Raw genomic sequence first — 246,781 nt, 5'->3', positions numbered from 1 at the left:
AGTTCGTACAGCCCAGTACATCACTGGGGCCGAGCTCCCCGCCATCCAGGAACTCTATGCCAGGCAGTGTCAGAGGAAGACTTCAGCCACCCAAGTCATAGACTGTTCTCTCTGCTACCGTACGGCAAGCGGTACTGATACACCAAGCCATGTAGTTAGTTAAATAGAATAGTTACCCGGACTATTTGCATTGACCCTTTTGTCACTAACTTTTTTTTGTCTCATCACATACGCTCCTACTGTTTATTATCTGTCACTTTATTCCTAGTTATATGTACATATCTACCTCGATTACCTCATACCCCTGCACATTGATTCGGTACTGGTACCCATGTGAACACTATATATGCAAAAGTATGTGGACACCCCTTCAAATGTGTGGATTCGTGCACAAAGCGAGGTCCATACAGAAATGGTTTGTCGAGATCGGTGTGGAAGAACTTGACTAGCCTGCACAAAGTCCTGACCTCAACCCCATCGAACACCGTTGGGATGAATTGGAACGCCGACTGCGACAGGCCGAATCGCCCAACATCAGTGCCCGACCTCACTAATGCTCTTGTGGCTGAATGGAAGCAAATCCCCACAGCAATGTTCCAACATCTAGTGGAAAGCCTTCCCAGAAGAGCAGAGGCTGTTATAGCAGCAAACGGGGGCAGCCCATGATTTTGGAATGAGATGTTCGATGAGCAGATGTCCACATACTTTTGTCATGTAGTGTATATAGCCGAGTTATTGTTACTCATAATGTATTTATTATTACTTTTATTATTCTATTATTTCTGTATTTTCATTCTCTGCATTGTTGGGAAGGGCCCCTAAGTAAGCATTTCACTGTTAGTCTAGACCTGTTGATACAAAGCATGTGCGAACACAATTTGATTTTGATTTGAGACTGTAAAAGACAGTGCCTCAAAGTGCACTAAAAACATCACTCCACAGCACTAAAGCAATTACCTATAGTGAGAAACGGATCTCTGATATTTTACATGATTTCATTGTGTAATGCAGTATTAACGGAAGTTACATGTCTACTGTTCACCTGTAACCTGTTGCCTGTCTACTGTTCACCTGTAACCTGTTACCTGTCTGCTGTTCACCTGTTACCTGTCTACTGTTCACCTGTTACCTGTCTACTGTTCACCTGTAACCTGTCTACTGTTCACCTGTTACCTGTCTGCTGTTCACCTGTTACCTGTCTACTGTTCACCTGTAACCTGTTACCTGTCTGCTGTTCACCTGTTACCTGTCTACTGTTCACCTGTTACCTGTCTACTGTTCACCTGTAACCTGTTACATGTCTTCTGTTCACCTGTAACCTGTTACATGTCTACTGTTCACCTATAACCTGTCTAATGTTCACCTGTAACCTGTTACCTGTCTACTGTTCACCTGTAACCTGTTACATGTCTAATGTTCACCTGTAGCCTGTTACCTGTCTACTGTTCACCTGTAACATGTCTACTGTTCACCTGTAACCTGTCTAATGTTCACCTGCAACCTGTTACATGTCTACTGTTCACCTGTAACCTGTCTAATGTTCACCTGTAACCTGTTACCTGTCTACCTGTTCACCTGCAACCTGTTACCTGTCTAATGGCCACCTGTAACCTGTCTAATGTTCACCTGTAGCCTGTTACCTGTCTACTGTTCGCCCGTTACCTGTCTACTGTTCACCTGTTACCTGTCTACTGTTCACCTGTAACCTGTTACCTATCTACTGTTCACCTGTAACCTGTTACCTGTCTACTGTTCACCTGTAACCTGTTACCTGTCTACTGTTCACCTGTCTACCGTTCACCTGTTACCTGTCTACCGTTAACCTGTTACCTGTCACCTGTCTACCGTTCACCTGTAACCTGTTACCTGTCTACTGTTCACCTGTAACCTGCTACCTGTCTACTGTTCACCTGTAACCTGTTACCTGTCTACTGTTCACCTGTAACCTGTCTACCGTTCACCTGTTACCTGTCTACTGTTCACCTGTAACCTCTAGCCTGTTACCTGTCTAATGTTCACCTCTAGCCTGTGAAAGTGGAGGGTCTGTTGCTGGGTCTGAAGAGGCGTATTGTGTGCTGGAGTATGCGGATGATGGGGATCTGTACGGGACTATGTCTCTGCAGGTCATAAAGAATGAACTGCCTCAGATCCAGCAGCTCATTGCATCAACCAGAAATAAAGTTAAATAAACAAAGGCAATAAACAATGAATGGATGTTGTCAAACATGTTTAAAAAACCCAACATATTTCTCTATGCTGGGTCACAAACTATAGTAAAACATACTAACCCTAACAATGAGCAGCAACAGTACATTAAATATGAACATGTATGACTACTATGTTTTAAAGGTGTTGTAGAGAAGCATGTGGATCCTCATTGTGACTGTGTATTGAGGAATGATTAGGCACTCTCACCAGCTGCAGGAGGTCATAGCGGAGATGGGGGACCTGGAGAAGTTTGCCAACATGCAGGTGGTCAGTGGACAGGAGGCTAACAAATGTCTGAAAGACTTGGACCAGTGCTAGAATGGCCACCATCTTACTGCCCCGCCCCTTGAACATCCCTATGGTTTTATTCCACAGCACCTGTATTGACATCTATAACTTTCTCATCAGCATTTAAAGAGCTGATTGCTGCTGTGGTGTCACTGTCCTGTTGTTCATTATGTGTCTCGTGTAGGAAACGGTCCTATAGGCAGCCTTCAGAGCATGACTAGTCCCGACACATATTCAGCTACTATATACTACAGTTGAAGTCGGAAGTTGACATACACTTAGGTTGGAGTCATTAAAACTTGTTTTTCAACCACTCCACAAATTTCTTGTTAACAAACTATAGTTTTGCCAAGTCGGTTAGGACATCTACTTTGCGCATGACACAAGTAATTTTTCCAACAATTGTTTACAGACAGATTATTTCACTTATAATTCACTGTATCACAATTCCAATGAGTCAGAAGTTTACATACACTAAGTTGACTGTGCCTTTAAAAAGCTTGGAAAATTCCAGAAAATGATGTCATGGCTTATAAGCTTCTGATAGGCTAATTGACACCATTTGAGTCAATTGAAGGTGTGCCTGTAGATATATTTCAAGGCCTACCTTCATACTCAGTGCCTCTTTGCTTGACATCATGGGAAAATCAAAAGAAATCAGCCAAGACCTCAGAAAACAAATTGCTGACCTCCACAAATGTGGTTCATCCTTGGGAGCAATTTCCAAACTCCTGAAGGTACCACGTTCATCTGTACAAACAATAGCACCCAAGTATAAACACCATGGGACCATGCAGCTGTCATACCACTCAAGAAGGAGACGCGTTCTGTCTCCTAGAGATGAACGTACTAGGGTGCAAAAAGTGCAAATCGATCCCAGAACAACAGCAAAGGACCTTGTGAAGATGCTGGAGGAAACGTGTACAAAAGTATCTGTATCCACAGTAAAATGAGTTCTGTATCGACATAACCTGAAAGGCTGTTCAGCAAGGAAGATGCCACTGTTCCAAAACCGCCATAAAAAAGCCAGACTACGGTTTGCAACTGCACATGGGGACAAAGATTGTACTTTTTGGAGAAATATCCTCTGGTCTGATGAAACAAAAATAGAACTTACCATCGTTATGTTTGGAGGAAAAAGGGGGTGTGGCAGCATCATGTTGTGGGGGTGCTTTGCTGCAGGAGGGATTGGTACACTTCACAAAATAGATGGCATCATGAGGTAAGAAAATTATGTGGATATATTGAAGCAACATCTCAAGACATCAGTCGAAGTTCAAGCTTGACCCCAAGCATACTTCCAAAGTTGTGGCAAAATGGCTTAAGGAAAATGTCAAGGTATTGGAGTGGCCATCACAAAGCCCTGACCTCAATCCTATAGAACATTTGTGGGCAGAACTAAAAAAGCCTGTGCGAGCAAGGAGGCCTACAAACCTGACTCAGTTACACCAGCTCTGTCAGGAGGAATGGGCCAAAACTCACCCAACTTATTGTGGGAAGCTTGTGGAAGGCTACCCGAAACAGTTGACCCAAGTTAAACAATTGAAAGGCAATGCTACCAAATACTAATTGAGTGTATGTAAACTTCTGACCCACTGGGAATGTGATGAAAGAAATAAAAGCTGAAATAAATCATTCTCTCTACTAATATTCTGACATTTCACATTCTTAAAATAAAATGGTGATCCTAACCGACCTAAGACACAGAGTTTTTACTAGGAATACATGTCAGGAATTGTGAAAAACTGAGTTTATATTTATTTGGCTAAGGTGTATGTAAACTTCCGACTTCAACTGTATATTCAGCTTTGGCTCTTGGGGTCATGACCCCAAACCTGCTCAACTTTGTGAGACTGTATAGCAGCCTGAGCTCTCTGGTTGTGGGGGTCAGTATTCCAGGCAGTGTGGTGATTCACATCTCCAACACCATCCAGGGGAACGAACGACGTCACATACGGGGTCGCCCTTTACGAATAACTGCTACAACAAAGACGCTGTCTGCCACTTCAACATCACCGCCAAAAGGTCACCCCCACAGCAAGGTTACTTTTGGGTGAACTACTGTATATATACAACAATAATGTTTGAGTCGCATCTAAATAAGTGTTTATTGCTCACTTGACAGTGTGTATTTTGTTGTGTACATATCCAGCAACGGTGGAAGTGAAAAAATGTGTGAATCATGACTTTTTCAATAAAACCAGTGTTGCAAAGAAATGCACTTATTAAACATATGACTCCATGCTGACATAAAGTCTTTATTTCTTTGTCTTTACATGTTCAATGCTTGGACAGAGAAAGATACGGTATATATACTGTATGTATATTTAAACTTTACATTACACATTTTATGACTAAGCAGGTAAGAGTCAATCCTACTTTCTCTGTGAACAGAAACAATGTTGGGGAGACTCTCATGAAACCATACAGTCAAAAAACAACTTATTGCTCAATATAAATCAATCAATAATACTGTAATAATAATAATAATACACGAGAACCAATACACCACAGAAAACTGAATTATATTGTTACGTAAAAAGGGGAACTCTAGGAAAGAGGAACCAAATGCTGTTTGTCACAATACAATAGTGTTGAGTGTTGGAGTGTTCTTTCAGTTAACCTGCTCTATCTACAGAGCAAGGAGGACCTGGAAGGACTTGGGTTCTTGGACAAGTTAGGGTACAATGTAGGGTAGGAATTAGGGTACAATGTAGGGTAGGAGTTAGGGTACAATGTAGGGTAGGAGTTAGGGTACAATGTAGGGTAGGTGTTAGGGTACAATGTAGGGTAGGAGTTAGGGTACAATGTAGGGTAGGGTAGGAGTTAGGGTACAATGTAGGGTAGGGTAGGAGTTAGGGTACAATGTAGGGGAGTAGTTAGGGTACAGTGTAGGGTAGGAGTTAGGATACAATGTAGGGTAGGTGTTAGGGTAAGGGGGAAATCAGCTACAAGCACTAGTGGGTAATGGTGGTGGGTGGGTGGAAGGGGGCACTTGGACGATACTGTACAGCACTTTAATATGACCAATTACATTCAGGGGTCACCAGACAGTATGCATGAGACTGAGGGAGGGGTCAAAATCAGGCCTGCTCAAGAGTTGACAGCAACAGTAGTCTTATGGAGAGAAAATGCATGACCACAGCCTTGAATATCACACATTAAGGTGCATGCAAACAGATTAGAGGAGTATTAGGGAGTGTTTGTTGACCTGACCCAATATCCTCTCCCAGAAGCCCCACTCATACCCTCTTTACATGTATTATCCCCCCCCTGTATTGTCCCCCTATCAAGACATTTTGTAGATCCAGCTCTCTCACACTCTTTCCATCTTTACAAATGAAAATTCCTCTTATTCATCCAGACATAATCTCTCCCTTTCCCTCACTCTTTGTCAGAAGTCATTCATGAATTCATCTCTCTGTCCTAAAATCTTTGCTGTGTACCCCTTGGGGACCGTTGTACGTTGGTGCACTGTTGCCAGGCAACACTATGAACTGAAAAGTGACCTCAGCTGATAGCCCTTTTGGGGCGACTGGATGTATCTGTAAGGGGCAGGGCATCTTGTGGTTGGGGGTGGGATTTCCCTACATTCCTAGCTTTGAGCAATGGGCCCCAAAAAAGTCCCGTCCCTTACAGACAGTCCCAGGAAGCACCCTGCAGTAGTAGTTATCCCACCTCACCCTTGTCGGGGATGCAGAGATTGACACTCAAATAGAGAATAGGGAGATGTTTTTACTGAGAATAAGGAATGCAAATAGAATGTAGAAAGACATTACTGTGCAAATTGTCAGGGACAACAACTCCTCCTCATAGGACTTGACTCAATGGGTCATCCATCACAGCAGCTAGCAGCACACTCCTCTCCCATTAACAACGACCAGTATTTCAGCTCAATATCATGGAGGGAAAAAGAGGTCTGTGGGATGTTAGTTCTCTATGTGAGCTATGCATATGGGTATGTAAATACATGAACTGTGACACATTGACAGTGTTTGCATGTGTGCGTAAGTTTGTGCATGTTTTGTGCTTCTGTGCCGATATCATTTCAATCGGTCCCCTTACAGAGCCCAGCAGTCGTAGGTTAGTGTGTGTGTGTGTGTGTGTGTAGATTTGGTATATATGACCTGAGAGAAGAACATCTCAGATCTAACAGGTTCTGCCTCGACTCCTAGGTCTGGTTTGGTTTGGGTCAAGGTGTGATTGTCATTTGGGAGACCACTAAGAACCGATCCTCGGCAGAACTACTTCCATTTTAGGGAGCTGGAAATGACCGTGGTCACACTGCCTATAGGGTGGATGCTCCTACCAATGCAGGTGAGTGGAGTCACGTGGCCTACATGGGTATAGAATCACTCTACACGTATTTATGCTTCTTTATGACAATCAATGGGAAAACACCATGCATGGAATGTGGAGTGGGAATACTGATCTAGTAGCTGTCACACAGACACATCCTCCACAATGTGATATAAACCCCCTCTGAAATATAAGGCTGTGTGCTGCTTTCTGTCAAATCTTCAACTTCCCAGACAAAGAGCAAGAATAGAGCAACCTAATACATAATGTCAGGTATGTCTTTTCCCCAGTGACCCAACCATCCTCACTGACCACAAACCACTTAACTACCATCATTGACCACCTCACAGAAACTCTCGGCAGGCAAGCGGATGAGTGTGGGAGGGGGCAGATGAGGCTATGGGTCTGAGTGGAGGAGGGCGGGCGCAGGTGGAGGGCTGGGGGAGCAGGGGAAAATTAAGGGGGAGGAGACACTGAGCAAAACAGACGACAATTCAAGAAAACCAAAACTTTCTTAAGTTTAAGGGGGGAGAGTAATACATTGGTGTCATTTTACAGTGGGGGGCAAAAGTTGTCAAATACTGAGGGACTTTGGGAAAGATATTACTAGGACATAGACAAATAGAGATAGATAGAGAGAACATCCTGCACTAACAATTTCAAAGTAGAAACTCATCTCTCTCCAACCAACGTCATTCTGTCTGTCTGTTTATCTACGTGTGTTTGTTTGAGGGTTCAGCAGGACACCTCCATGGTGTGGCTGACCTGGCCCTCGTTGCTGTCAGTGTGTGTAAAACCCCGGATACGGGAGCTCTCAATGGAGCTGCCACTGGTCAGTGAGGCCGTTCGGGAGCGTGCCAGACGGGTCATACTGGCAGAGGGCACTAAGAGAGAGACAGACAGAGAAAAAGAGAGAGGGAGACAGAGAGAGAAAGAGAGTGAAATAAATAAGACAGAATGAAATAAGGGAAGGTACAATTTTGGGAGGTCAGTCTGAAGGTAAAGGTAAAAGCGGACAGTCCCCTCCCCCCATTTTAGAGGAGCAAATGTATTGGGACGAATTCACTTACATGTGTATTAATGTAGCAGAAAGTTAAGTATTTGGTCCCATATATACAGTGCCTTCGGAAAGTATTCAGAACCTTTGACTTTTTCCACATTTTGTTACGTTACAGCCTTATTCTAAAATTTTAAAAAATCCTCAGCAATCTAGACACAATACCCCATAATGACAGCCTGAAAACAAGTTTTAGAAATGTTTGCAAATTTATTACAAATAAAAAACAGAAATACCTTATTTACACAAGTATTCAGACCCTTTGCTATGAGACTCGAAATTGAGCTTGGGTGCATCCTGTTTCCAATGATCATCTTTGAGCTGTTTCTACAACTTGATTGTCCACCTGTGGTAACTTCAAATGATTGGACATGATTTGGAAAGGCAAACACCTGTCTATAAAAGGTCCCAGAGTTGACAGTGCATGTCCAGGAGTGGCAGCTAGCCTAGTGGTTAGAGCTGACAAGGTAAAAATATGTTGTTCTGCCCCTGATCAAGGCAGTTAACCCACTGTTCCCCGGGCGCCCCAAAGACGTGGATGTTGATTAAGGCAGCCCCCCGCACCTCTCTGATTCAGAGGGGTTGGGTTAAATGCGGAAGACACATTTCAGTTGAATACATTCAGTTGAACAACTGACTAGGTATCCCCCTTTCCCACAGTTGACAGTGCATGTCAGAGCAAAAACCAAGCCGTGAGGTCGAAGGAATTGTCCTTATAGCTCAGAGACAGGATTGTGTCAAGGCGCAGATCTGGGGAAGGGTACCAAAACATTTCTGCAGCATTGAAGGTCCCCAAGAACACAGTGGCCTCCATCATTCTTAAATGGAGGAAGTTTGGAACCAGCAAAACTCTTCCTAGAGCTGGCCGCCTGGCCAAACTGAGCAATCGGGGGGGAAGGGCCTTGGTCAGGGAGGTGATGGTCACTCTGTCAGAGCTCTAGAGTTCCTCTGTGGAGATGGAAGAACCTTCCAGAAGGACAACTCTCTGCAGCACTCCACCAATCAGGCATTTATAGTAGAATGGCCAGATGGAAGTCACTCCTCAGTAAAAGGCACATGACAGCCCACTTGGAGTTTTCCAAAAGGCACCTAAAGACTCTCAGACCATGAGAAACAAGATTCTCTGGTCTGATGAAACCAAGATTGAACTCTTTGGCCTGAATGCCAAGCATCACGTCTGGAGGAAACCAGACACCATCCCTACGGTGAAGCATGGTGGTGGCAGCATCATGCTGTGGGGATGTTTTTCAGCTGCACGGACTGGGAGACTAGTCAGGATCGGGGCAAAGATGAACGGAGCAAAGTACATAGATCCTTGATGAACACCTGCTCCAGAATGCTCAGGACCGCAGACTGGAGCAAAGGTTCACCTTCCAACAGGACAACGACCCTGAGCACACAGCCAAGACAACACAGGAGTGGAACAAGTCAAGGGGTCTGAATATTTTCCGAAGGCAGTGTATAGCACGCAATGACTATGAGTTTGTGACTCTACAATTCTGTTGGATGCATCTGCTGTTTGTTTTGGTTGTGTTTCAGATTTTTGTTCCCAATAGAAATGAATGGTAAATAATGTATTGTGTCATTTTGGAGTCACTTTTATTGTAAATTTGAATAGAATATGTTTCTAAACACTCCTACATTAATGTGGATGCTACCATGATTACGGATCATCTTGAATGAATCGTAAATAACGACAAGTGAGAAAGTTACAGATGCACAAATATCAAATGGGGAACTATGTACAAAAAGTTCTGTAATTTCTAAACGGTTCACCCAATATGGATGAAAATACCTTCAAATCAAAGCTGCACTTTAACCTCATAGTCATTGTTTGTTTTCAAATGCAAACTTTTAGAGTAAAGAGCCCAAATAATAAAAAATGCTTCACTGTCCCAATCATTATGGAGGGCACTGTATTTGCATAACAGGCCTATTAGCTATAATATTCCATTTACAATCTGGCAAGATCTTTTCCTATTTGTTTTCATGCAAACATTCCTCAAAAAGTTGCTTCACTTGGACACTCCAATGTGCCAATGAGAGTTCAATTCTGGATCATAATTAACTGTATCCCATGCAAAGAGCAAGATAGAGAGTGCAATGGCAGGGATGGGGAAAAAAGTAACAATGGCATATTTTCCCTTAGGCTGAGGAAAAATGCATCATTTTTTATTAAAAAAACTATATATTGTCAAGATTGCCAATGACCAGAAATCAAGCGCCAAAACAAATAAAATGCAATAATAAGTCACAAGGCAGATATATGATCAGAGTAGTATCACTCCACATCTCATGTAGGGGAAGAAGAGAGGAGGAGGTCAGAGGTGAACAGCAAACAGGAAGTACCTGGCCCTCCACTCAACCTCCGATCCTTCACATACGCAACTGAGCGAAGGCAGGAAAACATAGAGGGCAAGATTAACACAACACAGGTCCCTGCAATAGACATCACATCGCACCATACCAAACAACATTTTCACAACACAGTCCGGACTGGACTCCATCACACATTCAGAGCAACCCAACGTACAGACAGTGTTTAAGCAGAGGATTAAGACAAACAAGGGAGAAGACTGTACAACATTGTATTTCTAAGGTATGGAGAGATAAACTCAGTCAAGGTAGTGATGCCTAGTTTCTGAGAGACCTCAAACACATGCACAGTCTCACACACTCACTCATATAATGTATGATAAATTACTGTGATCGGGTTCTAGATACTTACTGTAGCCCATCCCCTGAAGGAAGTACTTGAATGCTTCGGACAGTTTTCCAGGCTATAAAACAACAAGAAGAGCACGGTTGGACATTTGACCTCCTGAGACTCTGTGTAACCCTGACCCCAGATGATGTCAATGACCTCTGTGGAGTTCTGTGGAGAGTGCTATAGAGCCAACCCTCTCATGGTGGCAGAATGGCTTATAAAAAGAGGAAGTGGAGATTCATAAGAGGGTTGTATGGAGGCCTTGTATAGAGAGGTATTTTAAAGAGGAAGTTAAGGGTCATATGAGAGTTGCGTCAGAAGAGAAACTGGAGGAAGTAAGTGGGATATGGAGGTGGTGCAGAGGAAGGCATGGCTAAATAATAGTAGGAGTATTTGAATATGGAATGAGAGGATGCAGAGGGCCATCTGAAGGCAGTGTTCTGACCTGTGTGAGCTGAGGAAGTCCACCAGAGTCAGCCATCTAAAGCACAACAGGGGAGAACAGGAACATTAGTCATTACATCAAATGTTTCAACAAGTACAACTTGTAAGGCACAATTGTTTTCCATTTGGTTAATTAATTAGATGAAAAATATAATAAAGACCAACATTCCACAATTAATGCTTTGCATTCATACCTTTAAGAAGGTGGTGTTGGTCGGGTCAAGTTTGGAATTACATTCAACCTTGAGGAACAACGAAATATTACATAAAGGCTCAAGGTGCTGGATATTTCATTCTTAGATGTACACCACCGTTCAAAAGTTTGGGGTCCCTTTTAAAAATGGCCTTGTTTTTGAAAGAATTTTTTTTTTTTCGTCCATTAAAATGTATGATCAAAATTGATCAGAAATACAGTGTAGACATTGTTAATGTTGTAAATGACTATTGTAGCAGGAAACGGCAGATTTTTAATGGAATATCTACATAGGCGTACAGAGGCCCATTATCAGCAACAATCACTCCTGTGTTCCAATGGCACATTGTGTTAGCCTATCTAAGTTTATCATTTTAAAATGATATTCTATTTGATCAATAGAAAACCCTTTTGCAATTATGTTAGCACAGTTGAAAACTAACTGTGGTTAAAGAAGCAATAAAACTGGCCTTTAGACTAGTTGAGCATCTGGAGCATCTGTGGGTTCAATTACAGGCTCAAAATGGCCAGAAGCAAAGAACTTTCTTCTGGAACTCGTCAGTCTATTCTTGTTCTGAGAAATGAAGGCTATTTTGTGCGAGGAATTGCCAAGAAACTGAAGATCTTGTACAACGCTGTGTGCTACTCCCTTCACAGAACAGCGTAAACTGGCTCTAACCAGAACAGAAAGAGGAGTGGGAGGCCCCGGTGCACAACTGAGCAAGAGGACAAGTACATTAGTGTCTAGTTTGAGAAACAGACGCCTCACAAGTCCTCAACTGGCAGCTTCATTAAATAGTACCCGACTCCAGGATGCTGGCCTTCTAGGCAGAGTTCCTCTGTCCAGTGTCTGTGTTCTTTTGCCCATCTTAATCTTTTATTTTTATTGGCCAGTCTGAGATATGGCTTTTTCTTTGCAACTCTGCCTAGAAGGCCAGCATCCCGGAGTCATCTCTTTATATATACATACATATATACATATATATAAAAAATTTAAATCAATAGGATTGTAGAGACATAGATGTTGTGAATGAAAGACAGAAGAGAGGCTTGGAGTGAGGTGGGGGAGAGGGTGGACTCAGCTACTGAAGTCTGCTGCAGTGATGAGTCATTCCAGCACACGGGGTGTGTATAGATGTGTGCTGGCAGACACATCACATAGCAATAAATATTAATCTCTCTCTCTCTCTCTCTCTCTCTCTCTCTCTCTCTCTCTCTCTCTCTCTCTCTCTCTCTCTCTCTCTCTCTCTCTCTCTCTCTCTCTCTCTCTCTCTCTCTCTCTCTCTCTCTCTCTCTCTCTCTCTCTCTCTCTCTCTCTCTCAAAAGGTTGTATAACCTGTCATTTTACTCCTCCCCTGTCCATCCCCTCCGATCATCCCTACATTTACAGAGGAGGGATGTGATTAAGCCTTGACCTCCTGAAAGTCTAGCAGATGAACAGTACAGAAAGACACACAGATAGAAATATCTGGCCCATAAGAGCATGTGAAAACCCAGAGACTGGAGCAGAGAGAGAGAGAGAGAGAGATACATATGGGCCTTGGCGAGGCAGTGAGACACACACAGTTGACTCAGCCGTCCCCGGAAAGGGGTGCCTAGAGAGAGACAGAGAACTGAGCTTCTGCTGACTAACCTGCTTTTGTTTCTCTCAATGAGGGCAAACATACCTTTCAGCATGCCAAGTACTGCACAGAGTCATAACAGAAGGATGGAGGGAAGTAGGGAGGTGAGGCAGGGAGGAAGGGAGGTGAGGCAGGGAGGTAAGGAGGTGAGGCAGGGAGGAAGGGAGGTGAGGAAGGAAGGGAGGTGAGGCAGGGAGGAAAGGAGATGAAGCAGGGAGGTTAGGAGGTGAGGCAGGGAGGAATGTGGGGTGTGGCAGGGAGGAAGGGAGGGAGGGGAGGCAGGAAGGTAAGGCAGGGAGGTAAGGCAGGGAGGTGAGGCAGGGAGGAAGTGATGTGAGGCAGGGAGGTGAGGCAAGGGGGAAGGGAGGTAAAGCAGGGAGGCAGGGAGGTGAGGCAGGGAGGAAGGAAGGAAGGAAGGAAGGAAGGAAGGAAGGAAGGAAGGAAGGAAGGAAGGAAGGAAGGAAGGAAGGAAGGAAGGAAGGAAGGAAGGAAGGGGAGGCAGGGAGGTGAGGCAGGGAGGAAGGGTATTGAGGCAGGGAGGTGAGGCAGGGAGAAAGGGAGATGAGGCAGGGAGGAAGGGAGGTGAGGCAGGGAGGAAGGGAGGTGAGGCAGGGATAAAGGGAGGGATGGCAGGGAGAAAGGGAGACGAGGCAGGGATGAGGAAGGGGAGGCAGGGAGGTGAGGCAGGGAGAAAGGGAGGTGAGGCAGGGAGGAAGAAGGGGAGGCAGGGAGGGAGGGAGGTGAGGCAGGGAGGTGTGGCAGGGAGGAAGGGAGGTCAGGCAGGGAGGAAGGGAGTTGGGGCAGGGAGGAAGGGAGGTTAGACAGGGAGGAAGGGAGGTGTGGCAGGGAGAAAGAGAGGTGAGACAGGGAGGCAGGGAGGTAGAGGAGTAAGAGATTGAAATGGAGTGAGTGTGTAGATGAGAGAAAAGGACTCACCACTCCCTCCTCAGCTGGAGCATTGTCACCAACAACAAGCATGACAGGGCACCTAGAAACACAGAGCACAGATCAGCAACAACACACACACATACACAAATATGGCTAATTTCAGTAACCTGTTATGAATGTTAAAGGTGCCTATATACTACTATAAACCAGGTGGACCGAGCCCTGAATGCTGATATATCACGGGTATGACACAAAATTTGTTCCTTCTAATTACGTTGGTAACCAGTGTATAATAGCAATAAGGCACGTCGGGGGTTTGTGGTATATGGGCAGGACACCTACACCATCCGATGTCACAGGAAGGCCAAAATATCACCAAGGACATCAACCACCTGAACCACTGCCTGTTCAGCGCGCTACCATCCAAAAGGCGAGGTCAGTACAGGTGCATCAAAGCTAGGACTGAGAGACTGAAAAACAGCTGCTCTCTCAAGGCCATCAGACTGTTAAATAGCCATCCCTAGTCGGCTACCACCCGGTTACTCAACCCTGCACTTTAGAGGCTGCTGCCCTATATACATAGACATGGAATCACTGGCCACTTTAATAATGGAACACTAGTCACTTTTATAATGTTTACATACTGCTTTACTCATCTCATATATATATTCTATTGTACTGTATTTTAGTTAATGCCACTCTGACATTGCTTGTCCTAATATTTGATATAGCATGGCTAAGGGCTGTATCCAGGCACTCCGTATTGCGGTGTGCTTAAGAACAGCCCTAAGCCATGGTATATTGGCCATATATCACACCCCCTTGTGCCTTATTGCTTAATTAGACAATGCCATGAAGGACCAAAGGACAATAGTCTAGTAGTGTAGAGAGAGACTCACTTCAGGGTCTTGGCATTGATGATGGTCCCAGAGCGGTTCATCTCCAGATCCCTACGGCTGAGAGGGAGAGGAGAACTGTGAGACACACTGCTTACATTCTCTCAAATAATATGTGCTCTCACCATCTGCCACATACACACACACACACAAACACACACACACACACACACACACACACACACACACACACACACACACACACACACACACACACACACACATTTGTGTGTACACACTAGGTATGTGTGTGTGTGTGTGTGTGTGTGTGTGTGTGTGTGTGTGTGTGTGTGTGCGTGCGTGCGTGCGTGCGTGCGTGCGTGCGTGCGTACACACTAGGTGTGTGTGTGTTACTGTCGCAAAGCTAACTAAAAAGCAGCATTCCCCAAGTGAGGATGGCTTTCACTTCAGCAGTAATAAATTAAATAACTTCTTTGAGGAAAAGATCATGATTATTAGAAAGCAAATTACAGACTCCTCTTTAAATCTGCATATTCCTTCAAAGCTGCATACTGGACCCTATTCCAACTAAACTACTGAAAGAGCTGCTTCCTGTGCTTGGCCCTCCTATGTTGAACATAATAAATGGTTCCCTATCCACCGGATGTGTACCAAACTCACTAAAAGTGGCAGTAATAAAGCCTCTCTTGAAGAAACCAAACCTTGACCCAGAAAATATAAAAAACTATCGGCTTATATCGAATCTTCCATTCCTCTCAAAAGATTTTGAAAAAGCTGTTGCGCAGCAACTCACTGCCTTCCTGAAGACAAACAATGTATACGACATGCTTCAGTCTGGTTTTAGACCCCATCATAGCACTGAGACTTCACTTGTGAAGGTGGTAAATGACCTTTTAATGGCATCAGACCGAGGCTCTGCATCTGTCTTCGTGCTCCTAGACCTTAGTGCTGCTTTTGACACCATCGATCACCACATTCTTTTGGAGAGATTGGAAACCCAAATTGGTCTACACGGACAAGTTCTGGCCTGGTTTAGATCTTATCTGTCGGAAAAATATCAGTTTGTCTCTGTGAATGGTTTGTCCTCTGACAAATCAACTGTAAATTCCGGTGTTCCTCAAGGTTCCGTTTTAGGACCACTATTGTTTTCACTATATATTTTACCTCTTGGGGATGTCATTCAAAAACATAATGTTAACTTTCACTGCTATGTGGATGACACACAGCTATACATTTCAATGAAACATGGTGAAGCCCCAAAATTGCCCTCGCTAGAAGCATGTGTTTCAGACATAAGGAAGTGGATGGCTGCAAACTTTCTACTTTTAAACTCGGACAAAACAGAGATGCTTGTTCTAGGTCCCAAGAAATAAAGAGATCTTCTGTTGAATCTGACAATTAATCTTAATGGTTGTACAGTCATCTCAAATAAAAATGTGAAGGACATCGGCATTACTCTGGACCCTGATCTCTCTTTTGGCGAACATATCAAGACAGTTTCAAGGACAACTTTTTTCCATCTACATAACATTGCAAAAATCAGAAACTTTCTGTCCAAAAATGATGCAGAAAAATTCATCCGTGCTTTTGTTACTTCTAAGTTAGACTACTGCAATGCTCTACTTTCCGGCTACCCGGATAAAGCACTAAATAAACTGCAGTTCGTGCTAAATACGGCTGCTAGAATCCTGACTAGAACCCAAAAATGTGATCATATTACTCCAGTGCTAGCCTCCCAAACACTGGCTTCCTGTTAAGGCAAGGGCTGATTTCAAGGTTTTACTGCTAACCTACAAAGCATTACATGGGCTTGCTCCTACCTATCTCTCTGATTTGGTCCTGCCGTACATACCTACACGTACACTACAGTCACAAGACGCAAGCCTCCTAATTGTCCCTAGAATTTCTAAGCAAACAGCTGGAGGCAGGGCTTTCTCCTATAGAGCTCAATTTTTATGGAATGGTCTGCCTACCCATGTGAGAGACGCAGACTCGGTCTCAACCTTTAAGTCTTTACTGAAGACTCATCTCTTCAGTGGGTCATATGATTGAATGTAGTCTGGCCCAGGAGTGTGAAGGTGAATGGAAAGGCTCTGGAGCAACAAACCGCCCTTGCTGTTCCCCTCTTTCCACTGGGATTCTCTGCCTTTAACCCTATTACAGGGGCTGAGTCACTGGCTTACTGGTGCTTTTTCATGCCGTCCCTAGGAGGGGTGCGTCACTTGAGTGGGTTGAGTCACTGATGTGAACTTCCTGTCTGGGTTGGCGCCCCCCCTTGGGTTGTGCCGTGGCGGAGATCTTTGTGGGCTATATTCGGCCTTGTCTCAGGATGGTAAGTTGGTGGTTGAAGAGATCCCTCTAGTGGTGTGGGGGCTGTGCTTTGGCAAAGTGGGTGGGGTTATATCCTTCCTGTTTGGCCCTGTCCGGGGGTATCATCGGATGGGGCCACAATGTCTCCTGACCCCTCCTGTCTCAGCCTCCAGTATTTATGCTGCAGTAGTTTATGAGTCGGGGGGCTAGGGTCAGTTTGTTATATCTGGAGTACTTCTCCTGTCTTATCTGGTGTCCTGTGTGAATTTAAGTATGCTCTCTCTAATTCTCTCTTTCTCTCTTTCTTTCTCTCTCTCGGAGGACCTGAGCCCTAGGACCATGCCTCAGGACTACCTGGCATGATGACTCCTTGTTGTCCCCAGTCCACCTGGCCGTGCTGCTGCTCCAGTTTCAACTGTTCTGCCTGCGACTATGGAATCCTGACCTGTTCACCGGACGTGCTACCTGTCCCAGACCTGCTGTTTTCAACTCTCTAGAGACAGCAGGAGTGGTAGAGATAATCTTAATGATCGGCTATGAAAAGCCAACTGACATTTACTCCTGAGGCGCTGACTTGCTGCACCCTCGACAACTACTGTGATTATTATTATTTGACCATGTTGGTCATTTATGAACATTTGAACATCTTGGCCATGTTCTGTTATAATCTCCACCCGGCACAGCCAGGACTGGCCACCCCTCATAGCCTGGTTCCTTTCTAGGTTTCTTCCTAGGTTTTGGCCTTTCTAGGGAGTTTTTCCTAGCCACCGTGCTTCTACACCTGCAATGCTTGCTGTTTGGGGTTTTAGGCTGGGTTTCTGTACAGCACTTTGAGATTTCAGCTGATGTATGAAGGGCTATATAAATACCTTTGATTTGATTTGATTTGTGTGTGTGTGTGTGTGTGTGTGTGTGTGTGTGTGTGTGTGTGTGTGTGTGTGTGTGTGTGTGTGTGTGTGTGTGTGTGTGTGTGTGTGTGTGTGCGTGCGTGCGTGTATACACACTAGGTGTGTGTGTTACCTGTTGTACATGTTCCAGAAGAGCTGCAGGTTGACCTGGTTGACGGTGTTGTTGATCTGTTGACGGTAACTCTGGACCAGCTCTGTGTTGTTCATCAGCTCCTCCTGTACAACCATCCACAATAACACAGGTAGACTGAGAGACTGGTGTCTCTGAAGGTTATTAACATTACACAGCCTGCAGTCTAATGTTGTTGTTATTATGGTGTGTAATCCAAAGCCTCCAGTCTAGTGTTGTTGTTATTGTGGTGTGTAGTCCTATGTATTGCCACAAACTATTGTAGGTACGTGGATAATGGTTTGATTACCACACATATTTGGAGTGAGGACTCACCTGGCTAAAGAGGTGGGGCAGGACTGTGTCTGGAAGAGCACTGGTGAGCCCAGAGAGCTGGAGAGGAAGGAGGAGGAGAGAGAGAAAGAGAGAGATGAGGAAAGAGAGATATATATTATTACCTTGCACCAATTGCAAGTACAGCAGCCATTTTGATAGTTTTGAAAGGTAACTCTGTTTATGTGTTTGCCACAGAGGTCTGCTACCTTGCCAGTGGCCCAGTCGATCCAGCCCTTCCCGTTGGGGTCGATGTTGAGCAGCACCAGGCCCTCCACCAGGTCAGGGAAGATCAGCTGAGGGCAGAGCAGAGCAGAGCAACGCTGTCTTATGTTAGATAGATACCACAGGAGGCTGCTGAGGGAAGGATGGATCATAATAATGTCGGGAACGGAGCGAATGGAATGGCATCAAACACATAGAAACCATGTCTTGATACCATTCCACTAATTCCACTTGAGCCATTACCATGAGCTCGTCCTCCCCAATTAAGGTGCCACCAACCTCCTGTGGTAGATACACCTGGGATCATTATTAGGCCCCAAAATATGAAAGATGTGGAAAAGCAAAGAACAATAACCGGGTATGACTTACAGCAAATTTGGCCAGGACGTAAGCGCCAGCCCCAACTCCAATGCCCACAATGCTCTTGAATCTGTCAAATGGGAATGGTTTGAATTACTTTACAGGTTCATTCATGCATTCACAGTTGAACAATATGGATAATATATGTACTGTTTACTAGGAGAGAGAGGAAGGGGAGGACCACTCACCCAAAGTGCTGCACTACACTGGGCAGCATGCCTGCCAGCTGGTCCATGGTGGGGTACTGGTACCTGTTGAGAGGTGAGGTGGAGATCTTTAGTTAAACAGTCACGTGACCAAGAGACAGCACTGAAGGAATCCCTGTCTATCTGTCTGTCTGCACACTCCAGCCAATACAAGACACCAGAGGTGCATGGATATGTATAAGTGTGTACAGGCATGTACGTGTGTTTAGGTGTTATATACCCCTGTGGCATCTGAGAGGCTCCAATCTGCTGTCCAGGAGCATCCACATGACACACCACAAAGTGCTTGGTGATCTCCTGCATGTCCTCGTTGTGGAAGAAGCTGTTGAAGCACAACTTGTCTGTGCAGGGCAGAGAGAGAGAGACAGAGGGAAGACAATGTCAAACATGCACTATGCAGAGAGCACCTCGTCAGCAGGGGAAATGAGAATGGGAAATGACCTGAGGTTTTACTGGAAGTCATTCCATTATCATCTGGGTGCTTGAGTGATCGTACATTAAGTCAGAGTAAAGAAAAGACGATCTAGTTTGATATACTGCATTTTAACCGAGGTTATAGGTTAACTGAAGTGCCATCCCTCTCTGTTTAACAGACCAGCAATGACACCCTATATACCTCACCTCTGAAAACAACTCTGCCCCCCCCCCCCACTGCCGCTGTTGTCCTAGTTCTCTTTGGTTTGTGGTGACAGACAACAACATGGAGTTGCTAAGGTGATAGAAAATAGGAGGCAGGCATGCAGAGGGAGGCAGGCATGCAGACGGAGGCAGGCATGCAGACGGAGGCAGGCAGGCAGAGGGAGGCAGGCAGGCAGAGGGAGGCAGGCAGGCATGCAGACGGAGGCAGGCAGGCAGAGGGAGGCAGGCAGGCAGAGGGAGGCAGGCAGGCAGGCAGAGGGAGGCAGGCAGGCAGGCAGAGGGAGGCAGGCAGGCAGACGGAGGCAGGCATGCAGAGGGAGGCAGGCATGCAGAGGGAGGCAGGCATGCAGAGGGAGGCAGGCATGCAGAGGGAGGCAGGCATGCAGAGGGAGGCAGGCATGATGGAGGCAGGCATGCAGAGGCAGGGCATGCAGATGGAGAGGCATGCAGACGGAGGTGCAGACGGAGGCAGGCATGCAGACGGGAGGCAGGCATGCAGAGGGAGGCAGGCATGCAGAGGAGGCAGGCATGCAGAGGCAGGCATGCAGAGGGAGGCAGGCAGGCATGCAGAGGGAGGCAGGCATGCAGAAGGAGGCAGGCATGCAGAGGGAGGCAGGCATGCAGAGGGAGGCAGGCATGCAGAGGGAGGCAGGCATGCAGAGGGAGGCAGGCATGCAGAGGGAGGCAGGCATGCAGAGGGAGGCAGGCATGCAGAGGGAGGCAGGCAGGCATGCAGAGGGAGGCAGGCATGCAGAGGGAGGCAGGCATGCAGAGGGAGGCAGGCATGCAGATGGAGACAGGCATGCAGACGGAGGTGGGCATGCAGAGGCAGGCAGGCATGCAGACGGAGAAGGCAGGCAGAGGGAGGCAGGCATGCAGAGGGAGGCAGGCATGCAGAGGGAGGCAGGCATGCAGAGGCAGGCATGCAGAGGGAGGCAGGCATGCAGAGGGAGGCAGGCATGCAGGCGGAGGCAGGCATGCAGACGGAGGTGGGCATGCAGAGGGAGGCAGGCATGCAGATGGAGGCAGGCATGCAGAGGGAGGCAGGCATGCAGAGGGAGGCAGGCATGCAGAGGGAGGCAGGCATGCAGAGGCAGGCAGGCAGAGGGAGGCATGCAGAGGGAGGCAGAGGAACAGCTGATCTACAGTGCAGCAGTGCTGACCCCTCCCCCAACACCACCCCGCTTGTATGATTGGGATGTTTTTCTGACCTACATTTCTCACTCTCCCTCTTTTTTTTCTCTCCAGCCGTCATTATTTCATTACCCAGTCCTTTGTTGACTGACCACTGACAGACAGTGCTATCTTGTGGAATGCAGTTTGTATCTGGTACTTCAATGGGCTGGATCCTATTTCAGACAGCTACAGGCAATGCAGTTGTAATGTAGATGATTAAACATTGTGTTTTGTATCCTGGAGTCATTTCCTGCTACAAGTGTAACAATACTCCCTGCAAACTGCAGCAACATTGAAAAGCAGTCCCCATCCACCAATTAGAGGAGCTAACGAGCAGGCTCAGCTGGGAAGTAGTAACGGACATGCTGGGTAAACGTGAGAGAGTCACACTGTCTGTCTGCGCTCTGCAGTGGGCTGACTGGACCGCTGTCAGGGAATGCTACTGGTACTCTGATATAGCTCCCAGAATGGAGTCCAATTATCACCTCAGATGGGCACAACACCTCCCGGGGCTGACAGCTCGACGGATACAGCTGCCAGATCCCACCATGAACAGCACCCTTAGGAAGTGTGGCAAGATGAACCCTGGAACCAGCTGCAGGTCATTGTTACATGACAGATGGTGGTGCAACAAAGACATGAACTCACACATGGAGCACACACTGAAAGCGCGTGTGCACGCACACACACAAGCATAGCGGCAGGGTATCCTAGTGGTTAGTGTTGGACTAGTAACCGAAAGGTTGCAAGTTCAAATCCCCAAGCTAACAAGGTACAAATCTGTCGTTCTGCCCCTGAACAGGCAGTTAATCCACTGTTCCTAGGCCGTCATTGAAAATAAGAATTTGTTCTTAACTGACTTGCCTAGTTAAATAAAGGTCAAATAAAGGTAGAAGGACAGTGTTTGTACTCACGGTTAAGCCCCACATCATGGTAGGTGAGGATGGCAGGCTTGTTTCCTTTGGGGGCCCCACGAATAACCACGTGTAGCATCCCATACGGAGTCTCAATGTCATGTTCCTGAAACAGACAAATACTCATATTTAAATGCATTTACTTCCACAAGGACGCATTCTGTACCTCTGCACATACAATGGAGTTCACTGGAGTGCACAAACAGTTGACCCACTATCACTGAGATGTAATAGACACCAACCTTCCACTTCTGATCAACATTCTGAGAGGCCTTACATATACTGTAAAGCACAGGTGTCAAACTCGTTCCACGGAGGACCGAGTGGCTGCGGGTTTTTCGCCTCTCCCTTGTACTTGATTGATCAATTAAGGTAACTAATTAGTAAGTAACTTCACCCCCACATCTGGTTTTCTAGGTCTTAAATGAAAGGAAAAAACAAAAACCTGCAAACATTCTATGCAATAGCATATTAATTACAAAATGTTGTTGTGTGGTGTTGACATAGTTACAGGGTCTCATTGGTATTTCAATCTCACATGACTCACATCCTCATCAACACAGCCAGACAGGCAGACACACTCAAAATGGAGGCAGCAGATATTATTTCCATAAACGTTGGTTCAGCGCTCCAGGATTATGTCCTATCACAGCCAGACAGAGAAATGCCACTGATAGGCTGCATCCCAAATGGCACCGTATGAGCCCTGGTCAGAAGTAGTGCACTAACTAGGGAATAAGGTGCCATTGAGGATGTACTGTAGCCATAGTCTGTGACGCTAAGTGCTCCCTAACCACGCATCGGTCTGGCACCCAATACATGTATGTCTGACAGTATGCTGCATACCCTCTGTGAAGCAATTACATCGGCAGCTACTGCAATACACTCACCTGTAAAATCTGTTGTCTTTTTTGTCTTTGTGTGACATGAAATGCTTGTGTGAACGATTGACAGATACAATGTAAAGGTCATTTGGGTTGTCTAAACGTGTAGTATGATAGGGGTTGATGGAATGGGTAAAACTATTTTGGTATTTTCTGGATGGCAGCACAATAGACTGCAGGTAAAAACAGCACCTGTATCACTGCAAATACTCCCTCCCTCTCTTAGTCTCTTCTGTGATTTCTTTGTCTCTCACTCATCTTCCTCTCTAATTCCCTTCCTCCCTCACTCCCAAGGTCACACAGACATCCAAGTGCGGAATAATTTGCATCTCCCCCAGACTTGCGGGCATCTCTGTGTAGGCTTGCATGTGTTGCAGAATGCATTAGTGTGTCACAGCATTAGTGTGTCAGTGTGTCTCCACGGAGACATTTACACGACTGATCATTAGAGCAACACAATAACAGTACAACAACCATGCCACTATGCAACATTAACTCATATGTTAAGTTATATAATAAAACCAAATCTAGACTACTAATATTTCAACATGCAGATTTCACTCATGATCCCAGAGCATTAAAACAGATGGGTAGACAGCTAGTCGTTCTGCTACGATATAAACATGGTATAAGAACATGCATGAAGAAGGTAAGACGTGGTTGTGTGTGTGCACAAGAAATAAACGTGTGCACAATGTGCTCGTCATGCACATCCACGAACAGAGGAGTTCATTAAGACACAGTGAATTTACTTGATCAAAATACCCTCACGCTATCAGTCACTCAGTCACCCGCAGACACACTTTACACCGCCACTCACCCCATCCCAGCATTCAGGCATGGTGCCTGAGTAAGTGTGCTCGGTGGAGGAGGAGAAAGAGGAGGTAGAGCGGCAGGAGGAGTAGGAGCTGCGGGTGGAGACGAGACATTCAGAGCCCGTCCTCTCTGGTAGTGGGACTGCTGCTGCTGGTGGTCTCTGTCTCGTCTAGCCTTGTCCTGTTCTAGGGCTGAGCTCTGCAGTCTTGCTGCTGCCCTCTCTCTTCCCCAGACACCTTATAAACCCACCGTGAGGGCGTGCTGAGCTCAAGCCCTTTGGCTGGCTCTCTGCATCTGATTGGTTGGCTGCCCAATCAGTCACAGCATCTTCTCTGTTGTGCTCTTGTTTTGCTCTCTCATCACCACCACCACTCTATATCAGGGGAGATTTTCTCTCTCTCTCTCTCTCTCTCTCTCTCTCTCTCTCTCTCTCTCTCTCTCTCTCTCTCTCTCTCTCTCTCTCTCTCTCTCTCTCTCTCTCTCTCTCTCTCTCTCTCTCTCTCTCTCTCTCTCTCTCTCTCTCTCTCTCTCTCTCTCTCTCTCTCTCTCTCTCTCTCTCTCTCTCTCTCTCTCTCCAATTAAAAGGGCTTTATTGGCATGGGAACCCAATAGATATGGGAGTTTATCAAAATTGGATTTGTGTTGCTGTCCTGGGGCTCTGTGGGGTCTGTTTGTGTTTGTGAACAGAGCCCCTGGACTACCTTGCTTAGGAGACTCTTCTCCAGGTTCATCTCTCTGTATGTGATGGCTTTATTATGGAAGGTTGAGAATTGCTTCCTTTTAAGTGGTTGTAGAATTGCTATTTTCTGGATTTTGATAATTAGCAGGTATCGACCTACTTCTGCTCTGCATGTATTATTTGGTGTTTTACGTTGTACACAGAGAATATTTTTGCAGAATTCTGCATGCAGAGTCTCAATTTGGTGTTTGTCCCATTTTGTGAATTCTTGGTTGGTGAGCGGACCCCAGACCTCACAACCATAAAGAGCAATGGGTTTGATAACTGATTCAAGTATCTTTATCCAGATCCTAATTGGTATGTTGAATTTTATGTTCCTTTTGATGGCGTAGAATGCCCTTCTTGCCTTGTCTCTCAGATCGTTCACAGCTTTGTGGAAGTTATCTGTGGCGCTGATGTTTAGGTCAAAGTATGTATACTTTTTATGTGCTCTAGGGCAACGGTGTCTAGGTGGAATTTGTATTTGGGGTCCTGGTAACTGGACCTTTTTTGGAACACCATTATTTTTGTCTTACTGAGATTTACTGTCAGGGCCCAGGTCAGACAGAATCTGTGCAGAAGATCTAGGGGCTGCTGTTGGCCCTCCTTGGTTGGTGACAGAAGCACCAGATCATCAGCAAACAGTAGACATTTGACTTCAGATTCTAGTAGGGTGAGACCAGGTGGTGCAAACTGTTCTAGCGCCCTAACCAATTTGTTGATATATATAGTGTATTTGGGAAAAATTCAGACACCTTCACTTTTTACAAATGTTGTTACGTTACAGCCTTATCCAAGAATGGATTAAATTGTTTCCCCCCCTCATCAATCTACACACAATACCTCATAATGACAAAGCAAAAACAGGCTTAGAGTTTAAAAGTATTCAGACCCTTTACTTTGTTGAAGCACCTTTGGCAGCAATTACAGCATGGAGTCTTCTTGGGTATGACGCTACAAGCTTGGCACCCCTGTATTTGGGGATTGTCTCCTATTTTCTCTGCAGATCCTCTCAAGCTCTATCATGTTGGATGGGGATCGTCGCTGCACAGCTATTTTCAGATCTCTCCAGAAATGTACGATCGGGTTCAAGTCCAGGCTCTAGCTGGGCCACTCAAAGAAATTCAGAAACTTGTCCCGAAGCCACTCCTGCGTTATCTTGGCTGTGTGCTTAGGGTCGTTGTTCTGTTGGAAGGTGAACCTTCGCCCCAGTCTGAAATCCTGAGCACTCTGGAGCAGGTTTTCATCAAGGATTTTCCCTCGATCCTGACTAAACTCCCAGTCCATGCCACTGAAAAACATCCCCACAGCATGATGCTGCCACCACCATGCTTCACCATAGGGATGGTATTGGCCAGGTGATAAGCAATGCCTGGACAAAGAGTTCAATCTTGGTTTCATCAGACCAGAGAATCTTGTTTTTCATCGTCTGAGAATCCTTTAGGTGACTTTTGGCAAACTCCAAGAGGGCTGTCATGTGCCTTTTACTCAGAAGTGGCTTCTGTCTAGCCAATCTACCATAGAGGCCTGATTGGTGAAGTCCTGCAGATATGGTTGTGTTTCTGGAAGGTTCTCCCATCTCCACAGAGGAACTCAGTGACCATCGGTTTCTTAGTCACCTCCCTGACCAAGGCCCTTCTCCCCCGCTTGCTCAGTTTGGCCAGGCGGCCAGCTCTAGGAAGATAATTGGTGGTTACAAACTTATTCTATTTAAGAATGATGGAGGCCACTGTGTTCTTGGGGACCTTCAATGCTTCAGACATTTTTTGGTACCCTTCCCCAGACCTCGACACAATCCTGTCTCAGAGCTCTATGGACAATTCCTTCGACTTCATAGCTTGGTTTTTGCTCTGACATGCACTGTAAAATGTGGGACCTTATATAAACAGGTGTGTGCCTTTCCAAATCATGTCCAATCAATTGAAATTAGCACAGGTGGACTCCAATCAAGTTGTAGAAACATCTCAAGGATGATCAATGGAAACAGGATGCATCTGAGCTCAATTCTGAGTCTCATTGCAAAGGGTCTGAATACCAGTCAAAGGTTTGGACACACCTACTCATTCAAGGGTTTTTCTTTATTTTTACTATTTTCTACATTGTAGACTAATAGTGAAGACGTCAAAACTATGAAATAACACATATGGAAATCATGTAGTAACCCAAAAAGCGTTAAACAAATCAAAAAATATTTGAGATTTGAGATTCTTCAAATAGTCACCCTTTGCCTTGATGACAGCTTTGCACACTCTTGACATTCTCTCAACCAGCTTCATGAGGTAGTCACCTGGAATGCATTTCAATTAACAGGTGTGCCTTGTTAAAAGTTCATTTTAATGTATTTGAGCCAATCAGTTGTGTTGTCACAAGGTAGGGTTGGTATACAGAAGATAGCCCTAATTGGCAAAAGATCAAGTCCATATTATTGCAAGAACAGCTCAAATAAGCAAAGAGAAAGAACAGTCCATCATTACTTTAAGACATGAAGGTCAGTCAATCCGGAAAATTTCAAGAACTTTGAAAGATTCTTCAAGTGCAGTCGCAAAAACCAACCAAGGGCTATTATGAAACTGGCTCTCATGAGGACTGCCACAGGAAAGGAAGACCCAGAGTTACAATGTAGAAAATAGTAAAAGTAAAGAAAAACCCTGGAATGAGTAGGTGTATCCAAACTATTGACTGGTACTGTATATGTTTTTGCTGTTTGTTCTTTGTTATAGAGCAAACAAGATTGGAGAAGTGGTTTATCCATACATCTCTGTTTTGGATAGATAATTATTTGTGTTGTTGTTTGTTTAGTGTTTCCCAATTTTCTCAGAAACTGAAATGTTGTTTCTTCAATTACATTGTATCAAGGCACAAGGCGAGCCCCAGATGCAGACACAGGAGGCAGATGGTTGGAGTCTTACAATGTTTAATAATCCAAAAGGGGTCGGCAAGAGAATGGTCGTGGACAGGCAAGAGAATGGTCGTGGACAGGCAAGAGAATGGTCGTGGACAGGCAAGAGAATGGTCGTGGACAGGCAAGAGAATGGTCGTGGACAGGCAAGAGAATGGTCGTGGACAGGCAAGAGAATGGTCGTGGACAGGCAAGGGAATGGTCGTGGACAGGCAAGAGAATGGTTATGGACAGGCAAAAGGTCAAAACCAGATCAGAGTTCAGGAGGCATAGAGTAGCAGACAGGCTCGTGGTCAAGGCAGGCGGGTACAAAGTCCAGAAACAGGCAAGGGTCAAAACCGGGAGGACTAGAAAAAGGAGAATAGCAAAAGGAGCACAGGAAAAACACGCTGTTTGACTTGACTAAACATACAAGACGAACTGGCACAGAGAGACAGGAAACACAGGGATAAATACACTGAGGAAAATAAGCAACACCTGGAGGGGGTGGAGACAATCACAGGAACAAGTGAACATGACACATTGAGCTAATTTCTGATCTGCTGTTCCATCTTTTTCCATAGTGTATTTCTGTATTCTTTTAGTGATTCACCACAGTGAAGGCGTAGGGTCAGGTTTTCTGGGTCTCTATGTTTTTGGTTGAATACGTTTCTCAATTTCTTTCTTAAGTTTTTGCATTCTTCATCAAACCATTTGTCATTGTTGTTAATTTTCTTAGGTTGTCTGCTTGAAAACAAATACTTGATAGAGAAGCTGAGAGGTCAAATATACTGTTTAGGTTTTCTACTGCCAAGTTTACACCTTCACTATTACAGTCAGTGGTATAAAGTACTTAAGTAAAAATACTTTGAAGTACTACTTAAGTAGTTTTTTGGGGTATCTGTGCTTTACTTTACTATTCATATTTTTGACTACTTTTACTTCACTATATTCCTAAAGAAAATAATGTACTTGATAGGGGTGTCAGTGGGCTGACTGTCAACCCTCTGAGAGACTCTGGGTTGAGGTCAGTGATAAAGTAGTCTACAGTACTTCTGCCAAGAGATGAGCTATAAGCGTACCTACCGTAGGAGCTCTCTCTCTCTCTCTCCCTCTCGTGCAATGATCACATAGACGCTCCTCTTTGAGCACCCCGAATCACACATCCCGCGCCCTTGCGCAAAAAACTATTTTATTGTTCAGTTTAATACTACATGTGTAGTTCAGAGTAAATCAATTTTATGATTGTTTTAATGAGCACTTTGTATGATCTGGTAGGCTGTGTGGATGAACTCGTGAGAGCTGGTCAAACTTTTTGCTTTTTGCCATTCTCAGTGCAGGTGGTACATAAAGCCCTGAAATCCTTCGATCAGAGAAAGCCTGCAGGTCCTGATCTTTTGGATCCCTGCTTTTTAAATCTGGCAGCTGATTTCATAGTTGAACCACTTACATCTCTGTTCAATCTAACCCTGGAATGTAATGAAATTCCAAATATCTGGAAATCAGCATTTGTCCTACCACTTTTAAAAGGGGGAGATCCAACTCTTTTAAATAATTATAGGCCAATCACAAAGCTGTCACCCCTGGTGAAAATACTTGAAACCCTTGTAAGTGAACAGCTAAAACAGTTTTTATTTACTAACTCTATTTTATCAATGTACCAATCGGGCTTCAGGAAGAAGCAGAGCACAATTACAGCAGCCATGAAGGTTTTAAATGATATCACTGAAGCCATTGACAAAAAACAGCACTGTGTCTCACTTTTTATTGATCTCTCTAAGTTTTTGATACAGTTGATCATGTTATACTAAGGCAGAGATTGTCGAGTGTAGGTCTTTCGGAGCATGCAGTTGCATGGTTTGCTAACTATCCGTCTGATAGAACTCAGTGCACTCAATTTGATGGGCTTATGTCTGTTAAATTGTCTGTCTTGAATGGGGTGCCCCAAGGCTCTGTACTTGGTCCTCTCTTATTCACTATTTATATAAATGATATAGACAAAAATGTCCAAAATGCACAACTTCATTTTTATGCTGATATTTACTGTTGTGCCTCGTCTCTTACAAAAGCTTTCCAGAACATGCAAACTGCTTTTTATACTGTTCAACATACCTTGTGTAAATTGAAGCTTATCCTCAATACTGACAAAACTAAACTGATGGTGTTTTCTAATGCAAGAAATAGACCTCTGAACCTTTCACCTATTACTACCTGTCAGGGCAAGGAGATTGAGGTTGTAACCTCATAAATATTTTGGAATTTTAATTGATGACGGCCTCTCTTTTAAATTGCATATTCAACAACTTACAAAAAAATGGAAGCTGAAATTGAGATTTTATTTTAGGAATAAGGCCTGTTTTTCTTTTGAAGCCAGAAGGAGGCTAGTATCAGCTACATTTATGCCTTTACTAGACTAGGGGGATATTTTATATGTGAATGCTTCTGCTCAGTGTTTGAGATCAATTGACACTCTTTACCATGGAACTTAGATTTATTTTAAACTGCAAAACCCTTATGCACCACTGCACTTTGTATACCAGGGATGGCTGATCTTCTCTAGTCACTCGTAGGCTCAGTCACTGGTATACTTTTATTTACATAGCCATTTTGGGTTTACTACCTTTTTATTTGTGCATTTTTATTGTTCAGAAATGTGCTGGGTACTCTCTTCGTTCGCTTGACTTTATCCTGCTAACTGTTCCAAATGTCCGAACTGAATTTGGTAAAAGGGTTTTTATGTACTCTACACCATCGTCTTGGAACACCTTACAAAATACTTTTAAACTGGAAGAACTTTTCCCGATTGTTGTTTTTAAATCACTGATGAAGTATTTTGAGGCTGATTCCCTGACCTGTCAATGTTTTTCATTCGCTCTTTTGGTTTTTACTAGATTACTTGTAGTTTTTCATGTTGTCTGTCTGTCATTTTTTTGTAATGACTTGGTGCTGCCTACCTTAGCCAGGGCGCTCTTGAAAAATAGATTTTAATCTCAATGAGCCCTTCCTGGTTAAATAAAGGTTAAATAAAAAATAAATAAAATGATCTCGTATACTTTACCCCCAATGCCACTTTGGAAAGTGTTGTTATATCATAAGCATTATAAATATCAACAAAACATACAAATACTTTTACTCTGCTGTTCTGATGAACATGCTGGTTTATTAGTGTGTGTAATGTGTGTACATGGTCTGTTCTGATGAACATGCTGGTTTATTAGTGTGTGTAATGTGTGTACATGGTCTGTTCTGATGAACATGCTGGTTTATTAGTGTGTGTAATGTGTGTACATGGTCTGTTCTGATGAACATGCTGGTTTATTAGTGTGTGTAATGTGTGTACATGGTCTGTTCTGATGAACATGCTGGTTTATTAGTGTGTGTAATGTGTGTACATGGTCTGTTCTGATGAACATGCTGGTTTATTAGTGTGTGTAATGTGTGTACATGGTCTGTTCTGATGAACATGCTGGTTTATTAGTGTGTGTAATGTGTGTATATGGTCTGTTCTGATGAACATGCTGGTTTATTAGTGTGTGTAATGTGTGTACATGGTCTGTTCTGATGAACATGCTGGTTTATTAGTGTGTGTAATGTGTGTGCATGGTCTGTTCTGATGAACATGCTGGTTTATTAGTGTGTGCAATGTGTCTATATGGTCTGTTCTGATGAACATGCTGGTTTATTAGTGTGTGTAATGTGTGTATATGGTCTGTTCTGATGAACATGCTGGTTTATTAGTGTGTGTAATGTGTGTACATGGTCTGTTCTGATGAACATGCTGGTTTATTAGTGTGTGTAATGTGTGTATATGGTCTGTTCTGATGAACATGCTGGTTTATTAGTGTGTGTAATGTGTGTACATGGTCTGTTCTGATGAACATGCTGGTTTATTAGTGTGTGTAATGTGTGTATATGGTCTGTTCTGATGAACATGCTGGTTTATTAGTGTGTGTAATGTGTCTATATGGTCTGTTCTGATGAACATGCTGGTTTATTAGCGTGTGTAATGTGTCTATATGGTCTGTTCTGATGAACATGCTGGTTTATTAGTGTGTGTAATGTGTCTATATGGTCTGTTCTGATGAACATGCTGGTTTATTAGTGTGTGTAATGTGTCTATATGGTCTGTTCTGATGAACATGCTGGTTTATTAGCGTGTGTAATGTGTGTGTGTATATGGTCTGTTCTGATGAACATGCTGGTTTATTAGTGAGTGTAATGTGTGTATATGGTCAGGTCTGTGTTTGGGTAGAAAGGCAATGAGTTTTTTGCTGAGAGCATTATGTTGCCTGAGGAAGATCTGTAATTCAGTCATTGAGAATATAGCAGAACAATTCCCTCCCTTCCTCCCATTGTCCCTGTCCTACCTGTCCCCTTTCCTCTCCCACCCCTCTTATCGCTCCTCAAAAGTCATGGAAGGTGATGCATAAACACATGCTTAGTATGCAGTGAGATTTCTTTTGCTAATTAAAATTCAACACACACACATGCATGGACACGCACACAGGCGCACACATACATGCTCTCAACACTCAAACTTCAAGAGGCCCGTTCATTTGATTTGTGCAAAGCAAATCACAGTTGTTATTTTCATAGCACCAATCGTAAGGGTACACAGTCCTCTCCCGTTTAACTCAAGATAATAAGCAACTGTGTTTGTTAGCCTTTCCATTATAAAGGACTGTCAGGAGGCAGTAGGAGAGGGGAGTGAGAGAGAGAGAGAGAGAGAGAGAGAGAGAGAGAGAGAGAGAGAGAGAGAGAGAGAGAGAGAGAGAGAGAGAGAGAGAGAGAGAGAGAGAGAGAGAGAGAGAGAGAGAGAGAGAGAGAGAGGAGGTGAGACTGGAGAGAGTGAGAGAAGAGGGGGGTGACACTGGAGGCGTCAGACAGAGGTGAGAAACAAGGTGTCTGGATTATTCTGATCTCATCGTCACGTGGAATCATGTTAAAATTGACAACATCACGGGTACAGAAATCAACTTCTGAGGACTTTGAAATAACTGTGTTATTACTAATCCATAACGGATAGTAGGTTACTATGGTTATAGTGATAGTTGTAGTATTGAGATTGATTATTATTATGTGAGTGATAATCATTGAACAGTCTCTCTCACACACAAACACATATAAGTCCTTTACACGTTATCATTCAGACACAAATCTGTACCACACTGTGTGAGAGGTGCTGTGTGATAGCGAATGATTCCATCAACCATTTGGCCAACCAATCCCTCCTCCTTCTCCTCCCAGTGCGACACCATGGTTACGCGGGCGAGTGGACAGTCATAACGATTATTGGGGATACAGTATATTGAGAATAGAAGAGAATAGACTTTAAGTACCTTCCAGTCTCCAATTGGCATCAGGGTCTCACAGTTCTCCTGCAGACAGATAACAAAAACACAATGTCAACTGACGCCCAGTATGTTAGTCCCTCTGCTTCCACTTCTGAGATGCCACAGGGCTGAGCAGGCCGTTAAAGCTGAGGGGATGGATCCACAGAGAGCAACAGAGATAGAGGCTGTGTGGGTCCAAACAGACAGACAGCAGTTAGTGGACAGGGAAGAGAAGGCTCAGGAGAGACAGAATACGTTTTCCCTGCCCTAAAAGAGCCAAACCAGAACCCAAGCATTCCCCTAAACTTCAGTGCAACATGAAGGACATGCTCTATAGAGGTTATAGTTGAATCAGAAGCATTATTAGTGGGTTAAGAATAATTGTCCCCAAACTCCTTGTGGTGCTAAAGGTGCGATCCTCGATAGTGTATTCATATACAGTGGTTTCAGGAAAGACAAGGATTACAGATGAACAAACGGACGAGGTGAAAGAGGAAAGTTGACAAATGGTTGCATTGTCATCAGCAGTCCATTGATAGAGGGTGATGCCATTCAAGACAGTGTTACAGTGTTACAGTGACACACCTAGAAAGAATGGTTATTTCATGCAGTTGTTTTTAGTGGAGACGTAGTAGGTTAGTGGTTTCATTCGGACGGTCGGACCAGCAGGTGTCACTCTTGTCCTTTGGAGCCCACGTGTGACTGCAGTAGCACAGCATGGTGGTGGTGGTGGTGGTGATGGTGGGGGGCTGGGACATTGTGCTGGAGGTGTTGGCTGGCTGCATGTTGGTCTCCAGGAATGTTCAAAATCTCTCTATCATTAGATTATCCTTAGCCTGTCTGTGAATTTATGTCAGTATGAAACACTGCTATTGCTACTACTACAGCCTGTGTGTAAAGGAACTTTAATAAATATAGATAATCTCTGTTGTTTGTGGCCCTCCATATTTCTCTGACTCAGGATGTGTTGCAGGTGAGGATTTAAAGGTGCATCCGATAACAGTCAAAGGTAACGGAGATTTGGTACCCCTGCAGGGCATGGGGAATAGTCTCCCTGCAGGTGAGTTCTGGGTATGTAATTACCGGGATGCACCCACTGGTCCGATTGCGGGTCTGGTGGAGCCAGTGCCGCGCGATCACATGCCACCGTTGTGGGGGGCGGCTTGAGGAAGAGGGGGCGGTGAGTGGCGCAGGGCTTGCGCATGGGAGTGCGTTCACACACCGCCCTTGGTCTCTCTGCATCATAAACACAAACACAGGTGTGTTACAGTGGCTGGTTAGTCCACCTCAGGGGTCCAGGCAGGGAGAGGCCTGGAGGGGAGGAAGACTAACAGACATGGGAGGACATGATCCACGTAGAGGAGGACAACAGAGGATAGGCTAAGTTAACAGCTGTCTGGATAAACTGCTGAAATGATATCCTCCTGTTAAATCCTCAACAACATAGACTTCTGAAGGATAGAATGTCATCTGGGTCACACATCCACTCCCGATAACGTTTTACTTTAATATGGATTTCCCTTGGGACTAATTACTAGCTAGCAGGTAATAATCATCAATAACTTTGAATTTATTATTTGGCCTCCAAGTTTTATCCGCCAATGCCTTGGCATCGTCTTAGTCATTAGTTTCTCCCCTCTCAATCATTGTCAAGAGAGTCAGGGAAGTGTATAAATTACAGTGACATATTCTCTTAGACATTTGGCATTTCAATCAATGTGATTGTCTTTCCTCTACTGATGCCACCTCTCTTGTCCTCCTCACATACAGTCCCAGCAATCAAGAGTTACTTACAGCTCCTGCTAAGACAGGCATACTGCTGCAATCAGTGGATTTGGTTAGACCTTGCAGCCTCTCAATTACATAGTCTTGTCCCCCCCACCCCTTCTTTCACACTCCTGAATTGAAATGCAGTGTATGATTCATCCCTCCTACACATGTAAACACATTCTGTTTCCAAAGAAAGACACACAAAAATACACTATTATATCACACACTCTGCACAAAAACAAATACACATTTGAACACACACACACACACACACACACACACACACACACACACACACACACACACACACACACACACACACACACACACACACACACACACACACACACACACACACACACACACACACACATTCACAGTTATATAAAGTAAATGCTCACCATCTCAGTATCTTGTCCTCTCTGCTCCGGTAGTAGGGGTTTCTCCTCCGTAAATTGCTGCTCCTTCATCCCAGCCATCCTGGAGAGCAACCTGCAATCACCATAGCAACGCACACTTTGTTACTTTAAAATCTGAAATTCATCCATCAATTCAAACCACTGCAGTAGCAAAACCGCATTATCATGTTTTTCTCCCCCCAGTAAATGTCTACAGTATATCAAGCTTTTGGCTGGGTGGCAAGGTCTTCAGGAGGTTTGGTTGCTGTGGCGGGGCAAGTCAATTTTCCCTATATAATTGCTACACCAGCCCCCATAGTCCCTTTTTGTTGGGCATGTAAAGAAGTCCAGGGATGCACAGTATCTGAATAGAGAATACATGTCCAGGGTTTTTTCTGGATCAAAAAGTGGCTTGCAGGGGGCACTGTCGGTGTGTCTGAATTTTAGAGAACATTTAAGAGGCCCCAATCTTGGCGCTATAGAGACATTTTCCTGCAATTCTACAAATTTGTCCATGGAGCTGAGATACATTGATGCAGTTTTAAAGCAAATTTCCTGCGATTTTGCTCAAACGTGATAATATAATGTGTACTGATTTAAACATTGCTTGGACTTAGGAGACCAGAAGAAATGCTAAGGCAGACACCCGAAGATTTCAATGGTCGTGGAAAGTTTGTGGAAAGTTGTGGTATTGGCCTATTGGAAAACATATTAAACAGTAGTAGCCTGTTCTCTTTGGGCCTCCAGTGGTCTTCAGCTCATGAATTGGGTCACAGACTGAATAAAGCAGGTCTGAGGACCCAGCCAGACAGACAGTGAGCTTCCCCATTAGGATATAATGAAACTCCTGCAGTGTAGCCAGATCAGTGGACACAGAGGGGCTATATCAATTTAGATTGATATGTCTATACAAGGGCACTGATAAGCCCACAGAGCAGAGCTGACCCAGGCTGGCGCCACTCGACTAACACATTGGATCACTGAGGATATCAAACACTCACGCGTACATGCATGCACACACACACACACACACACACACACACACACACACACACACACACACACACACACACACACACACACACACACACACACACACACACACACACACACACACACACACACACACACACACACACACACACACACACACACACAAACACACACAAACACAAACACACACACAGACACACACACAGACACTTACACACACAGACACACACACACAGACACAGACACACACAGACACAGCCTATTTACAGTGCCTAGAGAATGTCTACATCACATTACATTATTACAAAGTGGGATTAAAATAGATTTCATTGTCATTTTTTGGTCGACAGGAAGATTAATGAAAAACAAAACACTAATATACCATGATTAGATAAGTCTTACAAATATAAGTATTAGATACGTATCGGGCGGCTGATGGCCTAGTGGTTGGGAGCGTTGGTCGCTGGTTTGACTCCACAAGCCGTCAAGTTGGGAAAATCTGCCGTTCTGCCCTTGACCAAGGCAGTTAACCCCCAACAACAGTTCCCCTGGCGCCAATGACGTCGAATAAGGCAGCCCCCCTCACCTCTTTAATGCAGAAGATACGTTTCATTGAATGCATTCAGTTGTGCAACTGACTAGGTTTTCTCTATTCACCCCCCTTAGTTAATACATGTTAAGTCTCATAAGTTCTTTGCACACCTACATTGTGCAATATTTGACCATTATTCTCTTCAAAATTCTCCAAACTCTGTCAAGGTGATGGGGATCATGGCTAGACAGCCATTTTCATGTCTTGTCACAGATTTTCAAGCAGATTTAAGTCAAAATTGTAACTAGGCCACTCGGGAACATTCACTATCTTCTTGATAAGCAACTCCAGTGTAGATCTGGCATTGTGTTATAGGTTATTGTTCTACTGAAAGGTGAATTCCTCTCCCAGTGTCTGGTGTACAGCAGACTGAGGGATAGTCATAAACAAATCATGTCAACCCCTATTATTTCACACAGAGCGAGTCCATGTAACTTCTTATGTGATTGGTTAAGCCACATTTGACTTCTGAACTAAGTTTGGCTTGCCTTAACAAAGGGGCTGAATACTTATGCAAAGACCATATTTTAGTTATTTAATTTGTATTCATTTGTAAAAAGAAGAAAACGTTGACATTATGGAGTATTTTGTGTTAAATATATTTCAATCCCACTTTGTAAAGCAATAGAATGTGACAAAAATTCAAGGTGGTACAGACGTTCGATAGGCATGCACAACACAGGCACATTAACTCACTCATTGTCAAGAAAAACAAATGAAACAAAATAAAAGAAGGCCTATTGAATTTTAAAAAATGTAAAAATGATCCAAACGTAATGGTAAAGAAGCTGCAATGGGAGGCTGTCAGCCCAACAAGCATGTACGGTGAAATATGGAAACCTATGACATTTACAACTATTCCCTGCTGGATCAACTATTTTACTGACAGACTTAGTTAGCATCAAAACATTGTTTGCTGTTTGAGTCTTCCTACCAAATTGAGTCATGCACAGTGATAAAGTGGCCTCATAATGATTTAGAAACCCTTGACTCAACACAGGGACAGGTTGTTTAATGGCTGGGATGCAGTAAGAGCAACAGCTAGTCAACACACGCTCTCTCTCTTGTCAACGGAAGTTTCCAGACCCTTAGACAAAACCCAGATGCAGACACTCCGAAACAAAAGTCCCTCTAAGTAATTTGCGACACTGGAAATCAAAACCCTCTCCTCCTATTTGTGACAACACTGGAAATGAAAACCCTCTCCTCCTATTTGTGACAACACTGGAAATGAAAACCCTCTCCTCCTATTTGTGACAACACTGGAAATAAAAACCCTCTCCTCCTATTTGTGACAACACTGGACATGAAAACCCTCTCCTCCTATTTGTGACAACACTGGAAATCAAAACCCTCTCCTCCTATTTGTGACAACACTGGAAATGAAAACCCTCTCCTCCTATTTGTGACAACACTGTTGTTGTTCTCTGTCTGAAAGGGACTTCTGCATGATATTATAATGGGCCCATGACCAACTTTAATTAGGAACTAACCAGGACAACCAGCCTCATTACTCTGCCTGCTTAATCTCTCTCTCTCGCTCCTTATATAAGATGGCTTGCTGTGAAATCAATTTCCATTACAGTCTATATTCGTCCCTGCTGAAGCCGTTTCAAACCCACTGATTCAGGTTTAAATGACTCAATACTTTGTTCGCTAGCTGCTTTATTCAATATTCCCTAAATCCACAAATACAGTTTTATATTTTCTCTGAGGAATTATTCCTCATACTAATTAAATTAAATGAGGGGGACTTGATCATTTACCCTAAAATGAGGCTGATCGGGAACATCAACTTAACTTCTGGGTGGTGCTGGTGGTGTGTGTTTTTACATGTGCCCATTGTGCATCCATGGTCTATGGAGTCAAGTAGTCAAGTGCTACTTCAAAGTCTCCATTCATCCAGTGTCTTTTCATCATCAGCTCTCTGTTAGTGAAAAGAAGATGTGAGGTTTCTCTTACCAAGTTCAGGTTTGTTTTTCCCCATGAGAGTCAAGAGAAGACCGTCATTTTATTTGGTCAAGGATGGTCAAATAAATCTGTCCTCCTTTTCATCTCTCTCCCTCCATCTCTCCCTCTCCTCTCCTCTGTTCTTTTACAGTTCTACACAGATTTTGTAGCCATGACAACCTCCAGCAGTGCTGTCGACTCGCCTGGGTTCTAACAGGATCTGGCTTACCTTCTCTGTTCCTTTTAACATCTTCTCATTACCACCAGCTGCTCCCCTCACATCTCTTTACCCACACTAACTACCTCTGTCTGGCTGGCCGGCCTCCATCCTCCATATCCAACATATCGCTCTCCTTTCCTCTCATGTAGCTCATAGGGTCATGAGCTGGAAGGGTTGACTTTGTACTGTGGAGAGACTAGTTCTCTCTCACAGTCCCCAATTACAGTTGCAGGGGCCTTATGTGTGACTCATATCGGTGACTCATATCGGTGATAGAGAGTGGGCCTGAGGAAAAGCATTCTGCTGGACAAGAAATCGATGGGATGTGCATGTAGGGGGAAGCATCTGACCAGATGCATGATTCAGAATCAATTCCCGGAAACTGGGCCAGGTTCGGCTCTCTGTCATGTGTGTGCACAGTGTGTGTGCATTTCATTGTGTAATGGTTGCGTTTGGGTAGTGTCAGGATTTTAACTCTTACTGACGAGTTTTTGAACAGTTTGTTTTACCCATAAATTCAATAAAGCTGACCCACCAGTGACCCCTGGAAAAACAACGTCCAGAAAGGCCCTGTTACTTGATTCATGTTTTTTTCAAGCCTCCTCTCTGTCAGTAACATAATTAACTCCGGTACGGCGTATTAATTAGCCATATGGACGTTAACATTAGAGAGGATTAAAGGCCAACTCGTCCAAAACAGAACATGGCCTTTTGCTCTCCTCAGCAGACTGGAACCTAACAACTCAAGAAATGAAATAAATTATACACACTAACGATGATTAAGTGCAAACAAGAACACTGGTCCAAAGTGACGTACTATATAATAAACAGGGTACCATTTTAGATGCAACCAGTGTGTCACCTCTCTCACAGTAATCCTGCTGTCATCACAGACTTCATCTCTCTTCTCTCAATGATCTGCTTTCAAAGAAAACAACTCAAAACCCTTCTTGGGGGATCTTCTAGTCTACTCAGACCAGACCTGTGTCTGTTACTACCAATCCCTCCTCTGTATCCATCATCCTCTCTGCTCCTGCTTGGTTTCTCTGTGCTACTTCAAGTGTTGTTTATGAGCTAAGTGGACATATCCCTACAGGACTCGCCTCCCACACAAGCCCAGAGAATGATGCTAGCAGAGACTGACAACGTGACCAGAGATTCACTTCAACAGGTCAATATTGAAGTGGCATCATCTCACTGGAACATAGAGACACACACACCCCCACACACACCCCCACACACCACCCACACACACACACACACACACACACACACACACACACACACACACACACACACACACACACACACACACACACACACACACACACACACACACACACACACACACACACACACACACACACACAGAGGAATCAAAACAATGTTAGAGATTCAACTTTTTTTCACTATTTGAAGTGACACATTCCATTTTTAATATAGTGGTGTATGTCTGAAGGCCTTAGATGAACATGCGCTGGGGGAGCATTATATCAAATATGGATTAAAAATTGATAGCCAGATATCAACTTGAGGCTGCTATGGCTGGTGCCCCTGGCATTTAGCCTTTTATACCTATACTTACAGAACTGCCTTGCAGGCCAGTCATGTGCCTATCCCAAATTGCACCCTATTCCCTATGTAGTGCACTATTCCCTAAGTAGTGTACTGCTCCCTATGTAGTGCACTATTCCCTCTGTAGTGCATTATTCCCTCTGTAGTGCACTGTTCCCTATGTAGTGCACTATTCCCTCTGTAGTGCACTGTTCCTTCCCTATGTAGTGCATTATTCCCTCTGTAGTGCATTATTCCCTCTGTAGTGCACTGTTCCCTATGTAGTGCACTATTCCCTCTGTAGTGCACTGTTCCTTCCCTATGTAGTGCATTATTCCCTCTGTAGTGCACTGTTCCCTATGTAGTGCACTATTCCCTATGTAGTGCATTATTCCCTATGTAGTGCATTATTCCCTATGTAGTGCATTATTCCCTATGTAGTGCACTATTCCCTATGTAGTGCATTATTCCCTATGTAGTGCACTATTCCCTATGTAGTGCATTATTCCCTATGTAGTGCATTATTCCCTCTGTAGTGCACTGTTCCCTATGTAGTGCACTATTCCCTATGTAGTGCACTCCATAGGGAACAGGGTGCCATTTGGAACGCATCCTACCCCTATCTTTGTCTCTATGTTGCCCTCAGCTCTGGCGTCAGAGATGGCCTGATAGGGCCGTGTCCCCTGAGGAATCCACAGGGCTGTGTTTCCAGCCTGCCTAACCCTGCCTCCTGTCACTATAGGTACCCAGGGCTTTGGGACAGAGCCAGTCGGCCAGAAGGACATGGCATGTGGCTCTCAATGGGACCTTTACACAACAGAGAGGGGAGAGGCGGGGGGGGGGGGTCTTAAAACCTTCCTGAACAAACACCACTGTCTCATAGGACTACATTTTCGATTGCAGTGTTCATTCCTGTATATCAAAAGATGGATCTCTTAATTATTTTATTATGAAATGTAACACTGTAAAGGATTTGCCCAACAGGGAGTTGGAAGCCCTTTTCATTGAACATCCAAACCCTCTCCTTCCACCTGACTCAGTTTTGTTAAAGCTTACAGATTGGTGGGTACTTCAGCTGGTAAGAAAATGCTGTTTTCAAATCAAATCAAATGTTATTTGTCACATGCGCCGAATACAACAAGTGTAGACCTTACAGTGAAATGCTTACTTACAAGCCCTTAACCAACAACGCAGTTTAAAGAAAATACCCCCTAAAAAAGTAATAGATAAAAACAACAAATAATTAAAGAGCAGCAGTAAATAATAACAGCGGGGCTACATACAGGGGGTACCGGTACAGAGTCAATGTAGAGACTACATACAGGGGGTACCGGTACAGAGTCAATGTAGAGACTACATACAGGGGGTACCGGTACAGAGTCAATGTGGAGGCTATATACAGGGGATACCGGTACAGAGTCAATGTGGAGGCTATATACAGGGGGTACCGGTACAGAGTCAATGTGGAGGCTACATACAGGGGGTACCGGTACAGAGTCAATGTAGAGGCTACATACAGGGGGTACCGGTACAGAGTCAATGTGGAGGCTATATACAGGGGGTACCGGTACAGAGTCAATGTGGAGGCTACATACAGGGGGTACCGGTACAGAGTCAATGTAGAGGCTACATACAGGGGGTACCGGTACAGAGTCAATGTGGAGGCTATATACAGGGGGTACCGGTACAGAGTCAATGTAGAGGCTACATACAGGGGGTACCGGTACAGAGTCAATGTAGAGACTACATACAGGGGGTACCGGTACAGAGTCAATGTAGAGACTACATACAGGGGGTACCGGTACAGAGTCAATGTAGAGACTACATACAGGGGGTACCGGTACAGAGTGAATGTAGAGACTACATACAGGGGGTACCGGTACAGAGTCAATGTGGAGGCTATATACAGGGGGCACCGGTACAGAGTCAATGTGGAGGCTACATACAGGGGGTACCGGTACAGAGTCAATGTAGAGACTACATACAGGGGGTACCGGTACAGAGTCAATGTAGAGGCTACATACAGGGGGTACCGGTACAGAGTCAATGTAGAGGCTATATACAGGGGGTACCGGTACAGAGTCAATGTGGAGGCTACATACAGGGGGTACCGGTACAGAGTCAATGTGGAGGCTATATACAGGGGGTACCGGTACAGAGTCAATGTAGAGGCTACATACAGGGGGTACCGGTACAGAGTCAATGTGGAGGCTACATACAGGGGGTACCGGTACAGAGTCAATGTGGAGGCTATATACAGGGGTACTGGTACAGAGTCAATGTGGAGGCTACATACAGGGGGTACCGGTACAGAGTCAATGTAGAGGCTATATACAGGGGGTACCGGTACAGAGTCAATGTGGAGGCTACATACAGGGGGTACCGGTACAGAGTCAATGTGGAGGCTACATACAGGGGGTACCGGTACAGAGTCAATGTGGAGGCTATATACAGGGGGTACTGGTACAGAGTCAATGTGGAGGCTATATACAGGGGGTACTGGTACAGAGTCAATGGGGAGGCTATATACAGGGGGTACTGGTACAGAGTCAATGTGCGGGGGCACCGGTGTCGAGTTATTGAGGTAATATGTACATGTAGGTAGAGTTATTAAAGTGACTATGCATAGATAATAACACAGTAGCAGCAGCGTAAAAGTCTGGGGAGCCATTTGATTAGCTGTTCAGCAGTCTTATGGCAGAAGCTGTTTAGAAGCATCTTGGACCTAGACTTGGCACTCCGGTACCGCTTGCCATGCGGTAGCAGAGAGAACAGTCTGTGACTGGGATGGCTGGAGTCTTTGACATGATATGCTGCCTGACATGCTCCTCATCGGCCATTTCTGACGTCAGCCAACATCCTTGTCCAGTGAAGCCACACTCAATATCCAATATGTCAACGGGCTACATGATCCGCTTCACTGAATCATCCACTGTCTATCTACTCTAACCCAAGCATCCACAACATCTAGGCCTATAGCATCCAGTCCCCCCCCCCCCGTATGCTGGTTACTCACTGGGCAAAAACTGGTTGAATTAATGTTGTTTGTCATTTTAAATAAAACGTTGAATCAATGTGGGAAAACTGATTGGATTTAATCAAAGTCATCAACGTAAGGGCATTTCTTATTTCTTTAACCCAACTTTAAAAACTAAAAACAAAGACATGGTCACATGTTTGGTTGATTTCACGTTAGTTGACAACTCAACCAAATGAATATCAAAACTAGACGTTGAAATGAAGTCTGTGCCCAATGGGTAGTCAGGAAACAAAACCCAAAAGTCGAAACAAAAAAATACGCAACAGGTTTCAAACACTTGAAAACTAGCTATACCTTACTTCAAAAGACTATCAAGCATATGCTAATACTAAGTTTGAGACTATACCTACACACCCCAAAACAAGGACATGATTCGCATGCAATATGTGTGGAACATGCAGTTCTGTCCAAACTGAACACAACAACAGCCATGGCTGGGGTTCAACGCTGATGGATGGTAATATAACACACACATAGAGAATGTGTGCTGTGATGCTCTGGCTAAAGCTCGTTCTGAGCATCATTACCATGGACTTAATGGGGTGAAGGTGAGATACGAGTCATCAAATGATCTCCCAAATTGGATCAGTCCTGGTCCAGTGCTCTGCTGCGATTGGTCCATGTCTCATGAGTCTCTTTCAACTTTGCCAAAAAAGTGCTTGATGACTCACAAGTAATAGTCCAATACTGAGTCACGATTGGCCACAGAGTCATGAGTTGCCGTCCAATGCTCTGCAGGGATTGGCCATTAGCTTGTAGTCCAGGACACTAAGTTACGTTCCACTGGTCCACAAGCTAGGCCTCGGTGTGAAACACTGCAGTCATCAGCTCATGACTTTAGGAAGGACGGACAGTGTGAATGGAAAGAGTGATGAATGTGATGCCAAAAACATAAGTTAAGGAAGCTATATACAGTATATGAAGTCCATTCCAGAAGGCACTACGTACATGGTCTGCAGCAGGCTCTGCGGCACCGTGCAGTTAGCCTTTGAAGGGAAGTTCCAAAACAATCCGGGCCCCATCTATTAGTACAAAATAAAATCATCCGTTGGAGATTGAAAGAGTGAGGGAAAAAAGTGAACATCAAAGTTCAAGCCATATCGTTATGACTCATAGGTCGATTTTTTACAGTGGTAGGAACAGAGCAATTTTATCTGCCTGCTTAGCTGATAAAGGAACAAACTCACAGGGTATTTTTAAGCAATAAGGCCCGGGGGGAGGGGTGGTATATGGCCAATATAACACGGCTAAGGAATGTTCCTAGGCACGACGCAAAGCGGAGTGGACACAGCCCGTAGCTGTATTATATTGGCCATATACCACAAACCCCTGAGGTGCCTTATTGCTATTATAAACTGGTTACCAACGTAATTAGAGCAGTACAAATAAATGTTTTATCATACCCATGGTATAGGGTCTGATATACCATGGCTTTCAGCCAATCAGCATTCAGGGCTGGAACCACCCAGTTTATAATGCTCTTTGTAGTTCTATTAATATCCAAGAGCAGCAAAGAAACAGACCTGGTCCCATAGGATACAGTGGGCTTTGTTGAGCTTGCATATGCTGAAGGAGAAAATGCTAACCTGATAACGTCCTTTTTTACACTGTATAGGGTGATAATAAATCATAATAGACAGTGTGGATTAAATAACAGGGACATTGTGTCTACTGTCCATTTGTCAAAGCTTTTGATCCTAGAACAAACCTATGTATTAGAATTCTGCACCAGGCTTATTTATATAAGACAATGAATTGGGGCTGCACCCATATTATTTCATATTATCTTGTCGACAGAAAGTGTACAAATGAACAGGACATATTTCTCACAAGGTGAAAGTGATACATATCAGCATTTACTTCCACCACAGCCCAGGAGCCTGTCATCGTTTTGCTGACAGGTGATGAAGTTCACTCACACCATGTCAGGCCTGACATTCAGCCTCAGATCTCAAAGGGTTTGCCTACAGGTCCAAGTGTGCAACCACTATTCAATGAGGCAGGAGGCTGTGCACACAGCATGTAAACGGACATCCACATACACAAAGAGCTCAAAAGAAATGTAGGCCTAACAGATATCCAATTCCAGTTCCTTCAGAAAGTATGCATACCCCTTGACTTATTCCACATTTAGTTGTTACAGCCTGAATTCAAAATGGATTCAATTGTTTTTTCTCTCACCCATCTACACACAATACCCAATAATGGTTTAGAAATGCTTTCAAATGTATTGAAAATTTGTACAGAAATAACTAATTTACATTAGTATTCACACCCCTGAGTCAATACTTTGTAGAAGCACATTTGGCGGTGATTACAGCTGTGAGTCTTTCTGGGTAAGTCTCTAAAAGCTCTCCACATCTGGATTGTGCAACATTTGCCCATTATATATTTTTTAATTTATTCTCCAAGCTCTGTCAAATTGGTTGTTGATCATTGCTAGACAACCATTTTAGATCTTTCCATAGATTTTCAAGTAGATTTAAGTCCAAACTGTAACTCTGCCACTTGGGAACATTCACTGTCTTCTTGGTAAGCAACTCCAGTGTATATTTGGCCCATGTTTTAGGTTATTGTCCTGCTGAAAGGTGGATTCATCCCCCAGTGTCTGTTGGAAAGCAGACTGAACCAGGTTTTCCTCTAGGATGTTGTCTGTGCTTAGCTCTATTATGTTTCTTTTTTATCCTGGAAAACTCCCCAGTCCTTAACAATTACAAGCATACCCATAACATGATGCTGCCTCCACTATGCTTGACAATATGGAAAGTGGTACTCAGTAAATGTGTTGTATTGGATTTGCCCCAAACATAACACTTTGTGTTCAGGAAAAAAAAGTTAATTGCTTTCCCACATTTTCTGCAGTATTACTTGTTGCAAACAGTATGCATGTTTTGGAATATTTTTATTCTGTACAGACTTTCTTCTTATCACTCTGTCAATTAGGTTAGTATTGTGGGGTAACTGTGGATCCATCCTCAGTTTTCTCCTGTCACAACCATTAAACTCTAACTGTTTTAAAGTCACCATTGGCCTCATGGTGAAATCCATAAGTGGTTTCCTTCCTCTCCAGCAACTGAGTTAGGAAGGATGCCTGTATCTTTGTATGGACTGGGTGTATTGATACACTATCCAAAGTGTAATTAATAACTTCATCATGCTCAAAGGGATATTCAATGTCTACCAATAGGTGCCCTTTCTTTGCGAGGCATTGGAAAACCTCCTTGTGGTTCAATCTGTGTTTGAAATTCTCTGCTCGACTGAGGGACCTTACAGATAATTCTATGTGTGGGGTACAGAGATGAGGCAGTTATTCCAAACTCATGTTAAATACTGTTATTGCATAGGACTTAGTCCATACAACTTCTTATGTGACTTGTTAAGCACATTTCTACTCCTGAACATATTTAGGCCTGCCATAACTAAGGGGTTGAATACTTATTGGCTCAAGACATTTCAGCAATTCATTTTTTATTAATTCGTACAGTATTCAAACATAATTCCATTTTGACATTATGAGGTATTGTATGAGGTATTGTATGTAGGTATTGTATGAGGTATTGTATGTAGGCCGGTGACAAAAACATCTAAATGTAAACCATTTTAATTTCAGATTGTAACAGCACAAAATGTGGGAAAAGTCAAGAGGTGTGTGAACACTTTCTGAAGGCTCTGGAAATGTCCACTGATGAACTCTTCATTGAGACTGTAACAATTGGAACACAGAGTCTACTTGGACCAGAATAGAAGCTTTCCTGTCTCTATCCATCTATAACTCTACCCCTTCCACATGCAATGGCCTCAGATATGAAGTGCAGTGTGTTAGTGATTAGTGTGGCTGCTGGTTGTTGGAGAAGAGGGTATGCAAACCTTGTTCTATGGCTGACACACAACTAAACACAACAAAGCAAAGCAGTTCGCTTTTCTCTTTAACTGGAAAGCAGAAGGCCTGCTCCTGGTAAGGAGGTTAGACTGTGTATTCTCTATATTACTTAGTAATACGCAGGTTGTCCAGAGTTGTCTAAGTCAGTATTGATCTGTATGACGCACTCCTGTTTCTAGGGTTAATAAATTCAACCTGACGACCTCGTACTCACGCCAATGCAGAGGCTGGCACTGGGGCACAGTCAGAACCTCACTTATACAGCTAGGAGACAGTAGAGGATCTGGGGTTGCTAAATGTCCCTATAAAGTATGTGCTATCAATTCCCTCTTCCATGATCGATGTACCTTAACTCGTTGATAGTGCATAAGAAGGTTAAGTCAAGCTTTGCAAAAATGAGTTCTGTCATTCTATCTCATGTAGGTATCATCATCAGATCCAAACTGAACATACAGACACATAAGGACTTACCTCTTGTGGTGGTTTGAGCTTCAACGGCTGCTATTGTTGCGTATTTTGTAGTGCGTCTGTTTTTCTCTCTCTCTTTGCCTTAGTCTGTTCCAGTCTGTGTGTATGAGCGTGCTACAGAAAGAGGCAGTGTATTCTATGGGGTCTCTGCTCTCCAGATCTCTCTCCCTCTCATCCTCCCGCCCTCTTTCTCTCCCGCTCCCTCCCTCCCTCTCCATCTCGCGCTCCCTTCTCGCCTTGGCAATAAACAGAGAGCATGTGTCATCCCCAATGATGCAGCATGAGAGCGCCGCCACACTAGAAGATGAAGGGGAGAGGGGATGAAATGAAAGACAGAACATGATGGGAGGTAAATTATACGGAGGGTATGGATAGAATGATATGTTCATAAAAGTGAGATTTAGAGTTTGGTAAAGGAGAGAAACTGATCTTTTTGGGTTAATAACTTCCTGTTGAAAGCAGAAGAGTGAAGGAAGGTTCTGCACCAATGAGTTCACAATCATGAGCTTCAAAAGTCTATTTTCTGCAACACCCACACAGTGGCACATTCCACCAAAACCAGTACTTATGGATTTATTATTTCATTTAGCACATTTTAACTGTAGACAGCCTCTCTCAGGCGCCCCCCTCCCACGCACACACACACACAGGAATAAACCAATACATTGGGTTTGTTAAAAGGGATCTGCTGGTTTACTTTTATTTTGAATATCTTTTTTTCATCATGCAGGCAATATTGGATCTGTGTTTGTTTGCTGGATCTGCAACAAGTGACCTACTTTAGAACAGCACTGATTCACTGACGAGACACAGTAATATCAGACCAGATGGACCGATTGCCAAAATGGAGAGCCTCTTCTTCGCTGAACAAAAATAAAAACGCTAAAGTGTTGGTCCCATGTTTCATGAGCTGAAATAAAAGACCCAGAAATGTTCCATATGAACAAAAAGCTTATTTTTCTCACATTTTGTGCACATTTTTTAATATCCCTGTTAGTGAGCATTTCTCCTTTGCCAGGATAATCCGTCCACCTGACAGGTGTGGCATATCAAGAAGCTGATTAAACAGCATGATCATTACAAAGGTGCACCTTGTGCTGGAGACAATAAAAGGCCACTCTAAGTTTGGTCACACAACACAATGCCACACATGTATCAAGCATGCAATTAGCATGCTGCCTGCAAGAATGTCCAACGGAGCTGTTGCTAGATAATTGAATGCTCATGTCTCTACCATAAGCCTCCTCCAATGTAACCGCAGACCATGTGTAATTCTGGAAGCTGAAAATGTCTTATTTCTTCCATGACCTGCATACTCACCAAACATGTCACCCATTGAGCACGTTTGGGATGCTCTGGATTGACGCGTACGACAGCCTCTTCCAGTTCCAGCCAATATCTAGCATGAGCATATGATCATGACCGTCAGTGATTAGTGTGGCTGCTGGTTGTTGGAGGAGAGGGTATGCAAACCTTTTTCTACGGCTGATACACAACTAAACACAACAAAGCAAAGCAGTTCGCTTTTCTCTTTAACTGGAAAGCAGAAGGCCTGCTCCTGGTAAGGAGGTTAGACTGTGTATTCTCTATATTACTTAGTAATACGCAGGTTGCCCAGGGTTGTCTAAGTCAGTACTGATCTGTATGACACACTCCTGTTTCTAGGGTTAATAAATTCAACCTGAAAATGTCTTAGTTCTTCCATGACCTGCATACTCACCAGACATGTCACCCATTGAGCACGTTTGGGATGCTCTGGGTCGACGCGTACAACAGCCTCTTCCAGTTCCAGCCAATATCCAGCATGAGCATATGATCATGACCGTTATACGCCCACACCATTCTGTTGTTGGGTTATGCCATACCTAATTACATTTTTTGCAGAAGGAAAACTATTTCACTCATATTGTAATTAATTATAAGTAATATTTCATAGAAATCTAGAAACACTGGACAGTTACTTTAATACCAATATGTCTACGGATGATCATACGATACCAAATCATCTCTATCAAGACCAGTCATTGTCACGTGAACAATGGGAAATGTAGTTAGATATTTAGGTGACTTACAATAAAATACACTGAACAAAACAATAAACACAAAGTCCCATGTTTCATCAGTTGAAATAACAGATCCCAGAAATTTTCACAAAAACATATTTCTCTCAAATGTTCTGCACAAATTTGTTTAGATCCCTGTTAGTGAGCATTTCTCCTTTGCCAAGATAATCCATCCACCTGACAGTTGTGACATATCAAGAAGCTGATTAAACAGCATGATCATTACACAGGTGCACCTTGTCCTGGGGACAATAAAAGCCCACTCTAAAATGTGCAGTTTTGTCACAAGACACAATGCCACAGATGTCAAGTTTTGAGGGAGCGTGCAATTGGCATGCTGACTGCAGGAATGTTCCTCAGAGTTAATTTCTCTACTATAAGCTGCCTCCAATGTCGTTTTAGAGAATTTGGCAGTACGTACACCCGGCCTCACAGCTTAGACCACGTATAACCACTCCAGTCCAGGACCTCCACATCCGGCTTCTTCACCTGTGGGATTGCTGAGCCCAGCCATCTACGTACTTGTCGTCCTCACCAGGGTCTTGACCTGACTGCAGACAGTGTCGTAACTGACTTCAGTGGGGAAATGTTCACCTTCGATGGCCACTGACACACTGGGGAAGTTTGGGATGCTCTGGATCGACGTGTATGACAGAGTGTTTCAGTTTTATAGATTGGCGCCTGATGAATTTATTTACATTGAATGATTTCCTTACATGAACTGTAACTCAAATAGTTACTTGTTGCATTTATATTTTTGTTCAGTGAGGCAGGGTGAGTCACAGTTCTAAACGCTGTCATGTTTGGTCTGGACAAAATGCTCAGTGTTCATCAGACACAGATTAGTGTACGCAGTGTTCACAAACAGAGAGCTATTGGCCCTAATTTGTCTGTGCAGTGATACTGCTGATGGTCCAGCACAGTAAGCAGGTCAGAGACCTTATTAGGATGTAGATAGGATAGTATGCTGGAGTGGAGAACTGAACAGCCGTTAGCCAATAGGGTGTGACTAGCATAGAGACTGAAGGGAAACCTGGCACACAGAGGGACTGTGTCTGAAATGGCACCCTATCCTCTATGCAGTGCTCAGTGCTCTGGTCAAAATAAGTGCACTACATAGGGAATAGGATCAGGGGTGACATTTGAGAAGCATCTTGGAGTGGAGAATAGCCGTTGACCAACAGGGCCTGGCTGAGAGGCTGAAGGGACACCAGAGACCTGGCACAGTGAGGGACTCTACCCTCAGAGGAGAAATGTTAAAGAGCACTTGGTCCAGTATGTGGGATGGTGTTTGTGCCAGCTTGCTTAACTACTCAACCCACATACTGTACAGCAGGGATCATCAACTAGATTCAGCCGCGGGCCGATCTTTTCTTGAGCAGATGGTCAGGGGGCCGGAACATAATTACAAATCATTTGTAGACTGCAAATTGACCGCAAGAAGCCCAAACAGGTATAATATTTGACTTAAACAATCATTTCAAACCTTGCTTACATTTTTACATGATCACATTTGTACACGAGCACCGGCCTGTACCCTAAATGCCATAAGCTCTCTCCTGGCCCCTTACACAAAGTCTGAATTTGTCCTGCTAGGTGACATAAACTGGGACATGCTTAAACCATCTGACCAAGTCCTAAAGTAATGGGACTCCCTAAATCTTTCTCAGATTATTACCAATCCCACAAGGTATGACTCCAAACACCCAGAAAAGGCTACTCTCCTTGATGTTATCCTCACAAACAATCATGATAGGTATCAGTCTGATGTTTTCTGTAATGACCTTAGTGATCACTGTTTTACAGCCTGTGTTTGTAATGGCTGTTCAGGGAAATGACCTGTCCTGATGTCAGACGCTTGCTAAAAAACTTGAATGAGAAGGCCTTCCTTGATGAACTGGCCTCTGTAAAATGGTATAGGATCATTTTGATCCACTCTGTCAAATACGCTTGAACCTTCGTTTTTATATTTTCAGAGGTATTGTTAACATGCGCCCATAAAGAAAATGAAAAACAGATTCAGCCCCTGGTTCGACAGTGATTTTGTCACGCCTTGGTCATAGTGTTTTGTGTTTTCGTTATATATTTGGTCAGGCCAGGGTGTGACATGGGTTTATATGTTGTGTTTCGTATTGGGGTTTTGTAGGCATTGGGATTGCGGCTGAGTAGGGGTGTAGCTTAGGTTGGCTGCCTGAGGCGGTTCTCAATCAGAGTCAGGTGATTCTCGTTGTCTCTGATTGGGAACCATATTTAGGTAGCCGGGGTTTCACTGTGTATTTCGTGGGTGATTGTTCCTGTCTCTGTGTATTTCACCAGATAGGCTGTAATTAGGTTTTTCATGTTCCGTTTGTTGTTTTGTATTTATTTATTTATTTCATGTATCGTCATTTGATTCATTAAAGACATGAGTAACCACCACGCTGCATTTCAGTCCAAATCTCTTTCGACAAACGAAGAACGCCGTTACAGATTTGGCAGAGTTACTCCACCTCAAGAATTCCGTTTGTCAAATCGCTTGGCACACGCATACTCAGGCGGACTGGCTCTCGTGTGGCAAATGAGAAATAAGTGCTCTCAGGTTATCCGGAAGGCCAAAGCTAGTTACTTTAAGGAGCAGTTCTCTCTCTTTGGGTCTAACCCCAAGAAGTTCTGGAAAACAGTTAAAGACCTGGAGAATAAACCCTCCTCACAGCTGCCCATGTCCCTTAATGTTGATGATGTGGTTGTTACTGACAAGGAGCACATGGCTGAGCTCTTTAAATCACCACTTCATTAAGTCAGGATTCCTATTTGACTCAGCCATTCCTCCTTGCCCGTCAAACATTCCCCACCCCTTCTAATGCGAGCATCCCTGATGCTCCTCCCTCTTTTACCCCTGCCCCGCTACAAAGTTTCTCCCTGCAGGCGGTTACTGAGTCCGAGGTGATAAAGGATCTCCTTAAACTTGACCCCCAAAAACATTTGGGTCAGATGGTTTAGAACCTTTTCTTCTTTAAGGTTACAGCCCCTATCATCACCAAGCCGATCTCTGACTTTAAAAAAAACTCTCTCTCCTCTTTGGGGAGGTTCCCATTGCTTGGAAGGGAGCCACAGTGCGTCCTTTACTTAAAGGGGGAGATCAAGCTGATCCTAACTGTTGTAGGCCAATTTAGATTTTTCCCTGTTTATCAAACGTTTTGGAAAAACTTGTCAATAGTCAACTGACTGGCTTTTTGAAATTTTTCTCTTGGGTAAGCAATCTGGTTTCCGCTCAGGTTATGGATGTGCTTAGCGACCTTAAAGGTCCTAAATGAAGTCACTATTACCCTTGATTTTTATTGAGTTAGCCAAAGCTTTTGATATGGTAGACCATTCCATTCTTGTGGGCCGAATTTTGTGTTAAACGCTCTACAACAAAGTTTTCTTTATGTCCAACAAACTCTCTGCCCTTAACCTTATTCTGAACACCTCCAAAACAAAGGTCATGTGATTTGGTATGAAGAATGCTCCTGAAAGGCCGCTCAGCAAGGAAGAAGCCACTGCTCCAAAACCACCATAAAAAAGCCAGACTACAGTTGGCAACTGCACATGGGGACTAGGATCGTACTTTTTGGAGAAATGTCCTCTGGTCTGATGAAACAAAAATAGAACTGTTTGGCCATAATGACCATCGTTGTGTTTGGAGGAAAAAGGGGATCCTTGCAAGCCGAAGAACACCATACCAACAGTGAAGCACGGGGTGGCAGCATCATGTTGTGTGGGTGCTTTGCTGCAAGAGGGAGTGGTGCACTTCACAAAATAGATGGCATCATGAGGCAGGAAAAGAATGTGGATATATTGAAGCAACATCTCAAGACATCAGTCAGGATGTTAATGCTTGATCGCATATGGGTCTTCCAAATGGACAATGACCCCAAGCATACTTCCAAAGTTGTGGCAAAATGGCTTAAGGACAACAAAGCTACTGGAGTGGCCATCACAAAGCCCTGTCCTTAATCCCAACGAAAATGTGTGGGCAGAACTGAAAAAGCCTGTGCGAGCAAGGAGGCCTACAAACCTGACTCAGTTACACCAGCTCTGTCAGGAGGAAGGGGCCAAAATTCACCCAACTTATTGTGGGAAGTTTGTGGAAGGCTACCCGAATTGTCTGACCCAAGTTAAACAATTGAAATCCAATGCTACCAAATACTAATTGAGTGTATGTAAACTTCTGACCCACTGGGAATGTGATGAAATAAATAAAAGCTGAAATAAATAATTATCTCCACTGTTATTCTGACATTTCACATTCTTCCCAATATTATCTAATGCGACAAACATTGGTATTGTGTAGACTGATAAGTAGTGATAATGGAAAAACTGCGACACAGAACCATTGGTTACCCATGTGATGACGCACAGCATGGCTAAACAACCTATGAACGCTCTATAAAGTATACCATAATGTACATGTAAAGTGTTACCACTAATCCATCTCTCTTTGTCTTGATTGATTCTCTGCATTCTCCCTGGTTCCCTCCTTCTCTACCTCTCTGTCGGTGGATTGTATGTAGTGCTGGGTGTTCTGTCCATGGACAAGGGAGCTTCTCAAGAGAAGTGGTCTCCATAAATACATCAGAGCAGAGCCACTCTCGCTGCCTGAGAGCTGCCCATTCTCAGCATAACACACAGATGAGTCAGAGTTGTACTGCAGGAGGAATACTGTACTCCAGGGTTCCCCAACTGGCGGTCCAATGGACAAATTTGACCCGTGGTTGATTTAATTTGGCCCCCCAAGTATTCTGAGAAAAAAGTATTATATTATTATTTATTATTATTGCTGGGCATAAGACTAAAAACACCAGCAAATCAGCTCCAAGTTATTTTAATTTAGAAAATGAATCAAAGTATTCCCACGCATAATAGAGATATACAATCACCAGCCAGTTTATTAAGTACACTCATCTAGTACTGTATCGTACCCCCCTTTGCCTGCAAAACAGACTGAATTCTTTGGGGTAATCTACAAAGTGTCAAACGTTCCACATGGATGTTGGTTCATGCTGACTCGATGGCATCATGCTGCAGATTTGACGGCGGTGCGTTCATGATGCGAACAACCTGTTCCATCTCATCCCAAAGATGCTCTACTGCACCAGCCTTTTCTGAGTCAAGATCACTTTTTGAGTCAAAATGCAACCTGAGATTTACTGCTCATATATATATGAGCCCGTCCTCCTATGTATATACACACACACACAGGTGACGTCAGAAGTTTACATACAACTTAGCCAAATACATTTAAACTAGGTTTTTCACAATTCCTGACATTTTAATCCTAGTAAATAATTCCCTGTTTTAGGTCAGTTAGAATCACCACTTCATTTGAAGAATATATTCCTCTCTCTCTACCCTCCCACCCCCAGCCCATGTGTCCGTGCCAGAGTGCGCAGCGGGGGGAGATTATACCAATTTGAAGAGCGGTGTGGGGGCGTTCACTCAGATACGGCTAATCCTGACACACCTCATCGCTGCGATGTGGATGCAATGTGCGCCTCAGCACCTCTCACTCGCTACGCCTCTGTTCTCTTACAGAAACCCCTGGAACGTGCACAGCTCTCACGCAGACACGGGAGTCTGAGGAGGAGAAAGCAGACAGATGCAGGGATAGTTCTATTGATGTAGCGAGGCTACGTGCTCCCTGTAGTGAGGATGAGAGGAAGGCGTCATCTCGCAGGAAAAGTAAAGCTCGTCAAAAGTTTACTTTTAGTCGCTCGTGTTAACGTTTCACCTCACTGAGGTCCTGATTAATCCAGACGCTTTATGTCGCTGGGTGGTGTCGTTCAAGACATAAATAAAGAAATCTATCAGATGTTGGACATTTCATTATTTCATTTATAATTGATGCAGGAAGCTCACTTTGCGGTGAGCATCGATTTTAAAAATGCGCCCTGGCCAAGAAAGCAGCCTAATAAATAAATTAGCAGCACAAACACATACTGTGCAATTTGAGACAAAACATATACACCTCCTTATAATACCTTATTTTCCAGTACCTTTTCAACTATCTTTGCAATGAAACAGCTTCCATACATTAGCATATATTCAGCAGTGGAGGCTGGTGGGAGGAGCTATAGGAGGATGAGCTCATTGTAACGCGTGGAATGGAATAAATAGAACAGAGTCAAACATGTGGTTTCCATATGTTTGATGTGTTCGATATCATTCCATTTATTCCATTCCAGATATTACAATGAGCCCGTCCTCCTATAGCTCCTCCACCAGCCTCCTCTGATATTCAGTGTTGTTCTTTGATCTGTGAAGCCATGCAGGTAAAAAAGGGCAGACACCCTACAGAAGACAATCAGAAAATAGAAAGGTGAGAAGAAGCAACCTTCAATGAGATGTAGTGTTACAGAACAAAAAGCCAGCAGCATCCCACCACCATTATTCAAATAAGGACAAGGACTTTAAAGAGAAGTGCTGTAGTAGACCAAAGTAGTCTAAATAATGTGGGCTGGATATACCCAAAACACAAGCCCTATTATGGGAACTGTGCAGTCGTACACTTCAAAGAAAAGATAATTAAATTGTTAATTGCATGGAAACAGAATATTGGCAGCCACATTCATAGTAAAAGCCCAACTCTGCCTGCATAATACCCAGAAAGTGAGGCGCAAGCGTTAACAAATAGGTTTGTTTTAAATCCGTCAGAGACCCTTAAACTAAACAGAAAGCAGAGGCTGCTGTGTTGGTTTGTGTGTCAGTTCCTGGACTCTGTCCCTAACTCTACCCTTTGATGTTGATAATCTTTTGGCTGAACATAGTCTCTCTAGTTGGCTCCAGGGAGAGCTCCGACAGTTGTCACAGCACCAGACAAGATCAGACCAGAACATTCTAGAAGCCTGCAAATCAGCCATACTACATAGCACACACACTAGAATCACGTGGTGCTCAGGCATTGCGTCACAATCTTCAGATATCTAGTCCGCTGGGGCATTGATTGGAAGCTACTTTAGCCAAGGCATATAGCCAAGGCATATTCTCTCTCTCGCCTCAAGACCATGGAGAAATGGGCCCTGTGCTAAAGAGCTAAGAATGTAACCTCAGTTCTGCAGTACTAATGACTAGAGCCAGGAGTTTCCCTGGTCAGGAAACACTGACAACAGATTTCTACCATTACCAGAACTGCAGAGTCCCTCCAAATGGTCTGGAGTGGTAAGATTCCTGATGGTCCAGCATAAAAAGTTACAGTACACTATGACGTAGGTCTATGACGAGGGAAAAGTTGATAATATTCTTCAAACCCTCCCCACAGAGGTCAGTCCCCAGGATCAATAGCTACACCCCAGAGGGGAACGTCAATAGCTTCTATCGAATCACCAACTCCCTAACAGCGCAGGCATCAGCTGACCCGCATTTAACACAGGAGAGAACATATAGGACTGTCACTGCACTGTAGAAACATGTGTACTACCATACATAATGTATGTACATTTCCCCTCAACAGGGATAGACAGTTTAATCGTTTGTAAACAGTACTTGTTCTCTTTAGAAAGTTTCCTACAGGTCTTTCATTTGTGTGTGAAGTGCGGAGGTTTGCACACCGAGACTTGCCCGTGTGCATTTTGACGCAGATAGAGCTTTTGATCATCTCTCACACACAATAAATGAACGTGACGTGTGTGAATGTCACCTCTGGGGAACAGGCAGTGCTGCGACAAAGACAAGTCTAATGAGTGACAGCAGCAGCACAAGGCCAACGCACTCACGTTTATGTATCACACATTAACACTAAAACACTTTTGCAAAAATAAACCATTCAAAACTTGACGTTGTAACCCTGCGCCGTCAGCTGGCCATAACACATCTCCTGAGAGCTCCCCGTCACTGCAGTCATTATTATGCAGACACTGCACCACATGAATATGTACTGTAAACAGAGTATTACATTATGCAAACCACATTTCAGGTTAAACAAATTGAGATGACATTTTTTAGCCAATTCACATTTTGAGTCAAGAATCATTCCCTGTGGATTAAAATGTTCACAGGCTGAAACTTTGATGCTGACAAGAGTACAAATTAGATGTACTTTTAACTGGGTCATGCCTTACGGCAGTTTCATTGTAAAGATGAAGTGCCCTAACAACCACTGCGTAGCTAACAGCAACTCTCTGTGCTGTTATGACTACGGGCTCTATGGCAGATCAATAGATATGAGTCTAGTGACCTGTGGCATGTTTGAGCATGATCACATAATTCCATCCAGGTAATTTTTTGTACCTTTATTTAACCAGGCAAGTCAGTTAAGAACATATTCTTATTTTCAATGACGGCCTGGGAACAGTGGGTTAACTGCCTGTTCAGGGGCAGAACGACAGATTTGTACCTTGTCAGCTCAGGGGTTTGAACTCGCAACCTTCCGGTTACTAGTCCAACGCTCTAACCACTGGGCTCCGCTGCCGCCCCATCAAGAGGGATCAGCCAATGAACACATTCCAGATGGCAGTATGCGCCTTTTCAGCCCGTTTACCAACTCATAGAAGTAGTAGAGGAACATGGACTACTTCAAAATGGAGATGGCCTCAATGGCTCTGCCCGTGTGCTCAGATGACATAATGGGACAGATAAGAATCCTTCATCATTCTCTATGTGCAGAGATCCAAGCTGCTCCTCTGTAGACTAACGTCGTTACTAGTTGTGAAGTCATAAATACCAGTTGGATATATTCATGTGCTTTGAACTCGTTGAGAAACGCTGATCAGCTAATGGCCAACAAACAGCGTCCACCATAAACTAAAAGTACAGCTATCATGCTTGGAAACAAATTCAAGTGTTTAAAAACCAAATGAATAGATTGCTTCTTATTAAAAAATGTTTCTGCATTTAACTAACAAAAACGCTGTTAGATGTCATTTACTTAGCGTGTGGAAGACGCTTGAGCTCAGGGATGATCGTTTCCCACTAGTAATTATTTTCCTGTCGTGATGGGTGTTTTGTCCTATATTTTTAAACCCAGCACCCATAGGAGGCCTTTTGGTAGGCCATCATTGTAAATAAGAATTGTTCTTAAAAGACTTGCCTAGTTAAACAATTACCCGTTGGTGGGGCGTTCCAGTGGATTTTCCCCAGTCGTGTGATAAATACCACCTTCCCACTTGGTTATGAACACAGCATATGATCATGTACTGTAGATGGTTTTCAAACAGACTAAATAGATGTGCGGTAAATCAGTTCTGGCATATATTCATTAAGTTGTTGTTGTAATAATGACATTTATGAAGAAAGGGTAGGTTACATTCATTATGCATGCAGAGCTAGATAATATGGTAATACATTCCTGTTAATCCTTACACAACCATTTAAAAGTTGTTTTGCCTTATCTTCTCTGATGAAATGCATGGCCACATGCGTTGGCAAAATAAGGCAACTCTACTTTTTTTTAACATTCCTGTTAAACTGCAACATTTCTTACTTTAAGGATGACATCCAATTTAAAGACTACGGTAGCTTTAATTTTATAAACATTCAAACTTACATTACGTAAAGCAGATATTTTTTTAATTATTTACAAAGTCTTTGAAAAACATTTGTGTACAGAATGTGTATAAAGATCTCAAAATAAAACACAAGATTACACCATAACATAAAAGCAAACCTCAGCTAAGTTTCATGTGGGAATCAGTTTTCTATCTTTTATGACACACACACCTCCACTACTCTCCTTCCAACTCAGTCATTTCTCTTCTGGCCTGTTGCTTTGGGTTCCAAATGGCACCATATTCCCTTTATACTGCACTACTTTTGACCAGGGCCCAAGTAGTGCACTGTATAGGGAATATGGTGCCATTTGGGATGCATCTTTGGAGATGTCCCTCAGGGCTGCAGATCAGTGATCTTCCTCTTGCGGTAGTTGAGCACCAGGCTAGAGGCAGTGATGGTTGATGCGCGGCCCCTCTCCCAGTTCTGGAAGCTGTTGAGGCCGCTCTGCCCTGCCCGAAACAGTGCCCTCTCCAGGTAATCCAAGCGCTCCACCAGGGCTGACGTGTCTTCGTTGTAGGCATTCTGTGAGGAATCCATGGTCCGGCGGAAACGACCAATGAATGTCTGGAGGTGAAGAGGTTAAGCCAATGATTTATACTGAACAAAAATAAAAGGCAACAGACAAAATGTCAAAGATTTTACTGAGTTATAGTTCATAGAAAAAAAATAATTCAATTGAAATAAATGAATTTAGGCCCTAATCTATAGGATTTCACATGACTGGGCAGTGGCGCAGCCACTTGGGAGCCAGGCGCAGCCAATAAATGTGTTTTTCCCCACAAAAAGGCATTATTAGACAAAAATACTCCTCAGCACCCCCACTCCCCTCCCCTCAGACGATCCCACAGGTGAAGAAGCCGGATGTGGAGGTCCTGGGCTTGAGTGGTTACAAGTGGTCTGCAGTTGTAAAGCCAGTTGGACGTACCACCAAATTCTCTAAAAAGACGGTGGCTTATGGTAGAGAAATCAACATTGAATTCTCTGGCAACACCTCTGGTGGACATTCCTGACAATTGTACACCACCTCAAAAGTTGAGACATCTGTGGCATTTTAAATTGGCCTGTTACTGTCCCCAAGCACAGGGTGCACCTGTGTAATGATCATGCTGTTTAATCAGCTTCTTGATATGCCACACCTGTCAGGTGGATGGATTATGTTGACAAATGCTAAAATGCTATCTAACTGGGACGTAAACAAATTTGTGCACAAAAGTTGAGCGAAATAAGCTTTTTGTGCATATAGACATTTCTGAGATCTGTTATTTCAGCTCATGAAACACTTTACATATCGCATTTCTATATTTTTGTTCAGTGTACACTACCGTTCAAAAGTTTGGGGTCACTGAGAAATGTCCTTGTTTTTGAAATGTTTTTTTTTTTTGGGTCCGTTAAAATAGCATAACATTTACCAGAAATACAGTGTAGACATTGTTAATGTTGTAAATTACTATTGTAGCTGGAAACGACTGATTTTTTAATGGAATATCTACAAAGGCCCATTATCAGCAACCATCACTGTGTTGCAAAGGCACGTTGTGTTAGCTCATCCAAGTTTACAATTTTAAAAGGCTAATTGATCATTAGAAAACCCTTTTGCAATTATGTTAGCACAGCTGAAAACTGTTGTTCTGGTTAAAGAAGCAATAAAACTGGCCTTCTTTAGACTAGTTGGATATCTGGAGAATCAGCATTTGTGGGTTCAATTACAGGCTCAAAATGGCCAGAATCAAAGACCTTTCTTCTGATACTCGTCAGTCTATTCCATGCGAGGAATTGCCAAGAAACTGAAGATCTCGTACAACGCTGTGTACTACTCTCTTCACATAACAGCGCAAACTGGTTCTAACTAGAATAGAAAGAGTGTGAGTCCCCGGTGCACAACTGAGCAAGAGGACAAGTACATTAGTGTCTAGTTTGATAAACAGACACCTCACAAGTCCTCAACTGGCTCCAGATACTCAATTAGTCTAAAGAAGGCCAGTTTTATTGCTTCTTTAAATCAGAAGTTTTCAGCTGTGCTAACACAATTGCAAAAGGGTTTTCTACTGATCAATTACCCTTTTAAAATTATAAACTTGGATTAGCTAACATAACGTGCCATTGGAACACAGGAGTGATGGTTGTTCACAATGGGCCTATGTAGATATTCCATAATAGTCATTAACAAAAGTAACAATGTGTACACTGTATTTCTGATCAATTTAATGCTATTTTAAATGGACACATTTTTTCTTCTTTTCATTAAAAAATAAATACATTTCTATGTGACTCCAAACTTTTGAATGGAGGTAGTAACACACACACACACACACACACACACACACGAGCTGTGTTGAAGCAGTGACTCCATCTTGGCACTCACCCTCTATTGTAAAAAATAAATAAAATACAGCTACAGAAATGCATTTATCAATGTCTATATTAATTGTTGCCACATGTATTCTATTACAGACATCTTAAAGCTTCAATATGTAACTTTTTGGACACCTGGACAATATTCACATAGAAATTTAAGTTATAGATCTGTCATTGAAAGCAAGTCTAAGATGCATTAAATCTGTTCTATTTTTGCCATTTCTATGCTTCCCGTTCTTATGTTGCATCTTTTACTTTCGGTTTTGTACACCAGCTTCAAACTGAAAATACAATAGTTTTGGTTAATGAAAAGACATTTAACAGTGGTTTAGATGGTACAATGGTTCTCTATGCTTGTTTTGTCAAACTAAAATTGGGCAAACTGTTAGAATTTTAGCAACCAGGAAATGGCGACGTGATTTTTTTCAAATTGTACCTTTATTTGTTGTACTTTTTACCCCTTTTTCGTGATATCCAAGTGGTAGTTACGGTCTTGCCCAATCACTGCAAGTCCCGTACAGACTTGGGAGAGGCAAAGGTCGCGAGCCATGCTTCCTCCAAAATACGACCCTGCCAAGCCGCACTGCTTCTTGACACATTGCTCACTTAACTCGGAAGGCAGCCGCACCAGTGTGTCGGAAGAAACACCGTACAACTGGCGACCGAAGTCAGCGTGCATGCGCCCGGCCCGCCACAAGCAGTCGTTAGAGCACGATGGGACAAGGACATCCGGGCCGGCCAAACCGTCTGTAGTGACGTCTCTAGCACTGCAGTGCCTTTGACCGCTGCGCCAATCGGGAGACTATTGCACATTTAAATGCATACTTTAAAAATTACATTACGAGCTAAAAAATAATACACACACATCCATTTTATATATATATATATATATATATATATATATATATAAAAATGGATGACTAATGTTACTCTCCCCACTGCAAAAAATGTGAATACATGTCATTCTGTCCTTGAAACAATTAATTGAAATACTGTAGAATTCCATTGATTCCTATGGGAGGACAGCTCCTTCTGGAGTGTGCCAATATGGCTGACTGGTGGCTTCAAAGCCTCTCAATGGCCAATTACATAGAATCAGCAATACAGAGTTTACAAGCATCATTGGGATAAGCCATGAGAATATAATGTTTCACATCAACCCAAGCAACGAGAAATACACACAAGCATACCGAGAGCTCAAGAAAATACAAGAGGTGAATAAAAACATTTGATGAAACTCAGTCATCCTTTGTGGATGCAGAGAGACAAATAATAATCCTGTTGGATTCACTTGAAGTAATTGTTTTTCAAAGATGACTGATGTGATTTGTCAGTCTGCCCAGCAACAAAACAACACTACGCAGCCTTTTAGTCAATGACAATTCGATCACATAGCACCACCTAGTGGCTGATTATGGGACATAACACTGAATGGGTTTGTCAGCGTGTTCAACCATTTGACCTGGGTGGTGACTCAATCATAAACTTTCTAGTGATATTATACAACTAAAAGGGTACAAATTAGAGGTCGTCCGATTAATCGGAATGACCGATTAATTGGGGCCGATTTCAAGTTTTCATAACAATCGCAAATCTGTATTTTTGGGCACCGATTTGGACATTTTTTTTTTTTTACACCTTTATTTAATCTTTATTTAACTAGGCAAGTCAGTTAAGAACACATTCTTATTTTCAATGATGGCCTAGGAACGGTGGGTTAACTGCCTCGTTTAGGGGCAGAATGACAGATTTTTACCTTGTCAGCTCAGGGGATTCAATCTTGCAACCTTACAGTTAACTAGTCCAACGCTTTAACCACCTGATTACATTGCACTCCACGAGGAGACTGCCTGTTACGCGAACGCAGTAAGCCAAGGTAAGTTGCTAGCTAGCATTAAACTTATCTTATAAAAAAATCAATCAATCATAATCACTAGTTAACTACACATGGTTGATGATATTACTAGTTTATCTAGCGTGTCCTGCTTTGCATATAATTGATGTGGTGCGTATCGTTGCTCCAATGTGTACCTAACCATAAACATCAATGCCTTTCTTAAAATCAATACATAGAAGTATATACACTGCTCAAAAAAATAAAGGGAACACTAAAATAACACATCCTAGATCTGAATGAATGAAATATTCTTATTAAATACTTTTTTCTTTATATAGTTGAATGTGCTGACAACAAAAGCACACAAAAATTATCAATGGAAATCAAATTTATCAACCCATGGAGGTCTGGATTTGGAGTCACACTCAAAAGTAAAGTGGAAAACCACACTACAGGCTGATCCAACTTTGATGTAATGTCCTTAAAACAAGTCAAAATGAGGCTCAGTAGTGTGTGTGTGGCCTCCACGTGCCTGTATGACCTCCCTACAGCGCCTGGGCATGCTCCTGATGAGGTGGCGGATGGTCTCCGGAGGGATCTATTCCCAGACCTGGACTAAAGCATCCGCCAACTCCTGGACAGTCTGTGGTGCAACGTGGTGTTGGTGGATGGAGCGAGACATGATGTCCCAGATGTGCTCAATTGGATTCAGGTCTGGGGAACGGGCGGGCCAGTCCATAGCATCAATGCCTTCCTCTTGCAGGAACTCCAGCCACATGAGGTCTAGCATTGTCTTGCATTAGGAGGAACCTAGGGCCCAACCGCACCAGCATATGGTCTCACAAGGGGTCTGAGGATCTCATCTCGGTACCTAATGACAGTCAGGCTACCTCTGGCGAGCACATGGAGGGCTGTGCTGCCCCCCAAAGAAATGCCACCCCACACCATGACTGACCCACCGCCAAACCGGTCATGCTGGAGGATGTTGCAGGCAGCAGAATGTTCTCCACGGCGTCTCCAGAGTGTCACGTCTGTCACATGTGCTCAGTGTGAACCTGCTTTCATCTGTGAAGAGAACAGGGCACCAGTGGTGAATTTACCAATCTTGGTGTTCTCTGGCAAATACCAAACAGTGTCCTGCACAGTGTTGGGCTGTAAGCACAACCCCCACCTGTGGACGTCGGGCCTTCATACCACCCTCATGGAGTCTGTTTCTGACCATTTGAGCAGACACATGCACATTCGTGGCCTGCTGGAGGTAATTTTGCAGGGCTCTGGCAGTGCTCCTCCTGCGGTAGCGGTCCTGCTGCTGGGTTGTTGCCCTCCTACGGCCTCCTCCACGTCTCCTGATGTACTGGCCTGTCTCCTGGTAGCGCCTCCATGCTCTGGACACTACGCTGACAGACACAGCAAGCCTTCTTGCCACAGCTCGCATTGATGTGCCATCCTGGATGAGCTGCACTACCTGAGCCACTTGTGTGGGTTGTAGACTCCGTCTCATGCTACCACTAGAGTGAAAGCACCGCCAGCATTCAAAAGTGACCAAAAACATCAGCCAGGAAGCATAGGAACTGAGAAATGGTCTGTGGTTACGGTTACCACCTGCTGAACCACTCCTTTATTGGGGGTGTCTTGCTAATTGCCTATAATTTCCACCTGTTGTATATTCCATTTGCACAACAGCATGTGACATTGTCAATCAGTGTTGCTTCCTAAGTGGACAGTTTGATTTCACAGAAGTGTGATTGACTTGGAGTTACATTGTGTTGTTTAAGTGTTCCCTGTATTTTTAAACCTGCATATTTGGCTAAAATAAATTAAATGTTAGCAGGCAATATTAACCAGGTGAAATTGTGTCACTTCTCTTGTGTTCATTGCACGCAGAGTCAGTGTATATGCAACAGTTTGGGCCGACTAATTTGCCAGAATTTTACGTAATTATGACATAATATTGAAGGTTGTGCAATGTAACAGGAATATTTAGACTTATGGATGCCACCCGGTAGATAAAATACGGAACGGTTCCGTAATTCACTGAAAGAATAAACGTCTTGTTTTCGAGATGATAGTTTCGGGATTTTACCATATTAATGACCTAAGGCTCGTATTTCTGTGTGTTATCATGTTATAACTAAGTCTATGATTTGATAGAGCAGTCTGACTGAGCGATGGTAGGCAGCAGCAGGCTCATAAGAATTCATTCAAACAGCACTTTCGTGTGTTTGCCAGCAGCTGTTTATGACTTCAAGCGTATCAACTCCCGAGATTAGGCTGGTGTAAACGATGTGAAATGGCTAGCTTGTTAGCAGGGTGCGTGCTAATAGCGTTTCAAAAGTCACTCGCACTGAGACTTGGAGTGGTTGTTCCCCTTGCTCTGCATGGGTAACGCTGCTTCGAGGGTGGCTGTTGTCGATGTGTTCCTGGTTCAAGCCCAGGTAGGAGAAAGGAGAGGGACAGAAGCTATCTTGTCACACCGGCAATTCTAAAGAACATCCAATAGTCAAAGGTATATGAAATACAAATCGTATAGGAGAGAAATATAATTCCTACAACCTAAAAACGTCTTACCTGGGAATATTGAAGACTCATGTTAAAATGGAACCACCAGCTTTCATATGTTCTGAGCAAGGAACTTAAACGTTAGCTTTCTTACATGGCACTTTTACTTTCTTCTCCAACACTGTTTTTGCATTATTTCAACCAAATTGAACACGTTTCATTATTTATTTGAGGCTAAATTGATTTTATTGATGTATTATATTAAGTTAAAATAAGTGTTCATTCAGTATTGTTGTAATTTTCATTATTACAAAAAAAAAAGTATTTACTATTATTTATTTATTTTTAAAACCGGCCGATTAATCGGTATAGGCTTTTTTTTGGGTCCTCCAATAATTGGCATCGGCGTTGAAAAATCATAATCGGTCGGCCTCTAGTACAAATAGATAAAGATCAGTGAGAAATAATTTTGCTATGGTAGTAGCACCAATGAGGCAGGAGTTGGGTTTCTGCACAGGGCCAGTATGTTTAAAATTGTAGTCTTCAAAAACCTTTTCCCCAGAATCGGTTTGCACAATTCTCTATACACTTCTCCCTTATATGAAATCAATGATGATGTTAAAAGAGTGATAGTACGATATCACCCCATGATTGATATGGAAGGAAAACTCGATTCATGCAAAACGCATCATACTGTGACACTTTCTATATTTTGAAAGTTCTATATCTTGAAAACTTGATTGCTGACATGCCAAACATTTTTGGGACTGTATCAACAGCAGACTAATAAAACAAGGAACGTTAGTTGGGATATGCACAGTTTCTGGGGAGAGAGTCAAAGGAAAGTTTCAGCTAGCAGCCAAGGGGGGGGGTAGTGGAGTGAGCAGTGAGATATTTATACCCTCTGATATCACTGTTTGTGTGCTGTACTCACCTGAAGTACTGCCTGGGCAATCTCCGGATTCTCAGGGCTGTCAAAGTGCAGCAACTGGGAGCCAAGGCCATAGTAATAGGGTCCCATCTTGTGAAGGTCTACTACAGTGGGGTCTGCGTTGAACACAGTCCTCCAGCCCTCTTTGTAGACCTTAGGCAGCTCCACTGAGACAACACGCCTCTTCCTCTCATACAAGCCCTTTGCCAGGAACAGGGGCATCTCCATCTTCGTACCCTGGAAGACCGGAGAAAAATATTATTTTGGTGATGGATCAAAAATAACATCGCTAGCTAGATATATACCCTTATTAGGCACACCCATCAAGTACCGGGCCGGACCCACTTTGCCTCCAGAGCAGACTGAATTCTTTGGGGCATGGGCACATTGCTCAATTGGTATCAATAGACCTAACATGTGCCAGGAAAACAATCCCCACAGCATTACACCACCAGCCTGTACCGTTGACACCAGGCATGATGTGGCCATGGAGTCATGCTGCTTACGCTCAAAGTCACTCAGGTCATTGGTACTCTAACTTCTTCTCGGGCACCCTCAGATGTTTCACAATTTTGTAGTAAACCTCAACTAGCTCACCTGATTCACATAGTCAAGGGATTGATCAAGAGATTGATCATTAGTTGACAAGTTGAAAAAGGTGTGCTAGCTCTGGAATAGATTAAATGGCTGGGGGTCCCCAAGGAGAGGATTGAGAACCACTGGATTAGGTCACTTGTTTTGCCCATTCTAACATTCAATCGAACAGTAACTGAATTGCATCGGCGCCTGTCTGCCTGATTTATATAGCAAGCCACAGCCACATGACACACTGTCTGTAGGAGCGAACCATATGGTATACCTAATAAACTGTATACAGTCACAACAAACATCTCCCCAAAATGCATTTCAGTTTAGCCACGCACAAGGCTCATTACTTTATAACATTATATGAGTCTATAGCTACACAATTTGTGGGTGCTTATATTTGTCTCCTATTAATAATGAGAAATACAGCTGCAAGCAGCAATGCCGGGGTTCAAGCTGTGGGCCCACTGAGACCATCAGGACAAAATGGACACGTCGCCCTAGAATTAGCTAATTCTGTAGTCTTTACCACGCTTGCCAAATACCAGAACATTATTATTTTTTGCTCTTGATACATTTTTGGATAATTTCTAATGTTAAAACATCTTCTCCAGAACCACTCGCACCAAATTTGCAATATCGCGTCTATGGATGCACGTCTTCAAAATGCAATATTTTCCAAAACTCTTGCTCAAACAACAAGGCCACTACAAGCCAATGAGATTGCATGAAATGTTTCTGTAAAACAGCTCCACCATACTTTACAACTTCGCTAGACTCATATCCCTGACAGGGTTTCCATTGGCAGGCAATGGCCGGCTTTTGTCAGAAAAAATACAAATCCGATAAAGTTTAAAAATAAAAAAAATAAAAAAATCCTGTTACTGGCCAAAATGACTGGGATAAAAAAAAATCCCATTGTAAAGTAATGCTTTTTATTTATTGATGGAAATACATTTGACCATCATGCTTATCGGCCTATAGGTTAATTTGCATAATTTAGTGGAATTAAATTGGATGGATAAGATACATGATGACTATCACACACGCAGAACATACAGAGCCTATTTTGAGCTGGATTTCTCCTGCAACTCCTCAGGTTGCTCCTGGAGTAGTTATGAGGCATGGCTTACCTTGTTTCAAAGTAGTCTATAGGCAATATCCGATTACAATTTATCCGGCCATTTCTACTATTCTGCGTGCCAGTTATGATTTTCATATGTATATTTTGTGGAATGGTTTTCTTTTCAATAATAAAGCTGTAGTATAAGTAATCATTGTCAAGTGGTTAATCATAAAAATAGGAATTAAAATGGGCCGAGTTCCATGTACTCATTTCTTTAGCCACCAATGGATCATGGTGTATCAATGTGTCCATATGGCAGGGGCTGGTGATACAGCATTAGTTGACTTAAACATCTAAAAGTGATAATTTTATTTCCGATTTTTATGAATAACCCACCTGACAATGATTTTGAGAAACTAAGACGTTATTATCAACTAGGCCTATTGCCACACTCAGTTGCCCAAATTGTGGGGCTTCCCAAATAGGCATAGGCCCACGATCTTGTGATTCGAAACAATCCACAGCATAAACATTTTTTAAAAAGGTGTATAAATCTAACCTTTAATTTTTTTAAAAATAAATATTTCTCACCGATATGAAAGGTCCTTATGCTTCCAAAACCGCACCACAAGCGATGCATGCTAATGTTTAGACTGAGAATCGCGGCAAAGATGTTTATAACTATCTGTGCTCTTAACAAAACTCCCCCCTTCATAACACCACGGCCACCCCACTGATTAGGCAGATCGATCAGGGCTGCATTTTCTGCACTAAACTGACCAATACTCACCTCCAACAACAACACAAAACCTCCCAGAATTCTGGGATGACAATGACAATTTCTCTCAACCAGTGGCATATGGACTTCCGAGTGGGGCAGCGGTCTAAGGCACTGCATCTCAGTACTAGAGGCATCACTACAGACCCTAGTTCGAGTCCATGCTGTATTACAACCGGCCGTGATTGGGAGTCCCAATGTCGTCCGGGTTAGGAGTTGGCTGGGATAGGCAGTCATTGTAAATAATAATTTGTTTTTAACTGACTTTCCTATTTAAATAAAAGGTTAAATAAAAATGTAATTAATACAATTTTTAGGTGAGGGATGATGCCACCCTGTGATAAGCAGTTCACATTTTGTCTAAGGTAGGGGCGCAAAATATTTTGCTTGTCCATTCCCAGCGCACTTCTTCGGGGTGCTGTTCGAGAGACGCATTAGTGCAGCGCTCCACCACATAAAAATAAAGATCATACAGCAGATGTAGGACATGGTACAGTGGTTGCTCTAAAAGTTACGTCACACTGCGGCACACCCTGCGTGCTGCTGCAGCATTCTGTGGCAGGTCATTGAATTCTCAGCCATTTCTTCAGTTACTGCAAGTTAGTTGCTAGTTTGACCACCAGAGGGCATCTTTGAGAAGCGTTTGATAGTATTCCGTACTGGCATGCCAGAGAATTTAAAACCTTTTTTGTAATAACATAGTATATAGGATTGATTTGAAGAAATGTGGCATAATTTGATTAATATCATGGTGTTTCCATTCAGAGAAAAATTGTTTGTAAATTCAGACCATTTCACTCAGAGCACACACTGGACCTTCGGGCCGAGGAGTAGGGTTGATTTGAGCGTTCCGGCCTTATAAAAACAGCAGTCAAGCACCCAAGCTAACGTTGGCTAGCTACTTCCAGACACAAATGAGACTACTCTGACCATTTTACTCACCCTAACAGAGCTGGTAAGGCATTTTTCGTGTTTACCAGAGCGTTGGTGACTGGAAATGTGCTGCTGGAAACAATATCGCAATGTGTATATTTCCATTTTTTTCAAGTCGGGTTTACCGGTGTGAAATGGCTAGGTAGTTAGCGAGGTGTGCGCAAATAGCATTTCAAATCGGGGACGTCACTCACTGAGACCTTGAAGTAGTTGTTCCTCTTGCTCTGCATGGGCCGTGGCTTTTGTGGAGCTATGGGTCACGATGCTTCGAGGGTGGCTGTTGTCTGTGTGTGCAGAGGGTCCCTGGTTTGAGCCCAGGTAGGGGCGAGGAGAGGGACGGAAGCAAAACTGTTTCACGGGCACCATCTTAAAATCAGGAGAATCTCCTCTTTGTAATTATGCAAGCCTGGGCAGCGAGCTCATTAGTCATCGATCGCTAGGCCAGAAGTTTTTATTTTTTCCATTACGCTACGCAGACATAAAACACAGTTGACAGCATCGAGGTTTACATTCTACACAAGTCGTTTATTCCCCCGCGTTAGAACAACTTACATCTGGTTCCACAATAATGTTTTGTCAGCCATCTTTGTTGAAGGATGCCATGAGGCAAGGGTGGCTTGCGTCAAAATTCGTCATTGGAACCACTCGATATGATTGGTCATATAAAAACCTTGGAACCAAATACACAATGAGTGCTCTAACTCCCCCTTGTGGTGGTCTGGAACAATGAAGCCGTGAAGCTGGGTACCTCTAAGTCCCACAGTGCAAGCTCACAACTTTTAAAGGAGGAACCACTGTAGAAAGGGTATGTGGCCTTTCTGTAGCCTACAGGCTGGAGATATTACATTGTCATACATTTTGAGAAGGACACTTTTTACATCATGCAGGTTTCTCAGATCAAATAGCCTAACCTAAATGGCGCTCAACCAAAATAAAAATGCACTAGCATGTGAACAAACAAATCCTAAAAACAGGACAGGTCAAAGTAAAAGGGACCATTTGGAATGGACAATCACAACTGTTGTCCAGGAGTTTTACCCCATTGTCATTAGTGGTTTCAAGTTTGTATCTGTCCATTTTTGACTAAATAAAATACTTCTGTATTTCCCGCTGTTGTAAACACATTACAAATAGGCTCGCGATAACACCTGATAAAGTTGGGTAGCTGAACCAATCATTTACGCAGTGGCGGGCCATCCTTTTTGCATGCTATTTTGGCATTTATACATGTCACATCAGTTTGCAAACAATGCAAAAAAATATATGTAATGGAGTTAAAAAAAGCCACATAAACATGGTCTCTTGTTTTCTTGAGGAAGGCAGCTCAAAAATCCAGGCGTTTCAGCCTAGATCAGTGCTTTCTGTGGTGGTGGTGGGGCAAGCCAGGAGAAAATACAGTGTTGCTAGAAAATTCTAGCCCCTTGGTTTCTGCCATAGAGTTCCATTAGAAGTGCCCAACCAAGAAGGCTCAATGTCATAAGCCACAGATCAAATGAAGTCAAATCACATTACGCGTACAGTAGCTTTGATTTGACTGATCATGTCAACATCATACTTTCAAAATCTTAGCTAGCAGTCATCATCATGAATCAAGTCGACAATCTACTGATAAATCCTTTGTAATCCTTGTTGTATGAAGGAAAATAAAATAAAACAAATAAAATAAATTATAGATAAAACGTATAGGTGCTCATCGGCCATTGAACATAAACATTACACATGGAAATCTCAAATTCAACAATGAGTGGTTTGGAAGGATTCAGTGTGGCTAACTGCAAGTATTGCAAAGCAATGCTATTCTGTGGAGTGGCTGTGTGGTCCAAAGTCTATTATTTTAAACTAGGAAAAGAGACCCTGAATCTTAAATATTCAACATTGGCCATGCTGTCAATGAAGCATGATTTGTTCAGCGCTCAAAACAACTAACTCCGAACTGAAAAATCTGGCTTTAGTGAGTCTAAGACAACTGGGAAAAATGAGCTACGACTGGGAAAATACGTTTTGAACTTTTATCCAACTCGGAATTGTACATTCGAAACTCGGGCCTCTTTCTAGAGCTACGACCTGAAGATCACTGACGTCATCATGATTCAACCTCCCCCCAGAGTTCCTGTTGTCTTGAAAGCACTATAAATCCAGAGAATTACAGACTTTGATGACAAAATTTGCCAACGAAGGACCGCCGCACCACCTTCCTGTTCAAGTGAGCACAGCACAACAAGGTGAGTCCAACAATGCATTGTATGCTGCTGCATAAATGCTGTAATATGCCAGGGAGATATCTATACTGTAGCTATGAAAGTAATACTAGGAGTATGTTGTGTAGTAAGCTGTTAGTATCCCATGTGCCGTACACTAATAATTTTGTCTATTTACCCCTCTTAATTTCAACCTACTGTTCTGATTTGGTGGTGCACATGTAGCCTATAATGTGTTTTAGAGAAATGTAATCAACACATTTTGGAAGAGCTTTCATTGTCTGCTTATATGCCCCCTGTATTTATCCTACGGTTCTGACTTGCTGTACAGGGAGAATACACTAAGAACGGCCCATGTTCTGAATTCTGTCGCTGTACATTTCAAAATGGACTACTTCAGTCTTAGCTCGCTCAATAATGTCTTAATCGAAATTGCCTTTTATCTGCTCGTCGCCCCCTTATGCCATAGTTTGTACATCTAAATTGTCTGTAGAAACCACATTCGTTTAAGCAAGTCAGCTGTTTTGTTTTAAAGGTAGTAAATGAGGCTGAATTAACTGTTTCGCGGCAGACAAGGCTCTGCTGATAGCCAGGTGTAGCAGTGGTAAGAAGTTAGGACTGCAGCTTTATGTAGACACCGTTTGTCACCGTTATAGTGCAATTAATGTATTGTGTAGTGGCTTTGCTGGCATGCATCTCCCACTTTTCTTTTTTTCCCCCCCACCAAGCTAATGCTAAAATCACCAGTGCACGTCTGTTTGGTTCAGATTTTGTCCGGTATGGACGAGCCTTATTTGGCCCAAACAAAGGTCTATAAATTACTAATTGTCAACTTTCTTTCAGAACCTAAAATAAACCTTATTTCAACTTCCGGAAGTAAAAAAAATGTCAACGTCCGGAAAAGACGCCTTTTCAACATCGTGTAAAATATGCATTTTAAACATGAAATACCTTTCTTGCTTTCAATCAGAAACAAAATTGAAGTGAACTTAAACGTCTAGAAAATACGTATTTTAAATGTTGCTTTCATCAAGTGACTTGTGTAATGTAATGGAACTGGGTCATGATCTAGGGCTAGTGAACGAGGTGACTGAATGACCAGCAGGAATACCAAGTGGATAACTAAAACGATAACTAGTTAGCTGGCTAACAGCCACAGGTGGTGAGATTAATGGCTACACAGTAACATTATCAGATGTGGTTTTTCGTTCTACGTTGTTTCACATGTTCGACTGACCTCTTGAATGTCTCGCGAGTCACTCGATTTCTCCAGGAATCCCAGTCCGGGAAATGTGCATTCTGTCCGACTGGGTAGCCTCTCGTGAGAAAGCAAAATGTCATCAAGAGATAAGAAATTCTCTTCCATCCCCACTCCGGGAGGCACGGGAAGGTACGAATGTGTTTCCATTAAAAACTCACAGTAGTTCAAAAGTAGATATCTGCCAAGTTATTAGTGAGGTCGCTAACTTCTGCTGTGTGGGACTGTTTACACTTTGCTTCCCTGGTTTGGCGCGAAACTTCGAAATGAACCGACATGCGCAACAGTCCGCTTTTGAGTCAGGCGAGAGCAATCGATTTTCGACAGTCAAAACAATCGGATAAAACAGAGAGCTTTCTTAACATTTAGCCTATAATTACTGGTTCTTATGAGAAGAGTACATGAAAGACGTGCACATGAAAGACATATGCTTAATGCTTATTTTTCTTTGTTCTTAAAAAAAAAACCTCAAATCTCCGTGCATTATTAGCAGACTAGCAATATTTTTCACTGATCATATAGGCTAAAATACTCTAACCTGTATCGCTGAAAACACGTTATTCAGGCTGATAACCATGCTGTTCAGTCTGAGGTGGCATGTATTTCTTTGCAACAACAATGCACGTTTAAGTGATGGTGAGTGATTAGTAACTTGCAATTACTAATTTAGCCAGTGGAGGTCCCAAGGTCGCCTTTGTATGAAGCAGTTAAAATAGTTATCTTGTAGGTCGGTGTTTGTGTGGGGGTGGGGGGTAAGGTAGGCTATGTTTAATGACCACATCAACAAGGATGCCCTAATTGGGTTATTTTGACCTGAGATATAACATTCGGATATACTGTTAGTTAGACTGCCTTGTTGCATGAGTGAATGGGAGTGACAGGTGTCTGTCGCCCCTGACTGTGCTGTCACTCAAACCCACACATTCAGACACATAGGCCAACCTGTATCACGTGTAGCCTAAATCAAAGAGATTGTTAACACACATTTGATGTGTGTTTCCTGGCACAGTGGCACACCCACTCACATTAATAAAAGAAGGCAAAGTAAATACCTCGGACTCGTTCCGTAGGCCTATAGGCTATCCTTTGTCTTTCAACTGCGATACCATGGAATGATACACCGTTTTCTCAGTCAGATTGCTTTTTAAAAAACACACAGTGGTAGTTTATTTTACATTCTGGCACCTTACAAATTGTTTACTGGGTTTATAAATGGTGAATAGTCTTCATTGCTTGTTCATTTATAGTTTATTTAACAGTAGACTAATAAACAGTTCGGCAATAATTTATGCCAATAACAATTAGGACTATTTGGGGGGAAATACATGAAGGCTACTAATCAACAGGATGAGATTTAGTAGGCCTAATCCCATAATTACTCATGAGTCAATAATCTCAACAATGCCGTATATGGTGAGAAATATGAATGCTGTGCCATCTGCATGTTAACTTGGTTATGACATCAGGTCATACATATCTCGTCCTCTGCTCACACTGCATTCTGATTTGGCAGCCGGGGACGAGCCAGACAAGAGCCATCGTTGGATTTCTAGAAGAGATAGACAACGAAGACAATCTGTTAATCAATTAATCGTGATTAAGAATATAGAGTACTGTGTATTCCCTCTTCACACTGTCTTTACATTGATAATCCGAGTATGCGCACTGAACGCCATTGTCTGCCAGCAGCAAGAGTGAGAGCGAGCGCGCAGATATGATAGTGCAGGGGAGCGGCATACATTGACCCGAATCTCCGGGAACCGGAGAACAAGTGGACTCACATCGTTGGAAAGACATACTGGCAGACAGACAGCAACAGTTGTCATTGCTATGATCAGCTGAGCCAGTCAAGGCAAAATAATACATGTAAATGTGGTAGCCAATTGCGGAGAAGCGCTACTGTCGGATACGTTTGTTGCGCTTTGTTTGTCAACCTTGTTGTGATTTGGGGCAAGCTACCTGTCATTAGCTGTGAGGGAAAACGTGTTGCTTATCTTTACCGTTTTGTTTTTCAGTCATTCGTTTGACATCATCCTATAGATTCTATTTTTTTCTCGGTTGGTGTGAATCAAAGCACCCAGTCGCTCATGCTGCGGTCAGGGAAATGGGCTGTTGCGTCTGTTAGTCAGACTTGACAACCCAGATTTTTTTTTAGGTGCCGTTTTGTCTTTGGCAAAGGGCGAGAAGTCCACTGCAGACAGGCGTGTCGGGGGCGATTCCAGTGACGGCTCGACTCTCTGCGGAGCCCCCATTTCAACAACCCCCACCCATTTTGCTCGGGTACTTTGGATGGGGGGCAAGCAAAGTACGGCAGGGCGGCCACGGGGTGCTTTTCCCGGTGTCTCGACGGATGACAGCGCAGTGCCGCCCTCGGCTCACTTTGGCCACTACCGACCGAGTGGCACTATGGGGCTACGCAGCCGCTCAGTGAGTTCAGTGGCTGGGATGGGCATAGAACATAGTCCTGCGGTGCCCTTTGGGTTTTATACCCCCAGAGGAACTGACTCGGACAGGGCCGGAGGGGGGTCTGGCACTAACGCTGCCCATGGTAACGGCTACCAGGAAACAGGCGGCGGGCATCACACGGACGGTATGCTCTATCTGGGATCCCGAGGGTCGTTGGCAGACACCTTGCCCCTGCACATTGCACCCCGGTGGTTTAGCGCCCACAGTGGTAAGTGTCAACACATCCACCTCTGGCTGGCAGCATACATCGAAGTTATCAGGGTTTACAGAGGGATGCATTGACATTAGGCTAGATGTCATCAGCAAACTTCCCTACCATCCGTGGAACTTCATTCATTCATTTGTGAAGTGTGTGCGGCTGTGCAGATCATGTATGTGTGTACAGCAGGCCTCTAAGTCAGGATTTGAGTGTCTGACCTCTTGTCTGGCAGGATGTCTCCAATACCTTGTTGTGAAAAATGACACTAATAAGCCATGTTCCCAAATCTAGCTCAGTCAATTGGCCTATGATTAGAGAGGAGGAGGGAGGGCCCAGCATTATCATCCGCTTACCTCAAACCACAATATGTGTCACTGACTGGGCTTGTCAGGGCCTGAGCTGCAGAAAACTGAGGACACTGGCTCAGGTCCCCAGGCCCTCATTACTAAAGCCCAAAACAGCAGCCCATGGGAGGGAAACAGAGAGTTAGGCATCATCCAGATTGTTTGCCTCCCTTTTATCGCTAGGCGACCCCTGATATTCATGTTTATGTGACTGAGAAGCTTTCTGTGAGCAAGGCACTGGTCCTGCTTCGGGTACAGATTTTAGCCCTGTTTTCAAAACCGCTTTCTTCTGTCCACTCTGGTTGGGGGGTGGCTAAAGAAGGCCTAAGGATGGAAAAGATAGTCAATGTATTCAGGTTTCAGTTTCACAGGATATTTATTAATGGGGATTGAAAAGTGAAGGCCATGCTAAGTAGACCAATGCCTTGTCTATTCTAGACCAACAGTATTACAGATTTCCAGTAACTCCATTCTGAGCTCCATGTCTATGTCTCTGATAGAGCATGTTTTGAGACAGAGACACAATCTTAAATTGTATCAATTTCAAACCCTACAGTCTGTTATGGTCACACTCCTATCGTAGTATGTAGTATTTTTTTTCTGGATATTTCTTATCTCAGTGGAGCATTTGTCAGACATCTTGTTGCCTTCAATTGATTTGTCAAACTAGAAACAGTACTGGCAGTCTGCAAATCATTTTAACACACGAAGGCTTGAGTTGCCACCATGGTAGACCGTAGACAGTTCTGCTGCAAAATTAACAATGTAATGACACAAAGTCACAGAGCACTCCTATGACAATGGGATATACTGTACTTCTCCAAGGGTTTGATCATTACAAATGGGCAATTCTATGGGAGCAGAATTACCCTGGTCCAAGACAGCCCTTCTTATCTCATTATCAATTAAGGAACCTACTCTGATTGTTTTCAATTAAAATGGTCAAAAAGATGAAAAAAAATGATTCTTAGGAAATAGCCATTTCTCAAGGAAGAATTTTGCTAGGACTGTCTGGGAGTGGTCTGAGTGGGGAGGCAGGCCATCAGGTATGCCAGAACGCCAACCCACCAAAACACAAAAAAGTAATTATTATAATTTTCACAATTTCACAGTATTATTCCAACCTCATAGTGTGGAAAAATAAGAAAAATCACTTTATTCACAAGGACTACTTTTAAACATTTCCCTGAACATTTTTCAAAAACGGATTCACAGGATGAACTGTGCAGATATGTTTAGTAACAGAATAAAGCTGTGTTACCAATTAATTATGTTATCAAACTTTGCACAGTTTTTCCATTGAATTATTATTTTTTACTGTGTAAATTGTTCAAAATAGTCATTTTGCATAAGAGTTGAAATCAATGTTTTTTGTTTGGCATACATTTTAAATGGACATATCTGAGTCTCAGCATAATTCCGTTACAGTGGAAATGCCCAAATATCACAGAGGCCTCTGATCTTTACCAACTGGACTGTTTTGCCCTGTCCTTTTCCTCAGCCTCCGTGATACTGCATTGACACTCTATCAATAGTGTATGACAGTGCTGTGGGTGGGCCAGCTGAAATTTGGGTGGACCAAAAACACACAGCTTATTTGCATGACAAATAATGTCCTGTTTGGAACACTGACAAGTAAATATTTTTGTTGTTGCTCAATCTGATTGGTTGGGCCTGGCTTCCTCCGTGCCTACACGGCTGGTGTATGACTGCCTGATAAACTTGATCCTGACAGGAAACCTCCTTCTGATTAGTCAACTGTTTGATCTAGATGCAAGCAGTGAACAACACTGAGACAATTCTCCCTCCACTAATGCTGTTCCTAAACAGAGTCCTTTCTGCATTGTCACTTAGTGAGTTGTTCACCTACTGTTGTTGTTAATCACTTTCAGATGAAAGACCCTTTAAAAATGGTCTGTGTAATATCTCTCCTGTGTTTGACCCACCGTGTTCAGTCACCTGTCACAGAGATAAGTAATCACTCACCGATGTGAGCTGAGCAGAGCACTGACTGAACTCTCTTTTAGCGGAAGCCAATGTAATTGTTCTCAGATTAGAGCCATAAGCAATCATTCACTTGTGTACACCTCCATTTGAATTGAAACGTAAATAATGACAACGATAACACACGCACTACTGTAGACACACACTGTTGTGGCTGGGTTTTGGGTGGCAAGTCTTTTTGAATTATGGGATTGTGGAACATATGTGCTAAACTGTCTGGCAGCACGATTCAACAATATAGGTCACTCATTTTATTTCTGTTTTCCCATCTCCTCAAACACTGTCTCTCTCCCTTCTCCCATTAGCTCAGCACAGTGTATACAGAGGAAGAGGGACACACACACACAGTCTACACTGGATTGCTGAGAGGATTTCTGTTGCTGTGACAACCATGTTGCTTGTCACTGCTGTTTTCAAGATGCACATTTGCTTGCTCCTTGCTATCCCCACAATATCCTCACACACTTGTTTCCTCAAGAGACAGAGGGCCAGGGAGGGAGGGAGGGATAGAGGGAGAAAGGAAGAGACCTGAGGTAAGGTGAGAGAGGGATAGAGCGAGAAAGGAAGAGACTGAGGTAAGGTGAGAGAGGGAGAAAGGAAGAGACTGAGGTAAGGTGAGAGAGGGAGAAAGGAAGAGACGGGTAAGGGAAGAGCGGGAGAGAGGGAGAAAGGAAGAGACTGAGGTAAGGTGAGAGAGGGATAGAGGGAGAAAGGAAGAGACTGAGGTAAGGTGAGAGAGGGATAGAGGGAGAAAGGAAGAGACTGAGGTAAGGTGAGAGAGGGAGAAAGGAAGAGACTGAGGTAAGGTGAGAGAGGGATAGAGGGAGAAAGGAAGAGACTGAGGTAAGGTGAGAGAGGGAGAAAGGAAGAGAGGTAAGGGAAGAGCGGGAGAGAGGGAGAAAGGAAGAGACTGAGGTAAGGTGAGAGAGGGATAGAGGGAGAAAGGAAGAGACTGAGGTAAGGTGAGAGAGGGAGAAAGGAAGAGACTGAGGTAAGGTGAGAGAGGGATAGAGGGAGAAAGGAAGAGACTGAGGTAAGGTGAGAGAGGGATAGAGGGAGAAAGGAAGAGACTGAGGTAAGGTGAGAGAGGGAGAAAGGAAGAGACTGAGGTAAGGTGAGAGAGGGATAGAGGGAGAAAGGAAGAGACTGAGGTAAGGTGAGAGAGGGATAGAAGCTTGACAAGTTCCTCTAACAGACTTTCTGTCACCAGTGTTTCACAGCCAGTCTGTCGTTGAGTGACAGCCGACAGACCTTTCTAATAAAAGGACACCACAAATGGACGGAGCTAAGGCAGTGGCGACCGTTGCCGTGGTGTAGTGACTAAATCCTGTCCTCATACAGCAGAGACTTTCTAAAGATAAACCTTTGACATCAGTAGCAGGGGGCAATGGCCCCTGTCAATCAACTACACTGATAATGCCAATGGCTAGTAAGCATTACTGATCACTGGATGCTTTCTAAATCATTAAGCATCACAAACCTAAATCACATTGTTTCTCACCACAGCATAACAGCCCATTCTGTCTTATTCGCTGTGTAATGATACCCCTTTCTCCCCGACACAATACACACCAGTGCCATGACACACCTCCCTCCTACCCATACTCTACCCCCGTCTCACCTGTATCTAAGGCCACATTACTTCCTGCAATCAAAGAGTTTAGCTAAAACAACAATAGGTCAGTATGTCAGCTCTCTCGGCCCCCTCCTCCCCCTTTCCCTCTCCAAGTCTTTGACTCTCTCATTCAGCTGTTTCCATGGAAACTGCTGTTCTTTCCGGTAAGGTAAAGAGTTGTCTGAGTTGGGTTTGAGTTGGATGTGATGTAATCAAATGGCTACTATCCATGTATGGGCATGATGTCCTGTATTCTGAACATAATGTCCTGTATTCTGAACATAATGTCCTGTATTCTGGACTAAACCGGTCTCTAGACACGCTCATACACTCTTCATTTAGTACCATCATTAGAGGGACAACCAGCCCAGACACGTGGAAAGAAGTTATACACAAACAAACAAGGTCACTCATTTAATAAGATAATCTATGTTGTCTTGTCTACTCTAATGACCCGTGTAGACAGTAAACAAGCTATGTCCTTGACTTGACAGAGAGAGGGCTTGAAATAGCAAGGTGTTTGCTCTCCTCAGAGAGATAGAGGCTTTCTGGACAGCAGGTCGGGCAGGGTATTACAAGGAGCTAGTTGTCACCTTGCCTGCTAGAGGGAGACAGACTTCCCATCTGTACCCTTTAATGGTGTCTTATCCCCTCTCTGTCTTGCATCCCAACCAGCACCCTATTCCCTATATAGTGCACTACTTTTGTAGGATCTTAATTTGATCACCCTGTTGCAGGATAACTTTTCTGCAATGTAGGAAATGTAAAACCTGTAGTGTATTTGAAGTTTGAAATATCAGACTTGATTTTCCCTTTAAAAAATGTAGCAACTCCTACAAAATTGTCCATGAATTATAATCCACATAATTCACATTTCCTGTTACAGCAGGGGGATTTTCCTGCTGTAGCAAACTGGCTCAAATTTAAGATCCTACATCTGTATAAGGAATAGGGTGCCATTTGGGATGTGCACTCTGTTCGTCTGCTACTGTACCTCTCGGCTCTGTTCATAATGCTACTCCTGAGTACTGTGTTTGTCTGGCTGGCTACCACAACTCCCCTGCTCCTCTCTTCCCTCCATCTCTCCCTCTACATTATTCTGTGAGCAAAGACAGATTCGGTCGAATGTCATTTTGAAAACATCATGAATTTAGGGAGAGATCTAGTCAGGAGAGTTTTTTTTTTTTTTTTGTGTGTGTGTTCGTTGCATTTTACCAATGAGCCAAGGGAATGCTATTAAAATATGAATCTAAATATTGATATTGTGACTTTGAAATCCAATGATCTGCTGGTGGTCTTCTTGTTGTGAATACTCCCTTTAGATAGTGTTTATGTTTATGGAATGCTTAAGGGAACAGGTGGGTAGGCATCCTTGCATTTTAACCCACTGAAACTTACTTCTTACTTTGTTCTAATCATACATGTTGTTTAATGATATTCTGACCTATTTAAACCATCATGTATTATATACAGTGCATTAGGAATGTATTCAGACCCCTTGACTTTTTCCACCTTTTGTTACGTTATTCTAAAATACGTTATGTTACGTTATTCTAAAATGAATGAAATTGTTTTCCGCCCCTCAGCAATCTGTACAGAATACCCCATAATGACAAAGCAAAAACACGTTTTTAGAAATGTTTGCAAATGTATAATAAAAAAAACAACGTAAATCTCACATTTACATAAGTATTCAGACTCTTTATTCAGTACTTTGTTGAAGCAAATTTTGGCAGCGACTACAGCCACAAGTCTTCTTGGGTATTGGCGCGACAAGCTTGGCACACCTGTATTTGGGGAGTTTCTCCCATTCTTCTCTGCAGATCCTCTCAAGCTCTGTCAGGTTGGATGGGTAGTGTCAATGCACAGCTATTTTCAGGTCTCTCCAGAGATGTTCGATCGGGTTCAAGTCTTGGCTCTGGCTGGGTGTTACGAGAATTATGTTCTCAATGTTCATAACCCAATTCAATTAAACTACTCAGTCTGCAACCCAGGATTTGCAAGATACTGGTTGAATAAAACAGACGGAGGCCCAGCTATGATAGCCAAAAAGTTTATTCACGAGAGCGCTAGTTCGTTGTACAAAACCATTCATTTTATATTGGCTCCTTACGCACATACTTTCACACACAAACAGAAGGTATCCTGTCTCCCTAACCCAGCCGACATAGAGTATGGAGACCGTGATGCCGTGAGAAGTACTCCCTGCCCTCGCCCAAATCTCTGTGGCCAAGGTCGGCACCGAATTTTGCTCAGACAGTCTGTGTTTAAGATATTATAGAGACGTATTGTACAATTCTTTTGTTTTACCCTAATTCTGACTAAAACTACACACATTTATTATAATTTTACTGACTAAAACTACACAAATCGTTAATAATAATTTTATGATCCTAATCAATTTCATACAATTATATGGTTTCAGGGTGGAATATTCTAATCATTCATTTAAACATATAAATTCCATTAACACTGGGCCACTCAAGGACATTCAGAGACTTGTCCCAATGCCACTCCTGCGTTGTCTTGGCTGTGTGCTTAGGGTCGTTGTCCTGTTTTGAAGGTGTACCTTTGCTCCAGTCTAAGGTCCTGAGCGCTCTGGAGCAGGTTTTCATCAAGGATCTCTCTGTACTTTGCTCCGTTCATCTTTCCCGTAATCCTGACTAGTCTCCCAGTCCCTGCTGCTGAAAACATCCCCACAGCATGATGCTGCCACCACCATGCTTCACCGTAGGGATGGTGCCAGGTTTCCTCCAGACGTGACGCTTGGCATTCATTTTGGTTTCATCAGACCAGAGAATTACGTTTTTCATTGTCTGAGTCCTGTAGGTGCCTTTTGGCAAACACCAAGTGGGCTGTCATGTGCCTTTTACTGAGGAGTGGCTTCCGTCTGGCCATTCTATCATAAAGGCCTGATTGGTGGAGTGCTGCAGAGATGGTAACCTTCCTTCTGGAAGGTTATACCATCTCCGCAGAGGAATTATGGAGCTCTGTCAGCGTGACCATTGGGATCTTGGTCACCTCCCTTCTCCCCCGATTGCTCTGTTTGGCCGGGCAGCCAGCTCTAGGAAGAGTCTTGGTTGTTCCAAACTTCTTCCATTTAAGAATGATGGAGGCCGCTGTGTTTTATGGGGACCTTCAATGCTGCAGAATTGTTTTGGTACCCTTCCCCAGATCTGTGCCTCGACACAATCCTGTTTTGGAGCTCTATAGACAATTCCTTTGACCTCATGGCTTGGGTTTTGCTCTGACATGCACTGTCAACTGTGGGACCTTATATAGACAGGTGTGTGCCTTTCCAAATCATGTCCAATCAATTGAATTTACCTCAGATGGACTCCAATCAAGTTATAAAAACATCTCAAGGATGATCAATGGAAACAGGATGCACCTGAGCTTAATTTCGAGTCTCATAGCAAAGGGTCTGAATGCTTATGGAAGTAAGGTATTTTTTTATATTTTTTAATACATTTGCTTTAATTTCTAAAAACCTGTCTTCGCTTTGTCATTCTAAAAATCTGTCTTCGCTTTGTCATTAAAAAATGTTATCTATTTTAGAATAAGGCTGTAACGTAACAATGTGGAAAAAGGCAAGGGGTCTGAATACTTAACGAATGCATTGTATAATTTATGCAGAATGCTTGAGGCGATGACAGGATTGCTTTAAGTAGAGATTAATGATTCATGAAGGGTTAAGATTCATGATTGCCTTAAAATCAATACAAGTTCAAGGTAGAAGCCAAACATTTGTCTATATGAATTGCTACAATTAATTAAAATAGTTTGTTGACTTTGGGTGAGTGTGTCATGATGGTCTTCAGAACATTTGGAAACTGAAAATGTATACTTTATTCATTCAAAACCAGATCTTTCCAAGTTAGTGTTCATCTGGCTCACAGTTTTGGCTTGTGGAGGCAGGGCCGGTTCCAGGCATAAGTGGTCGCTAGGAGGCCCCCAAGTGAAAAAATAAAAATAATATACAGTACACGGAACAAAAATATACACGCAACATGTAAAGTGTCCAATTTGTAAGTCGCTCTGGATAAGAGCGTCTGCTAAATGACTTAAATGTAATGATGTAAATGTGTTGGTTCCATGTTTCATGAGCTGAAATAAAAGATCCCTGAAATTTTCCATACACCCAAAAGCATATTTCTCTCAACATTTTTTATTTGCGAAGATAGTCAAATCAAATCAAATTTTATTTATATAGCCCTTCGTACATCAGCTGATATCTCAAAGTGCTGTACAGAAACCCAGCCTAAAACCCCAAACAGCAAGCAATGCAGGTGTAGAAGCACGGTGGCTAGGGAAAACTCCCTAGAAAGGCCAAAACCTAGGAAGAAACCTAGAGAGGAAACAGGCTATGTGGGGTGGCCAGTCCTCTTCTGGCTGTGCCGGGTGGAGATTATAACAGAACATGGCCAAGATGTTCAAATGTTCATAAATGACCAGCATGGTCGAATAATAACAAGGCAGAACAGTTGAAACTGGAGCAGCAGCACAGTCAGGTGGACTGGGGACAGCAAGGAGTCATCATGTCAGGTAGTCCTGGGGCATGGTCCTAGGGCTCAGGTCAGTTGAAACTGGAGCAGCAGCATGGCCAGGTGGACTGGGGACAGCAAGGAGTCATCATGTCAGGTAGTCCTGGGGCATGGTCCTAGGGCTCAGGTCCTCAGAGAGAGAGAGAGAGAAAGAAAGAAGGAGAGAATTAGAGAACGCACACTTAGATTCACACAGGACACCGAATAGGACAGGAGAAGTACTCCAGATATAACAAACTGACCCTAGCCCCCCGACACAAACTACTGCAGCATAAATACTGGAGGCTGAGACAGGAGGGGTCAGGGGACACTGTGGCCCCATCCGAGGACACATAGTCCATCCACCTGACAAGTGTGGCATATCAAGAAGCTGATTAAACAGCATGATCATTACACAAGTGCTCCTTGTGCTGGGGACAGTAAAAGGCCACTCTAAAATGTGCACTTATGTCACACAACACAATGTCACAAGTTTTGAGGGAGCGTGTAATTGACATGCTGACTGCAGGAATGTTCACCAGAGCTGTTGCCAGATCATTTAAGGTTAATTTCTCTACCTTAAGCTGCTTCCAACATTTTAAAGAATTTGGCAGTATGTCCAACCGGCCTTACGACCGCAGACCACGTATAACCACTTCAGCCCAGGACCTCAACATCTGGCTTCTTCACCTCCAGGATCGTCTGAGACCAGCCATCTGGACAGCTGATGAAACTGGGGTTTGCACACAAAAATAATTTCTGCACAAACTGTCGACCTAACCAGGGTCTTGACCTGACTGCAGTTTGGCGTCGTAACCCACTTCAGTGGGCAAATGTTCACCTTCGATGGCCACTGGCATGCTGAAGAAGTGTGTTCTTCACGGATGAATCCCTGTTTCAACTGTACTGGGCAGATTGCAGAGCGTGCACGGCGTCGTGTGGGCGAGCGGTTTGCTCATGTCAATGTTGTGAACAGGGGTTATGGTATTGGCAGGCATAAGCAACGGACAACAAACACAATTGCATTTATCAATGGCAATTTGAATGCACAGAGATACAGTGATGAGATCCTGAGGCCCAGTGTCATGCCATTCATCCGCCGCCATCACCTTATATTTCAGCATGATAATGCACAGCCCCATGTCGCAAGGAACTGTACACAATTCATGGAAGCTGAAAATGTCCCAGTTCTTCCATGGCCTGCATACTTACCAGACATGTCACCCATTTGAGCCTGTTTGGGATGCTCTGGATCAATGTGTACGACATCCTGTTCCAGTTCCTGCCATTATTCAGCAACATCTCAGCCATTGAAGAGGAGTGCATACAAAATGCTCGTTGACTTGACAAACAAGGCGAACTGGCAACAGACAAACCGAGCACACAGGTATAAGTACCCAGGGGATAATGGGGAAGATTGGTGACACCTGGAGGGAAGTGGAGACAAGCCTGTGGCCTGTGGAATGACAATATTCCACAGGCCACAATTGACAGCCTGATCAACTCTATGCAAAGGAGATGTGTCACGCTGCAAGAGGCAAATGTTGGTCACACCAGATATGGACTGGTGTTCTGATCCACACCCTACTTTTTATTTAAGGTATCTGTGACCAGCAGATGCATATCTGATCTATTTCACCTGTCCTTGTACTTGTCTCCACCCCCATCCAGGTGTCGCCCATCTTCCCCATTATCCCCTGGGTACTTATACCCGTGTTCTCTGTTTGTCTTTTGCCAGTTTGTCTTGTTTGTCAAGTCAACTAGCGTTTTGTCTCAGCTCCTGCTTTTCCCCAGCTTTAAAATGGCAAAAATCTCTCTCAATCCCATGGAGAAATAGGTAGATTTGCAGGAAATTAGCTGTAAAAGTGCACATTTTGTCTCTGCCCTAGAATTGCATGACATTTTTTATAAAACTGCAACATGTTCTCTACGCCCCATGACAAAATTTGTAGAATTGCAGGAAATTAACTTTAAAACTTCACAGTTTTCTCTCCACCATCAAGAGGGGGGGCCACTAAAGTGTTACTGTGACGTGAGGGGCCCCCCAACCAAATCTCACTTATGGCCCCCAAAAGACCCGTGTGGAGGAAATTATTCTGAGGTATTTTAACTGTGCTTATGCAGTGATGTTTGTGCCACATGAGTGAAATATTGTGTCAGATGCATGGCCTTGCCTTACCATCAGCAGTTCTCTGTTATTTGCAAATAGTAGCATTTATCCAAAACCTTTTTGTGTTTTTCGGTCTTCCGTTTCAACCTGGCCTAGAGCCTAGATATTTATGTGACGGTTGAATACACTTGTCACAACAATGTATTGATTCAGTCGGAGTGTGGTTTACAAAACAATTAACCTAACCGTTAATTTGATCTAAAGTCATTTAGGGTGCTGATCCTATCTATCTACTTCTTTTTTTTGTTTGGTGGTTTAAGTGATCCATTTCTTATGCCTAATGTTTACAATTTTGCCTTAAATCGCAGTAATTCACATTTGAAGTGCTTCTGAAGAAGGGTAAATGCAGTTTGACATCATCTAAAAAAAGGAGATGGTTTTTCTTCTCTCACATACAGGGAGAGGAGGGGTTAGGTATCGAGAGGGTAATGATCCTGAGGAAGGAAGCTATCATAATGCTGGTGGCCAGTCATGGGCATTTTATGAGCTTCCGAGACATAGGTATTTTTGTAAGGTTTTGAATTCGTTGTCATTGACGATGGCGAATGGGGCTGGACTGCAGCGGTATCATGAAAAATGCATGAAGCAGAGATTGAGTCAGCCGGCTCGGCTTGAGAAAAGTGTCGGCTTTGTCGAGAGGCGCCTTGGGACACTTTAACAGAAGTGCAGTGTGACGGCTCTATTTCACCTACAGGAACATGGGGGCAGCACGCTGGTCAGCTTGGGCTTAGCATGCCCACTCCATAGTTACTTTAACAATGGCTTGATATCTATACAGTTGTGTGACATCTGTACTCTACATTGTTCAGGGTAGGTATACAGTGGCTGTATTATTACCTAGTAAGACTATCAAACCAAATACCATTTTATTTGTCACATGCTTCGTAAACAACAGGTAGAGTAACTGAAGTGCTTACGGGTCCCAACAATGCAGAGAGAAGAAAAACAGAAATAATAGAAAGATAATGACACAAGGAATAAATACACAAGGAATAACGATAACTTGGCTGTATACACGGGGTACCAGTACAAAGTTGATGTGCAGCGCTACGAGGTAATTAAGGTAGATATGTACATATACCACAGGAGATTGGTGTCACCTTAATTGGGGTGGACGGACTCATGGTAATGGTTGGAGTGGAATGGTTTCAAATACAGCGACGCTATTCCATTCGCTCCGTTCCGGCCATTATTATAAGCCGCCCTTCCCTCAGCAGCCTCCTGTGGCATATAATGTAGGCAGCGATAAAGTGACTTGGCAACAGGATAGATAATAAACAGTAACAGCAGCGTATGTGATAAGTCAAAATAGTTAGTGCCAAAAGGGTCTAGCAGTGTTATGGCTTGGGGTAGAAGTTGCTCAGGGTCCTGTCGGTTCCAGGTGCACCGACCCGCAGCAGTAGCAGAGAGAACAGTCTATGACTTGGATGGCTGGAGTCTTTGACAATGTTTAGGGCCTTCCACTGACACCGCCTGAGATAGAGGTCCTGGATTGCAGAGAGCTTGGCCCCAGTGATTTACTGGGCCGTGCGCACTACCCTCTGTAGCGCCTTGCCAAGCATTGGCCATACCAAGCGGTGATGCAGCCAGTCAAGATGCTCTCAATGGTGCAGCTGTAGAACCTTTTGAAGATCTGAGGGCCCGTGCCGAATCTTTTCAGCCTCCTGAAGGGGAAGAGGCATTGTCGTGCCCTCTTCACGACTGTGTTGGTGTGTCTGGACCATGAGAATTCATTAGTGATGTGGACACAGAGGAACTTCAAGCTCTTGACATGCTTCACTACAGACCCGTGGATGGGGGCATACTCAGCCATCCGTTTCCTGTAGTCCACGATCAGCTCCTTTTGTCTTGCGGGCATTGAGGGAGAGGTTGTTGTCCTGGCACCACAATGCCAGGTCTCTGACCTCCCTGTAGGCTGTCTCATTGTCGTTGGTGATCAGGCCTACCACTGTGGTGTTAATGATGGTGTTGGAGTCATGCGCGGCCACGCAGTCGTGGGTGAACAGGGAGTATAGGAGGGGACTTAGCACGCACCCCTGAGGGGCCCCAGTGTTGAGGATAAGTGTGGCGGATGTGTTGTTCCCTACCCTTACCAACTCCCATCAGGAAGTCCATGATCCAGTTGCAGAGGGAAGTGTTTAATCCCAGGGTCCTTAATTTAGTGATGGGCTCCCGAGTGGCGAAGCGGTCTAAGGCACTGAATCTCAGTGCTAGAGGCGTCACTACACACCCTGGTTTGAATCCAGGCTGTATCACAACCGGCGGGGATTGTGAGTCCCATAGGGTGGCGCACAATTGGTCCAGCGTTGTCCGGGTTTGGCCGGTGTAGGCCGTCATTGTAAATAAGAATTTGTTCTTAACTGACTTGCCTAGTAAAATAAAATTTAAAAAATAGCTTGGAGGGTGCTATGGTGTTGAATGCTGAGATGTAGTCAATGAACAGCATTCTCATGTAGGTCTTCCTTTTGTCCAGGTGGGAAAGGGCAGTGTGGAGTGCAATAGAGATTGTCATCTGTGAATGTATTGGGGCGGTATGCGAATTGGAGTTGATCCAGGGTTTCTGGAATGATGGTGTTGATGTGAGCTATGACCAACCTTTCAAAGCATTTCATGGCTACAGATATGAGTGCTATGGGGCGATAGTCATTTAGACAGGTTACATTGGTGTTCTTGGGCTCAGGGACTATGGTGGTCTGCTTGTAACGTGTAGGTATACAGACTGAGTCAGGAAGATGTTGGAAATGTCAGTGAAGACACTTGTCAGCTGGTCAGTGCATGCTCTGAGTACGCATCCTGATAATCCATCTGGCCTTGTGAATTTAACCTGTTTAAAGGTCCCACTTACTTTGGCCACGGAGAGCGTGATCACACATGATAAATCTGTTATGGTGTGGTGGTTAGTCTTAGTTTCATGCAGGTACATTTGTTTGTGTTGATTATTTGTGCTCTCTATGCCAGTATAAAGTATGTCTTGTACGTGTGGTTTGATGAAGGGCCCGCTCTGTGTTCATGACACACACTGTGTTCACTGTAGGGAATATCTTTGTTTGCTTATGTTTTGATGCAGTCTTGTGATTTTCTTTTGCCCCTATTTGACCTCACACTAGAGTGCTATTTCTTAGTTACAGTATGTTCTCAGAGGCTGATGTCGCCTCAGTGGATGGACACACACACACACACTTATATTCAGTGAGAGAAAATGGACGAAAGTCTGAACAAGAAAGGGAAGGGTAAATTAGCATTGTTTCCATTCCATGATGAGGATAAAAGGTCCACAGTGTTGTCAAGGGAACTCTGTTTGAAGACTTCTTTGATCATTGGAATGGTCATAGAGATGCTGCCATATAATGTCTGCTTTGCCATTTACAGACAGGGCCTCTCTGGCCTCTTGCCTTCTGGCAGGGGATTCATGGTCTTTCTCTGTCCATCAGGTCCATCCAACCTCTGCAGAGCATCTCTCTTATGAAGTCCTCCCGCACCTCGCTTTTTTCCTCTCAAATGTCTTCCATCCCCCTCTCCGTCTGTCCCTAAGGAGGGGCTGAAAATAGCAGCCAGGGGAAAAGTGGGTCAGCTGCCGTGGGGGGCTGCTGGGTGGGGAGGGGGCCCTGGTTTACTGACTACATTTACTTCCCTTCTTAGTTCCCCCCCTGTCTATCAATCCCACCTTCATCCCTTTGTCAAACGTATCTTCCAAGCTACTCTCTTACCTCGACCTCTACAGCTTTTCTTCATATCTCCAACTCTTCTCCTGACTGTGGTGGTCCGTCTGCTTAATGCTTTATGCTCTTTAGGTAAATCCCAGACAGACTCATAGAAACCAGACAAGCCTCCATAGAAAGAGTTTAGACCCTGACTGAACACTAAACACACATTCCGGTGCGGTAGCGTGGCATAGCGGTAGTTCTGCAGTCTCCCAAGCACATATTGTCCATGGGCAATACGGTTACGAATCCCACCACTGACACATTTATGCTGTCCTTCCCTCTACTGAGTAAAGAGAAAATACGGAAGGACACATTCTGCCCACTGCTGTCCCATGTACCATTTCTAAAACATTACATGAATAACTAACTAGGATTGAAGAATAACTCGGTCATATGCTACCAGTATTAAATTAATAGCAACATCTTCATGAGTGCATAGTTATAATTCTACCAAAAGCACACTGATTTTGGCATGGCTGAGCTCATTTCTGGCCATGCACACACAGCACAGCGTGGTCGCTGTACTGAGTGGTTTCATGGCCAACGTGATAATGGCCTGCTATTGTGCATTAAAACACTGGCAAGTCCAGCCCAGCGCTGTGGGATCTGGCTTGGTAACTGTGTAAATAAACGTAAAGGGTTTGGTGGTGCAGCAGCCAGCTAAACACTACTGGGTTGCGTCCCAAACGAGACCCTATATTCCAAAGTAGTGCACGATATAGGGGAAGGGTGCCATTTGGGACACTGCCCTGGTGTCTGTTTTATGGTTGCTGTGTACATTTTAAAGTGTTGGATGCAGCCAGCTGAACACTACTAGTGTCTGTGTTTAAGCAGTATTGAGAGCTCATGATGCAAAACTCAACCCGTGGCTGGATAGAGAGCGACGCCAGGAATTGATGTAATCTCCTGCTATTTGCTTTGCTAATGCTGTTGTATGCACAAAGCTGAAACCAAACATCGTAAGGGAGATAGCTAAAATAGGGCTTTGCAGTAAGTCATGTCTGCTATTTGGGATGGGATATACAGTATGTGATTAATGACTCACTCTATGTGCCAGATTTGTATCAACACAGTTTGAAAAAGAGTTTAGTTTATTCGTCAGGGACAACATACTGTATATCTCACCAGATTTTGCAACACAGCTCATTTCCATCTGCAGTCCCTTTCCATATGCAGGTAAACATTCAACATTTTTACAGATGATAAGTGTTGTATTACATGATTAATAGGGGACAGGTCTGTATCACATTGTCATGCAAAGGGGGCTGACTAGAAAAGACAGACCGAGTGATTCAGTGTGACTACATGGTTGATGCCAATGTTTGTGGTGCCCCTATTTTATTTTGGAACATTGGTTTGTAATAATCTAAGATAATTTGTTTCACTTATTCACTGTTGTAAATTGGATGGTTGCTTTGAGCGCCAGTGTAACATGTGTGTATATACTAAGGTCTAACCTCGTTCTCCACAGGGTTCAAGTGTCCTGTCTGCTCCAAGTCTGTGGCGTCCAATGAGATGGAGGTGCACTTCATCATGTGTCTAAGCAAGCCCCGCCTGTCCTATAATGGTGAGACACACTTCCTCTACCTCTCCCCAGACCCTATATCCTGCTCTTGATCTCTTCTCTTCCCTCTTGTTTGTCACTTTTCCTCCTCTGAATCTTTGCATTCTTCTCATTAGCCTTCTCTCTCTTGCTCACATAGCCTCTCATCCCCATCTCCTATGATGCTCTCTCCCCCCTATCTCTTACTATGTCGATGTTGGCTGTGACTGTGGGAATGTAGACGTGAACTTTATATGAGCCGTCTCTCTAGCACCAGAGCTGGGGGGTCACGGCGAGTGTTATTCCCTCCATCGATTCTCTCCATATTACTACTGTTTGTCTGTGAACATGCCTCGATATGAGAGTTCAGGATTGTCCATTGCAGACTGTAGCCATAGAAATATAATTAGAATCCTGTATTTCTATATCAATGGCTTGAGCTGCTTGTACTTAAGTAATCACAGTATCTAAACAAGAAAAACCTGATCTACATGCACCATACAGTAGCCGTACACAGAGATAGTGTATGTATGCCATGAGCTCTGTAATTGGTTTTGGTTCATGTGTAATCAGTATGCTCCGATTGTGGGAGAGACAGTTAAATGTTCAGTGTGTCAGCTAGGCACATATAAGTATGTTCAGGCAGTCAAGCCAGGTATACATTCCGAGTCGATTCAGGTATACAATCAGCTTTCCAGGGCATTATGGGTCCTTGTCTGCTGTTCTTTTCCCGTGACCATGTGTGCTGGCCTGGCTCCAGGTTGTTTGAGTGACAGCGTGACTAGCTGAGATGGCTGCCTGCAGCCTTGGTCACCCCTGTGATTGACTGACTGCTACCTGTTTGAGTGAGCACTTTCCGTTCCGGTCTGGGGCTGAAGGTGACCCTGTGGGCTGCGTGTCACGTATGACCAGTCTGCTTTCTGGGGCTCATTTAAAGCCAGGTCTGTCAGGACGGGGAAGGAGCTAGATGAGGGGCTGAAAAGGAATGGGGGTAGAAAAAGATTGAGATCCTCATTAGCTAACGCCGTAACACTGGCTAATCCTCTTGGGGTCCAACACCAATTAACAAGACATTACAAACAACCACAATCAAGACTTCTCAAACATTCAACAAGTAGACAATACAGATCATTAAAATACCTGACAGGAAACACATTTAACATTCAGTTGATGCTATCTATTTGCCGTCCAGTCATATGATCTATCGCATTAGATGTTTTTTTTCTTCTTCTTGAAGGTGGATTTACATTTTGCCTGAGAAATATGGATTGGTAAATTGTTCCATTCAGCTATGTCTCTATATAAAACTGTATTTTTAAGGCGATTTCTCCTTGGCTTGGGTTGTTTTAGCTGCCCTGAATTTGCCTGTCTGGTTTGGTGGTTATGTGTGTTGCTAGTATGTACTGACTGGACTGAAAAATACTGTTGTTTAAAAAAAAATGTAAATATAACATTCCTAAAGACAATCAGAAGACTAGATTCTAATGTTTTTTTAACGTGAAGCCATGATAGATTCTGATGCATTTGGATAATATTCATATGGTTTGATCAATGAAGAGATAATCTACCAGCCCTGTTTTGAGTGATTTGGAGATGTTTTATATCTTTCTTTGCTGCAGATGACCATAGAACTGGACAGTACTCGAAGTGTGACAATTTGTTCATATCAACCCACTCAGACACCATTCTTGGTTCACTGCTCAGTACATCTGTTAGCTCATTACATTCTGATGCTGCGCTATACATTGTGGAGTTATCAGCATACATGACCATTCTTGCTTTGTTCATTACTGAAGAAGTTGGCCTGGGCTACTTCCTTGACGAACACCACAGTGTATATATTTATTGTTTGAAAAGCTACCATTAAATAACCATTTTTGCCTTCTCCTGGATAGATAGCTTTCCGTCCAGGATAGAGCTGCAGACTTAAAACCATAACATTTGAGTTTACCTAGTAACAGTTCATGATCAATTACATCAAAAGCAGCACTGAAATCTAGCAACACAACACCAACTAACTTCCTGTCATCCATACTCTTTAACCAATCATCTGTCATTTGTGCTAAGGGCGTACTCGTAGAATGCCCTTCTTTGTACACATGCTGGAAACCCGTTATCAGATCACTATATTAGAAATAATCCTTGGTTTGTACAGATACAATTTACTTAACTCAGGCAGCAAACTTATAGGATGACTATTAGGACCAGTGAATGCAGATTTTTTTAATCCTTAGGTAGTGGAATAACCTTTGACTCTTTCCAGACTTCTGGTCACACCCACTACATCAAGCACTTATTCAAAATATAAGAGATTGGGGTAGATATTTGGCTAGCTGTAGCTCTAAGAAATCTGGCGTCAAGATTATCTGTACCAGGTGACTTGTCATCTGAAAGAGACAGCAGCATCCTTTCTACCTTTTCACTTTCTACTTGATGAAATTCGAACATGCATTGCCTTTCCTTCATGATACAATCTTTTATAAGGGTATATGCCACTGAGCCATCAGTTGGAATCATAGCATTCCTCAACTTGTCCACTTTGCCTGTAAAATATAAAAAATATAAAAAATATAATTAAAGTAGTTTGCGATGTCATGTGGTTTTGTAATAAATGTACCCTCTGATTCAACAAAAAAGGCGAACATGTTCGAATTCCTACCCATAAGTGTTGAACGTTCCCCACAGCTTTTCCCCATCATCCTTCATCAATTTTGTGCTGATCGAATCCCTTCTTCTTTCCTTTGTTTAGCTTGGTCACAAGATTTCTTAATTTACAATAACTTTGTTTATCAAACAGAGTGCCACATTTATCTGCTACTTTTTTGGCATCATAACATTGAATCATTACATTTCTCATCATCAATCCATGGGGCACCGTTTGACCTCACAGTGCATTTTCTTAAAGGGGCGTGCTTATCAACTATAACCATAAATTATTTCATAAACTTAAGTGACATTTTCAGGATCATCCTTACTACACACTTCTAACCGTTGCACATTTTTAATCTCATCCACAAATGAGTCCTGATTGAACCCTCTGTAGGACCTGAGGTAGATTATCTTAGGGCCAGATTTTGGTATTTTAGTTTTCCTAGTGAGTGCAATCAAGTTATGATCACTGCAACCTAGTGCCACTGATACAGCATTAGAACAATGTTCAGCCATGTTAGTAAAAATGTGATCGATACAAGTTGATGATGTGATACCAGACCTATTAGTGAACTTCTGGCTGGTAATGTCATAACTTGGGTCAGGTTACATACAGTTGAAGTCGGAAGTTTACATACACTTAGGTTGGAGTCATTAAAACTCATTTTTCAACCACTCCACAAATTTCTTGTTAACAAACTAGTTTTGGCAAGTCGGTTAAGACATCTACTTTGTGCATGACACAAGTAATTTTCCCACAATTGTTTACAGACAGATTATTTCACTTATAATTCTATGTATCACAATTCCAGTGGGTCAGATGTTTACATACACTAAGTTGAGTGTGCCTTTAAACAGCTTGGAATATTCCAGAAAATGATGTCATGGTTTTAGAAGCTTCTGATAGGCTAATTGACATCATTTGAGTCAAATGGAGGTGTACCTGTGGATGTATTTCAAGGCCTACCTTCAAACTCAGTGCCTCTTTGCTTGACATTATGTGGAAATCTGCCAAGAACTCAGAAAAAAAATTGTAGACCTCCATAAGTCTGGTTCATCCTTGGGAGCAATTTCCAAACACCTGAAGGTACCACGTTCATCTGTACAAATAATATTACGCAAGTATAAACATCATGGGACCACGCAGCCATCATACCGCTCAGGAAGGAGACGTGTTCTGTCTCCTAGAGATGAAGGTACTTTGGTGTGAAAAGTGCAAATCAATCCCAGAACAACAGCAAAGGATCTTGTGAAGATGCTGGAGGAAACGGGTCCAAAAGTATCTAAATCCACAGTAAAACGAGTCCTATATTGACATAACCTGAAAGGGCGCTCAGCAAGGAAGAAGCCACTGCTCCAAAACCACCATAAAAAAGCCAGACTACGGTTTGCAACTGCACGTGTGGACAAAGATCATGCTTTTTGGAGAAATGTCCTCTGGTCTGATGAAACAAAAATAGAACTGTTTGGCCATACATTTACATTTACATTTAAGTCATTTAGCTTGGCCATAACAACCATTATGTTTGGAGGAAAAATGGGGAGGCTTGCAAGTCGAAGAACACTATCCCAACCGTGAAGCACGGGGGTGGCAGCATCATGTTGTGTGGGTGCTTTGTTGCAGGAGGGACTGGTGCACTTCACAAAACAAATGGCATCATGAGAAAGGAAGATTGTGGATATATTGAAGCAATATCTCAAGACATCAGTCAGGAAGTTAAAGCTTGGTCGCAAATGGGTCTTCCAAATGGACAACAACCTCAAGCATACTTCCAAAGTTGTGGCAAACGGCTTAAGGACAACAAAGTCAAGGTATTGGAGTGGCTATCACAAAGCCCTGACCTCAATCCCATAGAAGATTTGTGGGCCGAACTGAAAAAGCGTGTGCGAGCAAGGAGGCCTACAAACCTGACTCAGTTACACCAGCTCTGTCAGGAGGAATGGGCCAAAATTCACCCAACTTTATTGTGGGAAGCTTGTGGAAGACTACCCGAAATGTCTGACCCAAGTTAAACAATTGAAAGGCAATGCTACCAAATACTAATTGAGTGTATGTAAACTTCTGACCCACTGGGAATGTGATGAAAATAAAAGCTGAATAAATCATTCTCTCTACTATTATTCTGACATTTCACACTCTTAATATTAAGTGGTGATCCTAACTGACATAAGAGAGGGAATTTTTACTAGGATTAAATGTCAGGGATTGTGAAAAACTGTGTTTAAATGTATTTGGCTAAGGTGTATGTAAACTTCTGACTTCAACTGTACATTGGCAACAGAAATAAGTTTCTTTCTCATTGGACAGTTGGTGTTTAAAAAAAGCAATATTCATATCTACCCCCCAAAATATATTTCCATGTTTTCATCAGATACCTTATCCAACATTTCGCAAATTACATCAATATATTTCACATCAGCACCAGGTGGCCTATAGTAGCAACCAACTAGTTTAGGTTCAAATGTGGTAAATCCACCTGTACCCGTAGCACCTCTAATCCATTCAACATGAAGTCTTTACGTTGTTTTGCTGGAATATGACTCTGGATGTAAACTGCAACTGCGCCCCCATATCTATTTCAGTCCCTCCTGAACAAATTATATCCAGGTATAGAGATCTCAGCATCCTCAAGAGAAGAGTCCATGTGAGTCTCTGTTATTGCCAATACATGAATATTGTTTGACTGCACTAGACAGCATATTTCATGAATTTTGTTCCTTGAACTGCATATATTCAAGTGCGCAATTAACAGACCTTTCTTTGGTAGATGCACAGTCTTTATATGTCCAAACGTGAATCAGCAGTTGGAATCTGAGATGTGTGTGTGGAGCTGGAATGACTTGTCTGTTGCTCCTCCTAACTCCTTGGGAGTTAACTGAGGTGAACAATCAGTTTGTCATACCTCAGATATGCTATGTCACCTCGTTCTCTTGCAGCCTTCATGGCTGGTATTAGTTCCTTTCTTCTTTGACGGACTGCATCTGAGAAACCCTCATTGATGAAGACGAAGGACCCTTTAAGACGTTTGGCTTTTTCAAGGACTGCATGTTTATCCTTAAACCTGAGGAATTTCACTACAATTGTCCTGGGTCTGGTTCCATTTGCACCACCAGTGCCCCCTGGTTTCCCAGACCGGTGAGCACGTTCCAGCTCTACCTGTTGATCCAGTTGTAGCTCCTCAGAAAACAGCTTTCAAACATTGTCCTCTGATTCAGCCCATGTCTCACTTTGGCTCTCCTGGATACCATCTATTACAAGATTATTTCTCCTCGAATGTCCATCCAGGCAATCAGCCTTCCCAGACATGTTCTGGAGGCCCTCCCTGACTGTGGTGATTTCATTCCGCATCGAGGAACAGTTTCTGGAAAGTGTATCTTCAAGTGTGTCTTCATCCACATCCTTCTGTTGTGAACTGAAGGCTTGTTTTAATGTCTTGTACATCTTTAGTCAGGTCGTCCAGCTGTTTGTTGGTCGACTCCATGATCATTTGTATGAAGCTTTTACAGTTCTTTTCCTGCTGAAGTATCATTTCCGTATAGAAAACTTTCAGCTTTTCCAAGAGTTCACGTTCCTGTCCAGCAGAGATGTGGTCCTTGCCTTTTTTCGGAGGCATGATAGTAATGATAGTAGGACGAGCACGCTATTCACTCCGTGAAATGAGAGACGCCAGCAGTAGAAACCTCTGGAAATCGGTGGTCCTAAAACAAGGGCTAACTGCTTAGCGTGCTTGGTATCCGGCAATAGTAGCCCAGGTTGCCTGGCTTGATAGTGAGCAGCAAAAGTAGAGCGAAACTGACTGGGATGGATGGAATAGTACAGGGAGTGACTGAGAAGGATGGAAGAGTCTAGAGAGTGATACAGAGATGGCTGATAAAGAGTAAGAGGAGAAATCTCTCATTTTTTGGGGGTTGTTTTTCAACTGTCCTTTGAAATTTGATTTCTGACACATTTGCTTTCTCTCTCCCTCTCCATCTCTTCCTCTCTGTCCTCCCCCCTTCTCGCTCTGCAATCCTCAGAGTTAGTGACACATAGGGACAGGGCTGCGGCTTATCTTATTTCCCAGAATGCTCTGTGGCCCATTGTCAATCAGCTGGGCCCGCTTCCTGTCACACATCAGCAGATCTCTCTGCATGGCCAATGTACCTCACACACACACACACACACACACACCCTGTCCGCAGTGGCAGTGATAAATGTGTGTGTCTGTCTGTATTCTTACTGTTTCTGTTTGTGGAGCAGCTAGAGAGTTGTGTGTGTGTCTATTATAATGACATAGAGGATCCATACAGTGTGTGGGTATCTGGTCAGCCAGATTGACATTGTGATATTGGTTACTGGTTAGAAATGCCACACATTATTTGTGTGGTTTACCCAGTGGTCTTTAATGGTGCTTATACCTGTGAACTCCTGCCCACCCCAGCCAGTATTGATCCTTATAGGAGATTAACATAGGGGTGGTGACACCCAGCTAATACAGACATATATATATATATATATAAGTGCATTAATATTGGTCAAAAACAGCACCGTCCGCCATCAACTGTAAGAGACAGTGTAATATCTTGACGTTATTGAATTATTCATTTTTATTTCACAGATAAACTCCTTTCCCACTCAGTGTCATTTTCATACAGTATATTGCCAACAGAGATTTGGCATTCTTCCCAAACACATCAAATAGGATTAAAGTACTTTTTCTTTTATGGCTTTCTCAAGCATGGCTTGCTTCCCTGTCTGTCTCTGTGTGTCCTCCAGACTAGCAGGCAGCCATCACCTGTGCTGTAAAAGCCAAACTCTTTCTCTCTCCTCTCTCTCACCAACTCTCCTCTCTCTCTGCAAGGGCTATATTTAACCACAGGTATTAAAATATCATCATGCAATGTCGTAGCCCAAAAAAGACAGTGGTCAGCTGACGTGGACTGGCTTCATCTATCCTTTAATCTCCAACTTACATTTCTACTAAAACAGTGTCACATTCAGTCACTCACTCAAACACCCCTAGATTCCTAGAAAACACACACACATACATAAGCATAAAACATAAGACCTAACAAACTTCACACAAATAATAATGCATACCCACAGACACAAATATATAGACACATACTGCACTGTACTTTGCAGTGTGAAGACCTAGACCTAAATCCCCCCCATGTACACAACATTGCATGCACAAAAACACTCCCTCCCTCTGGCTGGCTGGCTGGCTGGCATAATGCGAAGCGAGCCGCTGATGCCATAGCTCCTAAGAGGATAACAAGCTAAGGAGCAGGAGGTGAGGACGGGGGGAGGAGGAGGGGGTGCTTATTGTTCTATCTGCAAGGGTGTGGAAAAGGAACAGCTGTGTATAAATTTACTGAGGACCAGTTTTGGAGATTGAGGATGTTGGAGGAGAGGGGGTGGGAGGTGGGGAGAGAGGGGGAGGCAGAGGGTTGACGGGACTAGGCAGCTAGCTAAGCTGATTTACATTCAGAGCATATGTCTTCTGTCTGTCTCTCACTCCATCTCACGCTGTCTTCTCCTCCCTTCACCTTAGCTTCCCCACATTCCCTCCCTCGTCTCTCATCCCTCCTCCCTCCGCTTTCCTTTGTTCTAATACTGTTTTCACCCAGTGCTCAAACCTAACCAAACATTTAATTTAGGGTCATTTAAAAATATAACCTTCACTTCCTTAAATGCTTTGAATGGACTACCAGAGGTTCAGTGCATCACGTCCCCCTCACCATCCCGTTTTATAAACTGGGTAGTTTGGGTCTGTGATGCTGATTGGCTAAAACAGAATGTGTATATCAGATAATATACCACGGGTATGACACAAACATACTTGTTTTCTGTTCTTTCACTGGCATAGACCAACCAGGTGAAAGCGATGATCCTTTATTGATGTCACTTGTTAATTACACTTCAATCAGTGTAAATGAAGGGGGAGACAGGTTAAAGAAGGATTTTTAAGTCTTGAAACAATTGAGACATGGATTGTGTATGTGTGACATTCAGAGGGTGAATAGGCAAGACAAAGAAAAGTGGCTTTGAATAGGGTATGGTAGTAGGTGCCAGGTGCACAGGTTTGTGTCAAGAACAGCAATGCTGCTGAGTTTTTAAAAATAAACAGTTTCCCGTGTGTATCAAGAATGGTCCACCACCCAAAGGACATTCAGCCAACTTGACACAACTGTGGGAAGCATTGGAGTCAACATGGACCAGCATCCCGGTGGAAAGCCTTTGATACTCAATATTAGGAAGGTGTTCCTAATGTTTGGTATACTCAGTGTATGTTGGTAACCAGTTTATAAAAGCAATAAGGCACTCTGCTTCACGTTGTGCCTAATAACAGCCCTTAGCCATGATATATTGGCCATATACCACACCCCCTTGGGCCTTATTGTTTAAGTCTACCCTTTGTTCTAAAACCCCACTCTCACTCAAACAAAACAGTCATGACAAGAAAGATGCGTGCTTGCGCACGCACGCACGCGCACACACACACACACTGGTGTTTCCAGGGAAAGTATTGAGTTGCTGTAACAGGATGTGGTCTGGTGTCCTACTCTGTTCTGGCACTGCAGCATTTCCTGTCAAATTTAAACTAGGTTTTACTGGAATCCACAATGTCTTATTCTAAGAACAATGGCTGTTGCGAAATGTGTTTCAGTGACTCACTGTTGGGGTATGAGCTACCGTGTTCTATCCTGCAGATCATTACCTTGCTGAACAAATGGCTGGATGTTTCCAGTAACAGACACACACACACACACACAGTCTTCTGGTTCGTATACCGTCTGACTGTGCACAGAGACAGTAACTGTGAGCCATGTTGGGTCTAGAAGCCAAACGATGTGTTGGCCCAGTGTAAGCCAGTAAAACCCTGCATCAGTGAGTTGTGTTAGATACTGTGTCTCTGCCCTAAAAATAGGAGTCGTTGTCCCAAAAGGCGGGTAGGCAGGCGGTCTGCTTATCGGTCTGCTTATCACTGTATTCCCGCGTGGACAGATTTTGACAGCAGTGGACCCTCTTGCTTCACCTCTTCTTCTCTGGTTGTGTTGGTCCAGACTGTGCTCAATGCTGCCCCCTGATGTTTGTTTTACACAGCAGCAACCAGACAAGGCCTAGTCCTCCCTCTCCTCTGACGCACTGACTGGATGCTCTTCCACCTGAATAGCAGAGTGCACAGCTGTGTTTCTTTTGCTCTGTTCTATTCTAGTGTATCTGTTCTATTGTTGCTTTACTGGAATAGTCTCCAGTTTGTTACTGAATTTGGTTTTGTTCTTGTGGCAGTGACACACTGTCTGTTTTTCATATTTGGTACGATGTGATGTGTCATTGCCACTCACCGTTGTCTTGCTTTCTTTTGTGTGTGTGTGTGTGTGTGTGCGCCTGCATGTGTTTGTGTGTGTCACAGATGACGTGCTAGCAAGGGATGCCGGGGAATGTGTGATCTGTCTGGAGGAGCTGCAGCAAGGAGACACCATCGCCAGACTGCCTTGTCTCTGCATCTATCACAAAAGGTGAGGTACAACTCCGCTCTCAGGCTTGCGTCTCAAATGACCTCCTATCCCCTAGATAGTGCACTACTTTTGACTAGGGCACATATGGCTCAGGTCAAAAGACATGCACCATAGGGAATAGGGTGCCATTTGATGAACCCTCTGACTTAACTCCTGGTCCGGACTGTACAGCGCATTCTGAAAATATTCAGTCAGACTCCTTGACTTTTTCCACATTTTGTTACGTTACAGCCTTATTCTAAAATGTTGTAAATTGATGAGGGGGAGAAAAAAACAATTTACACACAATAGCCCTTAATGACAAAGCAAAAACATTTTTTTCCGACCCTTTACTCAGTACTTTGTTGAAGCACCTTTGGCAGCTATAACAGTATTGAGTCTTCTTTGGTATGACGCTACAAGCTTGGCACCCCTGTATTTTGGGAGTTTCTTCCATTCTTCTCTGCAGATCCTCTCAAGCTCTGTCAGGTTGGATGGGGAGCATCATTTCACAGCTATTATCAGGTCTTTCCAGAGATGTTCGATCTGGTTCAAGTCCGTGCTCAGGCTGGGCCACTCAAGGACATTCAGACTTGTCCCGAAGCCACTCCTGCGTTGTCTTGGCTGTGTGCTTAGGGTCGTTGTCCTGTTCAAAGGTGAACCTTCGCCCTAGTCTGAGGGCCTGAGCGCTCTGGAGCAGGTTTTCATCAAGGATCTCTCTGTACTTTGCTCTGTTCATCTTTCTCTCGATCCTGACTAGTCTCCCAGTCCCTGCCCCTGAAAAACATCCCCACAGCATGATGCTGCCACCACCATGCTTAACCGTAGGGATGGTGCCAGGGTTACTTGAGATGTGATGCTTGGCAGTCAGGCCAAAGTGTTCAATCTTGGTTTCATCAGACCAAAGAATCTTGTTTCTCATGGTCTGAGTGTCCTTTTGGTGCCTTTTGGCAAACACCAAGTGGGATGCCATGTGCCTTTCAATGAGGAGTGGCTTCCGTCTGGCCATTCTACCATAAAGGCCTGATTGGTGGAGTTTTGCATAGATGGTTGTCGTTCTGGAAGGTTCTCCCATCTCCACAGAGGAACTCAATCTCTGTCAGTGACCATTGGGTTCTTGGTCACCTCCCTTCTCCACCGATTGCTCAGTTTGACCAGGGGCACATCTCTAGGAAAAGTATTGGTGGTTCCAAACTTCTTCCATTTAAGAATGATGGAGGCCACCGTGTTCTTGGGGACCTTCAATGCTGCAGAATGTTTTTGGTACTCTTCCCCAGATCTGTGCCTCAACACAATCCTGTCTCGGAGCTCAAGGGACAATTCATTTGACCTCATGGCTTGGTTTTTGCTCTGACATGCACTGTCCAATCAATTGAATTTACCACATGTGGAATCCAATCAAGTTGTAGAAACATCTCAGTGAGGATCAATAGAAACAGGATGCACCTGAGCTTAATTTGTCATAGCAAAGGGTCCGAATACTTATGTAAATCAGGTATTTTTTTTATATTTTTTTAAGACAATTACAAAACATTTTTAAAAACTTTTTTCACTTGGTAATGATGGGGTATTGTGTGTAGATTGAGAGAATAAAAAATATATATTTTAGAAAAAGGCTGCAACGTAACAAAATGTGGAAAAAGTTGAGGGCTCTGAATATGTTCCCAATGTACAGTAAGCACGCAGGCTCACAAGATTACCCAGCCTGAAATGACTCCACTAGATTAATTATACGCAGTGAGGCAATACATTTAGGCCTCTGATATACCGTAACCGAGGCCAACGAGATAAGTGCATTCATGTAATGGTTGTGTTTCCCTCTCTCTTCCTCTCCCAGCTGTATAGACTCCTGGTTTGAGATTAATCGGTCCTGCCCTGAGCATCCTTCAGACTGACTGACCTCTGTGCTGCTACTACTACTCCTTCAAGGTGAGAGCATCCCTTCTCTTCCACACAGGAGACTGGGGACAGGAGATTCTTACAAGAATACTATGGTACAAATAGGAAACTCACTCAGTGTAACTAGGTAGTAGTAATATGATGAGAACATACTCTTGAAATAGCTCACTCACTAACGTCTACACTGAGTGTACAAAACATTAAGAACACCTCTTTCCATGACTTAGGCTGACCAGGTGAATGCCCTTATTGATGTCACTTGTTAAATCTATTTCAAACCAGTGTAGATGAAGGGGAGGAGACGTGTTAAAGAGGGTGAATGGGCAAGGCAAATCGATTTAAGTGCCTTTGAACGGGGTAGTAGGTGACAGGCGCACCGGTTTGAGTGTGTCAAGAACTGCAACGGTGCTGTGTTTTTCACGCTCAGCAGTTTCCCGTGTGTATCAAGAATGGTCCACCACCCAAAGGACATCCAGACAACTTAACACAACTGTGGGAAACATTTGGAGTCAACATGGGCCAGCATCCCTGTGGAACACTTGACACCTTGTAGAGTTCACGCCCCGACTAATTGAGCAACTCAATACTAGGAAGGTGTTGCTATAATGTTTGGTATACTCAGTGTAAATGCACTGTATAATGCATACATACGCACACATGCATGTACAGTATAACCACCCTGAATAAAACTTTCTTAGTCGGTATGAAATTATAGCATTCTGTAAGTGTGAATTATACATTTTAAAATAACACCCTTAACTGTCTTTGTGTATCCACTTTGATTATATGGCTATAACCTCTCAGGGCACTTTATGGTCCAACCATGGATAACTGGATACTGAAGTAACCAAAAAAATGAAACAATCAAAACAACCAATCAATCAATATCAAGAAAATTCCTAGCAAACTGAACCAAAAGAAGAAACATCAAGCCAATACTGTCACTTCCACATGCATTACAGAGTGCCCCTCCTCCCTGCCCCTTCAGCCCGAGAGACTGCCAGTCGGGCCCAACCAGGCTGACCATCCCTCCAGACAAACTGCCTCATCAGGCCGCTTGTCCCCCCACCCCAGCCAGCCAGTTGCCCCACCACATGCCCTGGCCCCCTGCTCTGCCCTCCATTCTGCCTCCAGAGTATAGCGCTCCCTGTCACTCATCTGGATCCAGTCCTCACATGGCCTTCACCGGAAGAGACAGGGGAGGAAGAATCGGGCTGGATGCACCCTGTGTGCCAGGGAAAGGTCGACTCCCAGGACGTTGTCTGATCATCAGACAGAAGCCCCCCCAATCACTATAGTTACAGCACCCACCCACTCACTCATTAGCTGGAGTCACATGTGCTTCTCTTAGTCTTCGCTTTGAGGTGGATTAGCTGTATGTGAGATGACGAATTGGTGGGGCAGGCAGGGTCTGTCTGTGTAGGTTTCTGTGTGTGTGGGTGGGTGGTGTCAGGTGTGTAGTTTATGCTTCTCTATGCGTTTGGGCAGTGAAGATGCCAGTCAAACTACACTTGTTCTGTGTGTGGAGGGGGTACATTGTTTATGCTTGGTGGTGTGTGAATGTGTGCTTGTGTGTTGTAGGGGGCAGTTGGGGTTCGTTGGTTTACGTTCTTCTATGTGCTGGGCGGTGAGGATGATGTCAGTCACCATACCTGTGGTGTGGTTGGGGTGATGATGATCTCTGTAGTGTGAGAGCCTGATTTGCTAAAGGGTCAAATAGAAGTCTGAGACAATACTGTGTGTTGGTCTGTGTTTGAAACGTTTACAATTTAGATGTCCATTTTCCCTGTGTGAATGTGTAATTTCTCCCTTTATTTCGCTAATGTTTACAGTTACAGAAAATCAACATGACATATTCTATGTAGTTATTTTTGTCCACCAGGTTTTTGCTGTGATGGGGACACTAATCAGAATGAGTCATTTCTTTGTAGGGGCCTTGAGTGTGTTCATGTGAGAGTGTGTGTGTGTGATGCATCTTGGCCTAAGAGACTGTCTGTGCCACATATGCTTTCTGCTGAAATAGGTAATGTCCTCTCTGGTTGTGTTGACTTACTGTAATGGACCCATCAACCCAAACATTTTAGTGCTATTCCGGGGTTACAACTGAGCTACTCCGGGGTTACAACTGAGCTACTCCGGGGTTACAACTGAGCTATTCCGGGGTTACAATTTATTTATTCACATTTAAGATTTGTTTTTCCAAATCGGTGAGAAAACTCACAGTACTCTTCAGAATGCCTCTAATGTATAAAGAATAACAGAATGGTGTTTCTGTGAGGAAAAAAAAGACTGAAATTTTTCTTCCATTTGTGCTAGATTAAAATAAATGTAGAGAATAGTATTTTTGCAGGGTTATCTGCTTCATACCCGTGAGGGCACTACAAAAACCATTTATTAAGCAAGCAGACAACCACCAAGCTTCTCAGACACAGGGGAGACAGACTACTAGTCAGTTATGATATAAAGTATATAAGTTAACGTCTCCTGCTAACTGTAGCCCTGCTCAACGCTCTAAAGGGCCATACCATCATTTCTTGCTTTATTTAGTTTTAATGTCTTTTGATTACTTTTTTTTCCAAGGATGTGAATGGATGCCTGTTTTGGAGGTATCAACTAATTGTCTCATGATTTTGATGTGCAATCTGTGGGATGAGTAATGATAAATATAATAATAAAAGTCTAAATAAACATGTCTTTCCATGTAATTTCCTTAACTAGATTCAGGCCTAAATGTTCAGTTTGACAAATCTACTCATGAAATGATGGTGTGTAAATGCTTATCATTTAGTTATTACTTTGTTCACCAAATTTGAAGGCATCAGCTAATATTGACAAATCGGATTGTAAGAAAATCTTTAGACATAAGAGCAACTACAACCTTGGCAATATGAGGGATTTTTATTAAAAAATACTTAATTGTCAATCAGAAGTGGCCAATTACAGTTTGAATACAGTATGTACACATCAACAGGGCACACAATTTAACAGAAACAAAACACAGAACGTTGCATTAGGTTTGTTGCAAATAAATAATTTCAAGCCACCGTTCCATTGTAATAACATCTAAATTAGCAGCAGTTCATTCTGAGGAACTGGACAGGCAAAAATAACACAATTTGCCCGTGGTACTCAGTCAGTTACTCTATAAAATACCAAACTCCTGACACCCTGTGGCAGACAAAGGTATTGTTTTATATTCATTGATTCAGTGCTCTGATAAGGTCATAGCTACAGTACCTTCAGCTACAGAACCTTCCCAGGATTCATGAGGTTCTTGGGATCAAGGGTGGCTTTGAGGCCCTGCATGACCTCGATGGCCAGGGGTCCCATCTCCTCTCGGAGCAACGCTCGTTTCCCCAGGCCCACCCCGTGCTCCCCCGTACATGTCCCGTCCAGGGCCAGTGCTCTCCTACAGCATGAGAGAAAAAGAGAACTATAAATACAGGGATAAGAGAGAAGGAGTTCAATGGTCAGGAACAAGGGGCCGATTTAATGGCGATAAAAGGAGAAAGGAAAGAGAGACATACAGTACCTGGCCAGTCGCTCAGTGAACTCATGAACTCTAATGACCTCATCCTGGTCATTGGGGTCCATGACCATTATACAATGGAAGTTTCCATCTCCAACATGACCCGCGATCGGACCTCAGGAGAGAAAGAATCCTCAATACACTACTGGTCACACACAAACATGTACACTAACATAAACAAACACTGTATCCTCTGAGTGATGCCCCACCAGGGAGTCTGTGTTGATTGTTAGCTAGCCGTTACCTGTGAGTCCGTTTAGCATCAGGTCCTCCTTGGTTTCCACAATGATCTGAGGGAGACGAGAGAGAGGGACGCACACATCTGTGGAGTAGGCCTGCAGGACCAAAATGGAGTCAACACATTTCTGTTACAACATTACAAACAATAATGCCGAAGTGATTACATTATTTATCAATAATTATTAGAGTCAGAGCCTTACTTACCTTGCAGCCCGGTCTGAGTGCCAGGGCAGCGTACCAGGCATCGTGTCGTGCCTTCCACAGGCGCCCGCGGGTCTCTGCATCCCGTGCCCAGCTAAAGTCTGACCCACCGTTAGCCTGCGTGATCTCCTCTGGACAGTTTCCAATCAACAAATAAAGAAGAAATCTCACTCAAGTCAAATTTACAGCAAACTATCACAAGTAACGTTAACTTAATGTACAATTACATCACACATTCAGTATAACACCGTACAGCAACAAAACACCTGTGACGGTAACCTGCTCCTCCAGACTCTTCTCAGTGCCGTGGAACTCCAGGAAGAGAGTGGGGGCCACGGGGTAGGACAGCGAGTTGAAGCTGTTACAGGCGTCAATCATCACATCATCAAGGAACTCTGGAAAGGACAGACATGGTTGGATTAGAACAAGGCTCCAGCTCCACTGAGAAGATTGTGGTAAAAAACACTTGGTCAGTGTTTTAAATAGCATCAGGTCCTCCAATTAGTGTCTAAAGCCCTTGGTTACTCTGAGTAAGAATGCATAGCAGTCTCTTGCTCAGTGTCAGTTTAAGATGGACAGGCACCTTACAGTAAGAAAACAATGAACGCAGAGGTAAGTTCTGTGTTAAAAACTAGTAAATGGCCACCTTGTCTACTCACCGATGCGTGCGATGGGCACTCCAGTCTGGAGGACCTGCACAGTGCTGTCCACTGCTGCCTGGACAGAGGGAAAGGTGCACACAGCAGACACCATGGCTTCTGGCACCCCGTAGAGACGCAGGGTGGTCTTCGTGATCACTCCCAGAGTGCCCTCTGAACCCACAAACAGGTTGGTCAGGTTGTACCCCGCTGACGTCTTCCTAACGGAGACGAGAGAAGGTCAAAGGTCATACATGTCCTCATTACTGGTGAAATTACAGAAAGAGAACACCACATAGGTTGTTAATAGCTAAACACTAAAACCTGTTTTAACTGTCACTTTCTGTTTCAGGCCTGGCAGTGTAACCAATGACGTATATAACCATGAATATATCCATGTCTGGGAGTGTTACCGGGGACGGCGCCCCCTGCCTGCTGTGTGGATGATGGATCCATCTGCCAGCACCACCTCTAGGTTGAGTACGTTCTCCCGCATGGTGCCGTAGCGCACCGCATTGGTGCCTGATGCACTGGTGGCAGCCATGCCACACAGAGACGCGTCTGCACCAGGGTCTGTGTGTGCCGACAGACAGTAGAACACCTCAGTGATTTCATAACCAACATTTCACAAATATTCTTCCCAACTTCGGGCACAAAATGTCAGCTAGAATGACGATCATGCAATACCATTGTACATGAAAGTAGTTGGTGTGATTACTTATATCAGGGGTTCCCAACATTTTCCACACATGGACCCCTATTTCACGATAGAAAAATGTTCCCCTTCATTTCACAATGATTAACTAAACTCAGGCGTGTGTATAGTGACAGGCCTATTGGGCTACCCGTTGGAGCAGTGACATCATTGCAGGTCACGTGACTCACCGACAGGAAACCACAGGCCCGTGTCTCTCAGGTAGGAGTTGAGGCCTTTGCGTGTCACACCTGGCTCCACGCTCACATCAAAGTCCTCCTGATGGAGGTCCAACACCCTGTCCATGTTCCTCAGACTAAAACACACCCCGCCCTTACACACACACACACACACACACACTTGGAATACTTCCTATAGACCCTCAATGAAACATTGTGAATACAAGGACCCATGTTATCAGAGGTCAGGGATGCACTGTACAGACGTTGCCTGTGCTATTTGGTACTGACAACACATTGACCCCTTTTTCAAGACCTCTTACACAGCACCCTTCATTTAGACACCTTTAGGAGATGATGACACTGCATCCTGTCTTACTCTGTCACACACATTCCGACTAACATTGTGCGAGAGAAACAGAAAACGTCAACATGAATTATTATGGCTTTTACACAAAACAACTTTCTCTCTCACTCTAGTAATCATTCTCTCTAGGGTCATTCCATGTCATTTCAACAAGCCATGACACCCAGCATCTCAGGTTGTTATTGAGAAATAAAGCTGATTGATTGTACCCAAATTGGATTTACATAATATTCAACAAATTATAGTACTCAACATCCGATTTGGTCTAAACTTTTCCTACCATTGAGTGAGACACAAGGAACATCCATCCAGGCTAATCCCACCCATCAATCAGTACACTCACAGCCTGGTTCCTCTCTAGGTTTCTTCCTAGGTTCTGTCCTATCTAGGGAGTTTTCCTAACCACCGTGCTTCTACACCTGTATTGCTTGCTGTTTGGGGTTTTAGGCTGGGTTTCTGTACAGCACTTTGTGACATCAGCTGGTGTAAGAAGGGCTTTATAAATAAATGTGATTGATTGAGTTCTCTATGTTTGACAAGTAGTATGGAGCTGTGGCTTAGAGTATTGCTTTGCTTATTCACCATTTGTAAAGTATATCTCTGAATCTGGTGAGGGTTGTTTACCCCTGTTCAGAGAAATTAGCCATTGAAGTCTGTTAGAAGAATGGTTGAAATTACTAATTATGTATACATTCCAATCAGAACTGACTAGTCCAAATGCTATAATGTACTGCACATATGAATTTTCTCTCTTGCTCCCATTCCCAATTGTATATAATGTAGTCAGGAGTTTAGTAACAATGAAGGTCTGTTCCTTAGTTCATTCATTGTACAATCTCCAGGTGGCAGGAACGGCCGATCTCCAGACTGTCTAGAATGCTGATTTATACTGACTGACCTTGACTTCGTGCTCATAACGCGAAGGCTCGAGAGCTAGAGGGCCCCTCTACTTGTGAAATAGATAGAACGTTTAGAAAACGCTGACGTCATTTTCAGTTTATAACCTGTGGAAATATGTGTATGTGGGAGTACTCTCTGGAATTAAACGCTGTTACCTGGCTTTTAAGACTGGTCTCGATCTACTTCATGCATAATTAATTAACTTACACCTCATTAATGAACTAGAGAGAGTGCGAAATTGATTTTGGCTATAAAACATATAGGAATTTAGAATTCCTCTAACAAAGTCGCTTGCCACATTTACCATAAATGTGTGAAAGTACCATGTTTTGTCCACTAGATACCGCTGTTCCTGCTACTGCCACCACACCGTTTTATCCATGTTGCTGGTCTCTTGTGTTTATTAAATTAATCACAACATTTTCTTTGGAAATTGGGTAGAAAACCAATAGCTTTTGCTGATAAATGTATTGTGTGGTCAAGCCAGTCCTCCATGAAAGGAATTCAGTTTGTCCTTCTCTTAGCAACCGAAAGCTTCAACCAAGCTCTCCTTGAATAGTCCAACAAATGGCAGCTCTCTGAGAACTATCCGTACGGTGCAATTCTCATATGAAGACTTTTCCTTCAAGCCCAAAACTTTGATGGAGAAATGGGCTAGTGACTAAAATGTTATGACAACCGTTAGAAAATAATTCAAATATAATTGATTGCATGGCAGTCATATGTTTTTCAATCAAATTCTTAGAAAACATCTATTATGTAGTGTGATTAGTGACATTTACCATTAAACCCAACCCAATACAATTACCATTGCAAAACACTATATATATATATATATATATATATATACACAGTGTGTATTTGGGACTTTTACCATTGAAGTGCTGTAACCTAATGGTTTGTTTGTTCACCAGGAATGGTCTAACTAATACAGACCTTTTTGAATGAATAAACCACACAGAGGACAGAAATTAAGCCTAAGAGAATGAAAAACAGAATTGCTTTCATGGAGGACAGGCTCGAATTGTGAAGATGACCATAAAATCTATTTTCATAATGAGCAAAAGCCATTGGTTTTCTACCCAAAGTTGTAAAAAGAATGTTGTGATCCATTTAATAAACACAAGAGACCAGCAACATGGATAAAAGGGTGTGGTGGCAGTAGCAGGAACAACTGCATCTATTGGACAAAATGTGGTACTTATTTATGGTAAATAATGCAAGTGACTTCAATGACTAATTTCTCTGAACAGAGGGAAAAAAACATCACCAGATTCACAGGGAATACATTACAAAGGATGCAGAAGAAGCACTACTCCATACTACTTATCAAACACTGATAAACGATACTGTATACTGGTTGTTGGGGTTGGATTGGCATGGGGTGTGTAGGCTCCATGGGTGGCTTTTTATAATTTATTGGATTCCTTATGTCTTACTCATTGTTAGGAAGAATTAAGTTCCAAATTGGATGTCTGGTACTATATTTATTGAAGATTATCTGAATCCTATCAATTAAAATGGCTAATTTGTCTACAATCAATTATCTTAATCAAATTATATATAAATTCACAGAGAGATTAATCACACTTTCCAGGCTGGTATTTATCTTTCTCCTTGACACAGACTGATTCGCTCTCACCTTAAGTGCACCCACTCCTCCCTCGAGGCCTGTGCCTGTGCCAAATGGGATGATGGGAAGGTGGTGGTGGTGGCAGATCTTGGCGAGGGCACTGACCTCCTCCACACTCCGCGGCCACACCACTACGTCTGGGGGGCGACATCTGGGAGAGAACAATCACTTAGACTTATTGGATACTCCTAGAACCACCAAGGCACACCCCGAATCCCTGTAGCTATCCATCACCAGAAACACATCAGGGTTGGGTCAATTCAAATTGAAGGCAGTCAATTCAGGAATTTATGCAAATTTAATAATCAGATTTTTTTTTAATTACATTTTTAATAGCTTCTACTTTTCAGTTTATTGAGAAGACATTGAAAAGAAATGCCCTTTTTTCAATTATTGAATTGAAATTTAAGTTCACTTCCTGAATTGACTGGCTTCAATTGAAATTGACCCCAACCCTGAAACACATACACAAATCGAGTGTGTGCGTATGTGTACCTGCATGTTGGAGACAGGACACACCTGCTCTGTGCCAGACGGCTGAGCTCACCTGTGTACAGACTCGTCTCTGCCATGTTGCTCCCTGACTGCTGCACCCAGGGACACTCCATCTTCACCACACACCGAGCGGAATGCAGGGATCACCCGCTCCCACCCACCATTCTAACACAGGGACACACACAATAAGAACAGTTTAGCCATACCTGAACAAGGGGACTATACTAGAACCACATAGGCTTGTTGGACTTGTGACTGAATTAATCAACTGTATACTTCTATAGACAAGAAAGGCAGGAAGGTGAATATTTTTTTTTTAAATGCACAGAAATAAATATCATTAAAAGCCTTAAAAAGACATGTATACATGCTTGTAACAAGTGATAAAGCATTACTGTTCACAAGTTCAGAAATTTACAACTACAAAAAAAAAAAACGACAAAAGATAAGGATTGACAAGGAGAGACCCTTGTTTTCAGCACCCACTAAGCATTTGACGTCATGCAATGTCTTTTTTTGGTCAATCATAGACATCTACGTTTCACAAGTTTGGACGGCACAGTACAGTAAAGAAAATTAGAGTATAGTACAGAACAATATGGTAGAGCACTGCTGACTTGCTTCTGAAGCTAAGCAGGGTCGGTCCTGGTCTGTCCATGGATGGGAGACTAGATGCTGCCAGAAGTGGTGTTGGAGGGCCAGTAGGAGGCACTCTTTCCTCTGGTCCCAAACTAATGAACCCAATGATTGGGATCATTGCCCTTTGTAGGGTGCAGTCTTTCGGATGGGACGTTAAACAGGTGTACTGACTCTTGTCGTGTCTTTGGCTATGCCGGATTAAGTGATATGACATGCTATTCTATAAAATAATTTCTCTGTAATTAATATTACCTGATTGAGCTAATCATTTAAATGTAATTAACTAGAGAGTCGGGCACCACAAAATAATATTTATAGAACTGTTATCTTCCGAATAAACTCTTAAAGACCTAGTAATATTTTACATCAATAGCAGTCAATATTAATCGTCATCTTAATTCAGTCACATCTGAAAGTTGTAAATTCTTGGTTATCTGCACGAACCCTGGCTAACAAGTTGAATCAGCAATACAAAATTGGGTTTAATTATTTATTTACTAAATACCTAACTAATCCCACAGAATTACACAAACACATATTTAAATCATAACTTGATTACAAATGACGTCATAAGGAAAATGTCCCTAGCGGGCGGAACAGATATGACAACTGGTTACACAAAAGAAAAGGGGCTGGGTTTGAGTGAAAGAGTGGAAAGACTGAGGAACAAAGGGCGAAGCTGTGCTATCGTAAAGCTGTGCTATCGTAAATCTTATGCATTCTAAATGACCTCCCATTTGGAAAAGGAAAATGCAATACATATTTACTCTGAGCTGCGCTTCGGTAGGTTGGTGGTAGATGGAAGGCCGTGTTGCCCAACCGTGTCCTTTGAAGAATCTTTCTGCTGGTAAATTGAATACGTTGTAGTAACGTCATTGTGTGGTAGACGGGATACTCTGTCTGTTCCTTCCTAACCCTCGTTTGCAGCAGCTAACTCAACGGCTAGGAGGTATCAGGAGGTATCACTTCTGTAGTGAATAAGAGTTCATCCCATTCGCAACCAAAGCTCAAGCTGATGTTGGCTTTGTTCTGTAGTTATTATCTGAACCATTCTGACATCGGACCGTCGGAACAGGAGGTTATATTGTTGTCAAGGGCTTAGGGAGAGGAGGGTGTGGTTTTTTTCACCTTTATTTTACTAGGCAAGTCAGTTAAGAACAAATTCTTATTTTCAATGACGGCCTAGGAACAGTGGGTTAACTGCCTGATCAGGGGCAGTACTGTACCTTGTCAGCTCGGGGGTTTGAACTTGCAACCTTCCGGTTACTAGTACAACGTTCTAACCACTAGGCTACCCTGCCGCCCCAGAGTAGCCTAGTTTGAAAAGTTTTATAGCCCATGTCCCTTCACAGGGGCGGGCCACTGATTGAGCAGAGCCCTATCTTATGAAAACCCAAATCTCACATTTTAGAAGCTAAAATCACATTTCATCACGAATAATTTCATATTCAAACATTTAAATTGAACAAGAATTCCATGTCAATCCGATAACTCTGAGGTGTAGACTTTCCACTGTAGAGTTTGTCATCTTATCATTGATGAGAATGTCTCAGATGAACTGGCATCATATTCATTAAGTACCACCGCATATGTTCAATTGGTCGGATTTCCCCCCACCTTCTGATGTTCCCAGAATCTCTATGTTAACCAAGGGTTTTGCAAATGTAACATCAGTAGGGTAGAGAGAGGAAAAGGGGGGGAAGAGGTATTTATGACTGTCATAAACCTAACCCCAGGCCAACGTCATGACACAATCTATGGTTATTATAGATAGCATGGCACTTATTGTAAGGGTGTTAACCCTGGTGTCCTGGCCCTCATGGCCACCTAATCAACCCTAGCTTCCAATTGGCTCATTAATCCCCCTACACTCTCCTGTAACTATTCACCAGGTCATTGCTGTAAATGAGAATGTGTCCTCAGTGATCTTTAAAAAAAAAAGTAAAGCAAAGTATACTTTTGTGCAGGGTTTCCCAAACTCGGTCCTGCCCTCCCCCCTCTAATCCCAGAGTTGACAAAGTAAAAGTCTGTCGTTTTCAACGAGGCAGTACTGTTCCCCGGTAGGCCGTCATTGTAAATAAGAATTTGTTCTTAGCTGACTTGCCAGGTTAAATAAATACACAGCTGATTCAAATCACCAACTCATCCTCAAGCTATGATTGTTTAAATCAGCTGTGTAGTGCTAGGGTAAAAACCATAACATGCACCCAAATGGGGCCCCAGGACAGAGTTCCGGAAACCTATTGTACCCTACTAAACTGTCCTCTACTAAATGTCTCTCTACTGTGTCGTATTCTGCCGAATAAAACTCTGTCCTGTGCAGCTTAAGGCTAAGTTCATCGATAGATATCTGAGCTGTTTCCCAAAAGCATTGTTATTAACGATGCACTTATAAACACTTATATTCTAACGCCTGCCTCAGACCACTCTTAGAACAGTTAAGTGCGTTAGATGCCTTTTTTCCCTCCCATGTCACTTCACACACAGAAGAGGTTTATCTGTCTCTGTGACTGTGGGTAACGTCACAACGAAGTTGACTACAAATACAATGTCTTTGAAATTGTTGCAAACAAGCAAAGGATGAAAAGATGCTTCAAATGAAAACTGAGATGACTGCATTAGATAAATAGCCTACCTTCTGTACAGTATAGGCTACATAGGCCTATATGCGGTATTAAATGATATTGAAATAGATTTCATGTTCATTCAATTTAGTTTTATTTGGCTCCTCTAACATATTTCATGATGTGTAGCCTAACATGAGCTCAATGTTCCAAATCTGTGATTTAGTGCATTTTTATTGGAAAATAATTAGAATAAACCACCTCAATATATGAGTGTTTATCTCTCTAGGAGCTGATTCGTCATCAGTATTGTCAAATAATTCAAATGTTAAGGTAAGATTTTAATGGAAAAGGGTGATCCGAGAGAAGCTCCACATTTCTTTCGACTCCATCACATGCTTCAACAAAACACTTACCGACCGTTATGTGTGGTGTTTTGGGAAACGCATGTTACATCTTCGTTAGTTGTAGGACAGATGCTTTGTTAAAACACTGCCATGGGGAAACCGGGGCCTGTACTGTATGTACTCTGTGTTCTACTATACTAAACTGTGCCGTACTGTATGATTCGTTCAGATTTAGATCTGGCTCGCACCGACCAAACGTGTACTTGTTTGGGGGCGCAACTAATTAGACTAATACCCATCATGCTTTGCAATATATATATTTGTTTTACACTTAGGTCAGTCAGCAGACACTCTTATTCAGAGTGACTGAGTCAGTGCATTCAACTAAGATAGATAAACAACAACGTATCAGTCACAGCAAAAAATAAAAAATATGTAACCGTTACTCTATAATGCTATTGTAGTTGAAGTGGTCTGCAGTCTGCTCCTTTTTCCTATGATGATATATCGCAAATATTATTGCGATATAATGCTTACTTACTTAAAAATGTATTGCAGTTATAGCTATTTTTTTTTTAGATTTCATTCAACACCTATAATGCACTGATTTCTATGTCCGGAGAAGACGTCTTTAAACATCCGGAAAAAAACAAGACGTCTTTTCATTTTCGTAAAATATGTATTTTTGACGTCCAGCACCCGAAATGCATGTGATGTCCACGTCTGAAAAATACATATTTTCAACGTAATTTTGCTTACTTGGTAGCCTAGATGGCTAGGCTATACTAGCTCTGGAAAACTAGGTCGAATTATGCCTTCTCCCTACAGTTCTCCGCCCACAAATGCCACACGTGAACTACAATCCCGACGCTGTATTGTAACGTTTATAAATGTATATAATCATCACTTGCTATATTGCTTTCGAAAAATATCGTATCTTTCATCGGTGAGAAATAATATTTCAAATAAAACATATACACATAATGTAGCAGTTTGCGCAGAGCCACTCAGCTATGGGTGCCTCCATCTGACTAAACTACGCTTCAGCTTCATATGCCACGTTCAAAACAACAGGGAGCTCGGAAGTCGGATGAAATCAAAACAACTGGGAGCCCGGAAGTCGGATGATATCAAAACAACTGGGAACACGGAAAAAACTATATCCGACTGGGAAAAATCGATTTGAAGGGTTATCCAACTCGGAATTCCAACTCAGGAACCCGGGCCTCTCTAGAGTTCCAACCTGACGATCACCGACTTCATGATTTGCACCGAGTTCCCAGTTGTTGTGAACGCGGCATTATACACAGGTGTTCGGAACATGCTAGATAGCCTCTTGTCTTCAGTAAACAAGTGCTGTAATATAGAGAAATGGCCACACTAACCTTAACAATGTGTGTATCATTTTAACCTTTAACAAAAATACAAACAAAACATTTCTCGCTGATATGAAAGATAAGGTTCTTGTGTTTCCAAAACAGTAGCGCAAGAGATGCATGTTAATGTTCAGACCGAGCGTCGAGATCTTAACAAAATTCCCCCTACAGAAGACGCCTTCGTCCAATGACTCATGTGTAATGCAATTGAACGGAGTCATGATCAAGTGCTAAGGCTCTACTACTACTAGTCTACAGAATAAATGCAGTCGTGCATTTCGGTTATCTATCCACCAGAACAAGAATATATCATGCAGCTCATTAAGCTTTTAAACATTAACTACTGGTATGATCAAAATATCAGAACAAACCGACACATTACCAAGTTAACTGAATGCTCACTTTTAAAGTGTGTTCTTTCTTGATAGTGCGACACTGCACGAAATTAGACGTTGACAGGTGAGCGTACAAGCGTCGCGTTGGTCTCAAGGCGAAGGTCATATTCACAGATCAGAATGTCGGCCCGTGAAATATTTTTTATAATAAACTACTGTATACTAAATCCACTTAGCTGTCGCCTGCGATTTCATAATGGACAAAGTATTCTTCCGGATCAGAAGTTTACAGTAGTGACGTCGAGACTTCTTCTTCGTTTGGTTTTCCGGTAGACCAGATGCTGTGTTGTATTGCTGCCATTCGCAGGTCAGAGTACGGATTGCACATTTTGTGACCAAAAAAAAAGGGAAATGGGGAATGGGAAAAACTTGAATTGCACCACCATCTAACCCTGCACCTAAACACTATCCCACCACCCCATCCCACAACGTTGGCCCTAAACGAGCCTACAACAGGCTGTCGGCCTGGGAGGATGGAACCCCTTCTCTCAAAACATCCTGTAGATCTTCTAAACTAAAAATATTTCACACCCAAATATTTATCTGCTGCAACTACCACATCTATTTTCTGTGATTTCTGCTCCATCAGTGCAGTGCAGTTGATCACCATGGCTGTAAATGCAAGAAATCCAACCTTACTAAAACTCATCCTCGCTGGCTCTCTCTCTTCAGGCCTACTCATGGGGGCATCCCAGTCGACTCACTCATCCTTGGGCTATCTTCCACTCTCTTCACTGCCTCATAGGAAACTTTCTTCCCCACTTGAACTCTGGAAATCTCAACCTGTCTCTCTCTCACAGGGCACTTCGGATCCCCAGCTACATGGGCACCCCCACAGTTGACTACAGTGCTTTCTCTATCCCAACAGCACACTCCCTCTGACTATACCTTCCTGCACATTTCTCACATCATGGGATCTCCCTTCTACACACTGCTGCAACATGTCTGAATCCTTGGCACCTAAAGCACCGAAGCAGGTTCAGAACATAGGCCCTCACAGAATAGCAAAGCTAAACATGACAGACAGGGTATTCTCAGTCTTGCCATTGCCACCAAGTCTACGTCTTGCCAAACGGCAGGTGTCACAAACACTAGGAATATACCTTTTAATTTGATCCACCTCTACACAACGCTATCCCACTGATCACCCTTTTAGTGACTCCAGAGAGCAAAGCCCACCACAGGTTGAGTCCCGAGCCCACTTCCACTAGAAGGCAGATACACAAATCTAAACAATTCCACTTCTCGAAACTTCCACAAATGTAACCAGTTTGTCCTTCACCCAGCTTGACTCAATGTATGGGTCAGCCAAAAAGCAGGAATCCACTCTTTCCAAAATTTGCACTCCTACCTGTCCAAAATCATCTCTGGTACGATTCTCAGGGCAAATGCCGGAAGACTACCACACCTGTCACCACAGGTAGGCCCAATACATCCTGGACTGGTTCAACTTCAGAGCGCTCACCACTGCTCACTGACTCCATTTTGCAGATCATCAAGGTTCTCAAGAGAGCTTGATGACCTATAAGTAAGATTACTTGGTTTGTAATTAGGAGACATAGGTATGTAGACCTTGAACGAAGGTGCATGCTCAGGAGACGAGTCTCTGATCTTAACAGCGAAGTCTTACGCTTTCGCGTCATCACACTTCTGACGTCGACCTCACGCCAGGTACCTGCCTACACATTAGTCTCAACTAGCCAGACCTTGGGCAACGGCTTGTAGGCCCAGTGCAGTCAAAAACATGATTTCCCTGTGTTATATATATATATTTCCACACTGAGGATGGAATAATATTATACAAAATTATGATAATGCAATTTTGTTGTAAGAGCTGTTTGAAAAGACCTCCTGAAATTTCTGCCTGTTTTGGTGGGGTAGATTTTGGCCAGGTGCAAAAGTAGTTAGATCAATTTGAGAGTTCCAAAGCTAGTTTTCAGTTGTCCCCTCCCACTCAGACCATTCCCAGACAGTCCTAGCAAAATTCTTGCTTGAGAAATTGCTCTTTGCTAAGAAGCAGGTTTGTTTCTTTTTGACCATTTTAATTGAAAGCAATTACAGTAAGATACTCAGAAATGATTTTATATTGGACCTTTAACTGTAGCATTTAAAGATTGAGGATGTAATCCGTCTGGCTCGATATGCCACCTACATATTGAGCAGCAATATCAAGCAAAACCAATCAGGTTACTAGTGTTTCAAATTTTAACATTAAACAGGGTTTTTTGTCATGAATAACATATTTGGAATCATTTGTATAATCTACAATCCATTCGACTGTAAACAAGTTTTGTAAGACATAGCTATCAATTTGTTACTGTGAGCCTTTTAATTAAGCCAGCCTTTTTTTTAAAATCAATTTGGCCAAAGTCAAAAAATGACACACTGAATGGTGACGCATTTATAAAATGCAAATGTCATAGGAAAGAAGCCTCTAGTGATAGCATCATTCCACTAGATGGGAGTATGGTACCACAAGTCTCCTCAAGGCTATTCCTCATCCAGTAGGCTATAATCAGACGCAAGGTACAGTACTGTTATTTTTTTCATTTGTTTATGTAGCTAGCCATTCTATTTAGAAAGCTCTGTTTTTTTTGCTCTAGTGACATGTCCGCAGGTCATATGAGACAGCAGAAAATTGGAATGAGATATCTCCTTTTTTCCCAAGATGAAATCAATCAAAATATCTGGCTGCTCAGCTGTGCTGCTGGTAGGTTTTGTATTATAGCCCCAGTACAAAGTTTTGTCAATACACTTGATGATGGATTTTCACATTTCAGTGTGGGTCAGTGGCCTACAGTGAGATGGGCTCGGTTGGGGGCCCTTCAACCAGGATCAATAGAGAGAGAGAGGGTTATTTGAGGCCGTATCTGATACCCTTCTTATTCCACTGGTTCCAGAATAGCTTTTAGCGGACAAACTGTCAGTCTGTGTGGCACAGGTCCCAACACCCCAGACCAGAACTCTCTGCTGCCTGGGCCAAATATGTTCAGAGACCTGATCAATGCCTCTGTGATGATTAAAATGCTCTCTCTTTCCACTTAGAACTCCAGGACTCTCCGCACTGTTTGCTTCTGCTCAACTGCTTTAGTTTGTTTACAGGACTTTCTGTCCTCCTCCTTGTGTATTTACAACAGCTTATGTTGTGTAATATGTACTTATTACAGATATTAACAAGTTGATTGCATCTGTTACAGGTGTCTGAGGATAATCTTTTGTCATTTATAATAGGCTAAGGTAGCCATACTGACGAAAGAACGTGTTTTCATTATTTCTCTGCAAAGGCATTCTAAAGAATTACAATTTGTAAAAAGCCTTTGTAGTTATGAATCATTGCTAAAGGCTACAGTTGACCTAATGTGATGTGGTTGAAAGGCCTCCACTAATAGGCCACTATGCCTCAACCCATAGAAATATGTGAGTAATGGTATTATCTCCATTGTTTCTTGCTTTCCTCCACCTACCTAATTATAGACAGTGACACGCTGGCTGTTGCATTGCATAATAGTCTTCCTCTCTCTTGACTTCAGAACAGACATTTTTTCCTGTATAGGCCCTCAGCCCTTCCTCTCGCGCACTGGGAGAGAACATCGTCCGCAGAGGACGCGAGTGAGCTGGAATGCTTTGACGTCAGTAGCAGGCCAGCGCTCAGAGCCGATCAGACAGTGAATGAATGCGCGAATACTGCAGAGAGGCGCACTCGCAGCATCGACCATCCATCCCTGTTGCCTCGTCCTTTCGGAGACATCGGGGCATACACACGCCACTGGCACAGTGAACACAACAGGACGTCGGGAAAATATTGGAAACCAATAGCTTTACGATTCTAACTCATCAAGTAGTATTGGAATAGCAAGAAGTGCCAAGCTGTTTACAGAGGCAGGTCGCTCCACGAGCCTCAAGGATAACGCATTTTCCTCTCAATGGTAAGTTATTTTTGTAACCTTTTAAGGTAGCAATATTCTCACTCTTTTAGCAATTTTAGCATCATCATCTTTGGTTAGAATGTTATTGTCAGACCGCGGATGTTTACGACATGTCTATTTTTGTGCATTTCATCAGATGCGTAGTAGATGCGTATTTTGCGAACTCAGGACTGCAGTTGCGGAGTGGAAGTTTACCAGTCGAAAGCAAGTGTTTACGCCGGGCTGTTGTACTGCTTATATTAATCTCCAAGGGGACAAAGGGACAATTGTTATTTGCATTTTGATATCTATCCATATGTGCTCGCAGCTTTCACAGAAAATTACACTGACTCACGGATGATAGATCCATCATCGCTAATATCCAGATTCCTATTCAAGTTTAGCGGAAACTTTGAATGCTTTAATGTAAGTAAAGAACTGTTGATGTTCATGATCCCATAATGAAAGATGATGATGATTGTAGTACAGGGGATGATGAGTAAAATTATTCCTCATGTGTTCTGTGTGTGTTGTCCTTTGTTAAGGGGGTGGCAAGTCCGGTGGCATCTCACAGTGCATTGTGTGAACACTGATAATGCTGTAGCCTATTGGTCGTTACTGTAACAAGAGAGCTGGATCCTGGCCTGCACTTCTTCTTTTTATTATCTTGGCTTCTTCAGGGAAACAATGGAGCATGGGTCAACTCTGAGTCATCACAGGACCACCAACCAGAGAGGGAGAGAGAAGAAGAGGGTGGACAGGAATACAGATGGGGTGATTGAATAGCAGAGGAAAGTTAAAGTGATCCTACAGAGTTGATAATTGAGGGAACAAGCATGTGATTGTGTGTATACAGTCAGAGTGCATGTGTGCGTGTGGGCTTGTTGGCATGTGTACAAGTTACTGCTTATGACCATCTTGTCCTCAGTTAATTTTTTTAAACATTTGCGGGAGGAGACAGATCCTCTGCCTGCGCTGTGACCCCTGGGTCATGGGGTGGGCCTAGGGGAGAGAGAGGGGACAGGAAAGAAGGGAGAGCAGCCAGGTCACACAGGCCCTGCAGCAATCATTCTCAGCACACAGCCTCTGTTGAGTGCTTCGATCTGCTGCATAAGGGAACAGAGCGTGTGCTGCTCAACACATCAACTAACTATGTGTCTCGGTAGGCCTTGAGAGCCATGATGTCCTCAACTCCGCTCTCTCATTACCACTGATAGGTGAAAGAACTGGATAGGTATCCACCATATTGATTTGACTGTCCGTGACCAAACTTTGGGCCCTAGTCATGAGGGAAGGAAGACAAGGATAGACCGATATAAGGGTATTTAAGACACAACCCACTCAACACTGTACTTCCCCTCCTAATTGTATTTCTATTAATATTAAAATGCTGTTCCATACAAAGGGAGAGACAGAGGTAATGGAGGAGTTAAATATGTGATGAGTTTAAATGCTGGGAATGAGTGTAGAATTGAATCTACTTTGTTGTAATGAGTGAATTGAGAATTCAGAAGAGAGAGTGCTCTCTCAAGTCTCTGCTCCCCTATTCCCACGTGGACCTCACCATGTTGAATATTGCATGATGGGAACAAGTGAGATGAGATCATACCTAAGGAAACCCCACTCTGTTCCTCCATCACCCCTCCCTCCATTTTCCCCTTCACTATCCTGACTCCATTTCCTCCTCCCTCCCTTTTCCCCTCTCCATCCCTATCTTCTCACTCTCTACTCTTCCCTCTGATACGAAACCGAATGAGTCATCCCCTTGCCCCTCTTTCGTTATGCTTCTCTCACACCATAATCCTGCCCAGCTGTACCGTGTGTGTGTGTGTGTGTGTGTGTGTGTGTGTGTGTGTGTGTGTGTGTGTGTGTGTGTGTGTGTGTGTGTGTGTGTGTGTGTGTGTGTGTGTGTGTGTGTGTGTGTGTGTGTGTGTGTGTGGCAGTGCATGGGTCCATATTCACCCTTGTCCTTGTGTTAAAGATGCACTCTCAAACTTTTGTATAATTTCAGCCAGTAGTTTTGAAAGTGGTGCTCTTGAGCCAAAATGGGTCCCCTTTTTTTGTGTACTGTGTCTTCAAATTGTGTACTACGTCATCCGTTTTATTTTGCAATTCCTGTGATATGTTACGAACTCAATTTGTGCAATATGTTACACATTTCTTGCGCTTAAGATCCCTGCGTGCATCTTTAAGTGTGGCCCTTCTATTGTTGTTTGTCTGAAATGTTCACTTAGGTAGAATGTGCTCTCTGCCTTTTCTGCTCAGCTAGCACCAGTAAAAATATATATTTTCAATAATTGGCTCAAGATGTGAGATCCTTTATGTTTGCAAAGAAATATGCTGAGTGTACTAAAATCATGATGCCTTGGCATTGTTTATTTGTGTATGTGTGTACGTGCACCTGCAGGCATGTGGGTGTGTGCGTGCGAGTGTATGTATGTGCTAGTTTGTCGGTATGTGTGTCTGTGTGTTTTTATAACTGTAAAAGGAATCTCCCCAGCGGAAGCCTTTTCCCTGTGTGAACACTATCAGAAGGAAACAGTGTTGTTCCCTCCCTGCTCCCTATAGGAAGCAGAGGTCTGTTTAAGACCTGTTCTGCTTTGGTAACTGACAAGAGAGGCAGTGAAAGCCACAGTGAATAGGAGGATGGCCTTATCCTTAAACTCTCTCATTCTCTGTTCTCTCTCTCACTCCCCCTCTCTTTTACAGTCTACCACAGCACAGCTTGTCCACTGAGTGTTGTTTAACATAACTGCTGCATCTCTCAGATGTAACATAAAAGCTCTATCCCAAGGACAGATCCTGAGGCAAGTCACACACATTGTGTTTGTGTGGCTGTGTTCATTTGAATGCACAAGTGAGTTTGCCTTTCTGTGTACAGTGATTTATTTGAATACCCATACTAACTTACTTAATGAGTATATACTACATACTATATGCTATTAGTTCATTTTAGTATACTGTAAACAAACGGTATCCTTTTAGTTGATAATACTAGCCCTTTGCCTGTCTACCAGAAGTTGATGCTGTTGCTGTGCAACCTCTTGCTATCTTGTTAGCATAACAAATTACTAGCTAGACATCATACCACTTCGGGTGTGTTTGTAAAAATCAATCTGGAGTGCCAGAGTGCACTCTGAGTGTTCGTAAATTCAGAGCCTTGTCAGATTGTCAGTTTGTAAATTCAGAGCGTTTTGCTCTCGGATCGTTTAGAGCCCACACCTGACACTCTGGCCGAGAAGTAGGGTTGATCCGAGCATTCTGACGTCACAACGGCAGTCAAGTACCCAAGCTAACTGGCTAACGTTGTCTAGCTTGCTAGCTACTTCCAGCCACAACTGAGAGAACACCTCACTCTGACCATTTTACTCACCCTAGCAGAGCTGGTTAGGCTGTTTTCATGTTATCCAGAGAGTTGGTGACTAACTATGCTGCTGGCAACAATTTAATTACGCATTTTATGCCAACTTTTACTGCCACCGGTTGTATTCAATGGGTGTTGCGTTCGTAAATTCAACATACTACTCACCAATGTCCAGTCTCTTGACAACAAGGTAGACGAAATCCGAGCAAGGGTTGCCTTCCAGAGAGACATCAGAGATTGTAACGTTCTTTGTTTCACGGAAACATGGCTCACTTGGGATAGGTCATCAGAGTCTGTAAAGCCACCTGGTTTCTTCACGCATCGCGCCGACAGAAACAAACATCTCTCTGGTAAGAAGAATGGCGGGGGTGTATGCCTTATGATTAACGAGACGTGGTGTGATCATAACAACATACAGGAACTCAAGTCCTTTTACTCACCTGACCTAGAATCCCTTACAATCAAATGCCGACCGCATTATCTACCAAGAGAATTCTCTTCAATCATAATCACAGTCGTGTATATCCCCCCCAAGCAGACACATCGACGGCCCTGAAAGAACTTCATTTGACTCTATGTAAACTGGAAACCACATATCCTGACATTGCATTTATTGTACCTGGGTTTTTTAACAAGGTTAATCTGAAAACAAGGCTCTCTAAATTTTATCAGCATATCGAATGCACGACCCAGCCTGGCAAAACCCTGGATCATTGTTATTCTAACTTTCGCGATGCATACAAAGCCCTCCCCCAACCCTCCTTTCGTAAAATCTGACCACAACTCCATTTTGTAGCTCTCAGCCTATAGACAGAAACTAAAACAGGAAGCGCCCGTGCTCAGGTCTGTTCAACGCTGGTCAGACCAATCGGATACCACGCTTCAAGATTGCTTTGATCACGTGGACTGGGATATGTTCCACATAGTGTCGGAAAATAACATTGATGAATATGCTGATGCGGTGAGCGAGTTTATTAGCAAGTGCATCGGTGATGTACCAACAGCGTCTATTAAAACATTCCCCAACCAGAAACCATGGATTGATGGCAGCATTGGCACAAAACTGAAAGCGCGAAACCACTGCTTTTAATCAAGGCAAGGTGACCGGAAACATGACCGAATACAAATAGTGTAGCTATTCCCTCCGCAAGGCACTCAAACAAGCTAATCGTCAGTATAGAGACAAAGTAGAGTCGCAATTCAACGGCTCAGACATGAGAGGTATGTGGCAGGGTCTACAGTCAATCACGGACTACAAAAGGAAAACCAGCCCCATCGCGGACCACGATGTCTTGCTCCCAGACAAACTAAACAACTTCTTTGCTCGCTGTCATGGCCGTTGCTGGAAGAAGACCAAGGTGCAGTGTGGTGAGCGTACATTTTCCTTTTTATTTCAAAATGTCGCCAACAAAACAACAAACGAAAAACCAACCGTGAAGCTTACAGGGCATTAGTGCCACAAACAAAGTTAACTACCCACAAATCCATATCCCAGTCTGCTGTTCCCACATGCTTCAAGAGGGTCATCATTGTTCCTGTTCCCCAAGAAAGCGAAGGTAACTGAACAAAATGACTATCGTCCCGTAGCACTCACTTCCGTCATCATGAAGTGCTTTGAGAGACTAGTCAAGGACAATATCACCTCCACTCTACCTGACACCCTAGACCCACTCCAATTTGCTTACCACCCCAATAGGTCCACAGACGACACAACCGCAATCACACTGCACACTGCACAAACCCATCTGGACAAGAGGAATACCCATGTAAGAATATTGTTCATCGACGACAGCTCAGCATTTAACACCATAGTACCCTCCAAACTCGTCATTAAGCTCGAGACCCTGTGTCTCGACCCTGCTCTGTGCAACTGGGTCCTGGACTTCCTGACGGGCCACCCCCCAGGTGGTGAGGGTAGGAAACATCTCCTCCCTGCTGATCCTTAACACTGGGGCCACACAAGGGTGCGTTCTCAGCCCTCTCCTGTACTCCCTGTTCACCCATGACTGCGTGGCCATGCACGACTCCAACTCAATCATCAAGTTTGCAGACGATACTACAGTGGTAGGCTTGATTACCAACAATGACGAGACGGCCTACAGGGAGGAGGTGAGGGCCCTTGGAGTGTGGTGTCAGGAAAATAACCTCACACCCAATGTCAACAAAACAAAGGAGATGGTCGTGGACTTCAGGAAACAGCAGAGGGAGCAGCCCCCTATCCACATCGACAGGACAGTAGTGGAGAAGGTGGAAAGTTTTAAGTTCCTTGGCGTACACATCACGGACAAACTGAAATGGTCCACCCACACAGACAGCGTGGTGAAGAAGGCGCAGCAGCGCCTCTTCAACCTCAGAAGGCTGAAGAAATTTGGCTTGTCACCAAAAACACTCAAACTTTTACAGATGCACAACCGAGAGCATCCTGTCGGGCTGTATCACCGCCTGGTACGGCAACTGCTCCGCCCACAACCATAAGACTCTCCAGAGGGTAGTGAGGTCGGCACAACGCATCACCGGAGACAAACTACCTGCCCTCAAGGACACCAACACCACCCGATGTCACAGGAAGGCCAAAAAGATCATCAAGGACAACAACCACCCGAGCCATTGCCTGTTCACCCCACTATCATCCAGAAGGCGAGGTCAGTACAGGTGCATCAAAGCGGGGACCGAGAGACTGAAAAACAGCTTCTCAGCTTCTATCTCAAGGCCATCAGACTGTTAAACAGCCATCACTAACATTGAGTGGCTGCTGCTAACATACTGACTCATCTCTAGCCACTTTAATAATGGAAAACTTGATGTAATAAACGTATCACTAGCCACTTTATATAACGTTTACATACCCTACATTACTCATCTCATATGTACAGTTGGGCAAAAAAAGTATTTAGTCAGCCACCAATTGTGCAAGTTCTCCCACTTAAAAAGATGAGAGAGGCCTGTAATTTTCATCATAGGTAGTACACTTCAACTATAACAGACAAAATGAGAAGGAAAAAAAATCAGAAAATAGGATTTTTAATGAAAATTATGGTGGAAAATAAGTATTTGGTCAATAACACGTGTATCTCAATACTTTGTTACTGTATTCTATATATACTGTATTCTATACCATCTACTCTATCTTGCCTATGCCGTTCGGCCGTCGCTCATTCATATATTTTTATGTACATATTCTTATTCATTCCTTTACACTTGTGTGTATAAGGTAGTTGTTGTGGAATTGTTAGATTGCTTGTTAGATCGCTACACTCGCATTAACATCTGCTAACCATGTGTATGTGACAAATAAAATTAGATTTGATTTGAATTATTCTGCGTGATGGCACACTCACACGAGAGTGCTCTGAAATTAGAGTAGATAGCCAGATAGCCAGAAGGAATTAACCATGTCCATTGAGAACACACAACTACTATGCCACTTAGCTAAGCGTGACATGAATAATCAAGTCAATCAACGTTGGGTAGTTAGTTAGCATATAGTTAATATACTGGAAGGTCTGATGTATTAGTAGCCAACTAACATTACTTTAGGTAGCTAGCTAACACCGGTACATACTGCTGTAATGATATGCTATGCGGTTCATAAGGATAGCGTAGCTAACAAATTGTCAGCCAACATAACGTGTAACTTATTTGAAAAGGCATTACGTCGCTCAAAATGGTCTTAACACATCATAATTTGTTAAAGCAATGAATTTTTATAAGCTCTCGTCGGACTTTGGCTGCATATTTTCCTTCATTTTCTTAAAATCTGAAAACGTTGTGAAGCTACGCTCATTTTCTGAATAATTGCATTATGGGGCCTAAAAGCATGGAAATAGTGTCCACTGCTTGTATATTTCGCATTTTAGCGAATTTAGTACGACATCCGGGAACTTAGTTAGTATGAGTTAGTTTTCAAACACAGCTCTAGTGTATGTATACACTAGGCTTGGCTGATACCTCAGTATATGCTATAAACGGTATATTTTGAATTACCAATGGTATGATTTTCAATACCACAAAAAAAAAACATTTTAAATTAAACAATTTGGGGGCACCCGGGGTGCATGCTACGCCACTCCTATCTATGTTAAGTATATAACTATAAGAAATCTAAGATGTGTCAAATAAATGATATTCAGCTCAAGCCTCTAGCTATGCATTTGGTTTGCTAACTTGCTAAATGGCTAGATGTCAAGATCAAGCTTCTTGGCTACAGCAGACATTAAATCCCCTCCTGGATCAAGATCCCTGTTGCTTAAATTGTTTTGTGCATTAAATACAAAAGCTTTATTTGTATTCTTTTTTGGGTCGGGGACACGGCTCTTTTATAATTTCTGGTGACACAGCACGCACTCCCACAGCTCCCGCTAGGGGGCGTGCTGTGCCACTGCTTATAAGTTAAGTATAACTATGAGAGAACTAATAATTTTGGGGTTTTAAAAATAGCGCCCTTTGTGTTCACTTCTTGTAATAATACCACCTAACCTTAATGGATTCCCACAATGTTTCAGGTAGGTTAGCTATAAGTTCAGTTGTCCAGCTTTGCAGTGGCAACAAAAACACAGTGTAAACATGAAGATCCACTGTCACGTTTCTTTAGCATTACACACAAGTTATGTTATGAGACTGTTTCTTGTTGGCTGAAGGTCTGGGTGTCTCCTATGCTGCAGAGGGAGAGAGAGTCCAGAGACTTGGCCATCAGACGCCCATCAGACTGTGGGTAGGTCAATAATTAGCAGCATTGATTTCTGCATACTGATCTCTGTGTCTGTCTGCACATGCTCCTCCAAGGACTCTGCACTCAGACACATGTGAGAAGGCCTGCTCTCTCTCCAACCCTTCTGCTTCTCATTAAAGGGCGTCTGCACTTCCTGATTTGGCCTGATTTTTACATATGGTTCATTAAGAAATGCGTGTCTTGGTCTCGGGGTCTGATTTGATGAGTGTGTTTGCAAGTGGGAAGAGTTTGCCAAATGATTTAGCTAATTAGCTTCAGCCAGCAGGTGTGCGACCGTGGCAAAGTTTGTTTGACTTTAGATAACTAGCCCTGGGGAAATGCTAAGGACCGTCAATAAAATTACACAATGTAAAATGACACAATTTTCATGTTGTTCACCTTTTAGTTCTCAGTAAATGCGTTCAATATTTTCATATGCATTTCTACAATTTATAGTTGGTTTGATGTTTTTAAGTCATCGAAATTTAACGCTATTGGAATTTTAACATATTGTCCCTTTGTACAGTGCCTTGCGAAAGTATTCGGGCCCCCTTGAACTTTGCGACCTTTTGCCACATTTCAGGCTTCAAACATAAAGATATAAAACTGTTTTTTTTTTAAAGAATCAACACCAAGTGGGACACAATCATGAAGTGGAACGACATTTATTGGATATTTCAAACATTTGTAACAAATCAAAAACTGAAAAATTGGGCGTGCAAAATTATTCAGCCCCCTTAAGTTAATACTTTGTAGCGCCACCTTTTGCTGCGATTACAGCTGTAAGTCGCTTGGGGTATGTCTCTATCAGTTTTGCACATCGAGAGACTGAAATTTTTTCCCATTCCTGCAAAACAGCTCGAGCTCAGTGAGGTTGGATGGAGAGCATATATATATCTTTATGTTTGAAGCCTGAAATGTGTCAAAAGGTCGCAAAGTTCAAGGGGGCCGAATAACTAGCCCCATAGGGATATCCATAGGGATATCCAAAGTCAACCCAAATTTAAATTTACCACGGGCATCTGCCCTCCGAATTGATGATCACTTGAGTGCTGCCAGCTGTGGGTGTGGGTGGGATCGAACCAAACCCAACCTTAATTTACATTGTGAGGCAGTCACGATCACAAGTCTCACAAACTCTGTTTTGGATGAGACAGACTTTGACCAAAATTATCCTATTTACACTTTTGTAGTCTAATTAATGCCACAGACTGTTTTATAAATGAGAAGTTTAGGGGCAGTTGCTCTTTAACCATTCAGTTACACAGACACACACACACACACTTGCACGAACGCGCACACACACACACACACACACATGCACGCACAAACGCATGCACACACACACACCCCCACTGCGATACACCCACACAAACAAATTATGATATCTCATTACAGATATTGATCCATACCATTTTTGCAGGATTGCTGTTATCTGACTCCCTGCCACTAATTCCCTAAACACACTCAACATCCATAGCCTTTATCCCTTCCAACCCTGTCTGTATCTGCCACCCTCCTCCATCGAGCCCTTCCTCAACTGTTTATTCTAGCTTTTCCTCTCTCCTGTCCTGGCTATTATCCTCACAGTTATGTGTATCTATGCCTAGAGCACTACAATAGTGACGCCTGTTCTGTTGTTCTTTCTGCCTTCTTTCCTGCTTCCTTCGAAAGTACTCTGGGATTCTTGGAGGCATAGAAGGTTGCTTGGGTGTTTATGATGCCATTAAGGGATTTGAGACTGTTTTAATGTCATAAGGTGTCACAGAAAAAATATGTTTAGTTGTCGTAACATGGCCTCCTCAACTGTCTGTGTTTGTCAATGAGGCTACTTCCTGCTTGATGCTTCCACTCCCTTATGTTGATAGGAACGCTTCCCTAACCTGTCTGTCAGGCCTACTGTACACACACACGCGCACGTATAGGTTCAGTGGCAGGACAGTCTGTGTGAGAAACTGGAAATGAGAATGAAGTGCAGCCAGGATATTTTGGCAACCGTTCTGAAGTTTAAATTCTCTTGCATAGATGTTGACAATGGCCACTATGACTGATAAAATTAGTTTCAAGATTGTAAAAGTAGATTCTGTTCGTATTGTAATATAGTTTGCACAAATGTATAGACCTCTACAATGAATAGCTTGTTGAAAGCAGTTGCATAATGTGTGTTACCGTAGCAGTACTGTAATGGCAGTCCACACAATGAGCACTCAGTCTGTACCACTGATCAGAGCACTCGCACTCGAATAAGGACCCTAGCTGCAACAGACTGCAGAAATTACAATACATTGAGATATAAGGCCCAAAGTATATTGGTTTTAGTTTATTTCAAACACCCCATTTCACATACCAATCTGCACTAAAACCCTCCTCTGTCTTGTTTGATATCAAGCACAACTCTGTGTCACATCTCTCTGTTTGTCCAGGTAATGCATCAGTAGAGAGAGCCTCCATAGAGCTTCAAGACCCCTCCAAGGCCCCTCATCCAGACTGAGACTGTCTCCAGCACCAACACACCACTCCCCTCACCCTGTCTCTGCCCTGCCCCACCCAGACATGGCTGCCTCCAAGAGCGGCTACGAGGGAAAGATCGCCGGCCTCTATGACCTGGATCGCACGCTGGGTAAAGGCCACTTCGCTGTTGTCAAGCTGGCACGCCACGTCTTCACAGGCCAGCTGGTGGCGGTCAAGGTGATCGACAAGACCAAGCTGGACGCCATGGCGACGGGCCACCTGCTGCAGGAGGTGCGCTGTATGAAGCTGGTGCAGCATCCCAATGTGGTGCGGCTCTACGAGGTCATCGACACTGCCAACAAGCTCTACCTCATCTTGGAGCTGGGCGATGGAGGAGACATGTATGACTACATCTTGCGCCACGAGGGTGGCGTGGCTGAGGACACGGCTAAAGTTCACTTCGCCCAGATCGTCCGAGCAATCTCCTACTGCCACCGGCTCCACGTGGTGCACCGAGACCTCAAGCCAGAGAACGTGGTGTTCTTCAGGCAGCAGGGGACCGTCAAGCTGACCGACTTCGGCTTCAGCAACCTCTTCAAGCCCGGGACCATGCTGATGACCAGCTGTGGCTCGCTGGCTTACTCTGCCCCAGAGATCCTGCTGGGAGATGAGTATGATGCTCCGGCTGTAGGTAAGACAAATGGGGGACCGGGACGGGGGTGTCTGGTTCGGCAGGGGGTCTGTCTGTCCATCTGGTTATCTGGCTGGCTGTTTTCTTCATAGGAAGGGTCAAGTGATGCAATGAGATGAGAGAAATGTGAAGATAAAATAAATAGAACATTGTTTGCATGTGACTCATTTTGCAGACAAGTACGTGATTCACTGAGTTTTTTTAATTATATTCTGCCCGTAAGACCACATATATAGATTCAGGTCCCTCTAAGGCTAAGCCATTGAGCTACACAGAATTACCATAAATCCCCTGAGACCAAGATAAAGCTGGAGAGATGAACATGGGCGTGTCTGCGGTACTGCCTGTGGATCTGTCAGTCAGGCAGGCATTCCTCTAGCTCACCCAACATACACACACAAACGTGAACAGATGGACTACTCTCTGGGCTGCATAGAATCTGGAATGGAAATGTAATTTGCGTGTGGATGGGCGGTGTGGTTGAAGCAATCCACACAGGGCTTTAATCCAGGGCAGGGACAGTGAAGCTGTGTACATGCAGTGCTTAAAGCTGGAATCCTTAATGGGGAAACAGCCATGTCTGTTTGCGATATTACAACACCAAAAGTTACTGTAAACAATGAACACAGCCCCCCTCCGCCCCCTCGGACATCATTGCACGTGCGATAGAAGAGCAGAATATGTATCACACTGTATATTTTTTACCTCAGCTCGGCAATAATAACAACGGTGGTGGGGTGGCCAGTGGCGCTGTTTCCCCCTACTGCGAATTCCATCTTTAAAGCCTAGAGCCAGGCGGATAGTTGTCTCTGTGTCAGGGTAGGAGGACTGTGGGTTTCCACTTACAGTTCAGCCTGTCTGCCCACTGATGTTGTTTTTAGGTCTGGTTTGTTTTCCGCAGACAGACAGGGTTGTATCTGGATTTTTCTTCAATGAAATTAAAATCAGTGGAGAGTAGTGCAGCGAGAGTAAATGTACAATGTCTCCAGCCCTGTAGTATTCCAGACCTAAACATGCCCCAAATACACACTCCTGGCCTGCCCCAGATATGAACACCTGGCTGCACCTCATTCAACTGCTACAGGGAAATGGACTGTTATTGTGAAAATGCACCATGACATCTTAACATGTGGAAAGTGTTATGGTGCAGTGTCATTAACACCCTAGCAGAATACTGAGCAATAGTAGAAGAGCGAGTGCAGAGTTATTCCCTGGGTTTTTAGAGGTGAGTAATCCAGTAACCCTATGAGACCTGTTAGGTAATGGCCACTGGCCAGGGAACACCTGACAGGATCACAGTTTAGAGGGACTCAAATCAGATTCATACCTCATCTTGGAACAACACTCTTCTAGTACGCAGATGCATGGTCATGTACATTCCTTAATCATAACTGCTGATGGGCCATGTGAAAGAATGAAGATCAGCGCAAAGTAAAGAATATCCCCTATGGCTACATACTATAGAACATATAGTTGAGGCTGTTCTCAAGCAGCCATGTAACCCATGCAGGGCTGGTAACACAGACGAAAGTCATACTGACTGGGCAGTATGCAGTGTGGTGCTGGGAGTGTGCCAGCCCCTAACTGGGTCAGACTCCTCTGAGATACAGCTCCAGCTAAGCCTGCCAGGTGCCAAAAGCTAAGTGGGCTTCCCACTGCAGAGGGACCGCAGGGGTTTAGGCATGTGCACTGAAACTAAAGACACAACCACAACACAACCACCAAATTCACCAGTACCTGGCTTTAACTTCCACACCTCAAATAGAGACTATTGTAGCCGGGATACTGGTGACAATCACTGGAGCTACAGTATATTCTCTGATCAGTGGAGCTTCAGTATATTCTCTGATCAGTGGAGCTACAATATATTCTCTGATCAGTGGAGCTACAATATATTCTCTGATCAGTGGAGCTACAATATATTCTCTGATCAGTGGAGCTACAGTATATTCTCTGATCACTGGAGCTACAGTATATTCTCTGATCGCTGGAGCTACAGTATATTCTCTGATCACTGGAGCTACAGTATATTCTCTGATCACTGGAGCTACACTATATTCTCTGATCACTGGAGCTACAGTATATTCTCTGATCACTGGAGCTACAGTATATTCTCTGATCACTGGAGCAACAGTATATTCTCTGATCACTGGAGCCACAGTATATTCTCTGATCAGTCCTAAGTGTGTCACTGTGGGCATGTGCAATAATGCTTGGACAGTGCTCACCTACATTTGTAGTGGAAGTTCAAGTAAATCAGAGCAGATTATTTTGGTTGTATCCCTCTGGTTACTACGGGTTGATTAACCTCAAACACATCTGGCACACATTTTGATAATTAGATCAAAACAAGATTATTGGCTTGCAAGGCAGTGGAACTACTGTAAAATCCCAAATATTTTGACCTATTGCACGTGGGTGGCCATGGTGTTGTGTGTGCGACCGACCAGTGGCAGTCTGCCCACTGGGTTGAGGCTCACAGTGGTATAATCAGATTGTGTGGCATGCTGTGCACTGCAGTGCCTGGCACAGAGAAAGGTCCCATTCCACACCCAACATACGGCACAGGACAGGTTTGGGGCATTAACCTGGTTTGAGCCCAGTCAATGAGCCTGGGAAACAACACACACCTACCCATGTGGCTGAAGAGACCTTGTTTCTAGTATCAACTTGTCCCTGATGTTATCTGGCTGTTGAAGTCAAGCCGGGACAAGGCCTGCTGTGTGTGTGTGTGTGTGTGTGTGTGTGTGTGTGTGTGTGTGTGTGTGTGTGTGTGTGTGTGTGTGTGTGTGTGTGTGTGTGTGTGTGTGTGTGTGTGTGTGTGTGTGTGTGTGTGTGTGTGTGTGTGTGTGTGTGTGTGTGTGTGTGTGTGTGATTATATTTAGTGCCTTCAGAAAATATTCAGACCCCTTGAATTTTTCCACATTTTGTTACAGCTTTATTATAAAATGGATTAAATACACTCTACACACAATGCCCCATAATGAAAAAGCATAAATAGGGTTTTCGAAATTTTAGCAAATGTAATAACAAAAAACATACCTTATTTACATAAGTATTCAGACACTTTGCTTTGAGAGTCTAAATTGAGCTCAGGTGCGTCCTGTTTACATTGATTATACTTGAGATGTTTCTACTGTACAACTTGATTGGAGTCCACCTGTGGTAAATTCAATTGATTGAAGAACCCAATGGTCACTCTAACAGAGCTCTAGAGTTCCTCTATGGAGATGGGAGAACCTTCCAGAAGGACAACCATGTCTGCAGCACTCCACCTATCAGGCTTTTATGGTAGAGTGGCCAGACAGAAGTCACTCCAAAGTAAAAGGCACATGACAGCCTGCTTGGAGTTTGCCAACAGGCACCAAATGGCTCTCAGACCATGAGAAACAAGATTCTCTGGTCTGATAAATCCAAGATTTAACTATTTGTCCTGAATGCCAAGCATCGTGTCTGGAGGAAACCTGACACCATCCCTACGGTGAAGCATGGTGGTGGCAGCATCATGCTGTGGGGATGTTTTTCAATGGCAGGGACTAAGAGACTAGTCAGGATCGAGGCAAAGATGAACGGAGCAAAGTACATAGAGATCCTTGATGAACACCTGCTTCAGAATTCTCAGAACCGCAGACTGGAACGAAGGTTCACCTTCCAACAGGACAACGACCCTAAGCACACAGTCAAGACATTGCAGGAGTGGCTTCAGGACAAGTCTCGGAATGTCCTGGAGTGGCCCAGTCAGAGGCCGGACTTGAATCCGATCAAAAATGTCTGAAGAGACGTGAAAATGGCTGTGCAGCAACGCTCCCCATCCAACCTGACAGAGCTTGAGAGGATCTGCAGAAAAGAATGGGAGAAACTCCCCAAATACACGTGTGCCAAGCTTGTCACGTCATACCCAAGAAGACACAAGACTGTAATCACTGCCAAAGGTGCTTCAACTAAGCACTGAGTAAAGGGTTTGAATACTTATGTGTGATATATATTTTTTATTCTTTTTTACATTTTTTATAAATTAGCAAACATTTCTAAAAACCTGTTTTTGCTTTTACCATTATGGGGTATTGTGTGTAGATTGAGGGGGGCTATGTAATACATTTTAAAATAAGGCTGTAATCTAATAAAATGTGGAAAAAGTCAAGGGGTCTCAATACTTTCTGAAGGCATTGTGTCTCTAGACCACAGATATCGTATTACTACTGGATTCTATGGTCTAGTCTCTGTGAATTAGTCGTCTTCTGATGACGCCTGTAAATGCTATGGATGGAGCCCGAGTCAGTGTGATGTAGTATTTCCACAGGTTACCTGGGTGGTTGTGTACAGTTACTGTATCACTTAATGAATATTCATTAGTTCAGCATGCTCTTATCCTGGTCCACTAAGCAGGTGCTGGTGTAATCTACTTATTAGGTCTTAGTGACAGAGTGCCAGCTGAGTGAGGCAGCTTGCTCACTGAGGCCCACTGCCATTATACTGCCATGCAGCCCTGTTATGATAACACAGCACAACACAACACAGCAGGGTTGGGGTCAACTCCATTTACATTCAGGCAATTCAGAAAGTCAATTGAATTTCAAATGTAAGAATTTCAAACTGCTCTTAGAAGATAAATGACACCTGGAAGATTGGAGTGATTGGACAGAATGCAAATGAGGTTCACCCCAGCCTTGCAGCTCTGCGGAACACTGCAAGGCGTGACATGTGCGTGTGAAAGAAGAGCTTAGAGATATGATACTCCATTATATCCCTCTTTCTGCACAGATGCAGGTTTGTGGATAATGCTGAGTAGCTCTGAGAAAGAGATGTCCCTTCTGTACTGAGAAAAGAGATTACCTTAGTCCATGGGAACGTGAGTCATAAACTCCTTTTTATAGCACACTGTATCACTCATACACCTATGTTGCAATATACAAACAAATGTACAACCACGTATTAAATATTTGTACAGGGTGTACTGGTATTTTATAGGTGGGTACTGTATGAAGCTATGAATGGATCCCAAGGGCCATTAAACTGAGTGCAGCATGACTGTGGTCATATGATGCGGCAGAGAAAATCAGAGGCCTGTGTGTGCAGAGCCACGCAGCAGTACCAGACCCAGGGCGATGGGACAGTGGCCTGTTCTGTGTCTAACACATGGCTGCTATACTGCATAACCCAAACAAAGCAGTGTGGAGAAGAACAGTCAGATACCATCTCAGGTCTTGTCTTGTGTCCAGGGCTATTTAAGTAGAACTTGTCTGTCTCCACCTGGGTTGTGCCTAAACGGACAGTCATGGCATACTCAATAGCAGAGGAAATCTACATGTAGAGTTGGGGAGAGTTAGTAGCAGGCCAGTTGGTGCTCATTAATATACAACTTTGAGGTAGAGTTAAGGAGCGTTGTAAGCAGGCCAGTTGGCGCTCATTAATATACAGCTTTGAGGTAGAGTTAAGGAGAGTTGTAGCAGGTAATGCTTGTGATTATGTGCTTTCAGATAAACTATTTTCATTCATCAGTCTAAAGTGGGTGTAGTTTCCTTTCTATGATTCACCCTTACCCCATTCTATGAGGCGTCACTACATGGTGATTCAGTGGTTTAGTATGATCCTCTCATTCAGTCCGAGTGTGACAGATTTAGGGAGAGAGGAACAGATTGGGTGAGGTAGAGGGCTCTCATTATTTACTCTAGGACAGAGCATTTCCTCTGAGAGAGGGACTGAACACCATCTGGTAGGATATTTGACAGAACAGAGAGAGAGACCAGGAGAACTAGCTATCCACACACACACACACACGCCGTTTTGCAAACTCCAGGCATTTAAATTGTTTTGTTGAGGACATGAAAATACAGCTCTTTGGCCACGCACACCAGTGGTGGGTTTGGTGTCAAAATGAGAACACATGAGCAGAAAAAAAGCCATATCTACTTTAAAATATGGTGGATCTTTGATGTTATGGGGCTATTTTGCTTCCACTGGTCCTGGGGCCCTTAAGGTTAACAGCATCATGAACTTTACCCAGTACCAGGACGTTTTTGCCAAAAACCTGGTTGCCTCTGTCAGGAGTTGATCTTCCAGCAAGACCATAACCCCAAGCACACATCAAAATCCACAAAGAAATGGTTTATTGGCCACACAATTATTTTGCAATGGCCAGCTTAGTCACTAGACATTGAAAAACTGTGGTTTTAATTGAAGAGGGAAGTCCATAAGGTCCCGAGTGGCGCAGTGGTCTAAGGCACTGCATCACAGTGCAAGAAACTACATTTTCTTGGCATTTCATTACTTTATTACTTTCATTACGTTTCCTAAAATGTCCAACATGGTTACATTTAATGAAAATGTTGGTAATGTTCTAGTAATGTTCTCCAACTGGTTTGACATTGGGAATGTTCTCGAATATTTCAGAGAACGTTAAGAAACGACATTCTTCTGTGGGAATTTCAGTACTTCATCATATTGTTTCCTCATGGTTCTATTTACAGTAATGTCCTCAAATTGTTCCAAGAACATTAAGCAAGTTTTCCATAAAAACCACAAGAATGTTATTTAAAAACATACATTCCGTTATCAGCATCAACAAAACTAAAAACTAAAAAATGATTGGTCACATACACATATTTAGCAGATATTATTGCGGGTGTAGCAAAATGCTTGTTTTCCTCGCTCCAACAGTGCAGTTGTATATAACAATACACAAATCTAAAAGTAAAAGAATGGAATTAAGAAATATGTAAATATTAGGACGAGCAATGTCGGAGTGGCATTGACTAAAATACAGAATAAACACATGAGTAAAGCAGTATGGAAACATTATTGAAGTGACTGGTGTTCCATTATTAAAATGGCCAGTGATTCCATGTCTATGTATATAGGGCACCAACCTCTAAAGTGCAGGGTTGAGTAACTGGGTGGTAGCCGACTAGTGATGACTATTTAACAGTCTAATGGCCTTGAGATAGAAGCTGTTTTTTAGTCTCTCGTCCCAGCTTTGATGAACCTGTACTGACCTCGCCTTCTGGATGATAACAGGGTGAACAGGCCATGGCTCGGGTGGTTGATGTTCTTGATGATCTTTTTGGCCTTCCTGTAACATCAGGTGCTGTAGGTGTCCTGGAGGGCAGGCAATGTGACCCGGGTCATACGTTGGGCAGACTGCACCACCCTCTGGAGAGCCATGTGGTTGCAGGTGGTGCAGTTGCCGTACCAAGAGGTGATACAGCCCGACAGGATACTCTCAGTTGTGCATCTTCAAAGGTTTGTGATGGTCTTAGGGGCCAAGCCAAGTTTCTTAAGCCTCCTGAGATTGAAGAGGCTCTGTTGCACCCTCTTGACCACACCGTCTGTGTGGTGGACCATTTCAGATTGTCAGTGATGTGTACGCCGAGGAACTTTCCACCTTCTCCACTGCGGTCCCGTTGATGTGGATAGGAGCGTATTCCCTGTGCTGTTTCCTGAAGTCCAGGATCAGTTCCTTCATTTCATTGAGGGAGAGGTTATTTTCCTGGCACCACTCCGCCAGGGCCCTCGCCTCCTCCCTGTAGGCTCTCGTCATTGTTGGTAATCAGGCCTACTACTTTTGTGTCGAACTTGATGATTGAGTTGTAGGCATGCGTGGCCACGCAGTCATGGGTGAACAGGAAGTACAGGAGAGGGCTGAGTACACACCCTTGTGGGGCCCCTGTGTTGAGGATCAGTGACGTGGAGGTGTTGTTTCCTACCTTCACCACCTGGGGGTGGTCTGTCAAGAAGTCCAGGACCAGGTTTCAGACCCAGGGCCCTGAGCTTAATGATGAGCTTAGAGGATACCATGGTTTTGAATGCTGAGCTATAGTCAATGAGCAGCATTCTGTTGTAGGTATTCCTTTTGTCCAGCTGGGATAAGGCAGTGATGTTGTGCGATGGCATCGTCTGTGGCTCTACAGTATTGGGGTTAGTAAGCAAATTGAATTAGGTCTTGGGTGTCAGCTAAGGTAGAGGTGACATGATCCTTAACTAGCCTCTCAAAACACTTCATGATGACAGAAGTGAGTGCTACGGGGCAATAGTCATTTAGTTCAGTTACCTTTGCTTTCTTGGGTACAGGAACAGTGGTGGACATCTTGAAGGAAGTTGGGACAGCAGACTGGGATAGGGAGAGATTGAATATGTCCGTAAACACTCCAGCCAGCTGGTCTGTGTATGCTCTGAGGATGCGGCTAGGGATGCCGCATGGGCCGGCAGCCTTGTGAGGGTTAATACGCTTAAATGTCTTGCTCAAATCGGCCACGGACAACGAGAGCCCACAGTCCTTGGGAGCGGGCCGCGTCGGTGGCAATGTGTTATCCTCAAAGAGGCCGAAGTAGGTGTTTAGCTTGTCTGGGAGCAAGATGTCGGTGTCTGACGTGGCTGGTTTTCCCTTTGTAATCCGTGATTGTCTGTAGACTCTGCCACATACGTCTTGTGTCTAAGCCGTTGAATTGCGATTCAACTTTGTCTCTGTACTGACGTTTTTCCTGTTTGATTGGCTTACTGAGGCAATAACTACAATGTTTGTATTCAACCATATTCCAAGTCACCTTGCAATGGTTAAATGCAGTGGTTCACGCTTATAGTTTTGAGCGAATGCTGTCATCTATTCACTGTTTCAGGTTTGGGTAGGTTTTAATAGTCACCGTGGGAACAACATTCCCTATGCACTTCCTGATGAACTCAGTCACCTTGTCCGTGTATACGTCAATGTTATTCTCAGAGGCTATCCGGAACATATCCCAGTCCGTGTGATCAAAACCATCTTGAAGCGGAAGTGGATTCCGATTGAACAGACCAGCGTTGAATAGTCCTTAGCACGGGTACTTCCTGTTTTGAGTTTCTGCCATATAGGAAGGGAGGACCAAATGGAGTTGTGATCTAATTTGCCGAAGGGAGGGCAGGGGAGGGCCTTGTAGGCATCTCGAAAAAGTGAGATGCCTACGTCTTGTTAAACTTCTTGATGCACCCATCCCGTTAGCGGGATCATTTTCGTCAACATCCGCTGAATTGCAGAGCGCCAAATTCAAATTAAATTACGAAAAATATTAAGTTTTCATGAAATCACAAGTGCAATATAGCAAAACACAGCTTAGCATGTTGTAAATCCACCTGGCGTGTCAGATTTCAATAAAGCTTTTTTGGCGAAAGCATACCAAGCGTTTATTTAAGGAGATTGCTCTCAGTAGACAAAATATTACAAACAGCTAGCAGCCAAGTAGATTGGTCACGAAAGTCAGAAAAGCATTCCAAATAGTATCCGTAATGTTCTTAGAAACATGTCAAACGTTTTTATAATCAATCCTCAGGTTGTTTTTACAATATATAAAATCGATAATATTTCAACCGGGACTGTACCTTCTTCAATAGGAGAGAGAGAGAAGTGTCTGCTCCAAGCTGGTGCGCATGCAAAACGCTGCTGGCACCCAGCCATACAATGACGCAATGTGATCTTTCTCGCTCATTTTTCAAAATAAAAGCCTGAAACTATGTCTAAAGACTGTTCACACCATGGGCAAGCCATAAGAAAAGGAATCTGGTTGATATCCCTTTAAATGGAGCATAGGCAGGCTATGGAACAGAGAGCTTTCAGGAAAAACAACACTTCCGGGTTGGATTTTCCTCAGGTTTTTGCCTGCAATATCAGTTCTGTTATACTCACAGATAATATTTTGACAGTTTTGGAAACTTTAGAGTGTTTTCTATCCTAATCCGACAATTATATGCATATTCTAGATTCTGGGCCTGAGAAATAGGCAGTTTCATTTGGGTACGTTTTTCATCCAAACATCAAAGTACTGCCCCCTACACTCAAGAGGTTAAATCAAATCAAACTTTGTCACATGCGCCGAATATAAGAAGTGTAGACCTTCCTGTGAAATGCTTACTTACAAGCCCTTAACCAACAGTGCAGTTCAAAAAGAGTTAAGAAAATATTTACCAAATAAACTAAAAGTAAAAAAATAATAAAAAGTAACACAATAACATAACAAGGTTATATACATGGGGTACCGGTACCGAGTCAATGTGTGGGGGTACAGGCTAAAGTAGTTTGTACATGTAGGTAGGGGTGAAGTGAATATGCATAGATAACAAATAGCGAGTAGCAGCAGTGTACAAAATAAATGTTTGGGGGGGTGGGTCATGTAATAGTCTGGTGGCCATTTGATTAATTGTTCAGCAGTTTTATGGCTTGGGGGTAGAAGGTGTTGAGGAGCCTTTTAATCCTATACTTGGCGCTCTGGTACCTCTTGCCGTGCGGTAGCAGAGAAAACAGTCTATGACTTGGGTGACTGAAGTCTCTGACAAGTTTTGGGCTTTCCTCTGACACGCCTAGTATTTTGGTCCTGGATGGCAGGAAGCTTGGCCTCAGGGATGTACTGGGCCGTATGCATTACCCTCTGTAGCGCCTTACGGTCAGATGCCAAGCAGTTCCAATACCAGGCGGTAATACAACCGGTCTGGATGTGCTCAATGGTGTAGCTGTAGAACTTTGAGGATCTGGGGACCCATGCAAATTCTTTTCAGTCTCCTGAGTGGGAAAAAGTTTTGTTGTGCCCTCTTCACGACTGTCTTGGTGTGTTTGGACCATGATAGTTTGTTGGTCCAAACACAGCCCCGTCGATGTTAATGGGGGCTGTTCGGCCCGCCTTTCCTGTAGTCCACGATCAGCTCCTTTGTCTTGCTCACATTGAGGGAGAGATTGTTGTCCTAACACCACCCTGCCAGTTTTCAGACCTCCTCCCTATAAAGCTGTCTCATCGTTGTCAGTGATCAGGCCTACCACTGTTGTCGTCAGCAAACATAATGATGGTGTTGGAGTTGTGTTTGGCCACGCAGTCGTGGGTGAACAGGGAGTACAGGAGGGGACTAAGTACACACCCCTGATGGGCCCCAGTGTTGAGGACCAGCTTGGCAGATGTATTGCTGCCTACCCTTACCACCTGGGGGTGGTCCATCAGGAAGTCCAGGATCCAGTTGCAGAGGGAGGTGTTTAGCCCCAGGGTCCTTAGCTTAGTGATGAACTTCATGGGCACTATGGTGTTAAATGCTGAGCTTTAGTCAATGAACATCATTCTCACATAGGTGTTCCTTTTGTCTAAGTGGGAAAGGGCAGTGTGGAGTGCGATTGAGATTGCGTCATCTGTGGATCTGTTGGGGCAGTATGCGAATTGGAGTGGGTCTAGGGTATCCGGGAGGATGCTGTTGAGGTTAGCCATGACCCGCCTTTCAAAGCACTTCATCGTTACTGATGTGAGTGCTACGGGGCGGTAAGCAGTTAGGCACGTTACCTTCGCTTCCTTGGGCACAGGGACTATGGTGGTCTGCTTGAAACATGTAGCTATTACAGAGAGGTTGAAAATGTCAGTGAAGATACTTGTCAGTTGGTCCGCGCATGCTTTGGGTACACGTCCTGGTAATCCATCTGGCCTGCCGGCTTTGTGAATGTTGACCTGTTTAAAAGGTCTTGCTCACTACCGAGAGCATTATCACAGCCATCCAGAACAGCTGGTGCTCTCTTCCATGTTTCAGTTTTGCTTGCCTAGAAGCAATCATAAAAGGCATTTAGCTCATCTGGTAGGGTTGCGTCACTGGGCAGCTCGCGTCTGGGTTTCCCTCTTTAGTCAGTAATAGTTTTTATGCCCTGCCACATCCGACGAGCGTCAGAGCCAGTGTAGTAGGATACAATCTTGATCCTGTATTGACACTTTGCTTGTTTGATGGTTCGTCTGAGGGCATAGCAGAATTTCTTATTGGCATCCGGATTAGTGTCCCACTTCTTGAAAGCGGCAGCTCTAGCCTTTAGCTCAATGTGACTGTTGCCTGTTATCCATGGCTTAAAGTAGGGATATGTACGTATGGTCACTTTGGGGTCGATGCCGTCAATGCACTTATTGATGAAGCCGATGATTGAGGTGGTATAATCCTCAATGCCGGAACATATTCCAGTCTGTGCTAGCAAACAGTCCTGTAGCTTAGCATCCGCGTCATCAGTATTGAGCGAGTCACTGGTAATTCCTGCTTTAGTTTTTGTTTGTAAGCAGGAATCAGGAGGATAGAATTATGGTCAGATTAGCCAAATAGAGGGCAGGGAAGAGCTTTGTATGCATCTTTGTGTGTGGAGTACAGGTGGTTTAGAGTTTTTTTCCCCCTCTGGTTGCACATGTGACATGGTGGTAAAACTGATTTCATTTTGCCTGCATTAAAGTTCTCGGCCTCTAGGAGCGCCACTTCTTAGTGAGATTTTTCTTGTTTGCTTATGGGCTTATAGAGTTGGTTGGGTGCGGTCTTAGTGCCAGAATCGGTCTGTGGTGCTAAATAGATGGCTACGAATAATATAGATAATATAGGTAACTCTCTTGGTAGGTAATGTGGTCTACAGCTTATCATAAGGTACTCAACCTCAGGCGAGAAATACCTGTAGACTTCTTTAATATTAGACATTGCGCACCAGCTGTTATTGACAAAAATACACACCCCCACCCCTCATCTTACCAGACGTAGCTTCTCTGTTCTGCCGGTGCATTGAAAATCCCTCCAGCACTATATTATCTGTGTTGTCGTTCAGCCACGACTCGGTGAAACATAAGATATTACAGTTCTTAATGTCCTGTTGGTAGGATTATCGTAGGTCATCAATTTTATTTTCAATGATTGCATGTGAGCAAGTAGAATTGATGGCAGTGGGAGTTTACTCGCTGGCCTACAGATTCTCAAAAGGCAGCCCATTCTGCGTCCTCTTCTCCTCCGTCTTTTCTTCACGCAAATGATGGGGATCTGGGCCTGTTCCCGGGAAAACAGTATATCTTTCTCATCGGACTCGTTAACAGAAAAGCTTCTTCTAGTTCCTGCTGAGTAAATCCCAGTTCTGTCCAGAAGTCCAGAAGTTATTTCCGGTCATAAAGACGGTAGCAGCAACATTACATACAAAATAAGTTACAAACGACTCAAAAAAAAAAAGAAAAAATTGAAAATTGAAAAAATTGGTTACGGGCATGTAACACGTCAGCCATCCTCTTCGGTGCCATCTTACTTAAGTGTGTTCAGGTGTTTTTGGCCGCCCCCACTAATTGGCCACACCTAATTGGCCACACCTGATATTAATGAGTGCTTGTTTTGTTTGAAATAGGGTCTGTTTGAATAGACTAAAATGAACAGCTTTGTATGCGGAAAAACAAACAAACAAGGCATTTAAGCTCCATCTTGGTGGCACAGTGGACTAATTCCATGGATAAAGAACAGAAGATTATAGTTTTTAATCTCATTGATGCTGTGTAATAATAAGAAAAGTGTTTGCATGGTTCATGCCTGAGGAAATACATTTTCATGTGTTCTATCTGTGCTTGGAATCCCAAAAAAGTTAACCCAAAATAAGCTAGCAGTGTCATCAAAAGTCTGTATAGGTAAACATAAATAAAAAATTATCACTGAAAGTTGTAAGGAAGTTATTCAAAAACCTCCAAATAAATTATAATTTCCTTCTCAGAGCATTTATTAATAAAACCTACCAGGAAAATGTTCAAGCAACCAGAGAAAAAAAACATTCTCAAATCCACCCTGTAACCTAAAAATAAACGTTTCCAGAATAGGCAACATTTTCACTTCTGTTCTCAGAATGTTTGAAAAAGGTTATGTTTTACCGGTCAGGAAACGTATGGCTTCTTTATTTTTTTTTGTGAAACCAACTTCCATGGAACCAAATGTTAGCAGTATTTGAATGATTTATTTTATACAGTCATTTTTGCTCATCTTTATCAACAGTGTCAATAATTTCTGACCCCACTGTTTATAGATCGAGATTGCAGGAAGAGAACAGATCAGGAGAATAATCACAGGAATTCCACATGGGTAACCTTTGCCCTCATACAGCAATCAGTGCCATGGGGCATTCTGGCTGTCAGATGTCATTAGCTGAACCTTAACTTAAAAAGGCCAGCTATTCATGTTCTACCCTTTGAACACACATTATTATGTGCATGTATCTCAGTGTTCAGGAGTCATCAGCAGAGAAAAGGCTAACTACAGTTAATATGTTACGTAGTGGGAACACATAGATACGATTTATTGGACTGAGCTTGATTAAATATGGCAGCTCAGCCAAGGAAAGGTTATTTGCTTTACGATCGAATGCTCGGTGCTCATGGTTGATTTTCACTTTTCAACTTCTGTTTACTTTCCCTGGGCTCAGAGACGAGTGATGACGATAATTGTGCTTTTGACAGGGTAAAGGTTGAAGACAGTGTTTGTGCTTGTTTAGCAGTGAGTGATGTGTCTTTTGAGTGCAGCACTGCAGATCTGTCAGATCTAATGTGTGGTAAGAATATGTGGAAATCCCCAGTGGATTGAGAGAGGGAGCGTCGCATTTTGAATTTGCTGCCGTTGTATAACTGAGGTGGAGAGGGTTGTGTGTGTGTGTCTGTGTGTGTGTGTGTGCGCGTTCATGAGAGTATTTCTGTGTGAATGTTTATATGTGGGATAGATATGGTAACGAGGCAGAAAGAGAGTGAGGGTTATTGTTTTCATTGTCAAGAGCCCTCTGGGACAATGGTAAAATGCACTCAGCAGGCATCATAATCTCCTCTGTCCCAGCATGCAGCTGTGATGACGCCCACTGTCCTGTCCCATGAGGCTGTTCTGTTCAGGCTGAGTCGTCTGACTGTCAGTCAGGGGAATGTCTCAGCTTAGACCAGCACGCACTCCTCTTCTCTGGAACAATGTACAATGAACTACATTGTTTTCTACATGTGCCCGACCGGCTCGATTCGGTCTTATGTAGCAAAATTTGAAATTGTGTTTTTTTACATTGGATGAAAGCAAAGACTCAGAGCTAGAAAATTGTATATAGTACACTGCAGTTGAGGAACAATGGGAAAGTAATTCAGCTTTGAAAGTTGATAAACTTGTAACCCCACTTTTGAGAGAATGCCCTTGAATGTTTTGGTATACCTACTCTTCTTTGTCTACACCCATTCAGCATCATTCATACCCTCTTAAGCCTCAGCCCCACCCATCTTTTTAAGGATTCACGTGAGGCCATGTGCTAAACAGATAGTGTAGTATACAACCTAAGATAGTGTAGTATACAACCTATGTTAAAGTGTTGAAAGTGGTATAAAAAATACACTATCTAGTCCTTGGCCTATATCCTTAACTGACATTGTTGCAGGTCATGTTCTTCACATTACCGTCTCTGGTAAACACTGAATCAATTAAAATTAAAATGTATTTTTCATAGCTAACATTAGGCTAAAACTAGCAATGCAAATGGCTTTCGGAGATATGAATAATAGTACTACACAGATCACGTAATGTTAGCTAGCGAGTCAGCCAGCTAGCGTAAGCTAGCTAGCTAACGGTACACTTTAACTTGCAATGAAAACAACTTTCTGACAAAATTATTTTCTATAAAAGAAACACACACAATTTGAGTTTGATATTCACAAGAAGCAGTGCCTGATGTGAACCATACCTCAAACAAAAGAGATCCAAGAAGACCGAAGATTAAGAATTGTTGACTTGCATAAAGCTGGAAAGGGTTGCAAAAGTATCTCTAAAAGCCTTGATGTTGATCAGTCCACAGGAAGACAAATTGTCTATAAATGGAGAAAGTTCAGCACTGTTGCTACTCTCCCTAGGAGTGGCCATCCTGCAAAGAAGACTGCAAGAGCACAGCGCAGAATGCTCAATGTTAAGAATAATCCTAGTGTCAGCTAAAGACTTACAGAAATCTCTGGAACATGCTAACATCATCACTGTTGACGAGTCTACAATATGCTAAACATTAAACAAGAATGGTGTTCATGGGAGGACACCACAGACGATGCTACTGCTGTCCAAAAAAAAACTATGCTGCACGTCTGAAATTTGCAAAAGAGCACCTGGATGTTCCACAGCGCTTCTGGCAAAATATTCTGTAGACAGATGAAACTACAGTTGAGTTGTTTGGAAGGAACACACAACACTATGTGAGGAGAGAAAAACCACAGCACACTAACATCAAAACCTCACCCCAACTGTAAAGTATGGTGGATGGAGCATCATGGTTTGGGGCTGCTTGGCTGCCTCAGGGCCTGGACAGTGTGCTATCATTGACGGAAAAATGAATTCCCAAGTTTATCAAGACATTTTGCAGGAGAACGTAAGGCTATCTGTCCGCCAATTGAAGCTCAACAGAAGTTGGGTGATGCAACAGGACAACCACCCAAAACACAGAACTAAATCAACAACAGAATGGCTTCAACAGAACAAAATACACCTTCTGGAGTGGCCCAGTCAGAGTCTTGACCTCAAACAGATTTTGAGAGCGGTTCACACCAGACATCCCAAAAATATTGCTGAACTGAAAAAGTTTTGTAAAGAGGAATGGTCTATAATTCCAGATATGGGGAAGGGTACAAAACATTTCTGCAGCATTGAAGGTCCCAAGAGTACAGTGGCCTCCATCATTCTTGAATGCCAAGCGTCACATCTGGAGGAAACCTGGCACCATCCCTACGGTGAAGGATGGTGGTGGCAGCATCATGCTATGGGGATTTTTCTTCAGTGGTAGGGACTGAGGGAAAGTCTAGTCAGGATTGAGGGAAAGATAAGCGGAGCAAAGTACAGAGAGCTCCTTGATGATAACCTGCTCCAGAGCGCTCCAGACCCCAGACTGGTGCGAAGGTTTACCTTCCAACAGGGCAACAACCCCAAGCAGACAGCCAAGACAACGCAGGAGTGGCTTCGGGACAAGTCTCTGAATGTCTTTGAGTGGCCCAGCCAGAGCCCGGACTTGAACCTGATTGAACATTTCTGGAGAGACCTGAAAATAGCTCCCCATCCAACCTGACAGAGCTTGAGAGGATCTGCAGAGAAGAACGGCAGAAACTCCCCAGATACATACCCAAGAAGACTTGAGGCAGTAATCGCTGCCAAAGGTGCTTCAACAAAGTACTGAGTGAAAGGTATGAATACTTATGTAAATGTGATTTTTCCATCTTAAAAAATATATATATACATTTGCTAAATGTTCTAAAAAACTGTTTTTGCTTTGTCAGTAAGGGGTATTGTGTGTAGATGGAAGAGAGGGGGAACTATTTAGGGATAGGGGGCAGCATTTTCACTTTTGGATAAATAGCGTGCCCAATTTCAACTTCCTGATACTCATCCCCAGAATATAAGATATGCTATTATTAGTAGATTTGGATAGAAAACACTCTGAAGTTTATAAAACTGTTTGAATCATGTCTGGGAGTATAACAGAACTTAAGTAGCAGGCAAAACCCAGAGGACAAAACATTCATATGTTTTTTTTTAAGTCACTGTCTATTCAATGAGTTTTCATTGGGAAACTAGATTTCTAAGCGACTTGTTTGCAGTTCCTACCACTTCCACTGGATTTCAACAGTCTTTAGAAATTGGTTGAGGTTATTCCTTTGTGTAATGAAGAAGTACGGCCATCTTGAATCAGTGTCATTTGAAGTGTACTTTTTGAGAGAGGAGCATGACTTGAAAAGTAGCGTGAGTTTGTTGTCTTCCTGTATTGAACACAGATTGTCCCGTATTCAATTAGATCGATTATTAACGTTTAAAAATACCTAAAGTTGTATTACAAAAGTAGTTTGAAATGTTTTGGCAAAGTTTACAGGTAACTTTTGAGATATTTTGTAGTGACGTTGCGCAAGTTGGAAGCTGTGTTTTTCTGGATTAAACGCGCCAAATAAATGGACATTTTGGATATATATCGACGGAATTAATCGAACAAAAGGACCTATTTTGATATTTATGGGACATATTGGAGTGCAAACAAAAGACGCTCGTCAAAGGCAAGGCATGATTTATATTTTATTTCTGTGTTTTGTGTTGCGCCTGCAGCGTTGAAATATGCTACTCTCTTTGTTTACTGTTGTGCTATCATCAGATAATAGCATCTTACGCTTTCGCCGAAAATCCTTTTTGAAATCTGACAGGTTGGCTGGATGCACAATGAGTGTAACTGTAATTTGGTATATTACATGTGTGATTTAAAGAAAGTTAGATTTTTATAGTATTTTATTTGAATTTGGCGCTCTACATTTTCCCTGGCTATTGGCCAAGTGGGACGCAAGCGTCCCGCCTATCCCAGAGAGATGGATACTCTAATTGTAACTCACTCTGGGTAAGAGGCCGTCAATTTAAATAAGATTTTTGCCCAGACTTGCCCAGTTTTTTTTTGTTTTGTTTTTTTTGTTGAATTTTATACCCCTTTTTCTCCCCAATTTCGTGGGATCCAATTGTTTTAGTAGCTACTATCTTGTCTCATTGCTACAACTCCCGTACGGGCTCGGGAGAGACGAAGGTTGAAAGTCATGCGTCCTCCGATACACAACCCAACCAAGCTGCACTGCTTCTTAACACAGCGCCATCCAACCCGGAAGCCAGCTGCACCAATGTGTCGGAGGAAACACCGTGCACCTGGCAACCTTGGTTAGCGCGCACTGCGCCCGGCCCGCCACAGGAGTCGCTGGTGCGCGATGAGACAATGATTTCCTTACCGGCCAAACCCTCTCTAACCCGGACGACGCTAGGCCAATTGTGTGTTGACCCACAGACCTCCCGGTCGCGGCCGGTTACGACAGAGCCTGAGCGCAAACCCAGAGTCTCTGGTGGCACAGCTGGCACTGCAGTACAGCGCCCTTAACCACTGCGCCACCCGGGAGGCCCCTGACTTGACCGGTTAAATAAAGGTTAATAAACAACATGCAAATAAAGATTGTCTGTATGTATGGTATTTGAATCAGCCCCTTTTCAGGGAATTGGGTTACATATTCGATTCGCCATCTCTCTCAGGTACTCTCTCCAGTGCTCCTTTCTCTATGCACATGACTGAGAAGGAGGGAGGTTTATTTTCCTGGAGAGATATCTTGGAATGGAACCATCCCGAAAAAGATTAGTTCTCTGTGGCCAGCCCCCATGTTCCACAGCTGCTCTCTACTTGTGACAGGTCACACACTGTTCTGAGTTGTTCTGGGTGCAGGATGTTCTGAAAGCGCTTCCAGAGACCTTGCGTTACTCCGGCCCTGAGGAAGGGGAGAGGGGAGGAGACAGGAAGGGCGTGCACCGTGCACGCTGAAGAATGTCACTCAATAAGAGCAGAGACAAATAGAAGGCTCTGAGCAGGGCCTGTGTCAGTGTGGGTGAGAGGTTGCCTGTCTGTCTTTTAGGGCAAGCAATCATAGGGCAACTTACAGTGTGGGTGAGAGGTTGACAATGAGTGTCTCAAGGCCTGTCTGCTCGCTCCAGGTTTCAGACTCCAGACCCAGTCTGCCTGGAGGAGGGAGAGTTATGTACTCACACAGCTGTCTGGGACAAATGCCTGGCTCTGTAAACAACATCATATACTTCAGCTACTGAAACCAGCCTATTGAGGAACAAGTTATACTGTAGATGGTTGTTTATTGGTTTGTTTGAGTGCTTGTTTTCTGTTAGGAAAATTATGTTTTCATGATCTTGTGACCTGACCATACAAATCTCTAGGCCCTAGTGATCATATAGTATGTGTGTGCGTACTCACTTTACTCAAGTGTGACAGGGTGTTTCTGTATTGTATCATATGATGACTGTGTGCATGGTGTTTGTGTTACAGATATCTGGTCGTTGGGGGTGATCCTGTACATGCTGGTGTGTGGACAGCCCCCTTTCCAGGAGACCAATGACAGTGAGACGCTCACCATGATCATGGACTGTCATTACACCGTCCCAGCCCACGTCTCCTCAGACTGCAAAGAGTGAGTACCACCCATCACTTACAGAGATAGGCCCCCAGCTCTCTCTCTCACACATCCACGCATTGACCTTAACACAGTAAGAATATGTCATATGGTTTTATTATTCGGTCAGATACTGTGGTTATATGACAAAAATACACACAATAATCATGATGCCAGTCAGTTGTCAGCTCTCCGTGTTTATGAATACAATGCGCCAAATTCTCCTACCCCAACCTGTCCTACCCCAGCCTACACTGCCCCAGCCTACACTGCCATAGCCTGCCCGGCCCCAGTCTACACTGCCCTAGCCTACACTGCCCCAGCCTACACTGCCCTAGCCTGCCCGGCCCCAGCCTAAACTGCCCCAGCCTACACTGCCCCAGCCTACACTGCCCTAGCCTGCCCGGCCCCAGCCTACACTGCCCCAGCCTACACTGCCCCAGCCTACACTGCCCCAGCCTACACTGCCCCAGCCTACACTGCCCTAGCCTGCCCGGCTCCAGCCTACACTGCCCCAGCCTACACTGCCCCAGCCTACACTGCCCTAGCCTGCCCGGCCCCAGCCTACACTGCCCCAGCCTACACTGCCCCAGCCTACACTGCCCTAGCCTGCCCGGCCCCAGCCTACACTGCCCCAGCCTACACTGCCCCAGCCTACACTGCCCCAGCCTGCCTGGCCCCAGCCTACACTGCCCCAGCCTACACTGCTCCAGCCTACAATGCCCCAGCCTACACTGCCTTAGCCTGCCCTGCCCCAGCCTACATTGCCTTAGCCTGCCCGGCCCCAGTCTACACTGCCCTAGCCTACACTGCCCCAGCCTACACTGCCTTAGCCTGCCCGGCCCCAGCCTACACTGCCCCAGCCTACACTGCCCCAGCCTATACTGCCCTAGCCTGCCCGGCCCCAGTCTACACTGCCCCAGCCTACACTGCCTTAGCCTACACTGCCCCAGCCTACACTGCCCTAGATCATGCCCAGAAATGATAAACCAGTGTCTCCTATCGACCAAACTCTAAACCTCACACCTATCTGACAACCTTGTACAAACAGACTTCTAGACACAGTGTACCCTGTGATCATTGGCTGTTTTTGTCAATGGGGGCAAGCCAATCACTGAATAGGGAATACAATACTGAGTGTTGATTTGAGGGGGCAAGCCAACCAGTGGGTAGAATAAAGAGCTGACTAAAGGGAAAGTTCATGTCAGGCGTTATAGGAAATTGAGTGAGTTGACTGCAACCCATGCTGTATTGGATTGGCCTGGGTGCGATCAATCCCTGCATACCTAGTCCATTCCATATCGGACCTCAGATCTCACCCCAGCTCTGGTATATATTAAAGATCAATCTTGACAAAGCTGTATTTGTTTTAAAAGTTGTGTTAGCTGAGCCCCTTGGTACCAGTGCCATTTGTGGTTGAGACTGAAGAACACCCCTGCAGCCCATGAACCTCAGACCAGAGACCTGGCAGATGTTGTGGTTCCGAATCAGATGACTCTGCCTCAGACTTCTGGATGACTGGCTCAAGAACAGTTCCAAACATAGAACATGGGCCACATGACCAGGGCCCTGATGAAAGCTCCTTTAATGGAAAGATGATTTCTTGCTAAACAGTTTAGTCCTGCGGGCAACAATCAACTGAACGAAAGCAGAAACCTCCTCTCCCCACCCTTCATCTCTTTCATTTTCTCTCTCTCGTTGCCCATTTATTTCTCTCCCCTCTGTTGCTCTCTCTCTCTCGCTCTCTCTTTCTCTCTCTCTCTCTCTCTCTCTCAAGCAACTCTTAATTTGTATTTAGTGCTTTACTCTACAGTAGTGTTGTGAGATATGCATGGGTCAGTTAGGATGGTATGTAAATAATTAATTTCTATAAATATTTAAGTAGTTGTATGAATAGGATATACCAAACACCAACAGCATTATTGGAGGTTCAGAGAAGCATGGGTACTTGAACAGTATAGATGGATTTAAGGGCAAATAGAACATTTCTGATAAGTGCATAAGCTGATTTGGTGATCCTGGTCTTACATGGTTAAACCACGTAAAGACACACACGCACACACAGACAGACAAAACATTAGGAACACCGTGCGTCTACACCTGCATTGCTTGCTGTTTGGGGTTTTAGGCTGGGTTTCTGTACAGCACTTTGAGATATCAGCTGATGTACGAAAGGCTATATAAATTGATTTGATTTGATTTAATATTGAGTTGCACCCCCTTTGCCTTCAGAACAGCCTAAATATCGTCAGGGCATGGACTACAAGGTGTTGAAAGCGTTTCACAGGGATGCTGGCCCATGTTGACTCCAATGCTTCCCACAGTTATGTCAAGTTGGCTGGATGTCCTTTGGGTGGTGGACTATTCTTGATACAGACAGGAAACTGTTGAGTGTGAAAAACCCAGCAGCATTGCAGTTCTTTACACACTCAAACCGGTGTGCCTGGCACATACTACCATGGCACTCATACACAATCCATGCCCCATTTGTGTCGCAGCTTTAAAATCCTTATTTAACCTGTCCCCTCCCCTTCATCTGCACTGATTGAAATGGAATTAACAAGTGACATCAATAAGGGATCATAGCTTTCACCTGGATTCACCTGGCCAGTCATGTCATGGAAAGAGCTTAGTGTATACACATACACTAAGCTCCCGACTTGGGCTCCCGAGTTGGCGCTGTGGTCTAAGGCATTGCATCTCAGTGCCAGAGGCGTCACTACAGACCCTGGTTCAATTCCAGGCTATACCACAACCGGCCGTGATTGGGAGTCCCATAGGGTGGCGCACAATTGGCCCAGTGTCGTTAAGGTGTGGCCAGGGTAGGCCGTCATTGTAAATAAGAAGTTTAACTTAACTTGCCAAATTAAATAAATAAATACATGAGACACAGAGGGTGCAGTGGCACCCCCTGCTGGTAATTCAAATGAGCTTGTAGAGGCCGCTCAGCCTTTCACTGCAGTGCAATAAAACAGTCGCATGAACAAATAGATGTCTGATGCAGACTTTGCATACCTCTATGCACACACACATATAAGAGAGAAATACAAAGTCCCCATCCTGTCTCAGAGCCTGCATGATGATGCCAAGAGTCAGACTATGCCATGCTTCTCAGCAAAGTATCTGCCTGGCCCTGCATGGGTGCACCTAAAGACTGTCTGAGGTCTGCAGGCACTCATAAATATTGATTAACTATGAGATAGACAGTTTGATCTCATTCCCTCTCCTATCACAGATATATGGGGTTATGTGCTTTGCCTGTCAATTACTGAATCAGTGTACATGAGAACTTCACTCACTTGTACCGGTGTTCCAAAAGGAGATATTTATATATAGTATCTGGTCCATAGAAGATGAATTCTCTCTCTCTCTCTCAGTCTGATCTCCCATATGCTGCAGAGGGATCCATCTAGCCGTGCCTCCCTGCAGGAGATCGAGAACCACCCCTGGCTGCTAGGGGTCGACCCCTCGCCCGCGGGACACAGTGCCGCCCCCCTCACCTCCCACCGTAGCCTGTCCCCAGAGGAACACGAGGTCATCCTCCAGGCCATGACCAGTGGCAACATTGCAGACCGCGACGCCATCCAAGAGTGAGGACATCTCTACATCTCCCTCTCCTTCCCATATTCTCTCTCTCTCAATCTCTATCCTCTTCCTTTGTTCCCTGCCACAGATCTGTAAGTTTTTCAAGCAAGGGAGCATGGTGATATGCGTTATGGATGTAGTTGATTTTGATAGTTAATTATTTTATTTTAAGTGTATACCAATCATTGTGTTGCACCCAGGGCTCTAGAGGCAGACCGATACAACCACATCACAGCCACGTATTACCTGCTGGGGGAGCGCATCCTGAGAGACAAGCAGGAGCAGCCCAGCGAGATGCCCAAAGTCGACAGCGCATGGGCTGAGCCACCACAACTCCAGTAAGACCTATTCACATCCCTGACAGTCACATTACATACTAGGCCACTAACGGATCATGAACACTACTAATGTCCCTGTCTCTTCTACAGGAGGCCACTGTCTGAGCCTCTGGATCTGGAGCAGAGGGGGCTCCATGGACTGCTGCCTGGCTGTCCCCGCCGAGGGGTGTCAGAGTCTGGGGACTTCCTAGCCCACAGGCCCCTTTTGCTCCAGCCACAGCCAAGTCGCACAGAAAGCCCCTTCCCTGAGTACAGCACAGGGCCCTGCCCGGGGCTCACCCTGCACCCCCCACCCCCTGATGAACCCCTGCAGGTCAAAAGCCTGGGAGCCCTGCAGCTGATCTGTGAAGAGGATGAGGAAGAAGAAGAGGAGGAGGAAGAGGCAATCAAACCACATGTTGGACTTCATAATATTCAAGCACTGCCTCACATAGTAGGCTTGGTATCAACCACGGGGTCTACAGAACAGTCAAGTCCCATGCTCTCAGCTCCAGAGGCTCCACAGAGGCACCCAGTCAGAGTAGTGCCAGGTCAGGGAGAGGAAACAGGCCTGTTGGGCACCTCAGTGAAGGAAGCACTGGACACAAAGAGGGGGGAGGGGGACAGGGAACAGCAGGACAAGGTTTCCAGCCACAACAAAGATATGGAGTCTGACCAGGTGGCAGCCAGACAGGAACAGGGTACAGTGGAGTCAGAGGAGAAGCCCATGGAGGAAGAGGATATGTCATGTGACCCACTGAGGCTAGGTAGTCATGCGACTGCAGACCAGCCAATCAATGGTTTAGAAAACCTGATTCAGACAGTGGTAGATAGTCAACTCACTCCGAAAGCTCATCCTCCATGCCTGTCTCGCCTAGGGCGAGTGCAGTGTTGTCGGGGGCAACGAGAGCCTCCTACCCCATACATCATGGAAGGGGAGGAAGACACTATGCTTGAAAACAACAACAACACCACAGAGTCCAAGCCTAAGCTCCTGGTGCAGGGTGGGGGTTCCACTCCAAGCGCTTCACCCCGCTCTCTGCCACGTAACCACTGTGTGGACCTGGGTCCTGACGGAGTGGAGACGACACGCAAGGTGGGTGGGCCTGGAGGAGAGTTTGAGGGGGAAATGCCGGAGGAGCTCCAGTTGGAGAGATCCCATATTGCACCACAGGGCCCTCTTGGGCTCAGAGAGGCGGGGACCGACCCTGCAGTCAGATTGGATCCTGGGAAGGGGAAGAACGTGAACTTGCGAGACCGCCTACTGCAGTTCCCCCTCTGTGAGAAGGCCTTGTCCTTCAACATCCAGCCCACCTCCAAGGAGAAACTCCTGCCCTTCGCCCAGTACAACTGCTGCCACGTGTTGTAGGCGGGGCCACCTGTAGCTTTACCTCCCTATACCTCCCACATCACTCACTCACTTTATAGCCTGGCCACGGGGCACAAACTAGGGGTCCTCAGGCCCCTCAAGACAGCCTCACACCAGGCCAGAGCCTGTCACCGATCCATCTAGTTCAACACAAAACACCAGAGCAGTCTGGGTCCTGCCTGAACTAGAAGTCTGCATCCTACCTGAACTAGAAGTCTGCAGCCGACCTGAACTGAACTATCTTACTGTGACCTCAGACATTTTGTAGACAATTCTTGTTAGATCTGTGTAGCCCTTACCTCGTTATACTTAGCATCTACTGCTGCTTCCTTTGTGAGAAAATAACTCAACTTCTTGTGCTGCCATGTACTGAAGTTTATTAACTGCTTTTTGTGTAGTCTTCTTAGACTATCACTATATAGTATATAGCTTTGTATTGAGCTTTGTATTGATTGCTATTATAAAATCCCTTATATCGTAGCTCTTCATTTTGCACTAGCTTATCTCGAACTGAGCCCATTTCAGCGTATGGTATGTTGTCACTCTGAGGCCTGCTAGTACAGTGCTATAATTGTAATGTATAGCATGAAGATGATGCATGCTGTAGAGGGGACAGCTATACTCCCTGCCTCAGCCGCCCGTCTACATTAGCTCAGCTAGCGGACTGATGAAAGGGTTGATGCCATTGACAATGTAGCTGGAAGCATGGTATCATTTAATGCTGGGGGTTGGATACGTCAGTGGCAATCTGAGAGGTGTAAGGTTTGGGACCTAAACTGACTAATGCAGGAAGAGCAACATCTGTGAACAATTGTTGGACAGGGTTTAATACAAGAGACTTTTGAAAATGGATATGATATCGACTACGGAAATGCAGGTCTTCCAGATTGTTTGTGTGTATAATGTACTTTATTTAAAAATCTTTCATCGTTATTCTTACAAATGCTATTAGACCCTTTTATTTTGTCGGACAACAGTTTCTTTGTCGTAGGGCATATCCACAGGTGCGTGATAATAACTATTCTTTTGTGGTATCTAAGTGTGACAGAATGAATCAGTCTCGAGAGTGATGACAGATACTGTACATTAAATCCCTGTATTTAAATCTGTATTATTTACCACATATGCCTCAGTGTACTCTGGGCCGTTAAACAAACAAACCGTGTCCCTGCATATTGTTGTTGGACTTGCCTGGGGATTTGTGTATATATGTATTCTGTCTGTCTATGGTTCTGAGAGTACACCTATACATACTATTAAGAGATACCACTTGATCAAATCAGAAATCCTAATCTAGATGCGAACTAGCTATTATGCAAAGAAGAAATGTTATAGAACGAGAGTCCTCCAAAAGCTGTGTTCTTTCTCATCATTGGAATCCCCAGAGGACTGTATGAGAGCAGAATTAATGGCATACTTTTATCCCCCTCGTTGTGGAAGAGAAGAGTGTAGTGTTGGACACAGAGCACTAACCTCAGCTGTCACACATTCATATGATATGGACACTTCAATCTCCCCTGTCTCCTTTCCTCTTCTGTCATTGGATGGGGGGGGGTCTCCATTCCACTCCGCCAACCAGCTGTCTCCTCCACACCTAGCCTGGAGTCACCTTACCTGGGAAGTGTCTGTCTTGTCTGTCGGCCCATTGAACCTGATTTAAACTATGACTATAGGGCTGGATTCAATTTGTAGCGCAGAAGATCAGTGTTATAGCACGGTTTGAATTTGTAAGTCATTTTCGATTGAGCCGACATATGAAGTGTTTACCGCGGAAGCATTGCATTTAAAACGGCAATTTGTGATTGCTAGGTCAATTTTTTTACTTATAAATTGGTGGTATACCCACTCATTCTTGAAGGATATAACTTAGAAATGCTTAGTTCAAGTGTTGTACCCCATCACAATACATATTTTAACCTTTTACACCTCTTCGTTTGTAAACAAACATTGTATAGCCTCCAAACATGGTTAAAACTATAATTTTAATCTCAGAGCTGGTCAGTCCTTGCACCCATAGTTCAGTCTATGAATTTGAGAGCGCTTACATTTCTCCAGCCCCATCTCTCCTCTGTTTACCAAATCAGTGGTGGGGTGGCCTTTGTTGTTTGAATGGCAGATTTCACCTTTAAATTTCAATCACACTATAACACTGATTTTAGGCGCTACGGATTGAATCCAATTCTAGGTCTCAATGAGATTTATTTATTTTTGTATTTATTTATTAAAATGGATTTAACCAGTGATATGGTGTGTGATGTGATTTAATGGGGTATATGTACTATAGTAAGGATAAACCAATGTATAATTACTCCTCTGAAACGGCCATGGAACATTGTCTTTTTTTTAGCAGGTCAGATGAAAGTCCAAGTGGATTTCAGTACATTTTGACAAGAGCATACTGTACAAATCATTTTGATGGCAAACTATACTAAATCAAGTACAAACATCAGCCTTGCTATCTACATTCATCCAACACTGCATCAGTTCTGAAATCTTTATTTTTAAAAGATACTGATAATACATATGTAATAGATAGGCCTACAAATATTCCAACAACAAGCTCATCAATCCAAATGTTTAAAATATAGTCAACTTCAAGTAGAAGTGCACAGATATACTGTATTATGTGATATCAAGTACTCTTGTTGTGTTTGTGATGTGCCTATTATAAGTTAAGCATACAATGTAACACTGATAATGGGAAATTACATGGAGCACACTGGGAACATTTTACAAAATGATATGCAACATGGGGGAAAAAAGGATGCTAATGCTATATTAACACAATGAACATAGCTCTTCTTCTTTGCGTTTCCCTTTAGTCCCTGGCCTTCTCTCTAGTATCTCCCATGACATGAGAGACCACTTATGACTGAAGCAGTCCTCCAGAGGGAGATACTGACAGAGTTTCTTGGGGCGGAGAGCAGGCTCTCATGGCTCAGCTCCCAGACTTGTCTGTGGATCATCACCATCTTCGTCGTGGCAGCTGGTTCTAATGAGCCCCCAGGTCCAGAGTCTCCAGACCAACACTGGATGGGAAACACAAACACCCTCAGGGGTTCCACAGCCTTCAAATCTTCTGCAGGAGTCAAAGGGAGATGTACCTCCTATAGGTCAATGGTGAAAATGCACTTACCTGTATTGATGTTTTGGGTCATGGCTTCCACTGTGTTGGGTCTATATAGCCCCAGGGGGCACTACATGCTTACACGGGGCTTTGCTGAAATGGCACTATATCAGGTTTTGTACAGTGTGAAAAAAATTATACAAGTGTGTCAATTTTCACGCTTTTGTTCCAAATCGATCAATATGGCATTGTCCTGATATACAAGCGTTCCAATTTTCCCTCTTCTATACCAAACTGAACAATTTTTTTAACTATCTACTGGATTTATGCTGACAAACACACACACTTATGTCAGTTGGGCAGACGATAAACAGTAACAACATACTGTACCTCCACCAGGATGGCTCCCCAAACCTAACTCCCCTCCCTCATACTGTACCTCGACCAGGATGGCTCCCCAAACCTAACTCCCCTCCCTCATACTGTACCTCGACCAGGATGGCTCCCCAAACCTAACTCCCCTCCCTCATACTGTACCTCGACCAGGATGGCTCCACAAACCTAACTCCCCTCCCTCATACTGTACCTCCACCAGGAAGGCTCCCCAAACCTAACTCCCCTCCCTCATACTGTACCTCCACCAGGATGGCTCCCCAAACCTAACTCCCCTCCCTCATACTGTACCTCCACCAGGAAGGCTCCCCAAACCTAACTCCCCTCCCTCATACTGTACCTCGACCAGGATGGCTCCACAAACCTAACTCCCTTCCCTCATACTGTACCTCGACCAGGAAGATGAAGAGTATGATGTTCTTGCCGCTGATCCCTCCCTCCAGACAGAACTGCCTAACCCGAGGAGACAGCAGTAGCAGCCAGCAGTTAGACATGACTGAGACAAAGCCCAGAACCTCAAACGCTGTCTGAAACATACACACAGGCATACAGTAATATGGTTACAGGTACATACAAGGACAGGAGCAAATACAGACATGTGCATAGTGACATAGATGGGCACTGATTAGAAAATAACATTGACCACTGCACGTTGCTCACATCTACTTATTTACCAGATTTATCTACATAGATCATTTGCAGTAGAATTCCCTCTCTGTTCACATCTTGGCTTAATACCACCTGGCCTGCCACACTCCCATGTTGTACACGGGCTGAGAAGGGTTTCTGGAAGAGTTTACAAATGTTGTACGCATCTGCTCTGATCTCTGTGATGTTGTTAAGGACATCACAAAATGACATCACAAAATAAAAACCAATATGACATTAGTTTTATATAGATCATCTCTGACCATTCCCCACATTCTTATGTTAGAAATATTGTTCCAGTATTCGCTTTTGAACGTGTTAGAGTTTCGGCGGGAAAACTGTCTGTGAAACAAAGGTACATTCCTATGCGCATTTAAAGAGGGAGGGAGTGAGTCTTCTTCTACCTTAATTTACGACAGGGCGTGAGGTGTCAAAACCCACCCACACCAGTTCCCTCCTCCACTCTGCGGGTGAGAGGGGGTCTGGTGGAAGTTTATTAATTACAAACCTGATCTGCCCATTTGGATCACACAAGGACAGTCGTGACAACAGCGTGTATTTAATGATGGTGTTAAATCAGGTTTTCTGGACATAACAAAGGATCGATTTTTGGTCTGGTTCTTTACACTGTTTACATTAACAATATTGGTTTATTTGTAAAAAAAAAACTTTCACCTGTATGGAGATGACACTGTTGTGTTTGCTATTGCCCCCACAGCAGACCAGCCTCTGTCAGAGCTTCAATCTGCCTTTATTGCCCTGCAGAAAGCCTTTGTTGAACTGAAATACTGTGGTAAGAAAAAGCAAATTGGTCATCAAATTTGATCGGATTTTTATCAGTCACAACAATAGACAAACATAGTGTACTTAAACTGATAACACATAAATGATTGTATTTTTATTGTCTATATTGAATACATAATTTAAACATTCACAGTGCAGGTTGGAAAAAGTATGTGAACCCCTAGGCTAATGACTTCTCTTAAAGCTAATTGGAGTCAGGAATCAGCTAACCTGGAGTCCAATCAATGAGAAAAGATTGGAGATGTTGGTTAGAGCTGCCCTGTCCTATAAAAACACTCACAAAATTTGAGTTTGCTATTCACAAGAAGCATTGCCTGATGTGAACCCTGCCTCGAACAAAAGAGACCTCAGAAGACCTAAGATTAAGAATTGTTGACTTGCATAAAGCTGGAAAGGGTTACAGAAGTATCTCTTAAAACCTTGACCTTCATCGGTCCACAGTGCAAGAGCACAGAGCAGAATGCTCAATGAGGTTAAGAAGAATCCTAGAGTGTCAGCTAAAGACTTACAGAAATCTCTGAAACATGCTAACATCTCTGTTGAAGAATCTACGATACGTAAAACACTAAACAAGAATGGTGTTCATGGGAGGACACCACAGACAATGGCACTGCAGTCCATATAAAACTATGCTGCATGTCTGAAATTCGCAATAGTGCACCTTGATTGTTCCACAGTGCTACTGGCAAAATATTCTGTAGACAAATGAAACTACAGTTGAGTTGTTTGGTAGAAACACACAACACTATGTGTGGAGAAAAAAAGGCACAGCACACTAACATCAAAACCTCACCCCAACTGAAAAGTATGGTGGAGGGAGCATCATGGTTTGGGGCTGCTTGGCTGCCTCAGGGCCTGGACGGCTTGCTATCATCGACAGAAAAATTAATTACCAAGTTTATCAAGACATTTTGCAGGCGGCTATCTGTCCACCAATTGAAGCGCAACAGAAGTTGGGTGATGCAACAGGACTACCACCCAAAACACAGAACTAAATCAACAACAGAATGGCTTCAACAAAAGAAAATACACCTTCTGGAGTGGCCCAGTCAGAGTCCTGACCTCAACCCAATTGAGATGCTGTAGCATGACCTCAAGAGAGCAGTTCACACCAGACATCCCAAGATTATTGCTGAACTGAAACAGTTTTGTATAGAGGAATAGTCCAAAAATCCTCCTGACCGTTGTGCATGTCTGATCCGAAACTACAGAAAACGCTTGGTTGAGGTTACTGCTGCCAAAGGAGGCTCAACCAGTTATTAAATCCAAGGGGTTCACATACTTTCCCCACCCTGCACTGTGAATGTTTACACGGTGTCTTCAATAAAGACATGAAAATGTGTAATTGTTTGTGTGTTATTAGTTTAAGCTGACTGTGTTTGTCTATTGTTGTGAACTAGATGAAGATCCGATCATATGCCAAAGGGTCACATACTTTTTCTTGCCACTGTAGGTACTTAATGCAAGTAAAACCAAGTATACTGTATGTTATTTTCCAAATCACGTAAAAATGTATCTGATGATTCATGCATACGTACTTTTGATAGTGCCCTCATTGATCGTGTCCCACCAGCTAAATCTATGACGTTAAAATGCCTATTTACTCTGTCCCATTTGACTGTGTAATCCACTGTCTCATCAGCCCAGCCAGGCAATTTATAAACTTGATATCCACTATAAAAAGCATCTAGACATTATCTCACATTTCTTTTAGACTAACATTTAGTTTTCAACAGCGGAGATTTGTATAATTATAATTCGGGATAGGGCTGTCTACTGCCCCCGCTGGAGTAATTGCGTGTCCATAGTAAACATACTTTTTTTTTGTCAAAAGTTGCTAATATATGCAAATAAAAAGTATTATTGAATAGAAAACACTCTAAAGCTTCTAAAACCGTTTAAATTATGTCTGTATGTAAAGCAGAACTCTCAGGGCAGTCATTCTCCCAAACTCTCTCTTGTCATCATAAAAGTTGGCCCAACTTTGACGTCATCGCCCCCACCCTTCCCAAGCAGTTACAGGTCTGGGAACAGTCTCTCTGTCTTCAGCGTGATCTCAGCTTTCAATGGGGCTTCTCATTGTGAGAATAGTGCGCTCACGAGAGTTTTGGTGGGCCGAAACCTTTCGGTCACGCGAAAAAACAGGTCACTTTTATGCGCGCTCTGCTCAGGTCCTGTCTTTTTTCCAAGATCGATTATACAATGCATGCGTTTCTGTTCGTCCTCACGATTGCTGTACACCTTTATAACATGTTAAAGCTTGATTATGAAGTTAGTTTGACAAGTTTAATCAACATATAATATGTAAGTTCGACGTTTTGGTGCGCATCCACTTGACTTTTGGCTACATTTCAACCGAAATGTGTCGTGTTTGAGAACGGAAAGACACAGACTGCAAAACTAAACTGTTTTTGGTAAGTATTATTCCTTCCAGGTCTTCTGATGGAAGAACAGCAAAGGTAAGGGAATATTTATGTGGTAAATTTGGGTTTATGTGGACTCCAAGATAGAGGAGCCATAATGCTACTTTTTGAGCGCCGACTCATAGTATAGCCTAGTGAACGAAACCTGTAACGTTAAAAATAAATGTAACACAGCGATTGCATTCAGAAGAAGTGTATCTAACTATATATATGTAGAACATGCATATTTAGTCAAAGTTTATGATGTGTATTCCTTGTTAGCTGACGTTATCTGCCGGAGCTATCGTCATTTCTCAGGACATTTGAGTAGCATTTTTTGAACGATGCATCATTGTAAACAGAGATTTATGGATATATATAGCATATTATTGAAAAAAACATAAATGTACTGTGTAACATGTTATATTACTGTCATCTGATGAAGATTTCAAAAGGTTAGTGCATTATTTTTCTTTTAATCCTGCGTTTGTTGATTGCATATTTTTTTAAACTTGGCTATGCAAATTAGCTGTGTCTTCGGTGGTGGTTTGACATAAATATGTGCTATGTTTTCGCCGTAAAACATTTTAGAAATCTGAGTAGAGTTGCTGGGTAGATAAACAAGGTGTTTATCTTTCATTTGAGCCATTGGACTTGTTAATTTGTGGAGGTTAAATATTTTTAGGAATATTTTTGCGTTCCATGCGCCACCTTCCAGCTGAACGTGGGGGGTGTTCCAAAATTGGAACCCTCGTCCCCTTCTGGATAAACCTTAATGTCTGGCTATCCGACATTTGCAACATTGTTTCAATATTCAAATTCGATCTCCAGCTGTCGGGACGAAACAGATAGGCAGGCAGCATTTCTCAGCCAGTCGTAATCATGAATCAGCTGGTATCATTTTTATGGATATGTACAAAGAAAGGTGAATTGAAAAAAAGTCAAACGAAACAAAGTGCAGCGAGTTTGCAATCTGTACAGCTTAATTTTGAAGTGATTGTGTTAGCTGTGTTGTTGGCTAGCTCCTCTGAACAACAGTGTCCTGATGAGTGAGCACATTTTCTATGCGAAATCGTTATGGATGTACCCAAATAAATGTCACTAGAAAACAGCTTAAACAAATGCAAATGCAGCTACTTTGCTGTTATTCTGCACTTTTTGACATTACTGTAAGTTAGCCGTACAGTAGTTGGCTAGCTAGCAAGCAAGGGATAAGAACGTTGCCAACCATAATGGCAATAGGACATTTAGAACAAATGTCCATAGATACAGATCAAATAGACTGAAGGACTGGGTCGTGTCTCTGGCAAACAAACCGATAGAACGACCGACCAGCTGGCTTGGGTAGCAACCCCAGATTTGTGTTGGGACTATATCTTGCAGAAGGATGGAATAGGATGAATAAATTAATCGAAATAATGTTTTTAATTTCAGTTATTATTTCAATATGTTGATAAGCCGGCCTTCGACTTTATCTCGGGCCTAACAACACCCGTGCCAATATATCCTCCAAACACGTGCTTCTCTGGCATTATCACTTACATATTTTATCACAGAACTGGCAAATCATGTTTAACCAACTCTCTGAACAAAATGTCTGACCTTTGTCCCGTCAAAGTGAAGGTTCATGTCCATTCTCGTATTCTAAATCCTAATTCTAGGATGCTGAACACAGCCTGTAACATGTGACCGCTGACAGGGTCCGTCATCTTCCTCCACCTCCATCACCCCTCCCTGCCTGCCCCGTCACCACTCCACCACCTGAACCACCTCCAGCAGAAGAAAGGTCAGGACCAGGCCTGGGAAGCCAGGACTCAGGTGTAGAAGTCTCAAAAACTGAAGTAAAACGGTAAGGTGCCTGCAAAATAAGACTGGATTGCGTCTTCACATGAAGAGAGAGATCCTTAGTAGGGCAAAGGAGTAAATGTGTGTTGTGTTTGTATTTACTGCATGTTGTTGTTGTTGTTTAGGGACAGGCTGTCTCAATATCGGCTTCCTAGAGTACCATCCAATGTCATTCAGTCTCTGCTGGTCATGCAGAGGGAAGGTGTCCTTTACTCACAAATGCAGATCACAGATTGTGAGAGAAGACAAGAGAGAGCACTGAAATGATCAGTCAGAGGTGGTGCTCTGCTATGCTGCAGAACAGATTAGCTAAGCAAGATCATGACAGAGAGGACAGAAAATGCTGAGGTAAACAGAATACAGTACAAACAGTACGTCGGTGTCATATGAAGCTTTACCACTTGCTCTGTAATATGAGTAGTATTTTAATTTTAACAACACATTTCTTACATACATTTATGAATATTGAAAAATATAAACATGAATATTGAACATAAAAAACATTTCTATACATTGTTGAACATAATTCTACAGGCGAATCAGCTAAATCAGATTTGGTTAATACTTAATAGTACTGAGTTGGAACGAAACAAACAATTGAACAACAATTGAAACAATTGAACAACAGTCAGACCTCTGCCCTGGTGCTGATCCTAGCTAACCTGACCTCTCACCTTCGTCTCGCTCGGATGCCTCGATCAGGGAGATGAGCCACCTCTTGGTAACAGGCTGGACGTTGTTTGACAGCTGGATGAGGACCAGGGACTCCATCCACTCAGAAACACAATAGGGACAGCTGACCTGAGTCCAGGAGGCCAACCTAGGAGGGCAGCAGCAGATCGATATAGCATCAACAGAAACCAGGGGCCAGGCCGTTTGCAATACAGACTTGTTTGTGCTTGGCTCCAAGTGCTTCACCTCAGTGTCCTCAAAGTCGAGAACTCAACTTTGGTGCTGTGGCAGCACCTCTCATGGCCCTAACCCGCATGTCCCAGAACCGTTTTTTCTGGACCTCTGAGCCTGACAGAGCATTCGGGGAGCTCAAGGGATGTTACACCTCCGGACCCATCCACGTCCATCCTGATCCCACCCGTCCCTTGGTGGACGCCTCAGAAACCGGAGCAGGGGTGGTCCTTTCACAGCGGAACGAGGGCGACAAGAAACTCTCTCCAAGCGGTTCTCGCCAGTGGAACGCAGGCAACCGGGAGCTCTTGGCAGTTACGTGGGACCTTGAGGGACGGAGACACTGGTTGGAGGGGGCACCTCATCCTTTCGTGATCTGGAGGTTGAACACTCACCAGGCTAGGTGGGCTCTGTTCTTTAACAGGTTCAACTTCACACTAGCCTATTGCCCGGGATCCAAGAATCAGAAAGCAGACACCCTGTTCCGCCAATACAGTGTCTCTAACGAGGAGGGGGACTCTGAGCCCAACATCCCCAGCTTCCGCATTGTGGCCCTCTTGATATGGAGTATTGAGACCAACAAGCCCAGATCTGAGAACGTGACCCCGGTGGGGGTCCCACTAACAGACTTCATGTCCCGCGATCAGCCCGTTCCTGAGTACTACAATGGGGACACTCCTCTAAATTACCTGGGCATCCAGGGGTTAATTGGACACTGGAGTTCCTGAGGCGGAAATTCTGGTGGCCCTACATGATTGAGGATGTGAGATCCTTCGTTACAGCCTGCTTCCCCTGTGCCCAAAGCAAGTCCTCACAACAGAGACCGGCTGGGTTGCTCCAACCTCTGCCTATCTCCAGCCAGCCCTGGTCCCACCTGTCCATAGACTTTATCACAGGGTTACTCCCATTCCAAGGGCTTACCAATATCCTGGTGGTCGTCGATCGGTTTTCCAAGGCAGCCCATTTCATCACCTTACCCAAGTTTCCCTCAGCGAAAGAGACCGCTGATCTCATGATTACCTTTGTCTTTCGACTACATGGACTTCGCCAGGACATTGTTTCTGTCACACGGTATTGGAAAGCCTTCTGCTCCCTGTTGGGGCCGTCAGTGAGTCTCTCCTCAGTGTTCCACCCACAGTCAAATGGGCAAACGGAACTGGCCAACCAGGAGCTGGAGAAGTTCCTCCCCTGTTTCAGCTCCACCCAGGCCAGTAACTGGAGCAATTTCCTCGTCTGGCCAGAGTATGCTCACAACACACTGCCGAACTCGTCCAATGGACTGTCGCCGTTTGAGTGTCAGTTCGGGTTCGCCCTCCCCTATTACCTGAACAAGAGGCTGAAGCGGGGGTGCCAGCAGCCGAGAGGTTAATTCAACTGTGTCGCTGTACCTGGATCCCCCTTGCTCCGCTCCTCTGCCTGACACCAACCCCAGGCAAACCGGCACCGAAGGCCTCTTCGGCTCTTCCGACCGGGTCAACGGGTGTGGCTGTCCACCCATGATCTTCCCTTAAGGGTGGACTCACTCGAGGAACCTCGCTCGCAGGGACTATTCAAGATCCTGAGCTACTAAGTGTACTTATTGTTTTGTCGAGCGAACTTGCACAAACGCTTGTATTGCTTTCGCTGCAAAGCATCATTTCAAAATCTGAGACGACAGGTGGATTAACAAAAGGCTAAACTGTGTTTTGCAATATTGCACTTGTGATTTCATGAATATTAATATTTTCTAGTAATATTATTTGACTGTGGTGCTATGCTATTCAGCGTTGCTGATGACAATTATACCGGATCCGGGATGGGTGGTTCAGAGAGGTTAATCTAAATGTACTGTACGATTTATAGTAGCGATTACAGAGAAAGCATGCCAGGCGATTGTTTGAGGATGGCGCCCCACAAATATTTTTCCACCGGCACAGGTTTCAGAAATTCACAAAAAGCGATTAAATATTCACTTACTTCTTGAAAATCTTCCTCTGGCTTGTCATCCAAAGGGTCCCAGCCAAAACATATAGTGTTGTTTTGTTAGATAAAATCCTTCTTTATATCCCAAAAAGTCATCAAATCAAATCAAATTTATTTATATAGCCCTTCGCACATCAGCTGATATCTCAAAGTGCTGTACAGAAACCCAGCCTAAAACCCCAAACAGCAAGCAATGCAGGTGTAGAAGCATGGTGGCTAGGAAAAACTCCCTAGAAAGGCCAAAACCTAGGAAGAAACCGAGAGAGGAACCAGGCTATGTGGGGTGGCCAGTCCTCTTCTGGCTGTGCTGGGTGGAGATTATAACAGAAGCACGGCCAGGTGGACTGGGGAGCAAGGAGTCATCATGTCAGGTAGTCCTGAGGCATGGTCCTAGGGCTCAGGTCCTCCAAGAGAGAGAAAGAGAGAAAGAGAGAATTAGAGAGAGCACGCTTAAATTCACACAGGACACCGAATAGGACAGGAGAAATACTCCAGACATAACAAACTGACCCTAGCCCCCCGACACATAAACTACTGCAGCATAAATACTGGAGGCTGAGACAGGAGGGGTCAGGAGACACTGTGGCCCCATCCGAGGACACCCCCGGACAGGGCCAAACAGGAAGGATATAACCCCACACAGCCCCCACACCACTAGAGGGATATCTTCAACCACCAATTTACCATCCTGAGACAAGGCTGAATATAGCCCACAAAGATCTCCACCACAGCACAACCCAGGGGGGCAACCCAGACAGGATGACCACATCAGTGAATCAACCCACTCAGGTGATGCTCCCCCTCCAGGGACAAGTCAGTTAAGTTGGCGCCATTGATTTGAGTAATCCACTCGTTTAACATGCAGAGAAAGGAATCAAAAAATCTACCCCTAAACTTTGTTTCAACAAGTCAAAATAAGTTTATATTTACTCCTTAGATACCCTAAAATGTAATCAAATTATAATATTTCTTACGGAAAGAAGTATGTTCAATAGGAAACTTTTTAGCAGGTGCGTCCTTTCTTCATGGTGAACGCAAACACAAATTTCCAAGGCGGTCTCCCTGTACTAAAACAGATATTTCTTCTTCGTTTTTGAAGTTACAAACCTGAAACCTTGAACATAAACTCCTGACACCCTCTGGAAGCCGTAGGAATAATTTCCAGTATGCCCTTACACTTTCTATTGTAAGAGCAGGGTCTCTCTCAAATTTTGGGGTGTTATTCTTTGGATTCTTTTACTATTTTCTACATTGTAGAATAATAGTAAAGACAAACTATGAAATAACACATATGGAATCATGTAGTAACCAAAAAAAGTGTTAAACAAATCAAAATATATTTTATATTTGAGATTCTTCAATGTAGACATCCTTTGCCTTGATGACAGCTTTTTCACACGCATTCTCTCAACCAACTTCACCTGGAATGCTTTTCCAACAGTTTTGAAGGAGTTCGCACATATGCTGAGCACTTGTTGGCTGCTTTTACTTCACTCTGCGGTCCAACTCATCCCAAACCATCTCAATTGGGTAGACGTTGGGTGATTGTGGAGGCCAGGTCATCTGATACATCACTCCATCACTCTCCTGGGTCAAATAGTCCTTACTGTACACAGCCTGGAGGTGTCTTGGGTCATTGTCCTGTTGAAAAACAAATTATAGTCCCACTAAGCGCAAATCTGATGGGATGGAGTATCGCTGCAGAATGCTGTGGTAGCCATGCGGGTTAAGTATGCCTTGAATTCTAAATAAATCACAGACAGTGCCACCAGGACATATTTCCACTGGTCTAATGTGCATTGCTAGTGTTTCTTGGCCCAAACATTGGTGTACTTTATTGGTGTACTTTAGTAGTGGTTTCTTTGCAGAATTTCGACCATGAAGGCCTGATTCACGCAGTCTCCTCTGAACAGTTGATGTTGAGATGTGTCTGTTACTTGAACTCTGTGAAGCATTTATTTGGGATGAAATGGAGGCTGGTAACTCTAATGAACTTATCCTCTGCAGCAGAGGTAACTCCGGGTCCTCCTTTCCTGTGGAGGTCCTCATGAGAGCCATTTTCATCATAGTGCTTGATGGTTTTTGCGACTGGACTTGAAGAAACTTTAAAAGTTCTTGAAATTTTCCAGATTTACTAACCTTCAAGTCTTAAAGTAATGACGGACTGTTTCTCTTTGCTTGTTTGCACTGTTCTTGCCCTAATATGAACTTGGTCTTTTACCAAATAGGGCTATCTTCTGTATACCACCCCTACCAAATTCCATCACGAACACCATCATTGTGAGCAGCTCGATGATGACAGATGTTTGCCTGCCTATGATTTCTGGATCTCTGTTACCCAGTAGCCTGTGTCCATGACATCAACCCCCTCCTGCCCACGGTTCTGGCCAACTACTCCAATATTGACACTATCATCACACACAGGTTTTAACGACCTTCCTTTTTTGCGATCTGACAAACTGAGGGAGAAATACAAACCTTTTTTAGACACACTTGCTAGCACAAGGAAGATGATAATTATCTTGAGCCCCCTCCTGTGCTGACAAAAGGATTCAGAATGTTTCAGCCGACCCTTTGACCTGAACGAGTACCTGAAGAAACTTTGCAATGACAGAAATGTATTTTTTTGTGACAACACTGATTGGATGTAGGAGCAACCAGCTCTTTTTAAAAGAGACGGGATTTACCCTAACCACAGTGGTTCCAGGATTATTTCCAGCAACATCGCAAACTGTTTTAGAGACTGACAGACATGGTCTGGTAGTGCTCCAGTTCTCCCTGTCAGAATAAGCAACAGAGGACTTGGAAAAACCAATCAACTCCTATAGAAATGGCACTATGGTTATTGTGAGTAACCTAATTTATGTTCCATTATCTCCGCCTACTGTAACATTCACTTTTCACAGAAACAGGGCTCTCTCGGGATATGTTGTCGGAATCGGTCCAGCCACTGGACTTCTGCATGCATCACACCGACAGAGATAAACACCTCTCTGGGAAGAGGAAGGGCGGGGTGTATGCTTTATGATTAACAACACACGGTGTGATAACAACAACACACAGGAACTAAAGTCCTTCTGCTCAACCAACCTAGAATTCCTTACAATCAAATGCCGACCATTCTACCTACCAAGATAATTCTCTTCAGTTATAGTCACAGCTGTGTACATCCCCCCTCAAGCGAACACCAAGATGGCCCTCAAGGAACACTCGATTCTATGTAAACTGGAAACTATATACCCGGAGGCTTCATTTTATTGTAGCCGGGGATTTTAACAAAGCAAATTTGAGATCAATGTTACCTACATTTTATCAGCATATTGATTGCACGACACGTAGGGCTAATACTCTCGACCACTGCTACTCTAACTTCCACGATGCAAACAAAGCCCTCCCCCACCCTACCTTCAGCAAATCTGACCACGACGCCATCTTGCTCGTCCTGGCTTATAGGCAGAAACTCAAACAAGATGTACCAGTGACGAGAACCATTCAACGCTGGACTGACCAATCAGAAGCCACGCTCCAAGATTGTTTTGATCACATGGACTGGAATATGTTCCAGTCAGCCCCAGAGAACGACATTGATCTATACGCTGACTCGGTGAGTGCGTTTATAAATAAGTGTATTGGAGATGACGTAACCACTGTGACTATTAAAACCTACCCTAACCAGAAACCGTGGATGGATGGCAGCATTCGCGCAAAACTGAAAGCGTGATCCACCACATTTCACCATGGAAAGAGGTCTGGAGATATGGCTGAATATAAACAGTGTAGTTATTCCCTCCGCAAGGCAATTAAACAAGCGAAATGCCAGTACAGGGACAAGGTGGAGTCGAAATTCAACGGCTCAGACACGAGACGTATGTGGCAGGGTCTACAGGAAATCACGTCTACAAAAACAGCCACATCACAGATGCCAACGTCACGCTTCCAGACAAACTAAACACCTTCTGTGCCCGCTTTGAGAATAATACGATGCCACCGTCGCGTCTCGCTAACGATGTCTGCGGTCCCCCACTCTCCTTCTCAGTGGCTGACATGAGTATAACATTTAAAAATATTAACCATCGCAAGTCTGCTGGCCCAGACGGCATCCCTAACTACGTCCACAGAGCATGCGCAGACCAGCTGGCTGGTGTGTTTACTGACATATTTAATTGCTCCCTATCCCAAGTCTGTTGTCCCCAGATGCTTCAAGATGGCTACCATTGTTCCTGTACCCAAGAAGGCAACGATAACAACTAAATGACTACCGCCCCATAGCACTCAATTCTGTCAACATGAAGTGCTTTGAGAGGCTAGTCAAGGATCATATCTCTGCCACCTTACCGGCCACCCTAGACCCACTTCAGTTTGCATACCGCCCCAACAGGTCCGCAGGTGACGCAATCGCCATCACACTGCCCTATTTTTCAAAAATATATTTTTTACCTTTATTTAACTAGGCAAGTCAGTTAAGAACAAATTCTTATTTTCAGTGACGGCCTAGGAACAGTGGACTGCCTGTTCAGGGGCAGAACGAACCATCTGGACAAAAATAATAGCTATGTAAGAATGCTGTTCATTGACTACAGCTCAGCATTCAACACCATAGTACCCTTCAAGCTCATCAAGCTGGAGGCCCTGGGTCTCAACACCTCCCTGTGCAACTGGGTCCTGGACTTTCTGACGGGCCGCCCCCAGGTGGTGAAGGTAGGAAACAACAGCTCCACTTCACTGACCTTCAGCACTGGGGCCCCACAAAGGTGTGTGCTCAGCCCTCTCATGTACTCCCTGTTCACCCACAACTGCATAGCCATGCACACCTCCAACTCAATCATCAAGTTTGCAGACGACACAACAGTAGTGGGCTTGATCACCAACAACAACGAGACAGCCTACAGGGAGGAGGTGAGGGCACTTGGAGTGTGGGGTCAGGAAAACATCCTCTCACTCAACGTCAACAAAACAAAGGAGATGATCGTGCACTTCAGGAAACAGCAGAGGGAGCACCCCCATATCCACATCAAAGGGTCAGCAGTGGAGAAGGTGGAAAGTTAAGTTCCTGGGCGTACACATCACAGACAAACTGAAATGGTCGACCCACACAGACAGTGTGGTGAAGAAGGCACAACAGCGCCTCTTCAATCTCAGGAGGCTGAAGAAATTTGGCTTGTCACCCAAAACCCTGACAAAATTTTACAGATGCACAATTGAGAGCATCCTGTCCGGCTGTATCACAGCCTGGCACGGCAACTGCGCTACCCTCAACCGCAAGGCTCTCCAGAGGGTGGTGCGCTGTGAACAACACATCAATGGGGGCAAACTATCTGCCCTCCATGACAGCTACAGCACCAGATGTCACAGGAAGGCCAAAAAGATAATCAAGGACAACAACCTCCCGAGCCACTGCCTGTTCACACCATCATCATCCAGAAGGCGAGGTCAGTACAGGTGCATCATATCTGGGACTGGGAGATTGAGAAACAGCTGCTATCTCAAGGCCATCAGACTGCTAAAAAACTATTTTTAACTCCGAGAGGCTGCTACCCACATTGAGACCCGATTACTGGACACTATAATAAATGGATCAATAGTAATTTTAAACAATAGCCACTTTAATAATGCCACATTAATAATGTTTACACATCTTACATGACTTATATCACATGTATATACTGTATTTTTTGCCATCTACTGCACCTTGCCTACGCCGCTTGGCCATCGCTCAGCCATGTACATATTTTCATTCACCCCTTTAGATTTGTGTGTATTAGGTAGTTGTTGGGGAATTGTGAGATATTACTGCACTGTTGGAACTAGAAGCACAAGCATTTCGCTACACTCTCATTAACATCTGCTAACCATGTGTATGTGACCAATAAAATTAGATTTCTAGTGAATTTATACAAGCTGTTATCTCCTACCTATAAGGGCACAAGGCGAGACCCAGATGCAGACACAGGAGGCAGATGGTTTGAGTCTGTGATATTTATTAATAATTCAAAAGGGGTAGGCAAGAGAACGGTCGTGGACAGGCAAAAGGTCAAAACCGGTTCAGAGTCCAGGAGGTACAGTGTGGCAAGCAGGCTCGAGGTCAGGGCAGGCAGAATGGTCAGACAGACGGATACAGAGTCCAGAAAACAGGGAAGGTCAAAACCGGGAGGACTAGCAAAGAGAATAGAAAAGGCAGGCACACGGGAAAAACACACTGATTGGCATGGAACATACAAGATGAACTGGCACAGACAAATAGAAAATACAGGGGATAATGGAAAAGATGGGTGACACCTGGAGGGGGTGGAGACAGGAGAAACAGATCAGGAGATCAGATCAGATCAGGAGAAACAGAACAGATAGATTGGAGACTGTCAGAAAACTTAGTTGTAATGTTCCATTGGTTACCTCGAGGCAGATGCCCCAGGGGCAGAGTGGACCACACTCCTTGAATATGGCGTTTTTAAATGTTAGAGCAATCACAAGGAAAACTTTTCTCTTGAATGACCTCATTACTGAGCGCAAAATTGATTGCATGTATCTCACTGAAACATGGCTGTCATCAGACTGTAGTGCTGCTCTTATTGAAGCCCCCCGCCCCCGACTACATATTTTAATACTCTATCAGAAAAGGAGAAAAGGGTGGGGGGACATCCTCTATTTTTACTCATGCTCTCAGCTGTAAGGACATTTCGTTTGGCGTCTTTGGATATTTTGAGCATCATGCTATACTGTTTAAATGTGAGCCACCAGTGCTGGCCATTACCCTGTATAAGCCACCAAAGTACTGCCCCACTTTCTTTACTGATTTATCTGAACTACTGTTTCTTGAGAACTATGATAAAATCATTATGTTGGATGATTTTAATATTCATGTTGACAAATAGACTGACTCCAAAGCCATTGAATTTACAGTGTGCATTTTTGAGCTCTGTGGACTTTATCCAACATGTTACTGGGCCCACCCGGCCATTCTCTGGACCCGGATATTACTAAGGCTCTTTCTACTGACATATCCTCTATTATTGATGTTGCTTTATCTGATCACCACTGTGTATTTTTTACTAGCTTGTTGCCCATAGCACAGTGTAATACTGAAAGCATTATTAAGAAACACTATCTTACCTCTGAAGTGAACTTTCCTCCACATCTAAATGTGATGAGTTTGTGGCATACTTCAGAGATAAGGTTGGGCATCAGTCAAACAAGACCCGATGAGAAGTTTGATATGTGCCCTAGCCTACCACGCAAAGGCACTATGGATTTATTTCCCCTGGTTGACACAAAAAATGTTCAGGAAAGTGATATCACAACAAGCTTTGAGAGAAAATGAGAGAAATAAGCTTTTTGTGCGTGTGACACATTTCTGGGATCTTTTATTTCAGCTCATGAAACATGGGACCAACACTTTACATGTTGAGTTTATATTTTTGTTCAGTATAGATATTGGTGACTGAGTTATTTTATTGTTGGCGGAAGGTGTTATGGAATAAGTTAGCTAGGTTAAGTTTTAGGAGCATAATTAGACACTACCATGACACACTTCCACACCTCATCGCTAGGTGCAGCAGCAACAGAGTCCAGGTGCTGCGGATCAATTGACAGGTGGAAGCAATCAGGTGGATTATGTGAAAGAGGTGGCAGGAAGCCTCTCAGCCTGCCTTTGTTTGTTTTGTATTACCTTTACTTTTTGGCATGCCTTTGTGTATATTTTTCTGTTTCGTCATCATCTGAACAAATAATAATGACCTTGGACTGGCTGACCATGGGAGTCATGACTCAGCTGGACCTAAGGTAAGGTTGCTGTCTCCCAGGTACATGCATTCAACACCTGGTCACATACGTTTACTTCTCACATTTATGCATACATCAAATCAGGCCACAGACCATGTAGCTATGTCTAAGACCCCTAGACATAATGAGAGCAGCAACAATCAGTAGGCTAGTTATTGGTTTTGTAACAACAGTAATATTATTAAGAGCTGTACTTCACCCCCCTGAATGCCACCCCAGTTATAGCTCTCCACCGGCTACATTGTTCCAACCGGGGCAGGATGTCGACGTGTTTGCCATCCCTCCATCCTGCTTAGTTCCAAGAGGAACAGGACGACAGAACACCAGTTGCCATCAAGCGCCATTCCTGTTGCATCCAGGCACCTGGCCAAGAGCACATAGCAAAAAAAAAAAAGATTTCTCGTTGCGCCACTAGAGGTCATCGGTCCCTCAGGTGAGCAAGATTCCTCGTCACCTCGGACATCCTTACAGGCTGGGGAAGATTTTCATGCATGTGCAGTCTCCCCGGTGATGGACTGTGGTAGCTTGGGAACATTAGGCATCAGTCTGGTATCCTATTATGTGTTTGTGCATTCTTGGCTTTTGGCAACTTGGCTCCATTACTAGAGGATGGTGCTGCGTCCTTTATTAGAGCCAGGGAACATGAAGTATGTGTTCACGCTACTTCTCAGTTCCTGAAGAAGGTAGGTCCTGTCGGACTGGGGGCAGGTCCTGTCGGACTAGGCCCCCGACAACTATCTTTTGTCTTAAGCCAACAATGCTATTGTATCTCTCGCCTAATCCTTGTACCCTGAATTGGTTTCCTTCGCAACACTTTAGAGTGGATGTTTTTCCCTCTCTCGGCTGTCACCCTGCATGAGCATAGCGTCATGGGAATAGCCTTCTAGGATCAGCTAGGCTCGTACAATCTCCTAGCTAACTAGTTCTCCAGCCACTTGGTTAACTGTCCTGTAATGTCATTTCCGTTCTATCCTACAAGAGGAATTTGACTGCACTGATGACCCACAACCGATAGGGCGCGTTCGCACCCTTCATCTAATGGGCTAGTTCCAGACTGTTGGAGACAGCAGGCACTCTTCACTTTGCTGCTAGTAATGTGTGTACTTCCTAAGTTAATGTCTCTGTAACAGATCACCCTGCTCTGTTCCTGTGTTGGACTCATGCTAGACAGAGTGGCTTATATGGTACAGTGGTTACAGCCGCAGACCCCTGCTTGGGTTCTATTCCGGTCCACTGTCTTTTGTATGGATGTCTAGCAGTGGAGGCTGCTGAGAGGAAGGTTCATAATAATGGCTGGAATGGAGTAGAATGGTATCAAACACATGAAAACCATTCCAGTTACTCCATTCCAGCCATTGTGAGCCGTTCACCACTCAGCAGCCTCCCCTAATGTCTAGCCTCCCCACAGTGTGGGCATGACTGTATACATGGGTGTTGAAGCAATGTGACGAGGGAAGCCTCCCTCTGATAGGTTGCTGTAAGGAGGGAGTGTGTTATACACACTAATCTCCAGCCCTATAGTCACATTGCGCGCCCTGTCTGTTTTAGCGGTATCCAGTATAGTGACTAAGCAGACAGTCCCATACTGGAACTGTGCTTAAGACTATTTCACAGCCGCTGTTCGAGCCACTGGAAAGCATGAAAGCGTTTGTCATTTTAATTCCGCTTTACTAATAGCTATTACATCCACGACTTGGGTGATGAGCTGCAAGCACTGTCACATGCTGACTAGACCGGGTGCGCTCATGTTGATTTTTGTCCATCCACACCAGACACGATCAGGACACACAGGTTGAAATATCAAAACGATCTCTGAACCAACTATATTAATTTGGGTACAGGTCAAAATGCATGAAACATTCAAGGCAATTTAGATAGCTAAGTTGATGTTGCTAGTTATACATTGGGTTGTTATTTTACCTGAAATGCACAAGGTCCTCAACTCCAACAATTAATCCACCGATAAAAGGGTCAACCGAGTTTGTTTTTAGTAATCTCTCCTCCTTCAGTCCTTTGGACATTGTATGGCGATTGGCAATCAACTTTAAGGTGCATTACCACCACTGACTGGAGTGTGGACCTAATTTCATCTTTCAATCACCCACGTGGGTACATGCTCCTGAAAAACAATAAGGAGATGGAGGAGGCGGGACTTGCAGCGCATCAAAAACAGAACCAAGTTCTATTTTAGTGCCTGGCTATGCAGACGCTCTTTGACACACGTGAGCTGTTTGGATTAAATGATTGAATAACATGTATTTTACAACGCTTGCGCACGTAATGTGAGCAATGTGGTCAGCATGTCAGTTTCACCACTTGTTCCTATACCTTGACCCGGGTTACTCCTAGTCCGTCAAACTCAATCAGCCCACAGGCCATATTGAAAAAACACAATGAATTTGTGGGCCAGACACAGTTTTTGACCACAAGATGTCACCAAATTATTTTCCCAACACTTTCCCTGACTGCCACTGCTCTTACTCAACAACAATAAATGTCCTCTGTGTCATCACAACTTTTGGAGATATTTAAACATATCTTTGGTAAGTTGATCAAATGTTTTGAAATGTTGAAAAAGGAGATATATTCCAATGAAGTTAGATCTATATACTGTTCAAAAGTTTGGGGTCACTTAGAAATGGCCTTGTTTTTGAAAGAAAAGAATGTTTGTTGTCCATTAAAATAACATCAAATTGATCATAAATACAGTGTAGACATTGTTACTGTTGTAAATGACTATTGTAGCTGAAAACGGCTGATTGTTTTATGGAATATCTACATAGGCGTACAGAGGCCCATAATGTGGTCCTTCTGTGGCTCAGTTGGTAGAGCATGGCGCTTGTAACGCCAGGGTAGTGGGTTCGATTCCCGGGACCACCCATACGTAGAATGTATGCACACATGACTGTGAGTCGCTTTGGATAAAAGCGTCAGCTAAATGGCATATATTATTATTATATATTAATCTGCAACCATCACTCCTGTGTTCCAATGGCACGGTTGTGTTAGCTTATCTAAGTTTATCATTTGAAAAGGCTAATTGATCATTAGAAAACCCTATTGCAATTATGTTAGCACAGCTGAAAACAGTTCTGATTAAAGAAGAAATGGCCTTCTTTAGACTAGTTGAGTATCTGGAGCATCAGCATTTGTGGGTTCGATTACAAGCTCAAAATGGGCAGAAACAAAGACCTTTCTTCTGAAACTCGTCAGTCTATTCTTGTTCTGAGAAATTAAGGCTATTCCATGCGAGAAATTGCCAAGAGACTGAAGATCTGGAACAATGCTGTGTACTACTTTCTTCACAGAACGGCGCAAACCGTCTCTAACCAGAAGGGGGTGGGAGGCCCCGGTGCACAACTGAGTTACCCTTTAACGTTATGAATGTGTTTCTACCTGTCATTTAGGCAGGTAGCCTAGTGGTTAGTGTTGGGCCAGTAACTGATAGGTTGCTGGATCAAATCCCTGAGCTGACAAGGTAAAAATCTGTCATTCTGTCCCTAAACAAGGCAGTTTATCTACTGTTCCCCGGTAGGCCGTCATTGTCAATAAGAATTTGTTCTTAACTGACTTGCCTAGTTAAATAAAGGTAAAATTATTTTAAAACATTGTTTGGACAATGACTAGCCCAGTTAATGCTAGTTTATGCTAACTTGCAACTTCACTACCAGTAAATGATAACCAGCTAGCTAGTTAGCATAAGCTGCTAGGAGTGCTAACTAGCAACCTTACTACCAGATCACCTGAAGTAAAATACACACAAAAAAAAAATGGAACTCAGTTGTAAATGTTTCCACTAGTGACAGCTTTACAGTTAATGCTACTTAATAGCCTTTTATCTATTTTACACAGCATTTTATGTCATATAACTAGATGGCTAGCTATGTTTTTTAAGAGTTTTTCCATTGGCTTCTCTCCCCCTGTTTTCAGTCACAGGTGGGGACTGGATTAGGTGTGCAGGAGATGGGCTCATGAGTTGTGCTACAATTTTACTGGGGATAGCTTTATTTGTGACCCATTTAAAAATTGGAATTGTGCAATAGCAGAGCACAAGAGTTGCTACGATGTTACACTGAATTAATTAGTTAAATAATGAGTTATTGTTCTTAAAATCAAATCAAATTATATTTGCCATGCGCCGAATACAACAGGTGTAGACCATACAGGAAAATGCGTACTTACAAGCCCTTAAACAACAATGCAGTTTTAAGAGAAATGTGTTGAAACCTGTTGAGGATCCGCCCCTTTTTCCAATTTTGTCCAACCTTTGCTGCTATGCCTGCAGATGTGCATAATATGCTGTAACCATAATCAAAGTATTTAATAACTCCAAACTTTAGCTTGGATCACCGGTGCGATTGAGTGCATGACGCAATCAATGTCTTGTAGTTGAGTAGCCAGCCTAGGCTGCTGCTCAAATGTTGCTGTATTAGGTTTACATGTTTCTCCTTCGCATGGTGTTTTTTTTTTTTTTTTTTTTTTTTTGGGGGTATTAATTGTCAAGCTTTAAAAACCGAAGCCAGACTGCAACATTTTAGTAGCCTAGCTAGGACTGTGGCATGTCGGTACACTAATTGTCAAGCCTTAAAAACCGAAGCCAGACTGCAACATTTTAGTAGCCTAGCTAGGACTGTGGCATGTCGGTACACTTTCCCTCCGCTGTGCAGGCTGTAAACGGGAGTCATGAAAGCAGCGCATTTGATGTTGAATTCACCGACGGGAGCGCATCAGGCTATGATGTCATGAAGTAAAGGACTCAACTGTTGACTCATTACTCGCGCGCAGTGGTGGAAAAAGTACCCAATTGTCATTAAAAGTAAAGATACCTTAATACAAATGACTCAAGTAAAAGTGAGTCACCCAGTAAAACCCTTCTTGAGTAAAAGTCTAAAAGTATTTGGTATTAAATATACTCAAGTATCAAAAGTAAAAGTATAAATCATTTCAAATTTCCCATTAAGCAAACCAGACAGCACAATTTTATTTATTTTTATTTACGGAAAACCAGGGGCACAGTCCAACACTGACTTCTTTAGGAACGAAAGCATGTGTTTGGTGAGTCTGCAAGATCAGAGGTAGTAGGGATGACCAGGGATATTCTCTTGATAAGTGTGTGAATTAGACCATTTTCTGTCCTGCTAACCATTCAAAATGTAACGAGTACTTTTGGGTGTCAGGGAAAATGTATGGAGTAAAAAGTGCATACGTTTTACTTAACTACTTTACACCACTGCTCGCGTGTGTCTTTGTCCTTTAGTAGTAATTTATACCCGCGTGTGAATGCTTTATTTTATAACTTTTTGACAACCAAGATTACATGTTCTGTAGGATACAGCAATGACCCGTTGGAACCGAAACTTGGCATGGACATTTAGCCTACAACACGTTCACACTTTTGGTCCCGTAGAAGATTCATCCAGTGTCATTAATGATGATATGATACCGTGTGTGGGTCTTGGAGGGGTGTGTGTGTGTGGCATTTCTTGCTGTGACTTGTAGAGCAGGGCATCATGGGCGTTATGGAAGCGGCCCAAAATCAATTAACAACGAAAATCATTGCACAGCTGATAAAAATGTCATTCGCAAAATGCGCAAAATAGATATGTATGCAACAAGTGTATCATTAAACTTCTGCTACCATTTCTGCCAATCCGTCTACGCATACAGTTTGACGAATACGTTTGATAAATCCAAGGTATGCACCACATCCTACACACTGCAACTGCCTCTGCAACGCAAAAGCAGCGTTTCATTGGAAATTCATGTAATTCATGTGTATCAAAATGCCAAGACGCTGTCGGTGTTTTCGAAGCGTCAACATAGGACAATGTTTATCCTTTGGACGAGTGGAGGTTAATATAATCGTGATGGTTTCGGAGCTCTTCCACCAGAAATATGGCTGTATCATGGGAATGGTTTAACCTGTTTTGGAGACAAAACAGTTTTTTTGTTCGGAATTTCGGATGACTGACATGCCCAAAGTAAACTGCCTGTTACTTGGGCCCAGAAGCTAGGATATAATAATTGGTAGCGTTGGATAGAAAACACTCTGAAGTTTCTAAAACGGTTAAAATAATGTCACATGTTTGAGTATAACAGAACTGATATGGCAGGCGAAAATCCATCCAGAATGTGTGTTTTGTTTTTTTAAGTCACAGGCCATTTCAGTGCTAGCCTATGGGAAATACAAATAGATAGGACCCAGATTGCAGTTTCGTATGGCTTCGACTAGAAAGGGAAGTGATTATTGCACAAGGGATTCCATAGGTTAATCAGCAAGGATGGTGGAATTGGAATTTTGACCACACCCATAAAGTAGGTGTTACCCCAGAATGAGTGACCTCACTCATATTAACATAGAACCAGGGTTACATAACCTTGCGTTTTTTCTCTTTTAGAAGGTCAAATGATAGAAATGCACAAATGAAACTTAGTCTTTTTCCAACTAGAGCAAGAAAGAGAAATAGCCTAAAGTGAAGTGTGATTTGGGATGTTTATTTTATTTGGCTGAACATAACCATCTCCACTCAATCCAACACATCATCCACATATTCCATTTGAAAAGATACATATGAATATAGTATGTATCCCAAAAGCAAGTTAATCATTACTCCTTATGTTTTAACATTTGTAAAATCTTCAAATAATTTATCATTTGATTTTAGGTTTAATGTGCGTGAAGCGTACAATGTAACAGTCATTATGTGAAAGTACGTAAAACACTGGAAGAAAAAAAAATATATATATAGCAAATTAAAAACGTGCATAGTATGTGCCAGACAAAGTCCAAAGCTACCCAGTATTTCAAGAAATCTGACACATAAAATGAAGCTGCAAAGCCACACCGCTTCAGTCCATGGCCCCTGCCTCTAGTATCTAACATGCCTTATAAAGCAAAGCAGGTTCAGAAGGAAAACCTGAGTTTCTGCATCAGCTGAGACTGCACCAACCAGATGCTAACAACACTTCCTACCTTAATATGGCGGTCTATTTAAGCTGACCAGGTTCTGCTCACACATCCTCTGCCGCTTGCTGCTACTGCTAGTATGCATTTGTTTTTCTTGCTACACACCATCACCAAAACCTCCACCACCCCAACCTCCACCTGTTTGGTTCTGTTTTCCTTCCTGCAGGTGGATTGGTATACCTGTAGTTATTATATGTTGACACTTTGCTCTGACAGTGAGCTACCCTGAAGGAGCGGAACCTATTGCCAAGACCTATTGTACTGTTCATATTCTCTAATAAATGGTTAAACGAATACCTGGTGTTTCCTTTCTGGAATGTATTTATGCCTGGAGAGGGAGTCCTTCAGATGGAGATACTGAGAGAGCTGCTCAGACTGGCTGGCACCAGGTTCACAGGCCAAACATACGTGTCTTTATATCCTCCTGTCCGCCCTCGTTATGGCAGCTAATTCTAATGAGCACCCTAGTCCAGACCACCACTTGAAGAGCAACAGGACACGCACTCTCCCACAGGGGCTTCATAGCTTCTGTAGGAGTCAAAAGGAGATGTTTGATTGTCAGATGCCAGGTTGTTCCAGTAACTGGCAGGGATTTTCTATATTATTAGTGATTATTCTTGATTAGGTCATTCTTACCTGCTGCCCTAGAGCTTGCATAGAGTTAAACTCGATCTGCTCCCTCTTGATTCTGACCCAGTCAGGCTCATCTGGGATCATAAAGGCTAGAACCATCTTGACCAGGATCAGGACATGCTAACAAACACATTTTAGTCATTAAGCAGATGCTCTTATTGCTCCTGTAAGTTGCTCTGGATTAGGGTTATATGCCTTGCTCAAGGGCACATCGGCAGATTTTTCACCTAGTCTGCTCGGGGATTCAGCCCAGCAACCTGTCGGTTACTGGCCCAATGCTCTTAGCCACTAGGCTACCCTCACCTATGTTGGTTGGGCAGATGATGACACTGTAACATTCTGTAAATAAGACAATTGTTATGAACCATGTACTGTTATGAACAAGATACTGTACCTCCACCAGGAAGGCTCCCCAAACCTAACTCCCCTCCCTCATACTGTACCTCCACCAGGATGGCTCCCCAAACCTAACTCCCCTCCCTCATACTGTACCTCCACCAGGATGGCTCCCAGTATGATGTTCTTGCCGCTGATCCCTCCCTCCAGACAGAACTCCTGGACGCGAGGGGACAGCAGTAGCAGCCAGCAGTTAGACATGACTGAGACAAAGCCCAGAACCTCAAACGCTGTCTGAAACATACACACATGCATACAGTAATATGGTTACAGGTACATACAATGACAAGCGCAAATACAGACATGTGCATAGGGACATAGATGGGCACTGATAAGGAAATAACATTGACCACTGCACGTTGCTCACATCTACTTATTTACCAGATTTAGCTTCATAACATTTCTGTCTGCATTAAAAATGCCCTCTCTGTTTGTTCAAATTCTCACATCGCCCCAAAACCCTCCTGACCTGCCACACCCCCATATTGGACACTGGGGCAGAGAATGGCTTCCGGAACAGTTTGCAGATCTTGTAGGCATCCCCTCGGATCTCTGTGATGTTGTTGAGGAGCAGGAGGACGGCGGTGAGCGGGTACACACAGGAGAACAGACTCAAATACCCAAACTGCAGCAGCAATTCAATGTACTCCGCAAACAGGCCCTGCAACGTAGCAACAGACGCAATAACACCAAAACAAATATACACCAAACATACAGTACATATGCAAATGCCCCCAACCCTGATCCTACCCCTTAAGGCACAGATGCAAAGAAACCAAGGCAGGCGAGCACAATGAAGAGAAATAGAAAAGAAGAAAAAAATACACATTTTACATGGACTTACTGGATAAGGGGGAAGGCTTCTCTGGGCTCTGAGTTTGTCCATCTCTAGGTCGTCCTCCTGCTCTTTCTTATGGGGAGCACTAAGGAAGCGGTCGACTATAAACGGCACTACCACCTCTGTACACTGGTTCACCAGCTGGTTCCCAATTAGCATAGAGGCAAGCCTCTGGGCAAAAATCGATAGTAAACAAACATAAATAGTTACATACTGCATACACACTCTCTCTGGGATCAATTACTACAGACAGTGCACAGAGAGAATGCGATCTGCTCTGTTGTAGAGCTCAAGAAAATCTATTTGAGATCCATCTACCCTTTAAAATGAGGTATTTCCACATTGTATAACTTTTCCTCCGGCCATAGAAAAACAGTGCTGCCCAGCTGAAATCTCTTACCTTGCGTAGCAGTGGTAGGTCCTGTTTGTAAAAGGCAATGTGGAAGAGCACAGCAAAATTGTTGAAGAAAGTAAACTGAAAATTAGAAAGGGAGATTTTGGCCTCAATTAATATCTCTGGAGGCATGACTACAGATCCTGTATCTGATTTGCCTCCCACATCTGTTTATAAAAAAACAGCTGATACTATCTGCACAGTACTCTTATCTGTATCACAATACATTTGGCTATGCACCATTTTTTTATATTTGTCATTTACCAGAAGCGCCTATCCAGAGCAACTTACAGGCTAAATCCCTTGCTCAAGGGCACAACAACAGATGTAGCACTTAGTCGGCTCTGGGATTCGATCCAGCTACCTTTCGTTTACTGGCCGAACGCTTTTAACAGCTATGCTACCTTTCTCCTGGGAGGAGGAGGATGATAGACTGACAGATGGGGAAGGAAAACTGACCAGGAGGACTTTGGTGGTATGATGGTTCTGGAAGGAGGACTCCTCTCTGTGGTTTTCTATGTGGGTAAATCAGACAGATTTTCAGTGGACTTATCACTTATCACACACAAACTGTGATACTTTGCATCCAATTGCATTCTCTATTATTATATGACTCTCTGCTCTTTGGTGAACTTAGCTCTGTGTTCCCAAACATTCTAACCCCTACTGCAATTATTCATCAACCTCATATTTATTTTCTCTCCCCCTCTTTTATAACCCTTCTCTATCATCTCTAACCCATCTCCCTCCCCAGTGCTCTCTCACCCCACTCGGTGAGTTGCATGGCCACAGCGTGGTACACATTCCCCAGCATGTTGGTGTAGACAATGTGGGCCATGGAGGGCATGTAGAGCAGAACTCCAGAGAACAGGGAGCCGCTGTCCTGATGGAAGCCCTGCACCAGGGCCTCTCCGTGATAGAAGCAAGTCATTCCCAGCACCACCAGTCCCATTAACAGCCCCACTAGGGGCAACGACACCAGGCCTACACGCAGCTGCCTCTGCCACTCTGGGAACAGGGGCTCCAGACGGCCTGTTTCAGGGTTGAGCCCCAGGGTACCGTGGAAGCCAGGGCGGGGCCCGGCGAAGCGCTCGGCCAGGTTCAGTGTGCCCCAGCGGTGGGAGAGGGAGGAGCTCCGGCGCTTCCACAATTCGATGAACAGCGTGGACCACAGCATGCTGAATACAGCCTGTACCATGTGACCGCTGACCGAGGGGCCATCGTCGTCCTCCTCCATCACCCCCTCCCCAGCCTGCTCCTTCACCACCCCACCACCTCCAGGCAGCAGAAAGGTCAGGACAAGGCCCAGGAAGGCAGGGGGAACCAGGGCCCAGGTGTAGAAGTCTAGAAAACTGAAGTAAAATGCCACGGTGCTTCCAAAATATGATTGTATTGCATCTGCACAGGAAGAGAGCGATCATTAGCAGGACAAAGGAGCAAATGTTTGTTAGAGCCGGGCGATATGGATAGAAAATCCATATCACAATAAATTCACAATTTTTTTGCGATATTGATAAATCAGCAATAAAATTACAACAAAAAACATCCGGGAAGGGCAAGGTGATATGGGCAAAAAGTCATATCGCGAATGTAACTTTTTTGCCCAATAACAACAATAATAAAAAAATGTCAATGGACAGTTACTTTACATTAGTGGTCAGTGCCAAGTAAAACAACAGAGATGGTAGCCTATGATTAAAACAGTAAGCTATTTAATCGAACTTATCCAGGAAATATATGATTTCAGATTTTGATGTGCAACCTGTCAAAATTCTTCAGAGAATTTGACATCTTTGCATATTGGCCTCATGGCTGTATTATTCACCACCTGAGGAAGTGGGAACTCAAAACATTTAGCTAGATTGCTAACGCTAAATATGATATTGTTGCTATATAGCCATGTAGGCTCAGTAAATGTAGGCTCAGTAAATGTAGTCTAATGTCCTACAAAAACCTTTCACCACTATGCCTAAGCTACAGTTCCACTTGTAAAGTCGTACCATGAACTCAATATTAAGAGGTGAGAAACACATGATCTACTCACAGAAAGCTGTGACTCTCCTTTCTGTAACTAGAACAACATGAGTTGCTTTGAAAACTGTATTTTTCTCACAATATCATTTTGAGCAAAGGTCATATGCATCTCTACCTCCTCACAGTGGGGATTTGATTTGGATCTTTTAGTCCCCATTTGGACTAATCTTCCAAGAGTCCGTAAACATTCAAATACAATTTATAATACGAACACGTTTTCACATGTAACACACTATTACAAACATACATAATATACCAACAATGACCCAATAAATACTCAATCTAAAAAATATTGATTATTCATCTACTATAGTCTCACAACATTTCTATGTATTTAAATGGTTTGAATTTATATTGAAAGGTTTTTGGTTTGCTAAGTTAATTAATTCAATTTCTTTATTGCTCTAAATCGAAATTTTATTTAGCCTATTTCTCTTTTCTGTCTGGATAACGCATAGATGGTGGACAATCTATTTCTAGTATTTACAGAATGTCTGTCTCTTACCAACTGAATACCGTTATGAATAGAACTTGGCCGTTTTAAATTATGTATATTATGAAATAGAGTAAGTATGTTTTTTTCCAATTATCTTGTCGATTGATGACCTCACAGTGGGGAGATGGGCATGAGAGTCAGCAGCCAACAGCAAAACAGGGACAGGCAGATACTTTCATAGCAAGAATAAACATAATGCATAGACTATTGCTGTTGACCAAATTATGGTTTTAGCACCATCTACAGGAACGTTGTGTAACAAAATCACCAACATAGGAGGAAGGCAGTGTCTGTGTCTGTCATTTTGTTTATCATCCCAGCTCTAGTGTGTGGGTGAATACAGTATGTAACTATTTTGTGTGTGTTTACTGTATGTTGTTGTTTACCGAGAGGCTGTCCCCATATCTGCTTCTTAGAGTACCACCTTCTGCCGAGGTCATTCAGTCTCTGCTGGTCATGTAGAGGGAAGATGTCCTTTATCACTCCTGCCCTCACCAGCTTCTGACCTACAGCACAGAGACAGGACGGATGGGCAACATCAGGGAACTGTACAATACCTCTACCATTATTACACATACAGACGGGTAACCGGGGGTAACATAGCCAGAAGCTTGGCAGCATACGTAAGGGACAGTGCAGATCACAGAGCAGTGAGAGCAGACCGGAGAGAGCACTGAACTGATGAGCCAGAGGTGGTGCTCTGCTCTGCTCTGCTGCAGAACAGCTTAGCTAAGCAAGATCATGACCAGAGGACAGAACATGCTGAGGTAAACCAGATAGCACACATGCACACAAACAATACTACTCATATTACAGAGCAAGTGATAAAGCTTCAAATGATACCAACTTTTGCTTCGTAGCACCGATTTTGCAGCACATTGTGGAGTCACATATTCCAATTAATAATTTCTCAATTATGCATTAAAATACAAACGTCAAGTACATGTCAACAATCATTCCTATTGAAGGACCTTTCTATGGATATTTAGTGAAAATACCCTAAATAAGTCCTTTTTTGATCTAGTTTCGTGAGGAATCACCCAACATCCCAATTAATAGTATATCACTCTATTCACATACCTAAACACACACACGCACATGTAAAGACTCACAGATGTTTTCCCAGGCTTCTAGGACCCCTGGAGCCTCTGGGATTCCAGGGATTCTCTGCTTCTTCTGGGCCTGTAGAGAGTCCAGCTCATTCTTGACTATGTACTGACGCTCCGCTAGCGTCAGGAACTCCTGCATGTCATCTGGTAACACAGAGGACAGGCGTCAATCAAGACTGTCGTGTGTGTGTGGATATATAATATACACACACACACACACACACACACACACACACACACACACACACACACACACACACACACACACACACACACACACACACAGTTCTGGAAAAAAATGAAGAGACCACTGCAAAATTCTTATTTTACTATTTAAAGGTTTGTGTTTGGTAAATTGAACATTTTTGTTTTATTCCATAAACTAAAATAACAAAAAATATGCAGTGTTGTCAGACCTCAAATAATGCAAAGAAAATAAGAAATCAATATTTGGTGAAAAAACTCAGATTTTCAATTACAGCTTTCATGCGTCTTGGCATGCTCTCCGCCAGTCTTTCACATTGATGTTGGGTGACTTTATGCCACTCCCGGCACAAAAATTCAAGCAGCTCGACTTTGTTTGATGGCTTGTGACCATCCATCTTCCTATTGATCACATTCCAGAGGTTTTCAATGTGGTTCACATCTGGAGATTGGGCTGGCTATGACAGGGTCTTGATCTGGTGGTCCTTCATCCACCAGGGAGTGATGGAGTGCTGCATCAGATGACCTGGTCTACACAATCACCCGATCTCAACCAAATTGAGATGGTTTGGGATGAGTTGGACTGCAGAGTGAAGGAAAAGCAGCCAACAAGTGCTCCGCATATGTGGGAACTCCTTCAAGATTGTTGGAAAAGCATTCCAGGTGAAGCTGGTTGAGAGCATGCCAAGAGTGTGCAAAGCTGTCATCAAGGCGAAGGGTGGCTACTTTGAAGAATGTGAAATATAAAATATATTTGTATTTGTTTAACACTTTTTTTGGTTACTATATGTGTTATTTCATAGTTGTGATGTCTTCACTATTATTCTACAATGGAGAAAATAGTACAAAATAAAGAAAAACCTTGAATGAGTAGGTGTGTCCAAACTTTTGACTGCTACTTATATATAGTCCCACTAATATATATGTGTGTGTGTGTGTGTGTGTGTGTGTAATTTGGGCTATATTACCACACTCTCACAACAGTGAATGTGTGTGTATCTATTCCTACAGAAGGTGTATTGGGTACTGAAGATCTACACAACAAGTTCAATTACTTATTAACTGCTGATACTGTTAATCTCCCTCTACTTTTCCCCCACCATTACCAACATTCTTACCAACATTGCTGAAGTTGTCTCTGTCGTGGTAGGAGAAAGCAACCATGTCTTCATTGTGGTATTTCTTACACAGACCCAGGTCCTCCGTGGCTTTGAGGAATGTGCAGCGAGGAGCAGACACCACGACCACATCTCCACACTCATCCTCTCCAGGGTGGGCCAGCAAAGCTGCTCCTAGTACAGAAGAGGAGAAAAGGGTCAACTTCAATACTTCTGCCTCTACTGCAGTGATCTTAGAGGGTGTATATGCTTTTGTTTCAGTCCAGTACTTAATGACACAGCTAATAAACTAAGATACCCGTGCACTGATATATTCCCCCGCAGTTGTATTGTGCAACACTTTGAGTCAAAAGTCTTTGTCAGGCTTAACCCACATGCATAAAGCATTCACTGGATGAGGGTACACTACTTTTAAACTCTTGATTCAATAAGCTAATCATCAAACCCAGGGGAATCAATTGAATCAGAAGTGTTAATAGCACTCAGCAGGACCAAAACAAGCGACACAGACTGAAGAACAGTCAGACCTCTGCTGATAACCCAACATGACCTCTCACCTCCGTGTCTCTTTGAAGTTTCAATCAGGGAGATGAGCCACCTCTTAGTGACAGGCTGGACGTTGTCTGACAGCTGAATGAGGACCAGGGGCTCCACCTGCTTAGACACACAGCAGGGACAGCTGACCTGCGTCCATGAGTCCTGGGACAGGATCTTAGTCTGTGTCTGGACAGAGCCTTTATCACCCATCGACGTCATCACGTCCCTGTGGAGAGGCAGTGTGAGGAGGACAAGGAGTTTTACTGTATCTGTTATACACTCTGTAATCCACACATTTACAAGGGTCGTTCCAACTCAAAAAGGCACAAGAAAGAGGATTTTGACACCCACCATCTCAGATTGTTCTGAAATGGTTTCTGTAGTTTAGAAACAGATAAGATAAGCATTCCTGCAACATTATTTGGATGAAACATAATTTAATCTGAGAAATTAAACTAATAGATTGCACCTAAATTGGCCATTTTAATTTATAGTATTTATATAATATTCAATAAATATAGTACCCAACATCCAAATTGGACAAAACTTCTTCCTACCAATGAGTATTTTGATAGGTTTGCCAGTGGATATCTGTAATGGTAGACTCAGTAATTCCAGTTTAGTCTATTGTTTTTCTGATATGATCAATTATTCCTACAGATTTAATCATACTTAATTATCCATTGTCTCCTGGCCACAGAACAATTAGCAAAAAAGATTTGATATCGCTACTAATGTCACACATTTACATTCATCCTAGGTGCTCTACTATCAACTGGCATGCTAAATTAGGCAGCTGTAGATGTGAGGGGGAAACAAAAATATTCATATTATCTATAAAGATTATAAAAAGGCCATTCGGTAGCTAGCAATCTTAAACACAATAGGATTATGATCAGGATGTCTGGTCTCTGTTTCACTGCATCTTAACTAAGCCTGTTGGATGAGCTAGCTAGCTAGGTTGAAACCAGACAGTATCAAAAAGATGGGCTACAGAGACAGAGGGATGTCGTTTCGCTCGCGCTGATGCTTTCTCCGGGTGAGATACACTATATACACAAATGTATGTAGACACCCCTTCAAAATATTGGATTAGGTTATTTCTGCCACATCCGTTGCTGACAGGTAAATAAAATTGATCCCCAAGCCATGCAATCTCCATAGACAAAAATACTTTTTTTCATGGTTTGGGCCAGGCCCATTAGTTCCAGTGAAGGGAAATATTAACACTAGAGTATACAATGACATTCTAGACGATTCTGTGTTCCCAACTTTGTGACAACAGTTTGGGGAAGGCCCTTTGCTGTTTCAGCATGACAATGCCCCCATGCACAAACTGAGGTTCATACAGAAATGGTTTGCCGAGATTGGTGTGCAAGAACTTGACAGGCCTGCACAGAGACATGACCTCAACCCCATCGAACACCTTTGGGATGAATTGGAACGCCCACTGTGAACCAGGTTTAATCGCCCAACATCAGTGCCCGACTTCCAATAATGCTCTGTGGCTGAATGGAAGCAAGTCCTGCAGCAATGTTCCAACATCTAGTGGAAAGCCTTCCCAGAAGAGTGGAGTCTGTTATAGCAACAAAGGGGGAACTAACTCCAAATTAATGCCCATGATTTTGGAATGGGATGTTTGATTAGCAAGTCTCCACATACACTACATAACCTTTCATTTCGACATACTTTTGGTAAACTTACAAATATGTGCATAACATGGCGTTTTATGTAGGCTACACTTCCAATGGTGTAGCCTCATAGGCCTATGCTTATTATCTTGTCAATGTAGGTGTAACAGTACTCTTCTGGCGTTGTGTACATCAGTCATCGACACGGAACTCCAATATGTAGCACCAATCATCTAGCTTTATTCTGATAAGAACGACACAAAATTGCACGTCATGCAATGCCCGTCTCACCATCCAACTCTGCACTCACGCACGCTGATTTGGTGCTTGTTCACTGGGGCAGTTCCCAAAATATTACAATTACAATATACAATATAATATTTTTAACAATGTACCTGATAAGAACGACACAAAATTGCACGTCATGCAATGCCCGTCTCACCATCCAACTCTGCACTCACGCACTGTACAAAATATATGAACCCCCCACCAGACACAGTAAGTTGCTAGCTAATACTGGCAAGAATTCTCTACAACAAAATGCACAACAAATATTCTCCAAAAACCCCTGCATCTTATGTGTGATGTTTGAATAACATTTACGAACTATTTGATATAAATTGTACATTTAAATCATCACTTGAGAGCATAAAATCACTTTTGACGTACGGTGCTTTGCAACCAACAACTTACCGCTGATTTGGTGCTTGTTCACTGGGACGATTCTAACTGGAACATCCCCCCTCGTAAGCAAGCTACGCAAACCAGCCAATAAGATGCCATGTTGAGTAGGTGAAGGCAAGACAAACTCAAACCAAAAACCCATTGGCTTAACAATAAAGTGGCAAGGGGAATCACCAATATAACCCTGTTACACTCCCCCCTACTGAATTCCACTTGCCAAGAAAAATAACAAAATACAAAACGGCACTGTGCAAACATACCAGATACAGAGACACTCAACATATGTACAGAATAATCCAGAGAGAGAAAAAAAAGTACTACCTAATAGAGAAAACTAAAAGGTAACGCTGTGTATATCAAGGATGCAGACCCTGCTTTAAATCAGTCACTAAATATTCCAGTCATTAGACTATTCTCCTTGAGAATTAGAGTGAAAAGCGGTTGATCAAACCCCTTAGCCCTCATAGGTAAACATGCCCTGTCACATGTTAAGTACACTCGGTGACTTTAAAACATCCAAGTAATAAAATAAACCACCATAAGAGACTTTATCATATGTCACATTACCATCCTGCAACCTCTAATTATGGTCACAATGATGTAAAAGCAAATAAAAGATGTCAATACAATTGACCCTCTATTCACATATTTTACCTTCAAGAGCTAACTTTCTGCTGATTCATAATCTCAATCAGTCTTGACACTGGTTTAAATAGCCTTCCTGCCCTTGACCTAATATGACCCCGACTACCTTCAACTGCATAAGGGGTAACAGTGTTGTGCACTGTTGCAATAGTGTGTCCGTCAACACAGTCAGTACTTAACTGATCAGGTAAGGAATGGTCCGCGTTTGGTAGGTCAGTACGGATATCGTAAGCAGACTGGTCAATTAGCTCACTCACTACACTGTTACAGTCTCGGTCAGATTCTTGAAGACTCTCTGATCGAGGCAGACCTTCCAGCTGCAGTATATCATCCACGGAAACCAAAGGTGGAATATCCTGAGCATCCAAGGATCGCACATCACCCTCCAGGCTTGTGTCACCTGTTCCTTCAGAAGACAACTCTGACACCCACACTCTGGTTCTGTACTCAGCACCATCATCCACTGCAGTGTCCATGGCAGCTGAGACCACTAGGCTGTCATTCATGTCCTCAGACTCTGTTAATCCAGACTTGTCTGTTCCCTCCTCAACAGCAGCATGGGGAAGAGGAAGAAATTTGACTGGCATTATCAGATTGCGATGTACCGTCTTCTCCCGTCCAGTGGAGCTGTTCTGAATCTTAAAAGTGTGACTGTCAGCATTCAATCCAGTGACAAGGTAGACAGTATCCTCCCAACGGTCAGCGAGCTTCCGCTTTCCCCGCTCCCCCTTGTTAGCCAGCAATACACGATCCCCAATCTCCACTGGTGCTCCTCTGACTCTTCTGTCATAAAGGTCAGCATGCCTCTTCAACTGCTTCGCTGCAGATGCCTGTGCTGCATTCATGGCTTCTTTCAGATCTCTCCTCAAAGACTGAACAAACTGGTCATAGTCGACAACTTCTGGGTTCTCTATGACCGAGCCAAAGACTATGTCAACAGGCAGTCTTGGCGTCCTCCCAAACATTAGCAGGAAATGGGCAAAGCCTGTGGTCTCGTGGATTGTACAATTGTATGCAAACGTAAGGGACTTCAGCGCCTGAGGCCATCTGTGCTTAGCTCTCGTTGGCAGGGCCCGGATCATGTTTCCCAAAGTCCTATTCATCCTTTCGCAGGACCCGTTCCCCATCGGATGGTACGGCGTGGTGTGAGACTTCTGAACGCCTGCAACACTCAACAGTTCGGCTATTAAAGCGCTCTCAAAGTTGGCTCCCTGGTCTGAGTGTATACGGCGTGGCATCCCGTAGACACAGAAATAGTTGTTCCACAACTGATGAGCTACTGACTTAGCAGACTGGTTCGGACACAAGAAGGCATGAGCTAATTTGGTAAAGTGGTCAGTAACAACGAGCACATCCAAGGATTTGTTTGAAGAATCTTCTGCAGACCAGAAGTCTATGCACACTAGTTCAAGAGGCTCAGTTGTTATTATGCTCTCAAGAGGAGCTCTTGCTTCCGGATCAGGAGTCTTGCTCACCACGCATCTCCTGCAGCACTTCACATAGGCTTTTACCTCCCTCTCCAGGCCATGCCAGAAGAACCTCTGTCTTGTCAGGTAGACTATTCTCTGTTGGCCCTGGTGGCCAGCTTCATCATGGACACCCTTCAACACCATTGCTTTCATGGAGGCTGGAACCACATGCAGATACATTTTCCTCTTTGTAACCACATTCTTTGAAACACGATACAGTACACCCATCTTCATGGTCAACTTGTCCCAACTTCTGAGAAGACCCAAAACCTCAACACTCTCATGGGCACGCTCTCTCCGGGATGGTCTTCTCCCCCTCAACAAAGAAGATGACTTTGCTGATCACGTTGTCATCACGCTGCTTACTCATCAGTAGGTCGTGTGGCAGAACATCGACATTGGTCTGCTCTGATGGCATAACAGCCTGTGGGAGCTGTGGCAACAGCAGTGCATGTGAGCCCACTTCACCCACCCAGCACCTATGTGAATGAAGAACAGCTGCAACTTCATGTCTTGATAAAGCACCAGATGGGGGTCAACAGTAGCCTGACAGCTAATGACCACTTCGTTGGAGTCAGAGGCTTTGTCAAAGGGGTGGCTGGACCAGCGAAACACATCTTGCACTCTGTCTGTGCGCACAGCGTCGGCTTCAGCTAGTAAGGTCTCGTACGGGACCCTTGTCAGGCGATGGAGTGCACTGGGTCGTACGAAGGGCTCTCTGCTCAAAGCATCTGCAACAACATTCATTTTTCCAGAGATGTATTTAATGTCAAACTCGTACGGTGCCAGCTTGGCGACCCATCTCTGTTCACAAGCATCAAGCTTTGCTTTGGTCAGAATGTATGTCAAGGGATTATTATCCGTCCATACCGTGAACTGCTGTCCCCGTAGCCAGTGGTGGAACTTGTCACAGATAGCCCATTTCATGGCAAAGAACTCGAGCCTGTGCACAGGATACCTTGACTGTGCATAACTGAGGGACTTGCTCGCGAAGGCTATAGGTCTCGCTGTAGCTCCCGGTTCTTGTACCTGAGATAGCACAGCACCTAAGCCATTGCTGGATGCATCCACCGAGAGTAGAAAGGGTTTTTCGAAGTTGGGGTGGGCCAACAAAACCTGGTCCAGCAAGGCTTGCTTTAGCTGGAATAAGGCCTGTCTGCATTCTGTTGTCCAGTCGGCAGCCGTCAACTTCCTGACAGGTGAGCTTTGCTTCTTTTTCCAGCGTGGAGCCTTGTGTCCAGTAGTCAATCCAAAGAGAGGCTTTGCAATGGTCGAGCAACCTTCAATGAACTGTTGATAATACACCACCATCCCAAGGAATGACCTCAATTTCTTCTGAGATGGAATGTCAGTGCCATCTTTCATCAGATCAGCTTCTGTTACTCCTGTAATGGCCCTCACCTTCTCAGGGTCTGTAGCTACACCATCCGCACTAATGATATGCCCCAGAAACTTCACAGACCTCTGCAGAAAGTTACACTTTTTGGCGCCAACTTCAGGTTGTGAGCCTTGAGACGCTCAAAACCATTTCCAGGCGCTGTATAGCCAGATCTTCAGTGGGCGCATAGACCAAGACATCGTCAAGGTAACACAGCAGGCTAAGAAAGTTCTGATCCCCAAAGATGTTTAGCATCATCCTCATAAAGGTTGCCGGACTATTACATAACCCCTGTGGCATTCGATTGTATTCGTACAATACAAAATGGGGACGTAAAAGCTGTGAATCTCCGGTCATCCTCATGCACTTCCACATTGTAGTAGCCAGAGGTAAGGTCCATTGTCGAGAAAAAGGCATTTCCACCTAACGCAGCCAGCGCGTCAGCCTGGTGAGGGAGTGGTGGGCGTCTTTGATGGTGCGAGCATTGAGCAAACGAAAATCAGTACAGAGTCTCAGGTCTCCAGACTTCTTCCATACAAGGACAAGGGGAGAGGCGAACTCACTACTAGACTTCCTTATGATATCACGTTCTTCCATCTCATTCAATGCTTGTTTGAGCTTCTCATAATTATTTGGTGAAAGGCGTCGGTAGGGCATCCGAAAGGGTTTCTAATCACTCAGTTGAATGCGGTGAAGACATCCGGAAGCTTTTCCACAATCCAACTTGTGCCTGGAAAAAATAGACTGGTACTCAGCTATGAGCTGGATGAGTTTCTTCTTACCAGCAGGAGACGCTTGACAGGAGGAGACATCAATATCAGTCAAACCTAAGTCACGTAAGACCTCAGGCTCGCTTGAACTGTCAGGTCCGTCAGTATCGTGAAGTTGGCTGGAACCGTCAGTCAGTGTCAAGTCATCTTGGCAGTCAGTGAGTATATCAGCCGTTCTCTGCACTTGCTGCTGTAAAGCTGCTGATGAACCATCATTCACACCCGAACAGTCAAAGTCCTCTAGAGCCATGCAAGGAAAGACTTTGGCTAGAGTGGCGTTTCGTCTCAATGTCACTGTCTTCTGAGAAGGGTTTATCACTCTAACAGGGAGCCACCCATCCCCCCGCAATAGAGCTTACTGTCCTCCCTACCAGTATTGACCTTGGTGTTGACCTTGAACTGCTGGGCTCAATGACAACAGCACTGCCAGCTGATAGATTCTGAGTGTTTCGTAGTCTGCCCCAGACTAAGTGCTCCTGCATAGGCTCTAGAGTCACAGCCCCTTTTAGTCTCACAGTTCCAACTTTGTTTGGTACTTCACTGTCTCTCCATCTCTCCACATTAGCCATCATCTCGATTAGCTTGCTCTCCTCACCCCCGTCACACACAGGAGTGTAAACCCTCTTCCAGAGATCTCCATCCGTCTTCAGGTGGCGAATCAAGTGCTTTAGGAGATTGCTGCCCAAGATGAGGTCATCACTCTGGCCTTCAACCACCAGTGTAGGCACAGCGACTCTACATCCGTACACCTCCATCTCCAGCTCACACACTCCCAAAGGCCTCGTCTTCAACCCACCACAACCAACCAAGACTACCTCTGTAGGACTCAATGATGGACTTTTCAACACTCCTGCATGCAACAGTTCAGGTAAGACCCTAGAGCTCAAGGTACAAGCCATGGACCCACTGTCAAGCATAGCTCTCACTTCCACTTCTCCTCCTATTAACACCTTGGCATAGAATAAATCATCATACGGGGAAAGTCTCTGTGTGTTCTGCATTATGATACTCTTCTCAGTCTCCATTTCGTCACAAACACTTTTATATACAGACTCCAAAATCAACAGCTCTCACTGATGGGGACTCTACAAAAGGCCCAACACTCTCCCCTTCTACATGCAGGCCTACTAGTTTTCCGGAAGCTGAGCAGTGATTACTGTAGGGACTCCACTAGCTGTGCTCAGAGCTGCGGCCTTGGGGCACTGAGAGCGTGCGTGGCCAGCTACATGACAAAGAAAGCAGAGGTGATTGGTCCTGCAGTGAAAGTAAGTATCATGTCCAGCATCCCCGCACACGTTACATGGCCCATTAGACTTCACTTTGCTCCTATTCCCTTTTTGGAACTTATGGTCAGACTGTTGTGGCCTCTGCTCCAGCACACGCTCCAGCATGGCAAGGATACGTTCCATGGGCTCAGCTGAGCCTTGAATAGTCTGGGCTGGGTAAGGCAACGTATTGGGTACTTCCATGTGGGACCTCACAGCAGGCATGGTGATCGGCATGACAGCACCAACTTCCTGCTTCATTGTTGCGATGGCTGGGGTCACCTTAGATAAGTGAGAGTACCTCCGCTCCCTCCTGTATTCATCCAGCCTCTCATGAACATCTGCAGCGGTCCATTGCTGTAATGGCTTGCACTTAAAGATAAGGGACAGTTCAGCGTTAGGGCAATGTCTGATGAACATGACTGTGAGCTCACGAGATGGGTCTTCAACACTTTTTTTTCTGTCTCTTTAGACAATCTTCTGCAACCTCCATAGCCCTGTTCAGTCTGAGCCAATATTCAAATGGTTGTTCATCAGTCAGAGGTAATGTGGCATAAAAGTCAGCAAGGGGCATGCTTGAAAAAACAGTGTCACTAAAATGTTGTTTCAGTATGTCAAAGATGGGACTCGGGCCTTTAGATAAATCAATGGAGGGATTGCTGACTTTAACAACATCGCGGGCCCTTCCCATAAGCCTGCCCATAACCTCAACTGCTTGGTCCATCACAGACACGCCCCTCTTACGCATGTAAACCATGACCATATCCTCCCACTCATGCACTGTGCACTTTTCAGAGCCATCCCCCCGAAAATACACCGGTTCCCTGATATCAGACTTCAATACCAGGTTCAGGCCTGACACATCCATACCCCTCGAGCTGCATACACTCCCCATAACATTGTCCCAAACATGTCCAGCAATTGCCTTTGACTCCAAACAGGAGGCAATGTTCTCCCCAATGGAATGACCAATCTGCTGTACTATGTCTGCTATGAAATCCATGGAGACCTCCCCACTCCCTGTATTTGGCAAACCTCTTTCATACACATCCTTGGGCGTGTCCATGGATAAACTATCATCAAAACCCTCCAGTTTGGGCATAGGTGTAGAAGTAACTGGAATTTTGGCTGAACCCCTACCCACAGATGGTGACAGATTAAATGACAGGAAACCCCTACCTCTCCCAACACCTTCCATTTTAACAATGGGAAATCAACACCCTAATGAAAATGTAAACAGCAAAACATGTATAAATATATCACCTAAATCTCACCTATATCTAGTCCACTGGTAAAACTCACCCTACTTATATCAGATATACATCAGAATTGCAAATAAACAAGTAACACAAAAGTTATCCTTTGTCTGTGAAGAGCCTCAGACAGAGAAATTATCAATTGCAATAATAAAACGTTCTAGTGGCGCCATCTTGTGGCGAAATGCGATATCGCCAAACTGCACCAGCAACGTCTTATCTGATTCTTCAACAGCAACCACGGCGAAGTTCTGGGATGGAAATCCAACGAAGGATGATCCGATCCAGAAGAACAGTCACGGCACCACTGTAACAGTACTCTTCTGGCGTTGTGTACATCAGTTATCGACACGGAACTCCAATATGTAGCACCAATCATGTAGCTTTATTCTGATAAGAACGACACAAAATTGCACGTCATGCAATGCCCGTCTCACCATCCAACTCTGCACTCACGCACGCTGATTTGGTGCTTGTTCACTGGGGCAGTTCCCAAAATATTACAATTACAATATACAATATAATATTTTTAACAATGTACCTGATAAGAACGACACAAAATTGCACGTCATGCAATGCCCGTCTCACCATCCAACTCTGCACTCACGCACTGTACAAAATATATGAACCCCCCCCACCAGACACAGTAAGTTGCTAGCTAATACTGGCGAGAATTCTCTACAACAAAATGCACAACAAATATTCTCCAAAAACCCCTGCATCTTATGTGTGATGTTTGAATAACATTTACGAACTATTTGATATAAATTGTACATTTAAATCATCACTTGAGAGCATAAAATCACTTTTGACGTACGGTGCTTTGCAACCAACAAATTACCGCTGATTTGGTGCTTGTTCACTGGGACGATTCTAACTGGAACATCCCCCCTCGTATGCAAGCTACGCAAACCAGCCAATAAGATGCCATGTTGAGTAGGTGAAGGCAAGACAAACTCAAACCAAAAACCCATTGGCTTAACAATAAAGTGGCAAGGGGAATCACCAATATAACCCTGTTACATAGGTCACGGATTGTGTGGAGAAGGATTGCGAGTCCTTTCGGGATCAAGTGCTGCCCCCAAAACCGTGTCATGGACCTTGCCAGAGGGGCAAAGCCCCGTCTGAGACAGGTTATAATAATGTGACATAAAATTATATAACAGGTCTAGCCACTAGCCTCTGGCTAAAGTGAACTAGTGGTAGCCTAAATTAGCTTAATAACTTAAACAAATAGCCTATAACGGAGACTATGCCCCTGTTTTGGGATAACCTATACATCCTTCATTCCTCCCATCCTTGAAGACTGATAGATGGATAGTTTATTTCACTTTTGTATATTATCTACTTCACTTGCTTTGGCAATGTTAACACGTTTCCCATGCCACTATAGCCTCTTGAATTGAAATTGAATAATGAAAGGAGATATTATGCTAGGCTACCAACCAAGTTATCATAATTGATCTAATAGGCTGATATTTAGATCAATGATTATTTCGAGAAAGGGAGAATGCATCCATTAATATATTCAAACAGTGCCTCAGATTAGCTGGTTGGTGCATGCAAGAGTCGTCCTTGAGTTACACCTCCCACAGACACTTGCGTAAAACCCGTGCTTCGTTGTTCATTTCCCGGAAGTCGTTGGATAGCCCTATCCTTTACATCCACTGTAACGTATGACGAGCCTACAGGTTGGGGCACTCAATTTGTAATGAGTGAAAAATAGCGGCGTTGTAGCGAATTTGGAGAGCAGTTTGACGTGGGACATACACACGCATAGCCAATGATCTCCAGGATGCCAAGATAATTTGTTTTATTGGGTGTGCTAACGTTACCTACTCGCCTATAGTCGTTAGAAGAATAGTTGCCATAAGGGGGAAATACTACTGCCAATAAAGCACCATGGATAAGGTCGTTAATAGTTTCCATTATGCACAGATTTTTGCAAGGTGTTCGCTTCGGCTACGGAGCAAAACTTTATAGAGAATTCGGAGGGCAGACTGACAGGGACTCAACCCCAAATTCAGTTAAAGTGCAAATAAAGTTTTTTTTTTTGTGCTCACAACGCACCATGGCCTTTAGAGTGTATTCCTCTAATCTGAAATGGACAGTTATTGATGCGCATTAAAAATATATATATAATGATGCGCGTGAATGCGCAGTGACACATGTTTGAACGAGTGTATTAGTTCACTTGATTGATAGCCGTTTGTTTTGCCCGTTTTTTTTAACCGCCCACACACCTGCATACACACACAACCTGCCGTCTCTACCTATGTATGTAACCACGGTTCCTCATTCTGAAAATAATCTGTGGCACAACCTTTTCCAGGTCCTAATACTTATAATAATATGGTTATTATATGCTAAAATAGCTAGGAATTCCTTCTTACTAAAGCCAATTCTAAAGTATACAGTAGTTTCAGGGAGACACTTATCCAAATCTCTTATCCAAATGCAACATAACTGAGACTTTTTTTCTCATAATGTCGAATTTATTCTTGAAGTATTGTCACTTTATTCTCGAAATGTCGTTGCTTTATTCACAATTTAATTTGTACTTTATCCTCGAAATATTGCCACTTTTTGAAGTACTGTTATGCAAAAAATAATAATCCAGGTATCACCACCTATCGCTTGGCCCTAAAATTCTTCTGTAGCATAGACATTTAAAATTGCAAAACAAAAGTAAAAACTATATTGTAGAAAATAGATTTGGAAAATTATTTGTAACCATAATTTAGCAGATATAGTTTCACTTGACAGAATCAAAGTTGGTTATAAATATACAGTGCCTATAGAATTGTCACGGTCTGACCATCGTTCGTATGTGTTTTCCTTGTTTTAGTGTTGGTCAGGACGTGAGCTGGGTGGGCATTCTATGTTGTGTGTCTGGTTTGTCTATTTCTATGTTTGGCCTGATATGGTTCTCAATCAGAGGCAGGTGTTAGTCATTGTCTCTGATTGGGAACCATATTTAGGTAGCCTGTTTTGTGTTGGGTTTTGTGGGTGATTGTCCTTAGTGTCTTTGTTCCTGTCCCTGTGTTAGTTGACAAGTATAGGCTGTTTCGGTTTTCGTTACGTTTATTGTTTTGTAGTGTTTGTGTTTATTCGTGTTTACGTTGTTTATTAAACATGGATCCAATCTACACGCTGCGGTTTGGTCCGACTCTCCTTCACACCTAGAAAACCGTTACAAGAATGTCTACACCCCCCTTGGAATTCATTCCATTTTATTGTGTTACAAAGTGGGATTCAAATTGATTTAATTGTCTTTTTCTGTCATTTTGACTTATACAAAATACTGTCAGTGTTCGTACACATGCATGTTTTGGAATATTTTTATTGTATATTTGTCACGCCTTGGTCATTGTATTTTGTGTTTTTGTTATATGTTTGGGTAGGCCAGGGTGTGACATGGGTTTATATGTTGTTTTCGTATTGGGGTTTGTATTATTTGGGATCGCGGCTGATTAGGGGTGTGGTATAAGCTTGGCTGCCTGAGGCGATTCTCAATTAGTCAGGTGCTTATCGTTGTCTCTGATTGGGAACCGTATTTAGGCAGCCTTGAGTTCGCTTTGTATTTCGTGGGTGTTTGTTCCTGTCTCTGTGTTGTAGTCACCAGATAGGCTGTAATTAGTTTCACGTTCCGTTCTGTTGTTTTTGTATTTAGTATCAGTTATTTCATGTACCGCGTTCTTTCATTAAAGTCATGATTAACCAACACGCTGCATTTCGGTCCGACTCTCTTTCTTCAACAGACGAACGCCGTTACAATATTTTTGTTATTTTCTCTCTGTCATTTAGTTCATTATTGTGGAGTAACTAGAATGTTGTTTTGGCCATCCTCGGTTTTCTCCCATCACAGCCATTGAACTCTGTAGCTGTTTTAAATCACCAATGGCTTGGTGACATCGCTCAGCAGTTTCCTTCCTGTCCTGCAGGTCAGTTCAGAAGGATGACTGCACCTTTGATATGTGTGAGTGCTCTAATACATCAGCCACAGTATAATTTAACTTGACCATGCTTGAGGATGCATTCAATGTATGATTTATTATTTTTACCTATATACCAATCACTGCTCAGGCTTTCAAAAGTCTTTATTTGAATCTGTGCTTGAAATTCAACACTCGACTGAGGGACTTTAAAGATGTTGTATGCATGGGGGACAGGAAGGGGTAGTCCTTCAAAAAACATGTCAACCTCTATTTCAGAGTCCAAATAACGAATTATGTGATTTGTTAAGCCACATTTTACTTCTGAAATAATTGAGGTTTACCTAAACAAAGGAGGTGAATACTTATGCAGTCCAGACTTTCTATGGCACTGTACGTCTATTCACACAGTCATTGTTTGAATTTTGATATCACAAACAGTTTGTTTTAAGTTGTTTTAGGCAGTGGCCCGCCCATTAGTTGCCCCACTGGTGTTTGTATTTTTGCGAAGGGTTTAAACACTGTTTCCCATGCATGTTCAATGATCCATAAACAATTAATGAACATGCACCTAAGAAACTAACAGTTTAGACGGTAGGCAATTAAGGTCACAGTTATGAAAACTTAGGACACTAAAAAGGCCTTTCTACTGACTCTGGAAATGCACCAAAAGAAAGATGCCCAGGGTCCCTGCTCATCTGCGTGAATGTGCCTTAGGCATGCTGCAAGGAGGCATGAGGACCGCAATGTGGCCAGGGCAATAAATTGCTATGTCCGTACATTGAGACGCCTAAGACAGCACTACAGGGAGACAGGACGGACAGCTGATCGTCCTCGCAGTGGCAGACCACGTGTAACAACACCTGCACCTACATCCGAACATCACACCTGTGGGACAGGTACAGGATGGCAACAACAACTGCCCGAGTTACACCAGGAACGCACAATCCCTCCATCAGTGCTCAGACTGTCCACAATAGGCTGAGAGGCTGGACTGAGGGCTTGTATGCCTGTTGTAAGGCAGGTCATCACTAGACATCAATGGCAACAACAACTTTGGGCACAAACCCACCGTCACTGGACCAGACAGGACTTGCAAAAAGTGCTCTTCACTGACGAGTGGCGGTTTTGTCTCACCAGGGGTGATGGTCGGATTCGCATTTATTGTCAAAGGAATGAACGTTACATCGAGGCCTGTACTCTGGAGCAGAACGATTTGGAGGTGGAGGGTCCGTCATGGTCTGGGGCGGTGTGTCACAGCATCATTGTACTGAGCTTGTTGTCATTGCAGGCAATTTCAACGCTGTGGTTTACAGGGAAGACATCCTCCTCCCACATGTGGTACCCTTCCTGCAGGTTCATCCTGACATGACCCCGCAGCATGACAATGCCACCCCCCCTTTGTTCAGGGACACATTTTTCCATTTCTGTTAGTCACATGTCTGTGGAACTTGTTCAGTTTATGTCTCAGTTTTTGAATCTTATGTTCATTCAAATATTTACATGTTAAATTAGCTTAAAAACACAATTGTCAGTGAGAGGACATTTCTTTTTTTTTTGCTGAGTTTATGAAGTTATTTCAGAATGAAAGTTAACTGGCTAGGACATCATGCTTTGTGACATTGTTTGATCATGTATTTTCAGTTATTGCATAAGCATGTTTGTTGCGTTCTCCCTAGTGCACTTATTAATTTATATCTTTATGTACATATTCTTTATCCCCTTACACTTGTGTCTATAAGGTAGTAGTTTTGGAATTGTTAGCTGGATTACTTGTTGGTTATTACTGCATTGTCGGAACTAGAAGCACAAGCATTTCGCTACACTCGCACTAACATCTGCCATGTGTATGTGACAAATACAATTTGATTTGATTTGAGCTGCCTGCTCATTGTGAATGGTATAATCTAATCTGTTCAAAACAGTGGCAGCATGTGCAGGAGTGGTCATGTTTTTTTTTTTTACATGTTCGTGAAATAGGTGTATTTATGCTCTTGTTGAAATGCACAGATCGCTTTATATATATGTCCTCTCCGAGAAACTACTGGTAGTTCGAAAACATGGCATCATATTTCTGTCATGCTGCTTTGTTGACAACTCCAACCACCACCATGACCCTCCCCCTCACTGCCTGGGTAATCAGCAGCTGCAGCCACTGGTTCCGCCTGCCTTTCCTTCACCAGTTGGCTGCCATCTGACAATGGCCCATAGAAACAACATCAAAACTATATCAACTAATTTCCTACAAAGGCATATAATAACAGATGTAGCCTAAAGACAAGATTACATTGACAGTAGTCTGATGGGTGACAATATTATCAATTGCCTTGTAGCCTCTGCCGAGTCCCCAACAACTGGAAAGAGTTTACGCTTTTGGATGTTAAGGCGACACTCCATCTTAACTCCTCCTCTACATTTACGGGATTGGTTAAACAGTGCACAAAAGAACCTCTTGTTGTTGTCAAGACCAGTATGTAGCGGATCTAGTTTCAGCCATTTCCTTTAAGCCTGCTACGCTAGGTTAATTGCCTAGTGAAAGAAGAGACTGCAGCGCAGCGTGGGTAATTGACAAAGAAGGGAGCGAGTTTACCAAAAATAAACTTTTAGAAATCATCCTTCATGCAGGTAAGGCGTTATGTCATAACATATCGGAAAGAGCGTGTTCAACTGTTTCTAAAACACATACATTTGCCAAACAACTTAAAATGAAGGCATGGGGCCTCCTGGGTGGCGCAGTGTCTAGGGCTCTGCTGTGCCACCAGAGACTCTGGGTTCGAGCCCAGGCTCTGTCACAGCCGGCTGTGACCGGGAGGTCCATGGGGCTACACACAATTGGCATAGATAGGGTGGTCCAAGCCCTCGCTTGGCAGGTAGGGATGTCCTTGTCTCATCTCAAGCGACTCCTGTGGCGGGCCGGGGCGCAGTGCATGCTAACCAGGTCGCCAGGTGCACAGTGTTTCCTTCGACACATTGGTGCGGCTGGCTTCTGGGTTGAATGCGCGCTGTGTTAAGAAGCAGCTTGGTTGGGTTGTGTTTCGGAGGACGCATGGCCCTCGACCTTCGTCTCTCCCGAGCTCATATGGGAGTTGTAGCGATGAGATTGTCAATAGTAACTACTAACAATTGGATACCACGAAGCACAGACTACTAACATAATGCAATTTAAAGTATGGTATTCTGTTCTTTTGAAATAAAATGTACATATTTTTGAAATGTTTATAAAGACCTGTCTTGTCAAAATAATGTTGACTTTCTTGTGAAGGTGTATAACACTTGAATTGTGGTGTGTTTTGTTTTTACGTAGTGAGTATACCAAACATCAGGAACACTTTCCTAATATTGCAGAGCAGGTTCTTAATGTTTTGTATCCTCAGTGTACAATATAAAACCAACTTTACCTCAGTGCCTACCTGCTCTAAAAAGTTGGGTAAACAATATTTTCTTGTGGATATTTTGTCTCAAGTTTCAAGCAGCTGAAGGACAAATTGCACAGACAACCGGTAGAGTAAGTTTAAATGTAAACATTTTTTTCAACATTCTGGCTTGTAAGAAACATTCACACAATTTTTCAGGCATTAGTTTCAGGCTGAATATACCAAATTTTGTATGACAGCCTGATTAATCAGACTAGCAGTATTTGAACAGACCAGCAACTTCCTCTTAGCTCTGCCTCTGTATACAGAGATACAACATGTAACACCAAGGCCAAGAAAAATTAATGAGAAGGGAGTGGGTAAGGAAAGAACAAGTGAATGAGGGGCTGTACAGTACCTGACAATGTGCTGAGGTTTAGGTCAATAGGCGTATGCGGATGTCTGGCCCACACCCCCTCCGATGTGACGTTTCAACACAAACTAATATACACACAATGTGGTCCTGAAATCAAGGTGGGGGCCTGTTCAGGGGTCCTGAACAGAGCCACAAACACACACACACTACGGATATGTCCTTGCAGATGGGTGAGTCGGAGTTGCAGGACAGGAATGCAGTGAAACTTCTACCTCCCTTCAGGGTGTGGAGCTCCCTGACTGGCACCTCCCAGCTCTGCCTCGGTCTGTCTGCAGCTCTGGGTCCTACTGTCCGACAGAGTAGAGGACTCTATTCCCACAGGAATCTCACAGTAGTCAGACACACAGCATTGGGATTACTTTTTATTTTTTACTTTATTTTTTTGTCCTGCAGATTATTTGGAAACAATAACAAACCAATGTAGATATTTATACATGCAACTTAGAAGTTTTATATCACAAAATGTTGATTTTAAAATATTTTGATCCTTAGAGCAATCTTATTTGATTTAGAAAAGGATATTCAAATGATCAGTAAGCTATACAAAACCTAGCAGAGCCTATTCAACTGACAATCTCTTAGGAAAAAAATATAAGCTATTGGAACCAAGACTCAAAAAGAACTGATGGCACAAGATGGAGGGAATGTTGGAACATAACTAATGAAATGACAGTCAACGAAAATATCCGCTTAATGCAGTATAAACCAATGTATAGAAGGAGACACAATTCACTAATTCTACAGCACAACGGCAGAGTCATGGCTTAAGTGTAAAACTAACAATGACTCAAGCCTTGCCTTCTGGGAATGTTATGAAGTCCAAAAGTGTTATGTGCGACGTTAGAAAGTTTTCTGTCAGAATTATTACAATGTAAATGCATTTTTAATCCGTCTGTCTGCATGTTTCAAGACATGGCATAAGAGGGTGCAGTGAGATACCTGATGGGTTGGACCATACTCTTCTCATCAATCATCTTGGAACATTTTCCAATTAAGAACATTCAAAACAAAAGTGAACAAAATATTAGACAACAATAGAACAATGTAACAGACGAGCGTAAAAAAATACAATTATTTATATATACAAACATGCAATAAATAAGTCATAATAAAGAGTCAAATAATAACGAGACATTGGATCATATGGTCACCTGCTGTAAGCTACATATTATACATTAGGTGTGAAATATTATATAAGGATTAAATCAATGTGATGTGGGGGGAGATTCTCCATATAGTCAATAAAAGGTTGCCAAGTTCTGTAAAATGTCTTTAACTTATTCCTCAAACAGTAAGTGATTTTCTCCAGTGAGATACAACTATTAACTTCCGATAGCCACATTGCAACTTGCAGGGAGGAATCCGATTTCCATTTCAAGGCAATACATTTCTTGGCAATCGCTAGCAATATTTCTGTTAACTTTATAGTATGGATTTGCCTAAGATTGGTGTTCGTAAAGTTACCCAGTAGACACACCTCCGGGTGTAACAGGAATGCAACCCTGTGAATTGAGGATATGGTATCGCAGACCCCCTGCCTGAAACCGTGTAGTTTTGAACACTGCCAAGTGGAATGGAGGAATGTTCCTTCATCTGTGCCACATCTAAAGCATAGGGAGGAGATATCTGGGTTGAACTTGTGCAGTCTAGATGGGGTGATATAGAGCTGATGGAGGAAATTAAACTGGATCAGTCTGTATCTGGAGTTCAATGTGGATGTAACACCATCCCTGCATAGGCCACTTCATAGACCCTCATCAAGATCAATACCCAGATCTTTTCCCATCTAAGTCGGGGTTTCTCTAGCTCAGGCAGTGTTAGTCCTGAAGTTAGAGCATCATAAACATGGGAAATGGTCTTGACAAGTGGTTGGTCTGTGTGGCAGAGTTGTTCAATAGGTGACATCTTAGGTAGGTTCCATTGTCCCTTGAGTCACCCTAATAAAGTTTCATAGCTGCAGGTAGCTAAAGAAGTCCCTGTTAGGCAAGTGGTATTTCTGTTTCAGCTGATCAAAAGACATAAGAACTCCCTCTTCATAACAATGTTCCAGAAGAGTGATCCCCTTATCAGACCATGGTCTAAAGTTGACCGATTATGATTTTTCAACACCGATACCGATTATTGGAGGACCCCCCCCCCCAAAAAAAAAGCTGATACCGATTAATCGGACGATTTAATTAATTTTTTATTTAAAAAATTAATAAAAAAATCAATAATGACAATTACAACAATACTGAATGAACACTTATTTTAACTTATTATAATACATCGGCAGGGTAGCCAAGTGGTTAGAGCGTTGTACTAGTGACCGGAAGGTTGCAAGTTCAAACCCCTGAGCTGACAAGGTACAAATCTGTCATTCTGCCCCTGAACAGGCAGTTAACCCACTGTTCCTAGGCAGTCATTGAAAATAAGTATTTGTTCTTAACTGACTAATCGGTTTGGGATTTGAACCAGTGACCTGCAGTTACTGGCCCAACACTCTTAACCGCTAGGATACCTGCTGCCTCAACACATTGGTAGGTTGCACTATTTAGATACTTCAAATATCTGCTATGCGGAGTTGGCAGCGGAACAGCTCTTTCATTGTTCAGCAGGATACTTCTGTAAGGAGTGGGCTGTACTCTGTGGGGAGCTCAAACTTCAACATAGATATAGAGAAGGGATGGTGGAGACGGCCTGGTGACATTGAGCTGCCTGCCTATCCTTGGATATGCTGACCATCTATGAGCTTCCAGGTCCTCACCTCCCAGGATGCCCCTCATAGCGCTCCGGTGCTGGGAGATGAGCCTCCCGAAGAGGAAGAAATTGAGCTCGAGGATGGAGGATTAGGAACAGCCACAGGTGCAGCAGCCTTTGCTCCCATCTGTCCTGTCTGCAGAGCGAACAGAAGTTATTAAATCATCCGATAATGCCTGCAGCCGCACCTCATGGTGGCCAATCACAGTTTATTGGTGGACGAGAGCCGACCGTAAATGGTGGAGTTCAGCATGTTCCTCCTCTGCTGGGTCCATTGTTGGCTGCTGGGTCCATTGTAGGTCTACTGTTACAGTGATGCTTGTATGAACTCAAACTTAGTCGCAGAGAAACACCGCAAACAGAGGTAAAGGTAAATTCAGCTCTTTACTTAAAATCTTGACAAAAACAAGGCAACAGCACAAAACAAAACACAAGACCTAAGCACAGATACAAGCAACAGAGGAACCTAAATAGCAAGGCAACCAGGTGAACAGAAGGTAATCAAAACCAGGTGAAACCAATAAGTAATAATTAGGGTAACATGTAAACTACAACACAAGGCAAGGGTGCCCTCCAGCAGTAACCCAAGGGAACAACAATCAAATAAACGGAACCTGTGACACTCATGACCATGGCTGCCCATCTGCTGGAGGTTTCAAGAAGCAGAGTTTATTGAGATGATCTAGCTACTATTGTAACCTATAATTATTTTAAAATTACTTGTTGTTTATTTAGCGAAACAAGCACTTAGAGATTTTGTCTGTAAGGAAAAGCACTATAAAAGTGTAATTTATTAATATTATGAAATACTACCTGAGACACCTTTTTGCTATTTGTCTCTGTACTCAATACAAAAACATGAGCATTATGCATGCCCACCATAGTATTGGGCAGCTGCTATTTGAGAACTCATCTGGTTTACAAATTATTGCAGAGCACAATGTACAACTGTTTTTAAAAGGTTTTTTTTGCAAGGTATGCTATATGTGTAGGTTATTCCATCAAAAAAAATCAAAAGATATGTCACATGCACCAAATACAACTGGTGTAGACATTACTGTAAAATAGTAATAAAAGAGGAATCAAATACACAAGAATGGAGCTATACACTATGTGCACAATTATTAGGCAAATTGTATTCCTCAGGATTCATTTTATTGTTGAACAAACACAATGTCAGTGAAGCCAAAATGTTATTGAACCTCAAACCTGAATGTTTAACAAAGGAAAAGTGAGTTTTATCTTTCTCAGAGGAATATATGTGTGCACAATTATTATGCAACTATTAGTGTCCAGAATAATTAGGCAACTAAATAATTTCTCCCGACTCATTTGTTTATTCTCAATGGTTAGCGTAAGTGTAACAAATAAGTAACACAAAATGACTAACAGTTTTGACCTTTCAAAAATATTCAGTGACCAATTTAGCCACCTTTCTTGCCATAACTACCATGAACCTTCCATCCATGGAGAGAGACTGTCAGTTTGTTGATCTGTTCACAATCAACTTTCGCTTTGAACAGCCTCCCAAATGCTGTTCAAAGAGGTGTATTGTATTCCCTCACTGTAAATCTCACCTTTGAGAAAGGCCCACAAGTTCTCAATAGGATTTAAGTCAGGTGAGGAAGGGGGCCAAGTCATTATTCGGGCATCTTTCAGGCCTTTGCTGGCAAGCCAAGCAGGGGAGTACTTGGATGCATGTGATGGAGCATATTGTCCTGCATAAAGATCATGGCCTTCTTGAATGCTGAGGACTTCTTCCTGTACCATTACTTGAAGAAAGACTCTTCCAGAAACTCCTCCCTGCTGATGGAGAGGTTGTTGTCCTGGTACCACACTGCTAGGTCTTTGACCTCCATCTTGTAGGCTGACTCATCGTCGTCGAAGATTAGGCCTACCACTGTCATGTCGTCAGCAAGATTTGATGATGGCGTTGGAGTCGTGGGTGAACAAGGAGTAGAGGAGGGTAATAAGCACAGCCAAAGCACTTCATAATTACAGATGTGAGCGCTACAGGGTGATAGTCATTTAGGCAGGTTACCTTGAAGCTGTTGGTAATAGGGACAACGGTTGTCATCTTGAAACATGTTGGGATTACAGACTGGGACAAGGAGATTGAAAATGTGAGGACAGTTGCCTGCTAGTCAGTGCATGCTTTGAGAACGTGTCCATTTACATAAGTATTCAGAACCTTTACTCAGTACTTTGTGAAGCGCCTTTGGCAACGATTACAGCCTCGAGTCTTCTTAGGTATGACGCAACAAGCTTGGCACACCATTCTTCTCTGCAGATCCTCTCAAGCTCTGTCAGGTTGGATGGGGAGCGTCTCTGCACAGCTATTTCCAGGTCTCTCCAGAGATGTTAGATCGGGTTCAAGACCGCGCTCTGGTTGGGCCACTCAAGGACATTCAGAGACTTATCACAAAGCCACTCCTGTGTTGTCTTTTAATGGTCAAAAAAGCATACTTTTCTTTCAAAGTGACCCCAAAGTTTTAAACGGCAGTGTACATATTGTGGTAGACGGCAGGGAGATGTGAGGGGAGTGGTTATTGAGGGGAGATATCTTACAGTTGGCTCCACCCCTGAGCCTTATATGGACTGCCTGTCCCAACAAGGCAAGGCTGTGGTTCATTAAGCCAGGGAGTCCGGCACACAGGGGCAGAGAGGGGAGAAGAAAGAGCACAGGGAGAAGAAAGAGCACTAGCTGTGTGATTACCTGTTGTGATCTGGATTGTCTGATTACCCCCCTTGTGTACTGAACTGGATTGGCTGAGGACCTGAGTTTTAGGTTTACCCCTGGAGAATGGAACGGACAACGAGACCAGTTTGTGGACTGTGAAATAATTTGTGAACCCCCTCCCCCTTTCCCCAGTGTACAAAAATCCCTAATAAACTCCCCATTTGCATTCTAGTTGTGCTACTGGTTTGTGTTTTGTTATTGAACTGGTTGACGTGGAAACCCCACAACCTTGAGCCTGCTACAATATGAATATAATATATATTCCAACATGAAGATCATCATTAATCATTGTTTTAACATTGTAAAATATTCCAGTAAAATGTATCATGTGATCTTAGGTTTATAATGTGTCTGAAGCGTACAATGTAACACTCATGAGGTGAAAGTACATAAATCACTGTGGAGAATACATTTTTTAATGATACCGCACTTGTGTGATTAGAGCAAATTAGATACTTGCATAGTATGTGCCACACAAAGTCCAAAGCTACCCAGTATTTTAGAAATCTCAGACACCTTAAGCTGAAGATGCAATACTGCATTAACACAATTAACAACGCTCCTAGCTCTTCATTTGGTTTGCCTTCAGTCCCAGACCCCCGCCTCTTGTATCTTCCATGACATGAGACTTATAAAGCAAAGCAGGTTCAGAAGGAAAACCGGAGTTTCTGCATCAGCTGAGACTGCACCAACCAGATGCTAACAACACTTCCTACCTTAATATGGCGGTCTATTTAAGCTGACCAGGTTCTGCTCACACATCCTCTGCCGTTTGCTGCTGCTGCTAGTATGCATTTGTTTTTCTTGCTGCCCACCACCACCAAAACCTCCACCACCCCAACCTCCACCTGTTTGGTTCTGTTTTCCTTCCTGCAGGTGGATTGGTATACCTGTAGTTATTATATGTTGACACTTTGCTCTGACAGTGAGCTACCCTGAAGGAGCGGAACCTATCGCCAAGACCTATTGTACTGTTCATATTCTCTAATAAATGGTTAAACGAATACCTGGTGTTTCCTTTCTGGAATGTATTTATGCCTGGAGAGGGAGTCCTTCAGATGGAGATACTGAGAGAGCTTCTCAGACTGGCTGACTCCAGGTTCACAGGCCAAACAGACGTGTCTTTATATGCTCCTGTCCGCCCTCGTTATGGCAGCTAATTCTAACGAGCCCCCTAGTCCAGACCACCACTTGAAGAGCAACAGGACACACACTCTCCCACAGGGGCTTCATAGCTTCTGTAGGAGTCAAAAGGAGATGTTTGATTGTCAGATGCCAGGTTGTTCCAGTAACTGGCAGGGATTTTCTATATTATTAGTGATTATTCTTGATTAGGTCATTCTTACCTGCTGCCCTAGAGCTTGCATAGAGTTAAACTCGATCTGCTCCCTCTTGATTCTGACCCAGTCAGGCTCTTCTGGGATCATAAAGGCTAGAAGCATCTTGACCAGGATCAGGACATGCTAACAAACACATTTTAGTCATTTAGCAGATGCTCTTATCCAGAGCAACTTACAGGAGCAATTAGGGTTACGTGCCTTGCTCAAGGGCACATCGGCAGATGTTTCACCTAGTCCGCTTGGGGATTCAGCCCAGCAACCTGTCGGTTACTGGCCCAATGCTCTTAACCACTAGGCTACCCTCACCTATGTTGGTTGGGCAGATGATGACACTGTAACATTCTGTAAATAAGACAATTGTTATGAACCATGTACTGTTATGAACAAGATACTGTACCTCCACCAGGAAGGCTCCCCAAACCTTACTCCCCTCCCTCATACTGTACCTCCACCAGGATGGCTCCCCAAACCTAACTCCCCTCCCTCATACAGTACCTCCACCAGGATGGCTCCCCAAACCTAACTCCCCTCCCTCATACTGTACCTCCACCAGGATGGCTCCCAGTATGATGTTCTTGCCGCTGATCCCTCCCTCCAGACAGAACTCCTGGACGCGAGGGGACAGCAGTAGCAGCCAGCAGTTAGACATGACTGAGACAAAGCCCAGAACCTCAAACGCTGTCTGAAACATACACACAGGCATACAGTAATATGGTTACAGGTACATACAAGGACAGGAGCAAATACAGACATGTGCATAGTGACATAGATGGGCACTGATTAGAAAATAACATTGACCACTACATGTTGCTCACATTTATTTATTTACCAGATTTGGCTTCATAACACATTTGTCTGCATTAAAAATGCCCTCTCTGTTTGTTCAAATTCTCACATCGCCCCAAAACCCTCCTGACCTGCCACACCCCCATATTGGACACAGGAGCAGAGAATGGCTTCCGGAACAGTTTGCAGATCTTGTAGGCATCTCCTGGGATCTCTGTGACATTGTTGAGAAGCAAGAGGACGGCGGTGAGCGGGTACACACAGGAGAACAGACTCAAATACCCAAACTTCACCAGCAACTCAATGTACTCCGCAAACAGGCCCTGAAACGTAGCCACAGACGCAATAAGTTAATCACCAAAACAAAGAGACCCCTAACATACGACATGCAAATATTATAGGGTTGAAATAGACATTCGTGGTTGTATGAGTTTTGCCATAATTAAGCAGCTATGGTTATGTATATGTATGTGTAGTTGTGGAGCCACTGGCCGTGTTATTTGTGGAACTGCATCTCTGTGTATGCATGTGCCTATGATCACCCAGGATCCAACCAAAGAGTTCCTAATCTTTGATGGAGGTATGTATCGGGATCCATGATATCTAATGTCTGTTAGGCTGAAAACGATACTGTTTTAAATCCCTATGTTATGTGATAGTGTTACAGTTGTGTCCTGTATTTACAATATTATTGTCATTTTACAAATTTAGCACGTTGCTGTACGCTAAAGGTTAGCTAGCGTCTGTCCTGTACATTCCTTGCTAATGAGGCTAGTCACCCTGTGAAGAGTAAATGTATTTTTATTTCATGTCTCTCAGATTTCATGACGGATTGGCAGTTGCTCTAAAGTGTGTGTGTGTCTGCAGGTACGGGCTCTCAAACTGTTATGGAACATTGTTATGTTACTGTACACGTGTATGACCATCAGATGGAGTTTATAAGATGAGTGCTACTCTGTAGTCATGTTGTTAAAAATCTAAACAGCATTGTGTCCTTTGTTGGCCAAGCATATGAGAACCGTTACACATATACACCCAACCTTGATTCCATCCCCTAAGGCACAGATGCAAAGAAACCAAGGCAGACGAGCACAATGAAGAGAAAAACAAAACAAACAAACACATTTTACATGGACTTACTGGAAAAGGGGGAAGTCTTCTCTGGGCTCTGAGTTTGTCCATCTCTAGGTCGTCCTCCTGCTGTTTCTTATGGGGAGCACTAAGGAAGTGGTCGACTATAAACGGCACTACCACCTCTGTACACTGGTTCACCAGCTGGTTCAGAATTAGCAGAGAGGCAAGCTTCTGTGTGCACAAATCGACAAAACAAACATAAATAGTTACATACTGTATACACACACACTGTCTGGGATCAATTACGACGCACAGTGCACAGAGAGAACATGATCTGCTCTGTTGCAGAGTGCAAGAAAACATATATTTTAGATCTACCATTTAAAATGAGGTATTTCCACATTGTATCACTTTTCCTCCGGCCATAGAAAAACAGTGCTGCCCAGCTGAAATCTCTTACCTTGCGTAGCAGTGGTAGGTCCTGTTTGTAAAAGGCAATGTGGAAGAGCACAGCAAAGTTGTTGAAGAAAGTAAACTGAAAATGAGAAAGGGAGATTTTGGCATATTATTTGACAGTATTATTTGGCATTAATAGACTAGTTTTATGCACAACAACTTTCTATCCAAGCTGGGATAGTGCACAAGGACAGCTCATGTTATGTATGTGTAAGCTCATGTTATGCAGGTTCAATAAGGCTATACATAGTATTTCTTGTTTTTTATCAATTGGTTGTTGATTGGTATCCTGTTGTACAATCTGCAATGTTTGAATTTCCAACTTTAATAACTAAACAAGTAATTACATTATTGCCGCCAGCCAGCAGTTTAAATCATGGCAGCCTTGCAACACAGACCTAGAAGGGTTCCACAGAAACGGTGTTATGCGAGTGTACACCTACCTGTATCAGAATACATTTAGCACCAGGGACTATTGCAACACATGTACAGTGCCTTTCGGAAAGTATTCAGATCCCTTGACTTTTTCCACATTTTGTTACTTTACAGCCTTATTCTAAAATGGATTAAATAAAAAATATCCTCATCAATCTACACACAATACCTCATAATGACAACGCAAAAACATATATTTTTTTACATTTTTGCAAATGTATTAAAAATTAAAAATAAACTATTAATTTTGCTATGACCCTTTGCTATGAGACTCAAAATTGTGATCAGGTGTATCCTGTTTCCATTGATCATCCTTGAGATGTTTCTACAAGTTGATTGGAGTCCACCTGTGGTAAATTCAATTGATTGGACATGATGTGAAAACACATCTGTCTATATAATGTCCCACAGTTGACAGCAAAAACCAAGCCACAAGGTCGAAGGAATTGTCCGTAAAACTCCAAGACAGGATTGTGTTGAGACAAAGATCTGGGAAAGGGTACCAAAAAATGTCTGGAGCATTGAAGGTCACTAAGAACACAGTGGCCTCCATCATTCTTAAATGGAAGAAATTTGGAACCACTAAGACCTTTGGCCTCCCGGCCATTCTGAGTATTCTGGGGAAAAGGGCCTTGGTCAGGGAGGTGACCAAGAACCCGATGGTCACTTTGATAGAGCTCTAGAGTTCCTCTGTGAGAACCTTCCAGAAGGACAACCATCTCTGCAGCACCACACCAATCAGGCGTTTATGGTAGAGTGGCCAGATGGAAGCCACTCCCCGGTAAAATGCACATGACAGCCCGCTTGGAGTTTGCCAAAAGGCACCTAAAGACTCTCAGACCATGAGAAGCAAGATTCTCTGGTCTGATGAAACCAAGATTGAACTCTTTTGCCTGAATGCCAGCCATCATCTCTGGAGTGACCTGAAAATAGCTGAGCAGCAACGCTCCCCATCCAACCTGACAGAGTTTGAGAGGATCTGCAGAAAAGAATGGGAGAATTTTTTTATTTGTTATTTTTTTATCTTTATTTAACCAGGCAAGTCAGTTAAGAACATATTCTTATTTTCAATGACAGCCTGGGAACAGTGGGTTAACTGCCTGTTCAGGGGCAGAACGACAGATTTGTACCGTGTCAGCTCGGGGGTTTGAATTCGCAACCTTCCGGTTACTAGTCCAACACTCTAACCACTAGGCTACGCTGAAGCTCCTCAAATATAGGTTTGCCAAGCTTGTAGCGTTGTACCCAAGAAGACTCCAGGCTGTAATAGCTGCCAACGGTGCTTCAACAATAGTACTGAGTAAAGGGTCGGAATAATTATGGAAATGTGATTTTTCAGTTTTTTAAAATTCTAAAAACCTGTTTTTGCTTTGTCATTATAGGGTATTGGGTGTAGATTGATGAGGGAAAAAATATTTCATACATTTTAGAATAAGGCTATAGCGTAACAAAATGTGGAAAAAGTGAAGGAATCTGAATACTTTCCGTATGCACTGTATATATACAGTAGAGAAAGGGGCGACCAGAGGAGAGGGAGGAAGAGGAGAATAGACTGACAGATGGGGGAGGACGACTGGGACTGACCAGGAGGACTTTGGTGATATGATGGTTCTGGAAGGAGGACTCCTCTCTGTGGTTTTCTATGAGGGGAAATCAGACTGATTTTCAGTGGACTTATCACTTATCACACACAAACTGTGATACTTTGCATCCAATTTCATTCTCTATTATTCTATGACTCGCTTTTTGGTGAACTTAGCTCTGTGTTCCCAAACATTCTACCCCCTACTGCAATTATTCATCAACCTCACACTTATTTTCTCTCTCCCTCTTCTCTCACCCCTTCTATCATCTCTTCCCTATCTAACTCATCTCCCTCCCCATTGCCTAGTGCTCTCTCTCACCCCACTTGGTAAGTTGCATGGCCACAGCGTGGTACACATTCTTTAATATTGTGGTGTAGACTGTGTGGGCTATGGAGGGCATGTAGAGCAGAACTCCAGAGAACAGGGAGCCGCTGTCCTGATGGAAGCCCTGTACCAGGGCCTCTCCGTGGTAGAAGCAAGTCATTCCCAGCACCACCAGTCCCAGGAACAGCCCCACTAGGGGCAACGACACCAGGCCCACACGCAGCTGCCTCTGCCACTCCGGGAACAGGGGCTCCAGACGGCCTGTCACAGGGTTGATCCCCAGGGTGCCGTGGAAGCCAGGGCGGGGCTCAGCGAAACGCTCGGTCAGGTGCCGTGTGCCCCAGCGATGGGAGAGGGAGGAGCTCCGGCACTTCCAGAACTCGATGAACACCGTGGACCACAGCATGCTGAATACAGCCTGTACCATGTGACCGCTGACTGAGAGGCCATAATCTTCCTCCTCCATCACCCCCTCCCCGGCCTGCTCCTTCACCACCCCACCACCTCCAGGCAGCAGAAAGGTCAGGACAAGGCCCAGGAAGGCAGGGGGAACCAGGGCCCAGGTGTAGAATTGCAGAAAGCTGAAGTAAAACGCCATGGTGCCTCCAAAGTATGACTGGATTGCATCTGCACAGGAAGAGAGCGATCAAAATTGGTAAATGTTTGCGGTGGTGCCAGAGCTTGGCGATATAGAAAAAAAGTCCTATCGCGATAAATGTAACTATTTCGCCCGAAAACAACAAATACAAGGATAAACCCCCCAAAATAAATGGACAGTTACTTTACATTTTTTTTTGTCAGTGCCAGGTAAGACATCTGAGATGGTAGCCGATGATTATAACAGTAAGCTATTTCATCGAACATAATCCAGGAAATGCATGATTTCCACAAACCGATGCTGGCACTAAGACCATACTCAATGAGCTGTATACGGCCATAAGCAAACAGGAAAACGCTCATCCAGAGGCGGCGCTCCTAGTGGCCGGGGACTTTTAATCCGTTTTACCTCATCTTTACCAGCATGTTAAACGTGCATCCATAGGAAAAAAAACTATAGACCACCTATAGTCCACACACAGACGTTTACAAAGCTCTCCCTCTCCCTCCATTTGGCAAATCTGACTATAACTCTATCCTCCTGATTCCTGCTTACAAGCAAAAACGAAAGTAGGAAGCACCAGTGACTCAGTCAATAAAGATGTGGTCAGATGACAAAGATGCTAAGCTACAGGACTGTTTTGCTAGCACAGACTGGAATATGTTCCGGGATTCTTCTGATGGCATTGAGGAGTACACCACATCAGTCACTGGCTTCATCAATAAGTGCCTTGATGACGTCGTCCCTACAGTGACTGTACGTACAGTGGGGAGAACAAGTATTTGATACACTGACGATTTTGCAGGTTTTCCTACTTACAAAGCATGTCGAAGGTCTGTAATTTTTTATCATAGGTACACTTCAACTGTGAGAGATGGAATCTAAAACAAAAATCCGTAAAATCACATTGTATGATTTTTTATTAATTTAAGTAATCAACACCATTATCCCTGAAACCTTAGACCCTCTCCAATTTGCATACCGCACCAACAGATCCACAGTTGATGCAATCTCTATTGCACTCCACACTGCCCTTTCCCACCTGGACAAAAGGAACACTTATGTGAGAATGCTATTCATTGACTACACCTCAGCGGTCAACACGATAGTGCCCTCAAAGCTCATCACTAAGCTAAGGACCCTGGGACTAAACACTTCCCTCTGCAACTGGATCCTGGACTTCCTGATGGGCCGCCCCCAGATCGTAAGGGTAGGTAACAACCCATCTGCCACACTGATCCTCAACATGGGGGCCCCTCAGGGGTGGTTGCATGCTCAGTCCCCTCCTGTACTCCCTGTTCACTCATGACTGCATGGCCAGGCATGACTCCAATACCATCATTAGGTTTTCCGACGACACAACAGTGCTTGATCAACAACAAAGATGAGACAGCATATAGGGAGGAGGTGCCAGGATAACAACCTCTCCCTCAACGTGATCAAGACAAAGGAGATGATTGTGGACTATAGGAAAAGGAGGACCAAGCACACCCACATTCTCATTGACTGGACTGTAGTGGAGCAGGTTGAGAGCTTCAAGTTCCTTGGTGTCCACATCACCAACAAACTCTCATCTTCCAAACACACAAAGACAGTCGTGAAGAGGACACGACAATGTCTATTACCCCTCAGGAGACTGAAAAGATTTTGCATGGGTCCTCAGATCCTCAAAAAGTTATACAGCTGCACCATCGAGAGCATCCTGACTGGTTGCATCACTGCCTGGTATGGCGACTGCTCGGCCTCCGATCGCAAAGGCACTACAGAGGGTAGTGCGTACGGCCCAGTACTTGGGGCCAAGATTCCAGCAATTCAGGAACTCTATACCAGGTAGTGTCAGAGGAAGGCCCTAAAAATTGTCAAAGACACCAGCCACCCTAGTCATAGACTGTTCTCTTTGCTACCGTACGGCAAGCAGTACCGGAGCGCCAAGTCTAGGTCACTCGTGCAACCCGCCTCACCAATAAAAAAATAAAAAAGTATTATTCACCTCAAATCTGAAATCGACAACAGAATCTAGCCAGAAGCTAGCCAGAAGCTAGTCAGAAAGTTAGTATTCACCTAACCATGGGTGGCGGTCATCAGCTATCCTTTAGCTCAAAAAGCTATCGGCAGTTTTGTACAACGTGACTCAGACCAGAGCATACCGGACCTAGTTTCTCTCCATATCCCCGGATTTCTACAGCAAGCTCTGGACATTTACACCTGGATCTTGCAGCTAGCTAGCTGCTATCCGAGTGACTATTGGCTTACGTCGGTCCCAGAGCAAACATCAATTATTCCGGAGCTAGCCAGCTGAAGAGTTCCATCAGCCACTCCTGGGCTACAATCACCTATCCGGACCCGTTTTATTACTGCCGATGCGGAGCCACACCGGGCCTTCACGACTGGACTACCGACATTATCTGCCCGAGGCAGTTATCCAACTGGCCCCTCCGTCGCGACTTAACCTGAACGCCCATCTGCGGCCCTCTAATCGTTAGCTGTCTTATCGGCTGCTTTCTGAATAGGTCTATTTGACAATTTTCTTGGGTCACTATAACTATATCTATTTTGCCAATTGGATTGGTCCCCTCTACCACACGGAACCCCACTAATCTACCAACGGAAACGCACGAGGTGGCTAAAAACAAACCTACATCCTCTGCCAGCTTGCTACCCATGGCCTGAATCGCCGTGGCCCCAACCGACCTCACTACTCACTGGACCCTTATGATCACTCGGCTAAGCATGCCTCTCCTTAACGTCAATATGCCTTGTCCATTGCTGTTCTGGTTAGTGTTTATAGGCTTATTTCACTGTAGAGCCTCTAGCCCTGCTCATTATACCTTATCCAACCTTTCAGTTCCACCACCCACACATGCGATGACATCACCTGGTTTCAATTATGTTTCTAGAGACAATATCTCTCTCATCATCACTCAATGCCTAGGTTTACCTCCACTGTATTCACATCCTACCATACCTTTGTCTGTACATTATACCTTGAAGCTATTTTATCGCCCCCAGAAACGTGCTCCTTTTACTCTCTGTCCCGGACGTCCTAGACGACTAATTCTCATAGCTTTTTGCCGTATCCTTATCCTGCTCCTCCTCTGTTCCTCTGGTGATGTAGAAGTGAATCCAGGTCCTGCGGTGCCTAGATCCACTCCTTTTCCCCAGGCGCTCTCTTTTGATGACTTCTGTAACCGTAATAGCCTTGGTTTCATGCATGTTAACATTAGAAGCCTCCTTCCTTAGTTTGTTTTATTCACTGCTTTAGCACACTCTGCCAACCTGGAGTTCCTAGCCTTGTCTCAATCCTGGCTTAGGAAGATCACCAAAAACTCTGTAATCTCCATCCCTAACCACAACATTTTCAGACAAGATAGAACGGCCAAAGGGGGCGGTGTTGCAATCTACTGCAGAGATAGCCTGCAGTACTATCCAGGTCTGTACCCAAACAATTTGAACTTCTACTTCTTAAAATCCACCTCTCTAAATACAAGTCTCTCATCGTTGCCACCTGCTATAGACCACCCTCTGCCCCCAGCTGTGCTCTGGACACCATATGTGAACTGATTGCCCCCCATCTATCTTCAGAGCTCGTGCTGCTAGGTGACCTCAACTGGGACATGCTTAACACCCCATCCATCCTACAATCTAAGCTTGATGCCCTCAATCTCACACAAATGATCAATGAACCTACCAGGTACCACCCCAAAGCCGTAAACACGGGCACCCTCATAGATATCATCCTAACCAACTTGCCCTCTAAATACACCTCTGCTGTTTTCAACCAAGATCACTGCCTCATTGCCTGCATCCGTAATGGGTCAGCGGTCAAACGACCTCCACTCATCACTGTCAAACGCTCCCTGAAACACTTCAGTGAGCAGGCCTTTCTAATCGACCTGGCCCTGGTATCCTGGAAGGATATTGACCTCATCCCGTCAGTAGAGATTGCCTGGTTTATTTTTTTAAATGCTTTCCTCACCATCTTAAATAAACATGCCCCATTCAAGAAATTTAGAACCAGGAACAGATTTAGCCCTTGGTTCTCTCCAGACCTGACTGCCCTTTATGGTGTTCTGCATTAGCATCGAACAGAAGTTAGAAACCAATATACACAGGCAGTTAGAAAAGCCAAGGCTAGCTTTTTCAAGCAGAAATTTGCTTCCTGAAACAACAAACTCAAAAAAGTTCTGGGACACTAAAGTCCATGGAGCACAAGAACACCTCCTCCCAGCTGCCCACTGAACTGAGGATAGGAAACTCTGTCACCACCGATAAATCCACTATAATTGAACATTTCAATAAGCATTTTTCTACGGCCGGCCATGCTTTCAACCTGGCTACCCCTACCCCGGTCAACAGCACTGGACCCCCCACAACAACTCACCCAAGCCTTCCCCATTTCATTTGTGCCGTCCGTTTTGTCACCAAAGCCCCATACTACCCACTACTGCGACCTGTACGCTCTCATTGGCTGGCCGTCGCTCATACTCGTCGCCAAACCCACTGGCTCCAGGTCATCTACAAGACCCTGCTAAGTAAAGTCCCCCCTTATCTCAGCTCGCTGGTCACCATAGCAGCACCCACCTGTAGCACGCGCTCCAGCATGTTTATCTCTCTGGTCACCCCCAATGCCAATTCCTCCTTTGGCCGCCTCTCCTTCCAGTTCTCTGCTGCCAATGACTGGAACGAACTACAAAAATCTCTGGAACTGGAAACACTTATCTCCCTCACTAGCTTTAAGCACCAGCTGTCAGAGCAGCTCACAGATTACTGCACCTGTACATAGCCCATCTATAATTTAGCCCAAACAACTACATCTTCCCCTACTGTATTTATTTATTTTGCTCCTTTGCACCCCATTATTTCTATTTCGACTTTGCACATTATTCCACTGCAAATCTACCATTCCAGTGTTTTACTTGCTATATTGTATTTACTTCGCCCCCATGGCCTTTTTTTGCCTTTACCTCCCTTATCTCACCTCATTTGCTCACATTGTATATAGACTTATTTTTCTACTGTATTATTGACTGTATGTTTGTTTTACTCCATGTGTAACTCTGTGTTGTTGTATGTGTTGAACTGCTTTGCTTTATCTTGGCCAGGTCGCAATTGTAAATGAGAACTTGTTCTCAACTTGCCTACGTGGTTGGTTAAGGGCTTGTAAGTAAGCATTTCACTGTAAGGTGACAACTGTTGTATTCGGCGCATGTGACAACCTGTCAAAATAGGATCCAGAATTATGAGTTTTATTTTGTTGACATCTTTGTGCATATTGGCCTAGAGCGGTTCTTTTCCTGTCCTGATAGGAGAACCCTTTTTGGTTCCCGGAAGAACCCTATTGTGTTCCATGTAGAACCCTTTTCCCAGAGTGTTCTACATGGATCTCAATGGGGACAGCCAAATAACCCTTTTGGAACCCTTTTTTCTAAGAGTGTATTATTCAGCACCTGAGGAAGTGGGAAATCAAAACACAGCTAGATTGCTCACTCTAAAAAAATTATGTCACTATGTTGTTGTTTACCGAGAGGCTGTCTCCATATCTGCTTCTTAGAGTACCACCTTCTGCCGAGGTCATTCAGTCTCTGCTGGTCATGTAGAGGGAAGATGTCCTTTATCACTCCTGCCCTCACCAGCTTCTGACCTACAGCACAGAGACAGGACGGATGGGCAACATCAGGGAACTGTACAATACCTCTACCATTATTACACATACAGACGGGTAACCGGGGGTAACATAGCCAGAAGCTTGACAGTGCAGATCACAGAGCAGTGAGAGAGGACCGGAGAGAGCACTGAACTGATGAGCCAGAGGTGGAGCTCTGCTCTGCTGCAGAACAGCTTAGATCATGACATAGAAGACAGAACATGCAGAGGTTAGCAAATGGCACACATGTGCACAAGCAATATATTGACAGATGTGCCAAATTGTATTCTTTCATTTTTCATGTTTATATTATTCAATGTTCATTAATGTATGTAAGCAATGTGTTATTGAAATCAAAATACTACTCATATTACAGAGCAAGCGGTAAAGCTTCATATGACACCAACTTTTGATTTGTAGCACCTTGTAGCACACCATTACAGTCTTAAAGGAGGCTTGGGTAGTAAGTCCACAAATATTCTAACTTCAATTAATTATTTCTCAAGTATGTTTAAAGATACAAATGTAAAATATATGTAAACCATACTTTCTCCAAAAGAAAATCCCCCAAATCTTGTTCCTTATTTGTTCTAGTTTTGAAGGAATCACCCAACATCCCCCTTTATATCACTCTATTCACACACACACACACACACGCACGCACGCACGCACGCACGCACGCACGCACACACACACACACACACACACACACACACACACACACACACACACACACACACACGTAAAGACTCACAGATGTTTTCCCAGGCCTCCAGGACCCCCGGAGCCTCTGGGGCTCCAGGGATTCTCTGCTTTTTCTGGGCCTGTAGAGAGTCCAGCTCATTCTTGACTATGTACTGACGCTCCGCTAGCGTCAGGAACTCCTGCATGTCATCTGGTAACACAGAGGACAGGCGTCAATCAAGACTGTCATATACAGGACCAGTCAAAAGTTTGGACACATATATTGTAGAATAATAGTGAAGACATCAAAACTATTAAATAACACATATGGAATCATGTAGTAACCAAAAAAGTGTTAAACAAATCTAAATACATTTTATATTTGAGATTCTTCAAAGTAGCCACCCTTTGCCTTGATGACAGCTTTGCACACTCTTGGCATTCTCTCAACCAGCTTCATGAGGTAGTCAACTGGAATGCATTTCAATTAACAGATGTGCCTTGTTAAAGGTTCATTTGTGGAATTTCTTTTCTTATTAATGCGTTTGAGCCAATCATTGTGTTGTGACAAGGTAGGGGTGGTATACAGAAGACAGCCATATTTGGTAAAAGACCAAATCCATATTATGGCAAGATCAGCTCAAATAAGCAAAGAGAAACGACAATCCATCATTACTTTAAAACATGAAGGTCAGTCAATCCGGAAAATGTTATGAACTGTCTGTGATTTATTTAGAATTCTAAGCACACTTATCCAGCATGACTACGCCAATCTGGTTTGCACTTAGTGGGACTATCATTTGTTTTCAACAGGACAATGACCCAAAACACACCTCCAGGCTGTGTAAGGGCTATTTGACCAAGGGGAGTGATAGAGTGCTGCATCAGATGACCTGGCCTCCACAATCATCAACCAAATTGAGATGGTTTATGATGAGTCAGACTGCAGAGTGAAGGAAAAGCAGCCAACAAGTGCTCAGCATATGTAGGAACTCCTTCAAGGCTATTGGAAAAGCATTCCTCGTGAAGCTGGTTTAGAGAGAGTGATTCTGTCAAAAGCAAAGGGTGGCTACTTTGAAGAATCTAAAATCCAAAATATATTTGGATTAGTTTAACACTTTTGTCTTGCTTACTACATGATTCCATGTGTGTTATTTCATAGTTTTGATGTCTTCACTATTATTCTACAATGTGGAACATTTTACAAATACATTTTAAAAACCTTGAATGAGTAGGTGTATCCAAACTTTTGACTGGTACTGTATATTACATTTAATATGTAATTTTGTCTATATTACCACACTATTACAACAGTGAATGTGTATTTTGTTGATTCTATTCCTACAGAAGGTGTATTGGGTGCTGAAGATCTGTTAGAACTTGTAACTGTTATTACCTTTAATATCCCACTACTCTTCCCCCACTATTACCAACATTCTTACCAACATTGGTGAAGTTGTATCTGTCATGGTAGGAGAAAGAAGCCATCTCTTCGTTGCGGTATTTCTTACACAGACCCAGATCCTCCGTGGCTCTGAGAAGGGTGCAGCGAGGAGCAGACACCACGATCACATTTCCACACTCATCCTCTCCAGGGTGGGTCAGCAATGCTGCTCCTAGTCCAGGGAGGAGAGGGTCAACTACAGTACTCCTGCCTCTACTGCAGTGAAGGAATTATTGACACTTAATTCAGCTAATAAACTAAGATACACGGATTGCCCCTGCAGTTGTATTGTGCAACATTTCATCAGGATTAACCTGATGTTAGCTGACTACTTTGAAACTAGAGACTCAACTAATAAACGAATCATCAAGCCCTGGTGAATCAGTTGAATCAGATGTGTTAATAGCACCCGGCTGGAACAAAACAAGCAACACAGACTGAAGAACAGTCAGGCCTCTGATCTGCTGCTGACTCTATCTGACCTGATCTCTCACCTCCATGTCTCTTTGAAGCTTCAATCAGGGAGATGAGCCACCTCTTGGTGACAGGCTGGACGCTGTCTGACAGCTGGATGAGGACCAGGGGCTCCACATGCTTAGACACACAGCAGGGACAGCTGACCTGCGTCCATGAGTCCTGGGACAGGATCTTAGTCTGTGTCTGGATAGAGCCTTTATCACCCATAGACGTCATCACATCCCTGTGGAGAGGCAGTGTGAGGAGGACAAGGAGTTGTACTGTATCTGTTATACACTCTGTAATCCACACATTACATGGGTCATTCCAACAACAACAACAAAAAGGCACAACAAAGAGGATCCGACACCCACCATCGGAGTGTTCTAAAATGGTTTCTGTAGTTAGACATTATTATTTGGTTGAAATATAATTTGATCTGAGAAATTAAGCTAATAGATTGCACCTAAATTGGCCATTTTAAATTATAGGATTTATATAATATTCAGTAAATATAGTACCCAACATCCAATTTGGACTAAACTTCTTCCTACCAATGCTGAAATGACATGGGGGTCATACGGGGTTTAGATTGCTTTGGGTTTTGTTCACCTGCATCTGGTTGTCTTGACTTACAGAGATGCAGGACTGAGATGAAAGGTCTACTTGTTTGGCTTGATAGCTAGCTAGCTGGCTATTTCAACAACAAATGCATGCAGTGGTCGGGGATGGCAGAGAAGGCTAAGGGACTAGTTCCTAACCACTGTCGATGTGTTTTGGCTTTTGAGAGCTATTTCAGCAGCCGTGACACAATATCGGCAAGGGAGGACAAGTATTGCGGATTTTGTAATATTCCTGTCAAGTTTTTTTTATATGAATGTCCCCTATGTTTTTTTTTAAAACTCAATCAATCAATCCATCAACGACTCACATGGAGATCTCAAATGGCCATAGAAGGCTGTGGCTACAGGTTAGAGAGCAGTCCCATTTGCATGTGATGCGGATAGGAGATAGTAACAGCCCACTAAGCACAGACCGGCCTTGATCTAAATGTCCACGGACGTTGGTCCGGCCTATATTTGGCCCAAACATCGACATCTAAAATTGGTTCCGATTTGGTCTGGACCAGCCTTGATTTTTTCCCCCAAACATAGACATCTATGTTTCACAAGTTTGGACAGCACCATACAACACAGTACAGTACAATAGAGCACAGCAGAGTACAGTACATTACAGTACAATAAAGAAAAGTAGAGTACAGTAAAGAAAAGAAAAGAAAAGAAAAGAAAAGAAAAGTATAGATAGATAGATAGATAGATAGATAGATAGATAGATAGATAGATAGATAGATAGATAGATAGATAGATAGGTACAGTAGAGCACAGTAGAGTTTTGTACAGTATAATGTACCCTACTTTACTCTAATGTAATCTACTATACTGAACTAAACTGTACTGTACTTTACTTTATTTCTACTGAAATAAACTGTACTGTACTACACACTACTGTACTTGAATCTACTGAATACAATTCTACTGTACCGTACTCTACTGAATAAAACTATACTGTCCTGTATCATACTGTACTCTACTGTACTCTGCTGCGCTCTGCTGTACTGAACTGTGCCGTACTGTACTGTGCTGTTCAAACTTGTGAAACATAGCCTAGACGTCTATGACTCACAAAAATGTGGTTTGGTCCCAACTACCCAATTTTGTACTTGTTTGGGGGCGGAGTTCAGTAGAATAATACCCAGTATCCTTTTCAAGTGTTTGTTTTTACATTTACATTTACATTGTGGTCATTCAGTAGACACTCTTATCCAGAGCAACCAGAGCAAGTATTGATGTCAACTGCACAAGTACAGTGAAATGCATTTTTTGCAAGCTCTAAAACCAGCAATGTCGTAATCAATATCAATATAGTACTAAAAATAACATAAGGTAGAACAAAAACACAAATAACAAATAAGAAGAACACATGAAGGTAAGAAGCTAAACTCAGCAAAAAAAAAGAAATGTCCTCTCACTGTCAACGTTTATTTTCAGCAAACTTAACATGTGTAAATATTTGTATGAACATAACAAGATTCAACAACTGAAACATAAACTGAACAAGTTCCACAGACATGTGACAAACATAAATTGAATAATGTGTCCCTGAACAAAGGGGTGGTCAAAATCAAAAGTAAACAGTCAGTATCTGGTGTGGCCACCAGCTGCATTAAGTACTGCAGTGAATCTTCTCCTCGTGGACTGCACCAGATTTGTCAGTTCTCGCTGTGAGATGTTGCCCCACTCTTCCACCAAGGCACCTGCAATTTCCCAGACATTTCTGGGGGGGAATGGCCCTAGCCCTCACCCTCCGATCCAACAGGTCCCAGATGTGCTCAATGGGATTGAGATTCAGGCTCTTCGTTGGCCATGGCAGAACACTGACATTCCTGTCTTGCAGGAAATCATGCACAGAACGAGCAGTATGGCTGGTGGCATTGTCATGTTGCAGGGTCATGTCAGGATGAGCCTACAGGAAGGGTACCACATGAAGGAGGAGGATGTCTTCCCTGTAACTCACAGCGTTGAGATTGCCTGCAATGACAACAAGCTCAGGCTGATGATGCTGTGACACACCGCCCCAGACCATGATGGAGCCTCCGCCTCCAAATTGATCCCGCTCCAGAGTACAGGCCTCGGTGTAACGCTCATTCCTTCTACGATAAACGCAAATCCGACCATCACCTCTGGTGAGACAAAACCGCGACTCGTCAGTGAAGAACACTTTTTGCCAGTCCTGTCTGGTCCAGCAACGGTGGGTTTGTGCCCATAGGCAATGTTGTTGCCAGTGATGTCTGGTGAGGACCTGCCTTACAACAGGCCTACAAGCCCTCGGTCCAGCCTCTCTTAGCCTATTGCGGAACGTTTGACTAATGATGGAGGGATTGTGCATTCCTGATGTAACTCGGACAGTTGTTGTTGCCATCCTTTACCTGTCCCGCAGGTGTGATGTTTGAATGTACCGATCTGTGCAGGTGTTGTTACATGTGGTCTGCCACTGCGAAGACAATCAGCTATCCGTTCTGTCTCCCTGTAGCTATGTCTTAGGCATCTCACGTTATGGGCATTGCAATTTCTTGCCCTGGCCACATCTGCAGTCCTCATGCCTCCTTGTAGCATGCCTAAGGCACGTTCACACAGATGAGCAGGGACCCTGGGCATCTTTGTTTTATTTTATTTTTTAGAGTCAGTAGAAAGGCCTCTTCGGTGTCCTAAGTTTTCATAACTGTGACCTTAATAGCCTACCGTCTGTAAGCTGTTAGTGCATGTTCATTAATTGTTTATGGTTCATTGAACAAGCATGGGAAACAGTGTTTAAACCCTTTACAATGAAGATCTGTGAAGTTACTTGGATTTTTACAAATGATCTTTGAAAGACAAGGTCCTGAAAAATGGGCGTTTCTTTTTTTTGCTGAGTTTATATACAGGATCAATTCCAATACCATATTTATAATGTGTAGGGATACTGGAGTGACAAAGGTAGATATGTATAGGGGTAAGGTGTCCAGGCATCAGGATCAACAAAATAGCAGCAGCACAAATGAAGAATGTATGTGTGTATGTTGTGGTAGACCAGGGGGTTTGGTCAAGACGTTTACACAGATCAGACACGGACAGAGTAAGATTAGCTCGGTTTCAAGGGTGTTTATTTAAATAATAAATAAAAAAGGATAGGTCTCCCCCAGGAGACCCTCTCCACGACACCGTCTTCTGGGTCTTGTTGTACGGCACAAAACTGCACTCACACCTGTTACCTCTGTAACAGTCCCCAACTTTACAGGAGTCTTTTCTTCCCCAACTCTCTCCCTGTGTGCTGTCCTTCTGGCAGCTTTATGGGCCTTGTACAGCTGGTGAGCAATCAGCCCTTGATTACTCCCCAACTCCCAATCAGCCCCAATTAGTCTTGGCCGGAGCACCCGTCGAGACCTGGCATGTCCAGGAGATGGAGCCATCGCCTTGAGACGTATACACAGTCTGTCACCAGGCCTCGACGAGTCTCCCCCTGGTGGCTGACCTGCTGTATACCACAGTGTGTGGAGTCAATATTTAAAAAAATATATTTTGCCCTCAGAACAGCCTTAATTTGTTGGGCCATGGACTCTACAACTGTCAAAAGCGTTCCACAGGGATTTTGGCCCATGTTGACTCCAATGCTTCATACAGTTGTGTCAAGTTGGCTGGTAGTGGATCTCTACTCTGAATAGCTTGTTCCATCTCATCCCTTAAAAAGTCTAATAAATCCATGTAATACATCTTGCTCCTTCACAATAAATCCATCCTTTATTTTAGACAGGTCTAAAGAAGCACGAAAATGTAGTCTACTGCAGAAGACCAGAATAGCATACTCTGAGTTGTCCTTATGTTAGGTCCTTATCTGGCTATGCCAAATATCTGTGGGCCGCCCTAGTTCATTTAGCAGACAAGATTGTCTTAGAATTCCGTGGCATTATTTTATAATATTTTATAGTACATAGTTTAAAGAATATAATTGATAAAAGCTGAATAAAACGTAAGTATTTTATCCAAAATATTTGAGGGAGTGCGCACATATGGCTATTCTGTGTTGAGCGGTTAACAAAGAAATAGGTACTCCTATATGCTTAACTTAGAGTCATTCGTGTAACTTTAGTTGTTCTACAAACTTTGGGCTACATTACCAGTCAAAAGTTTCAGAACACATACTCAATCAAGGGATTTTCTTATTTTTTTATATATGTTCTACATTGTAGAATAGTAGTGAAGACATCAAAACTATGAAATAGCACATATGGAATCATGAAGTAAACAAAAAAGTGCGAAACAAAATATATTTTATACTTTAGATTCTTCAAATAGCCACCCTTTGCCTTCATGACAGCTTTTCACACTTGGCATTCTCTCAAACAGCTTCATGAGGTTGTCACCTGGAATACATTTCAAATAACCGGTGTGCCTTCTTAAAAGTTCATTTGTGCTCTGATATATATGACACTGTTATAGACCCGTCTCCCCGTACAGCCCTTTTTGGAGTACTGCCCATGGGTACCCCCCTATCAAGAATCCAGTCGGACACTGTTGCTTATAAAACTCTTTTAGCTAGACGGCTAATACTACAGAACTGGAAGATGGCAGCTCCCCCCATCTTATAAATATTGGGAACCTCAAACTGTTTAATGAGGTTTGGGCTCCATTCCGGTCTTACTTTAAACAGTCCATCCTCTGACGGCATTCCAATTAAAACTAAAAGAAGTCTGTATTTGACCCCCCTGTGACTTAAGGGTTGGAGGAGCTTCACTCTGTGTTTTTGCTGGGGGGGCATTAAGGTCCATGTGCTTATTGATTGTGACCCGCGGATGCCTTGTTCATCTTGCCCAGGCAGAGACTGAAGTGTGAGCTTGTTTTTCCCAATTATTTTTACATTTTGTTCACGCCTACATGAATAATCATTCTATTTTTATTTTATTTTAAATCATTGTAAAACTTTATTTTTGGTCCAGTGGAGGGTTGGTCTGTGGCCATGACTGTCTGTGAGTGGTTTCATTTCTCCACCCTTATCCCTCGACTGTTTACAGGAATCAGTGTGAATCAGCCCTTCATGGTCCAATTGCTGCAAAGAAACCACTACTAAAGGACACCAATTAGAATAAGAGACTTGCTTTGGCCAAGAAACTCGAGCAATGAACATTAGACCACTGGAAATCTGTTCTTTGGTCTGATTAGTCCAAATTTGTGATTTTTGGTTCTAACAGCTGTGTCTTTGTGAGCCGCAGTGTGGGTGACCAGATGATCTCCGCATGTGTATTTCCCACCGTAAAGCATGGAGGAGGAGGTGTGGTGGTGTGCGGGTGCTTTGCTGGTGACACTGTCAGTGATTCATTTAGAATTCAAGGCACACTTAACCAGCATGGCTACCACAGCATTCTGCAGCGATACGCCATCGCATCTGGTTTGGGCTTAGTGGGACTATCATTTGTTTTTCAACAGGAAATGACCAACACACCTCCAGGCTGTGTGAGGGCTATTTGACCAAGAAGGGGAGTGATGGAGTGCTGCATCAAATGACCTGGCCTCCACATTCCCCTGACCTCAACCAAATTGAGATGGTTTGGGATGAGTCGGACCACAGAGTGAAGGAAAAGCAGCCAACAAATGCTCAGCATATGTGGGAACTCAAGACTGTTGGAAAAGCATTCTAGGTGAAGCTGGTTAAGAGTGTGAAAAGCTGTCATCAAGGCAAAGGGTAGCTATTGAAGAATCTCAAATATAAAATATATTTTATATTTGTTTAACACTTTTTTGTTTACTACATGATTCCATATGTGTTATTTCATAGTTTTGATGCCTTCACTATTATTCTTCAATGTAGAAAATTGTAAATAATAAAAACTCTTGAATGAGTAGGTGTTCTAAAACTTTTGGCCGGTAGTGTATATGTTTTGATTTTAAATACATTGTAAGGCTACATGATATGACTCTAATGATGATTTTTTTAAATCAGTGACATCACTTTTTGGCAATAATGCACCCTAAACAAATCCATGCATTTTGCGGTCAGTGGCAGGGAGTGCTGCGTTGTGCTGTTCTCCCTGAGTGCTGGGTGCTCCTAAGCACCTCACATTCACATGGCTCTCCATCACGTGATTGGGTCTTTCTCACAGGCTACAAGTGAAGACCTGCATTGCTTGCTGTTCTGTACTGATGTAAGCTTTATAAATAACTTTGATTGATTCATTTATTGACAGACACATTGGTGATGCAATTGCTCGCGTCCTTATCCAATTCCGAGATGCATATTGAAGATATTGGAAGAACTGTCCACATTTACTTTTCGGCAGCAAAACAAAATGAGTAGGCCTAACGAACAGCAATCTGTCAATCTACTATCCCCCGTCGTACAAAAGTCGACCTATTCTATTCTGTGAGAGAAATAAATATTCCAAGCATAGTCTGGGACAGTTGTGGGATGCAATAGATCCCAAATCAATACAACCACTTGCATAAAAAAAAAAAAGTTTTAATGCAATGTGGCTGACGCAACAGATCAGAATATTTAGCCTAAAATGTTGAAAAACTATTAGGCTATTTCTTCACATTATACGTGTAGCAACGCACACATGGCAGTAGGCTGTAAGCGCAAATGTTCCATTAGTGGGAAAACACCATTATCAAAAGTGACGGCAAATGTGATTATGCATGTAATGCTTTTATTATAAAGGTGCATTTTTATGGTGAAAATGATCTTCCCCAAACTTGAAACTCACACGCTGTTTATGTATGCCAGTTAGTCTTTAAACCCCTTGGAAAGCTGATTAATATGCTTAATTTTAAGAAGTTGTTTAGCCACTTTAGTTGTGATACAAACCTTATAAAAACATATAGGCCTATGGGCTAGGCTGCATGAGATGTGCGACAATGAATAGAAAAAGTCGCAAAAAAAATATGTTTCTTATGCTCTGCATCATTTACAAGTGATAGTATATAATTCACAAGTGATAGGCTAATATTGTCACCCATCAGACTATTCTTGATTTAATCTTGTCTTTACATATACTAAATAATATATGTGTAAAATTTGTTTAGATTTAGAATGGACCATTATCATGCACCTGTCTTGAATCTGGGGCAGCGGGAAAAAAATACATATCATCTATGCACGTAAACAGCGAGATTGCTTTTCCCGTGGTTCATTTTCATGGCAGCCAAGTAGGCTATACTCCTGTTGTAAATATAAACCATGTGCTTAATATTAGGAAAGTAGATAAATAAGTATAGTAGGCCTAGCCTATAGAAAGCTGATGGAATCCTCCTATTTTTAGTAGAGGCCATCAATCTGTTTTCTCGTGCAATTGTATAGCTTATAGAAATGTTGAGCAACATGAGCTCATGGGCTCTCATGAAGTGTTTGATTAGATTTTCGAACATATCTGCATTGATGTCGGAGTGATTGGAGGGACAATAGAGTGCTAGGCAGTTAGTAAGTTTGGTAGGCTACTAATGACCATCAGCAGCATCAGAGCTTGGAGAAGCTTAATTACCGTGACTAAACGGTCATGTGGAATTTGACTGCCTTCATGACTCGTGACCACCGATGTGTCGGTATTACGGTCACCGCAACAGCCCTATCCAATTCTCCAGTGTCCATTGTTTTTGTTCTTTAGTTCACTGCAATAGCAGTTTCTTGTTTTTTTGCTGAAAGAAGCGGAACTCTGTAAGGTCATTGGCTGTCATACCCCATTCGTGTCAAGGTACGACGAGTTGTGCATTATTTTATGGGTCTTTGGGCACCAATGTTGCACTGGACTGTCAGTTGACTAACTGTCTTTTGCTCTGCACAATTCGTGTCAGCCTCCTTTGTCCTTTTTCATCAATGGCCAGTGTTCGACCACTGGCCTGATGTTGGCTGGATGTTCTTTGGGTGGTGGGCCAATCTTGATACACGGGAGAAACTGTTGGGAGTGAAAAACCCAGCAGCGTCGCAGTTCTTGACACAAACTGGTGCGCCTGGCACCTACAACCATACCCTGTTCAAATATTCAATATTTTGTATTGCCCATTCACCCTCTGAATGGCACTCATACACAATCCATGTCTCAATTGTCTTAAAGCGTATTTCTTTAACCTGTTTCCTCCCTTTCATCTACACTGATTGAAGTGGATTTAACAAGTGACATCAATAAGGAATCATAGCTTTCTCCTGGATTTACCTGGGCAGTCTATGTCATGGAAAGAGTAGGTGTTTCTAATGTGTTGTACATTCAGTGTAAATATGTTATGTGTGTGTTGGAGTGTCAGTGTGTTTGAGTGTGTAGATGCCTGAGAGTGTGCATAAAGACAATGCAAAAATCTAAATAAAATACAAGGGTCAACACAGATAGGCTGTGCAGCCATATTGTTAGCTATTTAGCAGTCTACTAGGCCACTCCGGAACATTCAATGTCGTCTTGGTAAGCAACTCCACTGTATTTGACCTTGTGTTTTAGCTTATTGTCCTGCTGATAGTCAAATTTGTCTACCAGTGTTGGAAAGCAGACTGAACCAGGTTTTCCTCTAGGATTTAGCCTGTGCTATTCTGTTTCTTTTCATCCTAAAAAAAAACTCCCTAGTCCTTGCCAATGACAAGCATACCCATAATATGATGCACTGACCACCATGCAGAGTGGTACTCAGTGATGTGTTTTGTGTTGGATTTGCCCCAAACATAACACTTTGTATTCAGGACATGAAGTACATTTCCTTGCCAATGTTTTTGCTGTTTTATTTTAGTGCCTTATTGCAAACAGTGTCACGCCTTGGTCATTGTATTTTGTGTTTTCGGTATATATTTGTTTAGGCCAGGGTGTGACATGGGTTTATTGTGTTGTCGTATTGGGGTTTTTGTAGGCATTGGGATTGTGGTTGATTAGGGGTGTGTCTAGTTTAGGCTTGGCTGCCTGAGGCGGTTCTCAATCAGAGTCAGGTGATTCTTGTTGTCTCTGATAGGGAATCGTATTTAGGTAGCCTGGGTTTCACTGTGTATTTCGTGGGTGATTGTTCCTGTCTCTGTGTTAGTGTTCACCAGACAGGCTGTATAGGTTTTCACGTTCCGTTTGTTGTTTTGTATATTTATAAGTTGTTTCATGTATCGTCATTAGTTTCATTAAAGACATGAATAACCACCACGCTGCATTTCGGTCCGACTCTCTTTCGTCAAACAAAGAACGACGTTACAAACAGGATGCATGTGTCACATTCGTCGTAGTGAGAAGACCAAGGCGCAGCGTAATGTGTATACATGATACTTTTAATAAAGATAGACACTAAACAAACTATACAAAATAACGTGCCGCTACGATACAAAAGTGCAAACACAGGCACATAGACAATAACCCACAAAATACCCACAGATGGCTGCCTAAATATGGTTCCCAATTAGAGACAACAATAAACAGCTGCCTCTAATTGAGAACCAATCCAGGCAACCATAGACATACATAAACACCTAGAGAGTAAACGACCCCATAAACCTACAAAAACCCCTAGACAGTAAAAAACACATACATCACCCATGTCACACCCTGACCTAACCAAAACAATAAAGAAAACAAAGAATACTAAGGTCAGGGCGTGACAGCATGTTTTGAAATATTTTTATTCGGCAAAGGCTTCTTTTCATTCTGGCATTTAGGTTAGTATTGTGGAGTAACTACAATGTTGTTGATCCATCATCAGTTTTTAACTTATCACAACCATTAAACTGTTTTAAAGTCACCATTGGCCTCATGGTGAAATTCCTGAGCAGTTTCCTTCATCTCCAGCAACTGAGTTAGAGAGGATGCCTGTATCTTTTTAGTATGTGGGTGTTATGATACACCATCCAAGTGTAATTAATAATTTCACTATGCTCAAAGGGATATTCAATGTCATTTTTATTTATTTACCCAGCTACCATTAGGTCCCCTTCTTTGCAAGGCATTGGAAACCCTTCCTAGTCTGTGTGGTTGAATCTGTGTTCGAAATTCATTGCTCGACTGAGGGACCTTATTGCACACAGAATGTGTCCATGCAATTGATTATGTGACTTGATTTATTATGTGAAATTATTACTCCTGGACTTAAATTATTTAGACTTTCCATAACAAAGGGGTTGAATACGTATTGACTGAGGATATTCCAGCTTTAAATTTTTCATACATTTTGGCATTATGGGGTATAGGCCAATGACACAAAATCTAAATTGAATAAATGTTCAGTTCAGGCTGTAAATCAACATAATGTGGAATAAGTCAATGGGTGTGACTACTTGCTGAAGGCACTGTATGCAGTCACATACACACACTCCTCAATGACTGATGAACTGTCAAAGCGGTGGACACAACTGTACAAGATATACTGAATGAAAATATAAATGCAACGTGCAACATTTTCAATGATTTTACTGTTCATATAGAAAAATCAGTCAATTAAAATAAATTCATTAGACCCTAATCTAGACCCTAACCCATTAGACCCTAATCTATGGATTTCACATGACTGGGCAGGGACACAGTCATGGGTGGCAGGGGCACAATGTTGGAAGCGACATATGGTAGAGAAATTAACATTAAATTCTATGGCAACAGCTCTGATAGACATTCCTGCAGTCAGCATGTCAATTCCTCAAAACTTGAGCTATCTGTGGCATTGTGTTGCCACAATCTGCTCATTTTAGATGCACAAGATGCACCTGTGTAATGATAATGCTGTTTAATTAGCTTCTTGATATGCCACACATGTCAGGTGGATGGATTATCTTGGCAAAGGAGAAATGCTCACTAACAGGGATGTGAACCCCAAAAAAGATGAATCTAGGTGGGTGAGGGTAGAGTGGCGTGCAATTGAGATTGTGTCGTCTATGGATCTATTGGGCGGTATGCAAATTGAAGTGGGTCTAGGGTGTCTGGAATGATGGAGTTGATGTGTAAATGTTGCCTGCTGCCAGCAGAGCTCGCATAGCATTATGCCATGATAAACTTACACAAATGCTGGTCTAGTGTTGGCTGTAACGCATATTTTGAAAATCTGAGATGACAGTGTTGTTAACAAAAGGCTAAGCTTGTGTTTGAATATATTTATTTCATTTCATTTGTGATTTTCATGAATAGGAAAAGTTTCTAGGGGTATGTATGTCCGCTGCGTTATGCTAATGCATTTGAGGCTATGATTACGCTCCCGGATACGGGATTGCTCGTCGCAAGAGGTTAACCAGCCTTTCAAAGCACTTCATGATTACAGATGTGAGTTCTACCAGAACTAACATCCCAGACACCCTAGACCCACTCCAATTTGCATACCGCTCAATAGATCCATAGACGACACAATCTCAATTGCGCTCCAACCTGCCCTCACCCACCTAGATCAATATAGATTTTATTTTACATCCCTTTACCTCGCATCCCAACCAGAAGCCATGGATAACAGGCAACATCCGCACCGAGCTAAAGGCTAGAGATGCCGCTTTTAAGGATCCAGACTCTTATAAGAAACCCTGCTATGCCCTCAGATGAACCATCAAATAGGCAAAGCATCAATACAGGACTAAGATTGAATCCTACAACACCGGCTCCCAGGCTTGTCGGATGTGGCAGGTCTCAAAAACTATTACGGACTATAAAGGTAAACCCAACTGTGAGCTGCCCAGTTATGCGAGCCGACAGTACCAGACGAGCTAAATGCCTTTTAATGCTTGCTTCGAGGAAAGCAAAACTGAAACATGTATGAGAGCACCAGCTGTTCCCGGACAACTGTGTGATCACACTCCATAGCCGATGTGAGCAAGACCTTTAAACAGGTCAACATTCACAAAGCCACGGGGCCTGACGGATTACCAGGACATGTACTCAAAGCATGCGCGACCAACTGGCAAGTGTCTTCACTGACATTTTCAACCTCTGGACTTCCTGACGGGCCACCCCCAGGTGGTGAGGGTATATAACAACACATCTGCCACGCTGATCCTTAACACTGGAGCTCCCCAGGGGTGCGTGCTCAGTCCCCTCCTATACTCTATGTTCATCCACGACTGCATGGCCAGGCATGACTCCAACACCATCATTAAGTTTGCAGACAACACAACAGTGGTAGGCCAGATCACAGACAACGACGAGACAGCCTATAGGGAGGAGGTCAGAGACCTGGCTGAGTGGTGCCAGAATAACAACCTATCCCTCAACGTAACCAAGACTAGGGAGATTATTGTGGACTACAGGAAAAGGAGGACCGAGCACGCCCCCACTCTCATCGACGGGGCTGTAGTGGAGCAGGTTGAGAGATTCAAGTACCTTGGTGTCCACATCAACAACAAACTAGAATGGTCCAAACACACCAAGACAGCCATGAAGAGGGCACGACAAAGCCTATTCCCCCTCAGAAAACTAAAAAGCTTTGGCATGGGTCCTGAGATCCTCAAACGGTTTTACAGCTGCAACATTAAGAGCATCCTGACTGGTTGCATCAATGCCTGGTACGGCAACTGCTCGGACTCTGACCGCAAGGCAAAATAGAGGGTAGTGTGTACGGCCCAGTACATCACTAGGGCTAAGCTCCCTGCCATCCAGGACCTCTACACAAGACAGTGTCAGAGGAAGGCCCTAAAAATTGTCAAAGACCCCAGCCACCCCAGTTATAGACTGTTCTCTCTACTACCGCATGGCAAGCAGTATCGGAGTGCCAAGTCTCGGACAAAAAGGCTTCTCAGCAGCTTTTACCCCCAAGCCATAAGACTCCTGAACAGGTAATCAAATGGCTACCCAGACTATTTGCATTGTGTGCCCCCCCTAAACCCTTGTTTTATGCTGCTGCCACTCTCTGTTAATCATATATGCATAGTCACTTTAACTATACGACCAACCAGTGCCTCCGCACAACCTGCTAACCGGGCTATCTGCATTGTGTCCCACCCACCACCCGCCAACCCCTCTTTTACGCTACTGCTACTCTCTGTTCATCATATATGCATAGTCACTTTAACCATATCTACATGTACATACTACCTCAATCAGCCTGACTAACCGGTGTCTGTATGTAGCCTCGCTACTTCTATAGCCTCGCTACTGCATATAACCTGTCTTTTTACTGTTGTTTTATTTCTTTACCTACCTCTTGTTCACCTAATACCTTTTTTGCACTATTGGTTAGAGCCTGTAAGTAAGCATTTCACTGTATGGTCTACACCTGTTGTATTCAGTGACAAATAAACTTTGATTTGATTTGATTACGTTTTTAATTTTCTTAACTCTATTCTTTGAACTGCATTGTTGGTTAAGGGCTTGTAAGTAAGCATTTGATTTACAAGGTGGTCCAGTTCTTGGGAACAAGAATGATCAGTAGTGTAAAAAAGTACCAGAAAGTCATACTTGAGTAAATGTAAAGATACTGTGGAAGGACCACCAGGAGGCAGGCTGTGTCCACTGAGTATCCCAGCCCAGCACGTGAGTACAGAGGATCAGAGGCAATTACGCACACCTGGCGGCACTAACCACCTATTCTCTTCCTCCTACATAATATACAGGAGAACCAGAGGAAAACATTGGAAAAAGGAGACTTACCTGACAGACGACAGAAGAAAGGAACGGACTACCTCACGGGAATGGCAAACACTGATTCTCACCACCACCAGAAATGAGCTCTCCACGAACGTATAGTTAAGATGGTGACACACCCGTAATTTATGCTATAGTTAAAGGTTACTCACCTTGTTTTCCTAATTCCTGTAAAGAAGAAGATTTGTGTTATCCTTGTGAGATCTTGCTTGGTTGTCTGGGCATGTGGGAGAATAAAAGAGACCTCAATAGAGAACTTGACATATGACAAAACTTGCTCCCAACTTGTTTATTCCACCTTTCCGCTTTAGAGCAACAGACAAAATACTTGGTCCACTCACAATACATTCAAGATACCTAAAAGTAAAAGTGAAAGTCACCCTGTAAAATATTACTTAAAACTATTTGGTTTTAAATATACTTAAGTATCAAAAGTTAATGTAATTGCAAAAATAATTTCAAATTGCTTATATTAAGCAAACCAGACGGCACAATTGTATTACTTTTGGGTGTAAGGGGAAATGTATGGAGTAAAAAGTAATTTATTCTCTTTAGGAATGTAGTGAAGTAAAAGTAGTCAAAAATATAAATAGTAAAGTGAAGTACAGATACCCCCAAAAACTACTTTGGTAGTACTTAAAAATAGTTTTACTTACACCACTGGGAATGATGATAGTCATCTTAAAAGGTGGGACAAGGAGAGGTTGAAAATTACCATGTACAGTATATACCTGCCAGCTGAAATGTGCATGCTTTGAGAGCGCCCTAGAATACCATCTGGCCCCGCGACCTTGTGAGTGTTGACCAGATTAAAGACCTTACTCATTTTGGCCTCGGAGAGCGAGATCACCCAGTCCTCTGTTTCGGTGGGTTACCTCACCCCCTGTATGGTGTTGTTACTGTTGAAGCATGCATAAAATATGTTGAGTTCGTCTGGGTAGAGAGGCATCGTTGGGCAGATCATGGTTGGGTCTAATCCGTAATGGACTGTAGCACCTGCCACATGCGACCGGCGTCGTACCCTGTGTAATATGAATCGACTTTATTCGTATATTGTCCTTTTGCTCATTTGATGGCTCTGCGGAGGTCGTAAGGAGAATTATTGTACTTATTCCTGTCCTGAGCCTCAAGGTTGCCTGTGATGGCCCTGTGTGTGGTAGCCCCTTCCTTTAGCTTAGCTTCAACCTCTGTGTTAATCAGGGTTAATTGGGGAGGCAGCGAATCTTCACTATGGGGATAACATCTGCTTGTAAACAAGTGTTTACTTGTAAACAGGAAGCAGGAGTATGGAGTCATGATCTGATTTGACCAATGGCGGACGAGGGAGGGTATTGTATGCTTACTTATGGGTAGAGTAACAGTAGTCTAGGACTCTAACCCCCTAGTGGCGATGGGACGTGTTGATGGAAGATGGGCATCATGTGTCTTAATGATGAAGAATCAAAATCGGCAGCAACAAGGAAGACAGCTTCAGGTGTAGGTTTTCCTGCTTGTTTATGGCTTCCTACACTTTGTTAAGTACCAGCTTGTTATATTTCTTGACCTGAGGTGGAATGTATACAACAGTCACAATAACAGCTGAACGCTTCCTTGGGAGGTAGAAGGGTAGGCATTGGACCACTAGGTATTCCAAGACGAGCAAAAAATGGGTTGAGTCAGACCATCGTTTGTTGTTGATGAAGAGGCACACCCCTCCCCCTTTCAATTTCCCTGACTCTACTGTCCTGTCCTCTGTGAATGGAGAATGCATCGAGTTGGATAGCCATAGGGGGTATTTTGTCCTAAAGCTATGTTTCACCAAAAGCGGTGTTCCCTTCGCCTTAATCTTGCTAGGATTCCCCCGCTCTTTCCTCTATAACAGCGGGGTTTTCTCTTGGGTACTCCAAAAATTGGGTCGGAATTGGGGTAAGGAACTGTTGATCTGATGTTCAGAAGTTGTTGGTTATAATAAATGATAGCAGATACATTTTGTGAAATTAAAGTAAAAATAAAAAGCCAAAATAATCACAAAATAGCAAAGCTGGGTCAGAAATCACAAAACAGCTTTGGGTCAGAGCTTGCAGTCCCATGCCATCTTAGTCCGAGGAAAATGAAAGATGGATAAAGAAGGTGGAAGGGATTATATGCTGAGGTTTAGGTCAATAGGCGTACGTGGATGTCTAGCCCACAACCCCTCCGATGGGACGTTTTAACACACACACTATAAATCAAATCAAATCAAATCACATTTTATTTGTCACATACACATGGTTAGCAGATGTTAATGCGAGTGTAGCGAAATGCTTGTGCTTCTAGTTCCGACAATGCAGTGATAACCAACAAGTAATCTAACTAACAATTCCAAAACTACTGTCTTATACACAGTGTAAGGGGATAAGGAATATGTACATAAGGATATATGAATGAGTGATGGTACAGAGCAGCATAGGCATACAGTAGATGGTATCGAGTACAGTATATACATATGAGATGAGTATGTAGACAAAGTAAACAAAGTGGCATAGTTAAAGTGGCTAGTGATACATGTATTACATAAGGATGCAGTCGATGATGTAGAGTACAGTATATACGTATGCATATGAGATGAATAATGTAGGGTAAGTAACATCATATAAGGTAGCATTGTTTAAAGTGGCTAGTGATATATTTACATAATTTCTCATCAATTCCCATTATTAAAGTGGCTGGAGTTGGGTCAGTGTCAATGACAGTGTGTTGGCAGCAGCCACTCAATGTTAGTGGTGGCTGTTTAACAGTCTGATGGCCTTGAGATAGAAGCTGTTTTTCAGTCTCTCGGTCCCAGCTTTGATGCACCTGTACTGACCTCGCCTTCTGGATGATAGCGGGGTGAACAGGCAGTGGTTCGGGTGGTTGATGTCCTTGATGAT

General features: G+C 43.5%; 7 protein-coding genes and 2 long non-coding RNA genes across 24 annotated transcripts; 3 read left to right on the top strand and 6 right to left on the bottom strand.

Annotated features, from left to right (window-relative positions):
• Positions 1-4,734: 4,734 nt before the first annotated feature.
• ndrg4 (NDRG family member 4) lies at positions 4,735-47,409 on the bottom strand. Of its 7 annotated transcripts, XM_035790851.2 has the most exons (19): positions 47,241-47,401; positions 43,838-43,911; positions 34,544-34,634; positions 33,456-33,608; positions 32,379-32,417; positions 21,744-21,849; positions 19,235-19,355; positions 18,997-19,059; positions 18,818-18,878; positions 18,433-18,519; positions 18,227-18,283; positions 17,894-17,997; positions 14,606-14,662; positions 13,755-13,806; positions 11,198-11,245; positions 11,005-11,040; positions 10,581-10,632; positions 10,202-10,240; positions 4,735-7,679 (listed from the first exon to the last, which is right to left on the bottom strand). In XM_035790851.2, exons 2-19 carry the CDS (start codon positions 43,909-43,911, stop codon positions 7,531-7,533), a joined length of 1,389 nt encoding a protein of 462 aa, XP_035646744.1. In that variant the 5' UTR covers positions 47,241-47,401; the 3' UTR covers positions 4,735-7,530. The 7 variants fall into 7 exon arrangements, with proteins under 7 accessions (XP_035646744.1, XP_035646746.1, XP_035646747.1 ...); XM_035790853.2 differs by lacking the exon at positions 43,838-43,911 and having other exon boundaries at positions 47,241-47,409; XM_035790854.2 differs by lacking the exon at positions 33,456-33,608.
• Positions 47,410-58,752: 11,343 nt separating this feature from the next.
• On the bottom strand, positions 58,753-73,539 carry gins3 (GINS complex subunit 3). Its single transcript, XM_035790858.2, has 3 exons — positions 73,224-73,539; positions 66,430-66,663; positions 58,753-59,368 (listed from the first exon to the last, which is right to left on the bottom strand). The coding sequence occupies exons 1-3, from the start codon at positions 73,392-73,394 to the stop codon at positions 59,138-59,140; spliced, it is 636 nt and encodes a 211-aa protein (XP_035646751.1). The 5' UTR covers positions 73,395-73,539; the 3' UTR covers positions 58,753-59,137.
• Positions 73,540-74,770: 1,231 nt separating this feature from the next.
• Positions 74,771-106,533, top strand: znrf1 (zinc and ring finger 1). Of its 2 annotated transcripts, none has more exons than XM_035790860.2 (5): positions 74,771-75,918; positions 91,741-91,836; positions 101,862-101,967; positions 103,784-103,875; positions 104,808-106,533. In XM_035790860.2, exons 1-4 carry the CDS (start codon positions 75,534-75,536, stop codon positions 103,839-103,841), a joined length of 645 nt encoding a protein of 214 aa, XP_035646753.1. In that variant the 5' UTR covers positions 74,771-75,533; the 3' UTR covers positions 103,842-103,875; positions 104,808-106,533. The 2 variants fall into 2 exon arrangements, with proteins under 2 accessions (XP_035646753.1, XP_035646752.1); XM_035790859.2 differs by having other exon boundaries at positions 104,650-106,533.
• LOC127908220 (uncharacterized) lies at positions 78,779-83,667 on the top strand. Of its 2 annotated transcripts, XR_008066397.1 has the most exons (3): positions 78,779-79,219; positions 79,254-79,337; positions 79,372-83,667. It is a non-coding gene; the product is annotated as an uncharacterized LOC127908220 (long non-coding RNA). The 2 variants fall into 2 exon arrangements; XR_008066396.1 differs by having other exon boundaries at positions 78,779-79,337.
• A 191-nt stretch (positions 106,534-106,724) lies between the features above and the next one.
• On the bottom strand, positions 106,725-118,284 carry ldhd (lactate dehydrogenase D). The gene is made up of 11 exons (XM_035790862.2): positions 118,050-118,284; positions 112,774-112,886; positions 112,236-112,377; positions 109,339-109,480; positions 108,867-109,026; positions 108,475-108,674; positions 108,082-108,210; positions 107,819-107,946; positions 107,619-107,709; positions 107,378-107,489; positions 106,725-107,254 (listed from the first exon to the last, which is right to left on the bottom strand). The coding sequence occupies exons 1-11, from the start codon at positions 118,146-118,148 to the stop codon at positions 107,089-107,091; spliced, it is 1,482 nt and encodes a 493-aa protein (XP_035646755.1). The 5' UTR covers positions 118,149-118,284; the 3' UTR covers positions 106,725-107,088.
• A 3,322-nt stretch (positions 118,285-121,606) lies between these two features.
• snrkb (SNF related kinase b) lies at positions 121,607-160,393 on the top strand. 3 transcript variants are annotated; one of them, XM_052465666.1, is made up of 7 exons: positions 121,607-121,968; positions 129,973-130,022; positions 132,443-133,161; positions 152,756-152,897; positions 156,257-156,469; positions 156,665-156,802; positions 156,893-160,393. In XM_052465666.1, the coding sequence occupies exons 3-7, from the start codon at positions 132,573-132,575 to the stop codon at positions 158,148-158,150; spliced, it is 2,340 nt and encodes a 779-aa protein (XP_052321626.1). In that variant the 5' UTR covers positions 121,607-121,968; positions 129,973-130,022; positions 132,443-132,572; the 3' UTR covers positions 158,151-160,393. The 3 variants fall into 3 exon arrangements, with proteins under 3 accessions (XP_052321626.1, XP_035646757.1, XP_035646756.1); XM_035790864.2 differs by having other exon boundaries at positions 129,949-130,022; XM_035790863.2 differs by lacking the exon at positions 129,973-130,022.
• A 301-nt stretch (positions 160,394-160,694) lies between these two features.
• Positions 160,695-162,134, bottom strand: LOC118396125 (uncharacterized). Its single transcript, XR_004828132.1, has 3 exons — positions 162,000-162,134; positions 161,287-161,381; positions 160,695-161,179 (listed from the first exon to the last, which is right to left on the bottom strand). It is a non-coding gene; the product is annotated as an uncharacterized LOC118396125 (long non-coding RNA).
• Positions 162,135-184,424: 22,290 nt separating this feature from the next.
• Positions 184,425-209,716, bottom strand: LOC118396581 (anoctamin-10-like). Of its 2 annotated transcripts, XM_052465661.1 has the most exons (13): positions 209,481-209,715; positions 192,697-192,902; positions 192,140-192,313; positions 190,821-190,961; positions 190,095-190,214; positions 187,944-188,576; positions 187,638-187,693; positions 187,185-187,259; positions 186,791-186,955; positions 186,416-186,607; positions 186,043-186,180; positions 185,554-185,670; positions 184,425-185,445 (listed from the first exon to the last, which is right to left on the bottom strand). In XM_052465661.1, exons 2-13 carry the CDS (start codon positions 192,893-192,895, stop codon positions 185,437-185,439), a joined length of 2,019 nt encoding a protein of 672 aa, XP_052321621.1. In that variant the 5' UTR covers positions 192,896-192,902; positions 209,481-209,715; the 3' UTR covers positions 184,425-185,436. The 2 variants fall into 2 exon arrangements, with proteins under 2 accessions (XP_052321621.1, XP_052321622.1); XM_052465662.1 differs by lacking the exons at positions 184,425-185,445; positions 185,554-185,670 and adding an exon at positions 185,677-185,944 and having other exon boundaries at positions 185,994-186,180; positions 209,481-209,716.
• LOC118396582 (anoctamin-10-like) lies at positions 184,425-244,225 on the bottom strand. Of its 5 annotated transcripts, XR_008066392.1 has the most exons (14): positions 244,046-244,225; positions 229,843-230,048; positions 229,347-229,520; positions 227,975-228,115; positions 227,098-227,217; positions 220,973-221,605; positions 220,653-220,708; positions 218,638-218,712; positions 218,244-218,408; positions 217,235-217,426; positions 216,862-216,999; positions 216,324-216,440; positions 215,985-216,215; positions 184,425-185,214 (listed from the first exon to the last, which is right to left on the bottom strand). XR_008066392.1 is itself a non-coding variant. In XM_052465663.1 (13 exons), exons 2-13 carry the CDS (start codon positions 230,039-230,041, stop codon positions 216,207-216,209), a joined length of 2,019 nt encoding a protein of 672 aa, XP_052321623.1. In that variant the 5' UTR covers positions 230,042-230,048; positions 244,046-244,225; the 3' UTR covers positions 212,603-216,206. The 5 variants fall into 5 exon arrangements, 3 of the variants coding, with proteins under 3 accessions (XP_052321623.1, XP_052321624.1, XP_052321625.1); XR_008066393.1 differs by lacking the exon at positions 184,425-185,214 and having other exon boundaries at positions 212,603-216,215; positions 216,862-216,995; XM_052465663.1 differs by lacking the exon at positions 184,425-185,214 and having other exon boundaries at positions 212,603-216,215.
• Between the last annotated feature and the right edge of the window lie 2,556 nt (positions 244,226-246,781).

The sequence above is a fragment of the Oncorhynchus keta genome, chromosome 17 (genome assembly GCF_023373465.1).
Source record: "Oncorhynchus keta strain PuntledgeMale-10-30-2019 chromosome 17, Oket_V2, whole genome shotgun sequence".
Lineage (NCBI taxonomy): Eukaryota > Metazoa > Chordata > Actinopteri > Salmoniformes > Salmonidae > Oncorhynchus > Oncorhynchus keta.
The sequence above is the reverse complement of the archived record's forward strand: the minus strand, read 5'-3'. Positions and strand labels throughout refer to the sequence as shown.

What these genes read in the sequence shown, in the direction of transcription:
- ndrg4 (XM_035790851.2), bottom strand. Translation starts at nt 43,911, where the DNA reads ATGGGGCCCGGATTGTTTTGGAACTTCCCTTCAAAGGCTAACTGCACG. An exon ending in GGACCAGTGGGTGCATCCCG is followed by an intron (nt 32,418 to 33,455) that starts GTAATTACATAC and finishes ATCTGTCTGCAG; the next exon opens with GAGAACTGTGAGACCCTGAT. An exon ending in TCGACTGGGCCACTGGCAAG is followed by an intron (nt 18,284 to 18,432) that starts GTAGCAGACCTC and finishes CTTCCTCTCCAG; the next exon opens with CTCTCTGGGCTCACCAGTGC.
- gins3 (XM_035790858.2), bottom strand. Translation starts at nt 73,394, where the DNA reads ATGGAAACACATTCGTACCTTCCCGTGCCTCCCGGAGTGGGGATGGAA. An exon ending in ACTCGCGAGACATTCAAGAG is followed by an intron (nt 66,664 to 73,223) that starts GTCAGTCGAACA and finishes CCGGTCTTCCAG; the next exon opens with GGTACGAAGATGGAGATGCC. An exon ending in TTGCCCAGGCAGTACTTCAG is followed by an intron (nt 59,369 to 66,429) that starts GTGAGTACAGCA and finishes CTTCACCTCCAG; the next exon opens with ACATTCATTGGTCGTTTCCG.
- znrf1 (XM_035790860.2), top strand. Translation starts at nt 75,534, where the DNA reads ATGGGGGGCAAGCAAAGTACGGCAGGGCGGCCACGGGGTGCTTTTCCC. An exon ending in GTGGTTTAGCGCCCACAGTG is followed by an intron (nt 75,919 to 91,740) that starts GTAAGTGTCAAC and finishes CGTTCTCCACAG; the next exon opens with GGTTCAAGTGTCCTGTCTGC. An exon ending in CTCTGCATCTATCACAAAAG is followed by an intron (nt 101,968 to 103,783) that starts GTGAGGTACAAC and finishes TTCCTCTCCCAG; the next exon opens with CTGTATAGACTCCTGGTTTG.
- ldhd (XM_035790862.2), bottom strand. Translation starts at nt 118,148, where the DNA reads ATGACCTTCGCCTTGAGACCAACGCGACGCTTGTACGCTCACCTGTCA. An exon ending in AGAGACGAGTCTGTACACAG is followed by an intron (nt 112,378 to 112,773) that starts GTGAGCTCAGCC and finishes GTTCTCTCCCAG; the next exon opens with ATGTCGCCCCCCAGACGTAG. An exon ending in GGCAGGGGGCGCCGTCCCCG is followed by an intron (nt 108,675 to 108,866) that starts GTAACACTCCCA and finishes CGTCTCCGTTAG; the next exon opens with GAAGACGTCAGCGGGGTACA.
- snrkb (XM_035790863.2), top strand. Translation starts at nt 132,573, where the DNA reads ATGGCTGCCTCCAAGAGCGGCTACGAGGGAAAGATCGCCGGCCTCTAT. An exon ending in GACCGCGACGCCATCCAAGA is followed by an intron (nt 156,470 to 156,664) that starts GTGAGGACATCT and finishes TGTTGCACCCAG; the next exon opens with GGCTCTAGAGGCAGACCGAT. An exon ending in GCTGAGCCACCACAACTCCA is followed by an intron (nt 156,803 to 156,892) that starts GTAAGACCTATT and finishes TCTCTTCTACAG; the next exon opens with GAGGCCACTGTCTGAGCCTC.
- LOC118396581 (XM_052465661.1), bottom strand. Translation starts at nt 192,895, where the DNA reads ATGACGTCGATGGGTGATAAAGGCTCTGTCCAGACACAGACTAAGATC. An exon ending in AACTTCAAAGAGACACGGAG is followed by an intron (nt 192,314 to 192,696) that starts GTGAGAGGTCAT and finishes CTTCTGTACTAG; the next exon opens with GAGCAGCTTTGCTGGCCCAC. An exon ending in GATATGGGGACAGCCTCTCG is followed by an intron (nt 188,577 to 190,094) that starts GTAAACAACAAC and finishes CTTCCTGTGCAG; the next exon opens with ATGCAATACAATCATATTTT.
- LOC118396582 (XM_052465663.1), bottom strand. Translation starts at nt 230,041, where the DNA reads ATGACGTCTATGGGTGATAAAGGCTCTATCCAGACACAGACTAAGATC. An exon ending in ATACAACTTCACCAATGTTG is followed by an intron (nt 228,116 to 229,346) that starts GTAAGAATGTTG and finishes CTGTGTTACCAG; the next exon opens with ATGACATGCAGGAGTTCCTG. An exon ending in GGAGGCCTGGGAAAACATCT is followed by an intron (nt 227,218 to 227,974) that starts GTGAGTCTTTAC and finishes TCTGTGCTGTAG; the next exon opens with GTCAGAAGCTGGTGAGGGCA.